The sequence below is a fragment of the Myotis nattereri genome, assembly GCF_964212035.1.
Source record: "Myotis nattereri genome assembly, chromosome: 15".
Taxonomy (NCBI): Eukaryota; Metazoa; Chordata; class Mammalia; order Chiroptera; family Vespertilionidae; genus Myotis; species Myotis nattereri.
In genome coordinates, this window is record NC_138090.1 from 20,300,476 (window position 1) to 20,588,833 (window position 288,358).

The following is a 288,358-nucleotide window of genomic DNA, read 5'->3' on the forward strand; positions in this document are numbered from 1 at the left end:
GGATGTGACAGAGTGCAGCATCAAGCAGGAAGAATGCCAAACTGATTCTGGGGGTCATCTGGTGCCAAAAATAAAGGATCATTTTTTCCAGCTTTAATGAGGTATAATTTATTTTTTAAATTGTATATTATTAAATTCTTTGACATGATTGTTTGGTACCTATATACACTCTGAAATGATTACCTCCGTCAAGCTAAAGGAATACATCTATTATCTCGCATAGTTGACTTTTTTTCTTCTTTTTGGCATGCTGAGAACACATCTACTCTTTTAGCAAATTTCAAGTATACATACAGTATGGTTAACTATAGTCACCATGGTGTACATTAGATCCCTAGAATGTATTCATCTTATAACTGAAAGAGGTTCCCTTTACCCAACCTCTTCTCATTTTCCCCACCCCAGGTGACCATGGTCTAGAAAAATGTACAGCACAATTTTTAAACAAATAATTATTACAGAAATACCAAGACATAAGAGCAGATCAGAAAGAGCTCACAAAGACTAAAGCTAGAATAATTTGTCCAAAATATCTGATACTATAGAACTATAGTCTAAAAGAATAAAAAGCATATGCATAAGCAGGATGTAAATAAAAGATTGAATAAAGAAATAAATGAGCCCTAACGGGTTTGGCTCAGTGGATAGAGCATGGGCCTGCGGACTCAACGGTTCCAGGTTCGATTCTGGTCAAGGGCATGTACCTGGGTTGCAGGCACATCCCCAGTGGGGAGTGTGCAGGAGGCAGCTGATCGATGTTTCTCTCTCTCATCGATGTTTCTAACTCTCTATCCCTCTCCCTTCCTCTCTGTAAAAAAATCAATAAAATATATATTTTTTTAAAAAAAGAAATAAATGAGAAGAGGCAAATCTTTCCTACAAAAGAATTCCAAATAACACGTAGATACCCCTCCAGGATTTCACTTCCTTCTTCTTTTTTTGTTTTTGTTTTGTTAATCCTCACCCGAGGACATTTTTCTTTCCAGAATTGAACTCGGGACCCTGCAGCCTGCAGGTCTGCTGAGCCAAGCCGGCTAGGGCCACGTCCCTCTTCTTTCAGTGCAGGCTGGACTTAAGAAATTCTACAAAGACCTGTACTCTTCAAAACTCTCAAGTTTAGGAAAAACTAGAGAAGACTAAAAACTGTCATGTGTTATAGAGAACTAATGGCACATGAAGACTCAATGTAATCTGTTATCCAGAATTAGACCGGGGAAGTGAAAAAGGATATGGGTGTCAAGGCAGATTAAGCACAAACAAAGATTAAAGTTTAGCTCACAGTATTGTTACCAATATTAATGTTGCAGTTTTGACAAATGTATCATGATTATTTTTGATGTTAATTTTGGCCCTAGCCGGTTTGGCTCAGTGGATAGAGCATCAGCCTGCGAACTGAAGGGTCCTGGGTTCAATTCCAGTCAAGGGCGCATGCCCGGGTTTGCGGGCTCGATCAACGATTCTCTCTCATCATTGATGTGTCTATCTCTCTCCCTCTCTTTTATATATATATATTAAGATGTTAACTTTGTGGAAACTGGATGGAAGGTATACAGGAACTCTCCATACTAAATTTCCAACTTTTCTGTAAATCTAAAATTATTCCAAATCTAAAAGTTTAAGAAGTTGAACTGTAAAAATAAAATTGTAAAAAGTCCTAAAAGGAATAAACAAAATAAAGCAAAGGAGTCTGAGGGCAGGTGGAGTTGTGACTCTTCTAAAGGAAACTCTTCTAAATTGATTTGTGAACCCTTCGTCAGGCCTTATTTCCCAAATGGATACACTCAAGAGATGAAAATAAAATGCAGTTAACTATTTATCCTCCAAGGAGCTTGAGAGCCCTGCAGAAATTGTGTGGAGTATCTCAGCTAAGACTGCCAAGGGGCAACACTTTAGAACAGTGGCCTAGACTAGGTGATTCTTGTCCACAGGAACTAGGTGTAGATATCTTTATGTTTAAACTATTTTGAGTTTGTTGAACTTCTTTTTTAAAATATATTTTTATTGATTTCAGAAAAGAAGGGAGAGGGAGAAAGAGATAGAAACATCAATGATGAGAGAGAATCATTGATCGGCTGTTTCCTATTCGCCCCACACTGGGGATCGAGCCCACAACCTGGGTATATGCCTGACTAGGAGTCAAACCATGACCTCCTGGTTCATAGGTCTCTGCTCAATCATTGAGTCATGCCTGCTGGCTGGGGCTTTGTTGCACTTTTTAAGTACAGATATTACATCTTTTTTTCAAATTTGAGGAGCTTTCAGCTATTAATTTTTCCTGCCTCTTTCTCTCTCTTCTCTTTCTGGGACTAATATTGCATTTTTTAAATTGGAGTATAATTGACATGTAATATTATATTAGTTTCAGTGTACATAATGATTCAATATTTTCATACACTGCAAAATGATCACCACAAAATCTAGTTACCTTCCATCACCATACAAAGTTATAGCATTTTTTTTCTTGTGATGAGAACTTTTAAGAGGACGGAAAGGTAGAGTTCAATGGAGGGAAAAAAGAGACTCAAATAATACTTTAAACAATAAAGAATTTAAAAAAAAGATTTACTCTCAGCAATCTTTAAATATGCAATGCAATATTATTGACTATAGTCACCATGCTGTGCATTGCATCCCATGACTCATTTATTTTTTAATTGGAAGTTTGTACCTCTTAACCCTCTTCATCCATTTGCCCACACCCAATCTCCTTCCCCACGTTGCATGTTTAATGTAATATGTTTAATGGTTTCCTAAGGATCTCATTAGCATTCATTCATTTTTTTACATTCTTTTATCTTTCTGTTCATCAATGGGGAAATCTTCATTGATCTATCTTCAGTTTTGCAGATCCTTCCTTCTGCTAGCTCAGATCTGTTTTTGAACCTCTCTAATAAATTACCCATATCAATGACTGTACTTCTAAAAATCCAGATATTCTTATTGGTTCATATTTACAATATCAATTTATTTACTCATATTGTTTATTTTATGAGTCATGCAATTACATTTTTAAATTCTTTAGATATGGTTTCTATTCGTGTTTTTTTTTCCCCATCACTATTTATCCCTCTATACACTCTTCTACCTCCACTCTCCCCATCCACCCACAATCACCCACTGTTGTCCATGTGGTTTCTATTAGTTTTAAAAACATATTTATAATACCTGTTTTGAAGTCCTTTTCTGCTAAATCCAACATCTTAGCCCCCTCAGAGAGCATTTCTATCAACAAGTGTTTTTTTCCTGTGTATACATGCACATATAAGGCACACTTTCCTATTTCTTTGCATGCAATATTGAAAAATTGGCATTGTAGATCATATACCAACTTTGGATTCTATTCCCACCTTTTGGATGGTTGTGGTTGCTAGATTTCTGTTGGTTTATTTGTTTAGTGACTTACCTGGGTTAATTCTGTAGAGTATTTGAATTAGTGTGTGTGTGACTGCTGTCACCTTGTTGCCTAGAGCTTGGAATTCCATCCCTACATCCTTGTTACCTCCCAACATTGCCCCTATCCCAACTAGAGAATATGGGGAGCTTTATGGAAAAGATGAGGCAAGAGAAAGAGATTCACTAAATTTGTATATAATGTCCTGGCAAACCTCTAAGAGATGCATGTATGAAAATGATCAGAACCAACACAAGCAAAAGGTTTGAGAACTGAACTACAGCACTGAGCACAAGACCTGTTTCAAAATTGACCTGTGGGTAGCACGAAGTGAGGGAGACCAGAACTGCACTGCAAAGGCCTTGGAAGCTAAATTCATAGCTGAGCAATAGCCCCACCAACAGTAGGCCAGAGTGTATGTTACAAACCAACACAGGTTGACCACATACTAAAATGGAAGCATATCATATAATACCCAAAATGTCTGAGGTACAGTATAAAATAGCATAATTGTGGGGGGTTTTTTCTTGTAGATCCACAGTTCTGCCTTGTTGGTGTTCGAGCTAGAAATCTTCCACTCAGTCATTTCTGCTGCATATATTCTGTTTCCATTTGTTATGGTTGAGAAAGGTGCGTGGGAATGGAAGGCATAGCCTGGGGATCGCTTCAGTGTGTGCAGTTACCCACAAAAAAGAACACATTGTGTTTTACAAAGAGTCCCTTGCAGAGACTCGGAGCACCCGGAGGCAGGTGTAGAAGTGCGCATGGCTGGCCACTCCTGGGGGCGCAGTAGGCTGAGTGACTCATGAAGAATCATGTGCACAGAGGTGGACCTTCTGTCCTGGGAAGATGCATGTGATCCACTTTTCAGAAACATGTGCCAAGGAACAGGGGTAGGAATCTGGAGAGTGGTCACTTTACCCTAGGTGAGGGACTTCTCCTGAGATGTCCACTTTCGGACGTAAACACAATTATCCTCCTTCTAAGTCATGTAAATGAACTCAAATACCCCTTCAGTTAACTTGATCCTCTGTAATTAAAGGCAGGCGTGTGACACGGGATTAAGGGGTATGATGGTGTTTCCATCAGTTCAAGTGTCTATAATAAAATAGCACAAACCAATTTATTTCTGCAAAGTCCAAAATCAAAGTGGCAGCAGACTGGTACCCGGTGAGGACACACTTCCGGGTTTGCAGACCACGGCCTTGCTGCTGCTGTATCCTCACGGGAAGGAGGGAAAGAGAACGCAAGCTCTCTGGGCTCTTCTTACACCACCACCAATCCCCTCAGGTGCACCCACCCTTATGACCTTCTGAACCTACTTACCTCCCAAAGTCCCCAGCTTATTAAGATAATATCATGTTTCCTCGAAAATTTATGGTAAAATATTCATCACAATTACACTAAAATGTAGACTTTTTTTTTTAAGTTTTCCAATCAATGATCATAGTATAATCCCAATTTATTGAGATCTTCTTAGTTTCTTTCAGAAAAATCTTATAGTAACCTGGATATAGGTCTTGTGCATATATTGCTCACATTCCCACTGTTTTTTGGTAGATATGTGATTCCCCCCCCCGCCCCCCCCCCCCGCCCCCAGTCTGTGGCTTGTTTTTCATGCTTTTAGAAGTGCCTTGCAAAGAGCATACTTTTAAAAAATTTAATGAAGCCCAATGGAGCAAATGTTTCTGTTTTAGCCTTAGTGACTGTGCCTCAGGGTGTTTTGTGAGGCTGCAACCAAGATGAAAATCAGAACTACAGTCATGTCAAGACTCAACTGCGGGAGGATCGCCTCCTAGCTAACTTACGTCATTGGCTCTTGGTGATACTGTTCTAAAAACCTAGTTATTATTTAACAGAAAAGGAGAAAAGACAATATAGGCACGCCATTTACACAGCTTTGCCAGATAGCGGCCAATGGGCATTTTCTTTCGCCCACGGAACTCAGAAGGCTCTCAAGGCCACGCCCACAGGCTATCCCGTCAGACTGGGACTTCCCATCTCTATAGCTCCGCCCACAAGGCCGTGGCTGATTTGAAAGGAAGTCGGCTCGGTATTTTGCCCGTCTGGGCGAGCCCTGATCAGCCTGCACATTACCTTCGCAAACTCATTCCTCCGCGCCGTGAGGATGTTCACGGCTCGTGCTTCCCTTTTTTCCAGAGGCCACGAGCCCTTTGGCGGGCTGAATGCAGAGACTTGCGAATACTTCCTATTTCTGAGAGGTCCGCCTTCTGCTTGAGCACCGAGTTCCATAGGCTGACCAGGTTACGCACGGCACTCCAATTGGAAGCGGCGGCTGTCCGTCAAACATCCTATTGGTTGGGTACAGTATCTACGGTTGTTTAGGCTGTGAACGTCCTCGAGCGAAAAGGGGAATTGGCTCGAGCTTTCGATTGGGCCCAGGAAACTGTCAGTCAAGGAACAGGCGGGTGCAATCGTAATCCAGCGCACATTATTGGTAGAGAGAAGAGGCGGATACCGGGATGGGAGAAGCAAGCCGGCTTCCCTTGATTGGGCCATACGGAGGGCCGTGCGCCCCCGTACTCCGGATTGGCTGACCGTGAGCCGCGCCCCCCTCACGCCAACAGCCTTCGGTACGAGAAGTGCGCCGGGCTCGCCTCGCGTAGCCCTGGAGCCAGTTTGATGCAAAGGCGTGCACAGGGGGCTCGCTGGGTTCCCAACCAGACCCGACGTAGACCCGGGAGTGGTGCGCTCCTTCTCAACGGTGAGCGAAGACCAGTGGGCAGCGGGAGAGGGGTCGGGCCGGCGGGCTGCGAATGAAGGTCTGCGGCACCAAGTTCCTTCAGAGCGTCGTCGCACCCGGAAGTGTGGCAAGACATCAGTCGCACCCGGAAGTGTGATGCTTCCGAGGCCATGGGAAGTAATGGTACCCGGCCAGTCGAGATACCGGGTTAAAACAGATGTTTATGTATCTTTAATTCCTGCGGCTCGGTAGATGCTCCCTTTTCGGCAAGTGCTTGGAGGATGCAAGTATTTGGTCACATTTTTAAATGCTTCATCCTTTTCAGAACCGAGGGTAAACGAGCACTAGGAGCGTGGACAAGAGGGCTAAGCTCAGTAAAGGCTTTTAGGAAGTTTCTTTTGCTGCCCGTCACCCTCACTTCCCCTGCCGTCCAGGGATGTGCAGATGGAGGCCGGAGGAGACGCTGCTGCCCCAGCCCCCGGGGACGCGGAGGACTTGGAGGACACGCGGCTCCCCAGTGAGGAGGCTGGAGACGGTGGAGGGGTTCAGGAGGACCCCACAGATTCCGAGGACCGGAGCCTGGAGGAAACAGGTATGTCTTTTCCTCACTACAAATTCCAAAGAACGTATAGGGGTGTCATTGTTGAGGGAGGTCAATGAGGGCCCAGTAACGAGCGTTTTTGGGACTTAACAGGGTTGCGTGTGGTCAGTAAGAGGTCGTCGTTGACTCACATTAACTCCTCGAGGAATGAAAGGAGGAAATCATTGGTGAATGTTCACTGGGGACTTGGGATGAGTTTAGGCCCTTGGGGTATCAAAAAGGGATTAGCTGGGATCAAAGGGGGGCATTGGGGATTTAAGATGGTCAGGTCAATGACTGACCGAAAGGAAGAGGGTCAAAGGTGGACTATTTAGAAATCAGTGTCTTTGGGGACTAGGGTGTCACTTAAGTCACTGAGGTGGGGAAGAGAGTCAATGGACGCCCGTGGGCCAGCGGTTCTCAACCTGGGGGTCGAACGACCCTTTCACAGGGGTCGCCTAAGACCATCGGAAAACACATATATAATTACATATTGTTTTTGTGATTAATCACGATGCTTTCATTATGTTCAATTTGTAACAGTGAAATTGGGGGTCACCACAACATGAGGAACTGTATTAAAGGGTCGTGGCATTCGGAAGGTTGAGAACCACTGGGTGGGCACTCAGAGCATTTACCTCATTGCGGAGACAATGGTGAGTTGTCGGAGGTACTCTTTTAAGGAACCAGATGTTAGTGGCTACTAATGGTGATTATGGGTGGGGAGGCAGTGGACATCAATGAGATTATTTGGGGAGTTAGAGGACCAGTAGGAGAGGCTTTGAAGACCCAGGTGGCTGTGTAAAGGTATTCTGTGGGGCGTCGATGGAAGTCATTGGGGGCATTGCTCATTGATCACGCTGGAAGGAGCAGTGGGCATCTCTAAGATTAAATGGTGGAGGGGGGCGGTCTTTGAGAACTTGGGAATTGTTAGCAAGTAATGGTAGATATTGGGAGGAGGTCGTTGGTAATTGGGAGCAAGTGGAGTCATAGAATGTCAGTGAGAGAATGAAGGAATATGAGGTCATGGGGATTTCATGGGAAAATTGTTGAGACATAGTTGCCAGTGGGTAATAATGGTTGTCCTTTGGGGAAATCAATGGACGTTGACTGGATTAAGGAGGAATTGTGTCAGGGGAGTCAGTAGGGGGCATTGAAGTGGTGGGTTTCATTGGTGATTGTTAATAATCATGGGGGAGAGCAGTGGAGGTCATATTCATAGAAGTCCTGTGTGTTAGTGTATATTATGGTGATTATTGTAGGGAGGGGGGTGGATACCACTGAGAATAAAGGGAGATCAAGAGAGTCAGTGGAGGTCATTGAAGTCCTAGGTGTTAGTGGAGATTAATAGTGATCATTGGAGAGAAGGGAATAAGAGAGGGTTAGGGGAGCCGTAACCGGTTTGGCTCAGTGGATAGAGCGTCAGCCTGTGGACTGAAGGGTCCTGGGTTCGATTCCAGTCAAGGGCATGTACCTTGGTTGTGAGCACATCCCCAGTGGGGGGTGTGTAGGAGACAGCTGATCTATGTTTCTCTGTCATCGATGTTTCTAACTCTATCCCTCTCCCTTCCTCTCTGTAAAAAATCAAAATATATTTTTTTAAAAAGGTTAGGGGAATCAACAGAGATCACTGGAAGTCTTGGATGTTAGTGGTCATTAATAGTGGTCATGGTAGGGATGGAATGGACATGGAGTAGAATAGATTGTGGGTTAGAACAGTCAGTGAAGGTCATTGAGGACCCAGGTATTAGTGATGTTAATGTGGGGTCATTGAAATAGTAATGAACAGCAGTGGAAATAAATAGAGGGGATTAAGGATCTGGGTGTTAGTGGATATCCAGGAAATGGGGTGCTTTGAAGACTTAGAAATGGCAGTTATTGAAAGAAGAATAATTGGTCTTTAGGACATAAGAGGGTTCAATTATGACAATGAGAGATTGGATTATTGGGGTTTTAAGGGCATCATGTGGATGTAATTGAGGGGCAGAGAAGATACCTGGAATTCTGTGTCAGCATCGGGTCATTGGGGGAAGGGGCTGGTAGGCATTTGGTGTGTCCTTGGGCACATGGGGTTAGTGGGAGTCCACAGGCAGGTGACCCACCACGGGCTCCCTTTCAGGATCCGAGACCAAGGACCAGCCACCCAGCCTGCTGTCACCACTGCCCCAGTCAGAGTCCCCTTCATGTACCCCTGGGCTCTGGGATCCTGCAGCCTCTGAGAATAATGCCATGGATGACTCTGAGAGTGGCTCCGGGGGCCAGGGCGGAGATCCAAGTGACGAGGACTGGCGCAGCAAGCGAAAGCACGTGTTTGTACTGAGTGAGGCAGGCAAGCCCATCTACTCGAGGTACGGTAGTGTGGAGGCACTGTCGACTACCATGGGTGTGATGACAGCTCTCGTGTCTTTCGTGCAGAGTGCAGGAGATACCATCCGCGCCATCTACGCTGGTGAGCAAAGGGGCAGGAGGTGGAACTGGGGGCAGTGACTGTGAATATGAATATGGCTGTCTGGGTAGCTATAGGTCTGTCTGACTTCCGGGGGCACTGTCCAGCCAGCCAGGTGTGGGTCAGTGTGTGTGGCTGGCTTTCCAGTCCTAAAGGGGTGAGGGTTTGGTGTTGTGTCCATCTGTCAGTTTGGCCTTCTGGGTTCTGAGTGATTAACTCCTGGGATGTAAGTGACTGGCTGGATACTTCCTTGTTTATCTGACAGTATGGTTGTGTGGCTGTGTGGCTGAGTTGGGTATCTTTCTGGCTGTGTCAGTCCTTGCTTCATCTTCCCCCACTTCATGTTATATGTCTAACCTGATTCTTTGACCATCCCATCATGTCTCTACAAATGTTCAGTCTCCCCCAGATTGTCCTAACCCTAAGTCCGAGTGTCCACAGAGTGACCGCGCAAGCTTGGGCCAGAGGTGTGTGTTCAGGGAAAGGGGGGAAGAGCCTCACCTGATCCTCTCAGTCACCAGCGACTCATCGCTACCCCCTGCCCATCCCTTCCTCCCCCAGAGGACCACAAGCTGGTGTTCCTACAGCAGGGCCCACTGCTGCTGGTGGCTGTGTCAAGGACTCCTCAGTCAGCAGCCCAGCTGCGGGAGGAGCTTCTTGCCGTGCACGCACAGATCGTGAGTACACTGACCCGTGCAAGTGTGGCCCGCATCTTCGCCCGCAAGCAGAACTACGACCTCCGTCGCCTGCTAGCTGGCTCCGAGCGCACCCTAGACCGGCTTCTGGACAGTGTGGAGCGGGACCCAGGTGCCCTGCTCCTGGGTGCCGTGCGCTGTGTGCCCCTCACTCGCCCGCTGCGGGAAGCACTGGGTACACTGCTCCGACGTTGCACAGCACCTGGCCTGGCACTGTCCGTGCTGGCGGTGGGTGGTCAACTGGTGACAGCAGCCCAGGAGCGGAATGTGTTGGCTGAGTGCCGGCTGGACCCAGCTGACCTGCAATTGCTGCTCAACTGGGTCAGTGCACCTGCCTTTGCAGCGGGGGAAGCGTGGGCACCTGTGTGCCTGCCCCGCTTCAACCCAGATGGTTTCTTCTATGCCTATGTGGCCCGCCTGGACGCCATGCCTGTCTGCCTGCTGCTACTTGGCACTGACCCTGAGGCCTTCCATGACATGGCCACCTGCCGGCGCCTGGTAGAAGACGGCATGCACACACTTGGTGCCATGCGTAACCTTGGGGAGGCTGCCAGTTTCTCTAATGCCCCATCAGCCACTGCCCCATCCTACAGTGTGCAGGCTGTGGGAGCACCTGGCCTTCGGCACTTCCTCTATAAGCCACTGGACATCCCTGACCATCACCGCCAGCTGCCTCAGTTTACCAGGTGGGTCCTGATCCTTGGGCAATCTGCCAGGTGGGAAGGCTTACCTAACTGGAAGGTTCAGCATCTCATAGGCATGTTTCAGGAAACAAAGCCAGCCATGCTCTACAACAGCGGTCACCAGCTGGTAGTCCATGGACCACTAGTGGTCCATGAGGTCCAAAAGGTTGGCGACCGATGCTCTAGAACAGTGGTCGGCAAACTGCGGCTCGCAAGCCACATGCGGCTCTTTGGCCCCTTGAGTGTGGCTCTTCTTAAGCCTTAGGAGTACCCTAGTTAAGTTAATAACAATGTACCTACCTATATAGTTTAAGTTTAAAAAATTTGGCTCTCAAAAGAAATTTCAATCATACTGTTGATATTTGGCTCTGTTGACTAATGAGTTTGCCGACCACTGCTCTAGAATGATGGAATAGAACAGGTGTATAACTGATGAGGGAGGCTCAACTACCAATCTCAAGGAATCCCTTATTCTAATGGAAACTAAGGCCCCAGTATTCAAGGAATCCCATAGTTTGAGGGGAAAGCTGGGCCTCTGACCATAGAGATTCTTTAAGTCTAATGGGGAGGGCTTATTTAGCTCCTTAACTTAATTGAACTCCTTAGACTGAGGGGAGATGGCCAGCCAAGAAAAGCCCTAGAGACTGACCCTGTCGCCGGCCTCCCTCCCTCACTGCAGCCCTGAGCTAGAGGCCCCGTACAGCAGAGAAGAGGAACGGCAGCGTCTATCGGACCTATACCACCGCCTGCATGCTCGCCTCCATAGTACCTCCCGGCCTCTGCGCCTCATTTACCACGTGGCTGAGAAGGAGACACTGCTGGCCTGGGTGAGTTGGGGAGAGGGCTCTTCAGGGGTTAATTCCCTGCTTCAATTCTTTTTGCCTCCATTGTATCCCCCCAGCCATAACAAACTCCATCCATAGCCTTTGTATACCTCTGCTTTCAACACTGTCCCTGCCATTACACATCTGTCTTTGAAACCCATAAGGGTCAATCACAGTGTCTCCAAACCTCATTAATCCCATCATTCTGTTTGCTGTTCCCCCATTAGCAACCAGGACAGTGTCTTCAACTTTCAAGAGGCCCCATTAACAGCCATCACTGTGTCTGCTGATTTCCTGTATTCCCATTAGTCCTGCCCATGTGTCTTCAGGCACCAGTTCAGAAATCCTTGAATACCAAAGGCTTGGCTCCATGCTATGCCTCCTACCTGGCATATCCTTCCCTGCAGTCTTTCCAGGTCTTCTGTCCTCACCTTCTATGGGTGTATTAAATGTCATCTATTCTGGGAGCTTGGTCAAGGTTACCCCATTGGAAATGGCACCTTCCCCCCGGGCTCTGCCATTCAGCGCACTTTTATTAAATAATGTATTGGGTACCTATTGAGTATCAGGCATTGTTCTAGGCCAGGGGCTTTTTTTATTTTTTATTTTTTTAAACCTTATTTCCAAGCAATTTTAGACTTACAAAGAAGTTGCAAAATAGTAGAAAAATTTACTATAAATAGTTCCATCACCTAGTTTCTCCAGATATTAACGTAACCATAGTAACTTATCAAAATCAGGGAATTAACACCAGTATAATGACATCTAATCCACAGACTTCATTCAGATTTCACCAGTTGCCCCACTAATGTTTTTTTACTGGTCCAGAATCCAGTCCAGTATCACATGTTGGATTTATTTATTGTGTCTCCCTAATGTCATTTATTCTGGAACAGTTCCTCAGTCTTTTTTGTCTTTCATAATCTTGGCACTTTTAAAGGGTGCCAGCCAGTTAGTTTGTAGAATGTCCCTCAACTTGGGTTTTCCTGGTATTTATCCTGACTAAATAGAGGTCTGCATTTTTTTGAAAGGATATCACAGAAGTGATGTGTCCTTCTCTGCATCATATCAGGAGGCCCACAATGTCAGTTTGTCCTGTTGTTGATGATATTAGCCTTGATCACTTAGTTAAGGTGGTGTCTGTCAGATTTATCCACAGGAAGGTTAGTATTTCTCCCCTTTGTAATTAGTAAATAGCATGAGGTGATTATGTTACTGTTCTGTTTTTCATCACATTTTCACCCACTAATTTTAATATCCATTAATGATTCTTGCCTGCAATAGTTATTACTCTGGTGTTTATTACTAGACTGTCATTTTTCTAACCCTATCATTCCTTCTACAGTTATTGTTTGATATTTTATTGTCTTAGAGACCTTTTCCTCCTGATTTGTTTGTTGAATTTTTAATTTTATATTAGTATGGTCTCATGGATTTTTCTTTAATTCAGTGGGCTAAAATCTTCTCTATCCTTTATTTTTCTTGTCTGTTATTTATTTCATTGCTCAAATTGTCTCTCACATAGCCAGTGGGAGCCGTGATGTAGGTACACTGTCCCTTGTGTCATTTGACATGTCTCCATCACTGCTGGAACACTTCTTACTTTTTGGCACAAGATGTTCCAAGCTCACCTTGTACTTTCTCTGTGTCAGTCCTTTTGTCCAAGTAGCCCTTGTAACTTTTAGTGAAGAATGGTGATTCAAAACCAAGATATGGTAGGCCCAGGATTTTAAATCGGGTGATTGGGGGATTACTTACCAAGGAGATGGCAGCTAAGTGGGGCAGGGAGGTAGTGGGCCATGTGGGTATCTGGAGGAAGAGTACAGCTGGCAGAAGGAAAGGGATGTGCAAATGCTGTGAGGTGGGACTGAGCCTGGTTTATGGTTGAGGAAGAGCAAAAAGGCTAGAGTGGCTGGAACAGAGGAAGTGAGGGGAGAGCAGTGAGAAGTGGTGTGGAAAGAACTGGTGATCCCATGACATTACATCTCTCAGATTGGTGTGAGGATTAAATGGAATTAATCCTCTTATACTCAGGGTACAGATGATGAAGACATGGATGTGCAGAGCTCAGAACAGGACCTTGTATACAACAATTGCTCATTAAAAAGCACTGTTGTTGTTATACCCATTCTATAGGTGAGCATCACAGTCAGCATCACCCAGTTGAAGCCACTAGATCTAAACAATCCCTTGGCTCAACTGAATCTGGCCCACCCTTGGTTCAACTGAGAACCCCTGGCTCACCCATGACACAATAATATCAGCTTACCTGCTTTAGCCCAGTGACCAGACAGCATCAGGTGGGAGCTGCTGCCAGGTGCGTCTTCCAAACAGGAGATAGGCATGGGGCTAGGGTTGGATGGACAGGGTTAGGGATGACCAGTTCCAGTCCAACTGACTCTGTCTCCTCTCAAACCCACAGGTGACCTCCAAATTTGAGCTCTATACCTGCCTTAGCCCCCTGGTGACCAAGGCAGGTGCCATCTTGGTAGTGACCAAACTCCTACGCTGGGTGAAGAAAGAGGAAGATCGGCTTTTCATTCGTTATCCACCCAAGTACTCGACACCTCCGGCAGCCTCATCTGCCTCTACGGACCAAGCTTCCCATAATGGCTTGTTCACTGGATCTTGAGAGGCAGAACCTCCCAGATTGGGCAGTGCTGGGAACAACTACCTTTGGCTCTTACCTTCTGTCTCCACCCTGGAAAGGGGGAGCTGGAAGGGGTGGGGTGGTTGATGGTGGTGTCTGTGGCTGGTCTCTCTCCCTGGACAATAGGGCAAGATCTGAGGGCTTGCCCACTAATGAGAAATGACTGGACATAGGTCAGCAGGCTGCTTCCTCAGCCCCTCAGATGCTTCTTCCCTTCCCTCTGCCTCACTGTCTCTACTTGGATGATGTTCCAGCCTCTGTCAGGGACTTTCTCCTCCGATACCTAGGCACCATGCCCTCTGTCCTGCATCTGGAGTTGGCCTCCTCAGTGGGCTCTTAGCCCTGAGTCTCCAGGGCTGGCCAAGGTCTCTGTGGGTGACCCATGGGGCCAGCCTGTGCTGGAACTGACCTAAAGATACTTAAAAGAAAAGGTCTAAACCAATCCCCACAGGGACATTCCTTTGCCCTTGTTGTACTTCATCTCCCTGTCGAAAGAGACCCCATCAGTGTTGGCTGCTGCTAATGTTTATGAGAAAGGCGGTCCTCACAGTCTGTCTGTCTGTGTAACCCAGGGCAAAGCCCCCGACTTCACACAGAGATCCAGAATTTTTACGTAGGCGGTGACTTAGCTTCTAAGGCTCCTTCTGCTCATTCGTGAAATAGAGATAACTGACCTCTCACCGGCTAAGTGAGCATTTGTGAATGAAAAGGGACTCGGACTCCTGTGTACCACCCACGACACATGTGCATTTGCCCCAGACTTTCTTACAACCTGCACTACACAAGCAACCTGGAGGGGCGAGACCTCTTTCTAATTTGTATATGTACTCAAAACACTCGGTCCCCAATCACTAAGACCCTAGTTCTAGCCTTGTTTTCTCTACGAATTACAGCCGCATGTCACTGAGCCAGAGGCTCGCGGGAACGCCTTTGCGCTCATCCTGGTCCAGTGAGCAGACGGCGCTGCACGCATGCGCGCTGCAGAGCCTGCCTGCCCTCGCGTGCTCCCCCCTCCCCCATCAATTGTCGAGGGCGCATGCGCCTAACTCCTGTTTGGAAAATGGCGGCCAAGTTGGAGCTGCTGGCGGTCCCGGAGGAGGCGGAGGAGGACGAGGGCGAGGGATGCGCGGGTAAGCCGGCTGCTCCGGCCAGGGCAGAGGGGAAGCCTCTGTCCCAGTCCAATAGAGAGAGGTTGATAGCGGCTCCAAAAAAAAAAAAAGTGAAAATTTAGGCCTTTTATTACAAGGTAAATAATACTCTTCAAGCAACCTGCGGAGGTAGACATTCTCACAAAAACCACTGCTGCTGCTGCCACATCGGAGGAAATTCACAGTAACTCCCCGTCCTCTGACACCCAGGCGGTTCACACGTTGTGTGGACTCTTAAATCCTAATCCCACAGACCGGACCGCTTTTCTCCAGGGCAATGTGACAGTGATGCCCACGCCTTCGTGAAGGAGGAGCGGGGGGAGGGTGGATTGCCATCTAGAAAAGAAGAAAACCCCCGAAGACCGACCCGCCACGGTGCCGCCAGCATTCTCTAAACTATAGGGATGTTCAGAATGGACCACAGCACAGGAAATAGCATGATGCGTGCCCGTGTACCCGTCGCTGTTTCAACAGCTGCCACCTTTCTGCCCTCCGTTCACCCATAGCCCCCTTTCTGCAGCCTAAACCGCTGCGTTAATAAACATGGTTGCATTTGGTCCAGACCTGTCTGCAGACATCGACAATATCTTGTTTATTGTCCTGTCAGCGCCATGAGAACCATTCGTTGCTCTTTCCCCAAGGCCCAAACAATGCCTGCTTGGCACATAGTAGGTGCTCAGTAATTTGTGTATTGTATGAACAGTGACGTAACTAACATGGAGAGCTCTCTCAGATTAGGGCCGGCTTTCAACAGAGGAGGGACAGAAATGAGGCCGATGCCAGTAGATCTCATTGATTGAGCACTTACTGCAGCTGCCACTGTGCTGCAAAGCTTTTAGTATCCACTTTCAAATTTGTCACGATTGAAGTGACTTCATCAGCAAGGAGGAGATTTAAGAGCAGGTGATGTTACCATTTTTAGCCATTAAAATTGGCTTTAGAAAAGGAGAGATGATATCTATTATTGATCACTCTGGGGGGAAAGGCCATCTTTTGTCTCACTTGGAGAGCTGACCAGTAAACGCTTAGCTGGATGCAGTTTGGCAGAACATTTTAGCATCTAAAATGCTAGTCACTATATTCGGCCATTGTGCTTAGTAATCAGGAGAATACAGAGATACCTGGGCCAGAAAAAGTCATTAGGACGTTGTTGATGGAAGCCAAAAAAAGGAGCAATTATGGAAATTGCTAAGCTTAGGTATATTCATGCATATTGTGGAATGCCTGTGTGTGGTGGACCTTTAAAATTTTTTGAGCAGCAGGAAAAAAAATGGTTAAATTGCAATTTAATTTAAAATAATTAAAATTTAAAAGGATAAGACCATGATTTATTGGCACAGAATGAACTCTAAAAAGATATTTTTATGAGTAAAATGTTTGGATTTTCAAAATAAAGTAGAAGCAATGTCAGCCATAGCCCTTTGTAGGTTGCACAGAAAAATATCTGAAGGCAAAAGGCCTCACTGATGACTCTTAATAAGGGACTTGGATCTTGGGGGCTGTGCAAAAGTGGAGACATTTTTGTGATTGTTTTTCTTTTAGGAAACTAAGTAGCACTGTATAATTTTTTAAAAGATGAGAACGAGGGAAATTTGAATTGCATCCAAGAATCATATATTAATGTTGATTAATATTGGCATCTTGGTTTGGATGGTTATACTGTGGTTATCTGGTAGATTCCCCTTGAATAGAGTAAATATACACTGGAACATTAAGGAATAATGGGCCATGGTGCCTGCGATTTATGGTACAGAAACGCTCACAAATGGGAAACCTGATACAAGGCAAGTAGGAGCATTGTGGTCTATTTCTACAACTTTTATGTACATCTGAAATGATTTCAAAATAAAATGTTTAAAAGGGGCCTGTGCATTATAAGCTGTTTTATAACATGGATTTAAAAAAACTTTTATCACGTTGTTAGTTGGATTATTTAAAAGATTTGCTGATCACCCATGATCTTACCCCAATGACTAGGACTGGAAGTGCAGGGGAGAGGAAAAACAGATGGAGCTTTTACAAAAATGGCTGCAAAAGCCAGCTATAAAAGGCATGGGGACAGTCGGGGAAATCACAAATGTTCTGGGTACTAGATGATATTAATGATCCAATGATTAGTGATAATTGTTAATATTGGTATCATTATAGGATTGGAGTCATCTAAGAAACTGTCTTCAAGTAGTGAAACTTAATTATCTGGGGATGACATGTTATGAAGCCTGGAGCTTGCCTGGAAAAACATAGCTGAAGCAAATATTAAGGATTGTCAGATCTGGGTGATGAGTAAATCAGAGCTCATCACGGTATTCTCCTTACTTTTATGTGCATTTGGAAGTTTTCATAATGAACTATTTAAAAAACAATAACAAATACTTATCCTCATTATTAAAGTAGCTTTAATTTTTTGTTTAATTTCCAAATAGTAAGAGTATTTAAAACTGCTTAAAGTCTCAAGAGACTACAATCCAGCCTATTAATACCAGAGAAAGGCACTGAGATTTGGGGCCAAGGAGAGAAGGGAAAGTTTCATTTTTAACTTCACGTTTGTGTGGTGTTTGAATGTTTTTAGAATGTTACTTGGATAAGAAAGTAAAAATTAAAGCAATACATAAAAGACATTTTACTAAAAGATCTGCATGTCTTCACCAAATGTTGGCAATATTACTTCTTGGGAAGGGGACTGACTTGGGGAAGGGGCTAATGGTGAGGGGAGACATATTTTTTACTCTATGTTCTACATTTGTTTAATAAGTAATTTAAAAATTCAAATGCAAAATTAAATTAATGCATATAATTTGTAAAAGTTTCCAGGCAAGACAAAAATATGTAAAGAGAGTGAATACACCACCAAATATTTTAACAAAATTTAATAAATTCAGGTTACAAGCCCCTGGTTCACAACATGATTTCTATTTATTTATTTATTTTTAAAATATATTTTATTGATTTTTTACAGAGAGGAAAGGAGAGAGATAGAGAGTCAGAAACATCGATGAAAGAGAAACATCGATCAGTCGCCTCCTGCACATCCCCCACCGGGGATGTGCCCGCAACCCAGGTACATGCCCTTGACCTGAATCGAACCTGGGACCTTTCAGTCCGCAGGCCGACGCTCTATCCACTGAGCCAAACCGGTTTCGGCAACACAACATGATTTTTAATGGCTGCAAAGAATTTCATCCTACAAAAGTGCTCTAATCAACTAAGGCATCTTTTTTTTTTTTTTTTTAAATATATTTTATTGATTTTTCACAGAGAGGAAGGGAGAGAGATAGAGAGAGTTAGAAACATCGATGAGAGAGAAACATCGACCAGCTGCCTCCTGCACATCCCCCACCGGGGATGTGCCCGCAACCCAGGTACATGCCCTTGACCGGAATCGAACCCGGGACCTCTCAGTCCGCAGGCTGACGCTCTATCCACTGAGCCAAACCGGTCTCGGCAACTAAGGCATCTTTAGGTTGCTTCCATCTTTTAAGATTGTAAACAATGAAACAATGAACATCTTGCCATCATCCTTAATTTTTTTCCTTAAGATAGATTCCTAGAAGTGGAATTTCTGATCCAGAGGAGTTGAGTAAGTTTTGGATATTTACTCTGTAGATATGACTTGTAACTATGAGGTTATACTGGATCAGGGTGGGCCCTGACCCAATGTCTGGTGTCCTTATAAGAAGAGGGAATTTTGGACACAGAGATAGAATGCAAGGTGAAAACACAAACACACACAAAAGGAAGCCCCGGTTTATGGTACTTAGTTTTGGCAGCAAAAGAAGGAAAGCAGCCTAAATATCCACTAGTAAGAGACCTCTCTTAAATTATGGTATATTCACTTTGTGGACTGCTATGCAGCCACTAAAAAAAATAAAAAGATCACCAGTATACATTGTCAAATGAAAAATACAAGCTGTGGAACATCATTCATGATAGGATACCACTTATATAGAAAGAGTGTAGATATGCTTGCATAGGAATTGAGTTATCTCTAAGCTTGTAACACCAGTGACTTCTGCGGAGGGAAACTGAGGAACTGGTGTCGGAGGGGAAGAGACTTTTCTGGTTACTGTTTTTAGCTATCATGTGTGATTTGTGTGCTGCCTTTTATATTCTCTGCCCAGTTTTCCTTGGAGAGGGGTGAGTCATTGGGACTTGACCTTTTATCATTGATTTCAAAAGTTTAAGATGTCAATATATTTTTTTCTGTTATTTTATTGTTATTGTAATTCTAAAAGTAGCATAGGCTGCTGTTAAAAATGTATAGAAGGCCCAGCTGGGATAGCTCAGTGGTTGAGTGTTGACCTAAGAACCAGAAGGTCACGGACATATGCTTGGGTTGTGGGGCTTGGTCCCCAGTGTGGGGCTTGCAGGAGGCAGCCAATCAATGATTCTCCCTCATCATTGATGTTTCTATCTCTCTCTCCCTCTCCCTTCTTCTCTGAAACCATTAAAAAAATACATTTTTTTAAAAAAATGTATAGAAGTATATATGGTGAAAGTGTGTTTGAATTAAGATCCAAATTAGGTATTCATTACAATTGATTGACATATGCCTCAAGTCTTTTTTTAAAAAAGTATATTTTTATTGATTTCAGAGAGGAAGAGAGAGATAGAAACATCAGTGATGAGAGAGAATCATTGACTGGCTGCCTCCTGCACACCCCCCACTGGGGATGGAGCCCAAAACCCAGGCATGTGCCCTTGACTGAAATCGAACCCGGGACCCTTCAGTCCGCAAGCTGACACTCTATCCACTGAGCCAAACCAGCTAGGGCTGTCTCAAGTCTTTTTTTTTTTTTTTTTAATATATTTTTATTGATTTTTTACAGAGAGGAAGGGAGAGAGACAGAGAGTCAGAAACATCGACGAGAGAGGAACATCGATCAGCCGCCTCCTGCACATCCCCCACCAGGGATGTGCTCGCAACCCAGGTACATGCCCTTGACCGGAATCGAACCCGGGACCCTTCAGTCCGCAGGCCGACGCTCCATCCACTGAGCCAAACCGGTTTTGGCTCAAGTCTTTTAATCATAGTTTCCCCCTCTCCTTTTTTCTTCTTTGCAATTTACTTGTTGAAGAAACAAGATTGTCTTGTGGAATTTGCCAGAATCTTATAATGCTGATCACATCCCCATGATACAATTTAACGTATTTTACTGCCCCTTGCACTTCCTTTGAATTGGCATTTAGATATGGAAACCTTAGTAAGATTTCTTTTTCTTTTTTTTTTTTTTTTTTGGTTGGCAAGAATCCTTCATAGGTGCTGTTTGTTATGTTCTTCCATCAAAAAGCTCATAATACCCTGTTGTCTTTTTTTTATTGTTAGTCATTAGTAACTGTTTCCTAGACCCATAAATTCTTTAAGATTTGCAAATCGCGGCCTATAATGATGTTACAGAATTTATATGAAATCTCTCTGCCTATTGCATTGGTTAGAACTTCAGACCATTCTGAACAGCAGCAGCAAAAGTGCTTCCCCTTCTCTCATGCCCGTGTTGTGTTAAGGGAGCTGTGGTGTCCTTTGACCTCAGGGACAAGCTGAGGTCATCCAGCACACGCCGTGAACCTCAGGCACAAGGGGCCGGGTCCTGCCGAGGCCCTCCTCTTGCTGGAAGCCTCGCCCTCAGCCTGGCCTGGGCCCCAGCCCAGGGGTGTCTGTAGAGCCCCCTGGGGCTTCCTTCCTCCCTTCCCAGATGGGCCTGCCCGCAGTCCCCGCACTCCGCCGGACCCTGTAATTCTGGTTTTCATCTCCACAGGGCAGACCAAGCCTTTGAAGGCTGAGGACTTGCTGTCAATGGTGAAAAAGCTGCAGAAAGGTCCTGTGTCTCCTTGTATCTGAGGCTCCCCTGGGGGTTTGAGTCAGGCACGTGGCTCAAGCCCAGCTCCCGCAGCTCACAGCCTTGGAGAATTATGCCATGGCACTCTCTCCCTCTAACACAATTTATTCTCCGCTCGCGCGCGCGCACGCGCGCGCGCACACACACACACACACACCAGCCATCCGTTTCTCTGACCCACAGGCCAGCAGTGACTATTTTTAAATTCTTGGGTCTTTTTCTAGAGATTAAAAAGAAAATACATTCATGGGTGTGTGTTCTTTGTCTGCCCTTTTTATACACAAATGGCAATACAAATAGCTTTGTGCCTTGCTTTGCTGTTGAAGGGGGCCTGGGAGCCCTCTATATCAGGGCTGGGCAAAATTCTGGCTGGATTGGAGGTTGGACACACCCCCTCCCCAGCCCATCGTCAGGTTAAATTCTACAGTGCATTGATCGGTTCCTAATAGAAGGGAACCTCCCCTCCCCCACCTTGCCTCTTGCTGCTCCCCACTTGCTTACTAGATTCACACCTGCCACACCAGCCCCTTAGCCATTACTTTGGGCATCTGCCTCACTCTCTCTGCACTAGTCCATCTGCCTGGCAGCGTTCCTCCCTCCACACCCCACATCCCCACAAAACTGAAGGGCTCCCTTCCCTTTCCACATTTGGAGCCTTTTTCACATCTCAAGAAGCACCTTCTACACTTTCACCCTCCAACCCCTTGCTTCACTTTATTCCCCTTCACAGCAGTTACTGCCACCTACATTGATACATATCTTTGTTCAATGTCCATCTCTCCCACCCAGAATGCAAGCCCTGCAAAGGGCCTCTTACAGAGCCCAGCATACAACAGGCACTCGATAAATGTGTGCTGATGATAGCAGCAGAGACACAATGCCAACACCCACCCACCCTCTGTCTGCCTTGGACAGCCAGGCATCTGTCTTCTCTGACTTAATCTTTCTTTCCGTCTGCAGAGGGAAGCCTGGAGCCACAGATAGAAGATCTGATTAGCCGGATTAATGAGCTTCAGCAAGGTAAACTGGGACTGAGGCTGGCCCTGGACTTTGAATGACCCCCCTTCCTCATCTATAAAATTCAGGCCCCTCCAGGTTGCTTGAAGATAGCGTGCTGTGTCACAATCTAAGAGAGAATAGCCAGGCTAGAGGCTGCATTCACAGTGTCTTCTTCTGTGTTTTGACTCAGCAAAGAAGAAATCTAATGAGGAATTGGGAGAAACTCAAGCTCTCTGGGAGACGCTGCACAGGGAATTGGACTCTTGTAAGTGAGACCAAAACCAGAGATCCCATGACACTGCTGGTGTTCCTGTGCACACCTCAGGGTCCTTGCATGGGCTGTTCCCTCTGCCTGCAATGCTCTTATGCTATGTAATCTAGATTGCTTCTTGCTATCTCAAGTCATCTTTTAGCTCTTAGCTCAAACTTCACTCAACAGGTCTACCTTGATGGTCCCATGTGAAATAGGATGTCATCTTCTCTCTCTGTCACTCTCACTCTTCATGGCCTTTATTTTCATCTGACTTGGTGCATTTATTTCTAGTCATCTCTTTCCTCGCTGTAACATTGTGCATCCTGCAGAGTCATTACTCCTTTGGAGTTTACAGGGAATGTGGGCACCCACAGGGAGAAGCTGGATCTCCCAGTGGGAGATGGGTGCAGGGTGGCAAGAACATACCTCCCCTCTCCTGGGGCTGCACCAGACCTTCTGTATGACCTTGGGCATGCCCTTTGCATGAAGTTGCAGTGGGGGCACGGAATATAGCCCCTTCCTTGGAGGCTCAAAGTGTTACTGTGTTTTTCAGTGAATGGAGAGAAAGTACACCTAGAGGAGGTCTTGAGAAAAAAGCAAGGTATTTACAGCTGTTCTGTCTTCATTATTCTACCCCATCACCCCCTAAAAGCCAGAAGAATCCCACTGAAGCCTGAGTCAGGCTGCTTCCCTCTCTGCTCAGACCTCTCCATTGGCTGCCACCTGACTTGAAGTAAACACTAAAGTGCTCTTAGTGCCCTTCAGTGCCCATTACCTCCACCCAAGCCTGGCTCCCCAAGACCTGTCACATGGCCCTCCTGGTTCCTCTCCACAGAAGCGCTGAGGATCCTCCAGCTGCACTGCCAAAAGAAGGAAAGCGAGGCTCAGAGGTAAGAGGTCCTGCCCAGCTCTGCCCCACCTTATTCCCCAGCTTGAAGGAGTGAGGAGCAAGAGCTAGGGAAAATAAATCTTGGACACACACTCCTCATTTCCCCCTTTTATAATATACACCAGCTAGACAAAAGACTTCTATGCTCATCTCTGATATTAGATACTGGTGTTGAGATGAACTCACTCATTTAATCCTTCCTTGCTACTTTCTTTATAAATTTCATCCATTGGTATTATTCTAAGCTTTCCCCTATTGGTTATCCAGATCTTCTGCTTTTATCCAGATCTGTTTATCTATCTGCTCATTTAGGCCTCCCATTCATCCATTTACCCGTTCATCCATTCACCCATTAACCCATTCACCCATTCACCCATCAATACATCTGCCCTACTATCCAATCCTTCATCCGGTCAGCCAGACAAACAGTATCTCTCCAGCCTTCTATATAATCATCTTCCATCCGTTTGATCATTCATTCATCTTCTCTCCATCTTTCCAATTATCTGTTCATCTAGCTGTTCATTTCTTCACCCAACCATCCACACAGACATCCGCTATCCTTCTAGTAATCCTTTTATTTCTCCACCCAGCCATCTCCCTCCACTGGTCATTTCTCCAGCCAGCCATCATCTCTTCAGCCAGCCATTCACTCATCCAATTAACTGTCCAGCCAACCATTCATCCGTCCATCTCTCCATCATTTGAACCTTTACTTAACTGTTCTGTGACCAGAGCTGTCACACCCTGGTGCACCATGATTTTAATTGCGCAGGAAAACCTGATGATGGATAGTGTGTGAATGCTTAATTACACCACACACACCACACACATACACACACACACACACACACACACACACACACACACACACGACAGAGTCTGATAAGCAGTTTATGTTCATTTATCAACATAATCCTCACAAAGACAATTAAAGGAGTTAAAGGCTAATGTCACCCTCCCATCATTACCACCATTTACAGATGAGTAAATTAAGACCCAGAGAGGTTAAGTAACTTAACCTCTTATACAGCAAAAGGATCACAGTAGAATAGCAGATCCAGGCTTGAAGTCAGGACTTTAGAATCTATGAAGCTAAACTACTGCTCCCCTCACAAAGTGTTCTTCCAACCAAAGCCCCTCCTCTTTGGCTTCAATGTCTCTGCTCACTGCTCAGATCAGGCCCAAATTCATGGTTTGATGGGGGACAGGATGGACAGGATGATAGTCTCAACAGAGACCCATACATTTTCATTCAATCAACAGAAGAAAGGGGAATGACGACGGTTACAAACAAACCCCAAACTCCCACTCCTGCAGAGAATCATTCAGAGAATGATTGAGGTTGTCTTTCCCTTCCTTGGAAGCACATGTTGCATGAGTTCATGGATCAAATTTCCATCCATAACTCTCAGAATGAAGAGAGTTGTAAACAGAGGAAGCTGGGGTAACCACTGGGGCCTGGGGTGGCACTGGGTGGGGAGTGGGCGTGGGGTTTGCATCAGGGAGAATTTGTTGGGAGAGGAGCTAGTGGAACCAAGGCTAGTGCCCGAAGCCAATTCCAGCATGTCATAATTTCAAGAGTTTCATCAAAAGGTTGATGAAACTTGGGGACTCAACAGGGTTGAGTCACACATGCAGTCACCTGTTGGGAATGGCTGAAGGCATTTCCCCAAACCTGAAAAGAGGATTATTGCTTGGCTGCCAGACAGCTAAAAGGCATCTTAATCTACACGTTATTGCCTCCTACTGGCCAAACACCTGAACAGCCATAGGCTAATTCCCCCATTCTGACAATGCTTGTGTATACCCTTTGAAGTGTATATCTCTGACTCGCCTCAGGACAAATTGTGTTAATAAAAAGCATGGGGTCCTGGGAAGAGGAAACCTAAGACCTGAGAACTCAGAACTTAGCTCCTTTAGCTAGGCTCCTCTGACCCCCTAATGCCTTTCAAAATTATGCTTCGTCTCCGGACTCCTATTTAATCTACGCACAGCCTTCTCCAGATTGCTGAGCTCTTCTTGATGCTGGGACAAGAACCCCAGCAATATTGGAGGATAAAGCCCAGAAAAGGGCTCCTACCAGATGGAGCACCAGGCAAAGATCTAAAGGCCTATGCATGAGGAATCCTCAGAATGAGCCGGGCTGTGTGTCAGTCCTAGTAGATGTTCTCTCACTCCTGGGTGTTGGCCCCTAGGTCACACATGGAAGAACAGCTGGAGGATTTCATGAGCCAGCACAAGGACCTCTGGGAATTCCAGGTGAGCCATCATCATTGCCTCCAACCAAAGCCTCTCCTCTCCAGTGTCCCCACTAGCTGCTCAGGTCCATCTGCTCCAGCCCAACTTCATGGCATAATCCTTGACTCTGTTCTTCTTTTCGCCCAGCCACCCAACCCTTCAGCTTTTACCTTTAATCTGGCCACCTCTCACCATCCCCCACTGCAACACATTGCCAAGATTCTCACAGTAACCATTGCTGACCCTGCTCCCCTCCTGCTCACCTAGAGTGTGCTTACCTTGCAGTGGCAAATGGGAAAAAGCCATGGTCAGATTGTTCCTTCATTCAACCAATGTCCCTGGATGCATCTCGCAGCATTCCAGGCAGGAGGAGACAGTGGGGAACCCAAGGGCCAAGTGTCTGCCGGCCCCAGGATGGTTGGAGGCAAGGGGGGGCATACCCATACTCTAAGAAAATAAGACAATCATGTACTATCAGTTGGGGAAGGCCTCAGCAAGTGACGTCCGAATGCAGACACAAAGGAAGTAAGGGAGGAAGCAGGCAGGAAGCTGGGTGAAAAATATCCTGGCAGAAGGAAAGGCCAATGTAAAGGCCCTGAGGCTGAACTCTACCTTGGACATTTGGGGAAGAGCAAACTGGAGCATGGGCAGGGGAGTGGCAGGACCTAAGGTTTAAGATGTACACAGGGACATCGGGAGCCGCAGCAGAAACTGCACTTTGAGTTAATAAATAGTTGAATGAATGAGCGACCTAATTCAAGTAAGGACTTACTGAGAGGCGCGAAGGAGCAGGGCGCCAGGACTACAGACCATAGACAGGCCCCTTCTCTCCAGCAGGTCCTGGAGCGGAGACTGGCCTGGGAGATCCGCGCGCTGCAGAGCAGCAAGGAGCAGCTGCTCACTGAAGGTGGGACTCCCGCGTGGGCTGGGGGACAGGGGCGCGGCGGCGCGTGGGAGGTCCGGGCCGGCCGTGATGCCCACTCTTCACCCTCTGCAGAGAACTTAGCGAGGGCCAAGCTGGAGCAGGTGGAGCAGAGGCTGGGCTCCTCGCTTACGGTCCAGGGAGCCCTGGCAGTGAACGAAGCGTGAGAGGGGAAAGGAGGCCCTGGGCAGGGGACGGGGCAGGGAGGAAGGGAATGGGCCAATGCCTCCCCCAGCACCACCCCGCCCAGGAGGACTGGCCTGGGCCTCGTCAGGTCCCTGGGTCTCAGTGGTTTCCTTCTGACCCCTCCACTCTAGCTCTCTTCTCCCTCTTCTCCTCTGACCCTTCTCTGCAGGCTGAAGGTGGAGCTGGAGAAATCCGGGGGGCAAGTCCCCACCCAGACCCAGAGTCCCTCGGGCGACTGGGCCCACAAAGAAGAGGTCAGGAGCCAGGGATGGAGGCGAGACGGGCAGAGAGGGAGGCAGAGCGGGCGGGGATGTCCCCAGAGTCCCTCGGAAGGAGGGTCTGTGGGGAGCAGGGCATCCCCGGGTGCTGACGGTGACGGGGCAAAGGCAGCCACGGGCTTGACAGCCTGACTCTGCGCTCCGGCAGCCCGACCCGGAGTCCCTGTGCGCCCGCCACGAGGAGGACCTGGAGTCGCTGGTGGAGCTGGCCCTGTGGTCCCCCTAGGCCAGTGGGACCCACCGATCCCCAGCTTCAAGTCCCGCCGAGAAATAAAGGCAGTGATTCAGATGGTCCTTCACCTCGCGGCATGAGTCTGTGGTCCAGGAGTCCCGGGGGTGCTGGAGTGGGGCGGGGCCGACGCGGGGGCGGGGCTCCACGCGCCATGGGCGGGGCCTCGTCCGGACTCCGCCCCCAGGCCGGGTGGGTGCTCTCACCAGCTCAACACTGCAGGTTCCTGAGCAGCTAGCTCAGAGCGTCAAGTCCGCCCCATCTCCACCGCTGCATTTCCGGTTCCTGAACCGTCTGTTTTGCCAACACGAACAAGAGGAAACGTGTTAAAAACCCGCATCAGGTCGTGTCGGATTCCTGTGTTTCAGCGTAAAATCCTAGAGTCCCTGCGTTCCCCACAGACTCCTGCTGACTGACCTCTTGGGCCTCTGAGACCTGCCGCCTACCTGGGCTCCCCCTCACACGTTAGGTTCTAGCTTTCCACCCTTGTCCTAGCACATTGTCATCTTAGAGCCTCTATGCTGCCGGGCCCTCATCTGGGGTGCTTTCCCTCAGGGCTCCTTGGGGCTTCTGCCCTCACTTACTTAGCTGGGCTGTATGTCAGCTATTCAGGAAGCTGGGGATGGGGGGGGGGGGGGGCGGAAGGGGGTGGAGGGGGAGGGACGATACCCAATTCCAAAAGGCACCTTGCACCAGGCCGCTGCCACTTTGTAAGCAGGTACTGACTAAGCAAGCATTTGCTGGATGCCTCTTTTGCAGCAGCAATAAGTACTATTGTGGGTCCTGGGTTTTTACATGACATGGTCAGGGAAGGTCTCGCTGAGGAAGTGATGTCTGAGCAGGAAGGTGAGCGGGCAAGTGCAGTGGATCCTGTGGGTATCTGGGGAGATGTGCAGGGGCAGAGGGAATGGTGCATGCCGGGGCTGTGAGGGGGACTGAGCTTAGTGTGTTTGGGAGCATCTGGAGGCCAACGTCGTCGAGGAGGAACACAATGAGGTGAAGAGGGAGGGAGATGATATGGAAGGTTTGCTGGCGACCCAGTCAAGTTGGGCCTTGTCTATTTGTCTGAATAGAGTTCTGGGTACAGGACCTGGCACACAGCAAACACTCAGTAAATGTTGGCTATCACTTATGATGATTCATTATTCCCAGTCTTCAGTGAGGGAAACTGAGCTATGTGAGTCACTTGGAACAGGGGTTTATAATCCATTAAGTGTTTAATAAATGGTCCTTATCATTTATTATTACTGCTGTTGTTATTCCCAGGCCACAGATGAGGAACTCCAAGGTGTGTGTTTCTCTTAGAACAGAGGTTTTTATGCAATAAATGCTCAATAAATGGTACTTATTATTTATTATCCTCATTACTATTCTTGATATTCCTGATTTAGAGATGAGAAAAATTGTGGCAGTAAATGTAGACAGTAAGCCCACAGTAAATGTTGGGTCTCGCCATTGTTGCTATTATTACCCCAGGTGCACAGATGAGGCCCAGGAGGCTTAAAACCTTGGTTTTAATGCCAGTCTTCTGCCCCACGGACACTGCGCACCTGCTGTAGGTGAGCCTCCAGGAAACTTTAGTGTCTTCTTCATGATCCTCTCTGTGGCACACAAATGAGGATGGCCTGATACTCCACAGACATAATCACGCTTCTCCTTGGATTCAAATCCTGGCTCACTGGCTGAGTGTGGCCTCAGGAATTGTTTAATGTCTCCCAAACTCAACCACCAAGTTTGTAAAATGGTCTTCCTAACTGCGCAGAACTTATACACCTGACCAACTCCCCACTTGTGGGAAACAGTTTATTGCCTTCACTATCTGATAAGCATAGACAGAACTCCCCGGGAACACCCCCCCCCCCCCAAGGCTGGGTGCCTTTGAAGCCCTAGCAAAGCTCTGAGCTAGGCGCCACCTCTGTTTGTCCAGACAGTGGTAGCTGAAACTACTCGCCCATTTATTATTATGTAAATCCTTGCTGATGGGCTAGTCTGCCTGTTAATGGCGGGTCGCCTGCCTAAGGGCTACTCCGGATCAATAAAGGATTGGAGCAGCCTGAGCACAGAGGAAGTCCTTCGGGACTTGCCGCCTGGTCCCCCAATATTGCAAGATTATCTCGTGTCTTTTTCTCTCATTTGCTGTGCGGCTCCTCTTTCAGATACCGAACCCTACTCCACGCAGAACGTGGAGGGAGTCTTACTCAACACCACTCCTCCAGAAACCTCCTCTGAACCCCTAGATATGCTACCTTGCCTCTCTGTGGTGCATTACAGGAGACAGCTGGTGCATGGGATTGTCTCTCCCCCACTGGACTGACTCTGAGGTGGATGGACATGTCCACAGGGCACACACACAAAGAGCTGCACCCCGATCCCTTCTCTGTACATGTATCTCAATTTGTGGATGAACAGATCACATAGTCTTGCACTTCAGAAAATGTTAGAAAAAGGGGATTTGCAGGATGTTTGGAAATTCTCAGTGAAACCAGATTTCTTAAGTAGCTCGAGCAAAAGCGTTGACTTCATCCCTGAACAACTAAATTAGCATCAAGTTTCTTCTAATGCCATTAGCAAGAGGCTCAAAATGCGTACACTGCAAAATTACCAGGCTTCCAGAATACATTTTACATAACTGTCATGCCACCAAAACTGTTGCATGGCTGTTTAGGAGCAGGATAATCACATGTTCTTAAAGTTATATCCTACGGTTTATTTATTCATAGTGAAGAAGGATATGCCTTTGCAGTGGGGAGATGAGAGAGCTACCCTGAACCAGGGCCAAATTTAGCATCACCCGTTGTGGGACAGTTTGACCTTATCTTCTTCTTGGTGTGATGAGTGGGAGGCACACGTCATCACCCATGTTTAACTTTAATCAATAGGGAACCGACACAGTGAGGAGTGCTATGGGACAGTTGCCCTGGACACTGGAAAGGAGTCACCGTCATGAAGAATAGAGAAGGCTCTGATGTACCAGTTTCCTATCACTGTGGTAAAAAACTACCACAAACCTGGTGACTAACCAACACAAATTTATTCCTTACAGTCTGGAGGTCAGAAGCCTCAGCTCTGGAGGACTAAAATCAAGGTGTCATTGAGGCTATGTTCCTTCTGGAAGCTCTCAGGGGGAACCTATTCCCTACCTTTTCTAGCTGCTCAAGGCTGCCTGAAATCCTTGACTCCGATCACTCTGACCTCTGCTTCCATCTCGCATCTCCTTCGCTGACTCTGACTATCCTGCTTCCCTTTTGTGAGGGCCCTTATGATGACATTAGAGTCCAGGGATGGGCAAACTTTTTGACTCCAGGGCCACAATGGGTTCTTAAACTGGACCGAAGGGCCGGAACAAAAGCATGGATGGAGTGTTTGTGTGAACTAATATAAATTCAAAGTAAACATCATTACATAAAAGGGTACTGTCTTTTTTTTAATAGTTTTATTCATTTCAAACGGGCCGGATCCGGCCAGCGGGCCGTAGTTTGCCCAAGGCTGCATTAGACAATCAGGAAAATCCAGCTCAAGATGTCTACACTTACTTCCTGCATTCAGTGCCCAAAACTCATTCTCAGAACTTGGCTTCTTTGTGTCTTTCAGGTTCAAATGTGAATGGACCCGGGGAGCCCAGCATTGCCCAAGACTAAAGGGTGCACCTGAAAGAACTGAGCTAGAAAGAAACCAACTGTAAAAACAGAGGAGCCAGAGGAGGGACTGAAGGGGATGCATGCAGAACAGAGCCTGCAGCTGAGAGGGTGTGGCCAAGGGACATCATTAGATTCTCCAGGTAGATAATAGTTCCACCCTCTGGGCAGGCAATGAACGACCTGGAGCCAGACTTCCTCCCTTAGAATCCCAGCTCTGCTGCCCACTAGCTGTGTGATTATATATATATATATATATATATATGATGGAATATTATTCAGCTGGAAAAAAAACACGCACACACAAGAAAATCCTGTAATTTTGGGGACAATATAGATGAACCTTGAAGGCATTATGCTAACTGAAGTAAGTCAGACATATACTGTATGATTTCACTTATGTGTGGACTCTAAAAAAACAGCAAAATTTATTAAAGACATGTTATTCTTCTAGGAGTGACCTTTGTAATAAAATTCTTACAATGAGAAATAAAACACAGAAAAAGTCATAGAAAAAGAGATCAGACTTCTGGTTACTAGAGGCAGGGGCTGAGTGTAGGAGGAACTGGAGGAAGGTAGTCAAAAGATAAAAGCGTCCACTAATAAGATAAATAAGTGCTAGGGATGTCATGTACAATATGATGACTCTAACTAGTGCTGCTGTGTGATGTATAGCAAAGTTTAAGGGAATAAATCCCAAGAGTTCTTATCACAAGAATTTTCCCCTTTATTCTTTCTTTTGTCTCTATATGAGAAGATGCATGTTAGATGAACCTAGTATGGTAATCATTTCACAATATATGTAAATAAAACCAGAAAAAGGAAATTAATCCACATGTAGGACAAAGTTAAACTATTTTGTAAGCCTCTGGAAACCATTTAACAGAAAAGGCATAATCTTGCATAATAGCAGATTGACTGAATACTCTAGAAATTTGCTGATTTAGCATTTAATTCTCACAGAGCAATTACTGGGAAAATAAGTTCTGTCAAGATAATATAATTAACATTGCTACAGTATTTAGATTTTTAAAATCACTGCTGAGAAGGTAGATATGGCAGAGATAATAGATGAAATGTGTGTGTGTGTGCGCGCTGTGTATGCATGCAGCATGCACATATACATACAACATATACATGCATACACACACAGGCACACACAGTGGTAATAAAAACCCTTATTCTTTAAATATGTATTAAAAAGAAGGCAATAGCTGTCTCAGGAGAGGAAGAATCAACAACCAGTGGGTACCCCCCAATCAAATTCATGAGAGTTGGAATTTACAAAGGACAACATGAAATTCTACTTCTCTCTCGACCAGGCCTCACAGATAAAGGTCTGGGAGAGCTGATTCAGTAAGAATTTTCCCCATTTGCCAGCTTCTGCCAGTTTCCCCAGGGTCCCTTCTGCAGGTTCTGGACTGAGGGGGTGTCCCAGAAGGTCTCATCCAGTCCCCTGAAACTGTAGAGGAAGAAAAATAATTTTTCCTTTATCTTTTATGGAGAGTGCCCGATGAGACCCCTTTTATACTGGGCACTTTGTAAGTGGATAAACTCATCTAGGTTAAACATTCTCCACTGTGGCCACTCTAACTTGATTCTCTTTGATAAGGTAAACCTGCTTGTTCAGCCCTCACACCAAATATATTCACCTGAGGCCTCACACTGGCCCCCCCCACTCCGGCGTTAGTCAGACCCAATCCCAGTCCGAGCCTGGACACAGTAGGTTTCCAAGTCAGACCCTGAACGCAGCAGGTGCCTAAGTCTGACCCAGTCTGGCTCCTGGGGTTTCAGGCCACGCTCCAGGACAAGCAGTGCTCAGTCGGAAAGCTCCTATGCAGAGCTGGGAGCAGGATCCAGGAGCCCGGGGGCCTTGCCTGGCACCTCCAGAGGCAGCGAGAAAGCAGCGAGCCTGGGGCTCTGCAGGTACCTGTCCTGGTTGCTTGTTGTTCCTGGGGGCCGTGGGGTGTCTCCTTTGGCTCCCTCTTCTGATGCCAGAACTGTTAAAAGATAAACTGGGGCATATTTAAAAATATAAGAGTTTATTTGAGCAAAAATCTATTTGAATCGGACAGCATCCCATCTAGCAGATAGAAAGGTGCTCTGAGGCCCTGTTCAAAATGAGAATTTTGAACAGAAGGAGGTGGAACAGGGGAGTTTACCAGGTAAAAGGTGAGTGGGTTACGAAAGTCCCCTTTCTTTAGGCGCCCGGTGGTCCATCAGACAGAAGGCCTAACAGTGCTGCTCAGGTGGCTCCGGGCTGACTGGCTCAAGATTTCACCCCTGGTTTTGCTGAAAATGCAATCAGTTACGCCTTGGTTTGGTGACATGGGCTTAGCCTAGGCCCATTTTGGGCCTGTTGTCCTGTTTTAACAAAGGCTAGGGGCATTTTCCTTGTGAAAAAGCTAGGCTGGAGGTGACATCCTGGGCATTTGAAATGGCAGATGCAAAGTTTTCTTTACCTATCATCTAAATGCATGTAGGATCCAAGTGTTTCTGCAGATGTTGTGAAAAATACCGCTTTTTGGTTATTGCTTTATTTCTACACCTGAAGTAAGTTTTTATTAACCAAGTGTTTCTGTGGACCTCATGAAAAATACAGCTGGTTGGTTATTGATTTATTTCTGCACCTGAAGTAAATTCTTGTTAACTATCAATCTTAAAATACTGCTTTCACTTATAAAGAGGCTCAAATCAGATGTGGTAATTCTTTCTGTTGAAGAAGCATGAGTGATTCATATATATAATTCATTATATATCCATGATTTCATTAACTTCTTGAAATAATAATGTAAATGAAAGAGGTAGATATGACAGAAACTATGAGATTCTCCTTGTAGTAGGAAAAATTCTAGAATGACGCTGTGATCCAAAGGCATGTATAATCCATCCTCTTGATTGGGTCAGGTCTGATGTATGTTACAGGATGTCACGCTGTGATTAGATGATGCTGTATGCACAGCTGACTTCATGAAAGGATAACTAGCCTCGGTGGGCCTGACCTTTTCAGGGGAGCCCTTAACAGGGACTGCGTGCTTCCCGGCCAAAGACACTCAAGGCCTGAGAAGGATTCAATACAGGGGCGTTCTCCCTTTCTGGCTTTGAAGCTTGAGGGGGCCACATGACAAGGAATGCGGTTGCTTCTATGAGCTGACAGCCAGCAAGGAAGTTTCTCAGTTTCATTGAATTATTAATTTTTTTTGCATCAGGCTTGTGAAACATTCATTGTGAAAGCCTGCTAGTAAATATCTCAGGCTTTGCAGCCATGGCTGTCTCTGTCGCATGTTTTCTTTTTCCCCCTGTCCTCCCCTTTCTTCCTTCTATACTTAAAATGTAAAGTAGTCTTCTTAGTTTAAGGACTGAACCAAAAACAGGTTGTGTCTGATTTGCCAGCTTCTGGTGTAAACATTCAATTAAAGTAAATTAAGGCCTAGATGGCAGTGTTGGCCGATTTCTGCAGTGTAAATACACCATGGTTGATTTCAGGCTACCAACATGAAGTGTCTTCACTGTCAGAAAAGATATGCAGTAGCACCCATTGTATAGTGTTTCCAAGAACAAACAATAGGAGTGAATAATCACGGGAGCATAGACAATAGTAGAATATAATGACATAATTAAGGAGGGTTGAGTTTTGAGGATCTGCCGCCCTTGTTTTTAACATAATGAGTTTCTGTACTTTAATTTTTACTAAAGGCTGTGTTTAATAACCAACACATGTAATTCCTGAAATTCATGAGCAGGTCCTAGCCAGCTCCAGCACCACACTGCTCGTGTCCCAGAGGCTCCTTTCACTATCTTCCTGTTTTTGGATTCTTTTTTCTTTTTGCTCTTCAGATTGGTGTTTTGATTCTTGGAATCCTCTACTCTACTGTTGAATCACTGTAGATTATTCTTTATCTCAGTGTATGCATAATTTCTGACTGGTCCTTTTTCATGTCTTTGCTTTTCTCACTAAGATCCTTGAGTAATCTTATAACCATGGTTTTTGAACTTTGTATCCAAAAGTTTGCTTGTTTTCATTTCATTCATTTGTGACATGTCTCTCCATTTTGGCTGCTTCCTTGTGTTTGTTTCTATGTATTGGGTAGAACTACTATATCTCCTGGAATGGGTAGAGTGGCCTTGTGTACTAGGTGTCCTGTAGGGCCCCGTGCTCAGCCTCCCCAGTCACCTGAGCTGGGCACTCTAGGTGCGCCCCTGCGTGGGCTGTGTTCACAGTCTTGTAGTTGAGCCTTGATTGCTGTTGGCATCACTGGGAGGAATTGACCTCCAGGCCGATTGGCTGTGAGGACCAGCTGCTACTACGGTGGAGAGCTGCTGTGCAGGAGACATGCCGGGGTCCAACCCCAGCAGGTCCAGGGGTCCCCAAAGGTGTGGACGGAGTCGGCGAAGAAGGAATGACACGGAGACAGCGTTCAGTTGATCAGCTCTCTCACTGAAGCAAGTCCTGATCAGCTTTGGTGCTCACTGAGTCTGCCCCTTGAGTGTGTTGCTTATGGACGTGTAGAGTTGTAATCTGGTGGGGTCTGAAGCTGTCCCCCAGGTTACTGGCTCTAGAGCTCCAGGGAGGTGCAAGGTCAGCCACTTCTTGGGGCCACCCTGCAGGAGCCATTTGTATTGGGCTTGAAGGTGCCCAGGCGAGGCCCAGCTGTGAAGCAAGGCAGGCTGGTGCTAGTGCTGGGTCTTGGGCCTTTTATTGATAGGTTTGGGGTATGCTGACCCAGCTGCAGCTTGAGAGATTTAGGAAAGTCTGAAGCCTGAGCCAGGACAGGACATTCATATGCAAAAGCCAATGCAAACAGGTTGGGTGGGGCTGCAAATTGGATGGGCGGGGATCTCAGGGAATCACCAGGGCAGAGGAAACAGAAATGGCTGCCAGTCAGCCCTGCAACAAGGGAGGTCCCAGTACAGGAACAATGACCCTTGCAAGCACCCCATCCTGGAGAAAGCCACCCCGAGTTCCTGCCCTGATACCAGACAAGCCAGTTCCTCACCATATATGCCTGAGTCCCCCAATACATCCTGGCACTGGAGCTCAGAGAAAGCAAGTCTGAGTAAGTTCGTGCCTTTAAGAGGGACACCTGGGATTCCAGCAGCCTTCATGTCTCTCAGCCCCAATCCCTGCTGGTTTTTACAGCCCATAGTTCAGGGACTTCTCTTCTCAGCTCTGGGACCCTGGGCTGGGGGTCTGGTATGGGACTGGAACCCTTGCTCCTCACAGGTCTCCCTCCCAATTAAAAAGGCAGCACACGTGGGTGTCGGACCAGCCCTCCTACCAGTCTGTGTTCTTTCTTCTCCTCTAGTTGTAGGACTTCCATTCAGCCAGCTTCCAGGCGGTTCTGAGTGATCGCTGTTTTGTATTTTAGTTGTACGTAATTTTGATGTGGCTGTGGGAGGTGGTGAGTACAGGCATTTACCTGTGCCCTCTTAGTTCCTCTTCAGGAGCACTTTGGATGATGAATCTTGCAAGACCCCATGTGTCCCAGGACCGAACTCACTCAAAGCTCAGAGACAGACTCAGACATGTTTGCTGTTTTTTTAAAAAATCTTTATTGTTGAAAGTGTTACCTATGTCCCCTTTTTCCCCCATTGATCCCCTCCAGGCTGCCCCCACCCCCCGCCCAGGCCTTCACCACCTTATTGTCGGTGTCCATGGGTTATGCGTATATGCATACAAGGCAGACACAGACATGTTTTGTCATCATTTTTGAGCTGTAAATTTCTACGTTCTTATAGCAAACACATACGAACTAAAATAATGCTGTTAGTGTTTGGTTATGCAACTAAACAGTTGCAAACATCTCGGCTTCTCCCCCAACGTGGCATTTCCTTCAGTGAATGCTCTTTCCTTGTTATGTGTGCAGGAATATGTTTACATGTCAAAGTCAATATGGATCTTTTCCCCTCAAGATAACTATTTCTAGGCATAAACAGTGTCTTATGTTCTCTTTACATCTTGTCTTAGTCCTGGGCAGCCTCACTAAAATCCTAATCTCAGAGGAAGATTAATTTGGTTTCCATGTTGCTTCTCTGTATGCATATCAGCTGAAGACAAGTACTCTAGAGTCCAGGGGTTACCATTATTGCATATCATGACTTAATTCTGCTCACTCTGTTGGGAGGACAGGTGGCTATTAACCACTTAGTTCTGGGTCCTACAGCTTTCTATTTCCAGTTTGGTCAGAATTTATTTATTTTTCTTGGGAAGTTTTATTGTGTTGACACCTCCTTTGTCAGAGTCTTCCCATGTGATACATGCCTGGGCCATGTTTGCTTGGGCCTTGTTGTGTCTTAGCCTTTTTGCTACTAGTTTGTGGAAAGTGTCCCAGCCTTTGCTGCCACCTGCAAACCATGGCCACTGCCACCCCATGTAAGAGCAGCACAGGTATCCTCTCCTCCTTCCCCCCAGGGTGAGTGCTGGCACCTGATGGAAAACACAGGCTCCAACAGGCAGCCCTGACCAGGCCCCCAAGGCTCTGACTCCTTCCAGCACTTCTGGGCAGGAATGAAGTGCCTGGCACACAGTGTGCCCTATGGCTTCACCAGTGGGTGTCTGAAAAGCTCAGGGGACACAGCTGGAAATGAGGAGTTAACTGCTAGTGGGGCAAATTTTGGCCAATGAGAGACAGGCGATGAGAGGGAGCTGGAGACACATTGCCCTCTCTCTGTCCTCTGATGCCAGGGTCTGCGGTGGGGAGTTGCTATGCAGAGAGATCCCCTGTGACTGAGGGACCTCTTTTTTACAGCTGCATTGTATTCCATTGTGTAAATGTTCCCCTTTGTGGTGTAGCCATCCAACTGATGTACTATTTGGTCTTTGATTCCCAACATTCCCTACCTCTCCTCTCCTCTCCCCTCACTCTCTTTTCCTTGTGATTGCATCTCCCCTTCAAACAGTAGCACTTACTTTTTTATTTTTAACTATTTTTTAAATTTATCTTTATTGTTGAAAATATTACAGATGTCCCTCTTTACTTCCCCCATTGACCCCCTCCACCACACTCCCACCCACCCCCAGGCGTTTACCACACGATTATCTATGTCCATGGGTTATGCATATATGCATATACATTTTTTGGTTTATCTCTTCCCCACCCCCCCTAACCTCCTTCCCTCTGAGATTCGTCAGTCTATTTCATGCTTCTCTGTCTCTGGATCTATTTTGTTCATCAGTTTATTTTGTTTATTAGATTCCACATATAAATGAGATCATGAAATACTTGTCTTTCTCTGACTGGCTTATTTCACTTAGCATAATACTCTCCAGGTCCATCCATGTTGCTTCAAAGGGTAAGAAATCCTTCTTTTTTACTGTTGCATAGTATTTCATGGTGTAAATGTACCACAGATTTTTTATCCACTGATCTACTGATGGGCACTTGGGCTGTTACACGATTTTAGTTATTGCAAGTAACTCTGCTATAAACACAGGGGTGCATACATTCTTTTTGTTTGGTGTTTTGGGTTTCTTAAGGTATATTCCTAGAAATGGGATCACTGCATCAAATGGCAGTTCCATTTTTATTGTTTTGAGGAAATTCCATACTCTTTTCCACAGTGGCTGCACCAGTCTGTATTCCCACCAGCAATGTACTAATGTTCTCTTTTCTCCACATCCACACCAGCAATTGTCATTTGTTGATTTGTTGATGGCAGCCATCCTGGCAGATGTGAGGTGATACTCATTGTTGTTTTAATTTGCATCTCTCTGATGATCAGTGACTGAGCATGTTTTCATATGTCTCTTGGCCATTTGTATGTCCTCTTTGGAAAAGTGTCTATTTAGGTCCTTTGCCCATTTTTATTTCTTTTTTTATTTTAAATAATTCTTTATTGTTGAAAGTATTACATATGTTCTCCTTTCCTCCCCCATTGGCCCCCTTCAGCCCCCCACCCTGCCTCAGGCCTTCAATTTGCCCATTTTTTAATTGATTGTTTGTCTTCCTTTTGTTAAGTTGTATGAGTTCTTTAATATTTTGAAAATTAACCACTTATCAGATGTATCATTGCCAAATATATTCTCCCACAAGTGGGATCCCTTTTCATTTTGTTTGGAGCTTCTTTTGCTGTGCAGAAACTTTTCATTTTGATGTAGTCTCATTTGCTTGTTTATTCCTTTGTATCTCTTGCCCTAGGAGATATATCGGCAAACATATTGCTACGAGAGATGTCTGAGATTTTGCTGTCGATGGTTTTTCCTAGTATTTTTATGGTTTCATGACTTACATTTAAGTCTTTTATCCATTTTGAGTTTATTCTTGTGTATGGTGTAAGTTGGTGGTCTAGTTTCACTTTTTTGCATGTGTCTGTCCAATTTTTCCAACACCATTTATTGAAAAGACTGTTTTTACTCCATTGTATGCACTTGCTTCATTTGTCAAATACTAATTGAGCATAATGGCTTGCGTTGATTTCTGGGGTCTGTGTTCTGTTCCACTGATCTATATGCCTGTTCTTGTGCCAGTACCAGGCTGTTTTGGTTACAATGTCTTTATTGTATAGCGTAAGGCATCTCGGCAAAGACAACAGAGGATCACTGGGAAATAATTCCCAAGTTTTCCTTGGGAATGTGGCACAGACTGAAAATAAGAAGTCAGTCCTTATGTGGTTACATTTGATCCATAGCCTATTGGCACTGATGACAAGTGGGAATCCATGGGGAAGAGTAAAATAAAAATACAAGCAGGTATTAAAGAGAGAACCTACTAAAAGGAAACCCGTGTGTGAAGTAACACCTCTGAGGAGTCAGGTGCTAACGTTGGATTATGAGGACAGAGAACATTATGAAAAACAGGACAAATTCTTGTAAAGGCCCAAGTTCCTGAGGAGAGTCAGCCCCTGAAACGGCCATGGCAGAGTCTGTTCTGCTCAGGGATCAGGCACATGGACACCTGCTTCTCGACGCCCAGCAGGCAGAAAACCTTCATCTCCGGGCCCTGTGGCACCACCCCAGTGAGAGCAGGCAAAGGCTGTTTATTCAGAGCTCACTCTACAGGGGCAGCCACCATCCTGTACTTGGTACAGACTCAAGGCTGGCAGGGGGGAAGGAACACTTTACAGTGGGAAAGAGAAAGAAGGCTTCCGTGGGCCTGACTCCAGGCTGCTCTCTCAGGACGCTGTAATTGGGGAATGCAAGTAGGCCTCCTGTGTCAGGGGTGAGGGGTGCATTCTGCCGCACTGGGTAAGGCTTTCTCCTGTGGGTCCCGTGTTGGCAGTGATGACAGACATTAGGGAAGCTGTCAGTTGTTGATCGAGTCCTGGCCGTCTTGGCACACTTGCCAAAGGAGGTGCTGTCTGGCTTCCTGGACCGGCTGCTGCAGGTTGCGGGTTTGTAGGTTGGCTTCCTGCAGGTTGTGGTTGCTGCAGACTGTGGCTCAGTGTGTTTCCACTCGTGTTCTGGCTGTTGTCTGTTTGTACCTTCAGTTTCTCACCCCCATTAACGTGATCAAGAAAGAGATGATATCACATTTAAGTGCTTTACAAAGGAGCTGATTCTAAATAGTAAAGCTGGGGTCGTAATTTAGTCACAATTATTATTTCTCTGGAGTGATATGTCCTACATTTTTGCTAAAAATGAATTTCAGGGAAAAGTAATCATGACATGTTTTTTATTTTTTAAAATTTTATTTTTTAGTCCAAAAATGCATTGATTAATACTATTAAAATAAGGACCTTGCCTCCAAAGTTTACTACTGTAGGAAGTTATTAAATAGAGTATTTCTTAAATGTCTTCTCATTTCTTAAAATAGTGGTTTGAAATGTTCTGTGTAGAGTTCTTAAGTTGCTTTGTAATGAACCAATGCCTAAGTTGGCTGTATTTTGATTCTATGTATTTCTACTTTTTTCTATTTTTATTGTGTACATCTAGAAATAAATTGATTTTTACTATATTTTCCTTCTATCCAATGACTTTATTAAACTCACAGGTTAATTTTAATAGCTTATTTCTGTATTCACTTGGATGTTCTTTGTGCACCAAATCATCTATGAATAATAGTTTTATTTCTTTATTTCCGAAGCTTGCCTTATTGCATTACATAGGACTTCGAGTAAAATATCAGAGAGAATTGGTGAAAGCAGTCATGCTTGTCTTATTTCTGATCTCAAGGGAAAGCTTTCAGTATTTCACAGTGACATATGAGGTTTGCTGGAAAATCCTCTTAGATATTCTTTGTCAGATTAATGAAGTTCTATTTTAGTCCAAGTTTGCTACAAAAGTTTTTATTAATGAAGACTGACTTTTATAGATTGTTTTTTCTGCATCAATGGGAATATTTTATTTTTCCATTATTTTGTCAATGTGGTGAGCTTTAAAATTGATTCTTTGTTGTGGGAGAAAATGTGCAGAAATCATGAATGTATAGTGGCGTGAATTTTGACAAATGAAATGAGAGTGTTCAATTCTCACATGCAGAAACAAGCCCTACTAGGACATCTCTGATACTCTGTGACCCCTTTCAGTATAGAGACTGGGTAACCAGTATCTTGACAACTTTTTTTTTTTTTTAATTTAAAGGAGAGGGGTGGGGGAGAGAGAAAAACATCAATGTGAGAGAGATATATTCATTGGTTGCTTCTCACATGTGCCCTGACTGAGGCTGGGGATCAAACCTGCAACCCAGCCCTAACTGGTTTGGCTTAGTAGATAGGTGTTGGCCTGTGGACTGAAGGGTCCCAGGTTTAATTCTGGTCAAGGGCACATGCCCGGGTTGCGGGCTCAATCCCCAGTAGGGGGTGTGCAGGAAGTAGCTGATCAATGATTTTCTCTCATTATTTCTGTTTCTCGCTCCCTCTTCCTTCCTCTCTGAAATCAATAAAAATATATTAAAACAAACAAACAAACAAACAAACAAAAACACCTGCAACCCAGGCCCATGCCCTTGACTGGAATTGAACCCCGTAACCCTTAGGTATGCAGATTGACGCACTAACCACTGAGTCACACTGTCCAAGGCAGTATCTTGACTTTAATGCCATAGATGAATTTTTATTTATTTTGGGGGGGAAGCGAGGGGAGGGGGGAGGGCTCATCTGGCTTCCTTCCTTTAGAATTATATTTGCATGATTAATCTTTACTGTAAGTAGTTGTAGTTTATCTATTCTTATTGGTGGGTAGTATTCCATTGTATGAATATGTGACAATCTATTTACCCATTGTAATGTTTATGGACATTTGGTTTGCATCATTTCTTTTTTCTGTTATGATCAGTGCATATATCAACATTCTTGGATAGGTGCCTTTGATTGTATCCATTCACTTTGCACGCGCGTGTGCGCATGCACACACACACACACACACATGCACGTATTCACCCACCTACCCCAAGAGTGGAGTTTCTGGATCAGAGGTTATGTATATGTTAGGCTTTAGTGTATACTATTGTCTAACAGGTTCCCAAAGTGATTGTACCAATTTGTACTTCAACTAAGAGCGTATGAGAGAGTTCATAGTATGTTCTCATTAAAGAATAGGTGTTATTATTAGAGAACATCTTTCCTTTTTATGGAGGTGATAAAGGGCAGTAAAAAGTAGTGGTGCTGGCCTTAGGCTAAATGGAGTGGGTTATATGGTGTCTAGTTCTTATAGTTTCTTCCATGGTGTCGAATATATTACCTTGTAACAACTAGCCATCCAGTGAGCTTTTACTGCATTGAAAGGTGTTAATAACGACCTCCACAATTTCTGCCTTGTGGGGTGAGCAGGTACGTAGGTGATATATTGGCAGGCTGGGGCAGTAGTCAGCACCATTGAAGATAAGAGCGGTGGGAGAATAAGAGAGGAGAATGTATAAACAGATATGGAAGGACCGTAAAGTCGTGTTTTTCACTTGGATGTTTTTCTCAGGCTTGCTTGTGGTGAATGGTCAATGTTGGTTATTCCATCTATTATCCTGATCATAGAACACTGTTTAAAAACTGGAATTGTTTGGGGGCAACCTAGAAGGATAAGGGGGAGTCCAGTATCCAGAAATCCAGCGCCTCCACCCAGCACTACCCTGCCCCAATCAGTCAGGGCATTTCTACCCATTCCAACTGATTGCTATAGAAGATTTTATTTGAAGATACTATTTTGCCAAAATAGAGAAGCATGGTAATATTTTTCTTGGTAAATACTAAGTTTTCTGTTTTCTATCTCAACCACCTGTTAACCATTTCAGTGTTTTGTTTCAACCCATGATGATAATGTAGGCGCATGTTTTTATTTTTGCAAGAATCACTAGACATATTGGTTTTTTAAAATTTAGTTTCGTTTTTAATCACAGCATTCCATGGCTTATATTTTTGTCAGAGAATGTCTCTTCTCTCAGTCTTTCACTGGCATACTCTTTCTGTGATATTTTTACTGTTCCTAATATTAGCCATTTTTTGCAATCAAAAGAAGAACTGGAAGCAGATTTTTACATCTGTGGGATTTTAGCAAGGCAATTACATCTTAATATGAATGACCAGACATGAATAAGCCAATTTTTAAAATTCCCCATTATCTAGAAAGGAAGTTGAGTCATAATTCTTGATGATGCCATAAATATTGGTAATTCTGAAAAGCATTATATATTTAATCATTCAATTAGAAGAAAAGGCAAATTTCTCAGGGAAGCATCAATGTTAGATAAGAACAAGCATTGCATAAAAATATTTTGTCTTATAGTCATGTTAGATTTTTCATAGAATCTAGTCACTTTGGAGAATTCAGTTCTTTAGTTTTTTGTTGTTTATTCTGTACCAAGAACAATAATTAGTTGCTACAAGTGTTTTAACAATATGTGCCATTTAGAATATGGGACCTCAATTCCCTTTGGCATATTAGCAGCCTACAAATGTATATGAATTTGCAGATCAAGCGTTATATCTCTGATTATTCAGATTGAACTGGCAGTTCCAGTTCTAGGGAAATAAATGTTTTTCTCCACATGTCATTAAAAAGATTCCTAGTTTCTTGACTTCCAAATACTGAGCCGTTACTTAGGAAATGTATGTATATATAGGGTGGGGCAAAAGTAGATTTACAGTTGTGAGTATGCAAAATGCAGTTTTTTCTTGTATTATTATTTATTGTTATTTTCCATATGAAAGAACGATTATAAACCTACTTTGCCCCACTCTGCACATGAACCATGCATATTAGACATGCACATGTATAAGTCCCTTGTTATGAACTCCTATGTGAGCCAGGAGATGACACAGCTGAGTGTTGAGGCTGGAAGTTGGCAGCCTCTTTAAAGTTTCAATCATTCCCTCCATTATCAGGGTTGAGGAGTTAACCGATACTTACTCAAGGTGCCAGGACACAGACTGATTATTTGCACTGATGGAAAGAATTGGCTCTGTTTTTTGCGTGAATAGGTTCTCTTCCATGCTTTTCATCCAAGTCTGGCTCCTGCCAGGGACCAACATTAGACAAAGCTGTCTCCTGAGGATCCCCACTGCCCTTGGTTCAGAGTGGTGATCTCTGTGACAAGGGGACCACGTTTGTGGTCTTTGAGCTCCTGCGGGGCCTCAGAGGCCTCAGGTCTGGGTCGAGTCTCATCAGACTTTTAAGCCATAAAACAGGCTCCATTTATTATTAGAGACAGGGTTTCCACCTTTCCATGCTTTGTTACATGAGGGTGACCTTCACCAAAACGAGAGGACTAAGACTTAAGGCAAAATACAGTTGTGGAGAAACATAACCAGGGTATAATATTAAACCCACAAACTGATAAAATCTTAAGTCACTAGTCCTGAGAGTGGTGAACATGGTTCATGAAGATGTCATAACTGTCCCTTTGATTGGGAGTTTGACCAGGGGGCAGGGCCAGCCGGCCAACTGCCCACAGCCCCTCCCTCTGGCTGGCCCCATCCTGGCCAACGGCAGCAGTGGCAGGCGGCTGAGGGAAGGGAGACCCTGGCCAGCAGCTGCTGGGGACCCTACCTGTGCATGAATTTCATGCACTGAGGCTCTCGTTCCTAATAATTGGCCATGAGAATAATTGATCAGACAAATACTCTCTATTTAAACATTTAAAAAAACAAATATAGACATGGGTTATCATCATCAAATAATATTTTTCTTTCCTAGAAAAGTCTTTTTTAAGTCACATTAATCATTGTCATTAACATGTAATTTTCAGCCATTATGTCTGTGATGATCTGAATGTTTGTGTCCCCCAAGTCCATTTATTGAAATGTAACCCCCAAGGTATTGGTATTAGGAGGTAGGAGGCCTTTCGGTGGTGATTAGATCATGGGGACAGAGCCTTCATGAATGAGATTATTGCCTTTATAAAAGAGACCCCAGCGAGTTACCTACTCCCTCCCACCATGTGAGGGCAGGGTTGAAGACGATTCTCCAAGAACCCAACCAAGCTGGCACCCTCCAACCTCCAGAACTGTGAGAGATATACTTCTGTTGTTTACGCCACGCAGTCTGCGGTATTTTGTTAAAGCAGCCTGAAGAGACTATGACAACGTGCATGACTGTAACATTTCTTTTTTTCCTACTTTATACTTCTCATTATAGCATCTTTCCAGACCCAACATAGGACACACTTTCTCACCATCTATCCTGCTTCTCTCTATGGGGTAGGGCAGGAGGAGAGGTGCTATGGGTATTCAAATGGTGCAGCTGAGAATTATTGAATCCCTTAGGCGGCCACTTGATGTAAAAGTTTAAGTATTTTTTCACTCTAGCTGGTTTGACTCAGTGGATAGAGCATCAGTTTGTGGACTGATGGGCCTTGGGTTGGATTCCTCCTTTCTTGTAGGCATCTTAAAGTTGGGTGTTTTTTTTTTGTCTAATCTGACAGTCCCTGTCTTCAAAAGCATGTTTAGACTATTTACATTTCATGTGATTCTTTTTGGTTGGGTTTAAATTCACCATCTTATTCTGTTTTTTTTTTTCATTAGTCTCCTCTGGTATTTGCTTATTTTTTTCTCTTTGGTAACTTCTTTGTATAATGTATTTCTTTACTCCATGTAATCTCCATTGCCAGTTTATTAGCTACAATGATTTGTAATTTTAGGGCTTGCTTAGGGTAATACAAATCTTTAGGTTATCTCAGTCTATTCAAGTGATACACTTTTTGGCATATAGTATAGACATATTCTAGCTATTCCATTTTAGAGATAAAGCTGAAACTTAGTGAAGAGATGTGACTTGTATATGCCCAGAAACCTTGGTTATGGGGCTAAAATGGGAATTCTAGTTTATGGATTTCAGACTCTGCATATTCCACAGTGTAATGCTAGGATGAGTGTAAATGTACTTTCTTTGGAGAATACCAAGTCACCACAATTAGAAATTTAAGCACTGATGGGAAAAAAGTTGGGATTATTTTTTTCTTGTTTAGGAAAAAGTTTAAACACCTAATAGAAAAGCCCTACAATTTCCCCGCAGACCACTGGGCAGGCCTCACACATGGGCATCAGGTGAACAATGACAGGTAAAGCTGTGAGCTAGCATTTCATTTGAGACCCTGGAGGGGATTAGGATTCCTTAGGCTTTTCACATTAGTCCCTCCACAGAGCAGCTCACATCCCATAAATCACATTTGTGACTTATAGGGCTGTCTGAAGTTGTACTTCTTCATCTTATTCCATGTGCTCGTATTAAAGAGTATCTGAGACTGTCAGCATGATAGGGGCCTCTACCCAGGCCTGGTTATGCACAAATTGAATGCAAGATGCATGTTCACTTCTTGCATTTGTAACATTAGGATTGCAGGCTGATCTGTTCATACATCCATTTGGACAGATCGGATTTTATGATCCTTGGATCATGATAGGAACAAAGAAAATAGTCTATTAATAATATGAATAAATATGTCAGTATTACTTTTTAACACAAGTATAACTTAAATAGGAACCAATATACATTAAAATGAAATTCTCTTCAATATATTTTCCCTAGTATAATTGCATTTATGTCCAGCTTTACTCCAAGTATTATATATTTATACAAGATTAAAATTAAATGCTCTCTGGGTATTTATACACCATCATTTTCTGTCATACTCATTCATGAGCTCTCGAAAGCAGACACTTAATCTCTGAATCTAGGAGACAGGTCATAAATATAGTCAGTTGTTATAACTAGTCTGATTTATTTGAAAATAAAGAGTAGAATTCTTAGGTTGAAACAAAGTTTGTCAGATCAGGAATGTATGTGTATGTGTGTGTAGTGTGTGTGTGTGTATGATGCCAGAATTCCTGGATTTCTTTCTTACAGTCATAGGAATATTATATAGAAACTAGAGGCCCAGTGCACAAAAATTTGTGCACTCGGGGGGGATGGGGGGGGGGGGTCCCTCAGCCTGGTCTGTGCCCTCTTGCAGTCTGGGACCCCTCAGGGGATGACCACTTTCTGGCTTAGGCCCGCTCCCCAGGGGATTAGGCCTAAGATGGCAATCAGACATCCCTCTGGCAGCCCGGCAGCCCTCGGGGGATGTCTACTTATCAGCGGGGAGCAGGCCTAAACTGCAGTCAGACATCCTTAGCGCTGCTGAGGAGACAAGACAGGCTCCCACCACCACTGCTGTATTGGCAGCCATCAGCCTGGCTTGTGGCTGAGCAGAGCTCCTCCCATGTGAAAGCACCCTGACCACCAGAGGCCAGCTTCTGCATTGAGCATCTGCCCCTTGGTGGTCAGTGTGTGTCATAGAGATCAGTCATTCCCAGTCCTTCTGCTGTTAGGGTCAGTTTCCATATTACCCGTTTACTATATAGGATAGAAGCCTGGTGCACGGGTGGGGGCCAGCTGGTTTGCCCTGAAGGATGTCCCGGATCAGGGTGGGGATCCCGCTTGGGTGCCTGGCCAGCCTGGATGAGGGGATGATGGCTGTTTGCAGCTGGTCACACCCCCTTCAGGGTGGGGGTCCCCACTGGGGTTCCTGGCCAGTCAGGGTGAGGGGCTGAGGGCTGTTTTCAAGCTGATGGGCGACTGAAGCTCCCAGCCTCTCCTTTTTTCTTTTCTTTTTTTTTATTCTGGGATTAATTTACCTTCTATAGCTGTCAATGGAGCTGAGAGCAGGCTCCAGCTCTGAGGCTGTTGCTGGCTGAATGCAGGTACCTGGGTTTGTTTAGATTCTATAATTGAAACTCTGTTGCCATCACTGGCCGCTCTAAGCTCTGAGGCCGCGCTGGCTGAAAGCAGGTTTCTGGGGTTTGTTTAGGTTCTATAATTGCAACATTGTTTCATCCAGAGCTCAGAGCTGAGCTGTGGCATTCGGGGAAGGTTGACTTCCTCCATCACTGGAGTAAGCAAGCCTCATGTTCATGTTCGCTTCAGCTGCCTGGCTGGCAGTTAATTTGCATATCTCGCTGATTAGCCAATGGCAAGGGTAGCGAAGTTATGGCTAATTACCATGTTTCTCTATTATTAGATAGGATAGCCTCAAAATATAACTTTTTGACTGGTATTTATATAACGAGAAGAATTGTCAGACTCAGTTGTTAAGGCTCTTGACAGTTTCTCATCAGCTTCCCCTGGACGTTTACAAAAGGAGTAACCATTGCTCAGTGGTTTCCACTGCAAATGCACAGGAGCGGCTCCGTGTGTGTGTGTGTGTGTGTGTGTGTGTAGGGAAATGATTATCACCGCATAGGCCACTGAGGACCATGGCAAGAAGGCTTCCTGGGCTGGGTACATGATAAGGGAGAGTGGAGAGGGACAGAGAGAAAGGGGCCACACAGCCTGGTCCAGTCACTCTTGCTCTGCAGCTGTGCAGCTCTTAGGCCATTTGAGTTCCTCACAGCCTTTTCCATGTGGGTTAATAAACAAGAAAGATCTCCAGCATTCCACAATGAAATTGTCTTTTGGAATAGATGTTTAGCTGGCAGTTTTACTCTCTCATTTCTTTAAAAGAGATATATCATCAGTGCTGTTTGTAGGAAACTGATGAGTCCCATCCTGGGGATGGCTTTGCCTTCATTTCCTAAAATGTGCTTTAGACAGGCTGATCATTTGGGTGAACGATAACACAAAACTCTACAAAATGAAATTAAAATGTTTGCTCAGGAAAGAACAAGAGGGCAAGGTGAAATTTTATAAAGAATTATTGGTAAAATATTGGGTTTGATTAATGAGATATTTAGTCGTTCCCTTTATTCCATTTCTAAATGCCCTCCTGGCCACTGTGCATTTCAGGCTCTATATTATGCTTAGTTACAAGTTAGTAATAAAAACAAAACAAACATGACCACTGCCCTAGGAACTCAATCTGGGATTCAGTCAATAAAGAAGTGAACAAATGAAAATTTTAATTTATATTAAAATAGATATATTTAATGAATGTTATGATAGAGAATAATTTAGTTGGGTTCTTTTTTTAGAAAATGTTATAGCAAATCCCTCAGGAAATTAGTATTTTATTTATTTATTTATCCTCACCCGAGGATATTTTTCCATTGATTTTTAGAGAAACTGGAAGAGAGAGGGAGAAAATATCAGTGTGAGAGAAACACATCAATTGGTTGCTTCTTGCATGCACCCTGACCAGGGCCTGGGCCAGGGAGAAGCCTGCAACTGAGGTATGTGCCCTTGACCAGAATTGAATCTGGGATCCTTCAGGCTGCAGGCCAACGCTCTAGCCACTGAGCCAAACTGGCTAGGGCCAGGAATTAGTATTTAAATCACACTCAGTGAAATTACTAATCCATCAAGGGAAAAATTGGCAGTATCGTCCTAGGAAAAGGGAAGGACATAAGCAAAAGTCTGGAGCTGGCTGAAGCGTTAGCGTATTTGGTAACTGAAAATGGACCAGTGTGCTGAGAGGCGGAATGGAAGTCAGGGAATATGTAGTTTGAATTGTATAGGGTCTTGTAAGGCATAGTCAACTGTTTGAAAATGGGTCACTATGGTAATTCCATTTCTTCTTTGCTAATTGGTATTACATCTGCTATTCAATACAAATTATTAAATGAATATACGTTATCGAATAAAATATTAACTTTTATTCTATATAATTAATAGATATCTACTTTAATGATTTAAACAATCTTAGGTCATCCAATGGAAAAGAACTGATATTGTGATAGGGCTGACATGCTGAAGTAAATGACATTGACTTTGAAATGACATAGACTAAGGTTAAGTGGTAGAAACAGATTTCAACTCATTTTATTTTTTAATTTCCTACTTTAAAAATATGTTTTTTAAATAGATTTTCAGAGAGAGGAAGGCAGAGGGTGAGACAGATAGAAGCATCAATGATGAGAGAGAATCATCAATCAGCTGCCTCCTACATGCCCCCTACTGGGGATTAAGCCTGAAACCTGGGCATGTGCCCTGACCAGGAATTGAATCGAGACCTCCTGGTTCGTGGGTCGACGCTCAACCACTGAGCCACTCCAGCCTGCCAACTCATTTTATTTTTAATCTTTAACATGATTCTTTTGAACTTCAATGAATTAAAAAATTTTGGACTTATTGATGTATTATGATGGGATAATACATCAATAATATTACATGATACATTGTGTGATAGTAAAACAAGCAGGGTTCAGGAATTGATAATGTAACGGAGATGGAACTATTTTCTAGTTTGGATCTCTATAGTTTTAAAAAGAAAACGGAAATGAGTAATAAGTTAAAATATGAACTGCATAAGCTGTAATTCATATATATGTGTAAAAATGTTAAAATTAATAACTGTAACAAAAGTATTTCCAATTACATGGAGAATTTACTATAATAGTTGGGGGATAAGGTATGCAGGATAGATCAATATTGTGGATTGAGTTGTCATCAAAAGCATATTTCTATAATTATTTGTTTTACCTACTTTCAATCTCAAAATGTATTTTTCTAAGTTAGCCCTTCATGTCTTCCAAGCTCTTAGGCTCCTCCTTGTTCTTGAGTTCTTTTGACAGTGTGCTGTCTCGAAATCCTCCTTTACACAGTAATTCACCAGCTTTACACAATTGTTAGAACACCTGCTATGCAAGACATCCAGTAAAGAAGACACTGTCCTTCCTCTCAAAATTTTGAACTGGGATCAGTAGGAAGAAATATTTAGATTAACAACTGCAGTATAGAAAAAATGTTGGTGCAAGAAAAAATGAAAAACATCTGAGAGGGGAGAATTCAGAAGAGAGAATGATAACATTTGCTTGGGAGGATTAACATGTTAATGGAGGCAGTAGAATTTGAACTGATACTTGAAATATGGCCATTATTTTGAAGACTGGGAAAGGAAGGAATATGGTGAGCAAGGGAGTGGCAAGCATGCACTAATCTTGAGAATAGAATGATTGCTGCAAACTGATAGTTTGTTTTGACACAAGCCAGTATTACCCAGCTTGTTCACCCTCTTGATTCATCTTACTTGGCACCAAATGACTATTGGTTATTATCAGAAATAAAACTCGCCTCGTAAGATAAAAATATTTATTCTGATTCATTTATGTTTATTTTACTACTAGAGGCCTGGTGCATGAAATTCATGTATGGGTAGGGTCCTAGGCCTGGCTGGTGATCAGGGCCGATCAGGTTCCCCACCTCCCTGCCTCCTGACCTCCTCCTTCCCTTGCTCCCTCAGTGCCCTGCCGCTGGTTGCCCACAATGTTCCATGCCGACCCCTGGTGGTCAGCGCACATCATAGCGAGTGATCGAACTCCCGTTCTCCAGGTAGAACTCCCGAGGGGACACTTTGCATATTAGCTATATCTCTCTTTCTCTCTCTCTCCAGGTTTCCAATGATTCACACCCTTGTGTACTACACTCCCTAATCTATATACATAAAAGCCAAGTAACTGCAATGATGGAATGATCGGAATGACCGATGGCTATGATGCACACTATGGTGGCCAACTGGCCTGATCAGGGCCGATCGGCTCCCCAACCTCCTATGGCCCCTCCCCCCAGCTGGCCCTACCCCCAATCGCCCATCCTCCCTGATTGAGGGCGGGGTCAACCGGCCAACCTCCCTTGTCCCCTCCTCCTCACCGGCCTGGCCCCTATAGGCCCCCATAGGCCCCCATCAGGGCAGGCTGGCCGGACCCCACATGTGCACAAATTTGTGCACAGGGCCTCCAGTAATCTTATATTTTAGATAATGTCTCCCATTGACAGATGAGGAAACTGAAGCTTAACAGATTAAGCATTTGAAGCACATGACATTAGAAAATCATTTGGAAAATTTTTTAAGGATAAAAAAGAGAAAGTAAATGAATGATAAGTTATTTTTAAAAGGAAACCATGTAGAGAAAATAATAGGACAGGAGAATTTTGAGGGGAAAATATTTATTGAACAACACATTGTTAGGGACCTGATATAGGCTCTGATAAGACTGCAGATATAGTAGATGTGATCTGATTATGAAGTATGAAGGAAACATATTGTTTCTATAACCCCCCATAACAGTAGAAGTGTGGACTGAGGGGAACAGTGAGAGCAAATGGACCTCACAGAACAGAATGGTCACTTTACAATGACATGGGCTACATGCTGAGCTCTGATAGACTAGTGTAGTATATTGTAATATATTTTGAATAGGCAGAAAGTGAAAAAATAATTTTTCTAGGACAGAAAACTGGGTGACCAATCTCAAGAAAGTGACAAAAGATATTGAAGGCAAATTTGAAAAATAAAATAAGTGCAGAGTTCAAGGCAGAATAGAAGTAAAAAAATCACTGCATTTCTCTCCTCTTGAAGGTCAACATCATGACCCTAAGGTCCCCCAGTCTGAAACCTAGTACCATTTTCACATCAGGCATGTTAGGTTGCTTCAGTTGTTAAGAAGACTAAAGTAGCTGAGAAAAATACACACTTTCTAATTGAATTCAATAAAATCCCCAAAGTTCTTCTCCTCCTGGGTATTTTATTTCAGCCGGGTGCATGCATGGTTGATCTCACCACTAAATATCTGTGACTTGAGGGTGGGATACACATAGACTTTATATTTGCATTTATTCAAGTCCTGTCACAGGCCACTAAACACAGCAGGATCTTAGTGTGTGTTGAGGAGTCCTGGGTTGAGGTGGGGGAAAGGGATTACATGGAGATGGTTGAATTGGTGGTTCCCTCTTGATGGGAGTAGGAGGGAAGAGTTGAGGGCAGCTGGGAACCAGACACAGAAGTCCAGGTTGTATGCATTTGGTGGTGTCGTCACAAGCAGCCATTGAAAGGATTCCTGAGCAGTAGCGTGGTCATGAGCAGAACCACTCTTTGAAAAATTTAATTGAGTAGGAGACTGAAGGAGGAAAGATGATATCGGAATTAAGTATAATATTTTAGGAGGAGGCAACAGGGGCCTGCCTCACCGAGGCAGTAAGAATAGGAGAAAGAGATGATAATATTGAGATCTAAAGAACAAGAGAATAGAAGTTCAATTCTAATTCCTTCTTTGAGAAGCTCTATCATATGAATATCAAGTGAGATTTCATTATTTTCATTGCTGACATCAAGAAGGAACATTGTATTACTTTCTTTTGGTGGAACATGTGCTGAGTAGTAAGTTGGTATAAAGCCACTGACCTTGCCTAGCCTTTCACGGTGCCTGATGTCTACCTATACTTGGGCAGAAGGCAGCACACACAGAAGGAAGCACTCACTCACTCAGGTCTCGTCAGCTGCTGGGCTCACATCCACACCTTCCCACTCCTGTGACTGAGCGTTACTCAGTGACCCACCCTAATCTCACCGACACAAGTGCCGGTGAGGTTGGCGGTGGTGTGCGTGTGGTCTGGCCACTGTGGGGATTAGGGGTTGCCCTGAAGCACTGAGCACAGGGCCTGGCCCAGAGTAAGTGCCCAGGCTCACTAACTGATACGCAGACTGTCATCAAGATTCCAAAATCCCGACCACTGCAGTCAGTGAACAAACCAAGGAACCTATTGTCCTGCGTGGGGTGGTCTGCCTGAGAGCATCATGTTCTTAAATACCGGCCTTGCTATTATTTTTACAATGGGCCTATTAAGCTTATTTTCTTAGGAACAAAATTGCTATGCAGTGCCCATTTTCAGGGAACCAAATAAAAGATTCACTTTCAAACTTTCTTTTGAATTAGAGGGAAATTTCCACACAATGGAACTATAAATTTAAGTGGAAGAACACACTTTGGAATTTACAATAGATGGCAGGCTGTGTTCTTAGTCTTCTTGAAGGTGTGAAATTGTAGCTAATTGCTCTGTTCTCCATTTTAAAGAGCAAAGAGCTCATAAATAATAAGCTCCAGTAGCAGTTTGCAAGGCTCTAAAACCTCTCATTGCCAAAGATGTAATTCTTTTGAGTGTTGATTATTCCCATGCATTTTGAAGTGCCCTACAGAGACTAAGGGGATGAAAACCATCTCTTCCGTTCCCTTTGCATAGAAGAGCTGTTTATGCCAATGAGAAGCTTACTCCCTTTGGCTGCCTACGACACATGCATCCTTTATCGAGATAGAATGCTTCTTAAAGATATAATGTAGGGGTCTCCAATAAAAATGTAAATAATGAAATTACTACTTCCTGGGTAATGATAAGTATTTTCTTTAAAGTAGAAGTCAAAGCTCCTCTGAGCCTGCAGAGGCTCCATTCCCTTCAGCTCAAAATAATTCAGATGCCAAAGTGGCATGTCTCAGGGAGGCCCGTGCTGAACCCCTTCAACACCTGAAACAGTATGCTCTTGTAGGGAAGGAAGGAGAATTTTCATTCTACCCTTTCAGGTTCTTGGCTGAGACTTGTTCCCCCACCTTCTTAAGAAAAGACAGATTAACAGGAGAAAAGTAAAGAGAAGTTTAATGACATGTATACCTGCTCTATACACGGCGCATACCCAAGAAAACAGTAACTCTCCCACACAGCCCAAGCCACCACTTTATTTTTTTTAAATATATTTTATTGATTTTTTACAGAGAGGAAGGGAGAGGAATAGAGAGTTAGAAACATCGATGAGAGAGAAACATCGATCAGCTGCCTCCTGCACACCCACCACTGGGGATATGCCCGCAACCAAGGTACATGCCCTTGACCGGAATCGAGCCCGAGACCCTTCAGTCCACAGGCTGACGCTCTATCCACTGAGCCAAACCGGTGCTGGCTAAGCCACCACTTTAAATAACATCCCTATTTAAAGAAGAAAGACGACATTGGGGGAAGGGGAGGCCAGTTACAGGTATTACCAAGAAAAGCCCAGCAAACAAGGGTGAGGTTGTTATGCAGATTTAAGTCCTTGATTTCTCCATTGATCAAAAGATTTAGTCACTTCCTCTTCCTGGTACAGAGGCAGAGACCCTTGCAATGGCGACATTTTCATTATAAATGTGTCTCTTACAAAAGGGTACCTTCTACTCAGTTTTCAGAGCTTCTCCCATGTCTGCTGTTTCTTAAAAATAACGATCTCAAAATAACCAATAGGCCAAGGAAGCATATTTTGGGGTGGCATGTTATGCTCCCCTTTACTCCTAAGGGGCAGTGGGGCCAGGGGAGAGTGCCAGGCCGGAAATCAGGTGGTTCCTTTTTTGACTCAGCCCTGGTTCACCTTGTGACCTTGTTGGGGAAATATAAGCAAAGCAAAATCTCCTGCCAACCCAGAAAACCTCTGCACACAATGTAGCAGAGAGAGAAGACAGTTTTATCATTGAATAGGCATTAAACCAGAATGAGATGCACATCTCAGGCCACTCACTGAAAAAGAGACAAAGGAATCTCACCCTTATACATAGCCAAGCAGATACAGCCCACTGATAGACAGTAACTAGTCCTCAAACAGCGGACTTGACAGCACCATTTGTCACACACACGTCACCCGAAGTTCATTTGGTAATTAGGGTGACCTTCTGTGATAGCCAATTGGTTTTATCCAAAGGAAAATTAAATGACAGGAGGTAGTTTTGGAGCAAGGCACCTGCCAAGTCAGGCTGCTGTCCTACCGAAACTGGATGACAGGGGCTTCATGGTTACATTTTAAAGTGATGGGTTCTAGGTCCTTGAGGCAGAAATTCCTGTTTTTATTAGTAAAATATGCATAACATAAAATTTACCATTTTAAGTGTACCATTCAGTAGTAAGTACATTTGCAATGTTGTGTAACCATCACCTCTATCTGTATTCAAGACTTTCTCATCACCCCAAATAAAAACTCTACCCTATAAGCAATAATGCCCCATTCTCCCCTGAAAACAAAAACAAAAACACAACAACCCTCTTATCCTATATAATAAAAAGCTAATATGCAAATTTTTCCCATGGGCGGGAGTTCTACCAACTGGGAGTTAGACATGCGCTGACCACCTGGGGGTGGCAGTGGCAGGCAGCTGGGGAAAGGGAGGCCCTGGCCGGCAGCCAGCAGCCTCTAGGGACTCTACCTGTGCACAAATTTGGTGCACTGGGCCTCTAGTTTTAAATAATTCCTAAAACTTCTAATTGTGCCCTCCTCCCCTCCCCACACCTGCTTTCAATAAAACCTTTGGCAAGCAACTATATTTTTCTATAACTTAATGTGTTGTTTAGTTTTCCTTCTATTTACTTTTGCATTTTCCTCTAAAGACAAGGGGTGCTATTACTTTCATATATGATAGTAATAAAAAGAATCCTTTAAATAAATTTAAATAAAAATGAGTTTATTTTTAAAACATTTAAAATAAAATGAGTCAAGGCCCTGGCTGGGTAGGCTCATTTGGTTGGAGCATTGTCTGCAATGCCAAGGTTGCAGGATTACTCCCCATCAGGGCACATACAGGAAGCAATCAATGAGTGCATAAATAAGTGGAACAACAAGTCAATGTTTCTCTCTCCCTCCGGCTCCCCCTCCTTCCCTCCCTCCCTCTCTTTCTTCCTCTCTCTCTCTCTAAAAAACAAACAAACAAAAAACAATAAATAAAATGAGTCACTGTTGTGACCAATGAGGGGCATGTGTTCAAGTCAGCAGTTCCCATAGTTCAAGGATAGCAAACAGGAACTACACAGCCTTAAACTGTCACAGTTGAGAGAGAGGACGAGTATATGGAAAGTCTGAAACAGGCAGAACCAACCTTGTGGTGGTACATGATTTTTGGACTGGAACACATGGTGTTCCCTGGATTCTTTGTCTGTTGGAGTCAAAGAATGAATCCACGGACTGAAGATGGTATAGCAAAGGTGGAGATTTATTGAAGAACAAGTACAGACTCCCACGTGGTGAAGGGGAAAGAATCTCACAGCACAGACTCCCATGTGGGGAGGGGAAAAGAGTCCCATTGACTTCCTGTTTCCATGGTTTATAAAGGCTGCAAGTCCCTATGTCCTGATATCCCTTCTGATTGGTCAATATCTCCTTTTGAATTGGTTTCTACAGTAACTCCCAAGGCCCTCCTCCTTCATTGTCCTCCTCCCCCATTGTCCTCCTATTCCTTTTGGGCTTTCTTTCTCCTTTATTTTGTAAATATAGACCTTTTGGGTACTCCTGGTTCCCTTGTCTTATATAAATATAACTGTTGCCTCCCTTGTGTTATGGAAATGTACCTTCTCCCAGCTCTCTAGTCTTATGGAAATGTAACTTCTCCTAGTCTATAGCCCTGTGTGTTTTTTTCCATGAACCCCCAATTCTAAAAATTCCCTAAGCCTGCCTATATCCCCCTAAAATTCCTATTTCAGTGGTATGAATGTGAATAGTTGATAGATGCTAAAAGACCAGGGTCTGTATATAGAAAATTTGGCAGGTGTTCCTGTGAAAAAGATCTAGATGCCATTGTGCAAACATGTTTATTAATCCTTTAAAACCATATCTATGCCTCTTAAAGCACATTGATGCAACTCTAGTGTTCAGAACAAGGAGATTATGGTTGTGCTGATTTAGCACTGCTCAGGGCATTTTATAAAACCCTGGTAAATTCAGGTGGAGATGGATATTATAAAATGAAGCACGTCCAAATAAGTAGGGGAAGTATGATAAAGAGTTTGAAACACATGTCGTGAGTGCTAAGTCTGAAGAACCTAAGAATATTTCGATGAACAGGGACTTGATACTAAAATCCTCTTTGCATATCTGAACAGATATCATGTGAAAAGAGGAACCAGTGAGACAAATGAGGACTTGCTAGCCAATACCGTTGTCCAACAGTAGAGTCAGCAGCCACATTGGGTAGTGAGAGCTCTCTCAGCAGAGGTAATCAAACAGATGAGGCCTTGGCTGATGATTGTGCAGCTGCAGATGTGTGCAGTGATGTTACCGTAAAAGGCTTGGTTGGGTTGTGGTATGTTGGGAGCAGTTAGAAAAGGAATTAATATGTAAAAAATACCTGTTCCATTACAGGCTATTTGCTGGTATTTTTGATCACCTGTTTCAGTGTAGGAAGAACTTAAAAAAAATTACTTTCTGGCAAAGTTGCTTAATTCCTAACAACAACAACAATACTGATGCTTCGAAGATCTGAAAGAAAACTACCAGCACAGACCAGTTTGCAAAGTGCAATGGTAGAGATATGTGTAGAGGATAATGGGCCCAGATTATGTCTTAAGGGAATTTTGGGCTTTGGGGACAGTCAGCTTGTTTTTCCCTTTGTATTTTCATGCCTTCCAAAAGCTGACTCTGGGTCTCCAGGGATTCTGGTGAGAGAGGCCCAGTCTTTGCAGCTTCCCTCCCAGAACAGTGAACATCTGGGATTTGCTAAGTGTGACTCCCACCAGGAGATGGCAGCATGTGCCTATAGACGTACCAGCCAGCCCATGTAGTGCCTCACAACACCATGGGCTATGTTTAAGGGACACTAGGGGGCTCTAAGCTCCCACTGCTGGTTACAGAGTGAGCTGTTCAGAGGATCACTTCTTAGGAAACAGTCCTCCTTATAACTACTACCCTATAACTCCACCCTATTACTACTACCCCCACCCCCCGCACTCCCCTCACACACCTAGACCTATTCACAAAGAGGGTCCTGTGGCTGTCTACAAAGCCGTGGCTATTACACACACACACACACACACACACACACACACACACACTTTGCAATCTGAGACAGGTCCAATGAACCCCCCAAATCTCAAGGTTCAGCGATAGCTGTCATCTCTATCTACTTCTTTTACACTTTGGCGACCACAGGAAGTGCTCTTTATTCAATGCAAATTTCAGTGGCAGGACTTACTAGACTCCAAGATCAACCAGGGTACCAGATGGACAGGTTGTATCCAGCAGGAAACAACAGCAAATCAAGAACAAGGACAGATTTTGTGCTTCCATGAGCCTCGCGCAGTAATTGTGGAGCTATATGTCCAATGAGATTTTAGACGTGCATGTAGTTTAATTTTGTGAAAGGAGTAACTCTGTCCCCCCTTCCCACTTTAGGCAACTGCTGCTCAGCGTTACTTCTTAGTTACTTCTCCACCGTCATAATCTGCCCAGCGACAGAAAAGAGACTCAATCCCAAATTTAACTGATTCCAAATACTCTGTTATTTCTACAGCCTCTTTCTGCTGCTTCTCCTACAACACGGGAACATTCACATCTCTGAAGAAATACTCAATTCTCTGAAAGGAATTTAGTGTCACGTGCAGTTGTTTTTCCTTTTCCAAATAGAATACAGTGGAATTAAACAAAGGCTTTTTGCCAAGTGCTAAACAGAAACTCTTCCGCCAAAGGCGAGCTCTAGTGAAGCGGAATGTGATGTGGGAATTCACAGGCGTGTTGCCCAATACCCCCCTCTCTGTAATCACGAGAGCACCCACACCGTCCAGGTACCATACACATTTTAAAACAAGGCTAACGTGCTGTGCTTGTTCTCGAACATGTTAGTCAATAAAGTAAAATGAACCGCGCATTCTCAGGTCCGGGTGAGAAGTGAATGAATGCGGACCCAGAGGTCTTTGTCACCCGGGCTGCACTATGCTCTGCACAGTGAGTCTGACCGGTGAACCTGGGTGATCTTAAGGGGCAGTAATAAAAGCATAGAAGTTCTAAATAACGGATGGGATCATTTCCCTCCACTGTGGCTTGGTCCGATCATTCCTGGCGGTGTTAGGACCTGGTTGCCACATTTTGGCAAGAGGAATAGGTGGCCTGGTGAGGGGGTCAGGAAACACTCAATGGACCAATGATGATTGAAGCAGAAACTCATTTCATTTCCACACACAGGGCACATGCTGAATTAAAGCTGGGAGCACAATAATGACGAGGCAAGCTCTGTGTTCGCCTTGTTGAACCTCTGTCTGATGGGGAAACGGATATCGCAACCAGGAGGTATAAAAGGTACTGTAACAGGGGAAAGAACTGGGTGGTAAAGAGCCCACCAGAGAGGCCCTACCCCCATCTCAGGGGAGTCGGAGGAAAACTCTTGGAGAAAGGTGGTCTAATTTGAGACCCGAATAGTGACTAGGAATTAGTTAGACAGAGAGGGTGGGAGAAACTGAGGCTTTTCCATGAAAATAATCTGCTTTCCCAAACAGAAAGGTTCCTGCGACTTTCTATATGTATGCGGTCTTTCTAAAATACCTAGACAAATGTCTTTTGTGTCTGTTACCTATTGGTCCTTGCTGTGTCTCCTGGTTTGACCCTCTCTCTGAGTCGTGCTTCCCATTTTGGTCCGGATACCTCCCTGGGAGTGGAGGAGAGGTCTGTTCTTTAGCTGGCGACCAATACGCCTTCTGGCTTCATTGTGGACACCGAAACCAGTGACTCTGAGGACTATTGTGAAAGCGCGTGAGTTCAGCACATGAGGGCAGAAGCCGTCTAAGCCAACAAGTATCTACTGCCAGTTGGATTTCCACAGGATGACCCCCCCCCCCCCATTTATCTTCAGTCATTTGGGAGAAGACATGTTACTGCTGAATGGCCTTTGAGAGGAAGAATTGAACAGCAATCAACTTTTTGGCAAAGCCAGGATAGAGGTGACTTAGATCACCGAAGGTCATATGATAGCCAAATGATCTAAGCCACTGGGGATGGATAGCAAACATTTCCTCACATTTTTTGGTTGCTCTGTGGGCAGGAACAAAGCATGATTGAAAATTAAAGTGCAGACTCTCTCTTTTGAGTAAACCCTTCTGTCATTTTGAGGCCGGCTGGCAACCACCTAGCCGTTCTGTTCAGAAAGACTTTTGAAAATCAAGTAGAGGCATGTTATAGAAGCCATAGCAAGCATAACAAGTGTCTTCCGCTTCCTAAGTATATCCCTTTGTTCCTTTAAACCCAAAGGAACATCTGTAGAAATGCAAACCAAGAATCCAGCCATTCTTAATAGCTGGCAGTTGGGGTTTATGTTGTTCAATCAACCTTAATGCTGGCAAAAAATGAGTCCTTTGTTTTGCTTTGGGGAGAAATGGAGTCTCTTAGAGGTGGCAGGCATAAAGACCTGTTGATTCAACGCATTTTGTGTTAGATTAGCTAGACTCTATAGAGTGACAGGCCCCTGCGCCTCAGGTTGTCTATGTTTTGCTAAGATAGGAAGGATTCCCTCAGGGACCAACAGGCCTGGGGCTAATTATGCTGTAGGGTGAATTCATCACTAAATCTTTTTCACTAACAAAGACAAATGACTTCATAGGTTGTAAAAGGCCCTAAAAAATTAGGTGAGTGAATCTAACTTGCAGCCAACACATGAACCCAGAGTCAGCAAATGGCAGCCTGCCAGAGAGGCTCCTCATTGTTGGTTTGCATAGACAAAGACGAGAAATAGGCAACTGTCATTGGGTTTACAGCTTATGACTTCTTTCACCGACCGTGGTCTTCACTGCAGTCAGTAAGAGGGAGGCATTGTTAGGGCCTTCATGTGCAAACGTGGAAATTGTGGTTCAGAAATTTCAGAATCATATAATTAAAAGAACTTGGGTTTTGCAGATATTCAGCTCTTAGCTCCAATTCTGTCTTCACCACTCATTGATGTGTGACAGATTTTAAAATCTCTTTGAGACTCAGTCTCCTCATCTGTATAATGGGGATGAAATATCTACCTCATAGGCTTGTGACAACAGAGAGAATTCATCCATTCTCTCTCTCTCTCTCTCTCTCTCTCTCACACACACACACACACACACATGTCACTTAAAACATTTGTGAATTGGAAGAACTAGTTTAGCTTCTCTGTGACACATTTTCTTATTAATAAAATGTAGACAAGAATAACAGCTGCTCCAGTGATTTGTTGTGAAGCTTAAAGCTGATAATGGGAGGTAAAGTCAACCAATAAGCACTTTGATGATGATGATGATTCTCTTACCCCTCAAATTATTAGTCCATGGTCGTCATGTAAGGTCCAGAGCCAGGGTCCAGTCCCAGGAGTTCTAACTTTAAGATATAAGGTTTTTTCTATTGTGAGAAAGGAACACAGAATTAAGGGCAAGGATGGGAAACAATGTGAAATCCCAAGAGCTGGGATTTCTGTGATGGCATAAAAGACTTTCAAGAGACAATGGAAGTGTGGGAGGGCTAGGCTAATGCCTTCCTGATGGCCAGCATGGGACCTCTCAGGCTTTGATGAGGGGGTTCAGAAGGACATTATGTGGCAAGACCTGCATAGCCTCTCTGTGTTGGTCATGGGGCTGAGTTACAGAGCCACCAGATATGGAGTGTGATCTTCAGCTCAGGTTTGAAAGAAGGATCTGCCGTGATCAAAGGGAAATCATATTCCTTGATTATTCCTCCCTTTTATAGCTTCCTCTTTTGGGAGAAGAATCTAGGGGGTCGTCATTTATATCTGTAGTAAACAGTGTCTTATCTTATATTATTTATTCAGTTACTCATTTTCCTATTACCACTTGCAAAAGGTCAGATGGCTGGTATTAAATTTCTATCTCTTTATCTCTAAAACTGGTAATAAGAGTTTTTATCCCTTAGGATTTTAATCAAGATGTAAAATAATGCAGGTAAAACACTTAGCTGTTATTTATTAGTTATTGATAACTCCATTGAAAACACATTAGGGATATAGCAGCAAAAATGGGATTTGGTCATTTGGTTGTCTGAGGTCTAGGTTAGAGACCTGGTTCAGATGACTAGTACGACCTAAAGAAAGTCACATTTTCTCTCGACTTTTGTTTTTTTTCTCATATGTAAAATGAAGATATTGGAAAAGATCAACATTTAAAGGTATTTTCCACCTAGCTGGCGTGGCTCAGTGATTGAGCGTCGATCTATGAACCAGGATGTCATTGGTTATGAGCTCCATTCCCAGTAAGGGGTGTGCAAGAGTTAGCTGACCAATAATTCCCCCTCATCATTGATGTTTCTCTCTCTCTCCCTCTTCCTTCCTCTCTGAAATCAATAAAAACATATATTTTTTTTATAAAGGTATTTTCCAAGAAACATTCACCTCATGAGATTGCCCAGGGATGAAAAGGAGTTCAGTGGACATGCAAGTGTGAGAGAGTTTGTATCTTATATTCCTTTCCCAGAAATCTTCAGTGCACATCATCATAGTAAAGACCCTGAAGTAAAGGAGTCCTCTCAGGGGTGGGCAAACTTTTTGACTCGAGGGCCACAATGGGTTCTTAAACTGGACCGGAGGGCCAGAACAAAAGCATGGATGGAGTGTTTGTGTGAACTAATATAAATTCAAAGTAAACATCATTACATAAAAGGGTACGATCTTTTTTTTTTTTTTTTTTTTAGTTCATTTCAAATGGGCTGACCGGGCCCTAGTTTGCTCACGGCTGTGTTAGATTGAGATGAAAGTTTCCCAAAGTCATTTGACCACAGTACCCATTTCTCTCCATACAGCAGATCCCCTTCATGTGGCTTGTTCTTTGGAACATGCTGAACTAGGTGACCTAAGGGCTTTTTCAACGTTGACCATCTTTCCTCTCTACCAACACACCTACATTGGATGTTTTCTTCTGTGCCTTCAACATCAGGTACAAGGGGGGATATTCTCCTTGTTGATAGGCACCGTACCTGTCAATCCCAAAGCATGTGGTCTAGGCAGCTGACAGGTCTGTACTTACAAAGCCACATGGGTAAAATACACACATCAGTGCGTGCACAAAGAAGATGATAATATGCAAAATGTAGACATGCATTTCACAACATTCTTACTGCTGCCAAAACTGTTTATTTTTTCAGTGTTCCCTGAGAAGCCTTTTCTTTCAGAATTGTATCTCATTTTTCTCACCCAAATGGAAAGAAAACCTTGGAACCAGAAGCCTTTCTTTGCTTTCTGAGTAGCTGAGCCAAATAGGAATGATGGTCTGGAAACCAGAAAGGTTGGATTCTAGTCCTGCCTGTGCCATGGGCTTGACCTTGGTTTAGAGCACGTCATCTGGCCAATCAAATCCCGCATTTCTCAATCTAGAAGGTGAGAAGTTGAGCTTAATTGGTCTTGGTGTTCTCACCCAGCATGAGATGTGGTTTCTTCTAGATAATTGGCATCTGAAGCCCGCTTTTGATCCAGCAGTCCCACAGTCTATCCCAGCAGCCTCCTGTAGTAGCCATCTGATCCTGTGTGGTTTGTATTAGCCTCTCTGCACCAACAAGCAATAGCAGGGGATGGGAACAGCTCGAACCCATCTGGCTCTTCACACCCCATGTGCCACCCACACTGATGTCACCCTCATTGTTGGGGAAAAGGCTCTTTCCATCATCTGTTGGGACAGTCTGTGTCCACTAGATCAATGGTCTGGATTTTAGGGATTTGGGTGTTTTTCTTTCTTTCTTTCTTTTTTTTTCATGTCATAACAAAAGAAATATCATCAACACAAAACCTAATTTAAGTTATGGGAAGGATTTCACTTAAATCCACAAAAGCAATGAGAACCAGACTTGGGCTTGCAAGTAGGGCCAGACACAATGGATTAGATTAAGGCACGAGGATCAGCCTCAATTCTGAGGTTAAAGATTGTTCTTTCTTTTGTGGCTCTGTCAGGCCCTTAACATCACTTAACCATAATTGATTCGGGGGAACTGAATGCTGTGAATGTGTACATTGGCTTCTGTTTCTCCAGAATTGTGCTTTCTAGGAGCTCATATTCCCTGAACTACTGAGCACAGTGATCTTCTCTTCAGAAAAAGCCTCAAGTGTTGATCTTGAGGTTGTTTTCTGTGTCCTTCTCCCTGATCCATATGCAGTCAGCTAATTAAGACCTGCTTGGGGCTTGGATCACTCAGTAACTCCTGGGGAGGGTTAGTCTCTGTACATTTCAGGAAGAGGAGCATCATAGACCTGGGCTGTGTCTCTGGGAGGCTCAGTGGCTTTGCCACTCTGACCCTGGGACAGGTATTTAACCACTCTGTTCAGCTTCCATTTATGCACAATGGGGTGGGTCTACTGGGACACCTTTTTCTCCTTCACCAGTTTTCTGTATAATATCTGTGGAACATCTTGACTTTGTCTCACTCTTCCTTGTTCTCAGTGTCTTGGACACTGGGCAAGGGCTGTCCCTTTTCCCAGCAACAACCTTCCTCTGTTGCTTGGTGAATGTGTACTCATTCTTCCAGAATCAAATAGAGTGTTTTCTCTCTTTGTAGTTTTTTCATGACATTCCAGGCTAGATTTCCCTGCTCTGTGTTAGATTTCCCTCTCTGTATTTACATTTGTCAGAGCACCTAGGAAACCTGAAGTCCACCCTTAAGATGCTTACAGACTCGGGAGAGATGTGTCCAGCATCCCATGGTTAAATCCTGTTCTAGGCATATCATAATTGGTGAATAAAACTGCAGAATATATTTTATTTTTATACCCCAGTGATGAGAAGGATCATACTAGTGAGCTGAGTGAAGGTAAAAAAAATTCTTGGTGACAGTCTCCTATGAGCCAGGGTATATTATGTATTCTACCTCATTGCACCCCTTCAAATTCTGATGATGTATATGGAACAATGTAATTTGAAAGAGGAAGAATTGACTCTCAGAGAATTTAAGTAACTTGCCCTGTCAGTTGGATGCTTTGGGAAGCAGACACTGAAATGGAATTAATAGTTTATGTGGAATTAATTGTGTGTGTGTGTGTGTGTGTGTGTGTGTGTGTGTGTGTGTGTGTGTGTGGTGGGGGAGTGGAATACAAAGTATAGGCCAATTCAACAGGGAACTCCAGAGCAAACATTGCCCATTAGAAATGCCCCATGTTGAGCAGAAATGGTAATGAAGAAATGGTACTGCAGTTGGAAGTTCTCAGCTAACTGTAGCCCTTACATATGGAATCTAGATGTCCCAACAAAGCCATGATTTGAAAACATGGGTCAGCCTGACTTTAAGTGCAGTTTTTACTACACTATACTTCTCAAACTTAAGGGACCTCCTATTACTTATCTTGACATAGTTTTAAAGATCACATGAATGACCAAGACCAGTACAATACCAACACACATATGACACTAGAGTTTAAGTTCCTCTGAAAAACCAGATACAAGGTGACCTTCTCATTCACAATCTTGCTTCCATTACTCTGTTTCCTCTCTCTTGAAACTATGTTTTGGCAGAACCTACAGGGATCATATAATATACTGAATGATTAAAAGTTATTAAAACCCCAGATGATTGAACCTACTGATTAAGCAACTGTATGGACATCCAAATCATTTAACAGGGCTCTGATGGTCGCCAAGTGTTGTAACCATGGACTGGAAAGTCAGGGGATTTATACAAGCTGGTCTGAGCCAAGTCTTGATTAACCATGACCTCATCTTCATGACCCTCATTATAGACATCCTGGGACTACAGCCTTTCAACCACCTCCATCTATGGCCACTTGAGGGCCATCAGAGTGGGATGGCATGGGATCTATTACATGAACTCTCTGAAGTATTCAGAAAACTACAAATCAATGCACAGCCATTTGAAATCCAATGCTTTCAAGTAGCTGGCAAAATATGATGTCAAGTAGAGAGACTGAGATGGGTTTAACTTTCCCTCAGATGATTCTGTTGCTCAATTTGGTAGTAACTGTAAAGTCTCAATCACTCTACTCCACAGACCCCAACCTAGAGTTAATAAGTATCTCCAGGGTTGGAGCTCAGAATCATTTATTACTGATTTATGTGAGTTCATCACAGAGTGAGAAGACTGGCCCTAGATCTTGAACTCCATCCAAGTTCATGCTGATCTTAAAAGTTCTAGTCCCAAGGTCACCAGCTTTTTAGTGTGATAAACAAGCCTAAACCCCACTCCAGCAGTCTGTCAGAATTACAGGGAGTCATACAGCTCTTTAAATCTATATGTAGATGGCTGGATCAATTGGTGGCGAGCTTCCCATCCCTGGAGATATTCAAGCAGAGGCAGGAAGGTCATGTATCAAGTAGATTGTGGAGAAGAGTCTTGAAGAGGGAAGGAGGTTGGAATCCATAAATTCTCTTGCAACTCTGAAAGTCAACCTCTAATAAAGCTAGACATAGACAATCCAGGAGGAAAAAAATTCACTATAATTCATGCCTAATATATCTACCCACACCATCCTTCAAATAATGGTCTAGTATTAGGCATTTACTTTCTAATGCCATCTACAAATCTGCTGGGGTCCAGCCCCAGCGGGTCCAGGGGTTCCCAAAGGTGTGGACGGAGTTGGCGAAGAATGAATGACACGGAGGCAGTGTTCAGGTGATCATCATAGCCAGATGATCTTTTTTTTTTTTATTGTCATCTAACATCTGTATTTATACTATTTGGTCCTCACCTGGGGAAACAACCTTTTTTCTCTTAGCCAGGTTCCTCCCCCTGTTGTCCTCTTACATCTGCATTTATCCTATTTGATCTTAACCCAATCCATTCCATTCCAAAGGCTAGGGCATTTCTCATCTCCATTTCAAGGTTCCTTGAAACATCCCTGCAGGTACTGCCTCATGCAGCCAGGATGGATCGGCTTCCAACAAATTCCCCCATTTTTATTTTTTAAATGACAGAGCCTTGTTAGAAAAAAAAGAGGGAGAAGAAAGGGAAGAAGGCGGCATCCTGACACAGCCCTTTCCTTCAGCTGCCCCTTTCCCTGTGGTCCAAGGTAGAAATGGGAAACAAGTCCTGTTGCAGTGAGAGGGCAGCTGCTGTCAGCCAGGTCTCTTATCTGGGTACTGATCTCAGCTGGACCAAGTCTCTTTCTGTTCCCAATGTGAGCTGGGCCAAGTCTCTATCTGTTATCTGGGTCCCGATCTGGGCTGGACATGGGAAGCGAGAAGCAGCCATGGGGGCAGGAGACCTTCCTCAGAAGGGGCAAGTGTTCAAGCCCCTGAACAATTGGGGGGGTGAGGATCTGTGCCCCACCTCTGTTGAACCCCAAGTTCTCTCCTACCGGCCCCCCCCCAACTGTGCCTGTCTTAGGTCGCCCCTCCCTAAGGGGGTCTTACCTGTCATTGACTACCAGCCATCCTCTGGGCCAAGTAGGGTGATGTGAGGTTCAGTTCTGTCTCCTTGTTAACCTATGTCCCTCTGGCTTCCATGCCCAGCAACTGCCTTTGGATCCCCTCGCCTGCTGGCGGGGCCCCGGCATTGATCACATATCTTGGGGAACCCAGGTTTCTTCTCCAGAGAGGGCCCAGCTCACGCCATTGGGTGAGAGACAGATCCATGGTACTAGCCACCATGACCTCAGCATTAACAGAGAACTCAGGCAACAGTTGTGGGCAATTGGATAGTAAGAAGAGGGTTCCTCTTGACACAAGGGCAAGAGGGGCCAATACAGGACAAAGGAGAGTCCCAGGACAGGCTTTCTCAGACTAGGATGTCAGGCTCTTGGCACAAGACAACTTCACATATGGGGCATATACCATACACCTCCTAGTCACGGTAGAAAAGGGAGGTTCCCTTCCTGGAACAGTAGGGTAGAGAGATTCTGGAAAATGCTATGTTCAGGAGAGAAGAAGAAAGGCCAAAGAACCAGCAAACAAGTAGTTAGATTTATTAAAAAAAAAAAAAGGGAAAGGAGATGTGGGGCAAAGCTGGGACATAGTTTTTAAGCATCAAGAACAAAAGGCTACCATAATGAAAGTAAAACTTAAGCATCAAGAATAAAAGTCTGGCTATTAAAACAATAACAAGACAATGCCCATGCAAAACCCAAAACATTTCAGAACTTAAACATAACATTTTTAAAACTAGTAAGAATAATAAAACAATGGCAATGAAAAACAGCAATAAGTGAGTTTCTGCTAAATGAAAATTTCTTTTGCTGATTTACTCAGAGTCCTTGGACTTGCTGAGAGAGTAGCTTCCATTTCTTGCTTTTCTACCATCTGCTGGGCCTCAGTTGTTAACTTCTTCAGCTGACCCCATGTTGGCACCTCAGTCCCTTGCATAGCCTTCCTTTTCTTCTTTTTTTTCGCTTTTCTGTCATCAGGGCAACTCTAAGTCTTTGGAACAAGGGGACAAGGAGCTTCTCTGGATCCATTGTGGTGATACACGTAATGCTCTGGTACCCAAATTGGCTGCACTGCTCCTTCTGGAAAGATACAAAACACAACCTCTTCCCCACATCATTACTAGATCTGGTAAAACTCTTGTCTGGTTTGTGTATCCTTCTACCAGGCTGAGTCGGCAGAGGCTATTGTACAGGAGGCCCGATGCTTTTTGGGTGCTGTACAACCCTCTGCATTGTATTTCCCAAAAGTCTAACATATAACATTATTATCCCCCCCTTTTTTTGTTTTAATCAGACCAATGAGTAACATATTTTGAATTCCTGATTATTTCAGAGAAAACAAAAAATGATTTACGCATTTAGTTACCACAACTACACAATTTCTCCCAATTCAATCCGAATCTTAAACTTTTAGCTGGCAAGTAAAATATTTAGCATTTCTCAATCAGTAACATTTTTAAGAATAAACTTCAAAAATGCAAGACATAATCAACCAACAGATTTAATTCTGTCCTCTAGATTTTTCATGAGGCAAATTTAGATTATTGAACAATTTTTATAATTTGATTTAGTAAACTTTTTACTTTCAAGTGGCTCTGGAGAACCACATTTGAGCCTTGCAAAACAGGTTCTGGCCTACCTGGTCTTTTCAGATGTAAATTGACCACATTCTTTAAGATTTTGCTACAGGCTGGAGGCGACTATCCCCTTCCTCCATTAGAAAAGCTTTCTTAATTAACAAAGGAACAGTTTTTTACCTTGGCTACTTAGATTTTTATAAAGATATATTTCAATAATTTTTGAGATTCAAATCCAAATTATTATTTTAAGGCATATTCTTTAGCAAATTTTTGTAATAGAGACAATTTTACTGAATTTCCTTTTCGGCCTTAAAGTTAACTTTTTAACACCATTAGCATTTAAAAACTTCTTTATTATGGAAATGCCAATCCTGCTGCTAGAATTTAGCCAGCATCTTTTTGCTTTGGGGGAAGTTTCAGCAAATGACTCAGATGGCGTATTTTTCCCAAAGTCATGCTTAATAGAAAAAGACATTTTAATTTTTTTCCTATTTCGCTTTCTAAAGTCATGGCTAGCACCCAAGGTAATCTTAGCCAAAGTTTGGTTGTCATAAGATGTTCTCTGGTAATTTTTAAATAAAACATTAAGTAATCTCATTGCGGGAGAGTTTACAGCTCTGCCTTTTCCTGCCACCTTTGAATCTCTCCACACCAGAGGTGGATTCTGCAGCAGGGTTTCATTTCTTATTACTGATTTTAGATTGCAAACACAAATTAAAATATTAATTTGAACAAGAAACCACATTGTGGTGACCATGGCACTCTTTTTTTTCAGCCTGATTTAAAAGAGTACCTTTTAATATTCCAATTTCTTTATAATTTTGTCTTTTTGGACAGGTGATTCTATTAACGGCAAATGAAACATTTCAGGATTAGGACATGGAGGTGGAGGGAGCCATGAAGGCCATTCCTCCCATTTTTTTCTTTTCTTTCTGCTCCTCTTAAGACACCTTTCCTTCCTCAGAAAAGCATGGACACACTTCTTGTATAAAACATTCCGTCTGACTGGGTGTAACCTTAACTCCTCTGCTAGCAAGCATATGTGTTAAAAGATCAATATAGAGTGTTTTTTCTTCTAGACTCAGTATGGCACATCTTCTCAATCTAAAGATCAATACAGAGTCTTCTTTCTTCTAGACTCAGTATGGCACATCAATCTAAGTTCTATACTATCCACCCACTTACCCTACTTATCCTCTATAGGGGGGTCTGCAGACCCTAAGGTGGAGTCCTATCTGTCCCGAGTGCGGGAGGGGGGGGCGCTTACCTAGGGGAATCCTGTTCGGCGCCAAAATGCTGGGGTCCAGCCCCAGCGGGTCCAGGGGTTCCCAAAGGTGTGGACGTAGTCGGCGAAGAATGAATGACACGGAGGCAGTGTTCAGGTGATCATCATAGCCAGATTCTTTTTTTTATTGTCATCTAACATCTGTATTTATACTATTTGGTACTCACGTGGGGAAACAACCTTTCTTCTAGCCAGGTTCCCCCCTCCCCCCATTGTCCTCTTACATCTGCATTTACCCTATTTGATCTTAACCACATCATTCCATTCCAAAGGCTAGGGCGTTTCTCATCTCCATTTCAAGGTTCCTTGAAACATCCCTGCAGGTACTGCCTCAAGCAGCCAGGGTGGATCAGCTTCCAACACAAATCTAATGCCATCACTTCATTGCTAAAATAAACAACAATCCCCTTTTGTAATTCTCTGTGGTTCACCCTGAATACAAAACCTTTCCATTTAGATCTCCCCCTTTTCCTTTGTACCCTCATCCCTTACCATTTCCCTTCTTATCCCAGAGCATAGCATGAAGTTGGATGCCACCTCTATTATCTATCTATCTATCTATCTATCTATCTATCTATCTATCTACCTATCTAACATCTACCTACCTATCAGAGTGTAACAAATTACCCCAAACAGTGGCTCACAATAGTCACAGGCATTCAGAAGAGATTACCTGTGTGGTTCTGGTTTGAGGTCCCTCAGGAGGCTGCAGGAAAGATGTCAGGCAGGTCTCAGCTCTCTGAACACTTAGCTTGGGAATCTTCTTCCAAGGTGATGCTCTCACCTGGTTCTAGCTGCTGTCAGGAGGCTTGAGTCCTTCTTCATGGGGGCTTCCTCCTGGGCTGCCTGAGCCTCACCATAATAGGGTGACTGACTTCCCCCAAGTGTGAAATCCAAGAGGGCCCAAGACAGACACCACAATATTTTTAATGGCCTGGCTTTGGAAATCACAGTTATTCTGGCATATTTTATAGTTACACAGCTAAGCTTTTTTTCAGTATGAGAGGGGACTACACAAGGGCATAAATACAGAGGCAGAGATCACTGGGGACTTTCTTGGAGCCTGGCTGCTGTACTGCTGAACATGCCATTCCATTTGCCTCGATTGCCCTGGTCTCATCTTTACCTAGTACTCCCCTATCCTTCTAGAACCATCTCACATGCCACTGCCTTTTTCAGTGAAGTCTTCTCTGAATCCTTTAAACAGAACTAATAATATTCTTTTCTGTTTTCCCATAATATTCTCATAATATTCTTTTCTGTTTGCACATACTTCTATTAGGTTATCTCTTATAAAAAAGATTCATTTTATTGTAAAGTACAGCTTTATCTCTCCAAGAGACATATAAAAGAAAGGGCCATATCTTATCTAGAGTTTCTAAGATTGAGTTGAATTTTGGCAAATAACAGGTACTTATGGAATATGTCAATGAGTTTATATCACTTCCCTCATCTGATCATCCCTAACCTACTTTCAGGGACTGAAATTAATACTAAGGAAGTAAAAATAAAAAATAGAACCTAAGATAAAGTAAAAGGCACCAAATGTTATTTTTCATTTAAACCATAAACTTACATATCATTTTAATAAGAAACAACCTTGTATGAGGAAAAGTTGAGATAAAATGGAAATCAACTGTTAGAGCAGATAAAAAGCCTTAAAAATTACCAGTATGTTGCCCAAATTTCTCCTTTTGGAAATGGGAAAAATTAAGGCCTAATATCAATAGATTTTTTTTTGGCAGACACTGTAAAAGAGGGTTAACTAACTTTGATAGAAGAGAATTAAATCACTTGACTGACTTTGGTTTTTATGTTTTTATCCCTCTCATGGCCCAACATCTCTAATTTTATCCCCATGAGTCCTTTTTCTTTTAAATATATTTTTATTGATTTCAGAGAGGAAGGGAGAGGGGGAGAGAGAAACATCAATGATGAGATAGAATCATTAATCAGCTGCTTTCTAATGGGGATTGAGCCCACAACCCGGGCATGTGCCCCTGACTGGAATCAATCACATCCGGGACCCTTTAGTACCCAGGCTGATGCTCTATCCACTGAGCCAAACCAGCTAGGGCCCCATGAGTCTTTCTTAAAGAAGAGCAATATAGAGTAAATTGACAGAATGAGTCAATTTCCTTCACAGGTCAGAAGGAAAGTAGATGGTAACTCCAAAACATCAAGAGAAGACTCAGGCATTGGGTGTCGAACTCAGGTAGAGAAGAAGTCTTCAAAAAGAGAGAGAACTTCAAGGCAGCCCATTCCCCTCTCCTCTGAGCTCAGTGCAGAATCCTAACTTCCTGAGTGGGGTGCATTTTCTTTGGAGAAGGAAAAGTAAATACAGTGGCAAAGGCTTGCTAAGCAAGTTCTGGAGATCACCATTCAATAATAAAGCTGACTTTCTTTCGGGAGTGAAAAATCGAGGACATTGCAAAGGGGCCAGAGAGAGAACATTGCCTCTTCCCAATCAATCTTGAATGTAAGCTGTACTTTTTTTTATGGGGAGATCAGGGCTCATTTATGCCCATCTCATTCCTCTATGACTGTCTCTGTCCAGAAGCGGTACAAATAGTTTCTCCTTGTCAAGAGTTATGCCAATATCCATGTGAGATTTCAGATGTTCCTGAGTAAGGAGAAGGAAAATAAGGTATCTGTGGAACCAGAGAACTCTGGTGCCACCATATGAAATGCACCAGTAACATGTAGGCAGGGCATTTGCTGCTGACACCATAGCAACAGTAACACACATCCCAAAAGGGTTTGATTTGAGTTTTCCAACCACAAGCTCCCTGAGAACCACTTCCCCCCCATTCCCATTGTGTCCCAACTAGTACTCAGCACAAATGTTTTTAATTTGTTGTTGAACCCACCCAGGGAAGATAAATAAATTGCTTTAGCAATTGCTCTTTCAGGCCACTTACACAATAGGCTGAAGTCATTCTTAGATTTTCAGTGAGAATAGAAACCAACGTAAACTTATGGGAGAATCAAGGGCTTGGAAGAGCCCTTAAATGACTCATCTACAATGTTGTTGGACTTGAACCAGTGGTTCGCAGCCCTGCTGAATAAGAATAACCTGGGGAACTTGCAGCTCTATTTCAAATCAGTGGGATGAGGATTTCTGGAGGTGAGGCATGGGCATAATATTTTTTACATTCTTTTTGGGTTCTTCTAATATGCATTCAGGGTCAAGTATCACAAGATCTAATGATATCCTGGGGTCACGGAGAATATGAGAGCAAAGTTTAAACTCCAGGTTTTCTGTCTTCCTTTTTTTTAAAGGCACCACAGTAATGCCCTGAGTAATTAATGCACTTAGTAATGTCTACTTAATCACTTCAGGGAATAGAGACAGTAAATCTTAAGATCTTTTGCTTTAAGTAATGAACCTCAGACATCTGAGATTCTCAGTCACTAGAATATTGGGCTCCAATACTTGTTGATAATTGGGCTGAGTGTTATTTCCGAGAGGCAGCAGAGCACATAGAAAGCATGTTGGGCTGCAGGTCAGGTAAGGCTGGGTTCTAGTATCAGCTTTAGATGATCTATCAATGTAGGCTGAATGCATTCAGTTTAGGCTGTGGTTCTCTATCCAGGCTGCATACCTGAATCACCTCTGTGTGCTTAAACATATAAAAGTTTTAACTCTTCTCTCAAGTATATTCATTTAGAAAATCTACAGTGACCCAAGAATATGTATGTTACAAGATCCTCAAGTGATCCTGATGTCCATCCCTCATTGAAAACCCCTGGGTTAAATGGTCCCCAGAGAACATTTTTTTTTTCCAGTTCTCATATTCTGTGGTGAAAAGATTTCTATGGCTCTGGCATATGCTACACTGTTTAAGTTTTTTTTTTTTTTAAACAGCTTTATTAGGATATAGTTTGGATACTATACATCCATTTAAAGTGTACAATGCAATGGTTTTGATATTGTCATAGATAATGTGCACCCATCACCATAGCCGGTTTTAGAACATTTTCAAACCCCAAAAGAAACCCCACCTGCTTTAGCTATCATCACCTCCCCGACTCCTAGTTTTGCCCTAGCCCTAGGCAACCACCAATGTAGTTTCTGAATCTATAGATTTCCCTACACGAGTGGAATCATATGTAATATTTTGTGAGTTACTTCTCTCATTTAGCATAGTGTTTTCAAAATTGATTTGGTTTTTTTCTCTATTTATTTAGATTTTATGGAATTTATTAGGGTGACATTGGCTTGCAAAACCATACAGGTTTCAAGTGTACAACTCAATAACATAATCTGCACACTGCATTGTACTCCCATTGCAAAATCTCTTTTTTATGGCTGAGTAATATTCCACATTGTGGTTGTACTGCACTTTGGTTAACCAGTCTTCAGTTGATGGACATTGGGTTGCTTCCAACTTTTGGCAATTAGGAATACAACCTACCAAGACTAAATAATGAAAAACAGGAAGCCTAAACAGAAAAATAACAAGCAAGAAGATTGAAGCATTAATTAAAAACCTCCCAACAAAGAAAATCCCAGGACAGATGGCTTCATGGATGAATTCTTCCAAACATTTGGCAAATAATGAATGCCAAACCTTCTCAAACTCTTCCAAAAGTTGAAGAGGGAACATGTCCAAACTCATTTTACAAGGCCAGTATTACCCTCGTACCAAAGCCAGATAAGGACACTACAAGAGAAGAACATTACAGGTTATGTTCTTGATGAACATGTATGAAAAAATCCTGAACAAAATACTAGCAAATTGAATTCAACAGCACATAAACAGATCATACACCAGGATGAAGTGGGATTTTATCCCTGAGATGTAAAGATAGTTTAATGTAAGCAAATCAATAAATGTGGAACACACATTAACAGAATTAAGGCTAAATTTTATATCATCCCAATAAATGCTGAGAAGCATTTGACAAAAATCAACATTCTTTCATGACTTAAAAAAATCACCTCTGAGCAAATTAAGTATAGAAGTAATATGCCTCAATGTAATAAAGGCCATGTATGACAAACCCAACAGCTAACATCGTACTCAATGGTAAAAAAGCTTCCTCTAAAATCCAGAACAAGACAAGGATGCCCACTCTCATCACTTTATTCAGCATAGTACTGGAAGTCCTAGCCAGAGCAATTAAGCAAGAGAAATTAAAGGCACCCAACTTAAAGGAAAAAGTGAAATTATCTCTCTTTGCATATGACATAATCTTATACATAGAAAACCCAAAAGATTCTACCAATAAAATGTCAGAACTAATCAACAAGTTCAGTAAAATTGAAGATACAACATACAAAAGGCAGATGTGTTTCTATACTAACAACAAACTATCTGAAAAATAGATTTTTTAAAAATCCCATTCACAATAGCATCACAACAATAAAACACAGGAATATATTTAACAAGGGAGGTGAAAAATCTATACACTGAAAACTATAAGACATAGATAAAAGAAATTGAAGAAGACACAAATGAAAAGATACCCTGTGTTTATGTGTTCAAAGAATTAATACTATTGTTAAAATGTCCAAACTATCCAGAGTGATCTGTAGATTCTATGTGATCCCTATCAAAACTCCAATGGCATTTTTCACATAAATAGAAAAAAACAACTCTAAATTCATATGGAACCACAAAAGACCCAAATAGCCAAACAAATCTGAGGAAAAAAATAGCAAAGCTGAAGTCATCATACTTTCTGATTTTAAATTAATTACAAAGCTATTATAATCTCAATTGACCTGCGTTTAAGTTCTCTGATTCTTTCTTTTCTTGCTCCACTCTGCTACTTAGCCCTTCTCATAATTTTTTTCTCATTTCAGTTATTGAACAATTTAACTCCAGAATTTTTACATGTTTCTTTTTTTACAATTTCAGTCTTTTTATTGACATTCTCTATTTGGAACAACATTCTCATATTTTACCATCACTCTTTTTAAAAAAATATATTTTATTGATTTTTTACAGAGAGGTAGGGAGAGGGATAGAGAGTTAGAAACATCAATGAGAGAGAAACACCGACCAACTGCCTCCTGCACACCCCCGACTGGGGATGTGTCCGCAACCAAGGTATATGTCCTTGACTGGAATCGAACCTGGGACCCTTCAGTCTGCAGGCTGATGCTCTATCCATTGAGCCAAACTGGTCAGGGCTATTACCATCACTCATACTTTAGTTCAGTAGACATGATTTTTTTTCCATTTTTGAAGTACTTGAAATAGAATAAAAACCTTTGCTTGCAAAGTCAACATCTGGGTTTCCTCATGGAAAGAAAATGAAAGGAAAAGAAACTTACTCCTTTGCTCTTTGCTTCTCCACATTGTGCTTATGTTACCCTCTGGATCTTTAGGCAGGTGTTTTTCATATTTTGTCTGAAGTCTGTCTGTTTGAGAGTTGGTCTTTAGGAGGCTTATAACATCAGCCTATAAGTGGAGGCCACAGGGCAATTTTTAAACAAATCTTATTGGCTTGTTTTTTAAAAAGTGGGCTTCTTTCTTTTCTAAGTGGAAAGGTTTTATAACCTGAAACAGACCTATATTCTAAGCCCCGTCATGTCATGCTTTACTGTGTGGCCTTAAGTGAATTATTTACCTTTATTGAACCACAGTTTTCTTGTCCTTAAAAGGGAGGAAATTATAATAAGGGATTTGATGTGAGAATTAAAGGAGAGAGTGCCGACAAAGTGCCTCGGACAGTATTTGGCACATGATCAGGGTTTGTAAATGTCAGCCCACTTCTCTTTGTGTAGCAGTAAAGGCTTTGGAAAAGAATTGAACTAGCTGGTGATTCTTTGGCTACCGCATTTGAAGGCAGTAAACCGACATCTGCATGATCTAGGTTGATAAGATTATCTAGATCACTGCTAAATCTCCCTGCCACTTTGTAGTGGGGATATCGAGACACCTAACGCCCAAACATAATCTTCCAAAAAGCAGCCTTACAGAGGAACGCTGAAAGACTCTTTGTGCTAGCAAACAATACCCAGTGTGCCTTCCAGATAGACAATATGGTAAAGCAGCGCATTAATCTTCCCAAATCCTATTTCATGTCTTCCGGACCTTGCAGAGGGGAGCTGGGTGGAAACAATTGATCCATTGAGAATCACAGGCTGACCTCCAACTCAGACCTCTACCTGGGTGAGTAAATTTGGATGGAGAACAAGTGCTTTGGCCCCAGCCAAAGGTTGTTTCCTGTTCCCCGACGGAGGCTGGCTGCAGTTCAGTTATGAACTCTGCTGGTAAGACTGCCACTGGAAAAGACGTTAACAGTGCCCACCCAGTTAGGGTTTAATTAATAGTCACACCGGAACCAACTTCCTCCCACTCTGGGGAAAGGAGGGGTTTGGCAGCTGGCCATTCCCAGGCTGCCAGCTCTCAGTCCTTTGAGGACCTTGGCCGTGCACCTGTGCCAGGAGGCTGGCAGCGGAGGGTCAGATCCAGGCCCTCGAGAAATCTTGGCCACGATGCTGCAAGAATATCTGTGGCCTTCTTCACTATTCTCTTCTTCTTCTTGATTGTTCTTTTTTTGTAGTTACCATTTGTTGAGTATTAGTATGGGTCAGGCATTCCTGTTCAGTGCACAATACATTATTGAACGTTCAAACAGTTCTAGTTACTATTGTTACTCCTGACTAGGTCAGTCACTAATAAACGAAGGACACATGGGTTGAGGGTCTTCCCAGGGTTGAGGGGGAAGTACATTTCCAGACACTTGTGGTTGTGTGTTTGCTGCAAAGTGGGTACCGGCAGCAAGAGTACGACTTTGGAAAAAGAAACGCAGGTGCTGGCTGTGGGAGTAAAATCACACCCAAGACTGGTGTGCAGCAAAAGGCGTAAGGGTTCCATTGACTGTGTAGCCTCTGCTACCACCCACACCTTCTCTGCTCAGCCTTTATTTTGTGTTTTTCCATGAGGTATCTTGGTTCATGGCTGTCCTCATCCATGAATCATAAGCCCAATGAGGGCAGAACCCTATATATCCTCAACCCTGTCGTATCCAGCACTCTGTTGAATAAATGATTAGATGAGTGAAGAAATTAAGGCTCAAAGAAATGAGGTGACATTGTCACTGACCAGAGGAGTCTTTTGGGGAAACTCAGGATATGACTTTGAAATGTATGTGGTTGCAAATTTCTTGCTCCTTATCAATATAATAGTGTCTCCATGAATCCAATGCCATCATATGAAATGTCTGTGAGCTGTGATTCATATGCAAAATTAGGGGAGTTAATAATAATTTTACATGTTGTTTAAGATCCAGATAACTGCAGAAATTCAGATTAATGTATGGGAAGTACTAGAATACCCCTTGTGCATAGCAGATGTGTATTGTTATTACAACCATCATCATCCTATCAACATTGCCCCTCCCTGCTCCTCCCACTCCTAATCTTTGGGAACTCTAGCATCTTATTGCATTGTTATTCTTGATTTTCCAAGTAAGTCCTAGGAACATGTTATGGAAATAAGCAAAACATTTAAATTTAATCTGATGTCTTTTTAAAAATATACATGTATTTTAAAAACACCTGTTTTATAGAATCCACAAAATATTCAAGAACTTCCCCTGGGTATATCTCTATTTCTTTTTTAATGTGGGGGTAGAAAAAAAGGGAGTAAGATCAAATTAGTTTTTCCTTCCCTCCTCCTTTTATAACCTCAATCTTGTCATATAGGATGCAGGTGGCTACAAAAAGAGACATAGCTCTCCTGCCAAACTCTTAAAGAATAGGTTGAATGCATAATGTGTATGCTTCCATTATCTAAATTGTTTTCTGCAACCGGAGCTCAGAACTGGCAGTGCTTTCCACCTACTCTTATCCAGGAGAAATAGTCTTGTTCCTGACAGATCCTTATTCTTCAATGCCACACCATTACAATGAAGGGTTTACTTTCCACCTGGTTTATTTCTTCCTATGACCCAGTCAGGCAAGAGGATTTAATTATCATTGTTTCAGCTGGTCTATGTTTTTTTAACACAACAAGCACAGTAAATCAAGTTACTCTTTTAACTGGGCATAGATGGCCATTTTAAACTTATTGATTCATCATATGATTTGAGTCAAAACATCCTTACTCTCTGTGCCCTTAACATTGATACGATGAATGTTTATCCTTTTGGAAAAGGTATAGGGAATCAGTTTAGAACACTTTTAAAACAAATGCTAACATTAAATTTATCCTTTCATCTAAATTATCCAGTTACATAATTAACCAAAGGACTTGTGTATGCATGCATATAAGCCTAACCAATGGACACAGACAACAGGGGGGTGAGAGCATGAGTGGGAGGGGGGGGGTTGGGGGGCGTAATGGGGGGATAAGGACACATATGTAATACCTTAATCAATAAAGAAATTTTAAAAAGTTACATAATCACATTTCCTCAAGGATTAGTGATGTTAACCATCTTTTTTTACATGTCTATTGACCATATCTATGCCCTCTTTGGAGAAATGTCTATTCAGGACCTCTGCCCATTGTTTTTAAATTGGATTTTTTTTTATGTTAAGTTGAATGAGTTCCTTGTTTATTTTGGATGTTAACCCCTTATCTGATGTATCATTGGTTAATATCTTCTCCCTTGCAACAGGCTCTTTTCATTTTCTTGCTAGTTTCCTTTGCTTTGCAAAAACTTTTTAGTTTGATGGAATGCCATTTGTTTATTTTTCTTTTGTTTTCCTTTCCCATGGATGGATATATATATCTAAGATGTCAAAGAGTTTACTGCTTATGTTTTCTTCTAGGAGTTTTATAGTTTCAAGTCTTACATTTAAGTCTTTAAGTCATTTTTAATTTATTTTTGTATATGGTGCAGGAAAGTGGGCTAGTTTCTTTTTTGCATGTGTTTGTCCAGTTTTCCAAACACCATTTATTGAAGAGACTGTCTTTACCCCATTGTATATTCTTATCTCCGTTGTCATATGTTAATAAGGTGTGGGTTTATTTCTGGGCTCTCTATTCGGTTCCATTGATATATTTCTGTTTTATGCCAGTACCATGCTGTTGTTGAATACTACAGCCTTGTAGGATAGTATAGTTTGATATCAGACAGTGTGATACCTCCAACTTTGTTTTTAAGATTGCTTTGGCAATTTGGGATCTTTTGTGGTTCCATATAATTTTAGGATTATTTGTTCTAGTTCTGTGAAAACTTCTATTGGCATTTGATAGGGATTGCATTGAATCTGTAGATAGCTTTATGTTGTATGGACATTTTAACAATGTTATTAATCCTATCCACGAGCATGATATAGCCATCCATTTATTTGTATTTTCTTTAATTTCTTTATTTAATGTATTATTGTTTTCCAAGGACAGGTCTTTTACCTCCTTGGATAAATGTACTCCTAGATATTTGATTTTTTAAAAAATATATATTTTATTGATTTTTTACAGAGAGAAAGGGAGAGGGATAGAGAGTTAGAAACATTGATGAGAGAGAAACATCAACTTAGCTGTCTCCTGCACACTCCCTACTGGGGATGTGCCCACAACCAAGGTACATGCCCTTGACCGGAATCGAACCTGGGACCCTTCAGTCCTCAGGCCGACGCTCTATCCACTGAGCCAAACCAGTTAGGGCTATTTGATTCTTTTTGATGCAATCTTAAATGGGACTGTTTTCTTAATTTCTCTTTTTGATAATTATTGTTATTGGTGTATAAAAATGCAATCAATTTCTGAATATTAATTTTGCATCCTCCTACTTTACTGAATTTACTTATTGTAATAACTTGTGGTGGAATATTTAGGGTCTTCTTTATATGGAATCCTTCATCTTCAGGTAATGACAGTTTTACTTGTTCTTTTCTAATTTGGATGCCTTCTAATTTTTTCCTTGTCTGATTGCTGTGGGTAGGATTTTCAATATTGTGTTGAATAAAAGTGGTGAAAGTGGCTATCCTTGTCTTGCTCCTGATCCAAAGGAAAACACTTTTAGCTTTCCAGCATTGAGTGTGATGTTACCTGTGGGTTTTTCATATATGGCCTTTATTATGTTGAATATATTCCCTCTATTCCCACTTTGCTGAGAGTTCTTATTGTAAATTGATGTTGGATTTTGTCAAATAATTTCTCTGCATTTATTGATATGATCATATGATTTTTATCTTTTATTTTACTTATATGGTGTATCACTTTAATTCATTTGCTGATACTGAAACAAACTTGCATCCTGAGAATAAATTCTACTTGATCATGGTGTATGATCTTTTTAATGTATTGGTGAATTCAGTTTGCTAATATTTTGTTGAGCATTTTTTCATCCATGTTCATCAGGGATTATTAGTGTATAATGTCTTATATGTTTTTATTGACTTTAGAGAGAGGAAATATCGATGAGAGAGACATTGATTGGCTGCCTCCTGCATGCCCTCTACTAGGGATTGAGCCAGCAAGCCAGGCACATGCTCTGTCTGGGAATCAAACCTGGGGAACTCTTGGTTCATGGGTTGATGCTCAACCACTGAGCAACACTGGCTGAGCTTTAATTTTCTTTTTTTGGTGGTGGTGTTTGTATTGAGACCAGGTTAATATTGGCTTTGAAAAATGAGTTTGGAGCTTTCCTTCTTTTTAATTTTTTTTTGGAAAAGTTTCAGAAGGATTGGTATTAATTCTGTTTGAATGTTTGGTTCTAGGATTTTGTTTGCTGGGAGATTTTTTGTTTGTTTGTTTTACTGATTTGATTTTGTTAGTAGTTATTGGTCTGTTCACATTTTCTGATTCTTTGATTCAGTTGTGGCAGCTGGTATGTTTCTAGAAGTTTGTCCATTTCATCCAGGTTGTCCAATTTGTTAGCATATAATTGTTCGTAGTATTTTCTTAAAATCCTTTGTATTCAGTTGTCACTACTTCCCTTTCATTTCTGATTTTATTTGGGACCTCTCTTTTTTTGAGGGATCTGGTTAAAATTTATCAATTTTATCTTTTACAAAAAATACAACTCTTGGGTTCATTGATCTTTTCTATTGTCTTTTTTAGACTCTATTTTCACTCTGATCTTTATTATTTCCTTTTTTCTACTCACTTTTGGCATTGTTCTTCTTTTTCTAGTTCCTTTGGGCATAAATTTAGATTAAGATTTTTCTTGTGTCTTTTACTTTAGTGTGGCCAAAAAAGCATCAGTCTAGCATTTCTTCTCTATATTATAAAGATGTTTCTTTTGTCTTCCATAGTAAGAAAGCTGAAGTTACTATTTTTATTCAGTTGAGTCAGCCAATGCATTTTTGGCAATTTGTAAGGAAGTTACAGTTGGCCTGATTCTTAAAAATGATTAATTTACCTCTTGGCACTTAATGACTGGGCAGGAAACAGGACAGGAGCCTTCATTCTGCCTTCACTCTGGATCTCAGAAGCACAACTGTTTTTGTTTTTTGTTTTTTAAATTTAAGTTCTTTATTGCTTAATGTATTACATAAGTCTCCTTTTTCCCCCACTGACCTTTCCCTGGCCACCCCCAACCCCCAGCACATTCCCTCACCACCACCGCCCCCTCCCCGGTCTATGTCCATTGGTCATGCTCATATGCATGCATACAAGACCTTTGGTTGATCTCTTACTCCCACACCCCCCATCTTCCCTCATAGGTTGGACAGTGTATTTGATCTATGACTGGTTCTGTTTTTGTTCATCAGTTTATGTTGTTCGTTATATTCCACAAATAAGCACAACTGTTTTCATGCACTGTCGGTTTACACACACACACACACACACACACACACACACACACACGAGATCCTGGGAGAAATTTGCCAAAAGACACTTTCTGAGGGTAATTTCACCATTTTTTTAATTGCATGCTTTTTCCTTAAAAGCCACACACAATCCCCCCCCCCCCCACCCGGCACAGTACACTAGCTCTTGCATATAGATGCTTGACTGAGAGAAATGGCCAATTGCCTCAATACTGCTGATCCACTGTCCACCAAACCCTGCTGTAGGCTATCGACGTTCTTGAGAATGAGAAGAATCTGAGAGAAAGATGACCAGGGAACTGGTCCCTGCTGGTGAGTCCTCCTCTTGACTCATTATTTATCTCCCCAAGAGTTTCCCAGGTGAGACTTACGTGCAGGGGATGAGAATAGGCCAAGGCTCCTTTAATATTAACTGAGTTTGGCCTAGAACACCTCAGAGCTGCACCAGAAGGGGTGGTCCAAGGGAACGCCTTTGCCTACACAAGGAGGGGTGATTCAAGCTTTTCTTTATTTGCCCTCAGCCATTGGTTTCAAAAGTAGCTGTTCATTGAGAACCTTGAATGCCTTTTAAAATATACATTCCCAGGTCCTAATCCAGGCTTAATTAATTAAATTTCTGAAATGAGGCCTGGGGAGATTTGTAAAGTATTCTTGTGATTGTGATGTCACTGATTAATATTTAGAGACTATTGTCCTGAGACTTACTCTAGATCAGTGGTTCTCAACCTTGGCTGCACATTAGAATCACCTGGGAATCTTTTTAAAATCCTGATTTCTGGGCCTCATTCTCTGGAAATTCTGTTTCTTTGTTACTAATGTTGTGGCCCCACCCCATAACAAAGAAACAATTTCTGGAGGATGAGGCCCAGAAATCAGGATTTTAAAAAGATTCCCAGGTGATTCTAATGTGCAGCCAAGGTTGAGAACCACTGCTCTAGATCCAACCTGCATCCTAAAAGGGGTGGGGCAGGGAAGAGAGGATCCTCTTTCCCAGAAAAGGGACGACCCAGCCGCAGAGCATATGAAGCGGAAGTGCAGGAACAGCAGAGCTGGCCAGGCCTTCATCCAAGAGTGGGCTGCCTATCCTTCCTGTGCGCCAGTCGCATAAAAGAGAGAAAGGAGGGGGTTGGAGAGAAACCTGTCTGGGCCTTGTCTTTAGCAGGAATAGCCCCTGGCCCTGGGTTCACCTTCAAAGTCCATCTCCTCAAGGGCTCTGATTGTTAATTTATTCCAGCAAAAATGCCATGGTCTGTACTGCACACCAGTTTTAGAAAGTCTGTTAGCCGTGGGGATAGAGGACTAAGGAGTACCAAGTGCTCATTTAGAGTAGAGTTCTCCAACATGTGGTTGGGCGTTGTGGCCCAACACTAGGGAATTTCAGATCTCCTGACCTGTGTGGGGCAGAGGCAGCCTAAGTGGGGAGCCCAAGGCAATGTAGGGACGAAGAGAAGAGGGCTAGAAGGAAACAGGGGGCTTGGGGAGAAATGGCCTACAGGGTTTCCTTTTCCTAGGCATTGGCACCTCTTTCTCACCCCAATTAGGATGCTGGAGACACTCCTTGAATCTCACCTGTTAATTAAATGAACCAACATTTATATAAATTGTTATTGAATGAACTGACTATGAACTTAACTATGACTCTTACTAAACACAGATCATTTATTAATTCTATAAATTAATTATAGTGACATTTTATTTTTAATTAAAATGAACAAATGTTAATATTTATTGGGCTTACTTTTATAGCTACTTTCTACTTATGGCAAAAAATATGATTTTTCCCAGTAAAGGACTTATTAAAAGTTTATTTTTTAAAGAATATTTTATTAGATTACTTTTTTTACTTAAATAAATTAGAAATTTGTGTTTACAGGGAAACTCAAGATGATAGCAGTTAAAGAATCACTTCTCCCTGTGGTCCTCCCTGGAGGAGGAAGACAGAATGACCTAGACCAGTGGTCGGCAAACTGTGGCTTGCGAGCCACATGCAGCTCTTTGGCCCCTTCAGTGTGGCTCTTCCACAAAATACCACGTGCGGGCGCGCATGTACAGTGTGAGTGAAACTTCGTGGCCCATGCGCAGAAGTCGGTATTTTGTGGAAGAGCCACACTCAAGGGGCCAAAGAGCCGCATGTGGCTCGCGAGCAGCAGTTTGCCGACCACTGACCTAGACCCAGGGTGACTGATGAAGAGTTACTGAGGTGAAGATCATCAGGATCAGAGGAGGCCATACAGGCGTTCCAGGATTCAAGGTCTTCTGGGAAAGATAAGGCAAGGCAGACAAAACATGAAATGCAAATCCAGAAGGCCCTCGAATAGCACCATTTCATTCTACATCGTTTTGTTATAACATTGACAAGATGCTGTCAGAACTTAACTCTCGTTTATATCATTTAGTCTATAAAAACTGGTTTCATTGTATGTCGTTTCATTTACTGTCACAGAACCATCGGTGACATTGAGGATTTATGGTATGTACTTTTCATTCCTAAAATAAACCCACATAGAATGTAAGTAAATGGCCTTTTCTACATTGCATTTAGCAGTAATGGGTTCTTTGCTGTTAATTCCCTAAAGGATTTTTTTGCATGGTACACACTGCTGTGAGATCATCCTTCCCTCCAGTCGGCATATAGAATCCACAGCAAACGCATTTCTTCACTCTCTCTTGCTTGCTCTCCCTCTCTCCTAATGGACTTGACGTTGTAGGCTCCGGACTCAGATTCTGTTGTGCAGGAAACATTTTTACCCAAGAGATAAGCAGTTATTAGAGGATAAAGACAGTTATGCAACTAGTCTTTAAGTATCCTTTATTGAAAAGACGGGCTAGGTGGGAATTTATTACCTCCCATTCCCAATTCCCCAACTTATAGCATCCCACCTCTGCCCATTATTCATTGTTAAATCATTTATTACCAGATTCTCTTCACATGCAGAGTTCTAAGGCCTACATGTCCTTTTTGTTTTGTCTTTCTCAGGGTAATGCAACACAGTAACAAGAGAATAATCTTTTAAGTCCAATGGACCTGGGTTTGAATCCTGACCCATCACTTGATGACCATGTGCCCTGAGGCCAAATCTCTGAACCCAGAATTCTCATCTGTGGTGGGAAGATAGCACTGTCTTCCTAACTAGGCTGTTGTGAGGATAAATGAGGCAACAGATATGCGGGGCTTGTTAGCACAGTACCTGGCACCTGCTAAACACTAATATGTGGTTACTTTTATTAGTGATATTTTATTACCAAAAGGTATAAAGATACTTTCTCTTTTTTGCCATTTATACCATTTTTCATTCTTAACCACATTTATTTTATTATATGTGCCAATTAGCAATAACTCATATAAAAACCCTCTTAAATATTTTTAGTTATATATGCATAACTTATATATATATAATCTATTTTTTTTTCTTTCTATGTATGCAGGGAAAAAACTTTTTATTCAGGTCAATTGGATTCACTGCCCAGAGAGTTTTTATTCTCCTCTAGTCTGATGATTCAAAACTTGAAAAGCCTGAAAAAAAATGCTTTTTAATTTTAGTTTTTTAAAAGAATTTGAATGTTTATTAGGGTAGGAAATTGATGCTTACACGCAGATTTGGTATAGTATTCAATAAAAAGGAATATATATATATATATATATATATATATATATATATATATATATAAGCTTTGTAATCATGGCCTAGAACAGCCGTGGGCAAACTACGGCCCGCGGGCGGGATCCGGTCCCTTTGAAATGAACCAATGGACATAAGACACTGGGGGATAGGGGAGGCTGGGGGACTGTCTAGGGCGGGGGGATAAAATGGACACATATGTAATACCCTTTGTAATACTTTAAGCAATAAAAAAAAAATACTAAAAAAAATAAAATAAAAAAAAATAAAACTATTGAAAAAAAAGACCGTACCCTTTTATGTAATGATGTTTACTTTGAATTTATATTAGTTCACACAAACACTCCATCCATGCTTTTGTTCCGGCCTTCCTGTCCAGTTTAAGAACCCATTGTGGCCCTCCAGTCAAAAAGTTTGCCCACCCCTGGCCTAGAATGATCCTGAGCTTGGCACAGTTATGTACAAATTTTAGAAATTTATAGGTAGGGGATTGTGGAGTACTAAATTCTGGTCGAATAAATTCACTACAACTAAACGGGCAGGGCCCACCCTTTAGAATTAGATTTTGTAAACGAAACTCTAGGTCTTTGATTTCTTTGTCTTGAGAATGTTTCTTTTGAGGTTGATATCACAGCTCTGGGCTTCATCTCCAATGACAGCCCATTGCTTTTCCCTTAGGCTCTGGTCTGAGGAAGACCAGTCAAGGGAATCTATGCAGTTTCTTTATACTTTCTGGTTTCTTATTCTTCTTTCATCTTTTAAAAATTGTTTATTATTTTTCAATTTCAGTTGACATACAATATTATCACTTTCAACTGCACAACATAGTAATTAGACACTTATGTAACTTACTAAGTGATTACCCCAGTAAGCCTAGTACCCACCTGACACCATATATACTTATTACAATATTATTGACCATATATTCCCCATGTTGTACTTTATGACCCTGTGACTATTTAACTGCCAATTTATACTTCTTAATCCCTTCACCTTATTCACCCATTCTACTAACTCCTCTCCCAACTGGCAGATATCAATTTTTTCTCTGTATCTATGAATTTATTTCTTTTGTTTGTTCATTTGTTTTTGTTTGTTCATTTTTTTTAGATTCCACATATAAGTGAACTCATATGGCATTTGTCTTTCTCTATGTGACATTTTAGCATAATACCCCCTAGGCCAGTAATGGCAAACCTATGACACGCATGTCAGAGGTGACACGGAACTCATTTTTTTGGTTGATTTTTCTTTTTTAAATGGGATTTAAATATATAAAATAAATATCAAAAATATAAGTCTTTGTTTTACTATGGTTGCAAATATCAAAAAATTTCTATATGTAACACAGCACCAGAGTTAAGTTAGGGTTTTTCAAAATGCTGACACGCCGAGCTCAAAAGGTTCGCCATCACTGCCTAGGCCCATCCATGTTATCCCAAATAGTAAGAATCAATTATTTTTTATGAGTAATAATCAATTACTGAGTAATATTCCATTGCACTACTACTTTATCCATTTGTCTATCGATTGACACTTAGGTAGCTTCCATATCTTGACTATTGCAAATAATGTTGCAATGAATATATGGGTGCATATGTCTTTCTTCAGATAAATACCCAGAAGTAGAATTTCTGGATCATATAGTAGTTCTATTTTTTACTTTTTGAGAATCTCCATACTGTTTTACATAGTGGCTGTGCCAGTTTGCAATCCTAGCAACAGTGCAGGAGCGTTCCCTCATCTCTATATCCTTGCCAACACTTGTGGTTCATTGATTTATTGATGAGTCATTCTGACAGGTTAAGGTGATATCTAATTGTGGTTTTAATTTGCATTTCTCTGATGATTCATGATGTTGAGCATCTTTCCATATGTCTGTTGGCCATCTGAATGTCCTCTTTGGACAAGTGTCTAGGTCCTTTGTCCATTTTTTAATCAAGTGGTATTTTGGGGTTTTTTTTGGTGTTGTGTGAGTTTTTAAATATATTTTGGATATTAACCCCTCATTGGATGTATTTCCTCACATTTAGTAGGTTGTCTTTTCATTTTCTTGATGGTTTCCTTCATTGTGCAAAAACATTTTAGTTTGATGTAGTCCCATTTGCTTATTTTTTCACCTGATGAGACATATTGCTAAGAGTAAAGTCAAAGAATTTGCTGCCTATGTTTTTTTCTAGGAATTATATGGTGTGAGACTGTGGTCATTTCATTTTTTTCTTGGTATGTATCTGTCCAGTTTTCCCAATGCTATTTATTGAAAAGAATGTCTTTACCCCATTGTATAATCTTGCTCCCTTGGTCATAGATTAATTGACCAGATAGGAATGGGTTTATTTCTGGGCTCTTAGTTTTTTTTTCTTCCTCCCTTTTCTCTTTCTCATTGCAAAACAATTTTATCAGAATGACTTTCCACTAGGAAAAAAAAAGAAAACCAACTACATTTATAGGTTTATCTAACTAACTTGGATGATTTCCATAAATGTTTGCATGACTGTTACGATAGAAAAAAATTTAGTATATTCCTAAGATGGTAAATATGTTATCTATTTAATCCCACTGTTTGACAGTTTCTAATTTTCTAATATACAAACAGGAAAAGTTAATTAATGAATATCTTATCTTCCCCCCTAAAAATTTCTCAACTTTTCATTGAAAAATTAACATTTATACAGTTAAATTACCTTGGACATAACTGACTTCTCACTAATTTATTCAAAAACTTAACAAGTTTCAAAGATAAACAGAACACTTTATTATAAAACTTATAAAATAATTAAATATTACACATATATTTTGACTTTTCTCTATAACCCATGGTTTTAGTCAACACTTTTCCTCAGAATTAATATCACTCAGAGAAGCAAGTGAGAACACAACAATAGGCTATTAATTAATAAATTAATTTTTCCATAAAATAAAATGATAATTATATAAAAAACAGGTAACTTGTAATTTTCAGAGGGTGGTGATGTAGAACTATTTTTTTATGATAAAATGACCACTATTCTAGGCCCAGAGAGTTGAGAAAATATCTAATCATCTCTCTGAGATTCGAGAATGCATGATTTTAATTAGAACGGGAACAAAGGATGATCTAAATTTATAAACCACTGTCTAGTTGGTTGTGCTGAGCTGGCAGATCCCTGTTTGAATTGAGACTTTTTAAAAGTAGTTGGGTTACATTCATCAAAAATACTGAGGAATGGAGAATTATATAAATACGTCTTTTATAACCACATCTCAAAAAATTACAGAAGGACCCAGTCTTGTAAGTTACTTTGGTTTTGGCAAAATAGTATGGTGTTTTTGCAATTGAGAACAATTTTAAACTCATTAGTGCCAACCAACAGCTGGCTTTTGAAGACTGAAAATATCATCAGAAAGATTGTAAAATACTTATTCATTGAATAGTTTTGTCATAGTATGATTTATTAATATTAACGTAGCAGGAAGACAGATGGATTTTTCTATTGCCACTATGACTTTTTTTCTTGTTAACTAAATCCTAGGGCAGATTTAAACATGTCAGTTGGTAGGCAAAAACCACAAGTGGCCTTTAATTTTCCAAGCAGCTCTGATAATAAGTAGGGAGCATTACAAATAATGGTCTCCTCTCCTTCAACACACTGCTATTTAACTCCTCCTAGATTTTTACCAGAAAAGAACATTTCACCAATTCGGATTCCCAAAGAGCAGACTCGAGGATCCTGTCTAGCACCAAAAGTTATGAGGTTGATATAATGTGTAGGGCATCAATATTTACCTTTCTTATGAGCTCTTTTTATTTTTCTTCAGAGTGTGCATTTTAATTAAATGGAGATCTTAAATAGTCCATGTTGCCCTGTTTTTTTGAATATTCCTTGGAATACTTTTCAAGTTGTGAATTTTAGTCTTGAAGACTCTCTATAAGCAGAATATACTTTAAACAAAACCGTAAAAACAACACACTCACACTAAATAAACATACATGAAGCTTGCCAGTCCAGCAGCAAGCACTGTCGTGAGCACCATTTGGCTTTCTGTGTAACTCCTGGTGGGGGGTGTCCTCAGTTTCGGTCACACCAGGAGCTCCAAGTAAACGTTCCGTCCATGCTCGATTCCTCCAACTCTCAGTCTGTGACCTGAAGTCTTGAAAGACCTTTCCAAACAGATGTCTTTGCCATGGAACCCTTTTAAATTCAAAGGGGGATGTGTCCCAAAGTTGACCAGGCTCTCACATTGACGTATCTCAGTGTGGTTCATCACTTCTTTCGATTAACAGTGCAAATCAACGTTGTTTCTTCGTGAGTCAGATTTGTCATCGCTTCCCATTTTCAAGTGCTTCAGAGTACCACGTGCTTTGGGGAAGTGAAAAAGAAGCCGGACTATTCTTCAGAGCTGGCCCCTCAACACTGCCAACCACCCGTGAGGTGCTGAGTCTTCGGCCTGAAAGGTGAGACCCCGGCCTTAAGGTGCTGGGGAGGGTATCAGCTCTTCCTTGTGCATGACTTACAGCACTGTTTGCCATAAAATTTGTGGTTGCAGACACCATGTTGAGGAACTAGATGACACCAGTTGAAGAAATCTATACAGGATGGGTCCTCTAAAAGGAGAAAACATAGTTAGCATGCTAGGAAAAGGCTCAGTGTCTTAAGGTGAAGGCTTACAGATTAACGACCTTGGATCTACCTGCTTGTGCTTCCGAGTGGCTTTTCTTCTTATCCATTAGGACTTAGATAGGAGGGTGAGAAGAGCGGCATTAAGACTTCAAAAGGGACTATGACCATTAACAAAATTTAAACAGGTGGGGGAAAAGTGGATGTTAAGAAAAAAGTCATATCTAGCCAGAGATTATCTGATCCTCCCCAAATAACCTGGGAGGTATCATTTTACACCCCAGGGAAGTATCTAGAACAGCACATGCAGAATCACCTAAGGATCCTGTGAAACCATTGGTTCTGGTTCAGAAGGTCTATGGTGACTGCTGGGATTCCATATTTCTAACACACGTGCTGCTGGTCCATGCGTTACTTTGGGGAACCAGGAGCCTAATGGAGGCCCAGCTGCAATACTAAGTTTGGCTCTGAGATTTATTTAATCTGCAACCAAATGGATGTAAGTCAACACCAGCCTTTTCTAACATCTTTGTTCAAGTAGAACAGCCATGATTACCGATTAGAAGCAGGGCATTGTACGTCAGGAATTCTTACCCAGAAGCATCTCACAAGATACAGAATGTGCATGAAATTGTAAGTAAGATGGTCTTCGTGTAAACATAAACACATGTTTGAGGAGTTAGGGCTCAGTCGTTTTACTGGATTCTCAAGGAGTTTTGACTTCAGACATATTTAGGGTCTACCCTCCGTAAATAGTCTCATTCACAGCTGGGATAGCTTTCCCTCCTCTATGCAAGCCTTAACTTGCCTTTACCTGCAACTCAAAGCCACACACCGCCCACAGGTATCTACTCATGTGCCTTCTGAATTCTCCACTGGGCCTTTTGTCAGAGCATAGAAAGCTCCCAATTTGTAGCCCATCTTTCTGTGATTCAGAACTACCTAAATATGTTCTTCTACCTAAAAAAGAATTCCCTTTTAAACACACATCCCATCTAATAGTGATCCTTTAAAAAAAGTAAGCCATTTTATGTAAAACCTATGCCCCAAACTCTCCCCTTAGCTCCCAGCCACTCAGAATAAAAGGTAGTTCTTACATTGGCCTACATGCCCCAGGATGTGGTTCTCCTAATCTTTGCATGTGTGGTTGCGTCTGGAGCCGTCTGACTAAAGGGTGGAAATTTGAAATCACTGATAGTGAAGGAAGGAGGAGATGGTCCGGAAAACATGGCCACATGCTCAAAATGTGTGTACTTTTCCCTCATAAGCTTTCTGATGAGAAAGGCTGCAGGTGTGTAGAATCCTGGCATTGCCTAGAGGTGATCTGACTCTGAGTAACTGCTACAGGACTAGCTTTCTGGCCTCCAAGCCTCAGATAAGACAGGGGAGGGAGCAGAGGAAGGGAAAGGGATGCTGGAGCTAAGGCTATCTCAGAAGCAGATAAGCAAGCAACAATGTAGATTCAGCTGGGAAGTGAGTAACTGTCCTGAATCTTATTCACCACAAATTGGCAAGTGTAGGCTAAGAGATTGGAGAGTCTTGGAAAAAACTGTGATTACATAAAGAGAAAACTCAGCAGGTACACGACTGAGACTAAGAAAATCTGGATAGGCTGAAAAATATCTCATGGTGTTCGTCAGATCACTTTGAAATAAATTGCACTAGTGAGGAATGGTTTCCCATCAGCACTCATGCACTTCATCTGAACTAAGAAAACATGTCAGCTGTCATCCTAGGACAATACATAGTCCCTGTACTGGACTGTAATGTAACTGTCTTCTCAATTAAAATGTGAGCTCCTTGAGGGGAATTCTTGTTCACTCTTGCATTACCATTGATCACACAATCTCTGGCACACAGTGTTTACTTTTTCATGTGTTTGCTCAATTAAAATTTAGTTTAGAAAAAATGGACTTGCAAGATTACCATTTCTCCCTTGCGAAGAATTAATGCCTATAAAGCCTTATCATAGCACAAAATCTTCCTGCACAGGAGATCATGTTGAATGGGAACTGCCTGGATTTGTGCCTTGTACCCCTCCAAGGAGTGCTGTTCACATGGACTTGGATGTGAATGGCATCCCCTAGAGGTGTGGAATGTACAAGCTGCACAACCTGATCTGATGGCATCTTGAAGCATTCTCTGAAGACCAGTAAAACTGACTGGAGTGTGGGGTCCCTTTTACCTCTCTTTTCAGGAGCTGGGCAGAAGTTCGTATTACAGGCGCGTGTCCCCGGAGGTTTCTGTCGGAGCAGGCAGCTTGAGGAAGGCCGGCCCTGCTGCACACAGTGGACGGATCGGGTCTGGACCCCTCCCCCACAGGTCACCGTGCACTGCAGAAGAGGGAAGCATCAGAAACACTCAGCGGGATGGGATCCATTTAATGTCAGTCACATCAAAGAAAGGGTCTCCAGGCTTCATGACACGACCAAGGTGCCTGCTGATAAATCGTCCAGAACCAGGTACATGCGCTTGCGGTCCACAGTCTTTCTAACGTGGGAGCCAGTGGATCTGATTAGAAGGGTCATAGGCTAATGCTATCTCACTCAACAGTGTGTCTCCAGGTAGGTGACTCATAAAGAAGAGAGCTTCCAGAAATCCAAAAGCTGCCGTAAGATGTGGAAACAAATACAGACACATCTAGGCCATTAATCCCCGTAGCTTAGGAATTCCAAATAATCTCTGCAGATGCAATTGTGGAGGGAATGGTTCGAAACTAGGGCAGCAAACGAAATGCTCTGGGTGCCCAGCCAGATTCCTGGTTAGCATGGCGGATAGGGTGCTTCCCAGAGGTCAATGCTGTTACTGTCTAATTAGTCATCTATTTTTTTAAAAGTCTCACAAGGACTTAAATTTTCATGTGTCTGAACAACATAACAGATATTTCATAACAAAAGAATAAACAAAATATTATCAGGGAAAAAGACATCCCTTTAAATTCTTTTTTATTTCTGCTTTTTAAAATTGCAGACAGGTGAAACTTTATCTTGGACAGTCATCACTATATAGACTGGTATTTAGGAAAAATAAGTTCTGGTGGAAAAAGTATGAGTTTGTAATTAGCCCCAAATTCAAATATAGTTGTATGATCGTTATTTCATCTAAACCAGCGGTCGCCAACTGATGGTCCATGAGGTCCAAAAGGTTGGCAACTGCTGATCTAAACCAGGAGTATGCAAACTTCCCTGTGAAGTGAAGATAGTAGATGTTTTAGGCTGGCAGTTCTTTACTGACTGAAATAATCTTATAAGAATCAATCTCCAAATCTGTAAAATAATGATAAAAACAATCCATAGCAACAGGCATTGCATTTAGTACATAGGTATAGCACCTAGCCAATTAGAGATATAAAATCATGCTAATTTAATTTCTTCCATGTTTTACTTCCCAAACACACACATATATACACAGTTGACTCTTGAACAACTTGGGTTAGGGGTATCACCTATCTGTGCAGTTGAAAATTCGCATATAATTTGGATTGGACTCCCCTAAAACTTAATTTCTTAAATAGGTAACTGTTGACCAGAAGCCTTATCGATAACATAGTTGATTAACGCACACTTTGTGTTATTTGTATGATATACTGTATACTCCAATAAAGTCAGCTAGAGAAAATACACTTACCGTGTTTATTGAAAAAAAAAAATCCTTGTATAAGTGGACCTGCACAATTCAAAACCATCTTGTTCAAGGGTCAACTGAATACATACATGTACATGTGTGTATATATAATATATATGCACACAAATATGTATATATAAACATAGATACACAGACATACTACGTGTTTCATGATGAGGTGTGGGCAGCACCTCTCAAGCCAATAAGCTCTTCGAAGAGCTGTGCACCACAAGGACCAAAACAGTGTACTCTCAGACTTTGCATCACCTACTCCTACCAATGAGAACCAAAGTGATCACCCTATCAGTGGTCGGCAAACTGCGGCTCGGCAAACCGTGGCTCGCGAGCCACAAGCAGCTCTTTGGCCCCTTGAGTGTGGCTCTTCCACAAAATACCGACTTCTGCGCATGGGCCACGAAGTTTCAATTGCACTGTACGTGCGTGCCTGCACGTGGTATTTTGTGGAAGAGCCACACTGAAGGGGCCAAAGAGCCGCATGTGGCTCGGAGCTGCGGTTTGCCGACCACGGCCCTAGCTGGTTTGGCTCAGTGGACAGTGTCGGCCTGTGGTGTGAAGGATCATGGGTTGTGGGCTTGATCCCCAGTAGGGGGTGTGCAGGAGGCAGCCAATCAATGATTCCTTTTCATCATTAATGTTCCTCTCTCTCTCCCTTCCTCTCTGAAATCAATAAAAATATATTTAAAAAAAAAAGAAAAAAGAACCAAAGTCACCAAACCTTCATTGAAGTCTTCCGAGAAAGAGGGTGGCACTGACATCTGCTGAGCTAAAAGAGCTGGGGGCCCAGGGCTGAAGTGCCCACCTCTGAGCTTTACCTGCCTCATCCACAAAACAGCAACCACAATACAATAAGATCATTGAAAGGATGCAGTGAGAGTGAGAAAGTAGCAAATGCATGTAAAGCATTTAGCATCGTGAATAGCAAGGGTTTGACAAACGTTAGCTATTATTTTATTATTTGGGAACATGACACAAGAACCAAACGAGTCAAGACCGTGAGGGGCGTTTCTAGAATATAGAAGACGCTAGTGGTGGATTTAATAGCAACTGCTGGCACTGTGTGACCAGCCGGGTACTAAGTGATTTATATTATCTTATTTACTTGTGTAAAAAAAAAAAAAAATCAAACCTTGCAAGATATTATCCTCTGTTTTTTTAGATGTGAAAATGGAGGCTCCCAGATTACGTAACCTTCCCAGGCCACACAGGTGGTGAAGCCCTTTGTTCCTGGCACGCGGACAGGTTTCTACCAGCAGCCCTTGGTGGACTGCCTCCTCTTTTTGAATCTCACTTAAATACAAGCCTCGTACATCTGGGGGCACTCACCTGTTGCCATGGCGATGAATACCATCCAGCTGCCACATTGTACACAGGACGCACTGGACAGGCCCCTCGGTCGCAGGCTTCCTCCAAATTCAGGTTTGGTTTCTTAATGTTGCGGCACCTTCGCTCTGGGAAAGTTATCAGCTTCCCCTGGAAGGCCTTCTCGCTGCACTTCATTTCCCTCTTCCTCACCCCCAGCCCGCAGGTCGCCGAGCACTAGGAGCCAAGAAAGGAGGCATCAGCGTGCAGAGCTCCCGTCAGGCCTGCCGAGCAGATGTGCCCCTGCCTGAGGACGTACCATCCACGTGAAGTTAGAGGGGCTGGGTGATGGCAGGTCAGCCGCACGCAAGGATCCCACAAATATGGCACCAAGTCCCTCGTGCTACAGGTGAGAAAACCAGCCACAGGGCTCGTCAGCACCAACAAACCAAAATGAGGCATCGCCCCACGGATGTGAGTGCGGCAGAGTCCAAAGATGAGGTGGCAGGGGATGGAGTCAGGGTCTCTGGCTGGTGTTCGTTTGGATGTCCAGGTCTACCTGAGGCCTAAGGATTCAGGAGTCTGTGTCAAGGAGGCTGGGCACAAAGATGAGAGTTGGAGGCTCCCGAGGGGAAGAACAACCCTATCTTTTTACCCTGCCCCTCGAGGCCGAGATATAACCTGATGATGTCTGCCGCAGGAAAAAGAGAGAAGGATGGAGGCTGATGAAATCAGTGTGAGAAAACGTGTTTGTGTTTCAAGTATTACGGGATAAAGTGTAGGGCCTTGATGAACTGAGTAAGTAAGCACTGGCATCAGTGTACCAGTCAGACAATAAAGGATGGCACTGAGCTCATACAACAGCTCTGAGAGGGAGGGGGAGCCCACGCATGGAATTAGCGTTTTAATGTTTCTCAAAGAAAATGAGCGAGGAAAGGAGAGATGGACACACTGCTCTACACTTATCCTTGAGGCGGAGTAGAAGGGCATTGATGGACAAGAGCTGGAGCTGTTGCCATAGAAACCCCTCCTGTATTGGACCTCACCAGACTGAACTGCGAGCAGACACCTGTCTCCTAGGCCCGCGGTTGGCATACCGCGGCTCGCGAGCCACTTGCGGCTCTTTGGCCCCTTGAGTGTGGCTCTTCCACAAAATACCATGTGCGGGCGCGCACGTACAGTGCGATTGAAACTTCGTGGCCCATGCACAGAAGTCGGTATTTTGTGGAAGAGCCACACTCAAGGGGCCAAAGAGCCACATGTGGCTCGTGAGCCGTGGTTTGCTGAGCTGCAGTTTGCTGACCACTCTCTGGCTTGGCTCCTTCCCTCAGGATTCCTGTGTCTGTGAACTCCACTGAGGTGCCCAAGCCGAGGAGGCATCTTCGTCTTGCCCACGTACTCCTGAAGGGACTAGTGGCCTCTCTAGGAACTCTCAAAGGTACCACTTCTCTCTCCCTGAGACACTTCCCCTTTTGTCTTTATTAAGCTGATGCCCATGCAAGCGCCTCTCTGGCCTCTGCCCATTTGCATTGATTCCCCTTCTCTCTGAAATGAAAACCTGCTTGTTCTTCTTTAACATGTTAATTGGCCCCCAATGTTTAAAGGGTAGATTTTCAGTCTGTTCCCTGAGGCCCTCAGTCCCCGATGTCTGCAGCTCCAACACACACGGCTCCATCCTTACCAAGTGAGCGGCCTCCTCCCCCGCCCTCCGGATTCCTGCCCATCTTTCAGGCTCACACTCCCTGCAAACTCTCTTCTGACAAGGATTCCTCCTGATGTTGGGCTGAGTGGAGCTAGGCCAGCCATGGGCAAACTACGGCCCGTGGGCCGGATCCGGCCCGTTTGAAATGAATAAAACTATTGAAAAAAAAGACCGTACCCTTTTATGTAATGATGTTTACTTTGAATTTATATTAGTTCACACAAACACTCCATCCATGCTTTTGTTCCGGCCCTCCGGTCCAGTTTAAGAACCCATTGTGGCCCTCGAGTCAAAAAGTTTGCCCACCCCTGAGCTAGGCTGTCCCACGGGAGGGCCAACCCCCGTCACAGCACTTTGCATCCCCAGTGTTGCCATGTTTCCATTCCAACACTTTATGGGGTTTTGTACCTCCACTGCCCCAACACCATGATGGGTGCTTAATCAACATCTGATGAAGAAATCAGATGGGAAGAATGAATAATTGGAAGGTACCTGGTAGATGTGTGTTGAACAGAAAGAAGCTTTGAGCATCCGGATGCTGTGGATACGCTGAGCATTAAAACAAACCAAACCCAGACGCAGCAGTGACAGAAAGTCCTACCTCGCTCCAGGAGGAGATGGCCCACTGTAGCCGGGTGTTTTTGGGGCATCGCCCCAGGACACAGCCCTCCTGCGACTCTGGTCTGGGGACGCCGGCGCACAGGCTCTCGGGGAGACCCTCGGCCCTGGAGGCACTTTTGCACAGCACTGCCCGCTTCCTCACCCCGCGCCCACAGGTCTTGGAACACTTGAGGTGAAAAGAAAAATGCTGTTGGCATGCTGGTTTCAAATGACTTTCAAGTTCTCAGACATAGTTGGTTTTAGTAGTCAGGAAAGAGAAATAAAATACTCTCCCAAAATATTTCCGTGTGAAATCTGGGGCAAACTCCATGAACTAAGGCTCCTTTCCGTGAAGAACTCCATGTCCTTTATCCATGCCCACCCCACACACTGCGCTGAAACAGCCCTCTGAATTCTCCTTCTGTAAATGATAACTACCAATGGCAGAGAGAGAGAGACTGGACAGCACCACATACTACTTAGATTTGCCCTAAGCGATAGATGAACGTATACCCTCATTTTAAAAGTACATCTACGCATGCTCACACATTCTCTCCCTAAGAGATATACTCCCAACATTAGAAAACATTTTCCATCATGTCTTCTCATTAAATACACAAACCCTCACTCTGACCTCTGTTGGGGACAGGGTAGTGCACTGTTAAACTTGATCCCAAATCAACACCCTCCACGATATTGTGTGTCCTAAGAGAGAGCATGGCAGGAATGTGGGCTGCTCCCTGGCTTCCTAGTTCAGGCAAGAAAACCCCTGGATTTTTTTTTTATTATTGCCTAAAACTGTCTTGCCAGCTGTGGTTTAGCAGAGGCTGGGTTTTTACAGAGCAGAGTCCCCCCGCCCAGCACCATTTGGGGAGCTGCCCCGCCCACTGTAGGATGTGTATCTCACCCATGCCCCCTCCGCATTGTGACAATAGAAAATGTCTCCTGTTATTAACATCAGGGCCCCAGTTGAGAACCTCTGTGTGGATGACAGGTAGTTCTATGCTTCCTCCAACTTTATAACCTTGTATCTCTCACTGGGAATTTGTGACAATAGCAACCGTTAGGCACAACTCCTCTCTGTAGGCCACTGACCGCAAGAGTTAGCTATCCCTTTAGGCCGCTCTCTCTGTATTTGTCTTTCCCATTTGCTTCGGGGAATTCAGTAGCCAGATTCACCGGCCATTCCTCTGACACTCGAATCCTGTCAAGCTGTGCTCACTAGTCTAGCCTAAACGTCCTCTAATTTCTGGACGTCTAAGGGTCCCAAACTGCAGGTTGCATAAAAAATCACCGAAAACGTTAATGAAAATGCCCCGTTGCATTAAGTCAGTGTGGTTCTCTTGAAGGTGTAAACACCTGAGAGTCTCTTGGGCAGCAAAGGTACCACCTATGTTTTTGTCACCTTCGTTTTCCATGGGGAACAAGACCAACGGCTCTAAGTCTGACCCAGTTACCTGAGACCAGGGCCCGAGGCTCCACTCTGGGGGGCAGGCGTGGCTGTTGCAGACCTGGACCTGAGTGGGTGTGCTCACTGGGCAGAGGGAGTGCACCACCGCCGCCTCCTTCTGGAAGGGCTTCTTCTGCACACACTGGATTTTCCGGCTCTGCTGGCCCCCCGCACATGGCTTGCTGCACACGCTCCAGTCGCCTGGCTTCCAACTGCCAGTGAAAAGCAAAATTACTTCCAATGAAGCTGAGACTTTGGCTCATCACTCTCAAAGCAGCTCCTATGAAAGATTAACCACCTGATGAAAGCCTTAGGGCAATGTGAGAACCGATGACGGCCATGCATACTAATTCTTGTGCAGATTTTGAAGCCCGTGCTCACGGTCCAGTTATAGGGAGTCACTGAGTCACCACAAGGTCGTGGGGAAAAATACAGTCCTGCCCTCTGCAGGGGAAGAAACGTGTGCCATTTGGAAATCTGAGCAACCCACTCATTCAGCCAAATTTCTTGGGATCTTAACTTTGTGCCAGGGACTCTCCTAGGCATTAGGGTTGGAAAAAGGAATGTTCTTTCCATTAAGGAGCCTACAACTCAGTGAAGAGGCAGACATGTGAACAGATGCCGACTATACTTTCTGATAATTGCCATGCTATTCGTTAACACATAAGCTACAATAATGAGAGTAATGGAAGAGGGATCAATGAGCGGTTGTGTGCATGTGTGTGCGTGTGTGTATACACATGTGCACATGCAGGAGACAGGGATACATTCCGAGAAGTTCTTACAGAGGAAATTTCTAAGAAGGCAAGTCCCCCAGCTACTTTTCTGATTAGTCTTAAAATTTACTGATGGGTTAGGGACAGAACCTTGTGTTCTTATTTAAAAATTACCAGGCCAGCTTCTTCACAGTGGTCTGAGACTTGGTTTATATTTAAAGGGTAATCAACAGAAACTACTAATACTTTTCAACAGCTACTTTTGACAAATTGAAATTCTATGATTTGAAGGCCTAGCATAAAAAAAGATCTAGCAGATACGATTTTAATACCTACATTTGAATCCCGGCAGCAATGTCTAAAACTCGGCTTGTTCTACCAAGGTTCTAGGTATCATTTTAAGAAATACAACGTCACACATATGTTGTTATATCTTTGCATTTCTCTCACCTTTCCTAGTCCTATAAATTTTTTCTTTGGTTTCCCCCACAAGCCTGACATGCGAAATTAAAGACCTTTTGGCCAGGGAATTTAGCACATGGATTCTAGGGTTATATGCATTCTAAAACATTAGAGAGTCCATACTATCTTATTTAGTAAAAGATTGTATCAAATCATTTCTTATGTTTGTACAATTATTTGTATCTTATAAGATGTAAAGAAAACGTATATTTTGCTATTAGTAGCTTCAACAGTTGTCTATCAAGATGGCATTTTATTGTCTACCAAATTAAAATCTCTTTCCTTTATGTGGCAAAGATGGTTTTGTAAAAGTATTAGACGAAGTATAACACAAATAGATGCTTTGCGTGACATGCGTGATCCCCCACATCGGGGCCGCAGGCTTACTTCTCACCTACCCTCCTTCCCTCTCAACCCCGACCTCGGAGCTCAGACCCCTACAACCTTCATGTCTCCCTTACTGCCTTTTTAGGTAAACTTGTTTTTATACATGTATCTCACTGCATCTCAATGACTTCTTGACACTTCCATCTCTTCCATTCGGCTGAGGGTTCATTAATGGCAAGAGCTTCAAGTTACTCATTTCCACACCCCAGTTCTCATCTCAGAGCTGGCATACAAAAAGTACACGTGACATGATTGCTCCATGTGGAAATAAGGGAGTTAGCTCAGGTTAATTCCTTTCTCCTTCTAGCTCTAATAGTCTGAGTCTAAACTTTATTTCTAGTAGATCCCTAGTGAAGAATAGTCCGTGAGAGTCCCCATTATTACAACAGAAAATAATGAGAAATAATAGGGTGAAGAAGAAAAGAAGGCAACAAAAGATCCTGCCCCTTTCTCCGCTCCACCCTGGCAGTCATTGTGAGGCACTTTTCTAGTTGTAAAAAGCCAGTAAACCTGCTACTGTAGAGTATCATTTCCACATGGAGCCATCAGGGGAGGCTTAGGAGTCAGACAGGAGCGAGCCTCTCTCTTTTCATGGGTGTATATGTAAACAGAGTCCCTTTCTTTGGCTGGCTGAGATAACCAATGATGGGAAGGCGGCTTACAATAGGAAACATCAGCTTGCCATTCAGGCATACAATTCCTATGCATGCACACACACACCTACCACCCAAAGGAGAGGTTTCTCCATGAGGGTCAATAACACTGTCTGGTAGTCACATATTTCTTAGAACCAAATATTTCTTAGCAAAAGTGGAAAATCCATAAAAGCCCCCCAAGTTTCTTCCTCTTTTTTTGTGTTTAGGATACAGCTGGTTCCAGATTCTAAGAGAAAAACTGACTATTGTGCATATGGGATTGGTAGATAGCTATAGCCCCAAGCGATGATGACAGAATGTGTATAAAAAGATTGTATAAACTCACAGCATTACCACAAAGCAAACACTACTTATTAAGATGATCTGAAACATTAGTGCATACAACCTTGCTTTGGAAGAAACTCTGTCAATTCTATATAAATACATTTGGCAGAAGATAAATCACACAAGAAAAGACTCCATTTGGCTGGGAAGATTACTTAAAATTATTGTTCAAACAATAGTGTGGCTAAACTCCATCCAAAAACAAACCCACCGAGCTGCCCATAGGTTACCATCATCAGAAGTGGATTACCACTTGGCCTCTTACCCCTTTCTTTTTATTGTGTGTCTTGCTACTGTGTAATTTGCATTTGGGGTTTCATGGTCTGCTTTCTAAATTCTTAGACAACTATATAAAAGTTAAGCACACAACCACATGTGACCTTAACTAATGTAGGAATCTGGGTTAAATATCTGTTTGATTTAGTGCAGAGAAGAGGAGTCTGTATGTAAAGGTTAAAAAAAACACCAACACCACCTTTATAGCCCAAGGTTAGGTTTGCAAAGACAGAGTTAAATGAATGTCTAAAGCCAATTTGTGTTTTTCAAGTTTTATATTTTAACCTCAACTACCTTCTTTCTTCTATTACTTTTTGGGGCATTCTATCTATCACCTATCTATCTATCTACCTATTTATCTATCATCTATATATCTATCAATCATACCATTACTTTTGATCAGAAGCATTGATGTGGCTTTAATGATCTCACACCAACATTGAAGGCATATAAAGAACTAATATCACCAGAAAGACATTTCCAGATGACTTACTAGGCAGGGCAGGAGAACGCATTGCATACTTTGGGTTCAGTTGCTGGCTTGGTCCTTGAGTTGCAGAATGAGGAATTGACTTGAGTGTTTTGATCTCGTAAGCAAATGGCCTTTACACTTATGTAACCTAACAAGACATCAAAAGATACATAGCAAAAATTACAGATAACCAATTCAATTTCGTTTCCAAATGTAGCTTCTGATTTACCAGGGTTCTGATACTGCATTTAGGATACAGAATCCATATATTGGGTGAGACCGCCTCCTTTTGATGAAATCTGCAACTAATTTGAATCCCATTTCCCCCCAAAATAATAGTCTTCACATCTCAATCATGTTAACGTGTAGCTTCTTCACTTTCCAGACGGCTGTGGGTTCTAGAACCACACGGTGATACATACAGCCCCTTGAAAATAGGGCGGTTGTAAGGGAAATATCCCGCCAACTGTACCTCTCCCTGCACACATCAAATGGAAATGCTCACCAATGAAAAGCCATTGGCGGGCTATGTGTGGAAACTCTAAGATTCTACTTTTCTAGGAAGTGCCTTCACCTTCCATACGCGTGTAATGCATATATAAGCAAAAGTGCAGCCCACTGAATGTGTGTGTGTTTGTACCGTCCAGCTAGGACTCTGATTTTTTTTTTTTTGTTTGTTTCAGTGCCATCCTATGCCTGGCTTGCCATGCTCACTTCAGGGCTTCTCATCAGAGGTGTACATTCTGCGAATAGCTGTATCTGTCAGCTCCCCAAATAGGAATTCTGCCTCCTCTTTGAATTGTTTGTTCCTATGTATATAGTGCTTCGCCTTCAAATGAATCAGAGAAGCCATGAAAAGTCACCTTGCTATTACCATTAGGTTGAAGTAGATTTGCCTGAGGTGGCACTTAATCACACTGGGATTCCCTAAAGTTAAGCGTTTACTTCCGGAGATCTTATTCATTTGAAAGCTTCTTCTCATATGCCTTGGACACAACATGCCTGCGAGTCACCTGAAGGGGTTGCTAGATCAAGGCAAGGGGGAACCCCAGAATGCACTTCTCCAGCATCCTCCCCTTGGCTGCATTCATTCCCTGGAAATGGAAAATGGATCGGATCTCTGTGCTTCCCAAGGAACTGTGCTCTCTCTGCAATACCAGGAAGTGACTGCAAATAATCTCAAAGAACATTTGATGTGTGAAAAACTGCTCGTGCTCCAAAACTAAGTAAAAAAGGGTAAAGCTATGTCTATAGCAGTGACTTTCAACCAGTGTTCTGCAAGAATTTTAAAAACATGCAACACCTGACTATTTAGTCAGGGCACTGACCTCCTTTTCCTTAAATTGTCAAATAAGAAAATGACAGCAGCCAACACAACAATAGCCATCCAGTGTGAATGAATCAAAATTATACCTATTTTTTTTTGCCACAGTATTTTAGTAATTAGTTTATGTGTGCTATGAGATGAAAAAGGTTGAAAATCGCTGGTCTATTAGCATGGTTTCTGTTCTTTAAAAATAACAAACAAAATGATACAGATGGCATATGTCTGAGGAGGTCAAACACACATATTTTTATGTTTGCATGATAAAAACAACGATATAGAGCAAAATATTTAACATTGGCTATTGATGATTAAGGGATTATGGGAAATTATTTTTCTTCTTTATAGCATATTGCCTTTAAAATGTTCATTAACAAAAACATTACCTTTGGGTGATTTGATATTTTTAAAAAAGAAGTATTGCCTCATATGTTGTTAATTAGCATGAGCACCTGAAAAACAGGCCTTACAGACATGAGAATTTCTTCATTTTCTATGTTTCTGCTCCGTCTGTGGTTCCAAGACGCACTCCTCTGCTAAGGGGGATGGGAGAGTTAGGCGGCCCACTGCCACCAGGTGCTCTGAACAGGAGGAAGTGAGTGACCCGCCTTCCTGCCTCGGTTTCACGGACCTATTTATGGACTTTCCATTCCTTTTTCCAAGGGTGACTAAGATTAACAAACAAACGAAAATATATGAGGTTTTTGGATCTCAATGCCAGCCTTCTACTTGCTGAGGGGATCACGATTGCACTTCCTCCCTTGCAAAGGTGTTTCTCAGAGCTAACCCCTCCCTGATGAGACTGCCGACCCCCAAGGGGATGGCAGTGTCCACACTGCAGGGCCTCTCCGTCTGCCTAGCTGTGTTCTCACCTGTCATGACCCACCTTCTACAACAGGAAAGTCAGGGCAGGGAGAAACTAAACTGTAAGCTGAAAATTTTAAAAAATATACAGATATATGTGTAGATATTCTTATAAATAGATAGATTTTCTTTTTCTCTTTCCATCTATACATTTCTGATGTATAACTTCTGAGTCTGGGTTGTGGCTGACGAGTTTTGTGAGAATTGTTTCCTCTCTACATAGGAAAATCCTCAGTGCAATGATATTTGCTTCTTACAGCGATGGCTCCCATAAAAGACACTTATTTTGTTGCTTATTCAAACAACACAATTTGAAGAGGCCTGGCATGGAAGGACCTGTTTTAAGAAGAGACTTTGAAGGTGGCCTAAGAAGTCACCTTACCTCCACCGCAGGAGGCAGAGCACGGGGTCTGCAGGGTGCTCCAGGTGTGGGCGTGTCTCTTCCCAGGGGGCTGAGTCCCATTGGTGGCCTTGGGGAGCGCGTACTTCCAAGCTATGCCCGGGTTTTTGCCTTGCATCAGAATCTGGACAGCGTAAGACACAAATCAGAGATCAAGATGCAGGTCAGGTCCTGGAATTCCAGAGAGCTCGCTGAACATGGTAAAGATATTTGTATGACATTTCGACCTTAAAGTGGGTTCACATCATTGTTCCCAAGTATGGTGTATGTTGCTTTAAAGTTTTCCCATGCCACTTAAAAATGTGTACGCCATAGCATCAAAACTGTGATTAAGATAAATGTTACACAGAGAAACTTGACTTGGCATTTGCCATAAGCCCACAACCCTCAACTCTAGGTATACATTTAATAAAAACAACTGCATTAATAAAACAAAAAATGTTTTACATTATATTGAAGGAAGGAAAGTTATGGGGTCTTAACCAAAGAGAATGTCTGTTAACTGTGTACCAGGATGAGCAACAGATAAGACAAAAAGAAATATCAGAAGTAGGGATTGATTTTATATAAATATAAATATAAATACAAATATAAATAATATAAATAATATAAGTTTAAAAAGTACTTAACCTTAAAAGGGCAGAGCCTTAGGCTAAATCTGATCCTATAAGATGCTAAAATAAGAGCAATAATTTACTGGCACATTCTACGCACCGGGCACCCTGCTGAATTTTTTCTATGCATTATCTCAAAACATTCCTCTAACCACTTTATAATGTAGCTATTTTTTCACTGAAAAAAGCCCCCCACCAAAACAGAAAATTATTAAGGCCCTGTGCAAGTCACATAGGTGACTAGTGAATGACCTTAAAACAGAACAACTTGGGACCTCCAATAAAATGCATCTCAGTACTGCAAAATGTCACCTTGTTTTGGGCGTGGGCAAATATTTGCCTCCCTTCCTGATTCTCTCTTTTCTTCACTATTCCTCTCTTCTCTTCTTTCAAGCTTGAAGCATGAATATAAATAGCTGCTTGTCTCTGCCCCATGAGTCTTGTGGAAAATTCTTTACCACCAGAACTGGGCATTCGTGCCCAAGAAGCAAAGCAGATTTCCAGTTAAATATAGAAACCTCTGGCTCTATCGCTGTCTGGTGGGATCCCACCTCGATTAAAGTTGGGCGGGTGGCGGCTGTTCAAGGACCTCCATTAAACCAGACCACTCCTCAGGATGCTGCAAAAATGGTTTCCACTTCACTATTAGCGTAAGTGGATCCAGGAATATAATGGCTTACACGAAAGATTCCATGGTGTGGGCATACTGTGTTGCACAACAAAACAAATCTTGGTGCCTCTCAGAAAGAACTAAAATGTTAATAGATGGGTCTTTGTTCCTCTCACCCCCATCCAAAACCCAAACCAAAAGTAGCAAACAGGTAGGACCATTAAAATAGACCAACTGCCAAATTATATTAGTCACCAATGAAAACCTTCTTAAAGTCAAGGTCCTAAGGGATTTTTAGTTCTGAGGACCTTTTTCGTCTTTGCTTTTCTTCTTTTTGCAGCTAAATCATACAACGGTTCTTGGAATCATGTGTATTCAATTGTGTTATAACATTTCACACACTTTGAACACAGCGTGCTTTCCTTATTTGACATTGTTGCAGTGTTTCTGTAAATGTCTTCATGTGCTATGAGGTACACAGACACCTACGTGTGTTTTTTTTTTTCACAATCAAACTAGAATTGTGAGAGAAGTTTTACATTCAGAAGATCCTCTTGATGGTCACTGATTTCTCAACTCAAATTTCTCCTTCAATGAACATAGTATCTCAATGCAACACTTTGGATTGTTCTTTTCTGTCTGCAGTAGGAATGGAGAGATCGTGTAGGGGAGAAAATAATGCAGTGCACCACATGTACATGCAGGAAAACACAGGGACTGCATAAGAGTTACAGGGAGCTAAGGCTCACGAGGCGGGATGGTATTACAGCAGTGGCATTGCATCACACATGCATGTGGGGAGGGCATATTCAAGTGTAAGTGTGATAAAGAAATCCACTCACTTCTCTCCTCTTCCTAAGACCACCCATTCCCCCCATTCAAACTAGATTCTGACTCCTACTGCCACAGGGGAGAGTGGTCCCTAATGGGAATGCAAAGAAAATTAAACATTGGTTCTTGCTTTGGGGATTTCAAGGACTTATATTCTGGTGATTTAACAGTGCTTTAACAACTTTTCAAAGGGAATTAAAATATACTCTACTTTCATCTTACAGACAGATTGTAGAACTTAAGCCATGCATGGCATGTGGTTTTACTATAAAACATTTTTAAATGTTGCTGTGAAGAGCAGGATGCATTTAAGAAAAAAAAAAATAGACTGTGAAGATCAAAGTGTCATCACGATTGAACAAGCAAAACCAACCAAGATGTCAGCTTTCCCCAGATCTCCAGGAAAAAAATGATCAAAATTACCTTCCTACAAACAAAAGAATTTAGACAATCTCTGTCAAATCTAATTCTGTTCCTGTACCCCCACACTCCCCTGTTACCCAGGATGCCCTGTCCTGACTCTGGTGTCAGTCCAGGTTGTCCCTCACCTGCTTACGGACATCACTACTATGGTTGCCCACTCTTTCTTGAGCCTTAAATTTCCCAGTCAATTGGATCATTCCCATATTGAATCTAAATATGCTAATGTATCTCTCATATTAAGCAAAAAATTATCTTCATGTATCCCCCAGTTCTTGTCCCATTTTCCCCCTTCATAGCAAACATTTCTCCAAAAGTTGCCTTTACTCTTCTCTCTCTCTATCTTTCCTCACTAGTCCCTGATTCTTCTCTATCAGGTGTCCCTCCCACCACATCCCTGCAACTGCTCTTTTAAGAACACCTTGTTATGTTCAGTACGTGATAGGCCTCGTCTTCCTCAACCAATCGCCAGTCCTGGACATAGTTGATCACTTCCTCCTTCCTTTGCCACAAGAAACCCTTTTATTTTCTCAGTTCTTCTCTTGACTCACTGACCTTCATTACCAGTCTCCTTTGTTGAATTCTCCTTATCTCCTAACTATTCAATATCAAAGTGACCTTCAACCTCTTGACCACTTCTCTCATTTATCTATACCTGAATGTTTAAAAGGTGCATCAACGTCTAACCCTGAACTCTTGATTTTCCTCCCTGTTCTTCCCAAACTCATAGAATGGCAACCTGATCCTTCCAATTGTTGAGGCCAAAATGAAAAGTTGGTGGCACCTTGATCTCCTCTCTTTTTCTCATACTCCCCAGCTAATCCATCCAGAAATGGTGATAGCTTTACTTTCAACAAATTTCAGCTCTGACCATGTTTCCCTTTGTCTATCTAGGCCACTGTGGCTGCCTACATCGCCTCTTCTGATTCTCATGGTCATGGCCCTCTCTAGATGAGGAGACACCTAGTCTCCAGTGGAGGAAATGAGGCAGACCACACAAAAATAATACCGTACTTAAGAGGTTAAAAACAAGGTATTACACAATTGCCAAGAAAAACCCAATGCTGCTGTGAAATGGGGGGAAGGAATCACATGACTGAAGAAGCTTAGTAGCTGTCATTTAATTAGTAAAGCATGCTGTGGATGATTTCAGCAAAAAAGCCACAAAACAACAAAAGAGAACTTAAGTTTTCTTGGAGGATTTCTATTTACCTCAATAGGATGAACTCTTATATTGAGTTTCCCATGTGCCTTCCCTCATAGCTCAAACAAAAATATGTAAAGATCCTCTGAAAAGTAAAATTATTGAGCAACAATTAAGAATAATAGCAAACATAATATTGAATAGCAAGAAGGCAACGAATCCATTCCATATTATCCTATATAACAAAAGGCTAATATGCAAATCAACTGAATAGCAGAACAACTGGTTGCTATGACATGCACTGACCACCAGGGGGCAGATGCTCAACGCAGGAGTTGCCCCCTGGTGGTCAGTGAGCTCCCACAGGGGAAGCACCACTCAGCCAGAAGCTAGGCCCACGGCTGGCAAGTGCAGTGGCGGTGGTGGGAGCCTCTCCCACCTCTGTGGCAGTGCTAAGGATGTCCGACTGCCGGCAGTTGGACATCCCCTGAGGGCTCTCGGACTGCGAGAGGGCACAGGCTGGTCTGCGGGGACCCCCCCCTCCCAGTGTACAAATTTTGTGCACTGGGCCTCTAGTCAAGGTAATAAAGCATTTACTTAGCCAAAGCAAGAGAGAAATAACTTACACAATTTACTGTAATTGTTTACAGGATTATACAACTTTAAATTACTAGCTCATAAAATACATAGAGCTGGATATCGTTGTATTACTGTTATAGTTTTATAGCCAGTGGCATAAAGGATCTATTGTTTATAGTTTGTTTGTTGAGCATATTAAAGCATTCAATGAATGCATAAATGAATAAACGACTCTCAACTTTAAAAAATCAAATGACTCAAGGGCCAACTGTAATGTCTACATAGCTATACATTCACAGACAGCTGTTTGTGTGATCACGTACACTCAGAGACAATATTTGTATAAACTAGCAGAACGCTGACTTAAGAATTTATTGTAGCAACCTCTCCTAAAAACCTCTTAAAGATAATAATTAAACAAATAGATGCCAAGACCAAATATATAAAAGATGAACCTTTGGCAATTGTAACGTACTATTTGCTTCTTGAGAATTAAGGTACATCTCTGCCTTTTTCTTTTTCTTGTATTGAGGAGAAAGGTGACGAGGAACAGAATACATAGCAGTAGGTTATCTCTTCCTTTTTCCTATTTTTCCCATCTCCTTTGGAAACAGACTGCCCCTCTGGCTAATAGAATAGAGATTCTCAAAAAGCCTGGACTTTAAAAAATTGTTAAGAATTTCAAGTTGGTGACAGCCAAGCATGAAACCAAACACAGGGCCCATCTGAGCATGCGGTCCCGCATGGCTTTGCAGATTCCACATCCGTGAAGCCGGCTCCATCCAACCTCAAGGTGGAGGTTTTCTCACCTGCAGCAGTATGAAGGCACAATTTAAAAGTTTCCAAATTTCAAATGGCCCAGTGGTCTAACGATGACTGCACCTGCTCTTCCTAGACGGAGACGATAGCCCCCTATAGTCTTGGTGATTTGTTCATGCCTCCCTCCCTCTGGATGACCATGACCATCATCTTGACATGGCCGGTCTTGCCAGAATCTGGGAAGCTGGAGGACTTTGGGGTGCCATGTGATAACCACACAGCTGGGACTCTGACTGCCTCTGTGAATGCTGAGGAACACAGCTGGGGCAATGCATAATTTGAAAATAATTCCCACCCCTCACATCTATTTTAAAACAATGTCAGTGACCTTGACAGGAGCAGTCCATAACTCTTCTCAGCACCAGCGGAGAAGACGAACGCCCTGCAGGTCCTGGGAATGCCACATGGCCCTCCCTATCTCCATCCCGGCATCACAGTAGCGCTGTTCCCGGCCACCCCGCGCTGCATGTCAGACGGGAAGACCGCGCGGCTCAATGCACAGATTTGGAAAGACCGCCGGCGATTCCGTCTACTTAACTGGTCTTAGTCCAGAGAATTTTCCAGCCAACTGGCATTGGGTCTCTAATTTACAGCTGGCAAGCAACCTCCTTAAACGCTTCCAGGTCCTCGGCAGAGCTGTTTAATGTCTACCTTGAACACACGAACCACCTGACTTCAGACACAACACTCAGCAGCTCTGACCACAGGGTGCAGGGTTATAAAATTTACAGCTTCTTAGGTTGGAAAACCACAGATGGGGGCTGGACGCTACCAACTGCCCTCGGGAGGAGGGGGGGGGGGCGCTCCTGCTTCCGTTGCACACAGCTGAAACAAAGGACACATTGAGTAATCTTGGTAAACAGCCTTCTTTCTTTTGCTCCCATGTTTAATTTTTAGTGTTAAAACTACAAATGACTTCAACCAGCTTTGTATTTGTTTCATTATTTAGGCCTTAAAAAAAAAGAGAGAGAGAGGTTGTTCTCATCCTCCAATGGAATTTACCAGTTATGCCTGGGCTGGAAAGACTGGCTTTTTATTGAATGCATGCTAGAAATCTTGCTTCTTGTCTTCAGTAATATATTTGACTAGAGGCCCAGTGCATGAAATTTGTGCACAGGAGTGGGGGTCCCTCAGCCCGGCCTGCACCCTCTCCAATCCGGGACATCCCTCTCGCAATCTGGGACCACTGGCTCCTAACCGCTCGCCTGCCTGCCTGATCGCCCCTAACTGCTCCCCTGCCAGCCTGATCACCCCTAACTGCCTCTGCCTGCTGGCCTGATTGCTCCCTAACTGCCCTCCCCTGCTGGCCTGATTACTCCTAAGTGCCTCTGCCTCTGCCTCAGCCCCGCCACCATGGCTTTGTCTGGAAGACATTCGGAAGATGTCTGGTCTAATTAGCATATTACCCTTTTATTAGTATAGAAGATGGCTTACGAAACACCAATAGCAGCACTTATTGTGCGCCAGACAAAACACTGCACATATGTTATCTCATTTAAAGTTGATAACATTATGAGGAATAGACAGTGCTATTAAGACTCCACTTCAGTAGACGAATAAACCAATAAGCCAATCCACAGGATCACGAAGCTGGTAAACAGAAGCACCGGACTCCAGTCTCTAATATCCCTGACTCCAAAACTCAGCATCTTAACTCTCGCGACACTGCCTCCCCAGCTATGAAACCCAGTGTCCAGGATTCTAACAAACTTCTAAAAACTGTACCAACTGTTGAAAAGATCTTATCACTGGGCTTTAAGAGCATGCTGTGCTACTGACATAGTGCTACTGGGTTCCAACCCAGGACATGTTATTGCGTGAACGTGCTAGCGTCTGATTTAAGCACTCAATGATTCTTAATCTCCTAAATTCATGTTCCCCTGTGTTTATTTAGATATGTTACTTCACTGCTGTTTTAGCCACTGAAACGCAATACACGTTATAGATTGGCCCCTCCTGGTAACTCAGGGACTGCACCACCCGTCCCATGTGGACTCATGCTCCGGAAGGGACGTTTCCGTGGTGCGGATTCGTGTTTGTGGAGGTTCCTGTGGCGTTTGGAAGGCCCTGTGCCGGGAAAAGCTGGCCAGCTGTCTTTGCCTCCTTGTGTGCTTCAGAGCCCGGCGAGCACGACCGGTATCATCATTGCTATTAAGTGTGAGTGAGCTGGATTTGACAAGAGACAGCAACGCAGAGGCGCGGACGGGGACTTGCAAACGCATCTGTTAGGCAGCTTCAAAGGTGCGGTTGACACACTGAACCCCGACTGCAGTTCTAATTCAACTCATCAACATGCCTTCGGGTTTAGTGAAGAGAAAGAGTGTCCTCCCACCCGTCACAGAGGTATGTGCCGTGAATGCGCTGAAGCCTGCGCTTCTAATAGCACATGGCGCTCTCTAGACAAATGACGTGGCATCGCCAAAGCACCTCCGAATTGTCCCCTGGAGTCTGAGCTTTAGATCATCTGTTCTGCATTAACCCTCCATTACGTCTCTGCCTCTTCTGTGTTTTGTGTCTGCGCTCAGGCCGTGCTCCTTGGCTAATCTCCTCACACTGAGTTTATCTGGAGGCTCATCTTCATTCATTTCAGCTCCTTTCCCTGGGGGAGGGGCGCACTCAGACAGCAGGGTCAGAGGGAAGGGGCTAAATGAGAAGGTAATGCTCTGTCGGCGCTGCTCACACACTGTCAGCGCACTGATCTATGTGCCCGGCCACCTGGTCCCCCGCCACTCCATCATCTCCGTTCGCCCGAGAGCGGAGGAAGTTGTTTATTATAGCAATTTTCTTTAGATGTCTTTTTCTGCTTTGAAACTGGCCTGTGGTTAACTTATTTCTCACTTACTGTCATTACAAAGGCCGCTGTCCGTTTCCCCTGCAGGACTCTCCCTCGGTGCGCTATTAATTGGGAAGGGAGTTTCAAAGAGTTAAACACCCCCTTTGCCACTTAACAGGGAGGGGGGAAATGCCTTCACATAAAGGACAGCTTTTATTTTTAAGACTTTGAAGAAAAGAAGGAATGCTGTACAAACACAGGGGATCACCTTTCAGTCTTAGAATAGCAACCTGTGTTATCTTGTTGTTCCCAACCAGCGTTCATCAGAGGGAGATGAAGTTACTTCATAACGAAGCACCCTGATGAATTTCCTCATACCCTCCCACTGCGAGACAGCGTGACAGAGAATGTGACTCAGTCACTGTTTCTGTGTGTGTGAGTGCGAGACAGAAGCAGAGACAGAGAGAAACAGAAGCAGGTGGAAAATGAGGAAGAGAGAGAGGAAGTGGGAAGAGAAAGACGGTGGGGGAAGAAGAAATGGGGCAGGGAGGAAAGGGGTGGCATTGTGGGGATGAGAGAGAGGGCAAAGCTGGCAGAAAAGCTCATCTCAGTCACTTCCAAAGAATGTATAATCTCTAAGTGGGCACCTTAACTAGTCATGAAAGAAAAGAGTGTGTTTTTAATTATTGTCAAGGCCCCCTAAAATTATATATTAGACACACCTTTTGCACAGTGCTTAAACAAACAAACAAACAAAAAAGAGTCGGTGGCCTTATATGACCTATATATTATCTCAAAATGGAAAAAAAGTCAAGTTTTCAGCTATACTCAAAAGCCCAGCACATCTCTGTTGACTTCAGATTAAGTGATTATTTTTCAACAAGTCACATGTAAATGTCAACTGAGATCTTCAGTTTTCACATTTCTACCATTTCAAAATTTAATTTCTTACACATCTCTCTCTCTCTCTCTCTCTCTCTCTCTCTCTCTCTCTCTTTCTCTCTCTCTCTCTCACACACACACACACACACACACACTAAATGTTGGGTGTGGAAGTAACATACTTAGTTTTTCTTGGTCTTCCCAAACCCCATGAACTAAACAATGCGGTGGTCCATACATGATCTCCTAAAGACTACAGAAACAGAAGCTGACTTTTCAATCTTTCAGATGACTGACAAGTGAACTCATTCAATGAGCAATTCCTTAGACTTTATTCCAGGCTCATGTTGTGTGGAAGGAGTTGAGTAAGAAAATGTGGGAATGAACCAGTTGGTAATAACTGTATCTGCAGTGGCCTCAGGATGTGTGTGACTTGCCAGATCAACACTGACTTCTTTGGGTGCTGGTTCTGCATGTGCCTGAGGAGTCTTTCCCCGGTGGGCAATGCACAAATATAATACAGGGCCCTGAAAATGAGCTCTTTTCCTCCAACTCATTTACATATATATGTGTATTTCTCAATGAGATGTTGATTGATGGACTTAACTAATGCCTAACATTTTTAAGATCTAAGACAATCATATAAACCCTCCGTTATCTTTGTGAATTTCCAGCATTGTGTCCGTGACATGCAGCTCTTGCAAATGCGGACATGAAGAGCCAAAGGTTCCCAGGAGAATGCATGTGTGGAAGGGAGACTGCATTTTAAAACTGGGCGGACGCACGCCTCGGTGATAGAAGTAACGGTCTGTTTTCCATTTAGACTGAGCTTCCCTATGAAGACGTTCTGCACAGCTTTGACAGATAAACATAACCAGAAGCAGAAGACCTTGCCTTTGGGGTTAACTGACAGCCATCAGTTACTCCCAGGATCTCATCAGCCTGCCTTCCTTGCACTAGAAAACGATCAGAAAAAAGGGTCTGGGAAACCCACCACCTTGGGAAGGCAAGTTGCTATTCTCTCAGACTGGGGTGAGTCTATTGTGAGCCAACTGGTCAGAAACTTCTGTGTAAACTGCTCACTTTGGGGAAGGCAGGCATTTCAGCCACCACGCTGATTCCTCAAATGCAATTCAGGAGATCAAATGTCAATACTTTAAATGCTGTTGACTGTACTCAACTTTCAGCTCAACCCAGTTCTAAGGCTAGTCCTGAGAGATGATGAAACCCCGTGGTTTTTAAATGTGTCCCTTAGAAGTCTGGGCTTGTCAGAGATTACAGCTGCGGTTTGGGACAGAAGCAAAAATGGGGTAAGAAGAGGCTGGTCTCTGGGCCTCTCACTCCTGCCTTTGGTCCGAGAAATTTTGCTGTCATTTAACTTATTTATCGTCTCTATGTGTGATGTTTTTTCAATTTGGAAAGAAGATTCCACTTTCTAAATGTATAAATGAATTTTATCACTGGAAGCTCTTCGTCCAATAAATATATATTTTTTGAGCATCTATGATGTCCCAGGTACTAAGTCAGCCCTGGAAGCTGCAAAGATGAGTAAGTCCTTGTGCTAATGTGGGATTCCGGGGGCCATTAAAGTGCGCAAGGCCAGTGCTGTGGAGTACAGCGGAAGGCACAGTTTAGCATGAGTTCGGGGAAGTCATTTCCCAAATGAGAAAACTGGGATCCAGATGGATGAAGTGACTCCTGCACCGTGGCACGGGGAAGAGCAGCAAGTAGCCCGTGCTCCCACCTGTTCACACAGCGCTCCCTGCACCAGCCCATGCGCTTCCCAAAGAATGGGATCCACATACCGGGACTCCCGCTTTACATCCCTTAAAGAGCCGAGACATGGTCTGTGTCTTAACCACTGTGTACTCCCTATGTCTAGTTCAAGGCACCCAGCAAATGTCTCATTTTGTTCAGACAAAGAGAGGACGTAAGCAGGGGCAAATTACTTTGCAAGTAGTTACCTAAGTCAATACACACCAAGGCAGTCGAAGATGGGAACTAGCTAAGCTATTGGGAGGGTCTGATTAATATATATAAGTGAGATAAAAATAGGGACAGTATGCTCTAAACGGTTTGGCTCAGTGGATAGAGCGTCGGCCTGCGGACTGAAAGGTCCCAGGTTCGATTTCGGTCAAGGGCATGTACCTTGGTTGCGGGCACATCCCCAGTAGGGGGTGTGCAGGAGGCAGCTGATCGATGTTTCTCACTCATAGATGTTTCTAACTCTATCCCTCTCCCTTCCTCTCTATAAAAAATCAATAAAATATATTAAAAAAAAAATAGGGACAGTATCCTTAACATGCCATCCTCACGTGTTTTGGTAAACACACACTCCTGCCGACTTTTACACCATGAGAGGAACTTAGTGAACAGATATTTTAAGTGGCTGAGAGAGAAAGTGCTTTGTTTCACAGACTTATACTTTCTGTGGATGCAACAGCATTTTTTATTTTGGTCGGTTCCCACACTTTGATTTTTAGCATCCCCCAGGATTGTAAAACGCATTCAACATTTTTATATTGGAGTGAACATATTTTTGGCTCCCAGAGTATTCATTCTGGTTCAATTCACAGTTGTATGGAGAGGCGTATGAACTTGAACTCCCTTTAAAGAATACAGCCATGGATCACTTGGATATTGCTATACAGTCTAGTTTTGGGAAAATGTAATTTATTGCTTACTATGATTTTAACTTTTTAAAATCACTGTGTTATATCGATTTAGGAAGGTCTGACCGCATGACAAAAACTGGCCTGAAATTTGATGTTCTCCTGAGAGGAATAATGTATAATTTAAATATTAAAGTCATTAACCCCAATATTTTTAAAAGATAAAATAGACATGATACTAGGTCACTGGATTTGATTTTTTTAAATCTCCTAACACATTTGCAAGTTTTGAATGAAACCACAACTCCTTTAAAAATACAAGCAATTCATGTCCAATTAATCAAGTACGTTTCCCTGTAGGTTACTTTCAGACAGGTCACATTCCTAGGACATTAAGCTTTCATTGATTCTGTAAGTAGAATGAGTACAAGTAGTGTGACTTTGTAAGCAAATGTGACCTTATTCCATTGCAGCGAAACTATGGTTTTGCATTAATAGAAATATTATTATAGTTCTTACTTCTATTCATATGGTCGTAAAAATTATTTAAAAAAATATAGCCCAGCCACGTTGGCTCAGTGGTTGAGTGTCGACCTCTGAACCAGGAGGTCAGGGTTCGATTCCCAGTCAGGGCATACGCCTGATTGTGATCTCTATCCCCAGTAGGGGGCATGGAGGAGGCAGCCGATCAATGATTCTCTTTCATCATTGATTTTCTATCTCTCTCTCCCTCTCCCTTCCTTTCTGCAATCAATAAAAATATATATATTTTTTAAAAATATAATACATATCCAATTGAAACCGGGGAAGATTTTTATGTTTTTATAATTTTATTTAGATCTACATAATATTTCCCCTTATATTGTAGTTGCTCCACCATCTCCCCCCCGAAGGCACTGCCTGTATTTGCAAGCAGATGGACTGATGAACCTGACCAATTTTGGAGAACTCCATCACCCACTGAGGTCATCCTTCTATTCCCTAAAAATAGCTCCTAAACATCAGAAAAAAAATTGGACCTAGTGAACAACCCAAAGATTTAATTCATTTCAGCCACGTCTAAAATAATATAGATGAATGAGATATGGAGCTATGCTTAGATCAAGCAAAGCACAAATAAAAATTCTCTGCCTGAAGCCGGCACAACATTCAGTGACAATGTGTCCATTATCTGGTTAATGTGATCAACGCCGACAGTGCCAGGGGATATTCCGGGCTCTGAAGATGAAAGCGAGAAGGAACTCCGTTATTCTGCTGTGCACTTTCCATCATTCTTGTCTGACTCTTTGTTGTGGTTTCCCTACGGATGATATATGTTTAACAACAAGCCTGAAATTACCAACAGGACTGTCGACACCTACTGGAGTGGCTCTGTGTTTACGAACAAAACCGGAGGAACAACAGCAAAGAAGGGCTGCTCGTCACGAGGGAGAAAACCGCACATTTCTCACGAGGAGCGACTTGCACGTGCCTGTGACTGCGCGTGGCAGAAGCGTGGGAGGCCCCTCGTCCCCTTCCCGACCTACATTATTTTTCAGCCACAGACCTCGGTGTGTGTACATTTGCTCAGAGATGGATCAGAGGCCTCTTGGCAAAGCTAGTGACGCCACGTTGCTCTAAAACATAAACCTTGCGCGCGCAGTATACCCCACCCCTAAAGAAAACATACCTTTCGAAAGAAAAGAAAAAGGTGTTTGTGGCTTAGATGCTGAGTAGAAAAGAAACAGAGCAAACATACGCATCTAAAAGAAAAAGATTTGGGGAAAAAAAAAAAAAAGTCCAGAAATCCCTAATCAGAGAGTTCAATCCCTGGGGCCTTAGGTTTAATGAAAGCGCAATTTCAGGGGCTGGATGCACTGTTGAGCTCCCGCCACCCTAACTTCAGTCCAGTTTGATTCGGGGTTCCTATCTTATCCCCTGAGAGGCCTGAGGGGGTTGGAAGAATATCGTGTGCTGATGGCTTCTCTCAGACTTAGTGTTGTGAAATCGCTGAGGGACCTTCTATCACACAGACAGAGGTGATAGGACCTGCTGCCTCAAATTGGTAGGACAGTGGAGGTTAACTCATGGTCAAGATCAAGGGCCTAGGCTGCAAACTCAAATGCTGTACCTACTGGGGCCAGAAGTTCTTTTATTTTTTAAAGAGATGTCAAAAATCAGTATTTCTAAAAATAGGAAATCACCTTATATTAAAGTATTGATCCATTTTGTTTTAATATGCAGACCTGGGACCTGGATTTGACTTGTGGTCAGCAGTTGGCTAACCATGGTCTGAGGTTTAGATTTTAAAAATACACGTGCAATACACTCAGAGGGCAAAATGATGATCATGGTTACAGATATCATGTGCCAAGGACTCTGTAAGCATTGGACTTATCTTAAATTATCCTCAAACTGGCCTTAATAGTTAGCTAGTATTGTTTGTCCATATTTCAGATGTGGGTATTAAGAGATTAAGAAACTTGCCCAAGTTTATAGCTAGTGAAGAGTCTATACTTTGCACCCTAGCCAGTTTGGCTCAATGGATAGCGCGTCGGCCTGCAGATCAAAGGGTCCCCTGGTTCGATTCGGGTCAGGGGCAGTACCTTGGTTGCAGGCTCCTCCCCTGCCCGGGCCCTGGTCAGGGCACATGTAGGAGGCAACCAATCGATGTGTGTCCTCTCACATCAATGTTTCTCTTTATCTTTTCCTCTCTCTCCAACTCTCTCTAAAAATCAATGGAAAAATATCCTTGGGTGAGGATTTAAAAAAAAGAGTCTGTACTTTCCACCATACTACTTGTACAATATCTGACTTAGAACCCAGAGTTACAGTAGGTCATTTTTTAAAACTGTCTTCTACTCATTTTCCTTAGTAAATGTTTAAGGCTAATGCCTTTAATAACAATAATTATTAGTATAATTATAATTATTGTAATTATTGAATTAAGCTACTGTTTCCTTTAATTGAGAAGAGCAGTATCACCCCCCTCGATGGGAAAGATTTGGGCTACAGTTCAACTCTGCTTTTCCCCTCACTGTGTGAGTTAGGCAAATCTTTTAAGCTTTCTTCACACTCCATTGCTTATTTTTCTGGCACATCAGTGAGGTAGGTTTTCTATCCCAATTTTGTGGGTGAGAAACTGAAGCTGGAAATGACTAACATGAGTGCCTGGTTATGTAAGCCCTCAGTACGTGGGGGCCAGTGTGATTCTACCCAACCCGAAGCACATCACTTGTCTCTGAAAGCAAATGACCAGCCCCGGCTTCTACACTGAACATTATGAGGACCACAGTCCACAGAGCCATTTGCAGATACGCCGGCTGTTTTCATTACCATTACTAGCCATTCATACCGCTAGGAACCTGGCAGCCTCCAAGAGCAAGGTGGCTTGCTGTGATTGAAACTTTCTTGGCCCTCAGGCCAGTGTCCTTTCTGCTCCATCACTCTGGGCCCCACGCCCCCCCCCCCCGCCCCCCAGCCGGGCCAGCGGACCTATGCGGGGAATTGCAGCAATGGACTACCCCAATGGCAGACACAGACACACGGGAACGATGTAAAAAGTGCTCCTCTACGTACTCCCCAGCATTCGGGACAGCCGCGTGCCACAGTGAGAGGCTGGCGTCTAAATGTGAAACTCACACATTTTCTCGGGGACCCATTGGATCCCTGCCCTTTCCCCCCTAAATGGAGTTGCTGCCTCTTCCCCTTTGCACTCTGAAATCGAGCCTGTTAGGAGACGTGGACTAGAAAGACTGGGGCTCTCAGAGCTCCCTCAAGCTGGGATGTCACTCCCCACTTAGCAGGCGGCGCTGGGAACTGAATGAGCAGAAGGGACTTACTTCAAAGACCAGCGTCTCATTAGTGGGTCCTGGCGCGTACAGACGTTCCGGGCGGTTGAAGGGGCGCTGGTACTCAAACACGGTCCCGGAGAAGAGGAACTCCCCGGGCCAGTCGATGCTCCAGCCCCCCGTCAGGTAGTACTTTTGATGGAGGCTCCGGACGGCGAGGTAACTGGAGGACATCTGCAGCTCCTGGACTTCGATGCTTCGGGCTCCTGCCGGGACGACGACCACCGGGTAATATTCTAAGTGGGAAGAACAGAACATGTTTGTTTTCCACGGGAGGTGACCAGAAAGGCTCAGACATGGAGTGGCCATTTTTTGTAAGGGAAGTTTTTGAATCATCAGCTGACATTCATTTCTACTCTTATGAAGTGAGAGTGATTGGTAATTTTTTTAAAAAAATATATTTTATTGATTTTTACAGAGAGGAAGGGAGAGGGATAGAGAGTTAGAAACATCGATGAGAGAGAAACATTGATCAGCTGCCTCCTGCACACCCCCTACTGGGGATGTGCCTGCAACCAAGGTACATGCCCTTGACCGGAATCGAACCTGGGACCCTTCAGTCTGCAGGCCGACGCTCTATCCACTGAACCAAACCGGTCAGGGCAGTGATTGGTAATTTCATTTTCCGAGTGGCAGGAGCACGGGAGAGAGAGATGTGGCTGTCACCAGCAGCTGTGTGCAGACTGAAGGTACTGCGGAAGGCCACGGAACTCAAGGATGCGATTTATTTTGCATCTACTGAGGAGAAAGTGAGAACTGTGTATTCTCACAGTGATATGCAAAAAACAGGGCTCCAAGTTTAACCTTACTCAAGATGTTTAGATAATTGCTTCAAATACTCATCCAACATTTGAGGGGGTATTATCTAAGTTTCGCAATAAGTTCTCTATTTAACGAATGAATGTGGGGCACAGGACAGCCTGATCAGCAGATTCAGACTGCCAAGTAGAAGGGCATTTGTTTGAACACATCTGAGATGAGTGTGTTTCGAAAACCCTTCACAGGAAAATCCCCACCTGTCCTCCCTAGCTCTTGCAGAAGCGTAAAAGCCATCATCGGCCCTGCGTCAGGTGAGCCAGGCAAAGATGCTCGGCCACATCTAGCATCACTTGAATTTGTTCAGTAGCAGATGTGTCCCACCAGTGACAGCCATGGAGCAGCAGCGTCTCTTACCATTTGCTTTATGCTGGTTGAGGTACAGGCCTTTATAAAACTTGCAAGTCGAATTATCACCTTTGCAAACACCACAGGCATCAGAAACTGCTTTAGAGCCAAGTTCATGATCGCATCCCACTGGCTGTGACAAGAAGGCAAAGAGTGAGAAAAATCAAAGGTCAGAGAAGCCAGTGCTAAGAATAACCTAGCGGTTTCCTGTATTTGCAGAACCTCAGGAAGGAGGTTCAGCTTTACGATGAAAGCACACTGTCAAGTTTGACTGACTCGGAGTTCAAATCCTTCCCTGCCATTCATGACTAGATTTATGCCCAGGCAATCATATAACTTATCTAGGCTTAGACTCGTCATCTGTAAAATCAGAATAAAAAGTTACCATTGCTACCAATGGCAGGTGAGCCAGCTCTACTACTGAAACCTAAAACTGCTGGACAAAACACACACACACACACACACACACACACACACACACACACACACCCTGAAGAGATCAACAATCTCACAATCAAATTAAAAGAGAAAGTGGGTACCCAAATAAAACTACTAGAAAGAAATAGTAGTACTATTTCAAACACATGTGTGAGGTTCTAATCGTATAGTGAATGTATTTAGTGAATATGCAATAAAAGTTTACATTCTTATTTCATTTTTACAGCTACTATGTATAGCAGGCTACGTCATAGGGTTAATGTTGCCCCTTAACCCTATGCCACCTGCTTTTCTGCAGACAGACTCTCTGGCCACCCTTCTCACATTTGCCATCTGATATGAGAAAACACAAACATGATCAGACATCCCAAAGCAGAAAGGTTCTCTTACTTCACAGATCCCATCAATACAAACATCATTTTTGTTTGGGGAGCAAGGAGTTCCGTCTTTCACCTTGCTGGACATTGCGAAAAAAAACTCAAAGTTCTCAGCCTTGCAGTACAGTCTACACCGGTCTTCCTCTAGAAGCAAAGAGAGCAAGATAGGACACGGTCAAGAGGAAATCACAGGACAATGACATGCCCTCCAAAAGGATGAATTACATTTATTTAAAACACTAGCATGATCAAAATGGAAAATGTTACTTACAGGTGTGTGTGTGTGTGTGTGCGCATGTTGGTGCACGTGTGCTCATGTATGTGGCTTTAAAAAATACAAATGCCAGTTAGTAATCCATATAAAGTTGCTTTAACATCAATATGTAAGAATTTAATTTTTTCCAATCCTTAGTACTAGTACGATACACACATGGATTGTGTAGCTACTCTGCTTGGATAGTAAATATTTGAGGCTTCCTCGGCCCTACTGTCTGCCATTGATAACATATAAATGAAGGAGTGTTTAAAGTTCCAATAAATCTTTATATTTATATTTTAAATTTTAGTTTTCAATGACAGTTGACATTTAATAATATTTTATATTAGTTTCAGGTATATATCACAGTGGTTAAGCAATTATATAATTTACAAAGTGACTCCCCCAATAATTCAGGTATCCACCTGGCAACATACATGGTTACCTCAATATTATTGACTATATTCCCCGTGCTGTGTTTTACATCCTCATGACTATTTTGTAACTACAAATCTGTGCTTCTTAATCCCTTTTCACCCAGCCCTCCACCCTCTCCCCTCTAGCAACCATCAGTCTGTTCTCTGCATCTGTGAGTCTATTTCTGTTTTGTTTGTTCATTTATTTTGTGTTTTTAGGTTTCACATATAAGTGAAATCATACCATATTTGTCCTTCACCAATAAAACTTTATAATTTTCATAAAAAAGCAGGTCAGACTTGGCTCACAGGGCATAGTTTGCTGACCTGAGATTTAGGACATGACTTACTTTAGGTATTTATTCAACTAAGCGAAAAAAATTTAGGCATTTCTGAAAAAAAAGACATATGTCAATAATGTTTATAAAACTTACAGAGAAGTATCATATCATGAAAAGGAAGAGGAAGCAAATAAACTGAACTTAAAGGCTAAAAAGAGTAAGTTTTATTGACCACTAAGTTACTGAGATTTCAGATATCACAGGCAAAAAATGAGAGCATTATACTTATAGAGCTCTTGTTATCAGAAAGACATTATGCTAATTTCTCAAATAGAAAGAGTTGTTCCAGTCCAGGAACTGCAGATGACATTTCTCACGAGACCTGACGTAGGCAGCCCTGTGTGAGATCCCTGACAACATCTTACAACAAATGTGTAAACAGTTTGCAAACAGTTGTGCTTCATAAACTCTCTCAATAAAGGACAAAGCCAAAAATGAGGAAGAAGCTCAATTATTATGTTCCAAATATGCAGATGTGCGGATGGATGAACTTTTTCCCCCATCTAGTTTTTTTAAAAAATATATTTTTATTGATTTCAGAGAGGAAGGGAGGGGGAGAGAGAGATAGAAACATCAATGATGAGAAAGAATCACTGACTGGCTGTCTCCTGCAGACCCCCTATTGGGGATCGAGACCACAACCCAGGCATGTGCCCTTGATCGGAATCGAACCTGGGACCATTCAGTCCGCAGGTCAACACTCTATCCATTGAGCCAAACCAGCTAGGGACAGTTTTTTTGTTTGTTTGTTTTTTTTAAATAGCAGTTTTATGTAATGCCTACTAACTTTTGCATTTGAGATTCAGGAGCTGAAATTAACACAATCTAGAAAGCTCCATTTTTCCAGCACAGGTTCCTGAGCAACTTATAAATTAGTCCATTAGAAATACCAAAGAAGGAAAAGAGCTCACTACTGTCAGACAAGGATGGTCTACATTGCCCTCACCGGATGGCCCAGTGGATAGAGTGTTGGGCTGAGGACTGAATGGTCCTGGGTTTGATTCTGGTCAAGGGTAGGGTCGATCCCTGGCCCTGGTTGGGGCATGTGCGGGAGGCAACCAATCAACGTGTCTCTCTCACATCGATGTTTCTCTCTCTCTCCCCCTCTCTTCCACTTTCTCTAAAAATCAATGGGAAAATATCCTCAGGTGAGAATTAACAACAACAAAAAAGAAGAAAAAAAGGATGGTCTACATTTAAAAGGAGAAGAGGGAGGGACGGACAAGAAGGCCTTTACTTTTCTGCCTCCCTCCACTGGGATTTGAGATCCCAAGGCTGGGGTTTCTGTCTTATTCAATCTAGTTTCCTTGGCATTGGGCAGGGTGTCTGCCAGGCAGTAAGCATCAACAAGGGAGCATGGATGAGTTCTAGTAAGTCAAGTGAATGGAAATAATGAAAAAGAAATAAGTAGAACAGTGACAGCTTATTCTGCACAGGTAACAGAAAGCACATTAAATTTGCATATTAGAACTAAAATAAATGTTTTGATGCTTAGCCAAAATAAAAACTAATTAATTTAAAAGTATAATACATGCCATTACTTTAAGTTATAATAAGTACTAAGAACTTAGTATGGAGATAATTTTTATTCATGTGTGTGTGTGTGTGTGTGTGTGTGTGTGTGTGTGTGCATACTCTGCAAATAGGCCTTCCCATGCTTGTAATCATCGAACATGTCAGTTACTGAGTATGGTGTCTCCATGGGGCATATATGGTTTCACGAATTTTTAGTCTGGATAATTCATACCAATTTCAATTAACATCCCTGGGAGACTTAATTGCTGAAATGTCAAAGGTAAGTTTGGAAATATAAGTGCATTCCAAACACATGAATACTTTGGCTTACAGATGTGGGAGACAAGGGGTGTCTTGTGAAATAAAAAAGTGTGGAAAAATAAACAAAACCTATGGAACTGAGAAAACACATGAGCCAGGATGGGTCTGGGGAACAAAAGATAAAAACTGAAACTTTCATACAGGCAGCGATTTCTTCTGAGCTGTTCGTTCACATTACCGTCCATGTAGAGACATATTTATTTGAGGGTCACACAGACCAAATTACCTTCCACTTTCGTATAGGGTTTCCACTGGTAGAACCATCCCCGGAAAGGTTTGCTGTTATATTCTGCACACTGCTGGGCTCGAAAATCCAAGCTATTCTCATGGCAAGGGTTAATGTTGCACAGCTGATAAATGCGGCCGGAACCTGGACAGAACTTGCCACCATACTGAGGCCTAAAGAGAAGAGTAAAGAACTTTAATGCTGGCAGTCAAAGGGCTCACTATTCGTCACGGAGGGTACTATACAGAGTAACATTCCAGATGGGTGTTGTCCCACATAGATAGTCTATTATGAGAACGGAAGTCTGTAGCATACAACTTGTCACATCCCTTCTTGTATCCATGGCAGACATAACTAATCAATCAAAGACCCTTTTTGTTTGTTTGTTTTGTTTTGTTTTGGCAGAGCCTGACATGTCCTTAAAATCCCCCTTTAACACAGCCCTCAAGGTAGCTGCTTATCACTGTTCATCAACTGGAACTGGCAGGTTAGATCAAACTTATTTGCCATTTCTGATCCAATTTGTACATTCTGGCAATTTCCTTAAAAACTGATGAGAGCGTATTTTGACACTCATCCTATCACCTTATATGTTAGGAAACCTGTAAACGCACCTCAATGTTCTTATTAATGTAGATGTGTGCCACACACACACACCCTATGTTGGCATCAAAGCTCTTCAAATGCGAACCCAAGCCACTCGCCAGCTTCTCTCCCATTTCTAAACACTCATCATCTTCCCACAGGCCGTCCGGCACCTGCTGCTGCGTGCAAATTCAGGACCCCAGGGAGACGGAGCAGAAAGCCCCATCTGCCATGCTTCCCAGGCCAGCTTTGTCAGTCCCTGGGCTGATATTTTGATTACTGTCTGACTCTTGTGTGTTTTATTCTAATTGTTCCTAAGCTCCAAGGCAAAACATTCCCTCGTTTTCATCTGCACAATCACTTTTTAACTTTGCAGGTGGCCTACTCTTTTCCTGCCAAGCACGATGGGAAATGGATTTCAAGAGTAGGGAACCCCATCAGAACATAAATAATTAGGATCTAATGGCAAACTCTTTAAGATCTTGGTAGGCAGGCTGCAAAACACCAGAAAGCAAAATAAAGGAAAAAAGGAGCACAAGCCACACGGAAAGTCACCACTAGCATCGTGTCCAGCTTAGTCCGGGCACAGAGCAATTGCTTCTTTTCAGCCGCACTATTTTTTTGGCGGTTTCCTCCAAAGGCTAAAACCCAAGGATGGATCGTCTCACACCAGAGCTCAATGCAAACATGTAACACGAAAGAAGCCTCCAGGTTAATAAACTGATGTGATTAAAATTCCTTGTCTCTTTAGGAAGCACAGGAATGCTATAAAACACCCTGGATTTGCTTCGGCATATTTTATCAAGTCCTCCTAGAACTGCATGCGAAAATGGATTCAGCAGAAACGGGAAGTGTCACGCTGCCAGAATGAGATTTTTCTGCTATTTCAAAACATTCTGGAGTAACTACTTAAACATCCAGCAGTCACTGGGCTAGATCAAGTCCCCGAGGACTTCTTAAATCATTACCTAAAAAGCGTTGAGCAAAACTTTAAAGGGCCACATCTGACAGTCTTCCTATCGCTGGTCATCTTTAGAGAGCCGATGCCAAGCTTTCTCAGTAAGACTCTCCGTCTGAGATTTTACACATAACCTGCATTTCGACGATTTAAACGCAATCAAGTGAAAGAGGACCACATGTGTTACTTTTTTCCACGCTGAAACGATAACAGGGCAAAGACCTCAAAGCTCATAGAGCCATCTCCTCATCTGATAGATGAGACAAGTGGCTGACAGAGCTCACAAAACTTGCATAAAGGCCACAGGGCTACAGGAGAGTGGAGTTAAACCTCTTATCTCTGGGCTCTCTGCCCACTGCACTCTGCCTGCGCCTCACTGTGAGGCAGTAGGACCCGCGCACGGGAGAGGAAGAGTAACACACAGTGGCTGGGGAGCTGGCCTTTGCTATGGCTGCAGATCAGGACTGAAATATTCTCTGCCTCTTCCCAGCTTATCTTTAGGCAATTTTATTCTCATCTGTACAGTGGGGGCAATTGTGACAATGAACTGAGACCACATTTGGAAAGAATTTAGGACACAGTCTCGGGCCCAGTTTGCACAAGTAAATCATAACTATATAAAAATGCTTTCTACTTGTAATGACTGGCAAGCATTTGGACTTTTCCATCAAATCTTCCAATACAGGTCCATTTCTCTGCGGCTATGAGCATGGGTGTTAGGATAAGTTAACAGAAAATTCATCCGGGGCATCCCTTGGTATAATAACTTAAGCTTTTAAAAGAAATGTAGAAAATGAGAAAACAAATGTCTAGGCACACGATTTTGCGTTTACATTAGACTATTTTAAAGTTTACCCATAATTTGCTTCTGCATAATTTGTCAGGTCCTCCCTGTAAATGGTTATCATATTGGCTGGCTGATATTAGAACCATGTAGGGAGCCCGGCTAAATACACAGACACACTCTTGGGCCCTTCCCAGACATTTTCCCTAAGAATATATGGTGGGGAAGATCCAAACCTCATTTTTTTAAAGCACACTTGGTGATTCTGATCATCAGCTGGGCCTAGAAATTACCAGTTGGGAAAAGAGCCAGAGGTTGGATTCAATCATTATTCTGAAGCTATGAACCTAGTGGTGTATTATTCTTTCTCGAGTAGACTCACATTTTAGGAAAAAGTTCTAGAATGCCTTAATGTGTTTAATTTTCACAGTTTTCCCAAACAGTTTATAGGAGTTTTACTAGGCTCCCTTAAGTATAATCATTTAATTGCCAGGGACCCAGGAAAAATGTCAAAGGATTAAGACTGTGGGCTCTTGGTCCCACTCTAACATGATCAGCTTGGTGACTTGGGCAAGAATTGCTGCTGTGAATGGGACCCTCTGCCACCCTACTTATAAAAAAACTGGATGAGACAACAGATTGCAACTCACAGAGGAATAAAGAGGGCCACATGTACCTGGGATTGGCCATTCCCGGACCACATTAACCTGTCAAGCCTTGGGAAGCTGAAATGCATCCCCGAATTGGCCAGGAATAACTCACTTTTTATGAAACAAAAATATGTTCTGGGAAAACCATCATGGTGTGAAATAAAAAGCTCGCATTGCCTCCACATGAAAAAATAAAAATGGTCAGGCTGAGTGATGGGAACAGACCGAATGTTTGAACTGAAGGAAGAAAGGAACCTGCAGGGACGAGAAAAAAGCAGCTGTACTACAACCAAGGGACATAGGAACAGAGAACATCTAACCCAGTGGTTCTCAACCTTGGCTGCACATTAGAATCACCTGGGAATCTTTTTAAAATCCTGATTTCTGGGCCTCGTCCTCCGGAAATTCTGTTTCTTTGTTATGGGGTGGGGCCACAACATTAGTAACAAAGAAACAGAATTTCCGGAGGATGAGGCCCAGAAATCAGGATTTTAAAAAGATTCCCAGGTGGTTCTAATGTGCAGCCATGGTTGAGAACCACTGATCTAACCCAATGGCCTTGGGATAGTCGACCACTAGCTTGTTTCATTTGTGACTTCGAACTTAATGAAAGCAAACAGTACCCTGACTAGACTTGTTTAAAATTAAAACTGCACCAAATGGAACTACTTTAGTGATTAATTCTTCTATCAGGCATCTCTAAAATTATGAAAGGGTATTTCCACGAACAATGCCCTATTATCATGAGAGCTCTCAATCCAGCAGATATGGGAGAGGCTTCCTTTAAATCTCAGGGGCATCATTCATGCACTTTACCAGCAGGGCTGTTAAATTAGGCAATCTATTTCTTTCTTGGGGGGAAAAAATCGAGACTGTAAAATGTAGTGAAGTATGAAAACCAGATCCATGAAATATGTTGCAAAAATGAAAAAGTAATATGATGAATTTTAACAATCCTATCCAAGACACGGGCTGTGTTCAAAGTAGACAAGAGTGGTTTTAATAACCTGATATAAATTGTACATGTACCACAAACCTCCCTACACACAGTCACTGGGTCTGACGAGGGCAGTCAGTCTCAGCTGGGGATGACGCTGCCCCTACAGGACATTTGGCAAGGTCCGGAGACAGTGTGGTTGTCATAACTTGGAGACTGTGGAGAGGGGCGTTAAGAGGGGAAAGGCTAGGGATGCTGCTAAGCATCCTGCCATGTACAGGGCCAACTCCGACAGCAAAATGACGACCCAGCTGAAAATGTCAACAGTGCCCTGGCCGAGTAGCTCAGTTGGTGAGAGTGTTGTCTTGATGTGCCAAGGTTTGTGGGTTTGATCCCGGTCAGGGCACATATAAGAATCAACCCGTGAATGTCTAAATACATCGAACAACAAATTGATCTCTCTCTCTCTCTTTCTGCCTCTCTCTCTCTCTCTCTCTCTCTTTTACTCCTTCTCTCTCTAAAATCAATAAGTTAAAAAAATTAAAATAACCTGTCAATAGTGCCGACATTGAGAAATCCTACGTTAGCCTGAGATAGCCCAATGCGTGTCTAGCAAGCCATGGTTGATGTATCTCCCAACCCTCCCTGGTATTTTGGAACAAAATGGCCTCTTGACCCAGCTCACTTACATAAAGTATCACTGTCTCTTTACAAATTTGCTTGGGCTTTCATTTCATCATTTATTTTAGTTCTCAACCTACCAAGCAGTCCTGCGATATTTACAACCTGCCAGGCACTTTTAAAGAGCACTTTACAAATATGAACTCAGTTGATGAAGGTACTTTCTTTATCCCACTTTACAAGTGAGGAACCTAGAGTGGGAGAGGCCGTGGTCCATGGCCACAGCCCTGGAAGCGGTGGGCCACGAGGCCAACCCAGGTGATTGGGTCCGAGTCTGTATTCCCACCCCCTGCGCTGTGCCACCACTCCGGTTATGTTGTACAAACCAACGCGTCTACTTTCCAACATCCCATCACATCCTCCTTACTCCATAGCATCCGCCCCAGTCAGGCCTCTCCCCACTGCTTCTCAGGGCCGGCCCTCTGTTGCCCTGTGTTCCTAGTGAGCTTTCAGATGAAATGATGAAAACCACATGGACCCTAGAACCTTCGCCGAATGCCCATTAGGTGCTTCTTGGTGTGTCAGAGATTCTACAGGTGCAATTTTTAATCCTCCCCAAACCTTTAGAGGTATTATCATCTCCATTCTATACACCTAGGCCCAAGCTCACCGCTCACATGACCTTCCCAAAGCCACACCATGAATACATGGAAGGCCAGACATTTGGGGTCATATCAGTCTGTCTCCTGAACTTGGGCTCTTTCTATAGAACCACATCAATCAGGAAACATACATGTTTCCTGTGGGAATTAGAGCCCATAAAAGTAGCATTCAACCCCCTTCTCCACACAGCACAAACTAGTTCAGAATCTCCGGACCAGAACAGAGGGTGCCCACAGGTGATCACGGGCGGATTTCAATCCACGGACATTTTGATTAATCCTCATTATGTGTGTGGCTTGTTGTTTTTTTGTTATTTTTTTTAAGAAAATTGAATTTGTCGTCGATATTTTAGAAATTAGGAAAATTCACACACATTTTTTTTAGATTTCTGGTTTCTCTTGCAAAGTCAGACAGATCTGTCAACACGCGTTGCTGTACATTCCTGCGAGGCAGAAATCAGCATACTTTCTCCAATTCATCACTTTGAGAGACACACACTCCCCCAGCCAAGCCTCTCTGGTCCCCAATTGCACAGTGTTTGGGTGTGTGACTGTGCCGTCCTAACTTAGACTCAGAAAGTGAGTAGCTTGGACGGACCGTTACTACCATTGCTGGAGCCCTTGATAAGACTATTCACGCGGGGAATCACTCCTTGCCGTTTTTTGGTTTCCGCCCACCATACCCCACCCCCCTCCGCTCCCCCGCCCATAACCTTTACATACAGTCCTAAGACCGTCGATGATTGCTATGAGCCGGAGCGAAGAAAACTGCCCATAAAACAAACAGAAGCAGTACCTTACCCGCTGAGGGTTAATGCCTGACACAGCCTCACTTGCTGCGGAGCCTTACCTGGGGTTGTTGCAGTGTCTCTCCTGGTACTTGACTCCTCCGCCACACGTCCGGGAGCAGTCTGACCACTTGGACCAGGAGGACCACTGGCCGTGGACGGGCTGGGGGCCGTGCTCCCCGAGCTTCACACACTGGCCTTGGCGACACCACTGTGGAAAGAACATGGGACATGTCTCCTGTCAGGGCCGCCTGGGGAAGGGCGAGGAGACGCACCCGCCGGCCCGTGGGCAGGGAAACCGAGTCTGTGGGCAGGGGGCATTCCTTCCCAGGCTGCGCTGTAGGAACAGCGGCTCAGTGTGCATTTCCCGTGTGCATTTTGAAAAGCTGACACTGCCCAGCCGGTGTGGCTCAGTGGTTGAGCGTCAACCTATGAACCAAGAGGTCACGGTTCGATTTCCCGTTGGGGCACATGCCCGGATTGCGGGCTCGATCCCTAGTGGGGGGAGGGGTGTGTGCAGGAGGCAGCTGATCAATGATTCTCTCTCATCATTGATGTTTCTATCTCTCCCTCTCCCTTCCTCTCTGAAATCAATAAAAAACATTAAAAAAAAACCCCCACAAATTGAAAAGCTGACGTCTAGAGAGAAGGGCCATCTGTCACCCATGAACTTTGTGAGCTGTGGAGGTGAAATGCTCAGACCAGATCACCCCCCCTACCCCCGATAGCCAAGGGAGTCAGAGCAGAAAAATGACAACAGAGCCTCCCTAGACTTTTAGGGACATCGCTGTGTAGGAACAGCTTGGCACATGAACTCACAGCGAGCCAGTTTTGAAGACATTAACAGAATTCACCCTTCTGATGGTTATCTCATCATAAAAGCGGATACAGCCATGCAAACATTTCTGTTTATTCCACCTATAGCGGTCTTAAAAACTGCACTTGTCTTAATAAAACTGAATAGCTTCCCCTGTGCGTTTAGATAACACCGTTTCGTGTGTATAAAAGGTCCTGACTTAAGACCCTTCCTTGGATGACTTGGAACTCTGAGGGCCTCTTACGACTTAGCTCTGGGTCTTCCGTTTGCCTGTGATGTGCGCTCCAGGGCGAGGATGGTTTTCTGCCCTAACCTTTCCTTTTAGTTTTCCTCTGTAACACAATCCAGGCGCTCCGGGTCCTCTCTGTCCTTGGGGGTTGCGTTAGCCTCTGGTGTGTGTGTGGGGGGTGCTTTTACCAGGAGCAAGTTCTGCATGACTTAGCGTAAGCGCACCCTTTTCCGAAAGCCTGTGCAGTCAGACCCGCAGGCCTGCGCCGGGTTCTGCCGAGCAGCGGGGGTTCGGTTACAGGATCACGGGGAGGTTTGACGTTCAAATGTTCACTTTGCCTCCACGATCCATTTGGCTGGTGGCTGTTTATTGTCTTGCTAGTGCACTTTGTCTAGGTCAAGATATTGCTTCCTGTCTTCAAATTCTTGCCATGAACTGATTAATTCTTCTGTTTATACTGTTTCTTTCCCTCGGATTAATTGCCATTTCAGGGTTTGCACGAAAGCCTAAAACACTGTTGAGGACTTTGGGGTCGGGGAGGAAGCAATCGGTCATTTGAGGATTCTATCGACCATAAGCGCCAATCTGAATCTTCCCTACTAAGAGTCCCCGAGCCCTCCTGGACAGAGCTCAGTGGCTGAGACAAAATAACAATAACAAACAGCCAACAACAGCAGCAGCTACCATTTATTAAGTGGCTTCTATGTACCCCAAATGGTGCAGGCAGGGGACGGAGGTGGACTTTAGATGCAGTATCTAATGTAATCCTCACAAAGTACTTAGGGGTTAATAACTATTTTCTGGATGAGAGAACTCCAGCAAAGAGATACTAACTAACTTGCCCAGAATCACACATCTGTCCAAGTAGCTACACAACTAGCTGAGACTGGATTTCAGCTCAGCAGCCAAAACTCCTGAACAGGACACACAGACTTCTCACCTCGGAGGCAAATTGCCCACCAATGTATCTGAACTCTGACCTAATTTCTATTTTGAAAATGTGTTTTTTAGTTCTGTTCCAACCCTTCAATCATTTCAACTTTCTTTTATTCCAGTATCGTAGTATTGACAGTCTCCTCCGGGTTCTTCATTTAGAAGAGGAGTCAGGAACATACAAGAATATATACCCATGCATGCACAATCCACCTGTATATATAAAATTCTACTAGTTCATATACCATGTGACTGTAAAACAGACACACATATAACTGTATCTATCCAAACAGATGTATGTCTAGCACTGCTTCTAATTTCAAATAGAATGGCCATAGCTGGGCAAACGTCTTTACTGATAGACAACAAGCACAAACCTTTCTTTCCTTGCACACAGATCTAGATAAAATAATGTGGCTTCCATATCCTCACCCATTTACTGAACATTCAGGGTAAAGCTGTCACTGAAGGGTGAGAGAGGGACTGGAGAAAGAGGGGGAAGGATTCAGTTGGGTTCCAGTTACAGAGGAATAAACAAAACATGGAGTAGCTGCTACTCTGCAAGATCCTTGAGATAAAGCATGAGTAAGACACAGCTTGGCCTCATGGAGTTTACAGACTAATAAATAGCCAGTTACATTCCCCCAGTGGAGGGAGACTCAGAGAACCATCAATATGAATGAGGAAGAATTATACTGAGTGAAACTTACCAGAATGCTTTCTACAGAGGGTGGCCTTACAATTAAGGGCTTTCCTCCAGTATATAGACCCATAGTGTGGTCTTTCAAAATAGTGGGTGGGGAAAGTGTTAGGACATCTGTTTTCTGACTCCTGGCTTGATGTGTCTCATGTTATCCCTGGAACTAGATCCCGGATATATGTATGTAACAAACCTTAACCTATGACATTATGCACTATTTTCCTCATTTATTATATCAGTATTTTCTTGTACATCCCTCTCACATATAATACTGTGGCTTTCTTAATGACAAAAATATCTATTAATCTTCAAGTTGAAGTTCTAAATTTTGATGCTTTAACAGTACAAATAAGTTGAGCAGAACCTGTATTTTCAATCATTCAATTAATTCATGGTTTTGTGTCATTCCAACCACTCCTGTGCATGCTTTCATGAGAATCCTTATTGGGATTGCGTAAGACAGGTGCATCTGATTAAAAATTGCATGTAATGCCTTCTTAAATGTCTATTTTCTTTAAAGTACAAAACAGTGAAAAACTGCCAGTCTTTTAAGACATTAGAAAAATGAATTAACTAATATCAGAAAGCCTTTTCTGACACATCTATTTTCAGGTGTGTCTATCCTTGCCTTTATTGTTACTCTGTCACTAAAAGTCTCTCTCTCATCTGACTGAAGAACTTCAATTCAAATCCCAGCATCCGCCTTGGTGCACCCACTCATTGTCATTGATTCTAAGAGCACACCAATCACCGGCAAGCTTCCTCTCCCATTCACATGGGCCTCGCTAGCAATTCTGTGCTTAAAGAATGTGTGCTTATAAAGAAAGCTAGAGTTGTTGGCTTCTGCTCAGGTCTCCTCACTAAACTAAATTTTTGAAGAGATAAAACTGAGTTTTACTCATCGGTGTATCCCCAGAGCTTTCTGTCTCTGATAGCTAGTAGTCAGGAAATTATTGTGGCATTGAATTCACTTTCAAGGACCAATTCTTTTATATGCAGGCTCGTGCTGCCTCGAGAGAGCCAAAAGCAGAGATAAACATCCTGTAACCTCATATGCTCTTTCATCAGTCATCGCTCCCTTATCTCGGCCTTTCAAAGGAACGCCCCAAATCTGGAGCATTTACTGAACTTCAAGTGCACCTCTCCCTCCAGATTCTACTGGGACAGGGGAAGAAAAATAGAAACTAATATGTGAGAGTTCTTCACTCAAAACACAAAAATCGCCCATCATCTTCCACAATGAAAGTGGTTCTTAGGGTTGAAGACACGGGCAAGCAAAAAGGACTTTCTGGTACAACACAGATGGAGACACAGCTTACCCTTCCGCAGGAGCCACTATGTGCTGGGCCTCCACTGGGCTTATCCCAGGCTCCACGCTGGTCCTGGGAAGTGCTTAACAGAGGCCTTGTATGGAGGGGCCATCTTTTCTTTGCTATCAAAGGGCTATCTGCTCCCTGAGGCCTTTCTATGCTGAATCAAGTTTAAAAGACAAAGAATATGCAATGAAACCTATCAGCTCATTGGAAAAGAAATATTTTGGCTCAAACCTCCAGCCGAAAATAAAAATAAAGGCCAAAAGCAACAACAACAAAATCTTAAACAATCAAGCCAACGGGGTTATGTTCGCATGGAGTTTTATAAGCTGCTAGCTAATGCTGGTTCATTTAGTGAGGAGTCAGAACACAGACACAGAGAGGCCTTCTATTCTGAAGTTGCTGCGCAAAGAGTTTGGGTTCTAGGCCCCATCAAGTTTCTAGAACAAAATCTAACAAGTATGCAGTTTACCATACTCAAGCCACAAACGGTCCCTTCCGCTGCAGGCATCAACTTCGTCTCACACCTGTGGCCCACTCGATGGCACCAAAGTGACTTGCAAATGTCCTGAAAGGAAAGGAGGACCTGGTAAGGGTGATGATTCAATAAAATAAAAAATCCAAAGTTTTCGTACACATATTATATTCAGAGGTGGCTGAAATGACACTTTATCCAGAAAGTGAAGGCAAGAGAAGTTGGTAGTAGCAAGGTAATCAGTAATATGTTCTAACAGATGAATTCCCTACACTACCCCTTCCCCCCCCCCCCCCTATTGAGGTATGTTTAGGAATGACTGGGAGCGAACAGTAGTTAATTTAGAGACCATTTGGCTGGAAGCTAAGAGGTCTGGTTTCTAATAACAACAGAAACAAAACAACAATATAACAACCAGTGAAGCAGAAGAGGCCAAGACTGGACTAAAGCCCGATTCCAATCCTTGTCTGGAAACTCCAGGTTGCATGCCCTGTGCACATGTGCTGGAAGGCTTGTATGCCCAGTTTCTTCCTCTGCCAAATAGTGATCATGTTAGCACGTGCCCCTGTAGGGTTCTTCTCAAGAATACAGGATGTAAATGATCACTGTCATTACCTTCATTATCTTTATAGTAATTGTCAAGCATTTAGACAGTTTCATTCTTGAAGTAGGTCTATGAAATACATAAACTCCCATGCTGTTCTGTAGTAGGCAGACTAAAGCCCCCCAACAATGACCACATCCTCCTAATCCCTGGAAACTGAGTATGTGAGGTCATATACCACAGAAGCATTAACGTTATAGAGAATTAAGGCGGCTCATCCATTGACCTTGAGATGGGGAGACTATCTTAAATTTTCTAGAAGGGTACAAGGTAATCACAAGGGTCCATTCAATGGGTAAGAGGAAGACAGAAGAGAACCCGGGAGATGAGAGTGGGAGGCAAACTTGGGGATGCTGCTGGCTCTGATGATAGAGGAAGGGGCCATGAGCCAAGGAATGTAGGAGGCCTCTCGAAGCTAGAGAAGGCAAGAACGTGGCTTTCTTCTAGAGCCTCCAGAAGGAACACAGCCCTGCCAACACCTGATCTTAGCCGAGAGAGATTCATGTCAGATGCCTGCCTGCAGGTCTGTAAGGAAATAAACGTGTGTTGTTTTAACTCATGACGATTATGGGAATTTATTGTGACAGCCATAGGAAACGAATCTTATTGCCTTTTAGTGGAAGACACTGAACCAGTTCATTATAAAAATTCATTTGGATGGGGAAACTGAGAAAGCTACTGATACATTCAAAGCCATGACGTCACACAGCTGGTAAGTGGTAAAGGCAAGACCCCAAATGGCCTGATCACTGCAGGCCCTTGATCACTGTTATGGACCGGGATTTACCATCAATGGATGGTAGAAAGCTCTCCCTTTTCCAGGCCTCCGCTGCCTGACGATAAAGAAAGGGGACTGAACCAGACTCCTTCCAGCTCACTCAGTTGAAGCTGCTCTTTGGAATGACGTCGCTAATAAAATGTCAAAATCACAAAACGCCAAAGTGATTTCATTTTATTTGCTACGTTCTATTGACTAAGGTAGAAGTGTGAACACATTCCTTTTGGGGGAAATATCAACCACCAGGTTGGAAACAAAATCATTTTTGTGGTCACTTGTCGTAGCCCTGAAAATTCAATTAAACAGGCACCCAATTCCCTGAGCATTCAGGTTAATATGGATTTCACGGTTAGAACATATAGCAAGGACATACTTAGAAATATTGCACAAAATAGTTTTCCACAGGACGAGAAAAGAAAACACAGGGGAAGCAGAGATGTGTGCAGTGAGTGTGCTATTGCAGACCATGAAATCCTACCCCCCGCTTCCCCAGAGAGATGGGCAGGCGATTCAGGACACCGATTGGAAACACCGCTGCCACCAGCAGCCAGACATGTGCCACACATGCCACTTCCAAACAGCTCAGAAGACACAACATGTTCCAATGGAAATGGACCTGCCATTGACATTAGGAGAAAGCATAGGGCAGCCTCCCAGCACCGTGAATCGGGTTCCTCATCTCTGTGCGCCACCATATCGTGTAATGCTGGGCCTGAGGAGGACAAGTTAATGTGGGAAAAGAACAGTATACAGCAAAATGGAAGAATGGCCTGGCTGGCATGGCTCAGTGGTTGAGCGTCGACCTATGAACCAGGAGGTTGAGGTTCAATTCCTGGTCAGGGCACATGCCCAGGTTGCGGTCTTGATCCCCAGTGTGGGGCGTGCAGGAGGCAGCCGATCAATGATTCTCTCTCATCATTGATGTTTCTATCTCTCGCTCCTTCTCCCTTCCTCTCTGAAATCAATAAAAATATTTTTTCAAAGCCATAAAAAACAGCCCTGACTGGTTTGGCTCAGTGGATAGAGCGTCGGCCTGCGGACTCAAGGGTCCCAGGTTCGATTCCAGTCAAGGGCATGTACCTTGGTTGCGGGCACGTCCCCAGTGGGGAGTGTGCAGGAGGCAGCTGATCGATGTTTCTCTCTCATCAATGTTTCTAACTCTCTCCCTTCCTCTCTGTAAAAAATCAATAAAATATATATATATTTTTAAAAAGCCATAAAAAACAAAATAATAAAAAAATGGAAGAATTGGATGTGACCAATGAAACCATGAAAGCCACCGTGAGAAAGGCTTTCAGGATTAAATTGTTTTCCTTCTTACAGCCAGGGGACAGCCATCACACAAACACACTCCCAGCGCCTATGTGGCAGCCACCGAGATGACCCAGGGCAGACAGAAGCAGACGCCAAGCCACAGGGCGAAGGGAAGGGGGCAGCCCGAGAAGACCAGGAAAATAAAGCCAAACACAAAAAACACAGGGATTCCAGAGCGAAGCCAGGCAGCTGCACGAACATGTTATTTCTTTTGTGGTGAAGCACAGAAGTCAAACGTAATTACAGCCGACTACATGCTCTGACGGCCGTGGGGTCCTCTGAGAAAGCTCCCTTTCAAAGTAAGCAGAAATGAGAGTTTGCATTTTTTTGCTCATTCTTCCCTCTTCCCCCCCTCCCCCCAGTATATTCGACTCACTTTTCCTTATCTGTAATTCCCTAGACTTAAGTCATAATTTAAGGGAAAGAGAAATAACCACAGAGACCGCGCGGTCTCCTGTTGCCTGGGTGTGACTTTTGAGGAGTCTCAATGCCATACATTCTGTCCTGTCGCTCCTTGGCCATGCTCCCCAGTTGTATTTCAAAGGCTTTAGACTCAAGTCTATCTAATGCCAAAGGCCAGTGGATGAGTGAGTGAGTGAGTGTGAGTGTGTGTGAGAGTGTGAGTGTGTTTAAAGTTTAAGATCATCTAATTCAGTAGCTCTCCCCCTGCTTCCCCCCGCCTTGAGCATGCATCTGACTCACTTAGAGCCCATGTTCAAACATAGACTTCCAGGCCTCACCCCAAAGTTTTTTATTTTCTGGGCCTGGATGAGACCTGAGCATTTGCATTTCTACCAAGTCCTAGGTCAGTGATGGCGAACCTTTTGAGCTCAGTGTGTCAGCATTTTGAAAAACCCTAACTTAACTCTGGTGTCGTGTCACCTATAGAAATGTTTTGATCTTTGCAACCATAGTAAAACAAAGACTTATATTTTTGATATTTGTTTTATGTATTTAAATGCCATTGAACAAAGAAAAATCAACCAAAAAAATGAGTTTGCGTGTCACCTCTGACACGCGTGTCACCTCTGGCACGTGTGTCACCTCTGACACACGTGTCATATGTTCGCCATCACTGTTCTAGGTGATGCTAATCTACTGCATCTGCTGGTTTGCGAGGACACTTTGAAAATGATATCTTATTTTTTTTCCTTTTTCTGTTGCTCCTAAACATTTTGCAAAACTGCCTTTCTAGGAGGTATTGAGGGAAAAAATAGGCAGCAAAGAGAAAAGGTCAGAAAAAGAACATAATAATAGGACAGTGAAGACCTGAACAGGAACGTCATCCTGCTCTTGTGTTGCTGGAGCTGGTCTGACCTGTTGAGATCAACAGGATGAACAGGAGACTGCTGTTCTGAAACCCCTCCTCCTGGCAGGCACCTCCTCATGATCCTCAGAGACGCAGCCATGGTCCAAGTTATAAGTAGGTTTGGGAATAATACCAAAACGTCAGCGGTCAGGGGAGAAATATTCCACATTCAGGACCCACTTACCAGCCCTACCTTCTCTACCTTACCCCCTAGTCATTGTCAATGATCTCTCTCTTAGTCAAATCTCCCTACCCCGCCAGGCATTCCTATCCCTGTGCCTTTCCTAATTTTATTCCATCCTTTAGTCTGGATTTCCATTTCCCTTTGCTCTGCTTCCTCAGAAAGACCATCACACTGAGATGCTATCTTTCAAAAGCATGGTGTGCTTTCAGAAAAAAAAAAAGGTCTAGGATTTAAGAATGGTTGTTTAAGCCCTGCACACTGTCTGACACAGAACAGGCACCCACAAATGTTTGCTGAATGTATGATCCTAAAGGAATGATTGTAATTTTAGAAACTTCCTTTATATTACTAAAGAAACTCTAACTCATTACCAATTGTGCATTTACTGAAGAGTAAGTGCTTTATACACATTTGAGTAATGAATAAGCTAGTGAATCCACTAAGAATGAAGTGACCAGGAGACAAAGTTAGCAAACAGTTTCAACAAAGTGAATGTCTATGCAATGTCTACTCTGCCAAATGCATCAACTTAATATGTAATTTGAAATAGTTATAAGTGTATTAATTTATACATATCAGATAGGTTCATGTATCATGGAGAACACACCAAAAAATTGTGAATGATGTATGTATAAAACTTCTCTAATAGTTATACATTTAAATTATATTAGAGAAATATGTAATCCCATATCAAAACTGTGACTTAATGGTTATTATTTCCTAGAACTGAACTTAGTGGTGGTGCTATTGGTAATGATGGTGCCGGTGGTATTGATGGTAATGGTAGTAAGAATGGTGGTGGTGATGTGGAGAAAGAGGAAGCAGAAAAGAGGAGCAATAGAAAGAAGAAGAGTAGGAACAGAGGAGGGAAAATTGGCTTTAAAATTCCATAATTTCTCTGCATCCAGACCTAGGATTTCCATGTTTCTCTTGTGGTACTAGGGATAAACCAACTTAAAAGTGAATCTACTTTTTAGTGATGTTGAGGTTGTCAGTGATGTAGTTTTTGACCAACTAGAACAATGTTCCTCCATTTGGACATCCTCTTTTTTGCTTTTCCCATCTACCTTTCTCACAAATGATGAATGAAAGGCTTGACACAAACATAGTAAGACTGCTCAAGATACACCTTGAACGTTTACATATCAAAGAGTTGGCTGCCATCAAGAGTTTTTGTATAATATAAAAGGCACATGTAGGCATTTTGGGTGGTGATTATTTCAAACATATCATATTAAAAGGGAATGTGAACATGATGATACCGAAAACAGAGATGAGCTGTAGGTAAAAGCTATGGTACCCAGATTTACTACTTGAGATAAAAATCTTCGTCTCCAGCAGAGGAATGCTCTTTCAAGGATGCAGTCAGATGGTATTAAAACCAGGCATGGTCTATGGGGGATAAGGCTGGATAATTCATTGATGGTAAAATTGCCACTTAATTTTCATGCCAAACAACTGACATCTTCGAGATAACCCAGACTCCAACCCTTGGCCTTAGCAAACTAAATGTTTAGACTTCGGTTAGGTACACAGACGCATGGCAGGATCTTAATGTAAGTTTCAAATCACAAGCGAACATACCTTCACAAAGCCAAGGCTGCACAACTTGGCTTTTGCTCCAAATTGCCACTTGCACTGTGTGTCGGCATCATAAATCTGTCCTGGGAGTTTGTCCGGATATTTATACTGTCCTGTTTGCTTGGGCTCATCCACCAGACACCCAGCCTGAGGTGTGCTGCAGGGACAACACAGCCTTGTCAATGACCTTGTTTATCTGTGATCTGCAACTTCAAATCATGCACCTCTGAATGCATTTGTGCAGAGAAAAATATAACATGGCCAAAGAAATAGGTATGTGCTTAAGGTTAAAATGCATATTTATTCCAAATATTGAGTTTTGTCCTGTTTAAGGTGAAATTTATACAGTCCAAAGGGTTTCATGTGGCACTGAAGTTATAGCCATCCAAGTGACCTGGCCTGGCCTGCAAAGAGATGGGCAAGGTCAACATATTAAAAGCCTTCCCCTGCCCTAACCAGTTTGGCTCAGTGGATAGAGCGTCGGCCTGCAGACTCAAGGGTCCCAGGTTCGATTCCAGTCTAGGGCATGTACCTTGGTTGCAGGCACATCCTCAGTGGGGAGTGTGCAGGAGGCAGCTGATTGATGTTTCTCTCTCATCGATGTTTCTAACTATCCCTCTCCTTTCCTCTCTGTAAAAAATCAATAAAATATATTAAAAAATAAAAAGCCTTCCCCAACAGTCTTGCTCAATAATATTCAACAGATTTTTATTGTGTGCCTACTCTGTGGACAGCGTAGGCTGAGCACTAAGGGAGCAGAATAAACTAAACACACAGAGAGTGCCCATGTTCATGGAGTTTAAAGTGATGATATATTTTTTATAGATAATGGGGAAGTCATCAAAGATGTATTTTACCTCAGATGATATTTACAAGTAAAAAGTGAACCAGGTTTTTGAAAGAAATCAAAAGAAAGGACACATGGGCATAAGGCAGAGCAATGTCCCTGAGGCATGTTCAACTGGGACGAGCTGTCTTGATGGCATGGTTATTCTTAGAAATCACCTTATCTCCACTGACTTAATGAAACTATGATATCAGTGAGAGGTAAAACAGCATGGTGGCTAAGTGTGACCTTGGAGTCAGACAGATGGGGGTCCTGGTCAGCCATGCAACTCTTGGACATCTCCTTTATCACAAGGACTCCCATAAACATCGTCTCACAGATCAAACAAGAAAAAGGAAAGCGCTTAGCACAGCATAGTTAAGTGTTCAAAGTTAGCAGCTGCTGCCGTTATTATCATCCAAAAGCATTTAACTGTTTCACATAGATAATGGAAATCCTATCTACAGGGTGGGGCAAAAGTAGGTTATAGTTGCGAATACCCCAAACAGAGTTTATTCTTGTATTATTATTAATTATTGTATTACTTTTCATATAAGCAACTATAAGCTTTCTTTTGCCCCCCCCCTGTATATTAAGTTGACCTTGATGTATAATATCTATTCTCACATGAGGTAGAAAAGATAATTTCAGGCACCAAATCATAAACTTAAGACTAAAAAGAAAATCTATGTGACAAAGCTTATTGTGAGCCAAAGGTTTGTCAATTTCTCGCTATCTTTTGGGATGGCATTTGTTAGACATCAGCATTTAATCAGCTTTGCCTGTGCTGTATCTATTGCTAAACCTATAAACATTTGTAAATAATATGCAGTGGTACAGGTAAAAAAAGTGCGGTAGTCTCCCCATTTCTTCGAGATGTGTTCCAAGACTTCCAGTGGATGCCGGAAAACAGGGATAGTACTGAAAAACCATAGTATACCAGTACATGTATACTATGCTTTTTCCTATACATATGTACATATGATAAAGTTTATACAATAGGCACCATAGAGATTAACAATAACTAGTAATAAAAATAGAACACCTATAACAATATTTTATAATAAAAGTTATGTGAATGTGAACTCTAACATTCTCTGGTAGCTGATGATGACTAAGACAGCTACTAAATAATGAAGGGGTAGGTAGTGTATATGGTGTGAAATGCTGGACATAGGGATGATTCACATCCCTAGTGGGAGGGAGTGGATTCCATCACATTACTCAGAATGAGGAGCAATTTAAAATTTCTAAATTGTTTATTTCTGGAATTTTTCATTTATTATTTTTGGACTATGATTGAACATACGTATCTAAAACCACAGAGAAGGGGAGACTACTGCATCAATATCAGTTCCCAAAGAAATGTTTAGTTTCCCTAACATCTGGTCAAAGGGAGATGGGATTAGAACCTGAGGGTTCTTAGAGTCAACATAGATTAATAAGATATAGCTACATGCATATAACTATATAGTGCTGTTACAATGGTCAAATAGTCAAATATATATTATTGCTAAATAAAATTAAAGGAAACTTCAGAGAGTTTCAACTTTGGGTTCATCATTTAATATGAATCAAGTAGTGCTACCTTTGTAATTCACACTTTAGTAATGTAATATAAGAGTTCTTAGTTAGAAAATAAATTTTACATAGCTATCACCCCTTTGGATATCGTTTGGACATAGAATTAGCTCTCAACCATTCCAAACAAAATAGCCAATCAAGGCAATCTCCATTCATTAATATCATGCACACCATTTTAGTGTGTTGTAATACTCTTACAACCAAATTGATTAGTCAGATTAAAATAGTCACAGTGAAAAGCCCATACATCTAGCAATCTCTGGAGGTCATAAGAAGAATAGTTATAAGCACAGATCTTGGATTCCTATTAGACTAAGTGTGGGTCTTATGTCTGTAACTTAGCAGACGCAGAACCTTAGGCAACACAATTATCCTCCATTTCCTCCGCTCTAGAATGAGGACATAGTAGGATTGCTGTGAGGACTGGATGAGGCATCATGTGGAGAGCATATAGTACAGTATTAGGCCTTTAATCTGTTTTTTCAACAATGACAATGTCATCATCATCATCACCACCACCATCATCATCATCAGAATGTGTCAGCCTTTCTGTTCATTGGGGGGAGGGGTCAGAAGATACTCCCACTGCACATTTGTTGTCACACTTCTTGAACACTGTTCGTTGGCACCGCTCCAAACCTGGGAGGAGCCCTGCTTTGGCCTGTCTTACCTAAGGAATTTCTTGAGATATTGCCGGCTGCATGAAGACCATGAAAATACCCCATTGTTTCCGGTGAGTGTGGGAGACATGATATTGCCTTCAGCCTTCCTGCAGGGGTTGCCTTCTCCATCGTGAACCATGCCGAAGCTGAAGCAAACAACAAAGCCTTCTGTGAACAACCACGTCCATGATTATAATCAGCGGAGAAAAATGGTGCCCTAAGAATCAAGGAGCCCAAGGGAGAGAGAGTGATCAAGGTTATAAGAAAAGCCCAGCCCGTGTTGCTCAGTGTTGAGCACCAATCTATAAACTAGGAGGTCATAGTTCAATTCCTGGTCAAGGCACACGCCTGTGTTGTGGGCTCGATCCCCAGTGTGGGGAGTGCAGGAGGTAGCCGATCAATGATTCTCTCTCATCACTGACGTTTTTTTCTCTCTCTCTCCCTCTTCCTTCCCCTCTGAAATCAATAAAAATATATTTAAAAAGAAAAGATTATAAGAAGATGGAAATACAAAAATTAATTACTACATAAAGTGTTGTGAAATTCTTGGAGAAAATTTTAAAGAATGCTGACAGCTTTGTTATAGTATGTCTTGGCCGCAAAAAAATTAAAGAATGGTATGCCTGCTACGTATTTTAAGGGGGAAAATTTTTTGGTCAAGATTTTTTAAGCTAAACTGAAGTGAAGAGGGAGTCAAATTATTTTTTTATTTAAATAGCAAAATTTCTTGCCATCAACTGTGGAACTTTGGTAAGAAAGTTTAGCGTGAGTAGGAGGTAGGTACAGAGAGAAGCTGATGGAAAGCTGTGGGCTGTTCATGCATACAGCTAGTGTGACACAAACTTGTAATGGTGACCCATTTATTAGCTGAAATCGTAAACTCTGGTCATAATTAAATAAACTTCTTTACTTATTAGTGGTTGAACCCGTCTATTGAAGGCATATAAAAGACTTCTTTTGAGTGCATTTTATGAGAAAACTTTGATTTGTCCCATTTTACACAGAAGGTTATAGCAATTACAGAGTAAAAATAATTTTAGGTGGTTTACTCCCTATAAATCATGCACATTACACCTACATGGTTCCTAAATCTCCTGACTGGGAGAATAAATGTGACAGTGATGTACAAACCCATGTGTAATACACACGCCACAAAGCGCTTACTTCAGGCCATAGTAAAGTGGTAGAGGACAGGAGAATAACTGTCTTTAATCATCTCTAAAAAACTCAGTGCACCAGGAAGCTTTTTGTGGTTCTTCTAGAGAGGCAGTTAATAGACAGATATCAACTTTATCATTAACTTAGATTGTTCTTAACCTAATTATTTAAAGGAGCATAATTTGGCCCTAGCTGGTTTGGCTCAGTGGGTAGAGCACCAGCCTGCGGACTGAAGGGTCCCAGGTTTGACTCCCGTCAAGGGCACATGCCTGGGTTGTGGGCTCGATCCCCAGTAAGGGGGTTTGCAGGGGGAAGCCGATTGATGGTCCTCTCTCATCATTGATGTTTTTCTCTCTCTCTCCCTCTTCCTTCCTCTTTGAAATTGATAAAAATATATTAAAAAGTAAAGCAAAACAAAAATATCTAAAGGAGCATAATTTTCCTCTGAAAAAAAAGTATTTTTATGAAGCAGATAGGATTCCTGTGGAAATAAACACGTTTTTCCAATATAATCTTATTTATGTAGTTATCCTTTGAAGGTAGCCTCTATAAGATAACATATTACAATGTAATGTAAATAGATAATTATGTTACAACCATAAGTGGGATTCATGTCTAAAATTAGCCATTTTTCTAACATTCCTCTCAATTGACCAGGCAGGTAACCCCAGATGGCTGTGCACTGTGACAGAATCCGGGAATGCCCCCGCTCTTTATAGGTGGCAGATTCACAGATAGTTTTTGTCTTTGTTTTGTTTTGTTTTGTTACAAATAGGTATTATTTCTTCAACAAACACTCAGAGAAAGCATTTTCTCTTACTCAGCTTTGCCCAATTCAACTCTTCTTTATACTGAACCAGGAGACTAAGGGAGTTAGTCTGGGAGACACTCCTTTCTAAACGTATTTGTGAAAGTCAAAACCAGAAGGAAATTCATATATCAAAACCAGAGGAAAGGGTAAAAATCAGACAGATGGGAATGGGTGAGGAGAGATGAAAGTCTTTAAAGTGGAAATGGTAATTAAATTAGCATTTCACTGGAGTTTTATGAACATAAAAAAATCAAGTTTGAATTGAATTTTGAACTTTAAAATGTTAACTTTTCTAATTTATTTTGATTTAACAGCATTTTAGAGAATAATATACATTTTCCTTAGCACATGTCAAAAGGCATATCAAAATCTCATGAAATGTCTGTTTCAAAATTTACCCCTATAAGGCTTATGTTTTTTAGAACGTGAGTATGTATATTTTATTTTATATCTGTTCTTTCTTCTAATTCTGACCATTCTCTCCTCACCCCACCTGGAGAATGTCTTTGTTTTTCCTTAATAAAATGTTGGATTTCAATTGTGGTTACTTTAACTTATAACCAAGAATGAGTCAAGTTTTTAATGGCCAGTATTTTGAAAAGTGAGAGACCTGTTAATTTGGACTTCGAGTTGGTGAAACAAATTTAGATATACATTTGACATTCACAGATATTTTATTTCCTGCGCTGTACAAAGGAGTCTTATGCCTAATGGGAATTTTTGCACCACCGCCATTCATGGTAAAATTGGTTTATTCATATCTTGCTATGAAAGCAGTTGTGTATATACATAAAATTCTAGGAAACTATTAGATAACGGTATCGTCAAGATTCAAATTTCCTAGAGATAATAAATTTAGCTCATGAGAGACTAACACCAAAATATCAAATATAAATTATAGTTGTGGAATAGATGACATTTGCTTTTATTTTTAAGTCAGAAATTAATTGGATGTTCTGAAAATGAGCATTCAATATAAATGTCAAATATAAGGCACACATACACACACACATACACAAGCCTAAACTCATACATCCAAAGAGTTTGCCCTTGAAATAGTCACTTTGCAAAGCAATATGCTTATCCCAATGTAGATGCTGTTGCTCAAATAATGTTTAAAAATTCTCTGTAGAATTTTATCCACACCAGATCATATGCCTTGTAAAATACATCCATCTCATTTTTCTTAGGTTTCTGATTCCTCATTCCTAACTATATTCTCACAAAAGTGCCTGCAATGATGCCAACTAAAAGAATATCTAGAAAATGCATCAGAAGTTTTTAAACAATTAACATGCCATTACTTTGGAGAATTTACATGTCTCTATCATTATTTCCTTATTATAATAAACTCAAAGTATCTTCAGTAAAACATGAAAGAATATAAACAAATGCCTAAGTTGCCAGAGGATTTATTAGACAACCTGAAGTTGATTTTTGCAGAATGCAATGCGGTTACTAAATGCTGTTGTTTAAAAAGCGCAACATCCACAAGGGCCTTTATTGAGCCCTTCATCCAGTCAGACAGTATTCTAAGCTTTACACACACTTATCCTACGTACTCTACTTATATCAATAATAATCATTAGGGGAATGTCAATGAATCACCGTTTCCATATAAAGTCACTTACTTGTGCCCTGACTCATGAGCGATGGTGAAGGCCAGACCAAGCCCCGTGTCCTCATTGATGGTACAACTTCGGTACTTACTGCACATTCCACTGATGGGGGCAAACCCTATTGAAAGATCAATTTCAAATGTTAGTCCAAAGGGAACACACCATACAGATACCTCATCATCTCTTATGTGCTCCAAATGTTCTGCATAGTTTTAGTTTAATGAATTCATTAATTTGTGGGGGGGTTTTTGTTTGTTTTTGTGGGGTTTTTTTGCAGGAAAACACTAATATGGTTCTCTCTCCTGTCCAAACACATGAATGTAGTGTTTAATATTTTATTTCTTCTAAAGATATTATCATCAATTGATTCTCCTAACAACACTTTGAAGTTGAATATTGTAATTCTCATTTTATATATAGGACAGTGAGTCACAGAACATTTATATGCCTTATCTAAGTTTACTATTTGGGTCAGAGGAGCTGATGAAATGATCGCTAAACCAATGCAAAATGCTCAGTTCACAGTAGTATTTGCATCAAAGCTCAAGGTTTGTTTTCTAAGAGAACACACATTCTGGTCTATTTCTAAAGCATATAACATGAAAATGCCTAAACAATGTGAATAGGTTAAATTCATTTTTCTCCTGTTCACTATAATGTGATCAATATTCCTGTTTCCAAAAACTAGTTCCTTCTGAGAACAGTTATAAAATCATTCCAGCCAGTCCTTGATTGTATCTTAAACTACACGATTTTGGTTTCTCCCAAGTTTTGAGTCCTCATAACCAGTAGAGCAGGGCTACGTACCCAGTTAGTGTTAAACGCACACTTGTGAATGGACTGCGCCCACCTTACAGTCAGGGTGTGAGATCACCGGGGACCTAATGCACAGGCATGCATCGTGGATGGCACCATCGCCGCCACCACCATCACCATCAATATTGATCTAGATGACCATCAATTCATTAAACAAACTGTTGAATCCCTACTATATGCAATAGAATACACTAGAAAACACAGTACAGATGTAGAAGCTTTAGTGCTCACTGTCTTGTACAAATATAGGAGGTCTGAGTCCTTCAAGGCTCAACTAACTTCCTAAAGGACACACTGCCACCAAGGAGCACAGTTCAGTACCATGGAGACCAATCACATTCTCTTCAGCCACCCCGCTCTGCAGTCATGATGCTTATGGAATAAACCACGGCTTCTCTAGTTAAATAATTCATCTCATGCCTCAATGAGCCTCCATAGAGTTAAAAAGAAAAACAGAGAAAGGAATAAAGTAAGTGGGCTCGCCCTTCTGGACTGAGCTCAGTTGAATAGAACAATACTCACAAGAGGGTACTGTGAGGACACTCCACCATTTAAGTATGAGGTCTCCTTATTAATGATCATAAGGGCCACCCACCCAATAGAAAGATTCCATACTGTGTTTTCAGCTACCAGGGGTGTGTGGAAAGCATCTGTTCATACCATACCTAAAGTGTCACATGGTTCATTCTTCCAGGAACAAATGTCAAATCCCGTGAGTAAGATGGCATGGTCATGCCTCTTGCCATTCTTTCCAATGAGGGCAGACTGCCACTGACAAAAACTATTCAAAGACTGGTCTGCATGATGGTTGATCAATAATCCTCCCTATGGGAAACCCACACAAATCAGAGTGTGAATTTGTCACAGAGATGAGAACGTTGAATCATTCCATTTCTACAGGCAAACACAGAAACAGAATGTTTCTAGGGAGAAAGGTCAGTAGAGGAAAAAACTTGAGCTAAGGTTGGTGACAATTGGTTAAAAAAAAAAAAAGAAGAAGAAAAATGCCTAAAATCTACTTCAGGTAAATGCTCACAATATTTAAAGTAACTACAGAGTTTCAGTAGTGTAGTTTATGGTCAATTATATTTCTACAACAAGGAACCTGACATTGGTTAGCAACATCCTTGTTCATCTCTTGCTGGTTCCATCTTTACAAAAGTATTAAAACTTTTAGAATATAATTGTAAATTAATGGTGATAAAGTTCAATGCCTCGTCAATAGAGTATGAGAAATGTAGTTGAGTATAGCTCAGTTACTCCTATATCAACATTTCCAAGAAAGGGCTTGGCATATCAGAGATTACCATCAATCAACCAACCAACCAACCGACCAACCAGTCAAATGGAAGCTCATTGAAAGAATGCAGAAACAAATAATTACAAGGTTCTAAAGGGTAAGATAGAATCTACCCTTAAAATACTTTTTTTTTTTGCCTGGCTGGCGTGGCTCAGTGGTTGAGCATTGACCCATGAACCAAGAGGTCCCTGGTTAGGTTCCTGGTCAGGGCATATGCCCGTTTCAGCCTCGATCCCCAGTAGGGAGTGTGCAGGAGGCAGCCGATGGATGTGTTTCTCTCTTTATCTCTCTTCTTCTCTCTCTAAAAGTCAATAAAAATGTATTTTTTAAAAATAATAATTTTTAATCGAAATGTTTGTTTAAATTATTGACTTGAGTCAATTTGAGGGTTCTTAGAGATATTCAGTTCTGAGTGAATTAGGATGCTGGGGTTTCAACGTCCTTGGGGTAGGTGTAAGTGGAAGGTTAAAGACAAATTGTCTCTCAAACAGCACACACCATTTCTTCCTTCCTAAAATTCCAAGAATCATTTGACAAGTTGTTAACCTCTGTAGCTCTACACACCTGGGCAATTAGATTTATTTTCCTTTTGTCTCTGACTCCCTGCCTTCCATGTTCAATATTGGGGCTATAGATAAAGATAAAAAGCCACAGGAGACTTTAAAAATAGTCTGTTTAATTGGTAATCCCCAGCTGAGAAAAATACAGCTTTAACATCAAAATACTACAAGGCAGTGAGAGTCGTGCGATTTAACACTTGATTATGTGTTCTGATTGTATAATTTACCCCATGCCTTTCCCTTGTACCTCACTGTAATCAATCAGGGCAGCTACATGTTCCTTGTTTATTCTCTGTAGTACCCAAGATGGTGCTGCGGAGACAGTAGGTTTACTACAAAAATTTCCTGATGACTTATTTACCAAATATCCTTTTGCATATACCTGCTATTACCCAGTCTATCCAACTTGCAAAATCCAATTTACCCTTAAATCTATTACCAAATGCACCTTCCTTATGAAGCCTGCGTAATATTTATATTTTTGTATAAAATGTAAAATTTATATTTTACATTTGTATTCATATTATATATGCATATTTAATCATATTTTGTGTCATTATATATATGCATATATATTATACATATATATATGCAGATAATTATTTTGTGATGTTTTAGTTATTTGACTGTACAACCCTATTAGACTATACTTTCCTTGAGAGTAGGATCAGCATAGTTTCAAATTCAAATTTCTAATGACCAGTAAGCACAAGATTGGCACACGGCAGATACTTAATAAGTGTATCCTGAGTGAAGAAATAAATGAAGTTTGCCACTTACAGGCTCTTGTTCCAGAAGAATGAGGCTCACCACAACAATGTTTATATCACTTCCGATGGTCCCGTCTTTAAATAGGCTGGACACCTGTTGGAACATGCAAAGTCAAAAACAAAATCTGAAACTTTCCAGAACTGAGGTGGTGGAAAACCAATTAGTAATATTTATATGTATAAAGGCTTTAGTTTTACCAAATATATGTACAATGAAGCCAATTTCAACACTTTTTTTTTTCTCTCTCAAGAAAAACACACGGCTGCATCCCCCAGTCAACCCCTAGCGGGGAGTCTCTGCTTTCTGGCTGCCGTCGAGAGCCAGGAGGGCTGGCGTCCGACAGCCCCCCTTACCATGTTCATGACCGTGAGGATGTACGTGGTGACGTTCGCCTGGCCGTGCTTTTCCACCATTTTCTTGTCTGCTACCACCAGGGTTTCCACGTTTAGGCCCTTTTGTGACTTCCCAGCTGATCTTCTGGGTCTCCCTGTGCTCCCGTATTCATCCAACCTGAGATAGGTGTCCCCTGTGGGAGGCTTGGGGGCATCTACAATGACAGGAGAGCATTTGGAAGGGATATCAGTACAGAGCCCTTGGTAGTACAGAGATGGGCAGACACCTATACCAGGGGAGGAGGACTCTGTAACCAACACCTCACTCATCTATGATGCCGCCAGTGCCTGTCCTGAGGCTCTGCACCAAGTTTGTGGTCAAGAGCGATTCATTCACTTGTATGCACATATGCATAACCCATGGACACAGACAACAGAGTGGTGAAGACCCGGGGGGCGGGGAGTGGGGGGCTAGAAATGGTCAATGGTGGGGGGTGGGAGGAAAGAGACATATGTAATACTCCAACAATAAAAATTTAAATTAAAAAAATAAAAGAAAATAAAATCTTCGTCTAGTAAGTAAAAAGAAAAAGATTCATTCAATGGAAGTTTGGATGGATGGATGGATGGATGGATGGATAGGTGGGTAGATGGATGGATTCAATAAATGAAAATGCTCTAACGAGTAAAAGAAAAGATACAATTCTAGGGGGTCAAGAAAAATCAATTTTGTGAGCATAGTCTTTAAAAACAGAAAGTGCTCATTTTATTTTAGTGTTTAAAAACTGCAGAAATAGGTATCATTCTTTGCATATGAATTCATGACACTTAATATATTACTTTCTAAATAAACTTAGAAATGTATATCCTGTAGAATACTGCCCATGTCTTATAGTCTGTTTCATCAACATGAACTTTAATGTCGCACAAAATAAATGGTCAAATCAGGTCTCTTGCCTGATATTGACCTAGTTATAGAGGAACAGCAGGGTCAGGTTGATGTTTCAAAGTATAAATATTTTGTAACAGGGAAAGCATGGACACCACTTCAACAGAATGGATGCTGGCCTTTGCGCGGAGCCCTGAATGGGCCTGTTGGGCCAGGCATGGCCCCTGTAGTCCCAGGGTGGCCGGGACAGTCACTATGTAAACGAATATGGAATTATTTTAGTGCTTTAACAACTGGTATAGTTACAATAGTGACGTCCTCTCTCCACAGCGTGAAATTAAAGGAACAAACCAGTTAGAGGCAGATTTAAAAACTCAGGTTGGCCATGTTGATGGGTGACCTTGAGTTTAATTCTCATCTCTCACTGCCACTGTGAATATCATTATAATGATCAATACGACTATTACTGTAGACCCATGCCAAAGAGATGTCTCTAAAAGAAAGTGTGTCCGTACCACTCCAAATGCAGAAACCCATTAAAATGGTAAAAACATGACCTTTCATTCTAGCTCCCAATCAAGACCTCAGCCATCGGAGCTCCCTTCTCCAGGGGTGGGACCATCACCTGGCTGCCTGTCCAGCTACTTGCCTTTGAAATGTGGTGACAATGGAGGAAGTCAATGTTAAGTTTAATTTAATGTAAAGTTGTATTTAAAAAGCAATACTTGATTCAGTAATTAAAAAGCTTAAGCATGTGTGGAACAACTTGAATATGTAAATCTACTTTTTTAACCTTAAAGGTTATGAAACCTAAATATAGGTTGTTTCTGATGAGAGTTTATCATCTCACTTGAAACTGTGCTCTCAGTGCAAACTGAATACTAGATTTCCAAAACTTAACACTTAAAAGTGTAGTTTGTTACATTGATGGCATATTAACATGATATTTTGTGTATATTGGGTTAAATGAAATATATTTTTAAATCTATATTATCAACATTAATTTAGCCATTTTTAAATTTAAAAAATGTGCCTCTTAGGACATTTAAAATTACATTTGGGGCTGGCCTTATATTTCTACTGGCACTGCTGGTCTAGAACATGCAGAAGGCTGTGCCTGGGTCAACAAACATGGCCACAGGTCCAGCAAATTCCACTCAGGTGCCAATGTTCTTATTTCCTGGGAAGTTTCTCCTTCAAATCTTCAAAAGGAACACCCACCACCCCTGAAGATTCACCTCTGGTTTCTTTAGTTATTGGAAGACTGGGTGCTTTTCTCATGAGCACAGAGATAACAGTGAAGCCTGTGACTAAAATGTAGGAGATGCTAAAAGAATGACAAAAAAAGCATATAAAAATCTTTCCTAGTTTATCCGAGAAAAATTGAGAACTGATCACCTAGTGTTTGCCTGGCAGGGTGACGTCTGCTCCATCCCCAAGACTAAATTCTGGGGGCGCTCAGTGTAACCCAACTTAATCTGCAAAGTCAGCACACCCAATGGCACTCAACAAAGCCTATCGAGCGCCCACATAAGAACAGAACAAGAAAAAGTTTCCTTACATACATTTCTTGCGCCGTCCACAAAAATGCTGCTTTTGCGACCTTCGATGGTGGTGCTCTCTTTCTTGACTCTGGTACGTGTGCGGAGTATGACTGAGGGTATGACCAGGATAAATCTGGCTGGAGCCTGGGTAGCCATGGTAACGCTGGACCGTTTCCTCGGCGGTCCTTTTGTACAGTACGTGAGGATGGTGGCCTGCAGGTGAGCTGTAGTTGTGTTCCTGGGCCAGTAGCTGAGGTAATGGCGAGATGAGGAATTCATTTTTTCGTGTCCTTATTAGACCTGACTGAAAAGCCAAATACAAAGAAAACATCAATGATTCCAGGCATGCCTGTCTTATGTGTTGATTTTCAGCAACTGCTTACTGGCTGCTTCCTGTGGTGCAGGCACTGTGCTAAACGCATGCACGTATCTTCTCATTTCACTTGCAGCTCTTATCACTCCCATTTTCCAGATGAGGAAACCGAGGCTAAGATAGTAAGTGGGAAAGCTAATACTGGCACTATGGGAAAGGAAGAATAATTTTCCCTCTTTCCTTCCAGGTTCTTGGCTGAGAACCCCCCTGTAATAAAAAAACAAATTAACAGGAGAAAAACAAACAGATGTTTAATGACATGTATACCTTCCTCTCTACATGGGAGAGACTCAGGAGAACCGAGTAACTCCTGGAATTGGCCAAGCCACTACCTTAAGTCTGTTTTATTACCCGCGTATCTCAGCCAAGAACCCAGAAGGTGTGAAAAGTTGGCATAGTAGAGCCAGCAGTCAGCCCAGAGGAACCGCTTGCATGTCTTGCTCCTTGGACCTTCGGAAAGTTTGAAGTGGACAACATAACCTCTGGACTGAGCCGAAGCCACATTGTCTTAGACGACATAAGTGTTTGCAAAACTAACAGGAAAGCAGACATCCTGACCACAAGCACTGTGATTGGGGGCTCTCTGAAGATAGAATCAGCAATCAGCACGTATAGCTAAACAGTGACTCCACTTGTTAGCACCAGTAGAAATCGTTCCTTCATTCACGCGAACATTTCCCTTGCATGTCTCACAAAACCCCTTGTCCTCACCCTGTAATCAGGGCACAGCTTGGGTTTCTGCCTGAATCTGTGCCCCGAGACTGCAATTCTGTGAAATTAAATAAACACCTGTGGCCTCTCACTTTGGCTTTTTATTTCTTAGGTGAATAAGGGATAAAGAGAAAATGACTTTTCCTCCCCTACACACGCGTAAGGGAGTTTGCACACACTTCTTTCACTGCGATCTTCTCCCTCCAACTGGCTTGGCTCATCGCTTATGTCTCAGCTTAAATACTCAGGACCCTGTTTAAAACTACCCTCCCCCACGTCCAAGTGACTCAGGCCATGGACTACGTGCTTTAGTCTATCTTCAGTGAAGGAAACAAAAGGCACCTTCTCCCACACCTCTAAGGTACAGTTTCAACGTACGCACTTAACGGTGTGTGCCACACATTTATAGGTAATAAATATTGATTGGCTGCTAATATTTGTTGGATAAGCGAATTAAAGAAACTCAGCGTGCAGGGGACCCTAAGGGGGGCCAGCACCCCCTCCCTTCACAGATGGAGAAACCAGAGCAGGGGAATGCCATGTTCAAATTCATAGAAACCATGAGCTCTGCCCAAGTCACAGGTGGGAAGCCAGAGTTTGAATCAGTCCCTTCTTTAAACTCGCAGCTACCCCGTGAGCCAACCTCCGCTGAACAGGGCCCTGAATAGGACCCTCACCTCTTCAAGCTGCACCATTGCAAGGGGCACCATTTACAGTCTCCAAATGAGTGAACAGAGTCAACTGTTTTTGGGGGAAAAAAAAAAGTGAATTACCCTTGAAAGCCCTCCAGCCTTAGTAACTTCCTAACTTGGTTAAACTCGTATCAAAGGCTTAAGCCCCTTAAGTGCCTTAACTGGACAAACCAGTTTGGAAGATTTTTTCCCCCCCCTTCGTTTCAGGAGAATGATAGGCAACTCAAATGCAGAGAGAAAACTTCCATTTTGAGAAAGCAACACAAAAATAACACAATTGTCATCCTATATTGGGACAAACACACGGGGCCCACGCAGCCCACTGTGTTTCAGTTTGGAGCGACAAGGACAACAGCTAGAACAATTCTTTATAAGAAAACCAGGGTTTGACAGTGTTGGCTCTTAAAGGAGAAAACATTCTCTGGGGGGTTTAGTTTGAAAACACGGAGTGTCACCAAATAAATGCATGGTATAGTTTAAGTATTTAAACCCGGTACATCCAAAGGAGTGACCTGTGTGTGCGCCTGTGGAATGTGGGAGTGAAGCATTCCGAGTTGCTGAACCCTCGCGGCGCTCTGAAGGGATCGGTGCCCTCCCAGGGCTTATGATGAGATGGGGGGAGCGGGAATTAAACAAAGATCACCAATGGGCTACGAACTGTTCCTGTGTGTGAAGCACGAAGAAAAAGAGCAGGGGTCTATGAGAGATGATAACGGAGAGGGTGCGGAGGAGGGGGACACTGATCTGAGAGTGGGCCGCGATGGGCTGCTTTGCTGAGGACGGGCATGTTCACGGGGACCAGCAGCCCTTTCCTGAAGAGGCCAGTCAATCCACATTTAATCAGAGGCTGTCGGCATCCCCCAGTTCTCCCAGCCTGGTGAGAGCGGGGGTCGGGCAGCTAATAAGAGCCACAGAGTGTTTTCAGTTGGCAAGGGCCAAGCGCCCCTTCGTCCTTTCCTTATCTCCTGGGGAAGTTCATAAACCTCTGCGGGACGCAAGTCCCTGATTTGTAAAATGGGAATAATAAGTGCACTTCCCTTAGACAGTTTTTAGCATTAGTACTTTTAAGTGCTAAGAACAGTGCTCAGCACACAGGAAACACTCAGTACATGTTTATTACTGTTATCATGATTACATTTGATTATTTGAGGGAACAAAGCAGAGAAGTCGTGCCTTTTTCTAACAGTGTGCTTGATTTGCCTTAAAGAGATAAATGGGTGGTTACTGCTGGGAGAAAAAAGTGAAGTGGACTTTTTGGAGAAGATGGCAGAATGCACCATGGCCATGGACTAAAGCAGCGGTCGCCAACGGGTGGTCCGTGGACCGCTGGTGGTCCATGAGGTCCGAAAGGTTGGCGACCGCTGGACTAGAGCTCTCTGAGGCCAGCCATCAGTTTCGATGGGACAGGCACAGGCCTGCCTCCTCCCAGGGAACACCTGGGCAGATCGCTCTGAGGCTGTTCCGCCGATGCCCATGAGCACTCTGCCCGCGGTACATGAGGCTGCATCACTGGCAAAGGTGTTCATCCAGGTGACCTCTGACCTCAGCTTAGGCAGGTAGAGTCTTCGTGCTCTCTCAGTCGCTATGTCTTTCTGAGTCACACTGATAGTGATGGATTAGGGGGAAAAAGTTCAAAAATCTTGCTTCTTAGAAGTTCTTAGAAATAATTGGCTTTCCCCCTCTTTCCTAGCTCCTTCTTCAAACACTGCAGTAGGCTCAAAACAAATGATCCCTCTCTTTCACTCAGACTAACCAATTTGGGCTCCAAACAAGTATCAGCCAGCACGGTTCTGGCCATATGCAATGGTTTGTGCTACTGACACAAAGATGCACATTCTCGGTCCCTTCTTCAAAGCACTGTAACTACAAACTGTCTGTGCGGGTATAGATCATGCCATTCTAGTGGCTCTTAAGCAATATTATAACATAGTGATGAAACTTATTTACTTGGCCAATTAGCGATATTTCTATTGAAAGAACTACTTAATGACTTCAACAGCCCAAATCTCATGAGACCAGCATGCAGTGGCTGGCAACTCAGCATGGGGTGGAGGGGTGTGAGCCGATTCTGCCCAGCGCCTGGCTGTGCCCCTCCTCAGAAGGCCATATGCTTATAAGAAGCTCTTTTTATTTTTTAAACAATGTATTAATATCAAAGGGGTTGGTAAGTTTACCATAGCGTATTGTATAAATTTCAGTATTAATTTAAAAACATTTAAATCCACATATGCTCTTAAATAAGGTGTTTATAAGCAGTCAAAATCTGTGGTTTCACATTTATAAACGAATCCAAGTCGTTTAATCATGACTGACAGATTCTCTCTCCTTTTCTCCCCACCTTCCTCACTGCCCTGCCTGAAGGAGTTGTTTACTGTTTTCTACCAGACACTGCACGTGCGCAACATTGTCTGAGAAATCGCACCTGCCTCTCATATTAGTCCTATTTGATTAGCTCTCTTATTAAACTTTCTCTATCACACAGCCTTTCTTCACCCATAAACACGCATCCCATTAGGATTCAGGAAAAGTTCCAGGAACACTGTATGGCAAAACTAAAATTCACTAAAAGAGAACTTGAATGTATTTGTAAAAGTTTTTTTTTTTTTTTTAAGGTACATAATATGAGGTGAAAGAATGTGATCATTAACTCGATAGGGAAAATCTTTGCATAATGTACAGGTAGTCAAATCATCACATGATAGGCTTTCCATATCTTACAGCTTTGTCAGTTATACTCCAGTAATGCTGAAAAAAGACAAGAAAGGCTCCGGAGAGGATAAGAACAAAATACTTCTGGGCTGGCTTAACTTAAGTGCTAACTACCTTTTACTGCCACTTCATATGGAACAAGAACTGAGAGATGAAGGCTGGGGTCCAGGGATGCTAAAATCAGTCACCCCTTTGGCTTCCCCTCTGAGTGTTCACACCAAAGGGAGGGTTGTCCTGTAGTGTCACTGAGAAAGCTTCTCCCTGGATCTGGCGACAGCTGGCTCACCCGGGATGTGGCCTTCCTGCACGTTCCCAAGCTAGTTCAGGTCCAGCCTGCAATGCCTGGGGTTTCCTCCCTTCTATTGCATTGCAAGTACTTGCAGGGCACGCCTGGGCTACTCTGCTTGGCCACAGCCAAGGCATGTCCTCCTGTGTGTCAGAGGTACTCCACACATCTTCGGGAGAGTGGTAAGTGACACCCCGACTTCTCTGCTCCTCCAATAGCTTATTAGGCCCTGATCATCAATGAGGCCCGATGTCAGAGCTGCATGGCCCGTACCAGCAGCTTGGTCACGAGGACTGTCTCATGGAGGGAAGTCTGAGGAAGGGGCTATTTGACAGTCTTGTGTCACACAGCCCTCTTGGCTCCAGACTTTGCTTTAGATCGGATCATTTCAAAGGAAGGATTCCATTTGGAAAACACATGACGGCCATCATGGCTGTTGGTTAATTGTGAAGGACCAAGACGAAAGAGCTAGCACGTCTGGATTTAATAGAAACCAGACTTCACACGAACTTCACATGGGTCCATGTAGCCAGCCTTTCCCCCTGGATCATTCCAGGCTTTGGTGCTGTGTCTGCTAATAACGGTCCTCCTTCGTCACGTGTCACGTCGACGTCCTGGGGAAGGGGGTGTGCATGCTAAAAGTCTGGAGGAGACAGTCATAACTCACATCCAACAGAGCTGTGTTTTTTCATGTCAATTTGAGAATCCAAATTTGTTCTCCCAATCTCAAATTTCCATTTCCTCCAAATAACATCCTACCAAAGGCAGTATTATGTGGTTAAACAATGTTGACAATTTTAAACGTGCAGTTGATCCCTTGGGCCCCTAACTCTGTCCTTCCCTGTGTTCTGATTCCAGTGTGTCCTGTATCGCCCGGTCGTAGAGGAAAGCACTGGCCCCCTCTTTCATCTCCCTGTGGGCAATGCCTACCCTCTTGGGCTCCAAAGTCATTTTTCTAAAGCACCACTTTGCAGAGTGTATTATTCACACTGTATTATTACACGCTGAATGCCAGAACAAAAAACACGGATTTCAAACAACATTGCAGTCCAGGTCAACCTAAGTCCAGTGCCTGGTCGCCTCTGGACCCATCCTCTATCCCTTTAGACTAGACTCTAGGTACACCTGCTCCATCGCTGTTCCATCAACAGGACAGCCACACTCCTGCCCCAGGACCTTTGTGATTGCTGTTTTCTGTGTCTAGAACAGTGATTTTCAATCTGTGTGTCACAAGAATGTTTACAACATGCAATCCCTGACTATTTAGTCAGGGCACTGACCTCTTTTCCCTTAGACTGTCAAATAAAAAAGTGACAACTGTCCAGTGTGAATGAATCAAAATTATTTTCTGTGAGATTGACAAAAAATATACGTTTGGTATGCTGAAGAATTGTATTAATTAGTTACATGTACCATGAGATTAAAAAGGTTGAGAATCACTGGTCTAGAATAGAATGTTCTTTCCCTAGATACATCAGTGCATTTAGATTTTTGCTCAAAGGCCACCTCTTCAAACCACCCTATACACACAGCAAACCTTGTCCTTCTCCATGTCAGTCACCTTTATTTTTCTATAGAACCCTTATCATTATTGACGATGCATCATGTAACTGTTTGCTTATTGTCCATTGCGCCTACTCGCTCCATAAAACCTGGGGCTTTTCTCTGTGTTGCTCATTTTCATATACTCAGTGTTTGGCACATGGTAGATGCTCTGTAAATATTTGTGGAATGAGCTAGAAGTAAGGCAATGTGCTTGGTACGGAGGGAGACATAAGAACAAGCAAGACATTGATGTCAATACTTAAGGACACATCTACTATGGGAGATACATTAAGTCCTTTCCTGATTCATCATTCTGATTTACATGCCCCTGCGTAGGCTTCTTTCCTAGTCTGTACTTTGCCACAGCACCATCAAAGGGGTCTTTCGTCCTCCCTCATTGTAATGTAAATCCCTGCAAAGTGGTGATAGTGTGCCCTTGGTACTCAGATAGCATTGGCATGACACTGAAATCGTCCTGAGTGAATGAGGAAACATACAGAATCCTATGGGAGTACAAAGTCAGGGCAGACCACCTCCGAGGATAATATTCAAACTCTTGTACAGTGAGAAACAGCAGAAGGTTTTGAAGGGAAAAGCCATAAGAAACAATCTATGTTATAGAAAACTGGCTGGACTCAGGTTGTAGGGACTCTCTGCTTCCTGTAACAGTGAAGAATAAACTAATTTGACACTTTTTATTGTGCTCGGTATTATCGTGAAATGTGTCAAAGAATTTAGGCAAGACTAGAAAATTACATAATGAACACACATTAGCTAACATCCACTTTGTCAATTCTTACTATGCCATCTTTGCTTCACATTTCTTTTTTAAAGAGCCTAATTATTATACATATAGGTATTCAAGTATGGAAATCTAAACTCTCCGAATACAAATAAATGGAAGCATATGCTGTGCTAATAAATAGGAAGAATGAACATCACAAAAATGTGCATACTACCGAAAGCTATCTAAAGATTCAATACAATTCCTATCAAAATACCAATGGCATATTCTACAGAACTAGAAAAAATAATCCAAAAATTTATATGGAACCACAAAAGACCCTAAGCAGCCTTAGTAAACTTGAGAAAAAAGAACATGTTGGAGGTACCATACTATCTGGTATCAAACTATACTATAAGGGCATCGTAATCCCAACAGCATGGCACTAGCATAAAAAGTCATGTGGATCAATGGAACAGAATAGAAAGCCCAGAAATAAACCCACACCTAGATGGTCAATTAATATTTGACAAAGGAGGCAAGAGCATACAATGAGGTAAAGACAGTCTCTTCAATAAATGGTGTTGGGAAAATTGAACAGATACAAGCAAAAAAAAAAAAAAAAAAAGAAACTAGACCACCATATTAACCCATATATAAGAGTAAACTTAAAATAGATTGAAGACTTCAATCTAAGACTCAAAACCATAAAACTCCTAGAAAAAAACATAGGCAGTAAAATCTCTGACATTTCTTTTAGCAATATTTTTTCCCCTGCTATATCTCATCAGGCAAGGGAAACAAAAGAAAAACAAATGGGACTACATCAAACTAAAAAGTTTTTACACAGCAAAGGAACCATTAACAAAAACAAAAGACAGCCTATCTAATGGGAGAAGATTTTTGCTAATGATACATTAGATAAGGGGTTAATATCCAAAATGCATAAAGAACTTATATACCTAAAAACTAGAAAAAAACAATCCAATTATAAAATAGATAGGATCTGAATAGAAACTTCCCCCAAGAGGACATACCGATGGCCAATAGAAAGGATGCTCAATGTCACTCCTCATCATAGAAATGCAAATGAAAAACTCAATGAGATATTACCTCACACCTGTTAGAATGACTATCGTCAATAAATCAACAAACAACAAATGCTGGTGAGGATGTGGAGAAAAGGGAACCCTTGCACACTATTGGTGGGAATGCTGATTGGTGCAACCACTATGGAAAACAGTATGGAGGGTCCTCAAAAAAGGAAACTGCCTTATGACCCAGTGATTTCATTTCTCAGTATATATCTAAAGAAATGCAAATCCCTAATTTGAAAGAATATATACACCCCTATGTTCATTGCAGCATTGTTTACAATAGCCACGATATAAAAGCAACCCAGGTGCCAATCAATAGAAGAATGGGTGGAAAATGCTGTGGTACACATACACAATGGACTAGTACTCAGTCATGAGATCGTACCATCTGAGACAGTATGGATGGACCTAGAGGATATTATATTAAGTGAAATAAGTCATTCAGAGAAAGACAAATGCCATATGATTTTACTTACATGTGAACCTAAAGAACAAAATAAACAAAATTGGAACAGACTCGTTGACACAGAGAACAGATTGATGGTTGCCAGAGAGGAGGGAGGTTGGGGGAATTGGGTGAAAAAGGTGAAGGGATCAAGAAGTAGAAATTTGTAGTTACAAAACAGTCATGGGGATGTAAAGTACAGCATAGGGAATATAGTTAGTAATATTGTAATAACTATGTATGGTGTCAGGTGGGTGCTGGAAATATTGGGAGGAACACTTTTTAAAGTGTAACCACAATGCTGTATACTTGAAACTACTATAAAATAACATTGAATGCAAACTATAATCCTATATAATAAAACCCTAATATGCAAATCGACTCAACAGCAGAACCATCAGTCAGTATGATGTGCACTGACCACCAGGGGGCAGACGCTCAAAGCAGGAGCTGACCCCTGGTGGTCAGTGCGCTTCCACAGGGGGAGTGCAGCTCAGCCAGAAGCCGGGCTCATGGCTGGCGAGCACAGCAGCGGTGGCGGGAGAGGCTCTGTGGCAGCACTAAGGACCCCTCGGGGGAGGCTTACATTCCCCCGAGGGGTCCCAGACTGCAAGAGGTCACAGGCCAGGCTGAGGAACCCCCTCCACTCCCCCAGTGCACGAATGTTGTGCACCGGGCCGCTAGTTGAAAAATAAAAGAAAAAAGAAATAAAGTAATTCCGTAGTGAATCAATTATGGTGAACATTTTCATATAAGATTAGTATTGTTTGCTATGAAAACTCTAACTCCTTGCTATCTGATAATCAATAATCACTACATTATTGGTGTCTCCTGCTATTTCAATTCTCACTGTCCACATTTATTTGGTCCCTGAGTTTGGACAGAAAGGAATGTACGTAGTTGATGCTTAATATACACTTGCTGAAAACAGTGATTTTCCGGGAGGAACAGCTGACACGGGCCCAGCGACTCAGCTGGAGCTGCATGAACCGTGTCTGTGATACTTGCAAGATACTGGAGCAACCAGCTTTGAAATAAATGGTGCTCCTGCATCCCCAAGGCTGCGGCCTGTGGATGCACAGCATCAGGAAGACATATGTTTATACTTGTTTCTGTAGTGCTGATGGGTTATGTCAAGCCCTCCACCCTACCTTGCCCTGCCCACCTTGGAACTGACAGCACTCATTTTTTAAAGAGACAGCTGGAGCTGGAAGCCATGCCAAGAACCAGCTGTTAGAGATGTGATGAAGCACACCACGTGGCGTCCACCGATTGGGTGGCTGCACGGAGGGGCTGGGTGACTGACTGGACTGCCCGAGTTCTCCCGCGGGTGGTGCGGAAGAGCCAGAGATGAACACCACGTTGGAAACGGCTGGTCCCAATTTTCCTCAGTTATTTATCTCCTCCTGCCCCTCCTCAATCCCCGCCTGAAGGTAAAACCAATGAAAATAATCATAGGATGATGGGATGTTAACAATTATGTACTTCATCCCCCTGATTTTACAGGGAAAGGAAATGCGATCCAGAAAGAACAAAGAAATTGACCAAAGTCTCACAACTGCTTAGCAGCAGACCGTTCCTGCCTCGCATTTTTTTTTCTCACCTACTTAACGCAGGCATTGGACTTGATCATTTAAGGGCCCTACTACTTCTGTAATTCTATTCTTTTTATGAGTTGGGATGACGTGCAGGTTATTTACTGTGATGCAAAATACAACTTCTACACAAGATGGCAAGCCTGTGTGAGAGCCTGGTACACATGTAGCAATAAACACGTTTCTTGGTGGTGCTGCGTAGCATCAGGGCCCAGTCAGGGGCCTTAGAGCCCACCTTCAACCTGGCTGGATATCAAGCTTAAAGATGTAGACATCTGTACCCAACTCAGACCTTCACAGTCTAAATTTCTAGAGTTTGAAAACCAGTCTTCCAGAACAGACTACAAACAGGTGCCTGCAGGTCCAAGCTGGCCCTTGGTAGGGTTTCCCTCTCCACCCCAGCTTTATCCTATATAATAAAAGGGTAATATGCAAATTGACCAAACGGCAGAACAACCGGTTACTATGACTTGCACTGGCCACCAGGGAGCAGATGCTCAACACAGGAGCTGCCCCCTGGTGGTCAGTGCGCTCCCACAAGCCAGGCTGATGGCTGGCAAGACCAGCGGCAGTGGCAGAAGCCTCTCCCGCCTCCACTGCAGGTGGGTGGTAAGGAACAAGGAGTCCCAAACTGCAAGAGCCCTAGACTGCGAGAGGGATGTCTGACTGCCGGCTTAGGCCCAATCCCCATGAGGAGTGGGCCTAAGCCGTCAGTTGCACATCCCCTGAGGGCTCCTGGACTGCTAAAGGGTGCAGGCCAAGCTGAGGGGACACCCCCCCCCCCACCGCCCAGTGCACAAATGTCATGCACTGGGGATGTATAATTAACAAATAAAAATTGTATATATTTAAACCAGCGTTTCTCAACCTGTGGGTCGCAACCCCTTTGGTGGTTGAATGACCCTTTCATAGGGGTCACCTAAGACCATCCTGCATATCAGATATTTACATTATGATTCATAACAGTAGGAACATTACAATTATGAAGTAGCAATGAAAATAATTTTATGGTTGGATCACAACAAGAGGAACTGTATTTAAAGGGCCAGAAGGTTGAGAACCATTGATTTAAACTGTATATTATCTTTTGGCATATGGGAAATGATCCCCCAAATCAAGCTAACTAACATATCTATCATTTCATAGTTGCCATATATTTTGCATATATGAGGAGGATGCTTAAGAGCTACTCTCTTAGCAAATTTCAAGTATACAACACAGTACTATTAACTATAGTCACTGTGCCTCAAGTAGATCTCAAGAACTTATTCATCCTGCATAACTGAAAGTTGTATCCTTCAATCAATATCTCTCTATCCCCCACCCCTTTAGTCCCTGATATTACCATTCTACTCTGATTCTATGAGTATGACATTTTTAGATTCCACATATAAGTAAAATCATGCAGTGTCTGTCCTTCTGTGCCTGGCTTATTTCACTTAGCAAAACGTTCACTCTTGTTTTTGCAAATGATAGGACTCTCTCCTTTTTATGGCTGAATGATGTTCCATTATATATATTATACACACACACACACACCCCACATTTTTTTTACCCACTTATCTGTTGATCCCATATTTTGGCTATTGTGAATAATGCTTCAATGAACAAGGGAGTGCAGATATCTCTTTCTGATCCCAATTTCATTTCCTTTGGATATATGCCCAGAAGTGAAATTGTTGAGTTATATGGTACTTCTAATTTTTTTTGAGGAATCTCCACATTATTTTCCATAATGACTTTGCATTCCAACCAAAGTGTACAGCATCTTTCCCAATACTTATCTCCTCCTGTCTTTTTGATAATATCTGTTCTAACAGGTGTCAGGTGATACCTCATTGTGGCTTGGACTTGCGTTTACTTGATTAGTGATGTTGAGCATTTTTTCATATCCCTGTTGGCCATTTCAATGCCCTCTTTCGAGAAATGTCTATTTGGGTCATTTGTCCATTTTTAAATCAGGATATTTGTTTTCTTGCTCTTGAGTTCCTTACATATTTTGGATATTAACCACTTAACAGATGTACAGTGTGCAAAGATTTTCTTTCATTCCATAAGTTGTCTTTTCACTTTGTTTATTGTTTCCTTTCCTGTGCATATCATTTTTAATTAGATACCATTCCATTTGTCTATTTTTATTTTGTTGTCTGTACTTTTGGGGTCATATCCAAAAATTCATTGCCCTGACCAATGTCAAGAAGCCTTTCCCTCATGTTCTCTTCTTGTGGCATTACAGCGTTCAGTCTTACGTTTAAGTCTTTAATGCACTTAGCTTAGTTGTTGTGAAGGTTTTTTGCTTAAATGAATGGGTTCAAATTGATGTTTCTATGAGACAAGCCCTGTAAATTTCTACTCCTCCATCTTGCTGAAAACACTCCCCATTAAGTTCTGCTGTTCAACTCTGTGTTAACACTTTTTTTTTTCCCATGTAGGAATTTGAACCCAATTTTGCCATTTCAATTCAATTTTTCAAGAGAAGTAAGAAATTCTGTTTTGTATATACAACTACTGGGCATCAGCTAAGGCTGCCCCCTAAGGATATGATACCATTGTAATTAGTTATTAATAACAGGAAAGGAGAAAAGGGGGACGCCAGACACTACATGCATGTCATTTGGGCGGCTTCAGCAGGAAGCTGCAACCTCACGCTCCCCAAGGAACCACTGGCCCACTCCCCACAGATCTCTGGGGAAGAGACTGGACAAAGGGGAAATGGATGCATGGCAGTGAAGTCGGAAGGTGCTGCTCTGTCAACACTGGGAACAGACATCATTGGCCCGAACTGCCAGGGCCACTGCAAGCCCACAAAAAGTTGGGAATACACGATCCCCTAAGCAAAGGAATTCTCTCTTTTGGCTCTTAGCTCTGGATCCTTTCTTGGCTCTCTGGCTATGCAACCCCTCCCTCCCTCCCATGCAATGGACTGATGGGCTGCAGCAGGAAACACAAGCTAAGCTAGCCTGATGCTGGGTTGGACTATGCCCTAACATGGAGAGGAAACTCTGGACAATTCTCTGATATTAGCCCTGCTGAAGGCAAAATGGGACTTTTTTTCTTGGCAGGATAAAGGGAAATGAGACCTTGGAAACTCAAGGGTTTGATTCCATGCAAATAAAAATCACTTGTTCTCTTGTGTGAGTCTCAGAGAAATCCATGCCCACTAGCAACAGGTGGGGACGAGGACCTATCCCCACCAGGAACAGATATGGCATATGCTCTTTAGTTCATCACAGTCCCCCCCCCACCCCCCCACTACTGTCCCACGGTCCCTCATTACATTACTAGTCTGGTGCCTCCACATTTGGCTTTGCGTCCTTTGCCCTAATTCAACCCTATAGTCGATGCATTGCTTATACGAGTCATACCTTATTATCAGAGACATTTCTTTTTCCTTCTTTTTTTTTTTTACCTGCCAGATCACCAAACATAGTGCTAACTCCGCAAATGTAGTTACTGACCCAAAAGAATCTGGTTATGAATGAAGAGTCTATATTGAGCAAAGGGAAAACGAACAGGGATTTGGAGTCAAGTTCTGGTTCCACACGAAAATCTTTGCAACCTTGAACCATTTGCATTCCCTCCCTTCCCCCCTTAGCCCTAGTTTCCTCACGTGCAAAAGGAGAACGACATAGAAGTCTACTTGTTAGCACTGTTGGGGATTATGTAAGGCAAAGCACACTGCTTGGCGACAGGCATTCATTAAGAGATCGATAAATGATCCCTGTTTGCATGGGACAGCAGACAGACACAGCTTTCTCAGAAGGTTGCAACAGAAGCATCGTTTATTTACCTTGTAAAGCCTGTGAGTTTGCAAATATTTGGTGCCTTCATGCAGAAACAAACTACAGAAGCCTGCAAACGGGTAAACATTTCTGTTATGGGAACCAAACTTGCCTTCTGTAGCATCCAAATTACTCCTCCAAACAGATGCTGGGGATGGAGGAGGGGAGCCTGGGGGCAAAAATAGCCAAGGACCATTTGCGTTAAATTAAAGTCATACCCTCCATCCAGCCTCAGCTTCAGAATGACATAAATAAGATAGGATGTCAGGCAAAGGCATATGCTGTTAACTCGTTAACATACAACAGACGGATTAATTAAATATGTGTGGTGATCTCCAAGTTTTCCCTCCGGCTCTCAGAGTTTCCTTGGCTTCCCCAATAGTCATGCGAGCTCTCTTCCTGCTACAAGTGCAGGGTGGCAGGGAGACGAGAAGGGGTCTCTTGCCAGATGTTGGATCACTTCCATCTGATGTCAATAGTTACACATTAGTCTGTTGTGGGTTAGGGATCGGTTTGCAAAGTTATTCAAAACGTCAGATGGGTCCGGCCACACTGTCCTAGGCTAAGCTGTACTTCAAGGACGTGCAGGCTTCCGGATTGCTGAGAGAAACAGGCGGCCAGGTGCTGGTAGCAATCCGGGTGCCCCAGCCAGTGCGCGCACACGGAGACAGCTCACGCTCCATCCGCTGCCTGCAGTTTACCCCATGGCCTGTTCTCATATTGCAGGGTGAAGTGCTTTCAAGCGAATTGCTTTGCTGTCATGTTTCTCCTTGAATCGGAGATTACAGGCTGCATAGCAGTGGTTTACCATGAGCACATGAAGGAAATCGGCAGCAGGATGCTGAGTTCTTTAGCTTGTGCCAAAAAGGAGAGTTTTGTTTGTGTCTACAACCATAGCTAAGATAACATGTGTACTGAGATTACAGCTAATACCTTACATGTATCCATCAACAGCCAAGCCTGCGAGCAAAACGGGCCCTTTGCTACCCAATAGGTGATTTATTTACCTAGTGGCTGCTGCCCGCATCTGGGTGCTGGGACCCACCTAACGCAGCTGGAGCAAGAAAGACAGTGGCTGCTCTGATGTGCTCCGTGACTCCGTCTCTCACCACTGCGCCCGCCCCCAACCCCGCTCTAATACTTCTTGAGCAGGCAGGCCTTTCCGCTGTTCTTGAAACTTGTCAGACCTGTTTGGGGCTTTCCCCGGGAGGAACACTGGAAACCCCGAGCTCTCTGCAAGGCTGAATTCACCTTCTCAGCAAGGTCTTCCCTGACCTTTTAATTAAAAACTCCCCTCCTGACATCACAACGGTGGGCAGCGTGGTTGTCACGCCACAGACCAGAACCAAATATCTGGGTTCAAGTCCTGGTTCCACTACTTGTGACCTTGGCTGAGTTACTTGACCCTTTGCGCCTGCGTCCTGAGGATGGGCTTGCCATGAGCACTGAAGACATAAGCTGTGTAGAACAGTGCCTGACATACAGCCAGCGCCTGGCTGGTCTATTTCATTTGCTGCTTCAATACCTGCGAGTATTGTTTCTCTGACTGATGATTTGTCTTGTCCCAGCAGCATGTGGGGTAGCAGAGGGGAGGAACCTTGCCATGATCTTGTCCTGTTTTGTTTTTTTCTTCTTCTTAGATGCCAAGTACCAAGAGTAGTGTCTCCCCCTGGCTGGTGTGGTTCAATGAATAGAGCCTGGGCCCTCAGACTGAAGGGTCCCAGGTTCAATTCTGGTCAAGCGCACATATCTGTTGCAGGCTCCATCCCCAGCCCTGGTTGGGGCACATGCAGGAGGCAACTAATCGATGTGTCTCTTTCACATCAATGTTTCTCTCTCTCTCTCTCTCTCTCTCTCTCTCTCTCTCTCTCTCTCTCTTTCTCTCTCTCTCTCTCCCCCCCCCCACTCCCTTCTGCTCTCTCTAAAAATTAATGGAAAAATATCCTCAGGTAAGGATTAACAACAACAAAAAGAGTAGTGTCTAATGCTTTTGTGACAAGATAGCAGCCACTAATGCAACTGGCGGCAGTCACCTAAGTAAAGAAGTCATTAGGTGGAGAACCAGGGATGTGATTTAATGAAAATAAGAGTATCCCAAGCTTTGTATTATCTATTCCACGAACTGTATATAAAATGAAAGCCTATATGAAGAGTTTGGTTTTAATCTGTTTCTTTGGGGCAGGGGTGTTGGAAAACTCCCCACATGGTGACATGTAACTGTCAGTTCAACTCATTCATGAATATTGGATATTTATAATGGACCAGGCACTGACCTAGGCCCTGGGGATCAGGAATAAAACAGTTCTGGCCCCTGCACCCCAGGGTGCTGAAATTCTGACAAGGGGGACCAACAGCTAAGCAGACATCACAAGAAAGACAGCCCCCTTTTGCCCTCCCACCCATCCCCCCAAGGAGCTGGGGAAATCACAGAAGAGGCACCTAACAAATTCTTAGAAGGACTTCTTAGAAGAGGGAATATCTAAGCTTAGTCTTTAATGAGGCTGGTGTCAGCCAGGTGAGCAAGGGGCGGGGGCGGGGTATCCAGGTGAGGGAGCAGAGGTGAAAGAGAAAGAGTGCTGGTTGCCTGCAGCTATTTGATTTGTCAAGGGTAGAATGCTTATGTGCACTGGCATGCACATGCTTCTGAGAGCAGAAAGGGACAGACTTTTAAAAGCCCTAAATACTAAGAAGATAATGTGTACCCACATGTAACTCCAAATAGAAATATCATTAATAAAATGTACATTAATCTGCTGTTCAAATAGTCAGAGCTTTACAACTTACAAAGCAAAAAAGCCATTATGTTCATTAAAGCTCAGGACTTTGAGCTTCATCCTGAGAAAAATGGGAGCATCATCAGGGACTTAATCCTGAGCGGTTAGTGCGGCTGCAATGGAGGAAGAATTCATTGAAAGGAAGACAAGAATCGAGACTAAGCAATCCCTCCGAGCCTACTGCCCTGGTCTCTGCACGAGAAAAGGGCAATGGAGGTTAGGCAATGGCGGTGAAGATGGAAGAAAGCACATGAATTAGGAAAAAGAAGACTGTAGACTTACCAGGGTTTAATTATTGGGTTTGGGTAGTTAAGGAAAGTACTCAGACCTCTTTGGTAGGCAACTGGATAGATGAACCATGAAAAGAGCCTTTGATTTCATTTTTGTCACCCACTCTGCTGACTTCCTATAGACAACTCCTTCAGCCCACCAAAGCTGTACTGTCCAATACAGCTGCTACTAGCCACATGTGGCTATTTATGTTTAAATGAACACAATTTAATTTAAAGAAAATTAAAAGTGCAGTTTCTTAGCTACACTAGCCACATTCCAAGTGCGTGTAGCTAGCGGCTACCACGTTGAACAGAGCAGAAAGTTAAATTGGCTGCACCAGGCTCCCATTCTTCCATCAACTTTAGTAAGTTGTCCATGGTCCCACACATTTATATTTTGTTTTCCTTTTGAAGTTAAAAAATGTCAAGCTACTTCTAAAGATCGGAATTTCAATCTACTTACACGCAGAAATTCAATGTCATGGCATGCATGCATTTGGAAGAGAAGGAAGGCAGGATTGGAAACCATCCCTTCATGATTCCTCAGTCTTAGATAAAACTAAACGAGGCTTGCTGCAAACAGGCTTGAGCCTCCTAATGTCAAATAACAAGTAATTATGGTGATTATGAGGGTGTTTCGGATAAAGTACCAATAGCCAGGGGGAGGGGGAGGAGTCAACAGTAAAGTTCTATTGATCTCCCTTTTAATACCTGTGAACAACCTATAGTCTGCTGGGGTTAGAGGGAAAGCAAGGTATGGGGGGGATAAAAGGTGATGGATGGAGACTTGAGTTGGGGTGGTGAACACACAATACAGTGTACAGATGATGCGTTGTGGAATTGTGCACCCGAAACCTGTACAGTTTTGTTAACCAGGGTCATCCCAATAAACTCAACAAAAGGGAAAAAAAATAATGGGAATGACAATATCTTAAAACAATAAAAAAACTACAACAACTATATTTGGTTTCAGGTTGAACAGAAAGAAAAGGTGTTATTTTCTTCATGCAGGTGGCAGGCAAGGGGATCCAGGAGTTTACTTCAGATCAACAGAGAGGTCCCTTCCTGTTTCCCAGCAGCCTTACCAAGGGGTCCATCTCTATCATGGGAGAAGGGGGCTTGGTGATTTGGACAAAGGTGCCTCAACTTTGAGAAATGTAACTCGTACTGCTGTTAACTAAGAAAATAGTTCCATTGACCACCTGTGCTCACAGAAACTTCAATCACAGAAAAACAGTGCCTCCCACATAGAGGATACTCAGTCATCATACAGGAAATTGTACAAAAACAATGAGAACCACTGAATCAAAATTTTCACCACATACTATGTGCCAGGCACAACTGGTAATATTATGGGCAAGGAAAGGTCAAGTGGTATCACCTTGCTTCTCTGCTCAAAACTCTTGGTCAGCTCTGGTCCAGGTCAGAGTAAAAGTCAAAGTATTTGTCATGGTCTCCATGGTGTTGTCATGTTTATTTTATCATTTGCATGATCTGAACTCAAGCATTCTTCTTTGACTTCACTTCCTAATGGTCATCCTTCACTAAATGAGCACCTGCTATACTGGCCTGATGGCTGTTCTTCAAGATGTTTAAGTATAATGCTCCTATCTACGGCCTTTATAAGTTCTGTTTATTCTGCCCAGAACACTCACCCACACCTGCCTCACACCCTCATTTCCTCCTGCTCATAGGTCTATTTCAGTAAGACCTTCCCTGACCCCTCCCCCCGTATGAAATTTCCACCTCATCACTCCCCATGCCCACCTCCCTGCTTTACATTCCTTCATAATACTTTACCTGCTGATGATTGTACATGTATTTGCTTATGGTCCATTTTCTCCCACTACAGTATAAGCTCTAGGGGAGCGCTCACTTCAGTTTGTGCACTGCTGTCTTCCCAGTGCCTGGTCCATTCCTGGCATAGACGGGGCATGAAAATTACTTGTTGCATCAGAGAGTATTTCTGTCCTTGTTGAACCCTAGTTGGCAAATCCCTCTGCATTAAGTACTAAAATCATACCTTTTTGATATAATAATAGCAATGCATTTCATTTACTATTAAGTTTAATCAGGCATTAAGTCAAAGAATAAGTGTGAACTATTAAATCCTTTTCTATACTGACATGATGAGTGGGCTGGCATGGAAACTTCCAGACAGCATGGAGAGCTCACAGTGTCTAAAAGTCTAGGTGTCATTAAATAATGTGGACAAAAAGGAGTCACATGCTAACCTGACTAGCTCAGGGAAGGCCTGCAAACTCAGAGGACATTTAGATGGCCACTATACATATAAAAAGATGTTCAACATCACCAATCATTACGGAAATGCAAATTAAAATCACAAGAAAATATTACCTCACACCTGTCAGAATGGCTACCATCAATAAATCAACAAACAATGAGTGTTAGTGAGGATTTGGAGAAAAAAATAACCCTCATGTACTCTTGGTGGGACTATGGAAAATAGTATGGAGGGTCCTCAAATGCCCAGCAACTATGGGTGTATATCCAAAGAAATCCAAAACATTTATTTGAAAAGATATATGCATCCCCATGTTCAGTGCAGCATTATTTACAATTGCTGAGATATGGAGGCAACCTAAGTGTCTACTCAAAGACATTTGGATAATGATGATGTGGTACATATATACAATGGAATAGTACACAGCCACAATAAAGAATGAAATCTTGTCACTTGTGACAACATGGAAAGACCTAGAGAGTATTATGGTAAGTGTAATAAGTCAGATAGAGAAAGACAATATGATTTCACTGTTATGTAGAATCTAAGAACGAAAATAAATGAATAAATGAAACAGAAAAAAACTCATAGATATAGAGAACAAATGAATAGGAATAAATAAATGGTTTCCAGATGTGAGGTGACTTGAAGGAGAGGTGAAAAAGGTGAATGGGTTAAGGAGTATAAACTGCCAATTACAACAACAGTGTAGGGATATAAAGTATAGCACAGAGAATATAGTCAGTGATATTGTAATAACTACCTATGGTGACAGATGGACACTAGACTTATGGGACTGATCACTTTGTAAGGTCATGAATGTGCGATCACTATGTTGTATGCCTGAAACTAATATAATCTTGTACGTCAACTGTAATGTAAACATGTATAAAAATAAAACTAAAAGGGTCCCAGTGACCATCTGGTCACCATGGAAGTAAAAATAGTTGTCCAGAGGATGGCGTGGCTTGTAGGAGGTCATGGAGTGGCCAAACTCTGCCTAGAACCCAATGTGCAGCCCTCCCAAGTCAGTTACTAATTCAGCACAGTCTCTACCGCACCATGGACTTAATGCAAGGCTGCCTGGGGGTGTGCAGTTCACCCCAAACGGGGAGCCAGGCAGGTTTGAGCCAGCAGGGGCTCAGCAGTTTGCACTGACATCACGCACAGCCCAGTGGACAGTTTTCAAAACCCCAAGCTGCCATAAAATCCAGCCTGAACAAAACACCTCCAATGGGCTGGGCCCGTTATGGTCCAGTGGCCTCTAATGTGACTCTCACTCCAGGTCCATTCTTCCTTCCAGCGTCCTCTGACACTGACGAATGTCCTGGCTATGAACCCTGCATGTAGCCCAATGGGATTGTTGCTGCTGAGATATTTGACTCACGTTAACAGGGCTCCGCATGATTAATGATAATTTTGTTTGTTTTTTTTCAAGACCATCAACTTTGTTATAAAAATTTACCCCCCCAGAAACCATTAAACTTGATACCACTGTACATGAATATACAACCTTAGCAGTCATTTGGGTGGAGTGGGGGTGGGGAGGCACTGATTTTGCTGTCAAGAGATTTTTGAACATAACTTCACAACTAGGTTCCTGCACTTAGGCATTTGTTTATAAACTATTGGAGACAGCCCAGAGTCACAGAATAGGTAAGAAGTTAGTTAAGCCTAGTTTTAAATACTGATCATAGATTTCAGGTTGTTTAACTTCTCTGAAATTCAGTAGTCTCATTTAAAAATTGAGAATACAAAAGCTTTTTTTTGTGTGGCTGATGAGAGAATTAGATATCTGTTCAATACTAGCACATAGAAAAATATTAGTTATCAGTGTTATTTTTAAGAAGAAAGTTTTGGAAGGAAGCAAATATGACATAGGCATTAGAAATTCGTGTCAAAAGGAATCGAACATATTTTGTAATATCCTAATAAACAGAAAGGAGAACAAAAAAAGATCTACCAGAGATTAAGTACATCTGATTTACCTTAGGAATAAGAATAAAATAGCTTTCCCGTTTAACAAATGGTAAGAAGTAACAGATATTGGCAAGGATGTGGAGTAAAGGGAACCCTTGCACACAATTGGTGGGAATGTAAATTGGTGCAGCCATTATGGAAGATAGTAGGTAAGAACATCCCTCAAAAAATTAAAAATAGAACTACCACATGATCCAGCATAAATATCACTTCTGGGTATTTAGTCTAAGAAAATGAAAACACTACTTTGAAAAGGTGTAGGCACCCCCATGTTCACTGCACCATTAGTTACATTAGCCAAGATATGGAAACAACCTAAGTATTCATCAATGGAAGATGTGGTACACATACACGAGGGAATATTATTCAGCCATAAAGAGAAGGAAATCTTGCCATATGCAAAATCATGGATGGACCATGAGGGCATTATGCTAAGTGAACTAAGTCAGATGGAGAAGACAAATATTGTATAATCTCACTTATAAGTGGAATCTAAAAAGAAAAAGAAAAAGAAACACAAAAAGCCAACTCAGAGATACAGAGAACAGATTGGTACTGCATATTTGAAAGTTGCTATGAGGGTAAATCTTAAAAGTCCTCATCACAAGAAAAAAAACGTTTTAACTATGCATGGTGGTGGATGTCAGCCAGACTGATCGTTGTGATCGTTTCACAGTCATTTAATCGTTATGCTGCATACCTGAAACTAATACAATGCTATGTGTTAATTCTACCTCAATTTGAAAGAAATAAAAATTGCACTGCTAACAAAACATTCCCACCCAAAATGTAACAAGAAATTTTTCAAGAAAACACTTAACATAAAAAGCAGGCAGTTCTTAAGGCTTTTGAAATTCTTGGACCTGTCAATAAAAACTTAGTTGATTGATATTAACATAGATTTCCACATTTATTCCCCAAACTGCAATCTTTTAGCAACATCATTTCATAAAATACAAAACAGGATATTTTGTCGCCAATAGGCGACAAAGAATAGGCACACACACCCAGGTATATATGTATGCATGCATGTATATGTATATATGTGTAACTATGTACAGGTATACACACATATGTTTAACAAATAAATGCAAATTTATTTCTTATTCTTCTCTTTGCATTGAAAACCAATCTGCAAAGCTGTATTTGTCTTTGAGGAATCCTATATAATAAAGGGCTAATATGCAAATCAACTGAATGGTGAATGACTGGTCAATATGACACGCACTGACCACGAGGGTGCAGACACTCAATGCAGGAGCTGCCCCTTAGTGGTCAGTGCACTCCCACAGGGGGAGCGCTGCTCAGCCAGAAGCCGGGCTCACAGCTGGAGAGCACAGCAGCAGTGGTGGGAGTCTCTCCTGCCTCCGTGGCAGCGCTAAGGATGTCCGATTGACGGCTTAGGCCTGCTTCTCATGGGGAGCAGGCCTAAGCCGTCAGTCGGACATCCCCTGAGGGCTCCCGGACTGCAAGAGGGTGCGGGCCTGGCTGAGGGACCCCCCCCCCCCGAGTGCACAAGTTTCATGCACCGGGCCTCTAGTTAATAAAATAATAGAGATCTCTGGCTTATGGATCCAAACACACAGAAGTGTGGACACTGCCTTTGCAGAGCTGAGGAAGCATGCTTTGGAACCTCTGGGGAGCCTGAGATGATTATCACTGCACAGGCCACACACCATGATAGACTGCGACTCATCAAGTCTGGGATGGTCCTGTAGCAACGGCTTTTTTTTTTTTTTTTAACATATTTTATTGATTTTTTACAGAGAGGAAGGGAGAGGGATAGAGAGTTAGAAACATCGATGAGAGAGAAACATCGGTCAGCTGCCTCCCGCACACCTCCCACTGGGGATGTGCCCACAACCAAGGTACATGCCCTTGACTGGAACTGAACCTGGGACCCTTCAGTCTGCAGGCCGACGCTCTATCCACCGAGCCAAACCAGTTAGGGCAGCAACTGCTTTTATAAGCTCCATGGGTGAACCACTGCAGCTCTCCTCACACTTGGGTGTGGAGCAAAGCAGCAAGGTAACAAGATCATCTGCACCTAAGTTACAACCCACATTCCTGCCGTGTCCGGGCTCTCAACATACAGAAAACCATAGGCACAGGAAGCTGTTTGCCTGTGGCTGGTGAGAATATGGACCATCTTCCCTATCAGCCTCGCTTCACCACAATTCTTATTACAGGCCCAAGTAGGTCTGAGGAAAGAGAGCCTGAGCCACAGTGCCCAAGGAGACCTCAGGAGAAAGTAGAAACCATACCTACATCTTCTTTCCAACTGGACTATCAGTTGGTAAATGTGCGGTGAGATGGAGGGAGAAGGCGGGGAGGGAGAGTGTTTGGTAGGGAGGAGGCCTAAGTGCTCTGAAAGCGCACTAGGTCCCTGGGGTCTGGCCCTGCCCACCGCTGCAGCCGCACCAAGGACCCTGCTCCTCCAGCTGCCCATCCGGTGTGGCCCCTCCATGGTGGCCTCCCTGGTTCCTCCAGCCATGCCATACTTCCTCCTCCTCCTAAGGAATGAGCCATTCCCTCTACCCAGCAGGTTCATGAGGTTTCCTCTTCCCATCACTTCTCAGCTTAATCACAGCTTCCTTCACGGCAGCCTCCTCTGCACCCCCCTCCACCAAGCATGCCTTCCTTGCTCCGCGTCCCTTTCTTCGGAAGCACTTACCGAAGCTGTAATTGCATGTTTCCATGATTCCTTAATGGACAGATCTGCTCCCACAAGATTATAAGCTATAAATCCCACAAGGGCAGGAACATACCTTTTAAAAAACAATCATTCCATCTCTTGCACCTAACCAAAGGCCCTGGCATCGAGAATGAAGAGAAAAAAATTAAGAAAAGAATGGAATGGACAATAGCAAACAGGACTCTGGAGAAACCTAAATTGAAAAAAGCCTCTGGGCAGTCTTAGATCCACTCTAGAGAAATGTGATGGATGGCTACCACTCTAACCACTGCCACAGTTACTACAAGTACCAGTGTTAGGAGTAGTAGTTTCCAATGCTTACAAAGCACTTCCCACTGGGAGCCGGGCGGAGTGCCAAGCTGCTTCATCTCATTGAGTTCTCGAGTAGGAAAAACACGATTAATATTTCCTAGATGAGGAAACCGAGACTCAGCAGAAGTGAAGCCACTTGCCCAGGGCCACCCAGCTGGTGTGGGAAAATGGGAACACCAGGGCGTTCGCTAACCATTTGGCTACCAAGCTGGAGCTCTAGACACAGCCATCTGTCTGTAACTCCCCACCGCCCTCTGCCAAGTCGTACACTGAATCAAAGACTTCTTAATCTCTAGACATTCCAATTGGGTAAATAAAGCCATTGCCACTTGACTGCAAGGGAAGTCAAGAGGTTAATCGACTTACTGTGTTTGCCATAAAGGGAAATTTGAAATATCAGCAGAAAAAAAAAAATCAATATGGCTTCAAACTGCTGCAAATTAAAAACAGATCACAGCCCTTTTTTTACAAAAATATGACTACATTTCAGCATAAAGTCATTTAAAAATAACTATTTCCAGACACCATATGGGTTATGTACCAGTTTCACATGATTAGTATAATTTCTGAAGGAAGTTGTTATCAGAACCACAAGGTTGAAAAATCATTTTAGACCAAAACCGCAGGAAATATTCAAAGGTAAAAATCTTAATGGAAAAACAAATGTGGAAGGTAAGACGATTGGTCAAGAGGAAACCTGAAAAGAGTAAGCTCTAAATTCCGGCACACAGGGGAAATCTAGGTTCCAGGAAGACTTATGAGAAACAGGGATTGGTTTATTCTGTAAACCCAAATCACAAACCAGGTGGATTCCAAAAACATTATTATTTTCAGAGAGTTCGCATTCAACAATATCCCAGTTTTGTCCACTAAACATGTGCCAATCATATTATTCCAGATCTGATGCTATTATTACAAGTACAGCAAAGAATAAAAATTAGGTTTAGAATCTGTTTTAGATGTGGGAAAGAAGAAAAACCAACCATATAGAAAAGAGGAACTTTGCACATTTATTTATTCCTTTATGAGTGAAATTTATAGAAAAAAGGGGCAAGATCCTAATTTTTCCAATTTTCTTAAGTACAAATATAAGAGGATGTCAGACTTCCCAACTGCTGTGGCTATTATGTTAATATATCACATTAAGTTTTTCTTTTCTGTAATCGGTTTCATCACCATTACCCAGCAGATATTACATTAAAAATGCATAATTATCCCTGGCTGGTATGGTTCAGCTGGTTGGGCGAGGTCCCCTGCACCAGGAGGTTGTTTCTTCTGTTCTTATTTTTGTTGTTGTTGTTTTTTCAGTCTCCTTAGAGACCGTCAAATATTGCCAGTGCCGACTGTATTTCAAGTCGTCACGACAGAGTATTGGGAAAAGTTTTCAATTAGCAATAATCGCACCTCGGATACCTCATTGGCTACAATACTTGAGCCAATTGGCTACAATACTGAGCAAAGCTTGGAGGTTGCTGGTTTGATTCCCAGTCAAGGGCACATGCCTGGGTAGCGGGCTCGATCCCAGGTAGAGGGCATGGAGGAGGCAGCCGATCAATGTTGTGCTCTCACATTTCTGTTTCTCTCTCCATCTTCCTCTCTCTCTCTAAAAATCAATACACTGCTTTTTAAAAAAGCGTAATTAACTCCATTCTGTTAACAAGCTTAATAGACCCATATTGACTAGATACATAGACCTTGTAGAATTTCGAGTCATTAGCATATTGATATTAATCTATTCCAAGGAACTAGGTAAACCTGCCACTATCGAGAGCCTGAGAAGATAATGATGTTTATTAAAAGAGATCCCCAGAAAATTCTGATCGTTAAGGCAGAGGTGGTTACACTCTGGTAACACAGAGCTTTGCTTTGTCCACCTAGAGCTTCGTACAAAAATGTTGACTCAATCGCCCACATTAAACATGGAGAGACTTCACAGACTGTCCAGGTGTATGGCTTGTCTGGGAAACTCAGAGAAGCTGGTGACACACTGTATCTCATTCCTGAGAAACTGGACGTGACAACAAACTGGAGGGTCCCTCCTTAGATGGGGACCCTGCCCTGCACGCCACCGACCCCTCTGTGCCCTCTCACATGCATCAAGATTGTTTGACTTCCTCACGTATCCTGCCTGGCCTCAGGACTTGAGCTTGGGACACCTGATAAAAAGAACGATAAAGGTAAGAAACAAGAAGCAGCAGCCAAAAGTATAGCAAGAGACCAGGGGGTGGTGTGACAATCACATATTCCAAGGACGTGCAGGGCTTCCAGAAGGCCATGCTCAAAATGGTCAAACACTTCTGACAGGCAACCTAAGGGCTGACAGCAATGTGCCCGCTTCAGCGAAAAGGAGACGTGGTAACTGTGGTCACAACAGTTTTAAGGCATTGACCTAGACCTCGGTTTCTTAGCATCTGCACTACTGATATTTCTTAGCGTCTGCACTACTGATATTTCTTAGCGTCTGCACTACTGATATTTCTTAACGTCTGCACTACTGATATTTCTTAGCGTCTGCACTACTGATATTTCTTAGCGTCTGCACTACTGATATTTCTTAGAGTCTGCACTACTGATATTTCTTAACGTCTGCACTACTGATATTTCTTAACGTCTGCACTACTGATATTTCTTAGCGTCTGCACTACTGATATTTCTTAACGTCTGCACTACTGATATTTCTTAGCGTCTGCACTACTGATATTTCTTAGCGTCTGCACTACTGATATTTCTTAGCGTCTGCACTACTGATATTGATCTTTGTGGTGTTGGGCTGTCCTGTGTGTTACAGGATATTTAGTAGCATGTCTGGCCTTGACCCACTAGATCAGCCGTGGGCAAACTATGGCCCGCGGGCCGAATCCGGCCCGTTTGAAATGACTAAAACTAAAAAAAAAAAAGACTGTACCCTTTTATGTAATGATGTTTACTTTGAATTTATATTAGTTCACACAAACACTCCATCCATGCTTTTGTTCCGGCCCTCCGGTCCAGTTTAAGAACCCATTGTGGCCCTCGAGTCAAAAGGTTTGCCCACCCCTGCACTAGATACTAATAGCTCAGCCCCCACTCCTAGATGTGACAACCAAAAATGTCTCTAAACATTGCCAAATGTCCCCTGGGGTCAAAATCGCCCATGGTCGAGAACCACTGTTCTAGGTAGAAAACCGATAGAAATAGGTTAAGAAGTGAAAATTCAAGAACTGAATAAACGGAGGATTTAAAATCTGTAGAATCCAGAAGTTAGGTTTGATGAGGAAGAGGTCATAGAATGACTGTTGGGGGAGATACTGAGTCCAGCAGCCCCCCTCATCTGCGGGGCATACGCTTCAAGCCCCTCAGTGGATGCCTGAAACTGCAAATAGTGCCGATTTCTATATGTTTCCTATTCATACGTGCATATGATGAAGCTGAATTCATAAATGAGACACAGTAAGAGAAATAAGGGCTGCTTACACACGAGCCTTGATAACTGACCACTGACTGAACAACGAGAGGGTAGCCTCTACAGCGTGGAGACACTGGATAAGGGATGATTAGCATCCTGAGAGGACAGAGAAAATTCATCATGCTACTCAGAATGGCACACAATTTCAAATGAACGAATTGTTTATTTCTGGAATTTTCCATTGTGAGAACTGCAGTCAACTGTGGGTAACTTAACCATGGATAAGGGGGGACTACTTGTGTACAAAAAGATAGTTTATTCATTTATATCCATAAAAACAGAGATGACATGAGCCTGTACAGTGGTCATCACCATGCCGGCCTGTTTTCTTTGGGGCCGGAAGCCACACCTCTTGGTGGGAAAATGCCTTTACCTCACTGTCACTCCACGTGGTTCAGGCGTGAGGTGGACCTACCACTCGCCTTTTGAGGCTGTGCCACTTCACCTGGGTTTAGGGATGAGCCCATCCCAACCCACCTCAACCGGGCCGATGAGGGCCAGCCTGTGCACTTAGCTGGATCTCCTGGGAAAAGGCTGTCTTTAGTCTGAGATTGTTCAACTGCAAGCAAGGCAACCAGGACTGCTTGTGGTCATCCCTGCCCTCATGCAGGGAGGCCTGAGGGAGCCGACACAGAGGGAAGCAGGCCCAGGCATCGGAGAGAGACCCCGGCCTGCTGACCTCGCTTAGCACCTACATCACACAGAGCCCAAACCAGACATTCCTTTTCCCCTCAAACCAGGTGAGTCAATCTTTTCATTCTTGAAATAAAAGCTAGAGCCTAGAGGAATTCCGAAGTTTTTATTTTATTTTCTCCCTAAAAGGTGATGAAACTAAGTGATGTCGGTTGTGTTTTCTCGCTCAGAGACTCTACTACTTGCTGGTGTTAGGGTGCTGGGATGTTGCTAAGTTTCTCTGACATTCGGTGGCTTGAGTCATGAAATGGAGAAGATAACAGTATATACTTCATAGAGCTGCCGTGGGCTGCAAGTAAGATTATGCTGCCAGGCACAAATTATAGTGGCTGGCTTATACCAAGCGCAATACATGACACATGTCAATAGTTACTGTTCAGTATGCAATCATGACTTGATCATCTCCACAATAAACTACCCAAAATAAGAAGTGCCCATGTCTCTACTACTACTACTACTACTACTACTACTACTAATTAGTGATAATTACAACTACAACTGTAATCAGCCCCCAAAATTCTGTCCCTTATACAAATTAATTACAGATAACTTTGCTATCTACAATTTACAATCCTACATGGATCTATCTTTAAGAAGATAGTGGCTTATATGAATACCTGGCCAGGCATCTCTCTCTTTAAAACAAGTACCAAGACTTTCTAGTGCCAAGAAGAATATGGTGGCAACTGGTTAGAGTGACTTAATGTCCGCAGCAGATTTCTCGAATAGGTTAATAACATTTAAAATGGAACCCCTGACCCGGGACCTCATAGAAGCTCTGCGGTGCTTATATCACATTCCCTTCAGGCGCCCTGGCTTCAACCCAACCACCATGGACAGTTCAGGGTGAGCTCAGACTTACAGCCAGATGACCACATCCCACCTCAAGCCCACGCTATGTCTCCTCGCATGTCTGCCTCATGGCTTTCTTCTATGCCACCCACTCAGCCTCCAGCCCAGCATTGAGGATGGAGTGAATTACAACCCCCCTGGGGTAATCCTCAACCAGTGGAGCATGGGACTCAGTGAAAGTCACCCTCCAGGGAGAGTTCTAAAAGACATCTGTGTGCTTCTCAAGAGATCTTGGCAGACCTGAGCTCACTGTGGCCCCCAAAGAATCCTCCAGAAAGCACCCCAATACTGTTGAATCCTGTTGTTTTTCTTTCCTTATCATGTTCTCCCTGCCCTCTCACTTCTGGGATCATCTCCCCAATAAAATATCCCAAATCAGAAGCACCCAAATCCTTGTCTCAGGTTTTACTTTGGGAAAAACCAAATTTAGACAAGAGTTGAGGCACAATGATCCAAGATAATCACAGCAAACAGGTTTACTGTGGACCAGGAGCCATTTCCAGAACTTTGTTTGAATTAATTCATCAATCCTTTGAAGTAAGTTATATTTTGCACCCTGCTTGAGATATGTGGGAACTGAGGTCCAGAGAACTTAAGTCACCTTCCACCAGATGGTGGAACTGGGATTTGAACCTGGTCTAGCTCCAGAGCCTTAAGCACCGTTATACGGCCCTCGTCAGACACTAGACTTCATGAGCTCTGTCTCTTTCTAAACAGTGGGAAAAGCTCAGAGACAGAAGAACTTCAGTTATATAGTGATATAGTCAAGCGCCTGTTTCCTGTTCAGCACAAAATATGACCCACTATGTCTTCCACCCAGAGCGGACCCTTCTACTGGGAGATGCCCCACTTCTGACTATTCTTGTCCTCTTCCTGGAGGCAACTCCAGAACCCAGCAGTGTTCCTTATCCTCACAGTCCTGGGACATCCTCCTAAACAGAGATTCCCACAGAGAGGACTCCTGCAAAGCCTGGAGCGTGGCCTGGGAGACTCAGGAGTGGGAAGGAGCCCACCATTCAGTGCTGCTGAGGTTACTAATGGGAACTGAAACCCAGAGAGTCCCATTTTAAGCCCCAGATTTAAGTAGCATATAAACAACTTTAAAAATGAACCTAAGTTGGAGAATGTTTATGTGCCTTCTCTTCCTTTTTACTATATAAACTTGCATTTGCTCAACATGGATAATTAATCTAAAGACTAACAGAAGAAAATACATTTTTATAAAACAAAGGAAAATTGGATTAGCATTTGTTGCCCCCCCCCCAAAAAAAAAAAACAACAAACTCCCACAAAGCTTTAACTTTCCAGTTCTTATTTTTACAAAAGTATCCTAACTTAAGAGATGCCTGGCTCAAGACCAAGAACTCTGGCCATGGTTGAATGCCCTGAATTCTTTACCCCAGCATCTGGCTTCCCTGTGGGAAATGCCCCACAATGTCATAAAAATACAATCTCTATCAAATACACATGAAGCAATTACTGGGCAATCACATAGTGGTACAGCATTAATAATTATTACTTTTATAATCATCACTATAAATCATAACAAAGAAAGCTAATATGTTAACTTCTTATTATGTGCCAAGCCTGGTTTAAAACCTTCTGCATGCATTAACTCAATTTCATGTTCATTAGAAATATGAGACACATAATAACAATGTCAATTTTATAGTTAAGACAACTGATGCACAAAGAGGTTAAGTCACTTGCCCACTATCATATAGAAAAAATGAAAATTCAGGAATTTATGATAGGAGGGTGTTGGTACCTTTAAGAGATGGAATGATGTAAGTCAAGAGAGACTATCCCTGGGCTAAGATTTGATATTACTGGAAATAATAATGCAAGCATACATTGAGAATGCTTTCTTTGAGTCACTTCATTCAATCCACATAATGATATTTGGATGCAGGGAAGATTTTATCCATATTTGGGGGACAGTGTGAAGAAATGAAGGCTTAAGCAAGTTTAGCAATGTAACATGCTATCAAGTGTCAGAGGTAGGATTTGAACTTAGGATTGTCTATGTTTAGAGCCTGTGCTTTCATTCCAGTATATTCCACTACAGTACGACATATGAGGCTGGGAAAGGGGGAGGAGGTGGGAGATCTTTGGGATACATATGATCAAAAGTCAACAATTTCCTTGCTTCTGAATATCCAGGTCCCTCTGCCTGGAATACAGCCTGTTGCTGAGTTAGGTCCTTTGAACAACATCTAAATGATTTTCATGTCTCAGCCAGCATAACTTTAAGGAGAGACAGAGTCATTCATGTCATCCAAAATATTTATCAAGAGTACTTGTATATGTTCGATCTTGTGAGGGAAGTCAGAGTCCTGCCTCACAGTTCTATGGCCTAGTGCGAGAGATCAACAATACCCAAAGAATAACACAATTAAGTGTACAATTATGAATGGAGACGAGTACTTTGAAAGGCAGAGACATGGTGCTGTGAACGTGTAACCAAAGGGACTTGAATGGATCCAGTGGAGGGAGGGCTTTCCTCAGGGTGGAACAGAGACCCGAGGACAACTGGAGTTACATGGGGCAAGCTTTCATCAGGGAATGACCTCTGAAAGTCTTCCACTGCTGGTTCTTGTAAATCAAAGGCCTTGGTCTTTAAGAATCTAGTGTCCACTTGCAGAGGAGGAGGAGGAGGAGGGAGTAGAGAAGAAAAAGCTATGAATGAATGAATCAGGATCTTGAATTGAGTCTGCATTCCTGTTGTAACATCATAAAACTCCATAAAGCAATGAATGCCTGTGACCAGAGAAGAGAGATAAGAAAGTAGATTTTGAGGATAACTTCTCAGGGTTACAAAATATTATGTTTGACAGAAAATAGATTTTAAGTGTGAACCTCAATTCTACCCTACCATATTATCACATGGACTCAAGGCTTCTTTATAAGTAAATACCTGAACCAATGACAGTAACATAAGAAAATAAGAAATAAAATCATTGAAAACTGCCTGTAAACTCAATAGCTAAATATTTTAAAAAATCAACATGAGAAACAATAGCAAACATGACTTGATTCTCAAATATGGTAGATGGGACTTTCAATAATGCAAAAATTCTTTGTTTGCTTATCCTGCTTGTATAATGAAAGGCTATATATTCTCAAAGCCCAGTCCAGGCCATTCTATCCATGTACTTTTCTAATGCGTTTCTGACACAGTCCACTCTGTGATTCTTTGCATCTAGTGTGACTGATTCTGTGCCGGGATCTGAGACTGCAAAGATTATGATCTGGTCTCTTTCCTCAAGGAGTTACCTATCTTGTGGGGAGGATAGCCAAACCGACAGGTCATTGCAATACAGCGTAATGACAAAGGGAAGCCCGAGAGTACAAAGAATGAGTCCTGAACTCAGTGCGGGAGCATCAGAGAAGATTTCTTTAGTGAAAAGGATATTTGAACAAAATCTTAACAAGGCCAGTACTTCCAGAAAACAATGTTTTTAGCGCTGCTGTTGATCACCTTAGCCATTGGTGAGGAAAATAATTCCAAGTGATCCTGGGCAGATCAGCTCTGACTAAAAGTGGCATTGATGTGCGGACAGGGGGAATGCAAAGGAGAGAGGAAATTTAAGACTTTGTCATGAAGCAGCATCTGGCCACCCCTGTGCGGTCTGTCGGATCAGGGAGAGAAAATCTGGATGCCTCAGTAGTGTGTTGACAGCAAAGTGAACCTAAATTCAGGTCCAGACATCCCAAAATGTCCATCCTGAGTGAAAATCAAACTCAGACAACGGAATTTTTTTTCAATATCTTGAGCACCTCTCCAACCCACTTGGGAAAACCTCTTGCAATGTCCAATTAATTCAGTTCACAACACCTCTCTGATCTTCCATTTCTGCTTCTGCAAAATGGTGATCATAACGAACCCTTAGCAGGTGGTGATAGTGAGACATAGCTGAATAACAAAGTAAAGCACTCAGAACATACTTTAAAAGGAAGAAAACATTGTTATCATCAATCGAAAGGTAGTACAACAGAACGCTCAAAATATTATGCCCTGGACCAAGAAAGACATTTTTAAATCTTAACATATGTGGAAGGAATTCTGAAAGGGGATGAAGACGTCCATTACCTTCTTAAGTACAACTCTTCATAAAAAAACAAGATGGTGTTACATGCAAAATGATGCATCCTCTTTGTCAATACCTGCGTGTTTTGTCTCTCAGTCCCCCACAGTGCCAGCCACAGCACAGGTGTGCACGGAAGTCTGTTTCTTTTCTATAGAGTCTTTAATAGAAAATTAAACTGAAACTATGTTATAGTAGATCACCCTTGATGACAACTAGATAAGCTTTATAAGATTTCCACCCCCACCGCCCAAAACACATTTGTTAATAAGATATGACATGACTATTTAGACATTGCAAAGAGACAGAAACTTCAGCATCATTTTCTGCTGAGTCAAGAAACCAGAAAGACAGAAACCATGTCAGGCTACCAAAATATCCAGGACTTGAAGTGCCAACATCCTACAGAGGGGAGAAGTACAAAGAAGTGAATCCAAATAGTCTGAAATGCTTATCTCTTTGAGGAATGTTCTACTTAATAAATGGTGCTGATTTGGAGAAGCTGAACGGAAAGTGACAAGCCAGAGTTTGAGGGGGCCAAACCACGGTGTTGGCAGTTTCATGGGGAGATAAAAAGTAAATAGGGTTCAGCAACCGCCAAGGAAGAAGAAGATTGGTAAGGACCTGCAGTCTCCCCTTGAGCCCGCCTGAAGCAGTGCAGCGCAGGTATAATGGACAATGGGAAGTGGACGAGACTACAAAAGCTGAAGTTTCACCCTCAAAACATTGATTGGATTAAATGGATCTACCTGGCAGATTCTACCCTTACCTAACTGCCTCAGAAGCTAAAGGCTCATCGGGAATCTCTATAACTTTTCATACATAAAGTTCACCATGTAATTAAAATCACAAGGCATAATAATAAATGGGACCAAAGTGGGGGTGAACCCCAGAAACTAGACAGAGAGGCTCAGGTGAAGCTGATATTGATGTCACTAGCCACGTTAAAGTAACTGTGGTTAGCACGCCCAGGAAATAAATTGCAGGTGAGAAAAATGTCACTCGAAAAGTAAAATTTATTTCAAAAGTCAAGTTTTAGAATGGGACTGATAATCATTGAAATTAAGAACTCAGATGATTTCACAAAAATTCAGACTCAGTTAAAAGGAGGATCAGCATTTTGGAAAACAGGTCAGTGGAAAGCACATAATGCACATGCTCTGGGTAGTTTAAAAATATATGTGTGGTACATGTGCCATTGAAGTCTCAAAAGAGGAGATGAAACAACGTGAAGCAGATGAAATATGATGGCCAAGAATTTTCCAAAACTAAAAATGACTTCCAGTCACACATCTAGGAAGCATTGAAAACTTCAAGAAGCCCTGGCTGGTTTGGCTCAGTGAATAGAGCATCAGCCTGTGGACTGAAGGGTCCTGGGTTCGATTCCAGTCAAGGGCATGTACCTCAGTTGCAGGCTTGATCCCCAGCTCTAGTTGAGGTGCATGGGGAGACAATCAATCAATAAGTCTCTTACATCGACGTTTCTCTCTCTGTGTCCCTCTCTCTCCTTTCCATTCTCTCTCTGAAAATCAATGAAAAAATATCCTCAGGTGAAGATTAACAAAACAAAGCAAAACAAAACAAACTTCAAGAAGTTTAAATAAAAGAGAACATACCTCTGGCACCTGTATCAGTGATAGAACTCATTATCTCTCTATATAAAAGCCTAAGCAACCGCTAAGGCTGAATGACCGGGACAATCAGACGACCAGCGGTAGCTATGATGTGCACTGACCCAGACCTTGCTGCTGGGGCCCTGACAACCCCAAATCTGGTTCACCCGCACCCTGGACCCATACAGGAGGAAGGAGGGAGCCTGATTCCTCACGGAATTGGCTGTTGGTTAGCTTGCTGCTGGGGCCCTGACAGCCTTGAATCTGGTTAACCTGCACCCCGGACCCAGGAGGGAGGAGGGAGCCCAATTCCTTGCAGAATCGGCTATTGGTTAACTTACTGCTGGGGCCAACCTCCCGCGGTCCTTCCCCTTGGCCGGCTGGCCCCCGCAATAGCCCCGATGGGGGGGCTGCTTGCCTCCCCTTCCATTGGCCCCAATCACTGGCCAGGCCGAGGGACCCCACCTGTGCACGAATTTGTGCACCGGGTCCCAAGTAATGGTAATATTTGAGGAACTGAGAGAAGGTAGCCAGAGACTTCTGGGGGCTGATAACATTCTATATTCTAATTGAATTAGCAGTTCCATGAGTGTGGCCACTTTGCAAAAATTGATTGAGCGTTACACTTATTATCTGGGCATCTATTTATATTTATGCTATTCCAATGAACGTTTTAGAGCAGAAAGTGAAACATTCTTTAAAGGAGAGAAGTGCTATGCAGGATTTCAGGAGCACCTTGTAAACTGAGTGGCCACGTTTTAGTCAAAAGCTAGACTAAAGCTACATCGCCTGGAGCCCTGTCCCACCGAAACAGACGGTGCAGAAAGCAGAGATAAGGAACTGCATTAGAGTCAAAAGTAGCATTTAACAGCGGAGAGGAACAAAAAACTGTTCACCTAAGCTGATATGACAGGATAAACAGTATCACAGACGTTCTGCTCTCAGTAGCTGACTCAACAGGCCAGGCTGACAGATTTACAATGGAGAACTGAATCCTCAGATCAAAAACCATGTGCTGTGTTTGGGGCTGATGACCTACAGTGTACACTGAACCCCTTAAATCAACAGGTTTATGGCATTTACGGCGGAGCCCTCTGACAGGGCTGCTTCATCAAACAAGCCCCGGCTTGAATCTGAGCTCAGCTAAAAGCTGGGCTATCAAAGGCAGGCGTTTGCTGACATGGGAGGGGAAGTGCTCCCTTTCTGTTCAAATACTCACTGGGAATCTTTCTCGTGCTTTTGGAGGTGCGGGGGGGGGGGGGGGGCGGTGGGGGGAGAGGGAGAAAAAAATGGCACAAATGTATAGAGACCTACATAATCTTTAAGACCCATCAGTGCGAGAGAGGAGACATTTACCTGGGGACTCCACAGCTCCTGAGAATGTTGCCCCAGCACAACCCTGCGTGTTTGTCTGGGTTGGATCTAAGTGGCCCACACAATACCACCTTCTTGAGGGACAATTACATAAACCACATTACACAGCCATTAAATATGGATGCTCTATAATAGTGTCTCTAACTATTTTGGCTAAAAGCCATGTCTAAGAAAATTAGCATACATGTTATAACATGGCTCAGTGGGCACGCACATTGAAAAATCTCATTCAGTGCTCTTCCAAGACAATAACCGGAGGAGTCTAGCCCAGTGTACTTAATGCTACCTGTAATATTTCTCTTTTTGCTGATGGTCATCAGAGCCGATTAAATTGACTCATGACGCACTAGTTGGTTGCAACCTACATTCTGAAACAAAAATTCTCTATAACGAATCAGAATTTTTTTTTCAAGTGTGATGAGCATGCGCATTATTGAAAGTGCCGATTCCGAGGGTCTCAATCCCAGAGACGATGACTCTTTAGATCTAGGGTGGGGCCTAGGAATGGAACCATTTATCGGGCACTCCAACAATGCCTGTGCCAGAAGACCGAGGTGACAGCGTGACACATGATTCTCTAATCGCATCCCTTCGCTTTCAGATGTGGAAATTGAGGCCCAGAGAAGGGAAAGGATTAGCCATAAGGGTCTAGGGCAGTGGTTGGCAAACTCATTAGTCAACAGAGCCAAATATCAACAGTATAACGATTGAAATTTCTCTTGAGAGCCAAATTTTTTAAACTTAAACTATATAGGTAGGTACATTGTTATTAACTTAATTAGGGTACTCCTAAGGCTTAGGAAGAGCCACACTCAAGGGGCCAAAGAGCCGCATGTGGCTCTCGAGCCGCAGTTTGCTGACCACTGGCTGGGGCAAACATGTCAAACCAAAGGCTAACCTGGGCCAAATAAACAAGGCATGTGGCCCACAGGCCGCGAGTTTGACATGCTTGGTCTAGGTCAACCAAGTCTCTTGGCTCCCCGACCATCTCAGCAGGCATCCAATAACCTTTCCCCCTTCTTTTAAGTTCTGTTGGGAAAGTGAACATAAAATTGAGCTTAAGCAAAAACGAATAACATTAGAAATGAGCTAGACCCAAAGCCAGGACTGAGCACAGGTAGCTGAGAACACCTTCTTCCTTCCACTCAACATGGCAACAGAATGTCTTCACCATGGTGAACCTTTCCAGCACCTTCCTTTTCAACTTCAAACCGCACAGTGTGGCCAACAAGATAATATTCTGGCCTTTCAGCTACTTCCTACTTAGCCAGCAGTTTTGGAAGAACTTCACATCATTTCAAACTCATTGATGTGTTTGAAATTTTTTTTTCTAACAAAGTGCCAATGAGACATAAGTATCCACCGCCTGCCTGTTTTCGGCGAGGAGCTGGAGAGGAGCGCAGCAGCAATGATTTATTGTGATGGTAGGTGCTCACTGGACATTTGAGGCTCCTGCAATACACCGCCCACCCCAGGGCATTCATACTTGCTGCCTGTCCAGGGCCGCTCCTGCCCAGCAAGGCCACATGACTGGCTCCTTTATGTCCTTGGGTCTCTGCTCAATTGTCAACTCACCAGTGAGACCTTTCCTGACCACCCACTGGGAAGAACAAATACCCCCTCTCCCCAGGCTTCTGCCCCTCCAGTCTCCCTCCCCGCCCTTTATAGCACGCTGACCTTCTGACAGATTATGTATTCGCTTGTGTGTTTGTTGTCCGATTTCCTCCCGGCCTGAGGGCAGGGACTTTTTCTCTTTACTCGCTGCTGGATATCAGTATCCAGAACACATCCTGGCAGACAGAAGGCACCAACAATTACATGGTAAATGGCCAAGAGATAGATGCTTGCTCTCTCCAAGGCATGGGTGATGCGTTCTGCATGAAGGCTGTGAGACTCACCGCAAGCATAAGAGACAGGTGATCTTATCCATGTTAGTGATGAGGACAATGAGAAGCACAGGTTGCTCAGGAGATGAAATGCTGTAACTCACACATCAGTCTGATGCTAATGGCCCTCGCCAGGGCCCCGAGGCTAGACTGTTCCCTCGACACTACCTGGGTGGCACTCTATACGTATTTACTGAGTGTATTACTTTGGACAAATTTTCAATATTTAAAATATTATTTGATTGCATTCAGATACAATCAATGTGAAATTACATGTGTGTATATATTTATATGTGAATATATGTATGAAGACAGTAGGTAAACAAGTCAGCATCAGGCACTATGACAGGTCCTTAAGCTACAAGGAAAAAAAAATTAAAGGCAGAGTTCATGGCCTCATGACACTTGCTGTCTAGCTCGGGAGACAGGCCTTAATGAAACAACCACATTACCAACTATAAAAGCACAACTGGAGTTATGAGAACAAAAGACACATCAACTTTTCCAAAGGGCGGTGAAAAGATCCTGCAATGGTTGTTTTATTAAATCCCTGCGGGGGGCCCAGGTAGCTGGTTGAGCATCAGGTGTGTCTGTGAGCGCGTTTCTGGATGAACATCTGAGCCGGTGCACAGCGTAAAGCAGACCGCCCTCCTCCGTGTGGGTGGGCTCCTCTACTTGTTGAAGGTCTGGATGAACGAAAAGGCCGAGTAAGGGTGCCTTTGCTCTCTCCGCCTGTCACTGGGTGGGACCTCGGTCATCTACTGCCTTCTGACTCTGCCTGGACCTTCCACCACGGGCGCTTCTGAGCCTCCAGTTCACTAACTGCAGATCCAGAGACTTCTCAGCCTCCAGAATGCACGAGTCAATTCCTTACACTTATTTGCATATATGCAATGTTATAATATGTAATATATCGATGTTATATATTAACTAGAGGCCCGGTGCACAAAAATTTGTGCACTTGGGGGGGAGGGGGGTCCCTCAGCCCGGCCTGTGCCCTCTCGCAGTCTGGGACCCCTTGGGAGATAACGATCTGCTGGCTTTGGCCTGCTCCCGGGTGGCAGAGGGCAGGCCCAATCCCTAGGTGCAGCCCCTGGTTGGGCTCAGAGCAGGGCCAATTGGGGAGTTGGGGTGCCTCCCCGTCATGCACAGAGCAGGGCAGATTGGGAGGTTGCGGCGCCACCCCGTCACCCACAGAGCAGGGCCGATCAGGGGGTTGGGGCGCCGCCACTCTCACACTCAGGGCAGGGCCGATGGGGAGGTTATGGCTCTACCCCATCACACACAGAGCAGGGCCCGTGGGGGTAGGGGGAGCTCCCCCCCTATCAGGCACAGAGCAGGGCTGCTCAGGGGGTTGGGGCCCTACCCCCTGTCACACACAGAGCGGCAGGGCGATCAGGGGGTTTGGGCGCTGCCCCCTGTCACGCTGATCCCGGTGCCGGGAGGCATATTACCCTTTTACTATATAGGGTAGAGGCCTGGTGCATGGGTGGGGCCGGCTGGTTTGCCCTGAAGGGTGTCCTGGATCAGGGTGGAGGGCCCCACTGGGGTGCTTGGCCAGTCTGGGTGAGGGGCTGAGGGCTGTTTTCAGGCTGGGAGTGACTGAAGTTCCCAACCACTCCTTTTTTTCTTTTTTCTTTTTTTATTCTGGGCCAGCTTTACCTTGAGGCTTGGCTCCAGCTCTTAGGCCTCCGTGGCTGAAAGTAGGTTTCTGGCCTTTGCTTACAATGTTGCGAATCTGCTGGCTGAAGTCCGGCGTTATTTGTTACAATGTTTCTTAAATTGCCCGCTCAGAGGCCTGCAGCCGCAGGTGGGGAAAGTTGGTTTCCTCCAACGATCCTCCATCACTGAGGCAAGCAAGCCTCATGTTAGTTTCAAGCTGCCTGGCTGCTGGCCGCCATCTTGGCTGACAGTTAATTTGCATATCTCGCTGATTAGCAAATGAAAAGGGTAGCGGTCGTACGCCAATTACCATGTTTCTCTTTTATTAGTGTAGATATTCTAAAATAATTATATATTAATATAACATCTATAATACACACATCATTCTGTTTCTCTGGAGAACCTTCCCTCTGAGCCCACCACCACGCATAGAAAGTGGGAGGGGGTGCACCTGAGAAGGGGGTGCGCTGTTTCCCTGGGCCAAGAATGTCTCCCTTCTTTCTGTGAATCAAGGGCCACCTGCTCCTTACTTCATATCTTTCTGAGGGAACCCTCTTCTTTTCTGGCCCAAGAAAGTCAGACAGCAAAGGGTTTACAACCCTTTGAGTTAAAGCTGGGCAGCTGGAACTCTCCAGCGAGGGCAGACCCACTGCAGGGCAGGCTGGGAAACCCCAGTCAGCATTGCCACCAGACAGGAAAATGGGCCCAGACACCATTGCAGAAATACAATGTGCTAAGTACATATTCTAATATGTTAAGTGTCATCCTGTCAGATACGATCTATTTTTAAATGTTCACTGATTTAGATTATTTTTGCCACTGAACCCCTCCATTATCAAAAGAATTTTTAATAGTGTGACTTTAGCTTTTAACATCCTGAGCATGAATGCTTTTAAGACTATAATTCTGCTTTGCTTTTGCAACCTGGTAATTAGTTTAACTAGGAAACATTATAAAAACAAACCAGAGACGTAAGACTTAATAAAGTTTCTTTCTTTTTTTTAGAAAAGTGAAAGTTAACTAGCAGGATCTGACCAAATATAATTAGAAGAAAATCCATGTGAAAATTCTGAAAATTTTCAAGACATACTCTCTTTCACCTTCAAGAGAAATATTCCATTTAGCATTCTTATTTTAAATCAGCTTCACTAGCAAAATTGTGCAATTGCTATGTAACTGATAAATGGGATACCTCCAAACAAAAATATCAAACTATTCCATGCAGAAAGTGTTCAAAAGCAAACTAAAGATGCTGTGAAAGTTCTGTTTGGAAGACAAGCAGTTTCAGCAAACTAGTCAATAAGTGAATCCTTCCTGCCTGTTTGCTTTCGCTGTACATGTTAGGGAACTTCAGGATAGGAGATGTCGAGCCTTACACTGTCCAGTAACTGTAACTGTAAAATCACACTGGATTATGTAGGATAAAAGTACCTCATTAATAATTTTGTATGGATTATATTTTGAAATAATATTTTCAATATATTAGATTAAATAAAATATAAAGTTGATTCTTGAACAAAGCGAGGATTAGGGGCACTGATCCACCACTCAGTCAAAAATCCACGTGAATTTCACCTGTCTTTTTCCTCGCCTTTTAAAATGATTACTAGAAAAATGTAAACTACATATGCTAGCTTGTGTTACGTTCTACCAGACAGCACTGTGCCAGAGCAAGGAGGAGATGGAATTCCATGAATCATAAAAAGAAAATAGAGGATTTTTATGGGGGGGGGGGGGGAGACATTTTTTAAATGTTGTCATTACTTAAAAATAAAAATCCACTGCACACTAAAATTAGATTCATTAAAATAAACATCTTCAAAGACACAACTGAACAGCATATGAAAGCTGAGCGATGTAATCCATCAATAAGCATTCTTGGTTTACAACATTGGCCCACATGTCATTGTCCAAACAAATCAAAGAAGTCAATTAAAAGTGGTTACGGCGTGTGAAGTCATCCTCTAAGCCAACCATGGCATCTCCCTCTCCTTCCAACTGCGCACTGACAGGCATATAATGTGCTCGCTTGTATTTGCTGCTTTAAAGCCATCTGCAGTTATTGTTGGCAGACATGGTGAGGTGTGTAATAACAAGACAATTGACAGACAGAGTAGTGAATCAACAAGACAGATAATGTGTCCAAGATGCACTGGTAGGAACAAATATTGACGATGCTAGCTGCAGTAAGGCTGCGGTGGGGCACTGCACCCAATAAATGTTGATTCACGACGTGTGCGGGCAAATTGCCTCTGTGTTTACCGGTCGGCTACTCTATGCCAAGAGCCCTTAATGCATTATGCTTGCCTGTTTCCTCTGTGAGACTATGAGCACTTTCCATAACTTGTTCCTCCCTCTCACAGTGAGGACTTGCATTTCAAAATGACAGAAACTCAAGTTAAACTAGATGAACAAAAAAGGTGGGGGGGGGGGGTATTGTTCATATGAATGAAAAGCCCAAAGTGCTTTAATTTCAGGCACAGCTGGACATCAAGACTGGGATGGCCCTATTCTCAGGTGACAAGGTGGTTGCCAGCAACTCTGGACTTACAGTCCATCCTCTTCACTACCCCCGAGGGTGCCCCAGAATTTGATTTTATGGACTCTGATCCTGTTCCATGTTTATCCCTGAACCAATCACTGTCCTCAAAGGTATCTCATGTTCTCAGGGGTCACTATGGAAAACATGTAACCTCTACTGAAATTTTAAGGGTTTGCGGTAGAAGTGGGGAAGGTAGGTGCCCAAGGAAAACTGCAATGTTTTTACGAAAAGACTAGGGAAACAGCTGCTGTCCAGACAAAAAAATTATAGGTGGCCTCTGCCATCTCTAAATCTCCACATCTAATATCCACATAAAAGATACCCAATTAATGCATTTTTTTTCAATAAATGAATGGATGCCTAAGAAATATCCAAATCATGATGTATTCCAAACATAGAAATGATGTGTCTGTTTCTAAATTACCAGCATGTTAATTACATACATTCATGGAACAAATGTTTAGTGAGTGCCTACTATTTGCCAGGGACCAATCTAGCCACTGGGAGACAGCAGAGATGAAGCCCTGCCTGGCCCTCTCAGAGGCGAAGGTGGCATGTATATGATAACAGAAGTGAAGAGTAAGAAGAAAAAGAGAACAGGATGAGGGGGTGGGGAGGGACAGGTGGCAGGGAAGAACTTTCTGCAATGCTGACATCTGCACAGAGAACGGGAGAGCACTGGGAGGGAAGGAAGCAGATGAGCACCTTGGGAAAGAGCCTTCGACATGCAAAGTCACTGGAGTAAGGGCTCCTGGGGACATTGAAAGACAGTGGAGTCCAGAAGGACTTGGGTGGAGTGTATGATGGAAAAAGGAATAGGAAATTTAGGCCAAAGGGGCCAGATCACACAGGGTCTTGTAGTCCATGGTAAGAAATTTGGATTACATGCTGTGGGTAATGGAAAGGCCATTAGGTGGTGGAGAAGAAAAGATGATGGGGACACAGGAGATGGAAGTGAAGCATCAGACAGGAAGCTGCTGCAGGAATCCAGGCGAGAGGGTAACTGTAGCTTAGATCACAGAGGTCGCAGCGGAGGTGATAAGAAGTGGCCAGAATCGGGTATGTTATGAGTTGACCTATGAGCAATGAAAGGTACAAGGATGTGTGTGTTAGATCACCAGGCATCTACATGCCTTCACGAGCTGACACAATCATTTAAATTGCTCAGCCATGATGTTAAAAGTTAGACACATCACTCCCCTGGTTGTGCTCTCATGGTGCTTTAACCACATCTTAAGTATAAAACTGATTTTGTCGCATTGTCCCTAAGTGTTTACATTCCTATTACTCCCCACTCTCCCACTAGAATATCCTAGAACTTAGGAACCGTATTATCACTTTTGAGTTTCCACAGTCTATCATAGTACTAAGGCACACAGTAAGCTGGTAATAAATGTTTGGGTTAGAAGGATGGATGAATGAGTGGGTAGGTGGTTAGGTGGGTGGGTGGATGTGTGGGTGAGTGAATGGGTGGGTAGGAAAGAGGAAGTAATAAAGGGAAAATAAGAAATGTCAAGCAATTAGGTGCTGATAGCTTGGAATATAAGCCCCAAAGTGACCTCAACTTTGTTTGCCTGATATACTTATAAAGAGGTTGAGGAATTTAAAGGATGTTGCAAATTATACAGATACCAGTGTACTTCTCACTCTTAGATGACGGGTCTATTCGAGGAAGGGGGAACAGAGACAGGTTAAAGGATCAGGTCAGCTGGTGAGTCTAAGCATCTGAGAGAATTGGGCTCCTTATCTTACATTCCAGTTAAAACAGAGCTCCAAGTACAGTGAAGAATTTATATATTTAGTAAATGTATCAATTCCCCAACTCCATGCAGGAGGCAGAAAAATCTAATAGAACTTTATAAGGTTCTCTGCCTTGAGCACACCTCACAGAACATTAAGACCCTTTCCCATTTCATCCCCTGAACTGCCCACTGCCCTCATTCCTATAGGTCAAGAGAACACACAGTGCAATAAACTTTTACTTATATACCACTGCAAATACAGAAATAGAATCCACCTGGTTAGGCTCCCTCCATCATAAGAAGGCAAGAGTAATCCTATATAATAAAAGGGTAATATGCAAATCGACTGAATGGCAAAACTTGGTCGCTATGACACACACTGATCACCAGGGGGCAAATGCTCAACACAGGAGGTGCCCCCGGTGGTCAGTGCGCTCCCATAGGGGCAGCGCCACTCAGCCAGAAGCCATCAGTTGGACATCCCCCAAGGCCGGGCCGAGGGACGCCCCCCCCCCCCGCCCCGTTGCACAAATTCCGTGCACCAGGCCTCAAGTTTTATTATAAATATACCTCTGTGTCTTCAGAGATCCAGTTATTTTTTTCAGTAGCTTGGTTAGCATGCTGTGAAATTCAAAAGCAAATACCCATCTTGTAATGTATTTACAGATGGTTTTGCTGCTGCTACCCAATCCACCTTAGCCCCAGGCATCTTCATACTCCGCCTCCCCAGCTGAGTTCTTCAAAAAGTGGGTGAAGTACCTGACATCATTATTCTTAATGACACTAATAAACAGCAAGTATGCTCTGAAAAAAAAAAAAAGGAGCTTACATAAATGCATTTATTAAAGAGGCCACTTTGCAATGGTGCTGTATCAATGGTTCTTAGCCAGGGACAATTCTGCCCCGAGGGGGCACTCGGCCATACCTGGAAACACTTTTGGTTGACACTGGCCTCTAGTGGGTACAGACTGGGGGTGCTTAGAATCCTGCAATGCACAGGAAGTGCCCCACAGGAACCCATCCACAATGTCAACAGTGCCCTGTGGAGAAACCCTGGGTAAATATGACAATTTCCTAAGCAATTTCAAGTAGTGAGGATCTGAGGACACTTGCTCTTCTCCTTGGATCCATTGTCCCACCTGCCCCAGGAGGTAGCATGAGTGTCTGATGGATAATTTAAGATGAGTAATGGATGAATCATTTGAGATGACTATGATTCCAGAAAGGGAAGAAACTCACTAGGTGCTCACACCTGCTACAGAGTAAGCACCGTAGACATTCTCTGTAGTTTTTTTTTATTGCTGTGTAACAAATGACCGCATATATAGAGCAGCTTACAAACAACACCCATTTATTAGCTCTGCAGGTCAGGAGCCCGGGCACAGCGCGACTGGGTTCTCTGCTCAGGGCTTCCTGAGGCTAAAATCCGGATGCGTGCCAGGCTGCATTCCTCTCTGGAAGCTCTGGGAAAGAATCCACCCGCAAGTTCATCCAGATTGTTGGCAGAGTTTAGTGCCTTTCAGTTGCCGGGCTGCTGCCCATTCCTTGCTGGCTGTCAGCTGGAGGCCCTCTCGGCTCCCAGAGGCCACTGCATGCCTTGCCACGTGGCCCACGCTCTCAGAAACGGTGCCTCTCTCCCATGTCAAATCCCTCCGGCTACGAACCACGGACTCTTTCTGATTCTACGTGATGAGGTCAAACCTACCTGGAAAAATCTCCCTTTCTTAAGGTCCACTGACTTGAAGCCTTGATTCTACCTGTAAAACCCCTTCCCGGCAGGATCTAAATCAGTGATTGATGGAATCGAGAGAGGGTGTGTGTACACCAGGGGCCCAGAAGCTTGGGGCCAACTTACAGTTCTACCTACAGCAATGTATGATTACATATCATCATCTCAATGATTCTCATAAACAGCTCTTTGAAGTTCTCTTTTCATCTCCACTTTACAGATGAGGAAACTAGATTTTCAGATAATGTGATCATGTCCCAAAGTTGAGCGAAGGGCACATGGGAACCCTCTGCATTATCTGTGCAACTTCTTGTGAGTCTAAAATTATTTCAAAATAAAATGCCTTCCAAAAGAATAATTTCACAGAGATCACATAGCTAGTGAGTGAAAGAGAGGCGTCTACAATCCCATGCCTCCTGGAACATGACATTTCTAAAGTGATAGCATCTCTAAAGCCCCTGACATTGATCTAGGCCAGGGGTTCTCAATCTTGACTCTCCATTAGAACCAAGTGGGGACCCGTTAAAGAATACAGATGCCTGGGCCCCGCCCTCAGACATGGTGCTTTCATTGGTTTGGAGTGGGATCTGGACATCTGTATTTTTTAAAGCTCCGCACTGATCTAGACACTGTTGAATCATAAATGGCAATGCTAAATATGCATGTGAAACAGAAATTAGTACTTACACACCAAAGGAATCCTTTTTTGAAAGAAAGAAATTCATCTTACTTCAATGCATTTGACGGGAAAGCAAGGACTGTAAAAGCCTGAGATAAAATAAGAAGCAGGAAAATACGCTCACAAATTTAAAGAGTGAGAATGCATTTAGCTGATATTTTCTCTCCACCACATCTCTGTGCCGATTAAAACAGACCTAAACTCAGTAATTAAGGTGGAACAAAAAAAGGTGTTTGTTATCTCTTCACAGGGAAATTTACGCTGGGTAACTGTTTGCCTCCTGGAAACGGCAAAGTAAGATATAAAAGAGAGATGAGAAACTGGAAAAAATCACAGAATGAAACCACAGACACTAACCAGCACTCCCGTGGAGGAGAACTCAGTAAATCATCAGAGAGATAATCTCCTTTTACTACTTTATCTCAATCCCTTTCAAGTGCCGTCTCTCAGAGCAGGGCTGTGCACACAGCCGACGTCTAGTAAATTAGTGATGTGCACTAGATAATTTATATTAGAAGGCATGCCCCCTTGACTTGCAGTGGGAATAAGGGCAGATAAAATACTCCCAAGCTCAGAAGCATGAATAAGCAATCAAAAGAATTCAGCTGAAAATGAAATCCTGAGATAGATCAAAGGCATCCCTTCAGGAGAGGTGAGCATGCCGCCCAGACAGACCACTCTCGCCAGACTTGTACTATGGTATTTGAGCAGGCTCTGCCCTGTAATTGGACAGAAAAAAACTGTGGGAACAGGCTTTCATGGGAATAACTGGATCTAACTGAGGAGGAACTCCTGTATTTGTGCACCGAGATCTGCAGGAAGCCCAGGCAAGTAGTTTTGGTTGTGAAAGACTTAATGTGCAGGGCTATCCTTGGGCCTGTACATAGTTGGACTTCGGTACGCTTTTCTCTTAAATTGTTTATTTCTGATGGTGGAACACAGTGCAATGTTACCAACACACATGCTCTGAGGGACAGAACTATTCTTCGAACTGACTCAGTTGTAGGCTCGGGGAAAACAAAGATAAATGAGCTCCCAGTAACTTTGCATGTTGCACAACCAAGTAGATAGCTACAGTGATATTGGGTGGCTAACGTCAATATCTGCAAGCACATTTTGGGCCATAGCTATTGTCCCATGTGTGTTTGGTGCCTCAGCATTTTACAAAGGATCTCTCTCTCTCTCTCTCTCTCTCTCTCTCTCTCTCTCTCTCTCTCCTTCCTCTCCCCCCATAAAATATAGAATCGCATGCAACTAAGAAGACCCATATATATGCATGTTCTTTTCAGCAACAACTTAAAAAACCATTAACCAGAAGGTAACGATTATAAATGCAGCAGTTAAAAGGATAAGATAGATGTATATGTGATGAGGAAGGAACTCCAAGATACATATTATGTTAAGGCACACCTCCTTCTCCAAAATACTTCAGGAAAAGTACTAATGAAATTTGTCCATATTTTTAATGCATGTGAGCACACACATCAGAAACAATAGACTCTGGTTTCAGAAAGAGCTCAGGCTGATGGATAACTGGAGATCCCAGGTTTCTACACCACACTCCAGACCTCCTATGCAGTAATTCACATAGCAGTACATAAATTAAAACATAAGGTGCATCTTGTTCAGATACACAGATGAACTGACTTGGCCCTCTGAGGCTTACAGACAGGTGAGAGAACAAATAAAGCTCAGTCCCACATGCTTGTTGTCATATATGATACTAGAGGCTCAGTGCACAAAATTCGTGCATGTGTAGGGTCCCTAGGTCTGGCCGGCGACCAGGGCCAATCTATGGGGTGACCGGCAGGGTGTTCGGGGGGCCCTCGCTGGCATCTACCTTGGCTGGCGTGGGGCCTGTGGGCAGTTCCCGCATTGAGTGTCTGCCCCTTGGTGATCAGTGCGTGTCATAGTGACTGGTTGTTCCACCGGTCATTCTGCTGTTTGGTAAATTTGCATATTAGGCTTTTATTATATAGGATAGGTGACAACTGTGTTATTATTGCTGAGGAAGCCTCATGAGATACCAGCCACACAAGGAAATTCTGAATGATCTCTGGAGCTCAGGATGTCCTGTATGCTAAAGGAAGACTAGCAACAGAAAACTGTTGAGAAACTGAGAAGGGAGAACCACAGTGCTGACATCACTGGGGATCTTTGGTCCAACCTTGCTGAAAGCTAGCCGTCCTAGCCCAGGAGGGACGAATTAGAAAGATGACTCCAGAGCCAAAAAAAACCACGTTCTTTAAATGCTTAATCTAGTTGTAGGTAGAATTGTTCTGCTTGTAAAAGAAAAGTCCTGTAATATGTAAATAAAAACAATCTCTATATTTTGATTTACCCTAGCCATCCCTGCCTGCCCGCCCCCCCCCCCAAACCCCCCCAGCATACGTACTGGTTAACGCTAGTCAGAGCATGGATAACCACCCTAACATGGTGTGATGCACGCCATAAAGCAAAGGCAACCTTCCAGAGAGCTTCCAGTCGTCCTCCCCTGCCCTGAGCTGGCGCCTTGCAGACCCCTTTAGGACACTGACTCACAGTCCCCAGTGGCCGCTGGGACCCCTGGGAAGTTTTCTCCCCTTTACTCAAATGGACATCAGGCTCTACGCAGGACCTACTGAACTTGCAGGAGTGTGGCCCAACTATATGTTTGTGTTTTTTCCCCCAAAGTGTCCAGCTCTTTTCGAAGTGTATTGAGAAAAAAACATGCCACTGCAAACCTTGACTGCCCATATGCCGACTGGCAGGAAATATTATAAAGGCCAGGGGCTGAATCTCAGTCCACTCCTCTCTCCACAGCTCCAGGGTTAATAGCTCAGCAAGTGCTTAAAGATAAACTATCCTTATTGTCTCGGATGAAATTTCCCTGCCTGTGGGTGGTGAGGAGGATTGGCCTTAGCCGATCTGAAAGCTCCTTTATGGGAGAAGGTCTGCAGTAATGACAACAGCACTCCCTCTTTACCACTACCCATATTATTGCTAGGTGCCATGTGCGAGTTTGAGCATTGCACCTGAGTATTTTTCTTTCTGTTAAGCATCCATAACCCCCACGGGGGAGGGACTACTATTATCCTCATCTTGCCAAAGAGGAAATGAAGCCCAGAGAGGGCAAATAATTGGCCGTGGATCATGCAGTTGAGAGCTGGGACGTCGGAGTGGGCCCTCAAGGCCATTACGCCGCATCGCTTTCGCACACATGCATTCAGCCACATCTTTATTTGTGGAGCCTTCCTCTTTGACTCTTTATCTTTCTCTAATTTTATTTATTCAGAGTTGATAAAAAGTGGTTAATCCCCCCCCGCCCCGCCCACCCCCACCCCCCTACACACACACACACAAAATCCCTAAACGTTCTCAATGGGATGATGGCCAACACCTAAGTGCTCTCTTCCTGTCCCAACTGGCTGGGAGAGAGTCCAGGACTTAGCCTTCCCAAGTTGCCACTTCCTTCCCAGACCCTCTCCTCGTCCAAGGTCAAGAACAATCGGGTGCGTGCCAGGCTAAGCGCTCACTGTACAGTGTCACAATGTGCCTGGTGAGAGACAGCGTTCCCATGGCCACTTCACAGATGAGAAAAGCGAGGCACGAAGCGCTGAAGTCTGATGGAGTCCGATGCTGGAGAGTCTGATGCTTTGGTGGCCTCACAGGCAGGCAGAGAGTATGGGGGAAGGAGCAGTCTTGCTCCCTCCATCTGAACAACCCTCAACTCAGCCTAGGGGTCCAGTTCTCAGCCTAAAACTTTGTCCATTTTTTTTTTTTTTGCAAAAAGAGATTGGGTGGAATTTTGCTTAAAAAAAAAAGTTGCTATATGTAAATAATTGTCTTCACAAACCATGTCAAAAGAGGGCATACAGGACAGAGACAAAAAAAAAAATCTTTCTACTATTGATGAATCAAGTAATAACCAAAGAAAGGATCAATGGTTTGGATCAGCCTGTATCCAAAAACTTGTAAATACAACCCAGGCTAATCCTGAATTTCACATGATCCTCTCAAGTGACCAGAAAGCTCCAACGGGGTGTAATTCAGCAAACCCCTGCTAGCTAACAAGGCCCCATGCAGCAGCAGAGCCCACCCGCCTGGACTAAGGTCATTTAACTTCAGCCCTCTTAGGAATGGAAATCGGCTTTCTAAAGACTGCTGGGCAGGCAGTGGCCAGCAACAGACAACTCAATGGCTGAGCCTTCCGAGTCATAAAATACTTCAGAAAAGAGGAGATCAAAGCCTCCCTACTACCCATTGAAACCTAACTGCTTCCAAGTTCCTCGCAGGGACCCAGGCTCTTTGGAGAACGGGCCCCTGCCATCACAGTCTACAAAGGCCACCACTCAGAAAGATACAATCTGGACATGAGGGCAGCCAGCCATGGAGGAGAAACCCACTTACAGTTTAACTGTCGGGGACACAGCAAAGAGCGAGGAAGGAAAACCAAGTGACAAAACTGAACAGTGCATCCGAGTGGAGGCTGGAGGGATCTGGTGGCAGCCTGGATCCTGGCACACAGTCCTTGCTGAGCCCCTGATGCCATGCGGAGGCTGATCCTCCTAACCAGAGACCGGACGGAAGATGCCAAGAGGAACAGCACAGCCGTCTGCCACTCTCACCAGCTCAGGTCATTCATCAAAGGTAAAGCACCGATGTGTTACAGATCTGGGCGCAATTTTTTTTTACATATTTTCACTTGATCTTCATGTTGCGAATGGCGCTTGGTGTTGAGTTTCTTAAGCTAGCAGTGCATTTGCCCAACTGGAACACATGGGTATTGGATTTATCAGGTACCGGTCAAGGGCAAATAATCTTAGACCTAGGTATTGCTCTTTTACGGCCAACCACAGAACCCTGGACAAGTTGCTGATAGAAGTATGGCTTAAAAGGAAGGGAGTAGTTAAATTAGTATCAAAATTCCACCTTTTAGAGTTTCACGATGCCTACTGGCATATTAAAAGGTGTGAAATGTATTACAGAAAACACATTCACCTAATTGCACTTAAATTTAACATATCCCTACTTATATGATGATATATGACCAAGAAATCATTTATGTGATCATGAAATCCTTTTTTTTCCCTGAAGCATCCCTTAACAGTTAGAAATCAATACATAATATTATAATATCTTTTTGGGGAATTATTGCTTTCATGACTTTCTTGTTACTAAAAGACTACCAAGAGATGCTCCTTGAAAAAGATTTTCATGACCAACTAAATTAGAGAAACTCTAGGTTTAAACAGAGTTAAACAAATATCATTAATGCAGGATATTTCTGAATCATTAATGTGCTAATGTGCCTGGTAAAACTCCAAGAGGTGGCGTTGACCCTAACTTGACCATGTTGTCCCCTTTTCTAGAACCATGCCCCATGGTTCTTTGTTCCAGGGTTTTGTTGTACCATAGCTTGGTTCAAAATAAAATACCAATTTCTAGAGCTAAAATTGCTGCTCCATTTCTCCCTTAGAACAAAATCCTATGGGCTAGAGTACAGCATTCATTCTCTTCTGGTTTTACTCACAGTGCTCTGGACAGTGCCTGACATAACAGAAGCTCACCAATAGTTGTTGAATGAAAGACTAATCATTAGTCACTTCTCAAAATACCCTTCCACCAACTTTCAAAAATGGAATCAATCTGTCAAACCAACAATAAACCAATTAAAAAGATTTTCCTGCATAGCCAAGGTCTTAATCCAATGGTTCCCTACTGTTAGTATGCATTGAAATCATTTGGAGGATTAAAAATATACATTCCTGGGCCCAGCTTCTATTGTGGGTAAAGAAATTCAAAAAGTTAACACTTGAAGTGAAGCTAAGGCCTCTGATTGTACTCTGAAGATCACTCTCCTAATAAAAGGGATCACCAAGGTGGAACATTTTTGGGGAGAAAGGTCTTTTTAGATCTCCCATCATGTAAGAAGAAAAATATAGTTCTTTTTCTATCACCCTGGAAAAGAAAATTAAGAAATATTGGTGAAGGTAATAAGAAGGTAGGTTGAAGTTCAACAGCAAGAGGAAGAGTCTCTCAACAATGGCATGGACTTCCTGGATGAAATGACCTTCTCTTCATGAACCAGGGGGTCAGAGTTCAATTCCAGGTTGGGGTATATGCCCGGTTGTGGGCTTGATCCCCCAGTGTGGGGCATGCAGGAGGCAGCTGATCAATGATTCTCTCTCATCATTGATGTTTCTATCTCTATCTCCCTCCCCTTCCTCTCTGAAATCAATCGTATCTAATAAAGAGGGAATATGCAAATTGACCATCACACTGTCACAAAGATGGCGGCGCCCAGTCCCGTCAGGCCCGCCGGAGTCCCCCCCGTCCTTTCAGCCTCGCTTGTGGGGGGAGGGGGGTAGCAGGCGCGTGGTGTGGCCAGACTCACCCTCAGCCCCCCAGCTGCTCAGGGCCGGCCTGAGGTGCAGGCAGCCTCGGATGTCGGCTGCCCAGTCACCCAGAGCTGCCTGAGGCTCAGATAACCAGGGCCGGCTGAGGCTTGTGCTGCTGGCAGTGGCAGCAGCAGAGGTGTGATGGGAGCATCGCCTCCCACCCCTGAGGGCTCCCGGACTGTGAGAGGGGGCAGGCTGAGCTGAGGGACCCCCCCCCCCTTCAGGTGCATGAATTTTCATGCACCGGGCCTCTAGTAATATAATATAAATAAGAGGCTGGATATGGTAAAGAGGACATCACAACACATAGCGATATAGATTAGGTTAATCTGCAACCCTGAGATTCTGGGTCAAGGGCTGCAAATCCAAATATCTTCATAGAGTGCAAGGCAGGGGCCAGTGCTAAACTGGGGAAGGCTTGCTCGTTGATAAAGGCATTCAAAATTTAAAAACAATCACCCCAGACATAAAGGTAGGCAGTATTCACTCAGGGTAGTTCCCAACTCCTGTTTTATGAATTATTCCAAATCAATAACTGCCTACTCAACTCCTGAGTAAAGTGAGACCTGTCAGTTTGGGGGAGTGCCTTTTCAGAAAATATTTTAAGTAGTTTAATTTTGAATTATTGAGGGAAATTCCCTGCCTGAGAAACCGTAGCTGGAGTGGACATGTATACATGGAAGTACTTACATTTCACTACTATAACCCTTTGAACCATTGTCGCTTTCTCCTGGGGTTTCCCTAGCAGTCAAGACAATGGTTAGCTTCCCTACTGGCACTTAGTTATCCAAAGGTGACTTATTACTTTCCCAGTGCACACTGCATGCACACTAGGAGATTGCTCTGTCCCCTAAAGGCATTCTGATGCCAGCCGCCCTGCCCCACTCTTGGAGAAACGCTAATGTAGAGACTTTAAGTGGAAGGAGGGCTATTTCTTAGTCTCAGTTATCTCATGTCCGTTTCTGTATTAAAAAGAGTTGCTCATCTCTTCTAGCAGGTGGCCTTGGATGAGTCTCTCAACAAGCATGTTAGAAGCATGTTGCCTTTCTCCTGAACTCATGAATCATTCACTATCCTGAATCCATTACAGTAGTTGCTAATTAACTTTAGAGAAAGTATTAACCCCTTGTTTAGCCCAAGAAGCTGGGCAATGTCTATGGGTTCCAGGTGGCAGAAACGATGAAGAAATTCTTCCTCCCAACATAGTTATTTCCCTCCATCCCCATTTCTCAACATCCTTAGTGAAGAGTCCCCTCTATGTGGCGTCTCATGTGATTTCACAGTGCTCACCTATTGCTATTTGATAGGTTCACAAAGGGTGCACAAGCAGATCAATGCCCTGTTAGAGAGACAAAGCCATAATAACCATGATGTTAAGTTGACAAAGGTGTTTTTGCTCAGAATTCCTGCTTCTATTCACCAAGAAAGGAAAAACAACCATGTGGGGAGCCGGCACGGCCATGGCATACTCAGCCCCAGAGCGCCTTATGTGCCGCGCCAGCTCAGCCTGGTTCAGTGACCCTGAGTGTGTGTGTGTGTGTGTGTGGGGGGGGGGTGGTGGTGAAAGGATTGAGAAAAGACAGACAAGAGAATGAAAGCTGGGTCTCGGTGGGACGCTGCTCCCTGATGAAGAGACAACGACAGCGCCCACAAGCCGTGTCTTTATTTTATAGCAGATGCCACGAGGCAAAGTAGGGGCGTGATCACGTTGTTTACAGCATTCTCGTGAGTTCCAACCTCACTCAACTACAGGCACCTGAACTCTATCACAAGGCACGTGGGGCTATGTGTGTGGACCATAGTTCAAGCTTACAACCACAGCCGTTGGCTATGATTGTGCTGGGAGGGCCCTGCCCTGCAGCTGGGACTTGCACGTGGCAATGAGAGGACCCTGTCCTTTCATTAGTCCGAGGCTTGAGCCTGGCCAAAACACTGTAGCCGTGCCCCATACAACCACAGTTTAGGTTGAAAATATTTGTACTATTTCTTGTCCAAGTATGATATAGATAGATTGGCAAAGAGAATATATAAATGGGCAAAAGGCATGAGAAACGATACTCAACTTCAACACCCATCAGGACAATACAAACTAAACCCATAACTGCTTCACATCCATCTATCAGAGTGGCTAAAAAGAAAAAGATAGACAATAGCAAGTGTTGGTGAGCATGTGGAGCAACTGGAACTCTGAAAATCACACACGGCCGATGGGAGTGCAAATTAGTGCAATCACTTTGAAAAGCTGTTTGGCAGAATCTACTAAAGCTTAATATACACATAACCTGTGATCCAGAAACTTCATTATTAGGTGGGCTTCCAAGAGAATGTGTCCATAATGCCACCAAAAGGCATACAGAAGAAGGGTCAGCAGTAGTCTTCATAACAACCCAAAACTGAAAACAACTTGAATGTCGACCATTAAATAGAAACATTGTAAAGTATTCATACAGAGGAATATTGTATGTTCTACTTATGTAAAACATTAAAATAGGCAACATTGAGCAATGTTAGAAGTTAGGAGAATGGTCACCTATGGTGGGCAGTGACCGGGAAGGGGCCATGGGGGATCTTCTAAAGCAGCGGTCGCCAACCTTTCAGACCTCATGGACCACCAGTGGTCTGCGGACCACCGGTTGCCGACCGCTGTTCCAAAGCACTGGCAATGTCTTGTTTGATCTGGTTGGTGGTCACATGCATGTGAACTTTTTGAAAATTCCTTAAGCTGTACTCAATGATTTTTGCATTTTTCTGTATATACAGTATATTTCAACACAAGGTTAAACAAATTAATACAGAGCAGTCTTGGCTTCTCAGTTGTGGCTCTGTCCTCTTGTTTTATTTTCTTATTGTTGAGTAGAGTCTGGGTGTATGTGCTTTGCAGGGTCACAGAAAGGTGGGTAATGCAATGAGATAAGCTTGATTCTCCCCCTACACCATGCTAAATGGGTCCTTCTAGGACCAACAAATTGGATAATCAGAGGCAGATGCATAGAGATGTCAATGGCCTCAGGAATGGTACATGTCAATGGTACATGTTTCAGGAGAGGGAAATGAAGCCTACAGAAATAAAGTTAATTAAGAGTATGTTGCACATTGGAACAGAATCCACTTTATATCAGCCTTATATACATGTGGCTGTCAATGACCTCTCTCACATCCACCACAAAGATGAACATTAACTTGCCTCATTCTTCTTATGTGTTAAGTGATCATTTGCTCTCTGTTCAAAAGAAAATCTCCTCCTTAGGAGAAATAACCCAACATCTAGTCATACGAGACAACTGATCAGATTTCCCATCACTCACAAGAGTGGAATCCCGAGAGAGCTAAACGAGAAGAGACTACGTTTTGTGGGAACCAGAACACACACAGAGCAATTATTCCCTTCTAGGGATAGCTCTAGCACTTCCCATGTAAGAAGTCACTTCCTCCCTACAGCGCTATTATCTAAACTCTCATTGTCCCCATTTTAGAGGTGAAAAAACTAAGACACAGAGATGAGTAACTTGCCCAAGGTCCTACGAGTGAGTGCTGGGGTGAGAATGATCCTGACCAGACTGCTCTTAACCACTGCTGTATGGCCTGGGATAGTGTAAGCCACGATGGTGGGTGCCTTCTGAAGACACCAGGACACTGGAATAGAGAAGAGAGAGAGAAAGATGGAAGGAAGCCCCCCAAAGAGCAGGAGACTCATGACAACAAAACCAAAAAAACAAGAGATATTCATGTTTGTGCAGGCACACATATGTGCATACAACCATGTTATGATATACAGGTTATTAGAGAGCCACATTGATCATTTAAATGGATCAAGCTTAGTTGGGAATTGTTAAATCTTTGTTTCACTCTATGCTTTAAAGACTGTACCAAAGGATATCATAACTCTGGTGGTAATGAAATATTTTAGCTAATTTCAAGCCACAGTGTCAGGAAAATAAACTTAAATAGTAAAGTTTCAACTAGCCAGGAACATGGAAGTCCTCATTCACCTGCACCCAGCCACTCTTTTTTATTTTTAAAATATTTTTTTATTTATTTCAGAGAGGAAGGAAGAGGGAGAAAGAGATAGCAACATCAATGACCAAAGAGAATTATCGGCCTCCTGTGCACCTCACACTGGGGATGTAGCCCGCAACCTGGGCATGTGCCCTGACCAAGAAGCAAACCATGACCTTCTGGTTTATAGGTCAAGACTCCACCACTGAGCTATGCTGGCTGGGTGGAACCACTCTTATTTTGTGTCATGATGTACCATGTACATTACTACATATGCAACTGGGCTTTCTCACATTCTCCTTCTTCTAGTCATCCCAGAGCATGACTTTCATGTGTTTCAGTATCTCAACACACACACACACACACACACACACACACTTACACTTATGTCAGTTCCAGACACTTCTCAATTGCAACACAGAATGAAATCAACCCCAAATGCCATTTACTGCCTCATGCATTTGATTGAATTCTGAGTCAAGTATCACTTACACGAATATTCTTGGCCCTGAGCTCAACAGATGAGGATCACACAAGAGGGGAAAGAACACTTGTCCCAAATGCTCCTAAGCGGTCTGCGTCCCTGGACAGCACACTTCACCCTGGCAGCCCCGAACACACCACACTCTACAAGGACGTCTCACACGAGCGGAACACGAACAGGTCAAAGAAAACAAAAGGCGTCCCTTCTCCATGAAGGTTGGACTTAGCAGGGCTGCCGAATGCAGTTCTGCACCGAAATACAGTTTTCCCATTTCAAAGCAACGCGGAGGCACGCAGCTTGGTCGATTTATATAATGCCTGATCTCCCAAGACTTTACAATGCGAATGGCATCCATCAAATTAATTTCCTTGGGGATTGTCTCAAACACAGAGTATGAAGAGGCCCAGACCATTAAACATCAAAAGAAATGTTCTAAATGGTCATTAAAGTTCTATTCTACTTTCTCTTTCTGGGAGCAGATTAGATTAATTCAATTGAGAATATCATAAGTATCAAAGCTGACAGTGTGAATGGGTCGAACTGGCTGGCAGAGCGCTTAATATTGCAGACATCTGTTCCTTCAAGTTGTACAGAATGCACTCAGAAGAGGGAGTCGACGCAGAGTGCGGGGTACTTACCAAGCCGGCACAGGTTGACACGGCCACGGAGGAGGAGTTGTCATTTCTGATAAATCCCTGATAGAAACAGCGCTGCACCCTGGGTCCCCGAGGCTCTGAAGCACCATCTTTTCCAAGTACCTGGACAATAAAGTGACTGCTCAAAATCGCCGAGGGCTTCAGCTCTAAGTGGAGCTCCTGTCCAAATGCTGAAAATTGGTAATGCAGGGAGCTGCTGGCACTCTGCGCTGACCGCTTTCTCCTGCCGCTGTGCACAATGTCGTGGGAAATATAGGACCCGCCCGCGTCCACTTCTACTGGTGTGACAAAGACGTAATCTGCAAGGGGAAAGGTTTAGCTGTCAGCACCCTGAGCCCGCAATGCCAACCCGACACCTCCCACCAGGCTGGCCGAGAGCGATGCACGGCTCAAAGGTATCTTTGTTCCTGTGGCCATGCGTCTACATGAAATATAATTCAGAGGAGGACCCGTGGTCCTTCCCATTAGCTCTGCCTCACTAATTCCTATGAACACTAACAGCCAAGCACAACCTTGATGAATGTGAAGAATATTTGTGGAAAAGGCCGCAAACTCTCCTGGTCTGGGGAGAAGAGAGATGGACTTTTCCTATATTAGTCACTGAGCCATTCATTCATAAACATTGCTTTTTTGGGAGACAACATACATATAAAACTACCAAAGTAAAGAATTGAAATTTAAGGAGATTACTATCTTTGTGTTTAAACTGAATTGGGACCATTTTCTGGGGGAGGGGTGATGGGGTGGGGGAAGGTGGGGGGCGGGGAGGGGAGGCAGAATTTAAATGTCAAATAACTCACAGTGCTGAGTAACTTGAGAGGATTCCTCAGAAAATGCACAAGTAACCGCAGTTTCCTATTTCCAATATTAATTATACGTGACAATAAAACTCCAGAACTTGTAGCACTCTTAACCTTTTACTATGAGATTTTGCAGGGACAATCCCATTTAATTGTAAGCACCCAATAGAGTGGATGCATAAAAATGCCTCAACACTGTCAGGGCTTTTTCCTATGCAGGATGATGTTTCAAATTGCTCAGACATGTTGTCAGAGCAGGGACACCTGGAAAGGCATGTTTAGAAATACCTTCACCATTGCTCCCTGGAGCTGCACTAATTGCTGCTTGTTCCTGAGAGGAGGAGCTAAAAAACAATTTGCTGCTTAAAAAAAAAAAAAAAATGAGAAGCCAGCACACTGCTTTCTATCACAACACATTGAAACTGAAAAGTCTCATCCCACAAAATGATGTGGAATATGCCCTCTGTGCTTTAAAAAAAACGCTCTGCATTTCCACTTTCTAGGCACAGAATGGGAAACTAATTTGGAAAGTGTTTAGAAAGATTCCAAATAACTAAGAGGCATGCTTGAGTCACCGGGGTCCTCGTTCAAGGAGGAGGAAAACAGGAATTTCCCTTTTCCCAAAATAGTAAAAAAAGGATAAAGATAAAGAAGCCCTGTAGCTAACAGGAATCATATCAAAGTATTATTATGTTTGAAAAAAATACCAATATGACAACTTTAAAATGTTTTCTCCTGTTTGACCATCTGTGACTCTTAGTGCTTGAGCAACTCCCATTCTTACAATATTCTCTGTGTCCTGTCTCTCTCCTTCTCTGACTCCTTTAACTAGAAATACTTGCAAATTGGCATACATATTAAAAAATAATTGGAAAAGAAGTTTTCCTCCTCTCTTAACCTTAAGAAACAAAGCAGGTGTACACTATTTCTCTTCTTTTTTTAAAAAATCTCTATTATGATGCTTTACAGGTATGTGGTTTTCGATTCAATGCAGCTTTTTCTTAGTGAAAAATCCACTTCCTCCCTTACTAAAACCTAACTGTGTGAACCACCCCTGACACGTGCAACAGAGCCTCTCCAATAAGTTGTTTCTGACCTCCTTGTCCAGAACCATCTGAAACCCTGCCTGCTCTTAACTGGGAGGCCCTGTGGGATCCTTAGCCAGCCTTTGCAGTGGTTCTCAACCTTCCTAATACCGCGACCCTTGAATACAGTTCCTCATGTTGTGGTGACCCCCAACCATAAAATTATTTTCGTTGCTACTTCATAACTGTAATTTTGCTACTGTTATGAATCGTAATGTAGATATCTGATATGCAGGATGTATTTTCATTGTTACAAATTGAACATAATTAAAGCATAGTGATTAATCACAAAAACAATATGTAATTATATATGTGTTTTCCGATGGTCTTAGGCGACCCCTGTGAAAGGGGTCACAACCCACAGGTTGAGAACCGCTGCTTTAAGGGACTCAGACTGAAAAGCCCCCGTCCCCGCCCCCGCCCTCCCCCCTCAGCCCCACCCACTCAGACACCACACCTGCTACCAGTTTGCTTCCAAGGGGAGAATGAGCAGGCTGATGATGATATTCAGTCCTTGATGGGAAGGGGCAATGAGAGTCCCCTGTGGAGAATGACCTGATCAATCAGCTCAGGGGCTGACTAAAGATGAGGTCCCTACAGGTGGCAGCTGGAACAGAGGGAGCCTGCAGCCATCTGACCAGATGGGACAATGGGAGGTTGTTTTAGAAACCGCAGCCAGCCTTTCTGGTTGGACCAAAGCTCTTCTCAATAGCTAATTCCTGCTCTGTCCTACTCCCTCCCTCACTGACCCACTCCCTGCCCCAGTCCCTCTTCATGGCGCTGCCATTCCCTGTCCCCAAGATGATCCCTTGTTCCCTGATAGGAGGACATGATCCTGCAAGGATAAAGATTAGAGAATTGGTTGAACCTCAGGTCTTGCTGGACACCTTGGATCAGGGATCAGCTGGTCTGTAGCTGGTGGGAACATGGAGACAAGGATTTTCCTTCTGGGCGCCATCAGAAGTTAATAAATGATAGAAGCGAGGGGTGGTCTGGAGGTTTTCAGCTGGGGAACCTCGGAAGAGATAAAGACTCCAGATACCTCAAGCTATCTTCTTCCCTCTAACAGTGGCCTCTGGGAATCCAGGACACAAGGGCAAAGAAGCAGAGAGGAAAGGAAGACAGGGAACAGAAGTGGAGAGGAGAGGGAGGAGGAGAGGTGTGGGGAAAGAAAGGGGTCCATATTCTTTCATCCCCAAGACAGTAGGTCCCACAGGCTTGCCCAGGGGAGGAAGGGAAGGGAGCAAGGTGCCTTTTGATACCAACCGCCTAGTCCGTATCCACTTCCTAATTTTTCACCACACTACGATTTTATTTTTAAAACAAGCCATCTGTGAACAAGGGAAAGTATTGTTTTCTCATTTATGTGACTTGAAGCTTGAGGCATTGATTCTTTTGATAAATTCTGAGTCCTTGCCACACTTCCCCCCTCTACAAACAGGAACCATTTCCAACACGCACACACACCTGCCACGTTGGGGGCGGAGGGGGTGGGGGTGGGGGTGAGCCTTTGTACCTTTTCCCCTCTTTGCGGGGGGGGGGGGGAAGAAGGGACAAAGTGCCTGGACAGACTCCTAGGGGTGGGGTGGGGGGGCAAGTACGAACCGTCATTCAATCCGCTGCCGCCGCAGTGGCTGTCACTGGCTAGGGCTGCGGCGACCCAGGCACAGCAGAGGCAGCACAGCTGGAGCGCCTGCAAGAGAAAAGGGGACATCGCGCGTGAGGGGCGCGGGGGGCTTGCCCCTGGCGCCCCCCGCCACCCACTCTCGGCGCGCCCCGTCGGCGGGCACCTGCCTTGGCCACGCGCCCCAGTCCCGCCGGAGCCCACGGCGGGCCCGCGCCGGCGGCGGGGAGGGCGCACGCGAGCAGGAGGGCGCACTCCATGGTCAGGTGCGGGCGAGGCGGCTGCGGACGGCGCGCATTCTCCCCGCCGCCCCGGAGCGCGGCGCTCCAGGTGCGGCGCCAGGTGGGAGCCGCCGCCGCTCACATCGCGGGCCGGGCGCGCTGGGGCCTCCCCGACTCCTGCCGCCTGCGCGCCCTCCCTTCGGCGGGCGCCGGCTGCGGAGCGGCCGCCTGCGGCTCCCCTTGGCGAACGGGGGCCTCCGCGGGCCGGGGCTGGCGCGCGCCTCCGAGTGCAAACGGCCGGGGGACTCTGTCCGTGCCTGCCCGCGCGCTTGCCCGCCAGTCTGTGCGTCTGTCTGGGTCTGTGCGAGCGTCTGAGGCTCCCGGGGAAAGCAGCGCCAGCTGGCTCCCCCAGCGCGCCGGAGCCAAGCGCCCGCCTCTCCACCGCACGGTGATTGGCGACCAGCGGCTCCCGGGCCCGTCCGAGCCCCCGGGCTGGTGCTAGGGCGTGGGATTCCCGGCTCCTGCTCCGAGGGAGGGGGCGAAGAGGGAGGGGAGGCTGGGTGAGTGCAAGTGGGAGGGAGGGACCCACCGCCGAGAGAGAGCTGGGAGCGCCCTGGGTCGGGCTTGAAGACGGAATTTCAGCTTTAAGCGCAGGAAGAGATGAGCTGAGAAAGGGGGAGGGAGGCACAGGTAAGTGGCGCGACTTCTTTGCAGCCTGCCTTCTCTTCTACAAGTCTTCTGGGTGCCAGGCAGACAGGTACTGAGAGCCTTCTCAACACCTCCCAAGTGCCAGGTGCCATCCCCTGCTTTATCTCCTTTACCTTGGGCCCTATCCTCGCAAAGGTGGCAATTATTAACTCCTTGATGAAGATGAAGACACTGGGCTCAGATGGGCTCAAGCACATATACTTTGGAAACTCGCAAATCCAGGCAACGGGAGGGCTGGAACCCTGAGTCTTGTCAGCAGCATGACTGAAGGAAGCCAGGGTGGTGAGCGCACAGTGGCGGGCACAGATGTCGTCAGGTTGTACCTGAAATATGATGGCATATAATGTTATTAACCAGTGTTATCCCAATAAATTAGAACATCACACAGCCGGCTGGCAGGGGCCTCACCTCTTCTGGATCTTTCTCTCTTCTCCAAGTGACCATGCTTCCAACTCCTAAAGTTGGAACCCTGGCCCCAGACACCCCAATATGCAGAAATCAGCCCTAACAGCGCTGCCATCACCACGGATGGGCATCCCATCTGCAATGTGCCTGCTCATTTACTCAGTACATTTATTTGATCCCTACTGTTTGCAGTGATGAGCAAAATATATTCTCAGATGCTGCCATGATGGAAAAGTTCTAGGCCAGAGCGAGAGGCAGAGACATGGCCAGGTCAACCGGACCTTGTAGGCTGGGGTGCGGCATGTAGGAATCAGTTAGATTTAAGGGGAGACAGAGAGAGAGAGAATGTGTAGGAGGCAATAGATGGATCGTGCGTGGATAATTCTGGAAGTGCTGAGCAGAGGAGAATGGCAAGGAAGCTGTGCTAGAATCATGGTGAGCAACGCTGGTGTCCTGGACCAGGGTAGTGGCAGTGGAGTGGACATATCCCTGCTCCGGTCCTCAGGGCAGGGAGGTAGTTAAGATGAGGTCCATGTCACAGTTTAAAACAAGTGACAGCCCAACAAGTGTACGTCTGTCTCCCTGGATGCAGCAGTGGAGAGGTAGATCTGGGCGGCAGAGACAGAGAAAGGGCACAGCTTCTGCCCAGGGCAAAGCTTTTTGGAAAGACCTCCCAGTGAGAAGATCTGGGTTCAACAAAAACACTTAGCTTTCCCTGCATCACCTGCGTAAGCACTGTGTCTTCCGTTTTATAACCTATAAAATAGGAATACAAGCCATACATCAAAAGAATAGTGCAAGGATTAGGTGAATATATCTTTCTGGGCTTTATAAATGGGCTTTTAAAGTCAGAAGAGAGGATACCCCGTAATTCTGTTGCTTTCTAGATCATCAGGTCAAACTTCAATGTGCACAAAATTCACCTGTGCTGCTGGCTCACCAGGCAGATTCCTGAACCATGAGCCATGGAAATTCTGACCCGGTAGATGTGGTGCAGGCCCCAAATAAGCATTTGCAGCAAGCACCTGTGGGCGATCCCGACACCGTGACGTCAGGGCTTTATGCGATTTCAGCAAATGACTGGACACTAAGGGAAACTAAACATGAAGGACACGCAGCAAAAACCGTGCTTGATGTTGTGTCACCAAGCAACAGACTAGACAAAAAAGGAGACTGGGGGGGCAGCACTGAATCATATGGCCCAGGAAACACGCAGAGACCCGCTCTCACCGCTCAGTGCCAGCCTGTGCTGCTTGTTAGCCTCGGCACCACTGACATCTGGGGCAGGATTGGTCCCTGTGCCGGGGGCTGCCCTGTGCCCTGTAGGGTTTTAGCACCCCCACAATTGTGACAAAATGTTGTGACATGACCAGATGTCCCTGGGGAGCAAAATCACCCCTGGTGAGGACCCTGGGTAAACAGCATGGATCCCAATCCTATTCTGGGATCTTTTTCTCCATCAGCCTGGAGCCTCAAAGCCTCTCATTCCGATGAACGAATACTTGTTATATTTGCTGAGTGCTCACCCTTTGAGGGTCTGGAGGCCTCCTCTTGAACCGAATAATGTAAGAACCCCATGCCCCACCAATTTTGCAGCTCTTCTCTCCAGTAAACCTTCGCACTTGGCAGGTCCCAGCCCTCCATGGTTTGATGTAGAAACCAAGACCTATTTCTCACATGTTAGTAGATCTAGAGATCAAAACCTGCAATTTCATTCATTTGAAGATGCTCGGGACCAATTCTTTCTGTGGAGCTGATACAAAAACATAGTCATAACTTCCAGAATGATTTCCGGCCTTCAGTGTTCTAGGAACTGGCCCTGCAATATGTATAAATTGTCTCTAGATGGTGACAGAGAGTCGTGAGCAAGTGGTCCAGTCTGGCAGTTATGAAGTGCACTTGGAAATACAAATCTTAGCTGATTTTAAAACTATAAATCTAAGACACCATAATGAATATCACGGTAATCTGTCTCAGTCCATGCGGGCTGCTATAACAAAATACCATAGACTGGGTGGCATATAAACAACAGAAATTTTTCACAGTTCTGGGGGGGAGTGGGGGGGGGGGTGTGGGGAGCCCAAGATCAAGACTCCTGCAGAGAGCTGTCTGGTGAGAGCAGGTTTCCCGATTCATAGAAAGCCTTCTTTCCACTGTGCCCTCACATGGTGCAGGGGCAAGGTGCTCTCTGAGGTCTCTTTTATAAGGTCCCATTCATGAGGGCTCAGCCCCAAATACCATCACATTGGGGCTTATATTTCAACATATGGATTGGAGGGAGGGGCAAAAATATTCAGGCCATTGCATAAACCAATGAGGAAAAAGAAAAAGAAAAAAAAATTCCCGTTGTGCTGTATTCTGTCAAACATAGCCCAGAGCCTGGCACACAGAAGGCATTCAGTAAATATTTGTTGGGATGGAGGAAGGGAGAGAAGGAAGGAGGGAGGGAGGGAGGGAGGAGAAGGAAGGAGGAAGGAAATGGGAAAATTTGAGGTGGAGAGGTCACACCATTCACTCCTAACTATGTAAAAAATTTCCCCCTTTCCCCTCTAAAATCAGTGGTACATTGGTTTTTCTTCTTTTCACACTGATATAAGTTTAACCATTTTTTTTCAAATTAAATGCCTTAAGTCAAGGACCTCTTCCTGGCCACAGCAAGAAGTAAACGGCAATCCCTGTTGCTTCTTCCCTTTTCCCTTGGTCTCTGCTCCCCGAAGATGCAAGTGTCTCTTCCACGGAAAGTAAGAAACGTTCAGCCCCTCCCCCACCGCAGCTGACTTTCCGTCCTGTCATCGCCGACCTCAGGCTTCTCCTCTCTTTTCCATGCAGAGCAGAGGGACTGCCCTTCCTTGGGTATCTCAAAGCTGCAATGACGAGTCTGTCGGGTTTTATGCAACACACTCCGGGCAGTTTCCCGTAGAAAGTATTTTCACGTCCAAAGAGAAAGCTATCCAAAGCCACGCATCCAAAGCTAGCACAGGATAAAACAGAAACAGAAAACAAGTCTTCACTTATTTCAATATGGGAGCCAACAAGAAAAATAGAGAGATGGAAACGCACCAACATCCTCAAAGCCCTGAGAAGCAAGGGCTGCCTTCTGGCCAATGTCTCCGAAACAGGTGCAGCGAGCCACACGGTCCTCAAAGACAGCGGGGAGGCGGGAGGAGGTGGAGGCAACAGAGCAGCAGGTCTGGACATTTTCTAACTTCCTTAGAGATAACCATCCAGGAAGATGAGCTGCTTGCTTCATCACACAAAACAGAGCGGAATCCAAGCAAGTGGCATGCAGCGGCTTTTATTTTTCATTTGCCAGGGACACATATGGGGAGCAGGATCTCTCACCAACGAGCTCTGGAAATCGTGTCATCAAACACAATTTAGGAATTATCAACTATTTTCCCTCCTCGCATTTTATTCAGTCTTTCATTGCACTTTCCTTTTTTAATATTTTTATTGATTTCAGAGAGGAAGGGAGAGGGAGAGAGAGATTGAAACACCAATGATGAGAAACAATCATTGATCGGCTGCCTCCTGCATGCCCCACACTGGGGATCGAGCCCACAACCCGGGCATGTGCCCTGACCGGGAATCGAACCGTGACCGCCTGGTTCATAGGTCAACGCTCAACCATTGAGCCACACTGGCCGGGCACATTGCACTTTCTTACAATGGATTTCTTCCCTTTGCAACCTGTGCTTGTCTGACTTATCTACAGGATGAGGCATCGCTCAGCTTCCTCTGCTGGTCACCCTCTGGCTGTATACTGCTTCCCTGGTCTATGTTTAGTCCTTTCCCAAGTATACTATTGAAAGTAGTTTATTTGCCCAAGGCTAGAGGCAGTATCAGAACTAGACGACTTATTTCCACAAACGAACCCAAGGCCAAGTTCTGAGCTCTCAAGAGTGTTATATAGACCTTGCAAAAGCTCTGGAAAATATCAGGCTGCCTGTGATAGGGAGATGAGCTTTGTCCACATGACCTTTTTTCTCCTCATTCTCCCCCACCATGACCTCATCACACGCAGGCTGACACCTGCCCCAGTGGTTCCCCAATCGCATCTCACACCAGCCAGGCCCTCCCCACACCTGGGATAGCCAGGACTGGGAACTACTGCTGCTAATCAAAACCACCTGGGGGATCGTTAGAACTGCGTTCTTGGGCATCCCTAGGAATAGCCCAATTAAGTGGGTCTGGGATGAGGCCCAGACATCTGTCTTTTAACTAACACCTGGGTGTTTCTGATGTAACTAAATATACTACAACCCAGTAATTGCGGTCCAGGGTACTTAGGCCTCTACTTGAATGCCAGAGCTACTTCCTAGTCCATGGGATCTAAAGCTTCTGGGAATGCCTTTGACTCGTTTCTTATTCATGGAGAAAGCAAAGGGATTGAATCCTTGCTACAGTGATGAACTATAAGTATTTGTTACTTAGATTTTGGGGTAGCAGAGGGTAATTTGACTTCTAAATGTTTCTATCTCCCTTTTGTCTTCCTTTTTCTGGTTTAATCCATGATAGAGACCTGCCCAAACACATAATAACACTTCCTTTTTTGGCAAGAATTATTGGTCAAGAGGTAGATCTTGGACTCAAGTGTGGCCTATTAGAATCATTCACTGGTGTTGATCTGCCAAAGTTGGGAGAATGAACCCATTTTTCAGCTGAGGTTGTCACAATATATGATTACAGCCTCAAGTGGTCAGCAGTCGTCTGCAAAAAGAAATACACCACAAGTATGAAAGAGGAGAAGCCACAGGCTTCTGTCTGAAGTTGGTCTGTATGGGGTTGCTATCGCTTTCACCAAAGCAATCCTAGTGTTTTTTCTAGGTGACCTCAAACACAAAGCAGTACGCGATCAACTCTCATGCAGGGAGAACAATCCTCACCTCACACCTTTTTATTTTCATGAGATTGAATGAAGCAACCCAGCACCACCAGTGCTCAAGGAATGGCAGCCAATCTCCCCTTTTATGAACTTCCTCTGACCCTTATTCCTGAAGCCACTCCACTTCCGAGGCTGTGAACTCTTGTTTAGAGATGGATGCCACCTGCACGTTCTTTCACCCCAACTCCAGGCTGGACCCCAATATTTCACATGTGATTTCAGGGCTGCAGCTCACATACACAGCGCCCACATGAGCATTAGAAAATGGTGCTCTCTTCTGGACAGGCCCATGAAAGTAGCCAGAACTCAGAAGCTGTGCAAATTAGGACAAGAGTGTCCACTCTGGGCTAATGACACCTTTGGGGGACAGGACTTAGAACTCACGCCAGAAGGGGCACAGCCATGCACAGTGTGCAGCCTCCAGAGGCCTGCAACCTCCTCTTAGGCTTTTTCTTATTGGAGTGGGCAGCTGACCAGGAGCCAAGATCTGCCCCAGCTACTGCAATGTACTGGGCGACTATGTCTAAATTACCAACTCCATCATTTCCCCCCTTTTCACTCCGCATCCTTCCCATGTATTCGCACTATCTCAGGCCGCTCTTAGAAATCGTGGGGCTGTGCAGGGGGAGGTCCATGCATTCTGTCCTTAGTCACTCACCCTTCACTTCTACCCCAGCTCCCTGAAACCGTCCCCACCAAGGCCAGACTCCAAAAATATAATTTCCTAACCATGAAAGGACAATAAAGCTACTTAACAATAAATACAGAGAAATATAAAGACATGAACACTGCTCCGCTCACTGAAAGAAAACCATTAAACATGTTGAGAGAGAGAGGAGAGCTCTCAGCAGTGTTTATCTTTAAACAGTTGTGGCCTTTGAAACTAGCCATCACCAGCTCCTCCAACCCTCTCGCCTTCTCCGCTTCCCCGTCTTTCCTTTGTCCAGTCTTTTTTCTTTCGTGTTTACTTTTTACTTATCAATTATTTTCCTGTCCTTTTTTTTTATGTCCCTGAAACACTGGTGCTTCCCAGTCTGCCATCCTGGTCTGTTATCTTTGCTCATAAAAAGATCTCCATTCCTGAGCGTTCAGATCCCATCTGACGGGTTGATGACTCCCAGATCTGCTGGGCCAGCCCAGGTCTCTGTCCCAAACTCCGGATACACATCTCCAACCGCTTATGGGACATTTTAAACTGGATGTGTCAAAGGTGCCTTGAACTCAAGAAGGCATAAGCCAACCATAAACCACCCGCAGCTCTCCATCAGCCGCCATCTGCCCCGAATCCAAAGCTGAGAAGTGTTAGTGCCTCCCCTGCATGTGCGAGGTGAAGGGGAGCAGAGAGGGGCCATTTGGTCACCAAACCTACTTTAAAAATGCCCCAGACCAGCCCCTCTCCTCCTCATCTCATTGCCTTCATTCCTGCCTTGATTCAAGCTCTTGGCATTGGCCACCCTCTAGGATGGGAAAGGAAACCTCTCAACCAGGACAGACAAACCTCTCTGATCTTCCTGGCTGCCGCTCTGGTTCCCACAAGAACCTGCCGATCCCTCAGCGCCCCCCCCCCCCCCTTAGATAAGCAAGGCAAGTACCATGGAGGCCACGGCCCCACCCAGCCGCTGGGCCTCCTGGGCTGCCTACAGCTGAGGGTGCCATCGTCCTCTTTGTGTCCAGCACCAGGAGCAGGCCTAGCACATCCGCATTTGGAAATGCATTGAATGGCAACTTCACGGCCAGAAGGAATGGATCCAGGCTGCTGAGACAGGCCCTTGGCATCACCTCTTCAGCCAGCCATCAATGGAACCTGGTTACCGCTGCCTCCTGTAAGGACCAAATTCCACCACCAAACAGGTTGCACACCTGCCGGGAACCAGCTCCAGCTGTTTGTATTTGTTTTATTCCTGCAAGCACCTTGACCTTATTTCCATTCCCTCCCACATCCTCTCAAACACAGTGGTCTCTTTCTCCTTCCCTTCCTGACTAAACCACACGCTTGCTTTTGTTGTTAAAATAAGTCTAAGAGCCGGGAGGCTTGCCCTAACCATTTTAGCAGTGCAATTCCCCACCTCTGCACATGTTCTCAACCTGGGTGCACAATGGCCAAGTTACACCCCAGAGATTCTGTGTTGATGGGCCTGATTGCCACTGGGGATATTTTTAAAGCCCCCTGGCTCCAGGGGACTCTAATATGCATCCAGTTGGACCATACCATTGTCTAGACCAGGGGTCCTCAAACTTTTTAAACAGGGGGCCAGTTCACTGTCCCTCAGACCGTTGGAGGGCCGGACTATAGTTAAAAAAAAAAACTATGAACAAATTCCTATGCACACTGCACATATCTTATTTTGAAGTAAAAAAACAAAACGGGAACAAATACAATATTTGTATTTGCATGTGGCTCGCGGGCCGTAGTTTGAGGACCCCTGGTCTAGACTCTAGAGTCTCAGAGTGCAGTCCCCAGACCAGCAACATCCACGTATCCCCTGGGAGCTCGTAAGACATGCAGAGTCTCAGGCCCTGCCCGACCTCCTGAGTCAAGACCTACACCAGACCAAGATCCAAAAAGTTAACGACGGACCGTCACCTGGGGATCTTGGTCTGACAGACAGGACTTGGACACTAACTGGGTAAACTTAGATAGTCTCCTGCCCTCGGTTTACCCATCTACAACAAACATGCCAAACTCAAAGGCTAACACGGGCCAAATAAATGAGGCACGCTGCCCGCGGGCCGCGACTTTGACATGCTTGACCTAGAAGGTGGTGCTAATAACAGTACCATCTCCCAGGGGGGTAGGGGGCAGTAAAGAGATCATCAGGATCAGCAGGTTAAGGGCCAGACTGAGCACTAGATCAGTGGGGGCCCCATTGTCTCTCTCTCTTCATCCCTCAGCCCACTATGGCCAGGGCAGGCAGAGCAAGCATACTCTTTATTCCCAGGATGCTGGCTGCATTATCCTGGGAAGCACAAGCCATAGGAAGCTTGTAGACGCCAACACTCACATCCAAATTCAACATGCAATTTATTTATATATATATAGATTGATTTCAGAGAGGAAGGGAGAGGGAGAGAAAGATAGAAACATCAATGATAAGAGAGAATCATTGATCGGCTGCCTCCTGCACACCCTCTACTGGGGATCAAGCCTGCAACCCGGGCATGTGCCCTTGACCGGAATCTAACCCAGGGCCCTTCAGTCTGCAGGCCATGCTCTACCCATTGAGCCAAACCGGCTAGGGCTCAACATGCAATCTTAAGCATGCTGTAGGGCTGCAGCTCCCTTGACTGACCTGCAGCACCTGAAGCACCACCGTGACCTGGCCTTGCAGACACCCTGTCTCCCTAGTTCCACAAGCGCCCCCCTTCTGAGAGCGCTGCAGGGAGCTGCACCCCGCTGCGCAGGCAGTTCGTTTCCCAGAAGCTGCATACATAGCGGCCAGGCCCCCACTGTGCTGGAGGCTGGTGTTTGCACGGGGCTGCGAGGCACAATGTCAAGATGCAGATCATTTAAAAACAATTATTGGAACTCAACCGGCCTTTGCAAGGAATTAATTTAAGGAATCCGAGGTGCCAGAGGGAGAGTAGTAAAAGGGATGGGAGCGGGTATTTCTTATGTTTGAAGCAGTCTGGGATCTATTTAGAGAGGTTCCAAACATCAGGGCTGTGTCCAGACTGCAACCCAATACTTTCTATTGCTCTCTCTCTGAGGCGCTCTAGCCCCCGCGTGATTGGAGGGAGGCTCTCGGAAAAGCTAACATTGCGCTGGGACATAATAACAGCCTCGGGACATCAGATCCCGTGCCTGCCCTGCAGTCCTGGACGTTTTTATGTGCATTACATTAAGAGCTTCCATCTCTCCGGACAAAGGGGGGAAGCGCTTCCATGGTGGGTGGCCCCAATTAAACCCTGTGCCTAGTGAGTTTCCGCCCAGGCTGACTGGCCGGTAGCCAGGCTGATTAGCAAGCAGGTACCTCAAATGGCCCAGCGCTGCCATAAGGAGAAAGCCCCGGAATACTGCTAAGTGACACTGAGGAAAATCATTACGATTGAGACTTCCCCCACACCCTGCGCTCTCTCTTGCCTAGAAACCATCCACTTCTTCAGAATTGCCTAAACATTGCTTTAGTCCAATGAGTTAACTGTACAGTAAATGAAAGATCTCTCACAAACACACAGCTTTGAACACCATGATTTCATTATTGAAACATTTACTTGGTTTAAAAGCAGATAAGGAGGATGCAGTCAAAAACAAAACAAGGCCCTGGACGAGTAGCTCAGTTGGTGAGAGCATCAACCCGATGCACCAAGGTTATGGGTTCAATTCCTGGTCAGGGCACATGCAAGAATCAACCAATCAATGTATACATAAGTGGAACAGCAAGTCGATCTCTCTCTTTCTCTCTCTCTCTCTCTCTCTCTCTCTCTCTCTCTCTCTCTCCCCTTTTCCCTTCCCCTCTCCCTAAAATCAACCAATAAATAACAAACAAAACAAAAGCAACCAGGCTTCCCAGAAAAAGCAGATGAATTGGCGCATATATGATAGAACTGACAAGTAGGTTTAATATGGAGGGTTTGCAGATATTATGTAATTTAGAAATAGTAATAAGTATTTATGATGACAAAACCAGTAAAGCTCTTCTTGAAAATGTTGCAAAATAAAAGTGTAATGAGAGAATATGAGTAATTCATCTTCGACCCATCAGAGGTGACCACAGATAACATGGTATCTTCCATCTGGAAGCACTATTGGATGTAGTTGAGATTGCGTTGTGTATACTTCCGTGTGCTGCTTCATTTGGTATTATGACATGGAATATGATGTTGCAGATAGTAAAATTTCTGGTACCATCATTAAAGCTGGGACCTAACCCACTAAAGGAAAGTAACATAACACACTTAGCAAAATTGTGGGAGCTCCCTTGGGTGGGACAGATGAGCTACACTGTAATAGCAGCTGCAGGGACTTGTGCTCCTTCGCCCCTAGACTGGGGAAGGACGATGGGGACTGATACTCCCTGAGTTACTCTGGGCCAAACACTGTGCCCGGGAACATCCAGTAGGGAACCTCACTCAATCCTCCAGCACCGCTGTGAGGGAGTTATTACTAATCCCTTCATAGGTAAGGAAACTGGGGTTCACTGACAGGTGAGGTCACTGGCCAAGGCCACAGAGTTAGAGCGGCAGGGCCAGGATGAAGACTTGGATCTCCACTCTTACTCTCTATTTGATTTGTAGACATACAGCAGTGCAGTCAAAAGAGGTAAAAAAAGAAAAAAGAAAAAAGAGCCGAAGTGTTTGTCTCAGAATGTGCAAACAGTAGGTGTCCAATAAATACATGTTGCATAAATTCCTTTTCTTCTTCACATTTCATGGGTGTTCTCACCCACAAAACATCAGATGTGCAAGGCTGGCACCTTTTCCCCAAAGCTCCCATTTTGAATTCCAGTTTACCTATGAAGAATACCATAGGTTTAGTTAATAGTGTAGAACTAAGAACATAGAAGCACAAGGCGTATTTCTCAGAAAGTTCTGCTGCAGAAGAGAGAGAGGCTCTAGTTGGGTTGAGAAAGGGACAGTAGTAACAACAATAACAAAGTTACTCCCACTAATTAATTGCTTGTTTGGTACTCGGCCAAGCACTGTGAACATTTAAAGAAAAGAAGCATCAAAGTACTCTGCAAAATAGTTTCCTAATCTGGAAAATGAAAGTAAGAATGTCTAAAGCATAAAGAAATGTTAAGTAATTACCAGCTGACATAACTTGGATGAGTGGCAGGGGGAGAATTTGAACCGGACCTGCTGTTTTCCAGAAACACATCCTTTCTTGGGGATGAAAATGCGTTGGGCCAGCAGGTATAACCCACCCCCAGTCATGCCAGCAGTAGTTCAGGCTTCCAGGGAGAAGAAAGCCCTGTACTCCTAGAGTCACCAGCAGATGTCTGTGTAGCCACCCTGAAGGCCTGAGTAGGTAAGACCTACTCAGAGAATGGGCCTGGGAATGGGCCGTGTTTGGAATGCATCCCAACTTTCAAAAAAGACCTTCCTATTTCACACAGGCTATCCCTGGGTGTCAGAACACTCACTCTGGCAAGGCACAGGCCTGACCCAAGATGCGGTATATATGCTTAAATTATAGGGGGGGAATCAGGGAAGCAAAAACCAGGACATGTGCTGGAGAGAGGAGGAAATGTAGGAAGACAAAAACTTTGAGAAAAAGACCAAAGGCAATAACTATCAAATGAATGGAACACAATAGAAAGAAAGACAAGTAAACACTTAACAGGTGCAAAGAGAGGGAATAGTCTATGAAAAGGTAGCATCTGATGATAAACATAGGAATGTACTAAATTTGCACAGCCGTTTAACTGCTTTGACACTTACAACAGCCCTATGAGATAAGTAATATGAACAGCAGTTAATATACTCTAAACCAGTGTATAGATTTCAGTGCTTTTGAACCTTTTATACTCCATCTTTATGTAAGCTCAGTTCACTCTGCCCCTTAAATGTGGACATGGTCGGTAGGGTCCCTAAATCCCTTCAACTACTGGAAGTCCGGTGGCCTTGCTGAAATTTGAGCGATTTCTTAGACATCTACTTTATCATGTTCCTCTTGGTTCCCACTGAGCTCTCAACATCACGGACTCTCAGCTCTTCTCCTATTCTCTCCTCTGTCCCCCCTTGACGCAGACATGGGAGACAACCTCTTTTGTTTGCCTCAAAACATTCAAGGCATGTGTGTGTGTAGTAGTTGTTACTAAAGTTTGGGGTTCCAATGTTTTTTTTTTTTTATAGTGATAAAATACTGTATTAGAAAACCTGTGTGTGTGTGTGTGTGTGTGTGTGTGTGTGTGTGTATAGTGCTGACAAACCCTACTGTCTGCCATCTGCCAGCTGGAGGCCAGGAAAGGCTGTGGTGTACTTCAGGCCAAGCCCAAAGGCCTGCAAACCAGCAAAGCCAGTGGTGTAAGTCCTACTCTGAGGCTGGAGGCCTAAGAGCCAGAGCTCTGAGGTCCATATGGGGGGAAGATGGATGTCCCAGCTCCGCGGAGAGCAGGAATTCACCCTTCCTCCACCTTTCTGTTCTGTTCAGGCCCTCGGTGGATTGGAAGATGCCCACAGGCATTGGTGAGGGTGATCTTTACTCAGTCTACCATTCAAATGCTCATCTCTTCAGAGATACTCTCACATGCACACCCAGAAATAATGGTTTGCTGGCTCACTGGTCACCCCTTAGCCCCATCAAGCTGACACCTCAGATAAATCATCACGAGTATACATAACATACAATGTACCATTGAACCATTTACAAGTGAACAATTCAGTGGCATTAAGTGCATCCGCAATGCTGTGCAACCATCTCCACCATCAAACGGGTTTACATCCCAGGACTTAACCTGATTGAAAGTGACCAGATAGCCCTTTCTTTCAAGCCATCTGGTCACCCACCATGTTGCTTGAGGTTTCCAGAAACCCAAAGACTGTCCCTTCTTCTCCTTTTCTCCTGCTTTTGTACAGAACAATTCAGACTCCACCCCCTGTCCAGTTCCAGGTCCATCTTAGCACATCAAATAACTCATCAATGTGTCTTCACTCCCTGCCTCACCCTTCAGTAGAACAAAATAACAGAAGCACTGATGTTTCCCACCCCTTTCCGCTCACCCAGTCTCCACAGGTGAAAAGGCTGGACAGAGGCCAACTGGCTCAGAAGCAGAAATATTAATCATTGGCTTAGGCTTCAGCAAAACCATTGTTGTTTTTGTCAATTTCTAAAATATAAAAGCATATCTTCTCATCACCAGTTCAGATGGACCTAATAGGTCCATTTATAAAGGCCAATCCAGCAGGCCACAACCTGCATGGGCCAGAGCCTGGATTTCTCCATGCGAAGCTTTCAAACTATCCCAACCCCTCAAACTGTCCCCACATGGGTTGATGACCCTTCTCTGTGCTCTCCCATTTTACCAGGATCCTCTAAGAACGAGGAAATGTGCAAGGTTTTTAGGGGTCATCTGTGAGAAGAAGTGGGAAGGAGCCAAGAAGACTGGAAAACCCATCACCCCAAGTGAAGGAGAGAAAAAAGGATGGTTAAGCCCAGCGGGTGTTGCTCAGCGGTTGAGCACCGACCTATGAACCAGGAGGTCATGGTTTGTTTGATTCCTGGTCAGGGCACATGCCCTGGTTGCAGGCTTGATCCCGAGTAGGGGCTGTGCAGGAGGCAGCCAAAAGATGATTATCTCTCATCATTGATGTTTCTATCTCTTTCTCCCTCTCCCTTCCTCTCTGAAATCAATAAAAATATATTTTTTTAAAAAAGCAGGATGTTGAGTGGAAGCATCTTAGATTTTCATGTGGTGTAAGGAATGTTCTAGAAGGGCCACTGAAGAGGCCTCCAGGAGTTCCATGTCTCCTAGGAACGGGCCTCCTTAGAACGGCTGCTATGCTCACTCACTGGTCTGGAGCAGCCCACCGGAAGTGTGGCCTTGGCACAGTTGCAGCAATGGCGTTCGGTGCTTGGCAGCTGGGCCCTTGGTCAGTTACCCGTCCTGCAGTTGAAGGTTTGTGAGGCGCTTTCTCATGCCCACTAGGTACTTCGTAATGTTTAATAAAACACGTACAAATCCTCTGCCTTCCATTCAGCTAGACAGGCCTGTACCCAAACACATGCCACTTGGGCAAACAGCTGTCACCCACCCGCCCGCCCTTTGAATTGCACTCGAGCATCAGTTTGTGGGACTAGCTTAAAGCCAGTGAGCTCACCTGCTTGCAGGACATGCTACACATGCCCTTCTCTGTGTACAGTTGACCTGCTCCCAATCCACCCTTCTCTCCCCTCCAAAGTCCTATTATTTTGTTTTGTTTCATATTAAAACCTGTATCTCAGCTTTGATTGTCTGGCCCTCCTGTTTCTTTCTGCAGCCACTAGGCCTGGGATGAATACGCTCTAAACACTGTAATCATGTGTCAACAACACCTCTCTGAGGTGAGCCCCAAGCTAAGGAGGTAGCTCAATAGTTATTCTTCTCCCGAGGGGGCTGCCTGTTCTTCCCAGGGCGGCGTGAATGGTGTGAGGGGCAAGCCCGTGCTGCTGGACCCTGGCCAGCCTGCTGGGAGTCCTCTGGTGGGACCTAAACTAGTAATCAGGCAGGAAGGATGGAGGTGAGAGGCTTTCAGGATCCTACCTGAGTGCTCCGAAGGTGGCCGCAGGGCACTTGACTCACATCCAAGAGAGGCACCTGGCTCTAGGCTGGCGAGGAGCCAGCTTCGGAGGGTGAGCTCGCTCTGAATGACGGTGTCTGGACTCAGTTCATGCTTTATTGTCGTGTGTCTCTCTAAAACTAATTCCTCAGTGAAAGATGCCTGAAACCGAAGCCTCCCCACCTCCCCTCCCCAATTTGCTTTCAGTTGGAGGTGCTTGTCCCCGCTGTGGATCAGGAGAGCCCTGCTAGTGAGCAGGTCCTTGCTGGGAACTGAGTGGGGCGGGCACAGCTGTTAAAATCTGGAAGCTTCTCCCGGGTCTAGATAAGAGCAAACTTGTCCATCTCCCATAGCACCCAGGACACTGCCTAGTGCAATAAATGAAGAAGGGGTGATTTCTTTAAAATGTTTGGAACACATGGATGTAGGTGTGGGCCGGCACCGTGGTTCTCAAAGCCTGGTCCCCACACCAGCAGCAGGAGCAGCACCAGGGGACGCATAGAAATGGACGTGTTTGACACAGCGGCACCTACCCAATCAGAACCTCTGGAGGCAGGGCCCAGCACCCTGTTTTACCAAGCCCTCCAGGTGACTGATGGTCACTATAGCTGGAGCACTCCTGTTCTGTGGAATTGTTTTTCACCAATAACTAGAGCACGAGTCCCTTTATTAAATTATGTGATAATCCTATCGTGCTTCATCACAGTGTCTTTGCTCAAATATTGACCTACTACTATGTACAAATGGCTTATCTGACTCCAGTCTAAGCTCTCTTAACATGAACCAGGAGGCAGTTTTGTAGGTCTTTCTCTCCCTTCAGCCAACAAATAATAATTCTTCCTCCTTGTTGGAAAAAAAAAGTCAAGAAAGATCATATAGTTATGTAGATAGATATGAAAATGTTGTGACTTTGAAGGAAAATACAGTGTTAGGTATCATTATCATTGTTGTTAAGGATATTTTAACAATGATATAAATAGAAAAACTAGAATGGTAGAATTTTAGAAACTGTGTCCAATAGTTTCTGTGGCATCCCTATAATCTCCCTTCTCTTCCCCTCCCTCCCTCCCTCCCCTCCCTTCCTTCTTTCCTTCCTTCTGTCAAATTGGTGTACCACCTGAATTATTTACTTGTTTTTATGTAACTTGATTCAGTTAACAAACTTCCAGATGACTTTATCTAAAGTGAATATACGAATAGTTTAAAACATTATAATTTTTTTCAATTCAATGTGCCCCCAAGAACCTTCTGGAGTGCGGGCAGTGGAATGCGTCCCCCAGGCTGGAGACTCCAGTTAGAAGGATGGGGAATGCAGGGAAGAAGACAAAAGAAAGCAAACAATGGCTTGGAGACATGGTGGCTCCAGACCTCTCAGATGCAACATCTTTTTTCAACTTCCCCAGGACTCCCCATAGGGCACGGCTCAGTTGCCTGGGAAACTCTGGTCTGCATAACCTGACCACATGTCATCCCGTGACATATGGAAGGGCTCCCTAGCCACACCAAGGACCTGTCATAGACATGTCACCCAGCATTGGAATATTTTATGGACAACGAGCTCTGAATTTAAGATTCAAAACGTCAGGCATCAGGAAGAGAAGGAATCACAAAATAATATGTGAAATGTCCTAAGCTCAACCATGAATTTAAGAACATATAACACTGTGGCTCTCATGTACACAAGAAGAAAAAATGCAGCAAAGCCCAAATGTTTCAAAAAAAAAAAAAAAGGGAAACATTTAGTCCGTTCTGCTCCAGTGTCTTCTCTGTGGTCCAATTAATCAAATCAGAATGGGTTCAAAACTGGTAGCCACTTGCCAAGCCTGCAAAACAATGTCTGATTCTGATTATTAAGTAAACAACTCCCAAAAAGGGAAGCTTGTGGAGAAAGACAAACATTTTCTTCCCGTGAATTGCAGCATTTTGAACTCCTCTCACCAGTTGGAGGTAGGAAAAGGCAAAACTAGCTAGAAATTGAGGCTCTATCAAATCATATTTTACTCCAAACATAAAATATCAAAGTGTCTAAATTGCCTCTTAAAATTTTAAGTGTTATTGCTTTGTCTTACATTTTAGAGAAAACAGTCTGACACATTCTTGGATGGTAAAGGTTTTGGTTATCTATTTCTTTACAGAGTTTTTTTTTATAAGTTAGTTTCCTCTTAAATGTAAAAGCTTCAAAGCAAATACTAATGAATTCAATTTTGATTTCATAATCTTGCTTATGATTCTTTATACCATGAGCCAGGAGACTGGTTTAAACAACCTCAAGGCAGCTGGTGTTGGGATAAGAATCAACGGACTTAGAGCAGAGTTCCAACCCTCACAGCTACTCACTACCTGCCGGAGAACGTCCCCCTCGCTCTGATCTTTATAGCCGCCATGTGTAAAGTAGTAACACTTCATACGATCGTTGAGGATATAAAGGAAATAATGAAGTGGGAACGCTTCGTGGTTGGACAGAAAAGAAGAATCTGAGAGGATACACAGCAAGTTCTCAACCCAGCTCTTCCTGGGGGAATGTGCATGTGTCTGAAGGTGTGTGGTGGGGATGGGGATTAGTACATGGCATGACAGAGAAATCCCATTGGGTATGTTACATACTTCCAAACTATTTGAATGGGTTGAAACAAACACGCCTCCTGTATAAATGCTAGCGATTAAAAAGATATTGCAGAATAAAAACAGCAATAAGACAAAAGGTGCCCATGGAAGGGGTTCTCGGTCCTTCGCCCGCATCCCGAGCTTTGCCCAGAATGGCAGGCACGCAGCCAGGGGCTGGTTTGATTCTAAGGTGAGCTGTGCAGTGGAGTAATAGGCAAGGCGCCTCAGACATTCTGGCCTATTCAAGCCTCAAACTGTCTTAGTGAACTTGAAGCACACAAAAAAAATGGCCACAATGTTATTACTATCAATCATTAACACTTATTGATATTTTGCTATGCTCTGGGAATGGTGCCTAGTATTTTTTTAAGTGAATGCCTCGTTTGATGTTTGTACAACTGTTCGAAGAAGGCATTGTCACCCCCATTTTACATAAGGGAAAAATTACACTAGAGAGAGTAGGTACCTGATCGATGGTCACAGGGCTCGCAAGTTTTAGAACTGGAAGCTAAATTCCAAAAGTCTGGGCTGTATGTGGGATTAAACAGCAGGGACTTCAAAGTACCAAAGCAGAGATGTTGGCCAATTGGTCCTTGAATATACTTGACTTTCTTGTGGGCGTGGCTTTCAGGTTCTGAATTTTTAGTGTTGGAAGGGATGGTGCAGGTCTTTGAGCTCAACCTTTACCTCATGAAAAGAGTAAGGAATATTTTCCACATATCTACGATAGATGACCAATTCTCTGCCTAAATAGCTTTAGCAAAAGGAAATTCAAGATTTATGTGGCTAGATCTTTGTACTGTTGGATAATTCTAATTACAACTTCTTCCTTAATTTAAGCAGAAATCGGCTGCTTAATGAAACTGCACCAAATGCCTTAGTTCTTATCTCTGGAAACCTGTTTCCTTTTCCATATGTCAATGCTTAAAATATTTAATTTTCTCAATACATTTGGATGGTTTCTCTGGAGGAAAAAGTAGTTAAGGTTTAGACAATTGAGTCCTACACTCAAATCTCAGTTTGGCCTTTCACTAGTATTTAATCTTTTTAAATTAATTAATTTATTTTTAATATATTTTTATTGACATGGAATAGTATGCAGCAGTAAAAAAGAAGGATCTCTTATCCTTTGAGACAGCATTGAGGGACCTAGAGGGTATTATGCTAAGTGAAGTAAGCTAGTCAGAGAAAGACAAATATCACATGATCGCACTCATATGTGGAATCTAATGAACAAAATAAACTGCTAAACAAAATAGAACCAGACATAGAAGCATGGAACAGACTGTGGAATCTCAGGGGAAGGTGGGGGTGGGTGGGTGAGTGGGTAGGAAGAGATAAAACAAAGAACTTGCATGCATATATGCATAACCCATGGACACAGACAATAGGGTGGTGAAAGCCTGTCTATATATATATTAAATCTTAAAGTTGACTAGAGGCCCACTGCATGAATTTGTGCATGGGAGGGGTGGGTGGGGTCAGGCCGGCCTGCCCCAATTGGGGCCAATAGGGCCGGTCTGGCCCCACCCCCAATCTGGGTGGGATGGGGGGGCGATTGGGGGTGGGGCTGGCTGGGGGGGAGGGGCCACAGGCGTTTGGCTGGCCAGTCCTGCCCCCTGGTCAAACTCCTGGTTGAGGGGACAATTTGCATATTAGCCTTTTATTATATAGAATATATATTAAATTATATATATATTATTGACTTCAGAGAGGAAGGGGAGGGAGAGAGAGATAGAAGCATCAATGATGAGAAATTTCCTTTTGCATCATTGATTGGCTGCCTCCTGCATGCCCCCCACTGGGGATCAAGTGCACAACCTGGGCATGTGCCCTGACCAGGCATGTGCCCTGAATTGAACCTTGACCTTCTGGTTCAACCCCAGAGCCACACTAGCTGGGTACTAGTCATTCATCTTTGAGCAACTTGCTTAAATTCTGAGTCTCAATCTTATCTATAAATTCATGAACACACTACCCATGTCATAGGGCTTTTGGGGGAAAAGTAATGTTCCCAGCATCCATAGTGCCAGGCACAGAATAAGAATCTAGTACCCATGGTTTTCTCTCCTAATTCACTGTTTTGTTTATTTTCCTCTAGTTTTTCCCACGAACCCAGGCTCCCATCGAGACAACACTCGTGAAGTACTCTGATGTGAAGGAAGGTAGAACTGTCAGATCCCAGGACATAAACACTCTTTTTAATTTAAATGTCTCATCATTCCAAAGGTTCATATTTGCCTTGGAATAGGATAAAAACAATCAGACCTCTTCTCCCTACTTTCTATCCAAGTCTCCAGTCTCCCATGATAAACTTACTGATTTTTCCATTGGTCTCAAAAGGGTAAAACTTCCTTTTCTCCTGATTACATTCCATTTTCTAAAGTTCAAGTCCACTGCTCCTGCGTGTGGGTTTCATTGTCTCCAGGTTCTGTCCTCTGGGCTATTTAGCAAACCCTCCCCACTGGGTGGCAGCTGAAAATGTGATAAGCACACTTTCAACCCAAGTAGCTGATAAAAAATGGGCAAGGGGATGGAGCCAGGGAGTGATCCCCCTGTCCCTCTGCCGCAGACCTCCCACCAAGTTGACAAGGAGTCATTAATCAGCCTCCCCAGTCATCGAGGTGTGTGTCCAGCAGTCCTACCATCTCATTCCCACGTCATAACCCCGCACAGGAGACGCTGAGGGAAACTTTATCAAATGCTTCTCTGAAACCAGGATGCACTAGTCTCCTGGTCCCCCAGCCTCGCAGTCAAACCATCACTATAGTCTGTGGAGTAATCCTGGCCCTCAAACCCCAACCACATTACTATCAACACGCTCATCCATTTAACAACCGTCATGAGACTCGTTCAGAGATTACTTCGCTTTAGAAAGATGCAGTCACTTCTTCGGTTTATAGTCATGACTTAACTAGACGGCCTCCATTTTAGAACATTTGGGTACTTCTAATCTAATGGCGTCTTTGCTATTCTCTAATAAAATTCGTAAGTTACAGAAAATGATGCTAATGAATCTTCAGACCCTAAAATTGTCTTCACAAGCCCTGAAGGAAGAGAACTGCTTTTATGCATGTGGTCGCTATCTTCTTTCCTATCTAAGAAAGTTCCTGCTGACCAACAATGTATTTGATCTTTTCTTTGCTTTTAGAAGACAGTGTCATGCAGCTTCGCTTCAGACCAGCAGAGGAGAGGAATGGACAGTATGTGAATGATAGATTATTCTTTTATCCAACACGTTTTGGCTCTTCCTCCTATGTCATTTCTCGTTTGTTATCTTTTGAATTGAGAAAATTCATTTACAAAGCTTTTTGTAAATCTCTACATTTCTTTAATAGAGTTATGTCAGCCCAGTAACTAAAACAAATCAGTTTTTGTTTATATGCATGCATAGTTCATATTGATCTACTTATAATAATTGATACACTTTTACATTTGAATTTTTAAACTAATCTCAAAATATATTGTTTTATTGTTACATATTTTTGTGGTAACATCTAAGCCAATTTTCATATATCAACTGTCCAGACTATACTGTAGACCTTAAAACATTTTTCAATTTAAATTTTATATAAATATAGAAAAAATCTTGTCTCTACTAGTAAAGTATTGCTTTTTATCTATGTGAGTTATTTCCTTGATCTTACTGTCCCTGAGACAGAGAATTGGGTCAAAGTGAACGAGGACCTTCATTCCTCTTAATGTATATCACCATTTATGTGTAAAATAACTTATACTGCTACCATTCATGCATAGCTATGCTCTTTAAACTACATGTGTGTTATATCCACTGTTAACTTTTTTAAGTTTTCTGTTCCAATAGAGACCCTTCTCCTGTGTATTTATCCCATCAGGTCTTACATTCGTGGTCTGTAGCTATTTAGACAGTATACAAATTGTGACATTTGTTATATCAATTTCCCACATGGTAAATTAAAAAGACAATGGTACTGTTTAACTCTCTCTTTTAAAATATTGCAACTAGATTTGTTGACTCGGTAATCTTACATCATTTTTTTTCTATCAGATCTACCTAGTACATGCATCAGAGTTGCCTGTAATACCATGAAACCAACCATGACAACTTGAAACTTTGAAAAGCACACACAATATATGCAACAGCTTTCAAAACTCACTGCATTTATCTGCCATAAAGAAAATATTGAGAACACATTTGTTCCAAGCATGGTAGTTGCTGTGATACAAAGATGAGTGAGACATGACCCTTATCTTCAGAAACATGTCATTGATGCGGAGAAATGAAGAGGAGACAAAATACAGCAATAGGGGACAGATTATGCAAAATGCCTTGAGTGTACAAAATGCGATGGGCAAAGGTTGGAGAAATGAAGTTGGAATTCAGAACTCCCTCTGTGGGGTCTGAGGAGAGGGTGGAGCTCATGATGATGAGGACCTATCAAAGCCCCAACGAGACATTTGCTCTGCTGCTCGAGTTAGAAAAGATTGCCGAAGAAGGCTGGTTTCCAGGGAATGGGGAATAAACTCTCTCCCCAGAGAAGGGTCTTCTACTTTGGTTTCGTAAAAGCTGAGATTGTGCTGAGACATGCAACACTTTTCGAAAGCACCTCCCAAAAGCAAACACATCCCAAACACACCACGTTACAGATGGCCAATAAGCACACGGAGAGATGCTCAACATAATCTTTAGGGGAATGCAAATCAAAACCAGAGAGAGAGATACTGCGTCGTGTCTACCAGAATGACTATAAACACATGTTTGGGGTGTGTTTGCTTTTGGGTGGTGCATTTGCTTTTGGGCGATACTTTCCCAAGGAGGAGAGCTTGGTCTGAGAAGGACTCAGAGAATTGGGCATGGTTCCTTGCAATCCTGCAAGAGTGGAATGTGACTTGGACACTGGGCCACCACCATGTTGTACCATCCAGCTCTGGGGACCGTGGAAGTCCATTAGTCATTTCAATGCTCATCCAGCAAGTCCACCGAAGACCAAGCGTGTGTGTCTTCCTGTTTCTCCTGGCCACCGAGAACTCCCACTGTGGCCAGCCCGGGGTCTGGAGAATGGAATGTACGCACTGCATTCCTTCCCGGGATCACTGACCAGGGTGCCTGCCACCTTACCCAGCAAGGAATGTTGTTTATTGATCTTAAGTGATTCTGGGAACCTACATTCCAGGGCAGCTTGTCAAAATACTGGTCAAATTAATATGTCATTTGATTACCCCCTCATGGCTGCCAAAGATTCCATAAATTTGATACATAAATAAATATAAATCACATCCCCTTTTTCACTCTTTACCTTTTCTCCCACTAGTAGTGAGCTATTGAGTAGCTCAACGTGGCTGATTCATCTTGGAAATGTATAATACGATTTGTTTCATAAGGAAGTTGGGAGACCTTGGTGTAAATCTTGATTCTGCCACTATGAACAAGTGGACTGGATTCAAGAGTGTGTTTCCTATGCAAGGAGATTGAATTTTCTCCTAGATCTGTAAGGAACTGGTCCTTTCTAATTATTCAGGTATGGGCTGAAATATCAACGACGCAGAGAGGGCTTCCCTGATCTTTCGGTTTAAGTAGCCTCTCTTTCCCCAATCACTCTCAGTTCTATTTTATGCTGGCATTTAATTTTTAAAATTGCATATTCACTTTATTTTTCATCATAGAACTTCTTACTATCCAATATTACCGAATTTGTTGGTCTACCTTTTGTCTCCTTTACCAAGAAAGTAAGCTACATGCAGGGAGGGTTCTTTTCTGTCATATTCATCTTAGTGGTTGCCACATTGGCTGCCTTAGAGTAAGCGGTCAATACATTTTTTTAAAGCAAAGTGAAACAACTGGGATTTGGCAATGAATTCTTAGATATGACACTGTTGTGGGATGAATTGTGCCCCCCCCCCAAACATTCCCTAACCTCTAGGACCTCAAAGTGTTGCTATATTTGGAAACAGGGTCTTTAAGGAACCAATTAAGGCTACAGGAGGTTACATAGGTGAGCCCTAATGCAATATGACTAGCATCTTTATAAGAAGAGAAAATTTGGACACACAAAGAGGTACCAGGGATGTGCATAAACAAAGAAAAGAGCATGTGCAGATTCAAGCCCTCTGCAAGCCAATAGGAGAGGCCTCACAGGAAATCAGGGGTGTTTTTGTTATGGAGGCCCTGGCAAACCAATGCAGACGCCAAAAGCCCATGCAACCCAACAACAAATAGACAAACTGCACTTCGTCAAAATTAAAAAAACTTCTGTACACCAAAGAACATTATTAAGGAAGTGGGAAGAAAATCTACAAAATGGGCGGGGGGGGGGGGGGAGAATTTGCAAGTCATATATCTGGATAAAGGTTTAATATCCAGAATATATAAAGAACTTCTAAAACTCAACAACAAAAAATCGAATAACCCAATTGAAAAATGGGAAGAATACTGGAATAAGCATTTCTCAAAAGAAGATAAACAGATGGCCAATAAGCACATGGAGAGATGCTCAACATAATCTTTAGGGGAATGCAAATCAAAACCAGAGAGATATCGCGTCATGTCTACTAGAATGACTATAATCAAAAAATGAAAAAATAACAAGTGTTGTGAGGGTGTAGAGAAACTGGAACCTACACACATTGCCATGGGAATATAAAATTCTGTAGCTCCTGTGGAAAACAGTGTGATGGTTCCTCAAAAAGCTAAATACGGAATTAAGTTTTAGCAATTTTGCTATTGAAAACAGACACAAACAGATACTACTTGTACATCAATGTTCATTGCAACATTATTCACAATAGCCAAAAGGTGAATACAACCCAATTGTTCATCAACAGATTAAGGGAGAAACAAAAGTGGTAGCCATACAATGGAATACTATGCAGCCATAAAAAGGAATGAAATTCTGATACATGCTGCAATGTACACAAACCTGGAAAACATCATGCCAAGTGAAATAAGCCTGGTAGCGTATGATCCCATTTGTATGAAATATCTACCACAGGCAAATTCCTAGAGACAGAAAATAGATGAGAGGTTACCAGGAACTAGGGACAGGAAGCATGGTGAGTTATTGCTTAATGATTATAGAGTTTCTTTTTGGGGTGATGAAAAAAATTTCAGAAATAGTGGTCATGGTTGCACAACACAATAAATGCAATTAATGCCACTGAATTGCGCACTTAAAATAGGTAAAAAGGCAAAATTTGTTAGAACATTACCACAAAAAGGAAAAAAATTAAGTGAATAAATGACTTATAACACTACTCTTTGTCTTCCCCCAGATAAGACTTTTATGATTGGTGGTTTTATTCATTAGTCAAAAGCTATATTTGAGAAGCTTTTCCTTCTATTTGGATTTTATTTTTACTGTGAGCTTGGAGGTATATTAATATAATTTTTGTGAGTTAGGAACTTCTGAACCTGCATATATTCTTCCTCGGAAGCAAGCTTACAAAACCTGTGTTCTGGGAAGCCCTCTCTGTAGCTGTAGACTAGGTTAAGGAAAAAGCTGGGACTTTCCCTAATGTTCATTCACAGTGGTCTCCCTACTGCAGTATGTGGCACATAGTGGGTGCCCAATAAAAACTTATTACAGGGTGGAAGCAGTAAATGTAGCCAGAGTATTGTAGGGTGTCATGATGACAAAGTATAGCAATTTAATTTCATAAATAGCATCAAACTCCATTAAATCTTCAAATTAGAGTGAGCTTTCTCTTTTCATCAAGAGCCATTCTCCAGCAAAGATATAGTGTGTTTCTTTTTTAAGCTCCAAATCCACTATTTCAAATAGCATGTATTTATTTGAGTTACTATGGGTAGAAAAATGCCCCATATAATTTATTCAAAGTTCCATTAAGGAACTCTAGTAAACTCTTTTCCTCCAAACATAGAATCTCATGATTGTGTGTGTGTGTGTGTGTGTGTGTGTGTATGCACATATGCATTTAGGGATATTAATGTCTTCTAAACATAACATTTCTGCATTGAAAATGCTCTGTTTAGAGCTTTGACGGAACCAAAGCACATGTGGCAAAGAATGAAGGGCAGCAGAGGGACGGGTACGGCAGAACCCTCCTGAGGGAGAGAGGAGCTGAAGGGCTCAGGGAGCACGTTGGAGTGAGTCTGGCTGAAGATGAAGCTCCCTCCTCAATAAGATTCCAGGGCGCTCTTCCTCTGCAACTGTGGGCATCTTAACCTCTCTGAGCTTCAGCGTCTTTTTGGCACAAGCGGAATCATTAGACTCATAGACCTGCTCATGGCCAGGTTAAATGAGATGGTGAGTAGAATAGCTCCTGAATTCAGGTAGTTAATGAAGCTATTCTTTTTTTAAAAAAAATATTTTTTAAAAATTGATTTCAGAGAGGAAGGGAGAGGGAGAGAAAGATAGAAACATCAATGACGAGAGAGAATCACTGATCAGCTGCCTCCCGCATGGCCCACACTGAGGATCCAACCCACAGACCCACAAAGGTGCCCTTACCGGGAATCAAACCGTGACCTCCTGGTTCACAGGTCGATGCTCAACCACTGAGCCACGCCGGCCAGGCTAATGAAGCTATTCTTATCACCACCACCATTCCCTCCCCGATACAGTAAATGGAAAATCTGTGTGACAGAGAGGACTCCAGCTCCCCATAACCAGGACCCCCAGGACCCATTTTGGGCCCTAAGACCTTGGATCTGCTGGACGGCCCCTGGGCTGGGAGCAGCGGCCACATTCCCGAAGATGTGATCTACCAGTCACTGTTTACATGAAGCTCATTAACTGTCAGTAGCATTTCCTGTCGTATCAAGGCAGCTAACAGTACCCTCCTTCCCAAGTGCCCACCACCACGCTCCGATTAAAATTTGCCAATTAAAAAGAAAAACGGATTTTCTACCAAACCTCCGTCTTTACACTGTCCCGCTGTGCCTAGCTTCTGACCGATATAGCCAGCTGTTTCGTGGGGGTGAGGAAGAGCTGACTTCAGCAGCTCTGCAGGAATACACGCACGTTGCCAGTTATCAAGACCTTGACTTTCCAGGGTGGCTTGTGCAACACTTGGTGCTCCCTGCGGAGGCGTCTGTGTGCCACTGTCCAGGAAGCATGGGGCAGGACTGCATGTTGGAGAAGAATTTATCTTTATGGAAGGACTGTACAAAGCCTGCACAAAAGCACACAGGGATAACAAGTACAGGGCCCTGCCCTTTGCAAGGAGAGCTCTCTAATGGCCAGCACTCATCTCAGCCTACCAAGGATTCAGCTATTTAATTGGACTTCTGGTCAGGCCTGGGGAGTCCGCATCCCCCATGCCAGAGAGCAGAAAATGCGAATCAGGCGCCACTGAGGGTTCTGGAGAGAGTTGTCAGAAGTGCCTACAGGACATAACAATGAAATCTTGGGAGGGAACAGAATTGAAAGGGACTCACTTCTCACTTGCTGATTACATCAAGGGGAAGTGTTTTGGCTCAGAAGGAGTAGGTCTTTAATACCTCTCTGTTAAAAAAGAGAGATTAGCAAGCATTCAGGAGAGAACAAGCCTGAGGCTAGAACCCTTGGCAGGCAAAAAGTACCTAATTAGAAGGTAATTGAAAAAAAAATACAATGAAAATAACACAATGTTTAAAAATTCTTATTGTGGCAAATGATAGAAGGATTCCTTTTTTAAGTATTTCTTTTTGGAGAAAAAACAGTGAGTTGGCTTGAAGACAAATCTTCAAGAAATATCGGCACACGGGGTCCTCTGAATTCTGATGTGTCCCTATAACCTACTTTTTGCCCCTTTACCTCCAACCGGAGGGTAGAGAACTTGAGGAATTCCGAATCTCCTGGAAATCCTGCAGACAATAGAACAATGGTCTCTTGGCTATTGTCTTCATTTGTAGAATCATGGCTGGTTTTAATTAGGTGATCCCTAAGGTTTCTTCAGGCTGTAACTCTCACTTTTCAGAGGGGAACCCTGGGGCTCAGAGAGATCATGGAATTAGCCCAAATTCACGGGGCTGGGGAGGGGGCAGAGCCAGTACCAAGCTCCTGGCTCCCTGTCTGCCATCTGCCAAGCAAAGCTGCCCACGAAGGTTTGGAGCAATATTCCACCCAAACGTACTTCCTTCCTGCGAACGCTAGCCTGTAGGTGCTGGCCAGTTGGGACGGGAGGAGCCGCTGCTTGCCAGCGCGGAGGCAGAGACCATCTGGGGTGTGAGAAAGACATGTGTGGCGATGACCTCAGGGATGAGATGACACCAGCCCCCAAGCCACTGGAGACCCAGCGGTTCCGTTCTTCCTGAGAGCTCACTGATGGCCGCTTCCTTCCTGTGACAGGGGAGTCTACCCTGTGTTTACTGTTCCCACAGCCCAGGCACAGGGTGGGCCTTCGGAGATTGCTTCCCAGCCCCTCCCTGTCTGGACAGGCCGCCCCACCGAGCTCCCTGCAGCAGACCCAGCAAAACCTCACCCCAGCCCACTGCTGAGAAAAGCCAAGAGCCACTGTAGCCAATGCCGGCGGTGTCTGTGTCATTTTTGCTTATTCGATTTGGTCTCACTGAGAGATGAAGGACCCCTTCCTTTTTAAAAAAAAAAATATTTATTTTTATTGATTTCAGAGAGGAAGGAAGAGGGAGAGAGAAACATCAATGATGAGAGAGAATCACTGACTGGCTGCCTCCTGCACACCCCACACTGGGGATGGAGTTCACAAACTGGGCATGTGCCCTGACCGGGAATCGAACCGTGACCTCTGCTTCATAGGTCGACGCTCAACCCCTGAGCCATGCCAGCCAAGCTAGGACCACTTACTTTTTGACAAAAACAACAAAATCACCAGAAGGAACATTGCTTCCTGGCCTCACTTGGCCAAGCAGGCACCTGTCCCCTTGGAGTGACAGGCATGTTACTGAATCCTGGGTGGTGCACACATTCAGATACCACAACTTGCAAAGATGGCACTGGCCCAACCTCCCCTCCCCCCTTTGGGATTTTCTTTTTGTATTTTGTCATCAGAGCAACTGCAAATTCTATAAAATCGAGTGCTTTGGTGTCACTGAAGGCAAAGCGCATTGTCTTGGTTCAGATTTGCTGGTTCAGCAGGAATTGCTTCTAAATTCTGCTAGAATGACACCTGTGATGAAAGTGTGAACCTTTTTGGAAACGTGTGTGAAGGCTATTCCCCTGTGTACCAGGACCCACTTGCAGGCAGCCATCCCCATGGCACTCTCTAGTGTAGCAAACAAATGAGGGCCTTGGCCGGATGCTCAGTTGGTTCAAATGTTGATTCACAGTCAGGGCACATTCCTAGGTTGTGGTTCGATCCCCGGTTGGCTCCTCCATATCCCAACCTCTTCTCTCTCTCTCTCTCTCTCTCTCTCTCTCTCTCTCTCTATATATATATATATATATATATATATATATATATATATATATATATCCCTCTCTCTCTCCCCTGCTCTAAAATTGCAGCTTCCACCTGCCCTTTCCTTCTTCAGTGAGAAATCCACATGGCAGAGCCTGAAACAGGATGAAAATCCATCATTTGCTGTCAGTAACAAAGGTCATTTCCTGGGGACAAGCACAGGTAAGGCAGGACAACAAGAGGAAGGCTGGGAAGTCAGGCTGCCTTCATGTGAGAATCCGGGAGCCAACACGATCCAGTTCTGGACTCGAGGTGTTTAAGCTCCGCAAGCCTGCACTCCCTCATCTTCAAAAGGGAGGTCCTAACAAATCCTCCCCACAGGTTGTGGAAAGGTCATAGACTACCCTTAGGATGTGCCTGGCTGTGAGCTTTTATGGTTTTGACATGCGCGTGCCAACGACAATAAAAAATGTTAGTAGTTTTTGTGCAAGGACCCCAGGGTCCTCAATGCTACACTTGAAATAGAATGAGTGGTGTTCTCACCAGCCCCCCTACTGATTCAGGATCTGCTCTTGGGCAAATTACTTCCTCTCTATATTTACCAGGACTTTATTTTGGCTGTAAGGAACAGAAATGCAACTCAAACCAGTTTAAACATAAAGTAGGATTTATAGGATCCTACAACTGGGAAGTCCAAGCACTGGCTACAGGCACTATGGGATCTGGAAATGATGAAGGACTAAACTTTGATGATCTCTTTTCTTTCTGATGTATTACCAGCATCCCCAATGTACTCCAATTCTCTGTGTTTCTCTGTGTCTCATCTTATCCTCTCCTACTGCACACAGGTTTTCTTTGCATGTTTTGGTAGATGGCTCCCCGATCACACCGATTCATGCCTTCCAGTTGTGTATCCCACAAGACAAAAACCCCTTTTTTTCTTTCAACCCTGGATGAACAAAGTCCTAGGGAAGAATTTGGAATGACCCAGTGTGGGGCCTGGGACTGAAAGGGGGCCAATCGCCATGGTTAGGACAGTGTGGTTCTAGTGATTGACTGGGTCTGCATTACATGCCCCACCCAGTCTCGGCTGACCCCTTACTGAATGGAGTGAGCATATCCACAGAAGAGGGGTATTGAAAGAAAAAAAAATTGTACATTTTCACTATATGAAATTCTCCATGTTGAAGAATTTATACCTAGATATTAATGGTTCTTATTAAGACCACATGCCAAAATCTCAGGGGGAAAACTTAAGTATATTAATGTTCAATCTTTTTTTAATTTCCTAATTTTATTGTTCTCAGTAACTCCCGAGTTGAGTGCATTTGTTTATTTTCTACTGTGAGACCCACTGAGCTAGAAGATCCTTTGCTATGAGGACCACTGGTGTGGTCCCTGTGTCTGGATCAGATGTTCAAATTTCCACCCTGACTTAATTTTCACACCCTAAAGGAGCAGGGAGCTGGCCTACAGTGTTCCAAACAGTATTTTGTGGTTCTATTTCCAGCCTAATCCCTCTCCTCCCACTTCCCCCTCCCACACCAGAGCATTGTAAGTGAAGGGAATGCAGAGTACAGGAAATAGTATGAAGAACTATTTCCAAGAGACACATTTAGGATGAAATCTGGGCTGTACCACTTAGGAGCGTGTGAGCTTAGACAAACTATGCTATTGTCTGAACCTCACCTTCCTCCCCTGTAAGTAGGGGTTGGGCTAAAGATTTCAAGGGCTCATGGATACAATTAAATAGAACCTGGAGAAGCATGTCTTCTGCTTCTAGACAAGATAGATGAACAGGATTTACCTTCCCACCTGAAATAAACCAACAAACAGAAACAGATAAAGTACATGGAGAATTATTTTCAAGACACTGCACATCAAGCAATGAGAGACACTGACCCCTGAAGGGGGGAAGAAGTGAAGCTTGTATTAAGATGGCCCCAGCTTGCTTCTTTGAAAAGGTTTGCAGTCTGTGGGGTGATGAAGGGAAACCCAGGTGAGATCTGGACGACTCCGAGCTGAAAGATTGAGCTGAGTGCAGGGAGAACAAGGCAGGGAGAGTATGTAGACCACTGTCCGCAGGGCAGAATTTGGGGGAGGAAAGATCTGTACTTAGAGAGCACCCCATAGACCAGCAGATGGTCCTCCTTGAATATCCAGCAGAGTACTAATCAGCACATCCATGTGAGGAAACTACTCAAAATAAGTGAAAGAACCATCTAAAAGGATGAAAGGAAACACCTGGTATGCACACAAGGCCAGGAAGCATGCCTTTTAACCAGGCTAGAACTCCCATGTCATGGGCGTGGGGGCGGGGACTCAGGCGGGTCTTCCTGAGTAGTAGGGAAATAGTAAGCTCCAGACTGAGCACTGCTCACACCTGCCTTGGAAATCACAACTGTGAAGACCCAACATCATCAAAGTGTTTCCAACTAACTTCACTGCAACCCAGAAAAATCTCAAAAATATTTATAGGAATATAAAAATATCCACCACCCACCAACGTCAAGTTCACGATGGCTAACATCCAAACATAACCAGGCATGCCATAAAACCAGAAAGTATGACCCAAATCGAGAATTATCAATAAATTGAAACTGACCCAGAACTGACATTATGTTATAATTAGTAGACGAGGACATTAAAACAATTATAACTGTATTCCAGATGTTCAAACATTACATTTTAAACTGAAGATGATGACTTAAAAAGACATAGAAGATTTGAAAAAGATTTTTTAAAAGACCTACACTGAACCTCTAGAGATGAAATCTATGTGTAAGATGAAGAATACATTGGCTGAGATTGATTCCAGATTAGACATTATAGAAGAAGAGATTAGTGAACTTGGAGCTACAGCAATAGAAACTATTCAAAATAAAATCCAGAGAGGGAAAAAAAAGAATTAAAATAATATTGTTTTGTATATTTGGAAGTCGCTAAGAAAGTGTATCTTAAAAGTCCTCATTACACAAAAAATTTATAACTATGCATGGTGATGAATGTTAACTAGACTTATTGTGTTGATCATTGAGCAATATATACAAACTAGAGGCCCGGTGCACGAAATTTGTGTGTGGGGGGGGTTCCCTCAGCCCAGCCTGCCCCTCAGTCTGGGAGCCCTCAGTGGATGTCCTACTGATGGCCACAGTCTGGCAGCAGAGGCTCAGAGCAGGTGTCGTGTGTGTGTGTGTGTGTGTGTGTGTGTGTGTGTGTGTCTGCTGGGGGCCTGCCCCCAGCCACACCATGGAGGCTTGGAGCAGGCGCCCCTCTCTGTTGATGTCTCAGGCTCCTGGCCTCCACTGTGTGTTGTATTCTCCCTTGAGCTGAGACCAGGGTGGGGCCGCCCTTTCCTGCTGTGGGATTGCTGTGGCGACCCAGGGGCAGGCGCACATGGGGGCTGGCTGCAGGCTGCCCTTTCCTGCTCTGGGATCTCTGGTCACCAATCCCTGGGCGGGGGGTGGGGGGGGGGTGGGAGGGGCAGGGAGCCTTTGCCTTGCCTTCCGGCTCTTGCCTGCTGCTTGGGTTTTTAATCACCATCCTTCCCCTTTTGCCTCCCATCATTGTGCCTATGTATGCAAATTAACCACCATCTTTCTTGGCGGTTAATTTGCATATCGCCCTGATTAGCCAATGGGAAGTGTAGCAAAGGTACAGTCAATTATCCTTTTTGTCTTTTATTAGATAGGATATTGAGCCACTAAACAGTATCAGTGAACTTAAGGAGAATTTCAGGCTGCCTAATGTATGTGTAATTGTCTTCTGTAAAGGAGAGGATAGGTGGGGGCAGAAAATGTAATGGAAACTATATACCTACAGATCCAAGAAACACAGCATCTCCCTGAGTACAAGAGACATGAACAAAACTATACAAAGGCACATCCCAATAAAAACCTGCTCAAAACAATAAAAAGCACCATTAAAATCTGCTTAAAACCAGTATAAACAGAAAATCTCAAAAGCAGCCAATGGAAAAGAGACATGTTAGGTACTAAAAAACTACGGTAAGAATGAAAGCAGATTTCTCATTGGAGATGAGGCCAGCAAGAAGAGAGTGAGGCAGTCCAGAGCAGTAAGCAGGCCACGCTGTCTTTTTTTTCTTGGATATTTTAAATTGATTTGAGAGAGAGAGGAGGGGAGAGGGAGAGAGATATAGAAACATCAATGAAAGAGAAACATTGATCTGCTGCTTCCCCATGCCTCTTACTGGTGATCCAGTCCACAACCCAGGCATGTGCCCTGACTGGGAATCGAACTGGTGACCTGTCGGTGCAGGGGATGATGGTCAACCAACTGAGCCACACCGGCTGGGCATTCCACACTGTCTTCATGCTCTACCATCCAAAGTGCTGACCTGTTTGGAAGGTTGGATCTGGCTTCCCAGTCTGTGGGGAGAGCAGAAAAGGGAACAGAGCATGCCCTAAGGGGCATGACTTGAAAAATGCACACATTCCCTCTGTTCACACCCACTGGCCAGAACTGAGTCCCAGCACCAAACATGGCTGCCAGGAGGCCTACAAGCACAGTCTCCAAGCTCAGGGAGGTTTACTGCTTCCAGGACACAAAGAACATGTGCAGGATCATGGGGGGTGGTTACCAGTACCTGCCTCACTGCGCTATTCCCACCTGTCCTTTATCCAAACCCCTCTTTATTTGACCAATTAGCAAATGTGGCGCTTCCTGCAAGACTTTAAGCTCCATGACGATAGGAACCAAGCCAATCTGGCATGTTCCTGCCCAAGACCTGTTTTTGTGTTGTTTTGTTCTTTTCTTACTCTCTTTCTTCCTTCCTTCCTTCCTTCCTTCCTTCCTTCCTTCCTTCCTTCCTTCCTTCCTTCCTTCCTTCCTTCCCTTCCTTCCTTTCCTTTCCTTCCTTCCTTCCTTCCTTCCTTCCTTCCTTCCTTCCTTCCTTCCTTCCTTTCTTCCTTTCCTTCTTTGTTTTATATTATTCTATACATTTTTTTCTTTCTATACTTTGTTTTCTTTCAGCAGCTTTATTGGGATATAATTCATGTACATACAATTCACCCATTTAAAGTGTATAAGTCAGTGTCTTTAAGTACATTTGCAAAATTCTGCAACCGTGACCACTATCTAATTTTAAAGAATTTTGCCTCAAAAGGGATTTCATATCCTTTAGCAGTCACTCCCCATTTTCCCCTCCACTGTTTCCATCCTAAGCAATAAAGCATTTATTTTCTATGTTTTAAAGAAGCAACAAATCCATCTTCAGTGCACTCAGTAAATATGTACTGGACTTAGTTAAAATCTTTGTGCTGTCATCACACATTTTTAAGTCAGAGATTCCCTCCAAAGATTGTTCAAAATACATATTGCTACTTGGTGGACTTGATCATTTTATCTTGTTGTCCAGAAACAAACAAACACCCCACCCCTCATACAAAAACACCACAAATAAAACCTCACACTCTGCCAGCTGGTAACTATCTCACCTTACCCCCACCACAGACATCTGTGGAGGGAATCACTATAGTTCCCATTTTACAGATAAAAACACTCAAGTCTAGCTCTCCCTCGCAGCCAGCTGGCTGATTTCGAGAATTATTAACCCACTTGCTCAACACAGATCTGTCTGAGTCCTCAGCTTTAGCAAAGCAAAAAACACAAAAATTAGAAAAGGTTGTCTTAATAGGGCTGATTCTGGCCTGGGTGCGCAACCTGTTCTATAAACAATATTTGTTTTTAAATTGAACCGTTCCACTCTGCTGTCTGAGCTGCCCGCCAACCACCCTCCTGTGGGGCACGCTGCCTGTGCCATCACCTCCCCCAAATGACATCAATATCCGCACCAACACTCAGAAGAACTGGACATCTTCACAGACGAGGATTTTTCTGCCTCCTAAGCGGTTTCCCAGCTTGCTCTCCCAGCTGGCAAGATGCCTCTGTTGAATCACTTGATATTCTGACGTTTTTTTACAGTAAACTTCAGACAACCAGAAGCGCAGACGCCCTCTCCGACTGTGTGGGTTCTGGGTACATGGGAACACGAGGGCATTCAGGGTCCTTGTTTCTCTCAGGAGGTCCTCCCAGTTTGGATCTAGTTGCTTTATTTTAACATAGCCACTTAACGTACCAAAATGAAAATAAAACTTGTTGAAAGTATCTATTTCCCAGCTCCCTGTCCTCGCCCTGAGCCACAAAGTTGCCAAATGGTGCTGTCTGCATCCTCTCCTTCCCAACGGGTCCCTTTGAAGGAACAATGGTCTTTCTTCCCAGACGCCCGGCGCCCCGCCCCGGGAAAGGATGATGAAGCAAGGAGGCCAGGAGGGCAGGGGCTGCCTCCGGCTCAGGATGAGTGGCAGGATGGTGAGAGTGCCCGGGCTCCTGTAGTCTCAGGTGTTGTGAAGGCATGTGGAAGGCAGCCAGGGAAATTCAGATACACTCACCCCGTCCTTGATTATTCAGCTGCATCTCAGAAAGACACAGCCGGGCGGGGGCTGACAACTATTGTTTCCTTTTGCTGCCTTTGAGGGTGGGAGCCAGGGAAATATGGGGCAGAGATGCTGCCTTCAGGGGATGGAGGTAAGAAGTCACCCGGCCAGTGAAACCTATTGAAACCTATTGTTCGGGTATTGTACGGTTTCATTCAGTCTGAGATGGGTAGTGGTGGGAAACAGAACCTGAGGAGAAGGAAGAGAGCCACTGATGAGTGGGTGGAGAAGAGGAAAAGATAAGCGCCGGCACAGTGGACCAATGGAACTTTCCGGGGCTTAATGGTTTTTTAGTTCTTTGTGGGGAGGGTAATATGAATACACTATAGTTCCCTGTGTGCACAAGTGTTTTAAGATAAGGAATATTAATCCTGATCCGCCATGGTTTTATGCCACTCCATGTTATCTGTCACTTATTTTTAAATATGCCACTGAAAGAGCTTATGAAATATTATACCCCCGTTCCCCTCAATGCAGTTTTGTTGCTGTTTTGACAGATGACCAAATGCTATGATTTTTGAGTCATAACCTCCATTGGTTACTTTGCATGTACATAATGGGCGAACACTGCCAGGCTGGAAGAGAAAACAGGGAAACCTGTAGAAGAACGGCTTAACTTGCTGTGCATGAGTCTTGGGGGGAGGGTGGGACATGGGAAAGTAGGTAGCAGATTCCCCCAGGGGAAAATAAATGCATACATTTTTAAAGATTTTAAAAATGATTGCGCTGCTTAGATTTCATGGTGTTCAAACAATTTAATCTATTTGGAAATTTCAAAGGATCGAGCTGTTTATACTTAATAAAAAAGGGAGTAATATTGATCTAGTAATGACTTCTCATTTACGGATAGGTACACGGATGCCAGGAGTCACTTACAAAACACAACCCATGCCCCTAGTGGAAGTGGCATGATACTCTGATTCCAACTCAACGCCCCTTTCATGACATGCATGCATTTGGTGACTGGAACACGTTTTGGTGTCTGTCATCATCACCTCTCCATGAAAGAGAGGCTCCTATGAATGGCAGTTGATGTGCTACTAAGAGTAGTAAGTGTTTAATACATGTTATCAGTTTATGCCAATCATTGAGCTAAGGAAGCATTTTATATGTATCATCTCAAACGATACTACAACTTGGGTATTATTATTACCCCCATTTTGAAGAGGAGAAAGCAGGCAAGAGAGGTTCAGGATTTTGTACAAAGTCACACAGCTCGCACACGGCTGGCTTGTGACACCTGGATGCAGGGCCCACACTCGTACTCCCAGTGGCTGGGACACATGGGTGTTTAGGACCACAGCTGTTTTTGTTCTTAAACAATGTGGGGCAGCTTTGGTGTTGAGTAGAATTTGACCGTTATTCCTTCTGAGTGTTCTGACAATAGTGAGGACAGCCTCCGCATGTAGGGAGCTCAACATCAGAGGCGGGAATCGAGCAGGTGTGGGACGTGCACTGAGAAAAGATGCCTCTGGCCCAGCCGGCATAGCTCAGTGGTTGATCATCAACCTATGAACCAGGGGGTCACGGTTCGATTCCTGGTCAAGGGCACATGCCTGAGTTGCATGCTTGATCCCCAGTAGCGGGTGTGCATAAGGCAGCCCATCAATGATTCTCTCTCATCATTGATGTTTCTATATCCCTCTTCCTCTCCCTTCCTCTCTGAAATCAAATATATATATTGTGGGGTGGGTAATATGAATACACTATAGTTCCCTGTGTGCACAAGTATTTTAAGATAAGGAATATTAATCCTGATCCATCATAGTTTTATGTCTGTGGTCCAGGGTGAGGCCATTAACCTTAGGGCTTCTTCACTCTTGGGCATCTATGATTCTTATGACTTGCTTTCCAGGCCTTGCTTCTTAGCTTCTGACCTGCTAATTCTGGCTTTTCTCCTTGTATCTCTCAGACTGTACCGTTGCCATCAAGTTATACATGATCCTGCCCACCCCACTAAGCCGACTGCACAGGACATGTGAATTCTGGAAAGGACTCCTCAGCATTTAGTATTTCTTTTTCTCATTCTAGTGAATCAATCCAGCAACAGCATCAGAAGAGCAAGACTTTTGCCTGAGTCCCGGCTGGTGTGACCCCATGATCTGGGCTTGCTGTAGGATGCTGGGACCGTACCACAGTGATGCCTCTGGGCTTGGAAGCTGCCTGCCACATGGAGACCTAGCGGCACGCCGACAGTGTGATTAGTTGAACAGGAAAGTGTTTGGTTATCCACTAAAAGGCACCTTCACTTTGACCTATGAGAAAAACCAGAGAGAGCAAGCACATTGCTGCATGTCCCACAGCAAGCTGGTGGTAGAGTTGGCACTCAAACTTTGACTGGGATGCCTCAGATCTTCCCGTAGGCTCCTTTCATCCCTCTATCCAGCCACCTGACACACTCCTATGAAGGGTCTTCTTTGCTGTGGTCTGTGATGGATGGTAGGAATTTAAGGATGTAGACCTCCATGCCCTGTCTGGGGAGCAGGGAGAGAAACACGTATCTAACAGTTACACTCATTGATTAAGAACTGTAATTGAGACGATATATTCTGTAGAAACACAGAGAAGAAAGGGGTCACATTTCCAGGAAAGGCATCCTGGATGGAGTTACAGCGGAACTCAATGCTGTGGGCGAGGAAGAGTTTGATAGGCGACCCAGCAGGGGAGAGGGAGGCAAGTTAGGAAAACAGCACAGACACGTGAGAGGCTCTGTGGAGATGAGAGAGAAAGCCCTTACCTCCCACAGCCGCTACAGACAGAGGAGGGGAAGCTGGAAAAGTGGAAACACTGGCCACCTCACATAAACACTGGGATGTGGGCCTCTTCAGGAAACCTCCTACACGGAGGGATCCATGGAAATGCACTCTCTGGAATAATTGCCTTAAAACGACCTAAAATATCCAAGAACCCCGGTCGATCTAACTTGCCCTATCTCATTTCACATCAGCATTTTCTTTCAAGATGGTTGTTGGCATCCAGAAGAAAGCGAAAAGCCATAGCAGGGAGAGGGCCAGGGGAGCATAGCATTTTCTCAAACATGTTCTTCTGTGGAGGCAGCCTATGGGTGTGGTCAAAGCCCTATGTAACTTAGTGAGACCAAGAGACACCATAAGCTGAGAGGTGCAAGTGGGGAAGCCAAGGCTAGTGTCCCACCAGCCAAGAGGCAGCTATGGAAAGGGAGCCTCGTGAACCAGAGGTGTTTGCACCCAGGTTTGCAATGTTAGCGACTCCATCGGAAGGTCCAAGAGTCCTTGTGTTGGAGCCTGTCCTTATGTATATAAGAGGCTCGTTTCAAGGGCTCTAAGGAGTGCCATGAGTGCAAACTCTGCTCCATGTGGTTGGGGTGGTAATAGAATAAGCAGCTCACTGCCCACGCTGACAAGGCCCATAGACCTCAAGGAACTGACAAAGCTAAATGGTCTCTCCATCAGCGCCGGGGCACGGTGCCACTGAAGCCACAAGGAGGAGTTCACAGTTGCAGACGAGGTCACATGTCTCCCGGAGGACAAAGTGACTGCATTTCCTTTCTCTTCAGCACTTGTCTTGCCGAAACATGCTTCTATTTTTCCCCCAAATGAAGATTTGCTTCAGGTCAGCCGGAGAGGGGAATTTTTTTCTTTTACTCAAGATTTGGCACACACAACCAGAGTGGAATAAATTTTGAAAGATCCAAAATGTGAAGTTGGGAACGAGCAGCCAAAATTGTTGAACATTTTTTTCCACAGAAATTCAGGGACTACTCTAGTGGTATTAAGAAGTCTATATTGACTATGATAATTTAATACATATAATTATTTGAGGCATATAAGAAGCTACACAGCTCCCAATTTTAGATAGATACACACTGTGATGGTTAACTTTATGTGTCAACTTGGCTGGGCCATGGTGCCCAAATATTTGGTCAAACATTATTCTGGAAGTTTCTGTGAAGGCATTTATTGGATGAGATTAATCATTTAAGTTGGTGGACTTTGAGGAAAGCAGGTTACTCTTCGTGATGGGTGAGCCTCATCCAATCAGTTGAAGGTTTAAGCAAAAAGGAATTCTGCCAGCAGGCTGCCTTTGGACTGGAAGTACAACCCTTCTTGGGTCTTTAGCCTACCAGTAGTATGTACTCCGCAGATTTTGGACTTACCAAGCCTCTATAATTGCATGGGCCAATTCCTTAAAATAAATCTCCCTGTTGATGGATAAGATCTACTGATCGATAGGAAGGAAGGAAGGAAGGAAGGAAGGAAGGAAGGAAGGAAGGAAGGAGAAAAGGGGATATCCTGTTGGTTCTGTTTCTTGGAAAACCCTGAATAATACACATACACGCACACACACATGCAGAGTCATACTAAGTGCTAACTTAGCAATATATCTATTATCTTCATTTTATAAGCAAGAGAATTGAGATTTAAAGATTAGAAAACTTTATCAAGGTCTTGGAGTTTACAAGAGGCAGAGAGAAATAGCATTTGAACTCAAGTCCATCTGACCAAGAGATTGCGCTCAATTCCCAAAGCGATGACAAGTAACTAGGCAAAATGAAATGAATTAAGTGGCAGAACATGTGAAGGGAGAAGACCCACGAGTGTGGAATCATCTCCCAATAAACAGCACCAGTGAAATCATTTACAATTGGAAAAGACAGGCTGCTGGAAGACACAGAACGGCCCTGGCAAAGGCGAGCACAGCCCAGATCCCTCTCTCCCTCCGCCTCTGCCCGTTCCCCACAAGGCTTTGATGGGTTTTAGCTGATTCTGGATGTGCCCTGGAGGGAGAGAAAGTTCATAGCAGCCCCAAAGCAGGACAATTAGGTTTCACATTAGCTTCCCCCATGACTTCATCACTGACTGTTGCTCTTTGTTAAAATATTTTAGAAAATTATCCCAGACAGATTTCTGGAATACATAGGACTTGGAAGATTTTTTTTTTTTTTCCACAAAGGACATTCCACTGAGAGCAAGCCTAAATATTGACTCATCAAAGGAAATATGTTCTCAGGGTAATGCCGATGGATGCTGGAAGTTGAATCCTAGATCTGCAATTTTAATCTTATGGGTATGCATATCGGGCAGTTCTCTAAGATTCTCACAGATCTCCGATGTTTAGCTTAGATAAGAATGGACGAACCAGTGTCAGCCCCACTTTCTCCAGTCTTCTTCCTTTCCCTAGTCATGCTCCTAGTTTGCCTCTAACACATTTTGCTCCTGACATGACTGGGAAACCTTCACCCAGCTTTGATTGGGAGCTAATCTTCACCTTCCTCTGCTAAGAAATAACCAGTTCAGAGTCCAACGATGAAGTCATGGGAGCATCTTTGTACTCCCCATTGTCCATTAGCCGAGATCATCCATGTTTACCAACAGATTGTCCCCCTTGCCCTCCGTAGTGTGCACATTTATTTCCAGCATCCCCCAGGTTTCCCACTGATGTGCTTGCATCCCATACGTGACTCGGTGCTCTCCAACTTTGATTCCGTTTTGTTTTTATTTCTCCCTTTTTAGAGTCTGTAAGTAGTCCCTGATGGTGTGTGTGTGTGATTTCATATCATGAGAATGGTGTGGCCATAGCAATGAGGCATTAGGGTGTATCATAAATCAACCACAGTGTGGGGAAACGATGACACGTGTGATTTATAGGCTATTTCAGCTCTGATTTCCATATAGCTATTCTCTGATTCACAGTTATTCCTTGGAGGAGAGAAAAGGAAAAGAAAGTACAGTGTGGGTGGTAGGTTCCCTCCTCAGAAATTCACAATAGTCATCATCTCCATATAGAAAAGCAGATATTTATCCATGGCAACTGGGAAATGGCCAGGGCTGGAAGAAGTGAGTCAACTAAAGATCATTTTCCCTTGACCTGGGGAAGACTAATCTTACACATTGGTCAAGAGAATTAGGAAATTGCCAACAATTTATGGCATAGTAAACCCCTAGAATGCAACCTAAATAATAATAATATATAAATTGAACATATAAATGTGGATGATCAATTTTTGTTTACATTAAAGGGAAAGCAGACAATATGGTTGATTTTACCAAAAGGCACTTCTTTTGACACACATATGACTGTTGGCAAGTCAGCCTTAAGTAGGGTGAACTATATAATTTCTCTTCTAGGATATTTTTAAGAGTAAAAAAGGGGCTTTTAATTACTCCAGTCAACAGGAGCACCCCCTAGCACACTGGAGACTGCTGTGTGCCTTATGGAATGTTATAGGATCACTGTGTCATCTGCCTCATCACTAGATCCTGAAGAGCCAGGATTGAGAGGTCTTGGTTGTGTTTCTTGAGAGCCCATTTTATTCTTTGCTAGGGGCTAAGAATATGTTTACATTGATTAAATGACATGTTGATGGTTGAAATAAATTCATCCAGACACCTGGCATAAGCTAATTATTCAATAAGTTATATGAATCAATATTTTTAAATATAAAAATGAATATAACCTGTCATGGCCTACATGGCCAGCATCTTCTGTAGACATTCAAAATCAGTGGTTTTGGGGACACTTTAAAAATTTCTCATTGGACCTCTTTTTGTGCTTTTAAATGTAATCTTCCCTAGAACACTAATGTATGAAAAAGATAAAAGCAGAACCAAGATGGCGGCATAGGTAAACACCTGAAATAGCTGCCTCGCACAACCACTTCAAAAATACAACTAAAAGACAAAACGGACATCATCCAGAACCACAGGAAGGCTGGCTGAGTGGAAATTCTACAACTAGAAGGAAAGAGAAAAGCACATTGAGACTCAGAGGAGGTGCGGAAGTAAAGTGCAGAGGTACGGAGGCACACGCGAAAAGGGCTGGCAACTGAGAACGCGGTTGTCTTTTTTAATTGGGAGGGAGGCACAAGCTCCCGACTGCTCTGAACTCCAGTTCAGAGCAAAAAACACCCAACCAGAAAAGCAAAAAGAAAAAAGAATCCAAAAATATGAAGATAGTGTAAGGAGCCTCTGGGACAACTTCAAGTGTACCAATATCCGAACTATGGGGGTGCCAGAAGAAGAGAGAGAGCAAGATATTGAAAACCTATTGGAATAAATAATGACAGAAAACTTCCCCTACCTGGTGAAAGAAATAGACTTACAAGTCCAGGAAGCACAGTGAACCCCAAACAAAAGGAATCCAAAGAGGACCACACCAAGACACATCATAATTGAAATGCCAAGAGCAAAAGACAAAGAGAGAATCTTAAAAGCAGCAAGAGAAAAACAGTTAGTTACCTACAAGGGAGTACCCATAGGACTGTCAGCTGATTTCTCAACAGAAACTATGCAGGCCAGAAGGGAGTAGCAAGAAATATTCAAAGTGATGAATAGCAAGAACCTACAACCAAGATTACTTTACCCAGCAAAGCTATCATTCAGAATTGAAGGTCAGATAAGAAAAAGCTAAAGGAGTTCATCACCACCAAACCAGTATTATATGAAATGCTGAAAGGTATTCTTTAAGAAGAGGAAGAAGAAGAAAGAGGTAATGATAAAAATTATGAACAACAAATACATATCTATCAACAAGTGAATCTAAAAATCAAGTGAATAAAAAATCTGATGAACAGAATAAACTGGTGAATATAATAGAATCAGGGGCATAGAAAGGGAGTGGACTGACAATTCTCAGGGGGAAAAGGGTATGGGGGGATGCGGGAAGAGACTGGACAAAAATCATATACCTATGGATGAGGACAGTGGGTGGGGGCAGTAAGGGCAGAGGGTGGGGTGGGAATCGGGTAGAGGGGAGCTATGGGGGGAAAAAGAGGAACAACTGTAATAATCTGAACAATAAAGATTTAATTTAAAAAAAAGGTAAAAGCAATTGAGTGTGTGTAGCTTGGAGGGAAGCTCCTAAGCATCTGCAATACCCCCAACGCACAGCTTCAGATCCAAATCCTTCACTTGGAACAAAATTCAAACACTAAAACTCTAAATAAAATGTTAAAGTATCAACTAAACACGATTGGGGAAATAATCCCAATATTTCAGGCAAGTTCAGAAATGCATTAGGGGAGAATCAAGAAGAAATATTTGGCATTCACTAGGTTTTCGGTTTTCTTTAAAGTTCAATGCATATGATGTAACAAGTGGAGTCGTGAGCGATTGCTTCAGCTGAACTTCAGACAGAGAACAGAACACAAAGAGAAAAAGACAACTGCTATTTGCAGCACTTATCTTCACATTCTTTCAGACCTAAGGAAAGAGTGAATGAAAACCAGGTTTTCTGAATGAGTGCTATGATATTATTCTTAAACTTCTCCCTCGTGCCTGGCCTGCCAAGGCCTTGCTCCAACTCCCTAGGTTTCGTTGATATCAGTTGCTCTTTGTGATAATGGCTGAAATGTGAGTAGGTGCTTCCATTTCAATGTGATCCCAGAAGATTCCACAGGGTGTTCCTGTTAGGGATTGTGAGAGTTGGAGCAAATACTTGGATTTGTTGACTCATTCCAGGAGAAGCTTCTTTCTGAAGTTCCACAAAGCCAGCATTTCTGCTGTGAGTCTTTGCTAACATAAACAACAGGGCCACACCTAGACACTGGCAGACCCAATGTTCCAGGAAGCAGTCAGTCAACGGCTAGGCCACACTGGGGCTTCTTTTCACTCCCACATACCCATTTCCATCTCAATTGGCCTTGGAACACCACTGTTAGTTCTGTATCGCTATCTCACAAATTACCACAAACTCAGTGATTTAAAATAACTTCCACTTAGTATGTCACAATTCTTATGGACCATGAATCCAGGCGCAGCTTAGCCAGGCCTTCTGCTTCAAGGTACCAGCCAGGGTTGGGTCTCATCTGAAAGTTCAACTGAAGAAGGAGTGGCTTCCAAGTTCATGTGGTTGTTGGCAGAATTTACTTCTGGAAGATTGTTGGATTGATGGCCTTTGTTCCCATCTGGCTGTTAGCAAGGGGTCATCCTCAGTACTTTGTCATGTGGCCTCACCATCAGGGCAGCTCACAACATGGCAGCTTACTTCATCAGAGCAAGAAAGCAGATCAGCCCTGGCTGGTGGCTCAGCTGGTTGAGTGTCGTTCTGTGCACCAAAAGGTTGTGGGTTTGATTCTCAGTCAGGGCACGTACCTAGGGTGCAGGTTTGTTCATCTGGTAGGGATGTGTATGGGAGGCAACTGACAGGTGTTTCTCTGTTTGTTCTCTCACATCGAGAGATTTTAGGGGAACCATGAAGAGGCCTCAGTTCCTAGCTAACTCTTGGTCAGAGGCCACCCTCAGTTTTTCTAGCCCATTCTGTCTCCTGACATCCAATCCTTGGGATGAAATCATTTGTTCCCAATGAGAAATGAAGTAAGTGCTCCTGAAGTTGCAAAATCAGTGAGTTACAATCACTAAGATAGTAAGTGATCAGCCTGGCTGGTGTGGCTCAGTTGACCTATGAATGAGGTCACAGTGTGATTCCCAGACAAGGCACATGCCCGGGTTGCAGGTTTGATCCCCAGTAGGGGGTGTGCAGGAGGCAATTGACCAATGAATCTCTCATCATTGATGTTTCTATCTCTCTCTCCCTCTCTTTTCCTCTCTGAAATTAATAAAAATATATTTAAACAACAAAATAATAAATGATCAAAAATTGTGTCTTTTTTGGGGGGCAGATTTCAGTAAAAAGAGGTGGAAGGAAGGATAGAGGATGGGAGGAACATTGAATCGAGGACTCTTGATGACTATAGAGGAAGGAGGGGAATCATCTCTTCCCTCACCAGAAAATGACCTCAATGACTAAGGTTTGTTGGACTGAAGATCAGAGTGGATCAATAATTGTGACATTTTCCTGTAGTTTGGTCCTGTTATTTATTCCTTCAGCAAGTATTGTTGTGTCCATCCATTGTATAGGATTAGATAAAGTGTTTAGCTTAACAAATACGCTTCAAGATCTCATAGGGAAGTTTTCAAGAAATGAAATATTTCAATATGTTATCAACAACCCATTTTGTTTCTACTCTTGTGGCTAAAAATCTGTCTTTACATTATTTAATAAAAAAGAATGAACACATGAAAATAATTATTTCACAGTTTTGCAGAGTAGATCTCTACTGGCACCTCTAACCCTCACACCCCTTCTCTTTGTGTGACTCAGGCCACTTGGGCCCACACCGGGCTCTAGGACCACTCCAGAGACATTGAAAAGGGGTCTTAAGGAGCCTTCAGTTAAATACGTGATGATCTGACTCTGCTCAGAGACCCTCCTCGGAATATGAGGTTTCTGACCTGTCCTATCCCACTGCCTAGCCCTTCTCTGATAGAGTCAGGGCCCCTCAGAACTGGAGGCATGCCCTTTGTTCTCTCTTACCCCCCTTTTTGAAATGGGTCCTCCCACTTGTTGCCAAGCCTCCCAGTGGCCCTGTGCTGCCTGCATTTCTTGCTATGGCTTCTACTTTTGAGAACACATGGTGATGTGGGAGCCATCATCACATTTCCTGCTTTCATTAAAAAAAAAAAAAAGAGTGGAGAAGTACCCTGGCCTCAGAGCTGCTTTAAACAAAATAAAACTTCATTCTTGAGGTGGAAGAGTTTCCAGTTAATAAAAGGTTCTGAATGAGACTTCTAATATTCTAATACCAAAACCAAAAATGGCCAGTGAATACTTATCAGTGCTAAACTGAAACCCACAGAAAAAATACTCTACATGTGTGGCAGAATAGTAAATGCCATGAATGTTAGGATTTTTTTGGAAGCTGGAAAATAATTAATGCCCATAAGCTTTTGAACCATACAGATTCTTTTCGTCAGAAAAAATAAAGCAATACAGACACTAATTCTTAATGTCACAATTTCAATCAGTGACATTTAGGCCATCTAAATGGATAGATGGATGGACAGAGATGAATGGACAGACAACCGGACTGATGAATCATTAGGCAGGTATATCGATAGGAAAATACATGGATGAATAGATGGATAGATGGATAGATGGATAGATGGATGGGTGGATGGATGGATGGATGGATGGATGGGTGGATTGATGGATGAATGAATTGATAATTTATGATTAGTTTTGATTGTGTGAACAAAGATTTTCCTTCTCTATCACCACCAGTACTCAGAAGCCATCATCAAAAGGGATCTGACACTAAACACCAGCTAAATAGCAGAAAGGGGACTTCAGTAGGAGGAGCTGCCTTATGCTCTCACTGAGCACTCACCATCCAGGATGGTCATAAGGAATCTGAGCGGACAGATGCTATTCTCATGGAGCAGGTCCACTCCTCATTAGGATGTGGGTGAAATCAGAGCCCTAGGTATCAGCAACCCTCTAACTCTTTTGACTCTGGACCCCTCAAGGAGCCAAGAGTGTAATTTGTTCCCCCTGCCTGGGAAATAAAAACACACACAACACAACAGAAAGCAGCAAAGCAGATATGAGTCCACTGGGAGGAATACAGCTACCTATATTCCAAGAGCCAAGCATGGAGGAGTCTGTGATTCCCTCCCTCCCACCCTTCCACTCCTCCAGAGGCTGGCGGAGGCCCATGTGGCGTGAAGAACGACAGAATCGCTGGGGAGGAAAGAGGAAAAGGTGCTGTGGGTGTTTATAGCTTGCCTGCTCAGTAAAGGCGGCACCTAAGGGGGAAAATCTGAGAGGCAGGCCCTAGAAGGTAAAGAGGATACAGGAAGTAGGCCAGGGAGGAGCAGGGTGGGCGTGTGGGAGGCGTTTTGCATTAGGCTAGTAGAGGTGAAATGGAAAACATGAAGGACTATACACAGGTCATGGGATATGAGATCTACAGAGAAGTCTTAAAAGCTGCCTTATTTCAGGTGGAGGAGAGGCCTCCCACCAACATGACATGTGAGCTTTCCTCCTTAAGGGGCCCTAGGGAACTGGGGAAAGCAAGCTTGTGTTTGTGTAGCTTTGCTCAAAATACGTCACATCCTCAGGCCAGCCTCCACCCTGGTACCCTCTTTGCAGAGACACAAGCGTTGAGCTAAATTTTATGTACCTCTCCACTGACCCATGGCAGGAATTCAAACAAATTCAAACAGATAGAGGCAGTCCTCTTTAAGCGCCTATTCTGTGCCAAATTTCTTTCACTGTGTGAGGTAGGCGTTCTTAGGCCCATTTCACTAAGGAAAAGATGGAGGCTCAGGGACAGTGAGTCATTTCCCCAAGGTTCCATTAATGAATCAGAAGCAGATCGAGATTTTTAACACCAGCAACCCCAGCCCTACCAATGGCCAAGGATAGTGTGCTTCCCATCATACTCCTGTCTCTGAATTAAAAGCTGCAAAGGGGCTGAAAAAGGGGGAAGAGAATTGTGTGGCACAGGGCAGTTTCTGAACTGCTACTAGGACCCTATCACTTTGACACAAAACAGGAATAGGTAGTTTTCCATGCGTCTTACACATTCCTGCATATCTTGTGAGCAGAGGCACCCACTGCCTTTGTTATGCTCCACCTTCTCAAGGAAGTGCAGCAAACAGGGTTGGAAGATATAGTAGCTCTCTCTGGAGCAATAGGCTTACTGTCCAGCATAAAAGATTCGGCTTCCCCAAGCTTATAAGCCCTCTTTTGTGACGTACCCTATGACTTGTGCATGTCACCTGGCCCTCCTTGTACTGCCCTGTGGGAACCAGGGTAGCTGACACAAACCTGAAGCTTGTGCTGGTTGCTGTGTCAGGAGTAATGAAGTCCTTTGTCACTGATTCGGGATGGTCACGTCTTCTGCCAACATCCATGAAACCTTGGCACACCACTGACTTGTTAACTTGTAGGTCGGGTAACATCTCAGACTCCATCCACCACACTGGCAGCTTCCTGGGGAAGCAGGGAATTGCCAGAGAAATCCAGACAAATATCCTCCTACCTGTCTTCTGCCATCGGAATGAAATCTAATGCCCTCATGTGGCACACCGGAAAGCATTCGCGTACCTTGTTCGTTCTCACAAAACCCTAGGAAATATCCCAGATGCTAAGAAGCCCTTCTCACCAGCTCCCAGTTCCTGAAGGAACACTTAGGCCACCATATATCAATAATACAGTGAGGGTACTTGACTAAGTGCTTAAGATTGCCAGACACTTCTGCAAGCCATAGCTACCTCATTTATTTTTTAAAACATGTATATTTTATTGATTTGAGAGAAGAAGGGAGTAGGAGAGAGAGACAGAAACATCAATGATGAGAGAAAAATCATTGATCGGCTGCCTCCTGCATACTCACACAGGGGATTGAGCCCGCAATCCAGGCATGTGCTCCGGACAGTGACCTCCTGGTTCACTGGTTGACGCTCAACCACTGAGCCATGCTGGCCGGGCTCATTGAGTCTGGATAATAACTCTATGAATTAGTAAGGATTGCTCTCAGAAAGGTGACTACCTCATACAGATCCCACAGTGTATCTGGACCCATTAGCATCCTGGAAGGCTCCCCTGCCAACAGTGAATTCATGGCTATTCTTAAAACATATTCCCTTTCAATTCTTTAAAACCATTCTTTAAACAAAGAACTGTGTGCTAGTAAGAAGAAGCAATTGCTATTCAGGGTGAAAAAAAAACTTATTTAGTTAATAAGGAACACTTGTTCAAGCAAAGAAGCACTATGGGGCAAGTGAAACTTTATTTTTTTTCCTTAATTATCTGAAGTCCACGTTAGGGTAATCCAAACCTCCATACAGAGAGGATGCAGTCTGCATAACCCCATTTTCTCCCCTTTTCCCTTTGCAGGACATGTGAGGACCGGGAGTGACCTTTTTGGAAGAAGACATGATGCCAAAAGCTGAGGCAGGGAGAGTGCCTTTTGCTGGGCCAAGAGATATAACCAGCTCCTCAGCTCACACTGCAGCCAGGATGGGGGCCAGGCCGCAAACAGAGCCTGCCCACTGCTATGGCTACTAGGTCAGAGGGCTGCCAGTCTTCAAGGTGTCCTGCCTTCTGACAAAGCCCACTTTGGGGAGAAGAGACGTGGAGCCCTTCTGGATGAGTGCAAAGCATTCAGGTGCTAGGCTCAAAAAGGTGGGGTCCCACCCGGCCAGCATGGCTCAGTGGTTGAGCGTCAACCTATGAACCAGGAGATCATGGTTGGATAACCTATCAGGGCACATGCCCAGGTTGCAGGCTCAATCCTCAGTGTGGGGCATGCGTGCAAGAGGCAGCCGATCAATAATTCTCTCATCATCATCCTCTCTCTCTCTCTCTCTCTCTCTCTCTCTCTCTCTCTCTCTCTCTCTCTCTCTCCTCTCTGAAATCAATGAAAAAAAAAAGGAAAAAAAAGGGGGGATCCCTCTTGTCACCATGGAGGGACCCAAGAGAAGCCCTTCACATGTCAGCCATGGCTGATGGATAAGCAGGAGTTCTCAGTGTAATAGACCATGATCAGTTGTAAGAACTATTGCAAATAATGCATTATTGTATTAGTTTCCTAGGGCTGCCCTAATCTACTATAATAAACTGGATGGCTTAAAACAACAAGAATATATTCTTTCACAGGTCTGGAGGCACTGGGAGAGCCACGCTCTCTCTTCCAGCTTGAGGTGATGACTGGAGATCCTCGGCATTCCTCAACCTGCAGCTATTCACCTCCAGTCTCGGCCTCCATCATCACCCGGGTGCCTGCCCTGGGTGTCTGTGTCTGTACACAGCCTTCTTCTCTCTCTGTGTGTCTACCTTCTTATAAGAACACCAGTCATATTGGATTAGGGCCCACTCTACTCCACCATGGCCTCATGTGAATCCACATCTTAATTATATCTGCAAAGACCTGATTTCCAAATAAGTTTACATTAACAGGTACCATGTATGTATTAGGAGGATATGATTCAACCTACAACACTTAATAATGATAAGGCACCCAAGTTTGGGAGCAATATAGTTATCTTGCATCACATAGTAGAGAAACCAGAATAATGTCATTTCCATGCATTTGCACTCTCTCCTCTGTCCACGCCACTCCACTCCACTCCAGGCACGCCAGCCTCCTTTCACTCCCTTACACAAAGCTTCCTTGTCTTAGGGCCTCAGCTCCTGCAGTCTGAAACATGCTTCTCAAGGCCTGGCATGGCGGATCCTTGTTCTTCAGAGTCTGTTTGAATACTGCCTGCTCTGGGAGGCTTCCCAGAATACCTCCTTCACGTTCTACCCTAGTAGCCTATTGGTCTCCTTGGTAACACTCAGCATCTATCTATATAAATAAAAGCCTAAGTGACCAAATGACCGAACGATTGGTCAACTGGTCGCTATGATGCGCACTGACCACCAGGGGGCAGATGCTCAATGCATGAGCTGACCCCTGGCGGTCATTGTGCTCCAACAGCAGGAGCGCCACTGTCAGTGAGCTTACTGAGTGGTAGTGGCGGCGGCGGCGGCAGGTGCAGCGGGGCTGGGATGAGCAGGAGTGGCGTGGCGCCCAGCCAGGGCTCGGGCTCCTCCCTGGCCACCTGCCGCTTCACACACTACTACATCCCTCGGGGGATGTCAGACTGCCAGTTTTGGGGGATCAGGGATCCCCAGGGATTGGGCCCAAACCGGCAGTCTGACAGCCCCCAAGGTGTCGAGGATTGTGAGAAGGCGCATTCCAGGCTGAGGGACGCCACCAATGCATGATTCTGTGCACTGGGCCTCTAGTTTGCAATTAAAATTGTTACACCGGTGTGTAAACTATACGTGGGCAGGAGTTTTAGTCTGCTTTTCTTACTCTTATAAAGACCAGCATAATACCTGGAATGTATAGAAATTCAATAAGAACCTGTTGATTAAGTGAATGTATGAAGGAGGCATTTTCATGAGTCAGAGAAAGTGCCTGGGAATGGCTCCTGCCTGGTTAGGGTGGCCCTCCCTTTCACATCACACATCAGTATTCTGTCTTGATTAGGAATCTGGGCTTTGGAGTCAGACGACGGGGGTCCTTCCCCATAGCTCCTGTGTGACCCTCATCATGCTACTTGGCCTCTCTGAGCTGCTGTATAATATGGACGTATTGTTCTGACTTCATAAGATTATTGTATGACATCCATTTAACAAACATTTATTGAATATCTTGCCATGATAAAGTAGGGTCGGGCATATAAAGTGCTGCCTAGCAACGTTTGTGGCATGTTGAAGGTTTGAGTAAGTGGCATTTTGCTCAATTAAATATCTAACACCTGAAGACAGAGTGAATGCGGAGCGCCACCAGGTATAGTAAAAAGATGACCAGAGAGACCAAATGTCCTCAGCATCCTCCTTTTGTACTGAAGGTGCCCCACTCTGCCCACCCACTGAGACCAGAGAAGTCTCTACTCCGTCATTGGAGAAAAAGCCGACAAGAGACAGTAGGAAAAAGAATGTGAGGAAATACTACCCAAGTGAAGCATCATTTCTCACCGTTCTGTTGGAAAGTAGAGGGGGTGGGAAGGTTGGCACTGTCAGCTCCAGAAGTACCAATCCTCTCAGGCGAAGATGAGTGCTGGGAAGGTGGCAAAGAGAGACAGGAAAGCACAAGCTAAGAGTCAACATCGGTCTGAATCCAGTTTCACACAACCCTTCACACGATCCTCACATCGACTCTTCAAGTCGAGCACTAATATCCCCATTTTGCAGATGTAGAAGACAATCCTGGGAGAGCCTTTAAATGTCCCCAGGAAACTAGTGCTCAGCGGGGCAGGCCTGCATTCCTTCTGCTCCCGACATGTGCACCCCTCCCACAGCCAAGACTGCTGGGTGTGGAGTTTCTGAACCACAAACAGGCCAAAGTTATTACTGGGCTGTTCAGTGTGTAAATATCTACATGGGCATTTTCATTCTGTCACTTTTTATAGGGCATAAAGTTATTGGAGTCTATTGGCACAGAGGGCTTTCTAGAATGGCCCTGGCCTCTTATAAGACTCCATACCATCCAAGCCATATTAATGAAATATCCTTTTATCTTTGGGGTGAAAGGAGGGAAACCTTGATGTGGTGAAGCGGGACCAGGGATTCTCTACCTCCGCACTACTGGCATTCGGGGCTGGGCGATTCCCTGTCCTGCGTGCTGTGCGATGTCTAGCAGAATCCCTGCCCTCTGCCCACAGTCTAGCAGCACCTCCTCCCCCCGTTTATGACAATGAAAAATGTCTGCAGAGATTGCCACACGTCCCTTGGGAGGGGGCTGGGAAACATCACCCAATTGTGAAACAGCAAACTAGACAAATATGGGTTCAAATTCTTAGTCTACAACTCCTGTGGCTTTGGGAAAGTTCCGCACTCTCCTTGCGACTCTGTTGTCTCATGCAAAGAATGGAGATAGTAATTCCTATCTTGTAAGGTAATTATCTATGGGCCCTGAGTGGAAGCTCAATAAGTGCTTATAAAAATGAGTACTTACTTTTGTACTTTTGGTTAGTTTTCATTATGCACACATTTGAGGATCATGTTTCCTTTATCCCTGGAGAAGGCAAGGTATACCTTTAAAACTTGGAACTGCCCCTCCCATGCAAATTGCTTTCATATTTATGAATAACATCTATCTCCTTTCAATCTTTCTAAAACACTTTATTGAGGTACGACTGAGATAAAAAAAAGCTGCACATATTCAATGCATCCAACTTGATGAGTATGGACATAAGTACACAGCCATGAAACCATTACCACAATCTATGCCACAAACATATCCATCACCTCCCAATATTTCCATTTCATCTTTACAACAGTACTACAAGGAAGGTGATGCTATCACCATTTTAAAAACAAGGAAGCAGATTTAGACACATTAAGTAATTTACTCAAGATCACACGGCTAGAAAGTGGGGTTCTGACTTAACAACCCAAGATACTAGAGTATCTTATCTTCCTTCTGCACTAGCCAGGGTCTCTTTCGTTAAGAGTTTACAAGGAAAAATAAGCAATTGCCTTCAGTGGGGGTGAATAAACTTTACATCGGGGGAAGAACAAAAGGTTATGGAGTACAGAGAAGGCATATTTATCTCATCTGAAAGGTTCTAGAAAGCTTGCTACCAGAAAAGATACGAAGAGAATCATAACGAACAATTTGGAGGTAGCCACACTGGGAGAGGGAAACAATCCAGAGAGAGCTGACAGGGATACAATCTCCTGGCATTGAGAAAGAATATGATGGAGGTCATGCAAAATGGATCAAGTGCCCAGCCAGCATGGCTCGGTGGTTCAGCTTCGATCTATGAACCAGGAGGTCACAGTTTGATTCCCAGTCAGGGCACAAGCCCGGGTTGTGGGCTTGATCATACCCGGTGTGGGGTGTGCAGGAGGCAGCCGATCGACGATTCTCTCTCATAATTGATGTTTCTATCTCTCTCTCCCCTCTCCCTTCCTATTGAAATCAATAAAAATATATTAACACACATACACACACACACGCACCAAAATGGATCAAGTTTTCATGGCAAGGGGAGAAGGAAAGAAGGAGATAGGAGGGAGGTAGGAAGGGCTAGACAACCAAGGGATGTGTCTCACTGTGGTGTTTGGAGCACTTCCGTTCTTGAATGCTTCATCTCTCTGTCATACTTCTCACATGGACCCTCTCACATCTCTTCCCAGTGGTTTAACAGGACATAAAGGACTCCATGTCCTTGTGTAGCTGCAGCTATGACGTGAAAACACCACCCTTCAGCAAGTGGAAATGCTGTCACGATAAAGTTGATCTTGTGGGTTACCATGTCCTTTGGCCAAAAGAGGATATTTTCCCATTGATTTTCAGAGAGAGTGGGGGTGGGAGAGAGAGAGAGAGAGAGAGAGAAAGAGAGAGAGAGAGAGAGATGAGGGAGACACATGGATTGGTTGCTTCCCGCATGCCAACCGGGGTGGATCGAACCTACAACCCTTTGGTGCGCTGGCCCAGACTCCAACCACTGAGCATCACGGCCAGGGCTAGGCTGCTGCACTTCATACCGGACCTGTGACAAACCACACACCACCAGGTTCTTCCCAGGAGCCTGCCTGAGAACAGACGCCCAGCTCAGCAAACAAAGCAGAGGCAGGGCTCTGACAGGCTGAGGGGGACGGCGAAGGGGCACACCAGTTTGGGAGGCCGGGCGACTCTAGGATGACTCTCAGCACCGATTTATGAGACCGGATCGCTGTTGACCTTGGCAGGCCCTCAGAGGCCACTGCTTCCTGGGGAGGAGGGTCCCTCAGCAGTACCTTCAGCACATTAGGGGCTTTTCATCATGAGCAGCAGGCAGGCAGGCTGCCCTTTCCCTCACATTTTAAAACTTTCAAACAAGGAATGTTAATTACATTTCAGACTTGAGAAATCTAAACTGTCCATCTGGCTGCTCTACAATGTATACATGTAGAAAGTGGTCACTGGGTTGAAGGCAAGACTTGTGGAGTTTATCCTCGTATCTCCCGCACCTTGGACATAGTGGGTACTTGGCAAGCGGTGGGGGACAGGAAATGAAATTGTAATCCCTATGGTAGCATAAAAAAATATCTTGTTCATCCTAAGTTTTCACAGCTCCAATCACCACTGATAAAAATACGAGGTATCCAGAATATCGGTGGATTAATTATTCCCAAAGGATATTATGTTGCCTTTGTTCTGGTTTTGAAAACAGCAGGGCAAGTTGGAAAAGGATTGTTCCAGGCAAGGAGACAGTAACACCTGGAAGTCAGAGAGTTCCATAGATAAACACATGCAGACTCACATATATGTGTGTGCGCGCGCGCGCACACACACACACTGAAGTCACATATTATCCAAGTGTAAAGTTTTTAAGTCACCACATAAATAACAAATCATTTGTAATGCAAAATTACCTACCCTAGAAACACTCCTTAAAGAATGAAGAAAAGAGAAAGAGTGAGTACGAGAAGTGATGTTTTGTATTGCAGCCTGAGATGCCAGAGGGCTTGGAATGGATGTGTTGCTGACTGCTGGGGACCAGGGTGCTGGGATGAAAGTGATGGGGGGAGGGGCGAGGTCAGAGGCTCTTCACTATTGGAAGCTGCCCAGCCAAGCTTCAGGAGCGGGAATGGGTGGCTGGAGTTTCCAACGCACACAATCAAGTGAGTGCTAGCTTATCTACTAAAACAGTCTAGAAGTCTCTCCAATTAAAATCCAAAGATGGTCAAGAAATAATTCTTCTGTTACTCTGTACAACGGCCGTTGACGGGAGGTGGTGTTTGGCTGACGCTGGGGGCCTCTGAGGTCCACCTGACCCTCTCATCGGGAACACACAGGGAGTTTTGTATTTATGTTCAGGGATTCATAGCCCCCTGGGAGGCCAACCATGGACCTTCCTCTGGAGATAAGAGGGTTGGTAAATGGATTGTGCACAGAAATAGCTCTTTGAAGTAAGTAAAACTCCTACCATAAACTTCTAATTAGTTTTCCTTCTTATGGATAAGCTCCCATTTTGATAAAGTTGCTAAGGAGGCTTACTGAAGGATGTCAAGGACTCACCTCTGGGATGTTCCTGCTCCATGAAGGTGTCAATGAGTAAGTCTTCGGGGGGAGTTTCAGGGGGACTGAGAGATTTCCCTGCTTTCTGCGTGAGGGAAATTGGACAAGATATCTCTCCTTCTTGATTTGCACTTCCCTTATCAGTAAGAGGAAAGGATTGTGCCATATAATCTCCAAAGCTCCTTCTAGCACATGAGAAAATGAACACTCACATCCCAGACCCTCGGGACATGCTGATAAGCCTTCCCTGGAGAGAAACCCGTAGTTAAAATGTGACATTTACCAAACAGAAGAGCAAGATCTTTCTGCAGACAAAGCAAGCAGGAACAGAGGCTATGTTTCAATGGAGAACTAAAAATAAAACAGTTGTCTCATTTTCTCTCACCCCCTGCTTTGAGGACTGAAAGCTATTCTTGGGTATAAAAAAATTCCTCAAAATATTAATAGTGGCAGAAAATTAACTGTAATAAACTGCAAAGATCTCTCGCAAAGACCGGAAGAGAGAGAAGGTGTCTGTTCTCCTCTAGGTTCCTCTGTTGACCTCACCATCCGCTTTTATTGACTACAGATGAAACCTGACCAAAACTGCAGAGGAAGGGGAGCACCAAAGGTGAGCCAGCATGTGCTGGACATCATTACAGGCCACGTCTACCTACCCCCAAACCCCATGTGCTTCTCAATAGACCAGCTGCCTCCATGAAGATCTGCTGTGTGATCTCCTCAAAGATGTTTCTGCATCTGAAATCAAAGAGGAGCTAACACTTCCCACATGACCCAGATCTGTAAATGTCCAACGCTACCCAAACAGCCACACATAATAACAGACACTGAAACAAGGGTTGGCCCTGAAACTGCATTTGGAGGGGAACACTCCATGTCACTCAATGATGAAATTCCATAGCAAGGATGAGAATTCTGGGCCAGTCTTTTTCCCTGACCAGCTATGAATCCTGAACAACTAGTTAGCGTATCTAGCCTTCTGTTCCTTTGCCTTTAAAACACAGATGAATAGTATCCTTAGACCCTGTCCTCACTAAACCTTAGTGATAAGCAAGCAAAATAATATATGTAAAGACATCTTGAAGAGAACAAAATAGTGCTTTATGCATGTAATGTTTGAGAATTTCTAACATATATTCTGAATCTTTAGTACCAGCCATCATCGGTTCAGGTAACTAGAGCCCAAAGCAACCAACCAGATAGTTTTACATTTTGGACCTAACCTATATATAATTCACTGTTGGCTGTATTTGCATTACCATGCCCATTAAAGAATAAAATAGGAAATAAAAATAAAAGCAGATTCCAAGTACATTTCCATTAGAATAGCCACATGCCCCCTTGACTAGCTAGAGCCCCAAATATGAGTTTCTAGTTTCACCCAGGAGACTGAAATGTCTGTTTATTTCAGTGTGAACTTCTTTTATCCTAGCTCATATCTCTCTTTAATGCCTGGTTTCCAACCATCACATTGTAATAAGGATTTAAAGTTAGGCGCTCCCTGTCACATAGCTAACAAGTGGTGTTATTATTCAAAGGGAGGTCTGCTTGACTTAAAAGGTGATGCTCTTTCCACGAATGCTACCCTGCCTCCTACAGCAACAAAGACTAAACATGAGAAATAAAGCTTGAAATTCCACTTGTCTGATTAATACAGAGTGCCTATCTGGAGATTTATGTTTGTTTTTCTACTAAATAAAATGGTTACATTTCCCCAGCCAAGAATACATTGGGCTAATTAATAACAGCTTTCTTTCAAAGTCTACTAGACAGAAAAAATTCTGCCCCCTGGGACCTATTCCTCACAAAGGCCATGGACAGACCATCTCTAGAGTTCCTCAGCAAGAGACCCCGGAGAACAATCACACATCGACACACCACTGGCCATTCACACCTTAGCGAAGATTAGCACTGGTGAATTGTCAAGCAGAAAATAATATGGAATGAATGGAGGGGGGGAGAAAGGGAGGAAGAGAAGAGGGAGGAGGAAGGAGGGCGGGAAGGAGAGAGGGTGGGAGGGAGACAGGTATGAGAAGGTAAGGAAAGAAATCTTGAGAGCCTAATCTTTTCTAGGCATGTATCCTAGGTAACATATACATTGCTTCATTTAACTACATACAGTATTACCGCTTTTTTGTTCATTATTTACGATTTATTCAAATGTTTTAGATCAACTTGATGAGTTATAATTTACATACAGCGAAAGGCAGAGTTTGAGTTGATTCATGGAGATAAGCATCATTATAATCATGCGATAGAATGTTCCCGGCACCTTAAAATCTCTCCTTCCCTTTTCCAGTCAGCTCTCTTAACCCCAGATTCTGGCAATCACTAATCTGATTTCTCTCCATACAAGTTCACCTTTTTGGACACTTCAAATAAATGAACTTGTTCAGTATGTAGCCCTTCACATCGGACTTCTCGCTTAGCATATTGTTTTTGAGCTTGACTCATGTTGTAGCGTGTCTCAATATTTCATTCTTTTTTTTTGAAATAACATTCCATTGTATAGATATTTCACATTTGATTTATCCATTCTTCTGTTGATGAATTGTTTCCAGTTTTTGTCTATCACTAATAAAGCTGCTGTGCACATTTGTGTCAAGTCTTTGTGTAGACTGGTGCTTACATTTCTCTTGGACCAATATCGAAGAGTAAAACTGCTGGAATGTATGACAGTGTATATTTAACTTTTCAAGAAATTGCCAAATAGTTCTTAAAAGTGGTTGCACCATGCCCGAGCTGGTGTGGCTCAGTTGGTTGAGCATCATCCTATGCACCAGAAGGTGATCGGTTTGATTCCTAGTCAGGGCACATGCCTGGGTTGCCCGCTCGATCCCCAGTAGGGGGCGTGCAGGAGGCAGCTGATAGATGTTTCTCTCTCTATATATATAAAATCAATAACAACATATTTTTTTAAAAAGTGGTTGCACCATTTTATACTCTCATCAGTAATGTTGAGAATTCTGGTGACTTTACATCTTTGTCGACATGTCAGTCTTTTTCTCAGACATTCTTTGGGTGGCTAGTTATGTCTCATTTTGATTATAATTTGCATGTTCATGATGACAAGTGATGTTGAACATCTTTTCATATGCGAATTAGTTATTCACATATCTCCTTCAGTGAAGTGTCAGCTCAAATATTTTGCCTATCTTTTATCAGGTCATTCATCTTATTATTGAGCTATAAGAGTGCCTAAACATTCTAGTTATTAATTTTTATCAGAAATATGTATTATGATATTTCCTTCAAATCTGTGGCTTAATGTTTTTTTCTGATCTGAATGGTACCTTTTAAAGAGCAAACATTTTTTAATTTTAATGAAGTTCAATTAATCTTTAAAAAAATTTTATGGTTTATGATTTTTAACTGTTCTATAATAAAACCTTACTTACCCACAGATCACAAAGATTTTCTTCTACAAATTACCTTCTAGCTTTAGGTTATACAATTAAGTCTATGATTCTAATCAATTTCTGTATATGGTGTGAGGTAAGATTCAAGGATTTTATTTTTTCCTCATTTGGATATCTAACAAATGGTTTACTCTCATTATTATTTTTAAGAAAGAATATCTTTTCTCCATTGAATTACCCTAGTACCTTTAATTGTGTGGATCTTGCATTAGATTTGATTGATCTATATATGTCTATCCTTACGCTAATACCACATTATCTTGGTCACTGTAGCTTTATAGTAGTTTTTAAAATGACATGATGCTAGTCATCCAACTTTGTTCTTTTTCAAAATTGCTTTGGTTATTATGGTTAGTTTATATTTTCATATGGTAATAAAATTATAAGTCAACTTGTCAACTTCACAAAAAGAAAAGCCCACTGGGATTTTGATTCGTATTGCATTGAATCTATAAAATCTATAGATCAATTTGGCGAGATGTAAATTAAAGAGAGCCTAAAATACTGAATTTCCCAATTCATGAACACATTATATTTCTGCATTTATTTTATTCATTTATCTTTTTAAGAATCTGGATTACATTCTGACTTAGTTTTAGGACTAGAAAATATCTAAGTGACGACTGAACCCAAAGGCCTCATTTTGTGTGTAATAAATCATGGTTTTTTTCACCTAACTAAAGAAAGAAAATATTTTTATTATCAGCCTAGTGTCCTTTTCCCTTCTTGCTTGCTCAACAGAGGTTAATTTAAGTTAAATGATAAAGAAAAAGATATAAAAGAAAGAGATATAAAGAAAAAAATGCCAAGTATATTTGAGGTAGAAGAGTTCTTTCTTTAGAGTGCATGCATTCATGCATGTAAACACACACACAAGACATACACAGACCCCAACCAGGGAAGTAAAGAGAAAGATCTAACATGGACAAGGAAAGTGACTGGAAGAGGAAACTGGATTAATAACTATAACTGTGGACTTGATATTTGGGTCCCCTTCAATGTCCTTCAACAGATGCCAGTAATGCCTGTGCAAGGTGGACCGTGATTCCCAAAGTTGGTGCTGCCACAGACGGAATCGTACGGGCTTCTGGATTTGTAACAGGGGCCTACATAGTCAAGGGAATTAGAGCCCAGCAAGGGTCTGACTTTACTTGATAGTAAAGCAAAACATAGCAGAGTCAGATATGAGTCCCAGGCTGGCCTCATTTATGAACAGCAGTTGGTCCCAGATGAATGAAGCCTGATCCCTGCCCTGCACAAGCTGCCCCACACTCCACCCCTTTCCTGGAGCCATGCTTATATACAGTGGCAACACAGCACATGTCACATGACCCTAATAACACTGGTAGTGTATTTTCATGATGAGTTTCTGCCTACAAAGCAGTAGGTAGTAGGCATTGGTAAGTCTATATTCGTTATTTATATATTGAAATACTTCTATAGGTGATAGAAACTAGTGGTTTATTTCTATAGAGCCTCTAACTGCTCCAACTGCCCCAAATAGCATCTGTACATGATCTAACAACCAAAGAGAGTTAAAGCTTGGCACAGATGCCCCCCCACCCCCACCCCTAAGGTCCCTAAGGACATGGCCTTCATCCATCCTAATTGGTGCCCATGTCATGCCAGTTGTTAAATATTTTAAATATCCCCACTTTCTACAGAAATGTTTTAGAAGACATTTGATTTCACAATTCCCATTTCCTTAATATTCCTGGCCTACATATTGCTTTCCATTCTCACAGATACTATATCTTACCTAGAATATAAGTGAGCTCTTTCTTCATGGTTGTAAAAAAGCATAACAGCCACTATCACTTCTTAAGTACCTACTATATTCTGACTTGTTATGGGCACAATCTCAAGTGATCCCCAAATAAACCTACAGAGCAGGCATTTTTGTCTTCATATTATAAGAGCCTGAGGCTCAGGGTGGTTAATTAACTTCCTCAAAGCCAACATCTGGGTCTTGAGTCTTTCCATCATGCCTCATCGTTTTTTCCTGATTTGAGTAATAAAAGTTGTTTAAAAATAAATTCTCAATTAAAAATATGAGAATCATTCTCAACTGTTCCAATTCATTTAAAAATGCACACCACCTCTCATTGTAAGATGTCATCTTTATTGAGCTTGTGCTTACCAACTCATGATAAAAGTATGAAAGTATCTGGCCTCTTCTGGCAATAGCCTGGCGGCTTCTCACTACAGTGGGGACTGTAGTCACACGTGCTGAGAATGTGAAGTCACCCACTTTAAGCCCTGCACGAATACAATTATTCACGTTTGCAGTCCAACCCTTACATTTGTGTTTTTTATTTATATTCTCAGCCATCATTTTCTCCTGCTTTCATACTCTCTTGTTATAAAATAATACATAGATTTAATACAGGCAGGCTTTGCGGCAGTAAGAGGGCTGGATTTAGTGGTTTCTAGGGGGGAATTATTTGGGATAACTAATTGAAACCAAAGTGCATTACCATTCCTTGCCTGCAACAATAAACACTAGGTCTTCAAAGGCTGACCAAGTTTCCAGTGATTCCCAACAATAGCAGTTGTCATTTTCAAATGATGGTCCTTTTGAAACGCCAAGTGGAGTGAAGAAAAAGTGTGTGCTATTGCTGATTAGACAGGAATATGACTTGCAGAGGCCTACGTTACTCTCTTGTCTGCAAATTTTCTGCCCTGATTAATTACAAAGAGTGCCAGAGTGTGTTGACGTTAGTTAAAAGCATTTGCTCTTTCTAGCCTGTCGTTATACCAGAATTAAGGATTTCTGTGTCGAGGTGAGGTCAGGAGGGTTCAGATCTGTTTTCCACTGATAAATCTTTCTGTCCCATAAGGATTAAAGGAACCCAAGGCTTTCATATGTAAAACTAATACATGATCGCCTGTGTGTATATGTCCCCATGATCAAAGAGCTCTTGGCCAAGTGGGAATGCCTCAGAGAGATAATAAGTAATTTGTTCACTGCAAACATTACAATTATCTATCCCTCTACAAAGTACTGAGAATAAATTCTCTAATCAGAGTTAATTAGCATCCTTGATGCTTTGGGTTTAGCTGACTAGTTTTCTTAAAGGCACAGGAACAAGAAAAATTACATGCCTTTTCAGAGCCAACTTCTTAAACTCCTTCAAAGTTACTTGGAGTGTCTGTCTACCAATTAACTCAACCCATTTACTTCAATTTGATGAAAATCAATTGAGCAAAATTCACTGAGATCTTCCTCTATATTCATTTACTCTTCCATGCATTTCTTTGTTGACTCTCTACTCTGTGCCAATGCAGCTTTTTTAAGGGCTTAATGTGTCCTCAAATTCACAATACAACATGGGATTCCATAAAGATGGATGAGTATAGATGCCATGGGAGCCAAAAGAGAAGAGAGCGGGTGGAAACGACCTCTCTCAGGAGGTGACGTCCTAGGTTGGTTTGGAAGAATAAGTAGGAATTTGGAAGGTTTATATGAGAAAGAGGGAGCATTTCAAGAAGCATATACAACAAAGCCATGTGAAATAACAACAGCAATAAATATTTATTCAGAGCTATGTGCCATATTCTGTGTATATTCTAATTCATTTAATCTTTCCCCAAAATGCTATGGAGTAGATTCTATTATTATTCCTTTGCACAAATGAGTGCAAATGAGAAACAAGGGTAGAGAAGGTAAAATACCTAAAACCAGACACAGAGCTGGTAAGAGGTGAAGTCAAGATTTGAACCCAGGCCATCAGACTCCCCAGGCTGTCTGTTATACCAACTAGGCAAATGCATCTGAGTATGCACACACACACTGGAAAAAAATAATTTATTTTCTTCAAAGGAGTCATGATGTGTTGGGGTCAGTGAGACACAGATACATCTAATTTTCCCTGCACTTAATACACTCTCTGCATCAAAGAGTTCTACACAGAAAATGCAACATCCACGGAGATCTGTTACAGAGGAAAGTTAGGAGGCTCTTTATGGGGCAAGGGCATGACTCTGAAGAATGTCAGCTGACCACCCAATGCCTCGCTTTGTTTTATAAACACAAAACCACATATGGACGGAGCTCTTCAAGCAGTGCCTGATTTCCGGGAGGCATCTGACTTAGGGGCCATTCCTCCCCTCTCCCCTCAAATCCAGCCTCCTGCACCAGATAGTCTAAAGCCCTCCTGTTTCAGTTGATCACTCTCTTCTTTTGTGCTATCATGCTCATGTGACATGGAGGGAAAGAGGGGGTGATGGACAATTAGAGTAGCCTCTTCTCTGCTCTCTCACTCATAGAGAAATCCTGGGATTAAAATAACTTCACTTAGATTGGCCTTTACAGTAGTGTCTACTTCAGAATCACATTCTTACAGCAATGGTCCAATGCCTGAGAAGTAGCTGTTATTACATTAGTCATCCGTTTTTCATGCTATTTTCTTCTTTCATTCTTCCAACCACCCTCCAAACTATGCATTATCATCTCAATTTAATGGTGATAAAACTGATGCCTGTATAGTTTATGTGACTTGTTCACACTCATATACTCCTAATACTAAAAGAGAGTCACGATTTTTTTAGGCCACCCCCCTTTTTTGTAAACTGTGGATTCACATTGTTAACCATTCAGTAAATTCTTGGTAAATTCTTCATTAATGTTAAATGAATTGAAAAATGGCAAAAATCCAGGCCATTTTCCCTTTATTTTAAGAGAAATGTAGACTGAGTTTGGAGTAAGAAATCTTGGTATCAAGTTCCAACCATGTAGGCTAAACTCAAGTTGCATGAGATTTGACTTCTTTAAACATCTGTTTCCTCACCTAGAAAAAAAATAGTATCTTCCTCATAAATACAGATGAAAAGTAAGGGAGATGGTATATGTTAGCATGCTTTTTAAATCACCCAACTGGTTTTTTGTCCTTGGGGGGGGGGGGTGAAGAAGATAGAGACAGAAATTTTGAAGCCTACTTGGGGGAAAGTAACTATATTTCTTCCTTGGTTTTCGTACCTGGAAAGTTAGTGGTTTGGACTAGGTGGTTTTCAAACTCCTTATCCAGAAGGTGAAGTCCTTTTGCAAGTAAAAGTCTCAACATATGGCAAGGATCAATCCATGTATCTATGCTTGACCATGACTCTGAGGGTGAGGGTTCGAAAACCTTAGGGCTCAACAATTGGTGACATTCTAGGATCCAATGGTCCTGTGTTTGAGGCTATGCACATAGAACAACAGCAGGAGATCCAAAAAGGATACCATGCTCTTAACACCAAAACTCTGCTATTGCTTTACAAAAGCTGGTCATTGTCATAAAAATAATCCAAATCCAGTAATCAATGACCATGTGTTCTGTGACATAATTCCTACTCATTCCAACCTCAAAAACCCAATGACATTTTCATGTGTTGATTTGCCAGCCTCCTGAATAGCCATCCTTAATTCTTCCATTTCCCATGCCCACTAATAACTCCGTCATAAATCTTATGGCTTTTAATCTCCAACATACATCTTGAATCTCTCTACTTCCTTCCATCTCTGCTGCCATTTTCCAACGTCAAGGCAATTAGCTTTGTCCAGACAATAAAGAATAATAACTTGTCCCCTCCCATCTTCTCGCCACATAACATCAAATAAATAAATTCTTGATCTCCAAATAGCTCTTAGATAAAATCGAAATTCCCAACTATAACCTCCAAGACCTGCTCCAGCCACACTGGCTAAACTTGACTCACAGGCCAAAAATCTTTCCTCTCTCCGGGCTTGGCATTTATCCTGCCACCCATTTAGAATATTTTCCCCCTACCTTCTTGCTAACTCACTCATCTCCTGCAGACCCAGATCAAATAAATGTTCTTCCTCATAGGAATCTTCCCTGATCATCTCAAGTTCTTTCCACCTATTGTATGACCTACATATTCCCTCCATAACCCTAATCATGCTTGGTATTTATTTGTTTGCTGGTTTGGCTTCTATTTGCCCACTAGAATATAAATCCCATGCAAGTAAGAGGACCTAATTTTTTTTTCATTCCCCATTATTATTTCAGTGCCTAAAACAGTACCTGGAGCACAACAGATGTTTACTAAATATCAGCTGATAGACTCTGGCTAGAATCGCACTTAGGATGGCACTAAAAAGGCAGAAATACAGTTTGTTCTTCCCACCAGCACAAGATAATTTAGCACCATCTAGGGTGAGCTATTCCAACCTTATGAAATGCTGTCTACAAGGAATGGATGGTGGGGTGGAAAAGGGTCTCCTAATAATTTGCTAGGAGGTAATTCCATTTTATGTAGGGAATCAATAGAAAAATGAACTTCAACATATAGAAATTCACTGTTTCAGAATACACTTCCTCTTAGTATTTTGGAACGTCAAATGTAAAGTATCCACTATGTGTGGGCTCCATGGTACACTAGCGAACATATGGTCTGTTCTCCTGATCTCATGAAAATACAAGAAAATAAACTTGTCAGTTAATCACAGGAAACATCAAAAAGGAAAAATCATCTAAAATGCTGTCTACACTAGATTTTAAACATTAAGATCAAAGTACATTTGGAGGAATTTTTTTTTTTATTACTGTGTCCTATGAAAAGGGACCCTCCAGTACATGCTGTGTTTCAACAATTTCTCTTTTGACACAGCAAAAAAAAATTACCAAAATATTTAAAATATTAACCGTTTGTTAATCCAATATTATAATTGTAATATAAACAGTTTGTAATTCCTGAAACTTGAAACTAGGCTAATTTATAAGCTTAAATGACTTTATATACATGTCTGTTTTCAAAGTCAGGCACCAAACAAATGGTAGCTGGGATGAGTGCTCCATTTTCATCATGAAACTGCAAATCCATCATCTGTGAGGCGACCATAAATTACGCATTCAGGGGAAATTCCTCTCGCTGGGCCTGCTGGGGGAATCCAAGAAAAGCAGTAGGAAAAATGACTTACTACCTCTGAACGCTGACCTGAGACGCATACAGATACTTCACTGCGAGGCAGCGGAACTGGTAGGATGTGTGATGCAGCCGCAGAGTCCTGATGAACTTCCAGGAGTGAGGAAGAGGAGACAACGGTGGAAAACGGACTCCAATGCTTCATTCCACCCCTCTCCCCCTTAATTGAAAACATCTCTAGAAATCCAATTTGCACTTTTCAAAATACAACTATTCGACATATCGGGATCTTACCCACCACAGCCCAGAAAGCAATCTGATGTTGCCTCTATCTTCCACACACAGTTCTTGGCAAATGCATGTTTGTATATTAAGTGCCAAATGCATATACAAAGTGCATGAAAAAAATTAATAAACTCTCAGATGATAAATAAAATGCCTAACAAATGGGGATATGGGAATGGGTGTTTTCTAACGTGGCAAGGATAGTCCTTCCCTTTGATGAACTGAAGCTTGAGTGAAAAGGGTTGTGGGTCATCTCTCAACAGAACTGAGACCCTGGAACATACTGTACGTTATTTTTCAGCAACATAAAAGTATTAACTCCTATTTCATAGGATGACCATTATCAGTTAAACTAGACACTGTATGTACATGGGCTGGAGCTCAGGCGTGTTCTATAAATATTTCTAGGATGAATACAAGTAGGACAGATGGTAGATGTGCTTGTCCAAGTCACCCCAGAGCAGAGACACAGAACTGATGTGACAGTAGAAAAAGGAGGGGGAGTTTGGCTTGGAGTGGAAGCATTTGGGTAACATGCTCAATAGTTTAGAGACTGGGCTCAGAAATATAACTTTGTGTGACCTTGGGAAAGTAACTTGATGGCTACGAACTTCAGTCTCCTTGTCTGTAAACTGGAAATAGCATTAGTACCTTACTCAGTATATGACAAACTTAATGACGGCAAAATGCTTAGGATAGGTCTGACACATAAAAAAGCACTCAATAAATGTTAGTTATCATGGTATTATTACTATGTATAATTATTATTAGCAAGGACTAGCCAACACTATACTTATTTGGGATATTTGGGGGAAACAGTGAGCTCTCATCAACGACTGCATGTAACCAGAACATGGAGAACTACCCTTTAAGAAAGCCATGCCTTACCAGGTTACTAAGACCCCACGCACCTTTGGATTCTAGTCACAACTGGAAGCCATTCTTACCTGCTGAAATATGCAGGACTTTCAGAAAGGCCTCCCACTTTAAATTCTCAGCAGAGCCAGGTCATAAAATGGCACTTATTTCTCTGGTCCATTTCTTGGCAGGCGGGCCTTTTAGCATCCTGCAACTACTCCCCAAGCCTCCGCAGCGTCTTAGGGTATTTCCCATTACAGGACCTCCTAATAAAGTGCAAGACAAATTGGTGGCCAGGGGAGAGAAGTGTCTTGTGTTACATTTTGTGCTCCTTTAACTAGTCCATCTGTGATTTACAACTCAACAGGGGGATAGACTTATAATTCAGGGGTGAGGGAGCTGGAGGAGTAAAATGTGGAGAATGAGATTGGAAGCACCATATAGCAGCTGCACACGCTAGGCACACTTGGCTATTTTGTTTGCCGGAAGCAGAAGCTAAGGAAACAAAGGGGATGCAACAGAGGACATGATGTAAGCATGGGACTGAACACACATAAATAGACTGGGAAAACCGCAAGAGTGCACAACCAGTTTTGCCTGTTAGAGCTAAAATCATGCTAGAGACGGTCTGGACTCCATACAAAACTTAGCCTGTGAAAGTAATTCCAATGGAGGGCTGGGGGGAGCAAAAAACACCTCAATAGATATTTTTGTAGATCTTATAAACTTCCTCTCAAATTTCAAGTTTATATACTTCTTTTCAAAACTAGAATCTACCAGATCTTAAAATTTGGGAATGAGGTAGCAATTTTGATGCTTTCAAGAAACACTTTTTTAAATGTTCTATTCATTAATTATTTCTCTAAAGGTGCTCATATATCTTATATCTTATTTGCTTTCTCTATTTAAAAATAACATATTTAACTTTTGTTTTAGCCAGGAAATCTAAGGACAAAATTATATCTTAGCTGAGATGACATTTTTTTTTTAAATTAAGCTATCAGTTGTTTGTCCAAATAAATGAAAGTAAAAACATATCTTCCTTGACAACAGTTGATTTATCCTAATTACAGTGAGGCATGTTACATCTCAGGTTTAAATAAAACAGAGTGCAAAAATGTAATGCATTAGTTCAGTTCTATTATTAAATATCTGCTGGGAACACATATGAAACACAAAACTTAATGGTGAAAAATCTGGGACTAACTTCCTACAACAAAGAGAAAGCATGTGAAAGGAATCTGGGGGCTCAGTAGAATAGACACTTCTGTGCCTCTTGTCCAAACAAGTCATTGTCCATTCATTGCGGGATGTGCAGGTTCAGGCTCTGAACTCTTTCCATAGCCTTTTGGTGGTAGCCAAACTCCACCTAGTGACGGGACACTTTCTTTGGATGTGAGTCAGGAAACTGAATGTAAATCTCCAAATACTAGTATGCCCCATGACCATCCACCATCCACATCTCTCCTGAAAAGAATGATGCAATCATTCTAAGAATGCTTCGATCACTTCATTTTATCCGGTCGTGATGTGCATTCAACAAGTTAGGAAATCACTCAAATATTACTGAAATAACAGGCTGATAGAGACGCTTCCAGGGTCTAGAAACACAGGATGGAAAGCCTCCTCTTTATGGGAACTTGCTGAACGTTTTGAACCTTCGCTACTCAAGTTTCATCTACACTGCTCTGTCTTCACTGAGCAAATAATTTTCCAGTATTTATTATGGACTAGTCACTAAACTTCTTTAAGTTCAATATGCCTCCTTAATTCAACAAAATCTAGGTTCAAAGAGTAGTGGAGGGTAAGAGAATACAGATAAGGAAGGAAGGCAGAAGCAAATAAGTGATTACTTTAGCCCAGAAAAGAAAAATAGGTATGCTCAGTGGAAGTCAGCCTTACATTTGGACTGGATCACGCATATGATACAGAAAACCATAGACCTCACTTCTCATCCCAACCCCAGCCCTATTCAAAGTGGAACAGAATGATGGACAACCACGTAGGGGTGAAACTCGAAGAGGAGAAACAAAGAGCCTAAATGATCCAAGTGGATATGGAGAGAAAAGGGAGGGAGAAATTGGAACATTCCAGAAGAAGGATTCCTGTACTGTCCATGGGGGAAGGGTAGTCAGGTAAGGAGGCCCCGAAAGTCCATGTTATATAACCCAGGCCCACTGAAAGGTAGGGTTGGACAAGTTGAAGAGCATACAGGAGCTGGTCTCATCATAGATTTTTGTATAGATAGATTGGAAGATAGGATCTGAACTTGAAATAAATGACTACATTATGCATTCTTTAGATGCTGTATATGTACTTAATCAGAAAGTATAAAGTTGCTTAACAATGGAAGATTGGTAATTAAGTCCTTTCTTAAAGTAAAATCCTGAAAGCCATTTATTCACTCATTCATTCAACCAATAATGATTAATTTGTGGAAAGTGCCAGAAATACTAGGAGCTCTGACTCTTACCCTTCCTTCGTCTTCCATAAGCTCTACAATTCTTCAGCACAAGGAAAGAGTCAGGAGCCCTGTCGCTAGCCTTCTTCCTTCCCCCAGGGAGGGAGGGAGCCACAGGATAGAGTGTTGGGTGAGACAACACCATCCCTTGGGCACTGAAGTGGGTGAAATGAGGGGTGAGAGAAGCCAGGAATTAGATAGGAAGACGCAGCACTTTTTCTGCCTCATTGAGTCATCCTCACACGGCACATAACCACCAGGGACATCAAATGACAACTCTCCTAAATATTTCTCATGTGACAATTGACCTTAGAACAATAAAGTAGAAAAAAAAGAAAATCATTTGTTTAAAATTACGTCTTAGTTTCCTTTATTTATGAGTTTTACTTAACATTTTTGCCTAATCATCAGATAGCCTCAAAATTTATTAGAGTAATAATAGCTTATGATTGAATATGCTTATAATTTGCAAAAGGTTTTCATAAAGAGATCATTCTTCTGAGCCTCAGAACTTGGAAGTTAGCTGTTATTGCTCTTTCAGCCTGACAGATGTGGACCTGAGGTGCAGAGATGGTAAGAGATTTGCTCTAGAGATGTGGTGTTGTGCATTTGCCACACTTTTAAGTTGTGTGCTTTCCCCAGTCCGATGCTCCTCCATTAAGTGGGAATTAAACTGCATAGAATCACAGCACCAACACCCATCTTCACATACTCAGTCCTCCTACCATGCACTCATGTCACGCAGCCTGATATTCCGTAAATAATGGAAAAATATGAGAGGGAATGTTCAAAAAGAGCAGTAGAGGGTAGTGATTAAGAGCTAAGCATGGGCCCTAGCTGACTGAAGAGTCCTGGGTTCTATTCCAGCCAAGGGCACAGACCTCAGTTGCAGGCTTGATCCCAGGCCCTGGTTGGGGTGCATGTGGGAAGCAACCAATCGATGTGTCTCTCTCACATCGATGTTTCTCTCTCTGTGTGTCTCTTCCCCTCCCTTCTATTCTCTCTAAGAATCAATGGAAAAATAGCCTCGGGTGAGGATTAACAACAACAAAAAAGAACTAAGCACAGGTGTCAGGCAGATCTAAAATCACATTCTGATTCTGCAGCTTATCAACTTTTGATGTTGGGCAAGTTACTTAACTTCTTTCAGTCTGAAAATCCATATCTCTAAGATGGAGCAAAAACAGAGCCTACTTCATGGTAGTGTTATGAGGATGCAACCAATGTGCATGTGTTATCTACGGCATCTCTCTGCCAGGCCCTGTGCTAATGACAGTTCAAGGAGAAGGGCAAATAGAAGGACGAGCACTGCTGTAGCACTAGCCCAGCGGTTCTCAACCTGTGGGTCGCGACCCCTTTGGCGGTCGAACGCCCCTTTCACAGGGGTCGCCTAAGACCATCCTGCATATCAGATGTTTACATTACGATTCATCACAGTAGCAACATTACAGTTATGAAGTA

The 288,358-nt window shown here is 43.4% G+C and overlaps 3 protein-coding genes across 5 annotated transcripts; 2 read left to right on the forward strand and 1 right to left on the reverse strand.

Moving 5' to 3' along the window:
• The first annotated feature begins 6,012 nt into the window (after window positions 1-6,012).
• On the forward strand, window positions 6,013-15,461 carry MON1B (MON1 homolog B, secretory trafficking associated). The gene is made up of 5 exons (XM_081108647.1): window positions 6,013-6,687; window positions 8,795-9,124; window positions 9,683-10,502; window positions 11,179-11,326; window positions 13,746-15,461. The coding sequence occupies exons 1-5, from the start codon at window positions 6,540-6,542 to the stop codon at window positions 13,953-13,955; spliced, it is 1,656 nt and encodes a 551-aa protein (XP_080964773.1). The 5' UTR covers window positions 6,013-6,539; the 3' UTR covers window positions 13,956-15,461.
• A 5,771-nt stretch (window positions 15,462-21,232) lies between these two features.
• On the forward strand, window positions 21,233-27,017 carry SYCE1L (synaptonemal complex central element protein 1 like). Its single transcript, XM_081108649.1, has 9 exons — window positions 21,233-21,975; window positions 22,145-22,219; window positions 22,761-22,808; window positions 23,043-23,097; window positions 25,295-25,358; window positions 26,175-26,244; window positions 26,335-26,422; window positions 26,615-26,699; window positions 26,872-27,017. The coding sequence occupies exons 5-9, from the start codon at window positions 25,302-25,304 to the stop codon at window positions 26,947-26,949; spliced, it is 378 nt and encodes a 125-aa protein (XP_080964775.1). The 5' UTR covers window positions 21,233-21,975; window positions 22,145-22,219; window positions 22,761-22,808; window positions 23,043-23,097; window positions 25,295-25,301; the 3' UTR covers window positions 26,950-27,017.
• Window positions 27,018-91,372: 64,355 nt separating this feature from the next.
• ADAMTS18 (ADAM metallopeptidase with thrombospondin type 1 motif 18) lies at window positions 91,373-217,167 on the reverse strand (the record flags this gene model as incomplete). 3 transcript variants are annotated; one of them, XM_081108707.1, is made up of 23 exons in its annotated part: window positions 91,373-91,488; window positions 93,687-93,834; window positions 96,470-96,682; window positions 98,749-98,934; window positions 100,205-100,409; window positions 103,512-103,638; window positions 106,067-106,202; window positions 121,184-121,428; window positions 122,366-122,489; window positions 123,185-123,315; window positions 126,247-126,419; window positions 132,294-132,442; window positions 136,696-136,791; window positions 142,472-142,625; window positions 145,549-145,686; window positions 149,141-149,246; window positions 150,610-150,769; window positions 152,585-152,668; window positions 152,929-153,122; window positions 155,362-155,644; window positions 213,381-213,697; window positions 216,889-216,976; window positions 217,078-217,167. In XM_081108707.1, 23 exons carry the CDS (start codon window positions 217,165-217,167, stop codon window positions 91,373-91,375), a joined length of 3,663 nt encoding a protein of 1,220 aa, XP_080964833.1. The 3 variants fall into 3 exon arrangements, with proteins under 3 accessions (XP_080964833.1, XP_080964832.1, XP_080964834.1); XM_081108706.1 differs by having other exon boundaries at window positions 106,061-106,202; XM_081108708.1 differs by lacking the exons at window positions 213,381-213,697; window positions 216,889-216,976; window positions 217,078-217,167 and having other exon boundaries at window positions 106,061-106,202; window positions 155,358-155,619.
• Window positions 217,168-288,358: the final 71,191 nt, after the last annotated feature.

What these genes read in the sequence shown, in the direction of transcription:
- SYCE1L (XM_081108649.1), top strand. Translation starts at nt 25,302, where the DNA reads ATGGAAGAACAGCTGGAGGATTTCATGAGCCAGCACAAGGACCTCTGG. An exon ending in GGAGCAGCTGCTCACTGAAG is followed by an intron (nt 26,245 to 26,334) that starts GTGGGACTCCCG and finishes CACCCTCTGCAG; the next exon opens with AGAACTTAGCGAGGGCCAAG. An exon ending in ACTGGGCCCACAAAGAAGAG is followed by an intron (nt 26,700 to 26,871) that starts GTCAGGAGCCAG and finishes GCGCTCCGGCAG; the next exon opens with CCCGACCCGGAGTCCCTGTG.
- MON1B (XM_081108647.1), top strand. Translation starts at nt 6,540, where the DNA reads ATGGAGGCCGGAGGAGACGCTGCTGCCCCAGCCCCCGGGGACGCGGAG. An exon ending in CCGGAGCCTGGAGGAAACAG is followed by an intron (nt 6,688 to 8,794) that starts GTATGTCTTTTC and finishes GCTCCCTTTCAG; the next exon opens with GATCCGAGACCAAGGACCAG. An exon ending in CATCCGCGCCATCTACGCTG is followed by an intron (nt 9,125 to 9,682) that starts GTGAGCAAAGGG and finishes TTCCTCCCCCAG; the next exon opens with AGGACCACAAGCTGGTGTTC.